The 288,358-nt window shown below is 37.0% G+C and overlaps 4 protein-coding genes across 5 annotated transcripts; 1 reads left to right on the top strand and 3 right to left on the bottom strand.

Annotated features, from left to right (window-relative positions):
- Positions 1 to 63,921: 63,921 nt before the first annotated feature.
- Positions 63,922 to 169,171, top strand: LOC308264000 (acid-sensing ion channel 5-like; the record flags this gene model as incomplete). The annotated part of the gene is made up of 17 exons (XM_080697160.1): positions 63,922 to 63,947; positions 64,034 to 64,325; positions 72,647 to 72,755; positions 73,382 to 73,521; positions 77,030 to 77,197; positions 78,354 to 78,475; positions 84,073 to 84,236; positions 85,210 to 85,302; positions 143,951 to 144,257; positions 149,912 to 150,149; positions 151,166 to 151,291; positions 153,321 to 153,470; positions 155,235 to 155,382; positions 157,970 to 158,026; positions 160,722 to 160,890; positions 166,829 to 166,920; positions 168,981 to 169,171. 17 exons carry the CDS (start codon positions 63,922 to 63,924, stop codon positions 169,169 to 169,171), a joined length of 2,592 nt encoding a protein of 863 aa, XP_080553286.1.
- TDO2 (tryptophan 2,3-dioxygenase) lies at positions 92,833 to 112,633 on the bottom strand (the record flags this gene model as incomplete). Its single annotated transcript, XM_080697323.1, has 12 exons — positions 92,833 to 92,986; positions 95,372 to 95,462; positions 95,926 to 96,005; positions 97,715 to 97,772; positions 99,716 to 99,827; positions 102,659 to 102,766; positions 104,751 to 104,937; positions 106,272 to 106,399; positions 107,706 to 107,776; positions 111,081 to 111,171; positions 112,294 to 112,399; positions 112,599 to 112,633. The coding sequence occupies 12 exons, from the start codon at positions 112,631 to 112,633 to the stop codon at positions 92,833 to 92,835; spliced, it is 1,221 nt and encodes a 406-aa protein (XP_080553449.1).
- Positions 169,172 to 178,215: 9,044 nt separating the features above from the next.
- On the bottom strand, positions 178,216 to 232,489 carry GUCY1B1 (guanylate cyclase 1 soluble subunit beta 1; the record flags this gene model as incomplete). Its single annotated transcript, XM_080697159.1, has 13 exons — positions 232,422 to 232,489; positions 217,028 to 217,128; positions 214,378 to 214,496; positions 201,102 to 201,299; positions 196,366 to 196,596; positions 195,248 to 195,364; positions 194,202 to 194,335; positions 191,422 to 191,619; positions 185,253 to 185,610; positions 184,079 to 184,219; positions 183,223 to 183,377; positions 182,768 to 182,894; positions 178,216 to 178,350 (listed from the first exon to the last, which is right to left on the bottom strand). Exons 3-13 carry the CDS (start codon positions 214,468 to 214,470, stop codon positions 178,216 to 178,218), a joined length of 1,887 nt encoding a protein of 628 aa, XP_080553285.1. The 5' UTR covers positions 214,471 to 214,496; positions 217,028 to 217,128; positions 232,422 to 232,489.
- A 23,439-nt stretch (positions 232,490 to 255,928) lies between these two features.
- GUCY1A1 (guanylate cyclase 1 soluble subunit alpha 1) lies at positions 255,929 to 287,320 on the bottom strand (the record flags this gene model as incomplete). 2 transcript variants are annotated; one of them, XM_080697890.1, is made up of 8 exons in its annotated part: positions 255,929 to 256,130; positions 261,617 to 261,771; positions 266,961 to 267,104; positions 270,749 to 271,234; positions 274,449 to 275,158; positions 276,072 to 276,130; positions 280,103 to 280,164; positions 287,066 to 287,320. In XM_080697890.1, 8 exons carry the CDS (start codon positions 287,318 to 287,320, stop codon positions 255,929 to 255,931), a joined length of 2,073 nt encoding a protein of 690 aa, XP_080554016.1. The 2 variants fall into 2 exon arrangements, with proteins under 2 accessions (XP_080554016.1, XP_080554017.1); XM_080697891.1 differs by having other exon boundaries at positions 274,449 to 274,651.
- Between the last annotated feature and the right edge of the window lie 1,038 nt (positions 287,321 to 288,358).

The raw sequence follows: 288,358 nt of genomic DNA, 5'->3' as shown, positions 1-288,358 counted from the left end.
ACCAACTTGGTCCCTAATGTCAAATTTTCAAGTATTTAGTTCCTGTACATATTCATGTACTCCCACACACAACAAATGAATTCATCACCCATCATGTTGACCTTTTAAACCTAAGAACTTTTTCTTCTTTCCTGAAATGATTTTTTTTTCCATTTCCATTCATTCCTTTTGTGTGGATTTGATGTGTGGGAGTGTTTCAATTTTCTTCTTTTTCCAAATCCTATTTGAAGCTTTCTTTTCCATCCAACTATAAATTATACAGTTTCACTTACCTTATTTTCTTTTCCTGTTACTGACTTTTTGTTTGTTTGACTAATTTTGATTTTTAGTTGCCAAGCTGGGTCACATCATTGTGTTAGGACTTTAACAATCGAGACTCTGAAGTCTATGTTTCTGTTTAGAAGTCCCTCCCTGGGGTAATGAGGTGGTGGGTGAACCTTTCTTTCTAGAAGTCTCCATCAAAATTTCACATTCATCTTTTCTCTAGCATCAAATATTTTCTCAAATCAATTCCTTTAGTATGGGAAAGCATTTTTAAAGCTCATAGAATTTGCTATGAGCATTAAGTGCTGCACTGCCTGAGCCCTGTGGATTCTGTGCATTTAGAGTCCTGGCAAAGCTCATCAGCATTTTGTAAACATCTTCTACTGACATTATTATATCATGTTACCCCTCATTTATAAAACTATAATATACCTTTATTGTGTACTGTGGGAGAGGTCAGCAATTTGTGTAGCTTAAATGCCAAGTTGTCATGAAAAGTTATTCTATTTTTACTTATTTTTTATTTTTTAGGCATTAGGATGGAACTCAGGTTCTTGTTCAGCAAGAGCTATATCCAACGCTCCTTATTTTATTCTATTTTTGGTGCTAGGGAAGAAACATATGGCTACATGCATGCTAAACATGTACTATACAACCAAGACATTCCTCCAAGTTTCAAATAGAATGAAAGTTTTCTGGACAGTATTATGATATTACCTCTATCATCATCTCTTAAACTTTCAGAAATTAATGCAGAGATCATCAGTTTCTAAATTCTCTATTCTTTAAAGTTACATGACTTTTTATCATTATTTTTGCTGGACGGTAGGAGTAATAGGAGGTCAATGTCCAGGAATGCTGAATATTAATTATTTATACTTGTTTTTATATAGTGTTACTACTTTCAGAAAAAAAAATGAGGCAGGAATGCTGGTTTTTATTAGATCTTTGGAATGCTATATTTTTACTAATGTGGGGAAATAGAGAAATAGACTTTCTCACCATATAAAAATCAGTGTGAAATAGCTTTGAATTCACAGTGGACTTGATGTGAAATGTTGCCCAGCAACACACGGATGTGTATTTTTTGGTGAAGCTTTCTAATCTCTCATCTCAGAAGCAAGCCTGCATCCCAGGGATGGGAAGAAATAAGTAGCCTGAAGACCATGTGATATAGCAACACAGAGAGTGTACTAGGAGTGCTCTGAGCACGTGATGTAGATGCAGATAGATAGGAGGGATGGGTAATGCTGTGGAACAGGTACACTGACTGCAGCTCAATAGTCCCTATATGAGGTCTCCAGGAGAGAATAGAGATAAGAATGTTACTGTCACATGTTACCCTCACAACACTGTCAGATAATTAAACAAGCAGGCAATTGCCTTAAAAGTGTATCATGAAGACAGCAGAAAAATTTGTTATAAAAGACTATGACTGTGTTGGGGTTAAAAGTTGTTTTTGAAACCAACCTTTCAAGAAAATTCTTCCAGTGCTTTTTAGCCACTGGGAAAATCTCAGTCTGCCTACTTTGTGCTGTAATACCCCATTGGGACTGTGAATTCAGGAGAGTCAGGCTGAATCATTGATGAGATTAGAGACCTACAGAGAGAACGCCCAGTGTGAGTCAGAGGCCGCTGCTGGACACTAAGGGTGGCCTGCTGTTCCTTTGAGGTTTTGCTGAACCATGCCCAGGTGTGGGAGAGCCTGGCAAAGGAGACAGACAGGGGAGGATATTTAAGCACCAGGATTCAATCCTCTTTGATTACTAAGGGTCATTATGTTGTTGTTTTCTAGCTGTTGGGCTAATCTGCAGTCTGGTTTCTTTCTGCCTCAGAAAATGTAATGCTAAATCAAAGAATTAAAGCAAAAAATAAGGAGTTGCTTCTGGAGGCTCCACCCCAGGACAAGGGCAGGCAGACTCTGACTCTCCAATTTTGTCATAGCTCCTGTGATGGCGGGTCTGCCCCCAACTCTCAGAACATATCACCCTAAGGTGTTCTTTGCAGTGTGTTATAGCAGGAGTTAGAATCCCTTCCCTTGACACTGCTTTGAATTAAAAAATCATTTGCAGTTTAAGCTGGTACAGAGAGCATTGCAGAGCATTCAATACAGACAGAATAGAATTGGGAATTTAAATGATTCACAAAGGATAATTCTTAAAACCACTTCAAGAAAGTCACATTTCCCAGATTGAAAGTGCCCAGATTCACTGCCCTGTTCAATTGAATACTTAACTGAAAAGGAATAAATATCACATCTGCTTTTTTTAAGTATTTGAACATAGAACACTCTAAGAAGAAACAAGTTGGTAATATTCTGAATAGTTTTTAATTAATAAAATTTTAAATTATCAGGAAATGACTTTCTGTAGGTTATTAAAAATATTCAAATTATAGCATTTGTATCTAAAATTTAGTGCCCTTTATTCTTCAGGCTCCATGTCCTCAAGCCATTTTTCTATCTTCTCATAAGTAGAACAAATGAAAGTGAAACAGGGGTTTCTTCTGAACCCCCCAAGATGAAACAGGGGATTTCCTGATAAGAAACCTGGCGTTTAATCATAGATGAAATGGAGTTTCTTGAGAAGAAATTCGACGTTTCCTAATAGGGTTCTTGTCTACGGTGAGTGAAGAATGATACCCACAGACCTCAGGAAGGGGAGTAAAAGGTTTATTGGAAGCAGCAGGGAATAAGGAAGATGGCTGAACACCCCAAAGGGGCTGTCGGGTCTCTGATGTCCAGCTGCTGCCTTCAGGACATTACTTGGGAATAGCCCAAGCCTAATGCCTTCAGGTAACTTTCTTCCAGAGTCCACGCAATCTGCCAGAAGGGAATAGGGAAAGTGGCAGAACATCTCTTAGGCTGTTGGGTCTATGTTCTCCAGTAGCTGCCTTTAGGTCACTACCCGAGTGTTGCCCAAGCCAAGTGCCGTCAGTTGCAAACTACTTTCTCCCAAAGTCCACGTGATCTGCGAGAAAAGAGTGCACCTCTGGTCAGCCTTGATGTCCAGCCTTCAGGTCCCTACCCGAGAGCAGCCTGAGCCACGTGCCCTCAGTTACACTCTGCCTTCTCTCAGGGCTAATACAACCTGCGAGAGAGAGAACAGCTCCCCAAAAGGGGAGGGGGTCCTGAGAGGGAAAAACCCAATTTGCTGGCCGCCTAGGGCCTTTGCCCAACGTTTTTGAGTCCTCTTTTTGGTTAGAGTGACTTTTGGAATTCCAGGAATTTTGGGAAGCAGCTCTCAGAATTGGCATAGGGTATTTGCAAGTCCTTTGAAGAGTCTCCTTTCAGGAGTGCCAGACTTGCTCACTTGCTCAGTGAGGGCTCCTGGGTTTGTTGATTAGTAAGCAGATGGCTTTTGTGAAGCTCAGGTCCTTCTTATCTCTGAGCCTTTGGGATTTCAGATATTTGTCACCCCTCAGGAAACTCAGGAAATTAACTTTTTCTACAGAGGCCTTTTCCCTATCTGCCTATTTCTTTCTACCTCGTCAAAAGCACTTTTCTACAGTCAATCTAATAACATCCTCCTAGAGTCCACTGCCAGGTCAATGTCTTCAATTATTTATTTATTTATTTATTTATTTATTTATTTGGCAGTACTGTGGATGGAACCCAGGGCCATTCTACCTTTGAGATACATCCCCAGCCCTATTTTTTATTCTTTATTTTGAAACAAGGTCTCACTAAGTTGCAGAGGGCCTCACTCAGTAGCTGAGGCTGGCTGTGAACCGCAATCCTCCAGTCTCAGCCTTCTGAATACTGGGATTACAAGCATGCACCACTATGCCCAGCTCCCTTCAATTTTTTAAAATTTCCTCAAATCAAGAGGATTTGGATTATTGTGGTATATTGGTATTACCAATGACTTAAATATTTTATCTCATGGCCTAAAAGTTTCATTCTTCAAGTATATTCCATTTTTATTAAAAAGAAGGTCTTGCTAAATTACTGAAGGACATCTTCTGTTGCTGAGGCTGGCCTTGAAACTGTGGTCCTCCTGTCTCAGTCTGAGACAACAGCAGTGTGTCACAGCACCTGGTAAGTATCATATTCTTTGCATTTAAATATTTAAATAACAGAATATAATATTAGCACATGTAAATTAGAGTTATATTAAGCCTACTAGGATTTATGTCTCTTGCCTTAAAAGACCTGTGCTGTCTCTGTACCATTCAGCTAAAATCCCCTTTGAGGTTGTCCAGTGTTGCAATGTGGGCCTGCTGCTTAGAGTTACCTTTCATGAAGTTTTGTTGCTCTTGTTTCCAATCCCACAACATCCCTAAAGGCCACTGAATTGCAATGGCAACACTCTCTCCTAGAGGGCTCCCATTCTTCATCTAATGATCAAGCAAAAAGAATACATGCAGGAAGCTTGCCAGTCCTCTTCACAACCTTGCCCACCTAAGTCAACCAAGATAAAGATTTTATTTTATTAGAATAATCTTTTTGTATGTAATGAGTACTAGTTCAGTTTTATCAATACACTACATTCATTTAACAGGGAGAACATTTTATTCACCAACATTTCAGGGTGTGTGGACTGTGAGTAAAAAGTAGGTCCTGTTTTCCCAGAGGATTCTAAAATAGTTTATGCTCACTATCAAGATCTTTATAAAGTGTTGAGGTACAAATGAATTGAACAATCCAAGTTGTGAAAGATTATTAATTCAGCATGTAAGGATTCATCTTCACTGCCATCTAATTTATTTCTATGCTAACTTAGTGAATAATTTTTATAATTATAACGGTGCATTGCAATAATACATTATAGTGAGGTTCAAAATGATAAAAAAAATGCACAGAGCATTTGGTACGTGTTCCTGTTGATCCCCCCACCCCATCCACGTGACTGAGATAGGAGTGGTACTTTCATAGGTAGGTACAGCATTATTTGAATTGTTCCCATCACCAATCTTCCTTTTCCCCCTTCCCACTTCTCTGCTTTAGTTCCGTTCCACTATTCTACTGATCTCTCTCCTCGTTTATCTGAAGTCCCTTTGCTTCCTGTTTTCTCTCTAACTTCCAAAAGACAGAAAACCTATAGCCTCTTACTTTCTGAGGCTGGCTGATCTCACTTAGCATAATGTTCTGAAGTTCCACCCATTTTCTTACAAATGACATAATTGTTTTCCTCTTTATGACTAATAAACCCTTGTGTTTATCAAATATTTGGGAGATGGTGCAGGGGAAAGTACAACATCCCCACATGATATTGGGCAGGAACTTAGAGTCCACAGTGTTTGTAGAGACAAAGAAACGCCAAGAGGAAGACAGCATGGAAATGATGTGATGTGTGTTAGTGCCTTGATCAGCAGTCCAGGGGTGTGAAACTAGATCAGGAGTCCTTCCTCAATCACAAAAGAGCAGAACAGTTCTCCACCTACTACCAAGGCTAGTCCTGAGATAACATGATTTTCCTTCAAGAGTTATGTAAGCTCTATCCAAAATCCAGAATTACAAAGGGTTTCATGTAGGTTTTACAACATGATTTAAAATAATATTCATAGATATTTCTTTCTTTACACTGAGATAAGAGATAACAATGAGTCCATCTAAGTAAAGAAAGAAAAAAACAACTTATGACCCTATTCCTTCTTTCTAATTAATTATTTCATTATAAAAGGAACTTTTAAAAGTTCTGTCTCATAAATGTATACACTTGCTAATATAAGAAGGGATCAAGAGCATCCTAGAGGTTTAGATCAGCAATGTTTCCATCTAGATACCTGTGTCACTTTGACTTCATTTTCCTTAAAATCTGCCTTGAAATGTAGAGGTAGAGTCATATTAAATAAATTCATTTTGTTTCAAAATTTATTTAATTAAAAATATAGGTAGTCAATTCACTCAGCAGATTTAGCACATCATAGTCCCCATGACAAGAGACAATATGAACAAAGGCAATTAAGAGACGTTATTCTAACTGCATTTCTCCAACAAAAGTTGTTCACTGAGAAGGTTAGGGTTTTTTCCTTTCCAATAAAAGTAAAAATTAAGCTGGGTGTGGTGGTGCACACTTGTAATCCCAGCATTTGGGAGGCTGATATAGGAGGATTGCTGTTTCCAGACAGCCTCAGCTACTTGGTGAGGTTCTTTGCAACTCAGTGAAACCCTGTTTTAAAATAAAGAATTAAAAATAGGGCTTGGGGTGTAGCTCGGAGGTAGAATGCTCCTGGGTTCCATCCCCAGTACTGCAAAAAAAAAAGTGAAAATTAATCTTCTTTTAACAATATCTTGTTAGCATACCTGGTTGACACTTTGTTTGACATGAAGTTGTTGACAGCCATTCATATCTACTATATCTGATAGTCTGATCTGTCATGTGTTTTTTTTTAAAGTCTCTAAAGTTACTGTGAATAGATACAGATGTTCTCACTTACTTTGCATCTGCTACAGCTATCAGCATATTTCCTTGCGCTACTCTTAAATTATCCCTTTAGGTCACAAAAACATCAAACATATTTTATTTAATAGTTTGAGTGAAATAAGGAAATGTTTTAGGGAAAATTAGCTGGGATGGTAGAGAGGAGACCCCTGCTTTAAGTCACTAATTAAAGTGGTCTGTAAACATGAATTATTGAAAAGTGATATAATTTTGCTTTATTGCTTGAATATTGATACTTTTATTGGCTAAAATAAAAATCTTAAGAAAAAAGACTTTTATGTAATAGAAATAATAGTTTCTTTGTCAGCCCTGAATATAAATGATTACCTGGTAAATACATATAACAAATGAGTAACCTAACGACAATTTAATACTAATCAAGTGAATGTGCAGCTAAGTTCTCTGAACCTTTGTAAATGAAATTAAAAACTCATCATAAAGAGAACCACTGCTAATCAGAAAGCCAGGAAATTATTACCTGCCATGTTTTTCATAGATCATTTATACTATGAAGATATTAATTTCTCCAGGAACCAATTCTATATTGCTCTTTTACATACAAAAGTCTTCTTAATATCATCTAGGAGTTCCTTAGTTAATGAAATAAGTTTAGGATGTGGTTATTATGAAGTTGAAGATCTGTATTAAGGTTTCTAATGTTCTGGGCATCGTAAAGACATTTTATGTTAGTTAATATTTTATTACCTTTAGTAAATGGGGAAGGAACTTAAGCTATACTGTAGAAGACCATAGTTTTTATCCAGATAAATAAAGTCTTAATGAGCTGACAGTAATATAGCTAGCTTTTTCAAATTTCATACATGTCAGTGACTTCACTGTATCAATACCACAATTCCTGTCTAAATCAATGAAGTCACAGACAGAAAACATATTTGTCAATTAGAAATCGTGGATGATGTAGCATTATTACCAATCACCACTGACCACTGTCATTACTTAAATTTAATTTGAAATTAATGGTGGTTAACCAAAATATAAGGACATTGTTTTTATTTGAAATACTATATATTCTCTAACATATAGAAGAAAAAAAGAACAGAAGTCACTATGCATCTAAGAAAAGGAGATTCGTTATTGGTGTGTGTGTGAGAGATAGAAAGAGAGAAACAAAAAGACATTGAGAGAGATAGAAAGAGACAGAGTCAGAGAGAATTGCTCTCCCTATAGTGAGAAAAGGTTTTGTTTCTGTCCTTAGAGAATTATGCACTAATGAGCTGCTTAGTTTAAAAATTTTTTCAAAGGTGAACATGGTTGGCACACAGTATTCAATATGCCATCAGAAGACAAAGGAAAATTTAAGATTATTTTAACTGTCCAAATAATTGTGCCACGCTGTTGTTTCAGAAGTTAAAGGCAAATATAGCTTTTCCAGCTGCAACTCAATGATGGCCTACAGTCAAGCACTTGGTTTCCTTATTCACTATTTACTTTGAAGGTGGCCTTGTAAAGATATCTTATTATCTTTCAATTTTTCATCTATAAAATTTCAATTTTCATCTATAAAAAGGAGATAATAACTCATCTAATATTTTAAGTGGTAATAAAACAAAATAGTCAATACATATTGAGTTTGAAAAAATGATATTTTCATTTGCTACCAAATAAGCTGAAAAAAAAACCCATTGATATTTTCCTGGTGAATGTAAGCCTGATTCTAAAGCTGTTTAAACCATATTTTTGTCAGTATAGCTTCCCTCCAATTAAATGCATAGGGAGTGAAATCACATGAAGGCAGCCTTCCTTTCCAATTGCCCAGCCTAAACACAAAACATACGCAATCAGGATGAGTGGCTAGATTCAAGAGTTAAGTAATCCTGTTGCTAAGTACTGACTGATACTCACCATCACAAGAGGAAATCTTCCTTCTTTTGAGGGTTTCATGTTTAAATCATAAGAAAAAATAAGGATATTGTAGCCATACAGCGGTGACTCATGCCAGCTATTTTGTTCCTCTGGGTTGTTTTTACTGGGTCAGAGAGGAGAGAGAGGAAGTATACGGAAATATAAAGCAGCCTACAGTACCACTCGACTCTTTTAACTGGGAGGAAAAAATCCAAATATACAAAAAGGAATGGGGTTAAAAGGCATAGAATTGTTTATTCTGATGAATGTATTTTAATGATTACCAGCTGACAAAGAAAAATGGAAACATTCTTTTTCTACCCTGACAGTCAAAAAGAATAATACATGAAATGGTATCAAAATGATTCCACCTTGTTTATGAAGCAAATTGTTCACTGTGAGCCCCTTTCTTGTGACAGCTGGTCTCCATAGGGACTGAATACTAACCATGTTTTGCAGGCTTTCTGATCATTTTTGTCTTCACACAATATCTTTAAACAAAAACAGAATGGATCTTTGTCTGAGTGTAACAAGTTTGTGCATATATGGGTTATGCCTTTCTTACGCATTTGTTTGGAAAGTTTCAACTGCTCTAGGAATCCTGAGTGTCACTTAATACATGGGTGGAAAATGTAAAGCAACTGTGCATGCAGGAAGTTAATCCCACAGTAAAATTACAAGATAGTTTGCACAGAATATTATGACTTTTGACATAGATTATAGAGCTCAATATTCTGACAATATTTAGGTTTCTAGACCAATTTTGAAGAATTTTAAACAAATATTAGTCAATCTATACCCTTTCTTTTCTACAAAATTAGAAGAGGTTCCGCTTGTATCTTTCTTTAAGAAAAGCATCTATTAAGTCTGGAAATAACCAGTTTCACATTTTAAATTGTCAATAAGAATTACACAGATATGAGTCTCGTTACTATTTTTGTTATTTTTTCAGTTATTTTATATAATAAGTAAACTATACATGCAGTTATGATCTTGTAACTGCCAGTATAGAAACAGTTATGACATAGTCTAGAAAAAATATAATAAAGGAGCTCCTAGATATTACCAACTAGTGTATCACAAGAGATATTATAGCATCAGTCTATTATTTTTCTTTGATTGAGAACCTGGAACTTATTTTTATTAAATATGTATTTTTCATTCAATTTTAATAGCAGTAGCCACATGCTTATTTGTAATACTGATAGTTACATTACTTTTTCTTTTTGTTTTATTTGAAATTTAGTTACATCAGTGTGGTGCTTTATTGCAAATGGGCGATAGTTCATATTCTTTAAATTTTCATCAGCACTGCACTCCTCTCCCTTGAAAATGTGTTATTAAGTAAAATATTTTATGATTACTACTCCAAAGATAAAAATGAATTTGACATACTAATTCCTCCAAAAGACTAGCAAGCTAACACAATAATAAATAATAAAGTTTTTTTTCCCCTTTGGGTTGCAATGGTGGCATAGAGAATACAAGATTGAACTAACAAAAATACAATCCAATTCATTTATATCTCTCATGGAAAGAAATGTACCTCTACTGCCTGTTTCTGAAGAACTTAGAACAAGAGAAGTCACATGTGGATGGATACATCTCTAGCTCCTGCTGTTCATACCTACACTCCTTTCACAGTGTAAGCATGAACAGCAGAAGTGGGGTGAGCCTTAATTTTGCAAGGTGTTTGAAACAACAGAGCACATTTGGCATCCTGTCACCATCCACTGTTATCAAAGAGTGCCTTCCACACTCGGTAGCAAAATATATGCAGACATTCCCAAGGAACCATTGTAAATTTATCTAGTATTTTATCAATGCACTTGAAAGTAGCCTTCCTGACTATACACGCACAGTGTTTGAGTTCTAATTATGATTATGCTAACATATTGCTGACTGTGTTTTCCATTAGTACTTTATAAATATATACTCTTTACAATCTCCTATTCTGTATACAGATTTAAAAAATTAGAGGTATAGATAAGGGTACAGTTCTGTTATAGATAATCAACAGAAATAACAATAATGGTTTATGTATTTACAGTTTCTGCAACAATAACCATATTAACTTTTGCTGTCCATAGGATGTTGCAAATTTCTGAACTGCTACCAATATCAGCTGTGTTTTATCACTGTTAACTCTGAAGTATTCTTTAATTCTTTGATCAGATAGAATCTCAAGAGCAGAAAATCATCCATTTTATTTTCATAAGCAGGTTGAAATAGTGGAGGAGAAAATAAATTAAAATATAAAATAAGCCAAGCATGGTGGCACATGATTGTAATCCTAGTATTCAGGAGGCTGAGACCATAGGATCATGGTTCACAGACAGCCTCAGCTACTTAGTGAGGCCCTCCACAACTGAGTGAGACCCTGTTTCAAAATAAGGAATAAAAAATAAGGCAGGGAGTGTAGCTTGGAGGTTAAATGCTCCTGGGTTCCATCCCCGAACCCACAAAATCATCATCATCATCATCATCATCATCATCATCATCATCATCATCATCTGTTTGGAAGAAAATTATGGGTTGGCAATCATACAAAGTACTATAATGAGCAATTAGAAAGAAGAATTTGTAAAAGATTGTGAATTCTATGAGACTTTCTGGTCGTGATTTCATAAACTACCTTGAGGGTGACATAGGAGCTATGTTATATGATTTCAAGCTACTCTATGACAGAGTAAGACCGTCACAGTGGTGCATGCCTGTAATGCCACTTACTTGGGAGACTGTAGCAAGGACATCACAAACTCCAGGCTAGTCTCGGCAACTTAGTAAGACATTTTAAAAAAAAATAAGAAGGTTGTATATGTATCTGAGTAGTAAAGTGCCTCTGGGTTCAATCCCTAGTACAGCAAAGAGAGAGAGAGAGAGAGAGAGAGAGAGAGAGAGAGAGAGAGAGAGAGAGAGAGAGAGGTGTATCCATGCTTATCCAATCCACAATAGTCAAATTAGGGAACCATTCTTGGTGACCAACAGATAAATGGATAAAGAAAATGTAGTATATACACACAGTGGGAATTTACTCAACCATAAAAAAGAACACACTTGTGTAATTTGCAGAAAAATGGATGTAGCCAGAGAATATTATGCTAAGTGAGGTCAACCAATTTCCAAAAGTCAAGGGTGGTATGTTTTCTCTTCTATGTGGAAGGTAGACAATAGGAAATAAAAGGGACTTTAGATAAATGAGAGAGCCAAGAGAATAGTGGGTTTGGGGAAGAGAGATGTAGAGGGAAAAAGGGATAAATGATGAAAGAAATTTGCTTTCCAAGTTGAAATAATACTTTGTCAAAAGTTCAAATAGTGTTATGTCAGCTGGGTGTGGTTGCACACGCTTTTTTTTCTTTTTTCTTTTTTGGTGGTACTGGGGTTCATGGAAGTCCTTCTATCTCTGGGCTACACTCCCAGACCTATTTTATATTTTTATTTGGAAACAGGGTCTTTTAAGCCAGTGCGGCTGGCTTCGAACCTGCGCGATCCTCCTGTCTCTGCCTCCCAAGCGTGGGGATTACAAGCATGCGCCACCACGCCCGGCTTGCACATGCTTTTAATCCCAGCATTTAGGAAGTTGAGATGGAAGGATCACAGTTCAGAGACAGCCTCAAGTACTTAGTGTGGCCATTTTCAACTCAGTGAGAACTTGTTTCCAAATATGGAATAACAAATATGTCCAGGGGTATAGCTTGGAGGTAGAAATCCCCTGGTTACATCCCCAGTACCAGAAAAAAATAGTGCTATGTCCATATATGTATCACTGTCAATTTCACTAATATGTATAGGAGACAAGGGGTGGAATCCCAACGGATTCTCACCAAGTGCTGTGTGCATATATGTAGGTATCACTTGTGCATTATGATGTACAATTGCAAAACATCAATAAAAATATAAAACCCACAAACTATGTTATACTTTTAAATAATGGTTAATTAGCATAATTTTGCTAATTTGGAAACCCATGAAAAACTCTGAACTTCAAGCCTCATGTTTGTAAAGTTAGAGGCTTGCCTGAGATCAAGTCCAGCATTCTTGGCTACATGGCTTACTGTCTATGGAGGTTCAATTAAGCACCCCTTATCCAACCCAGTTAAGACTCAAGAAGAATATGTTCCGTTATCTAAGAAAATACAAGACCCTCAGGATACAGAAATAGACTGCCTTGATGAGAGAATGTATAGGAGAAAGAAGAAAATATATAGAATCACTGGAGGTCAGTTGTCTGGATCTTTCTTTGTTTATTTTCCCTTAACTTCTTGTTCACTTTAGTAATGATGATTTGGTAGGCAAAGTTCCCAATTTGGTAGGTAAAGGAGGTGACTCCTTTGTAATGACCTGGGGAAAAGAAGCAAATGAAGCTTAAGTCAGCATTGTAATCAGCCTTGAGCTAAAGTGTTCTAACTCACAAAATGAAAGCCAGGTCAGGATTTGAGTGCAATGCCCTAAGCTAGTGATTAAAGAGTGTTTTCTCCTTGAGTCTAAACCACATATATACCCTTAGGAACAAATCTGTAAGAAATAAATCACCATATTTAATTAATACAATTATCATTTCTCATTTTTATGACTAAGAATCTTGATATATACTATTATGTTGGATACATGCCATTATACATTTATTCAAACCCAATTAATATACACCACCAAGAATGCACCTAATGTAAACTATAGACTCTGAGTGATAATGTTGTGTCAATGCAGGTTCATTATGTGTAGTAAGTGGACCAGTCTGGTTGGAGATCTTGATTATGGGGGGCTATGCTTATTGAGACCAGGAGCATATGGGGCATCTCTGTACCCACCAATTTTGCTGTAAATCTTTTGCTACGATCCTAAAACTGCGCTAAAAAATAAAGGGAAAGTGGAAAAAAGAATTGAGAGCCACCAAAATAGCAATAATATTATCTTTAAATTGTCTTGTAAATATTGTGTTTTATTCACTTTTAGTGTAATTTCCATTTGCTCAGAAAACCTGGCACAGAAGATAGAACAAATTTGCACAAATATATGAAAAAAGAATTACAGTAACATGTGCATACCCATGTTCATAGCAGCACAATTTGTAATAGCCAAAATATGGAACCAAACTAGGTCTCCATCAACAGATGAATAGATTGTAAAGTTATGGGAAACACACAATGGAATTCTACTCAGCTATAAAGAAGAACAAAATCATGTCATTCACAAGAAGATGGAAAGACCTGGAGAACATTAGTAAAGTGAGATCAGCCAAGCACAGAAAGAGAAGGGACATATGTTTTCTCTAATATGCCCAAACTAGGGACTATTAGGGATACCAGAGGGACTCCAGACAATGGAGGGAAAACCTCAGCAAAGCTAGAATGGAAGGGTAGGAGAGGAAGAAGGCTGAAGTTGATTAATGAAGGGGCTACATTTGAATATGTGTAAAAGTATGAATGTAGCATGGTCAACCTGGACACTCACTGTTAGGAGGGGGAAGGGAAAGTATGAGGAGGGGAGAGGGAACCAAGCACAGTCTAAACATATGCCATTTTCAATATGATTCACATAAAAATAAAAAATAAATATATTTTTGTAACCTTAAGAAAAAACTGGGTTGCATGTAGTAAATGTCTGCTTAAAAAAGCAAACACATGCATGAATGCCTCTATCACCTAATATCTTGTACTAGTATCTAACGTCCTGTACTCTATTAAGATGTATGAGTACAATGCACCAATGGGAAAAAAAAGCAAACACATAAAGACAGCTGAGAGTGTGAACAGTAATTTGCCTCACATATGCAATGTCCTGGGTCATCCCCAGTGCCACATAAATAAATTAAATGAATAAATACATAAATAAATAAATTAGAATGATAAACATTTCCATTAAATCCATACCTTAAAAAGTTTATTGAAATCAAGTATTTATTCATTCATATTTAAAACTGTATTATGTCAGCCAGGTATAACGTTGTAGGTCTGTAATCCCAGATACTCAGGAAACTGAGACCGAAGATTTTGAGGCCAGCCTGGGCACCTTAATGGGACTGTATCTCAAAATAAAATAAAAGATGTCTGGAATGTAGCTCAGTGAAAGGATACTTGCCTAGTATGCAGGAGGTCTGGGTTCAAACCACAGTACTGAAAAAAATTATTTCTGTAGCCTCAGGGAAATGAAAAGTATTTTTCAAGTAATCAGAAGTAGAAATAATATACCACCTAAGACTTTCTTGTCATTCATTCTTTCTTGTATTCCCAAATGCTTTAGTGTAGAAATAAACTTTCCCCCCTTGATGATGATGAAGAATGCAGGGTAGAAGAAAGAGAAGATTTTTTTTAGTCTAAACAATTCAAAACTTAATTAGTTAAACTCAATTTAAATACAGTGTGTATGCATGTGTGTGTGTGTGTGTGTGTGTGTGTGTGTGTGTGTGTGTGTGTACAGATGACAGGTAGATAGGTGTATGATAGATAGATAGATGATAGATAGATAGATAGATAGATAGATAGATAGATAGATGATAGATCTATCTGGGGCCATGATATTAATAATCAATTTACATAATGGTCTATAGAGAGACCCAGAGATAGCTCTAATAACTACTCTTATGAAATGATCACTTGGTATAGAAATCAGATTGAGGCCATTTGTTCAATGCCTTATATAACATAACAGAACAAGCAACTAAGGGCCTATACAACAAAGTTAGTAAAGAATAATTATTACTAACATAGATAGTCTTAATTTTTTATTTTTATTTATTTTTACTTTTTTTAAAATTTTATTTTATTGGTGCATTGTAATCATATATCACATTGGAATACAAGACTTGAGAGGATATACAAACACACATCATCCAAGTAGCCCTCATCCAGTCTCCATTCCATTCCCTCCCCCTCCCTCGATCCCATGCTTGTTTGGTGATTAACTTTGATACATTTGTTTATGTACCTCCTGCATTTTAAAGAGTCTCCATCCTCCCCTATTCCATACCCTCTGATTGGTCACCTTAATTGCTTCACTATAGGGCCCTTTCTATAGCTTGACCTCTTCCTGTTGCCCCTTTCCTCCTAGTTATTGCTGATTAGGGGAAGCATCTGGTTTTTATTTTCTGCCATATTTCTCTGTGCATGCCACGTTGCAAGTACCGATCCCACTCTTGACGGTCCCAGTAGTGGCCTGGCTACCCGGTGGACTGATCCAGACCTCACTGGCTCAAGCACCAGCCTTGCCTCATGGGAGGCCCCAATTCTGATCTCGCTGGCCCCGAGATTCCTAACCCATCAGCCTAACCCATCAGCTGACTCTGATCCCAGCCTAGGTGGCCCCAGCACCGGCCTAGCCTCAAGGCATGCTCCAATCCTGGCCTCAGAGGCCTCAGTAGCGACCTTGCCTCACGGCAGGCTCTGATGTCGGACGCTGGTCCCGGCACCGGCCTAACCCCTCAGCAGGCTCCGATCCCGGCCTCGGAGGCCCCAGCACTGGCCTTGCCTCATGGCAGGCTCCGATCCCAGCACGCTGGACCCCTGGGGAAACCGGGCCCGGGTCATAGTGCTACTGAGTGCCTGATCCCACAACCTTCCTCAAACCACACATACTGTCTTCTCTTATTAAAAAAAAGAAAAAGAAAAAGAAAAAAGAAAAATATTGGAGAGGGGTCAAGAAGGCATGGCAGATGCCAGGATACTGGAGATGCAGACAAAACTTACCCAAATGAACTGGAACTTTTGAAAGAATTCCCCACAAAGGAGGACTGCTTCATCTCTACATTGTTAAGAATCTTGGACATCACCTGTAAGGAGAGAGTCTTATTTTTTTAAATATAAAGCTCTGTTATTGTATTAAATATGACTTATATGAAAATTTGAATTCCAAAACATTTTTGTATAATTTATAGCCAAAGTAAATATTTTGCTTTTTATAAGATGAGTTAGTGAGAGACAGCTGACTAGCACAAGAGTTCAGAAGGATATAGGATGATAAGTAAACAAGGCCACTGGAGGAATCCTTGTGGTGATGGAACATTCTGTACCATGACGGTATTAGGTTTGGTTTCCTGACTGTGCCCTGTACTATAGTTTTACATAGCATTATCATTGTGGAAACCTGATACAGGGTACATGAGATCTCTACATCACTTCTTACAACTTCATATGAATTTACAATTATTTTTAAATAAAAAATTTAATTTTAAGCCGGGCATGGTGGCGCACGCTTGTAATCCCAGCATATGGGAAGCTGAGACCAGAATATAGCGGTTCACAGACAGCCTCAGCTACTTAGTGATGCCCTCTGCAACTCGGGAAGACACTGTTTCAAAATAAAGAATAAAAAATTGGGCAGGGGGTGTAGCTTGGAGGTCGAATGCCCCTGCATTCCATCCCCAGACCAGCAAAAGTTTAATTTAAAAAAAGTATTGATAACAAAACAAAAAAATAATGTACAGAAAATATTATTTCCAAAAGAAATTCCCAGGAAGTTAGATATATTTTATATATAAGTTCGAATTGAGGTGATGCTAAATGTAATCATTCAATTGTACTGAATCAACTTTCAGATGAATAGGTGCTTAAATTTATTCCATAATATTAGTGGTAGCTGAGCCTCTAATGTATTCCATGCAGTCCAAACAAAATAGACTCATTCATTCTAATTACTAAGTATTCATAAATATGTTTAAATGAAACAAATTAAGGCCAAATAGTGCTTTATTTGTGATACTGAGAGTGGAACCCAGGGGCTTTTCTACCTGTGGACTATACTCCCAGACCTATTTCATTTTTTATTTTTTGGTGGTACTGGGGTTCCTGGAAGCCCTTCTACCTCTAGGCTACACTCCCAGACTTATTTTATATTTTTTTTATTTGGAAACAGGGTCTCTTAAGCCAGGGAGGCTGGCTCCGAACCAGCGTGATCCTCCTGTCTCTGCCTCCCCAGCACGGGGATTACAAGCGTGCGCAGCCACGCCCGGCAACTCCCAGACATATTTTATACTTTATTTGGAAACAGGGTTTCACTAAGTTGCTGAGAGCCTCACTAAGTAACTGAGGCTGGCTTCGCACCTGTGCGATCCTCCTGTCTCAGCCTCTCAAGCGCAGGGATAATGAGCGTGCACCACCACACCCGGCCAAATAGTGCTTTTTAAAATGTTTCTCTAGTGCATGAGAATATTTCTGAAATTGTTTTTACTGGAAGTCATCTTCAACATTGCTACACAGGATGTGCCACAGATCAAAAAATCTATCTATAGAATGATATATCAAGCTTTATTCTCAATTGGGGGTCTCTAGTACCAATTAAAATGTCAAAACATTTCTCATTTCCATGCTGGACATCACAGTAGACAATGTAAGTTTACAGCCAAGTACTATTAAAACATGGCACCCAAAATATGACACCACCATTAAGCTCCAAATGTTTAATGTTATGGCTTGGATTGACATGTGCTCATAGGTTTGACTTTGGGAAATGATTGATCCTGAGAGGTCTGACTGCACCAGTTTCTCAATCTATCAATAGATGAGTAGAACGCTGGGAGGTAAAAGCTAGTTGGAGAAAGTATGTCACTAAGATGTAGCCTGGAAGGTCTCTTCTCACAGCCTTCCTGCTCCCTGCCTCTCAGCTGCCATGAGAGAGCAACTTTCCCCCACCAACCCCTTCTGACCTGCCTCACCTCAGGCCCTGAGCACCGGAGCAGGTTGACCATGGATTGAATGCTCTAAAATCATGAGCCAAAATAAACCTTTCCTCCACTAAGTTTTTCTTTTCTTTTCTTTTCTTTTTTTAGGTATGAGTCATGGTCCCTGTAACTTTATTTATTTATTTATTTTACTTTTATTTTTTATTTTTAATTGGTGCACTGTATTCATACATCATAGTGGGATACATACTTTTGTAGACATACATGCACACATTGCCCAGTCAGCCCCCACCCAATCCCCACCCCATTCTCTCCCTATCCCCCCCTCCCATGCTTGGCTTAGTGATTGACATCTAGTATTATAGCAATTTATCAAAAATTAAAAATGATAATCTCACATAACAGTTTCATTTGTCTGATACCAAGCTTTTTATGACTTAAAGATAACATTTCAATATTTCTTTTTGCTTTCTTTCTTACCAGAGAATCTATTTTTTCTATTTTTTAGGTGAAACTATCATATATTTATATATTTATTTTTCAGAAAAAAAAATCTATCCTAATATGGAATATGGACTCTAGGTACCCACAACGATCTTGAAAAAGAACAAAGCTAGAAGATGTATATTTTCTGATTTCAAACCATATAAAGCTACAATAATTGAAACAGTGTAGTACTATTCTAAAGGCAGATATATAAACCATTGGAGTTAAATAAAAGCCTAGAGCTAAATTCTTCCCTATATTGTCAAGTTATTTTTGACAAGGTTTCCATGAACATTTGGTGGGGGAAATAATAATATTTTAACTCTAAGTTTTTCTTGTCAGATATTTTTATCACAGTCACCATAACTTACTTATTAAAGTCTCACATTCTCAGAAAAAATAAAAATAAAAGAATTCTGAAGAGAGGGTTATACAAAAGAGATGATCAGAGGAAGTAAGCCTTTGAGCCAGGTCACTATGACAGCCATTTTTTAAGTGAACTGAAGCAATGTTCAATTGGAGAATGAATATTAAGAACCCTGAGTGAAGAAAATGCCTTCGTATCCCACACAACCACAAGGGAAACTTGATCAAATAGGTTAAGAACAAGCTAGACCTACTTAGAACAAGGTGTTACCATGCGAAAACAATGTTTTATCATTTCTTAATGAAGAGAAACTGAAAAGTTAAAGAAAAAGTTATGCATAGCATATCTGATTTTATATAATTATGAAGAAACTGTACAATTATAAAGTAAATAGATATGTCTTATTTATAAAATTAAAATTTCCAGGGCTAAAAAAGTCATTTCAAATTAGCAAAATCATTCCTCACAGACATAGGAGATTCAGTCCTTAAATTTATTTGAAACAACAAAAAATCAAGAATAGCTCAAGTAGTTCTCAGCAACAAAAACCATGCAGGAGGAATCACAATACATGACTTTAAACTATACTACAAAGATATTGTAATAAAAACAGCATGGTATTGGCACAAAAACATATACATAGACCAAGGAGCAGAATAGAAGACTCAGAAACAAATTCACACATTTATAGCCCATTGATACTTGACAAAGGGGCCAAAAACATACACTGGGGAAAAAAAAGATAGCATGTTAAACAAATGGTGTTGGCAAAACTGGTTAACCCTAAGCAGAAAAATGGAAATTAATTCCACTTTCTCACCCAACACAAGAGTCAATTCATGATCGATCAAAGACTTGGAAATTAAACAGAAACTTTGAATCTCCTTGAAGAGGGCATAGGTCCAGCACTACAACACATAGGCACAGATACAAACTTTCTCAACAAGACTCCAAAGGCACAAGAAACTAAAAGGTAAATCAATACGTGGGATTGCATGAAACTGAAGAGCTTCTGTACAGCAATGCAAATTGTCAAGAACCTCAACTGAGAACCAACAGAATGAGAGAAGATTTTTGCCACCTACTCCTCCAATAAAGGACTAATATCTAAAATATACAGAGAACTAAAGAAACTCAGCACTAAGAAAACAAATAACCCAATCAAAAAATGGGCAAGTAAATTAGACACTTCATAAAATAAGAAATTAAAATGGCCAATAAAAGCATGAAAAAATGCTCAACATCATTGGCAATTAGAGAGATGCAAATCAAAACTACCCTGAGATTTCACCGAACTCCAACTAGAATGACAATCATTCAAAACACAAACAACAACAATGCTGGCGAGGATGTGGAGAAGTGGGAACTCTAATACATTGTTGGTGGGATTGCAAATTTGTGCAACCACTTTGGAAAACAGTATGGAAGATCCTCAGAAGAATGAGAACAAACTTATCATATGATCTAGCAATACCACTTCTGGGTATCTATCCAAAAGAAAGGAAACCAAACTACCAAACTAATGCATGTGTATCTATGTTCATAGCTGCACAATTCACCATAGCCAAATCGTGGAACCAGCCAAGATGTCCATCAATAGAAATGGATTACAAAACTGGGATATGTACACAATGGAATTTTACTCAGCCATTAAGAAAAACACAGTTATATCATTTACAGGGAAATGGATGGAACTGGAGGTCATTATGGTAGGTGAGATTGATCAGTCTCAAAAAAGAAGAAATTGGATGCTTTTCCTAATATGTGAAAGCTAGGGAGAAATGGATAACAGGAACAAATAAGGTGATCTAACTGAGGGGATGGGAGGAGGAGAGAGGGAAACTCTCTAAAGCACATGATGTACTTAAATAAACATATCAAAGTCAATCACTAAGTCAAGCATGGGAAGGAGTGATAGGAAGGGAAGGGGGTGAAGATTAGGTAAGGGCTAACTGGGTGATGTGTGCACGTATGTCTCCACAAGTCTTTTATCCCATTAAGATTTATGACTACAATGCACCAATAAAATAAATTAAAAAAGGAAAACAAGGCTGAAGAGGCAGACCAATGGTAGAGTGCTTCCCTCATTAGCACGAGAACCTGGGTTCAATCTCCAGTACCACCAAGAAAACAAAAACAAAAACAACTGTCCATATATTGCTTCTGCCTAAACAGCTATAGCATAGGATTTTACATAACAACTGCATAAAAACAACTTACATAAAATCTGGTGTCCAGAAAGGACAAAATAAACTGAGTATGATGCCCCAAAGAACAATGCTTCATAAAGCAACTGTCAACTGTTTTTTCCACAGTTGACACTACAAAGGTAAAAAGAATTGTAAAAACTTATCTTACTTTAAAAAATACCGATTCTAAATTTATTAGATAAAAATGTATTTGTATATATATAAATACCCTTGATGTATTATCAAGTCAAATTCACACATACATGTTTTCTCATCAATGCATTGTCATTTAGAATTAATAATTCCAAAATGAAATACTTCCTATATTTCTTATGACCCATATCCTTAAGTTAGTTTAAAGGAAATTAATATATAACAGTTTAAACAACTACATCCATTGGATACTAAGTTAGGTCCATGTATGAAGTGAATCAAAACACCATGAATCAGAAACAGAAGTCTTATAAAAAGAAGCATCAGTTCTGCATTTGGTCTCAGAACACCAATTTTGCAATGATCTAAATTCCTCCCACTAGGCTCCACCTCTTAAAGCTTCCACCCTCAATACCAGAAACATCATGCTTGGGATTAAGCCTTTAAGCCTTTATCACATGGGCCATTGGGAGATGTTTATGATCCAAACTATAGCATGCAGTTTTAAGCAAAGTTTAAGAAAACTATTTAATAAGTATATTACAATGTACTCAAGTCAGACAAATAGCTGCATTATAAGAAATCTAATGATTCTTATTAAATATTGTATATATGTCTGGTAATTACCACTTTAAGCTACTATATTATGCATTTAGCAGTGTTATTCTCCCACCGGAATATAAGACCCATTAGAATGGGGCCTTGGCATTCTTGTTCCCCACTGTACTCCTATGGCTGGAAAATAATAGTCTGTTAATGAAGACTGTCAAATGAATAATGACATTTTATTTAACCACCAAATACTTTGAAGCAGAAACTGCTACACTCATTACACAACGATATAAATTAGATTTACTAAGGTTTAATCACTTGTCTAATTTTTCACCCAGAAACATATTGGGTCTAAAAATCCATGCTTTTACAGTTCCTTCAAATTTTTATGAAAAAAGAAAAAGCAAAGGAAAAGCAATAAGTAAAAATCACTGACATATTTCTGAATAGAATATTCCTTACTGGTCCACTTGTTGCCATGGTTTCTTTTGCCAGCACACCCACCAGTGGCAACTTAGCTATTGACCTAGCTACTGAACTAAAAATAGGTGACATTTTCAAATAAATTAGAACTAGATGGGTGATCTATTTATACCCTTCGTTTAATTTTCTGCTATCGATTTTGACATGCAAAATGGGAATTAAAATAAGTACAGGGTCATACTTCCAAGTGTATATGCCATGTTAACAAATGTTAAGGCTTCATTAATTTTAGCATGCATTGTATTATTGGTCAAACAGCAATGTCTTTCTTTGTATTTAGATTTAGCCCATAAAAAATGTATTTTATTTATTCGATAATATATTTTATTTATACGATAATGTATTTATTCTTTAATATTGTTTTGTTTTTATTCAATATAGCACTTTAATGCAGTGGTTAAGAGCATTCAAATCACATTGCATAAAATAAAACCTTTTACAAGTTTTATATATATATAATTTATATATAGTAGAATGAGGAAATAAAATATATATTATACATCTATATTCTTGAAAATTTTATCTCTGTTTTAAAGAACAAAATGATAGATTAACATCATAGAGCACTGGATATAGAAGAAAACATAATATCATGAGCTCTGATTTTACCATTGGGCAAATGTTGGAAGTTGAGACCCAAAGAGTTTAAGTAAACTGCACTGCAGAGAAGACTAATAGCAAATTGGATAATTTGCTTAAAAGAGAGATTGAGAGAATAGGGAATTTTCAGTTGTCCTCAAAGCACAATTTATACCTAATGAAACGTTTAGAAATAAACTTTTTTTTATGGTTAAGACTGCAAGACAACAACAGAAATAAACCTTGATCAAAATATCAGATAAAGCTGGGAGTGGTGGTGCATGCTTCTAATCCCAGTACTTGGGGGGCTGTGGAAGACGATCACAGGCTCATGGCCAGCTTCAGCTATTTATGAGGCCCTACACAACTTAGTGAGATCCTGTTTAAAAATAAAGAATAAAATATAGCTCGGAGGTAGAATGGCACTAGATTCAAACCTCAGTTCTGCAAATATATGTAAATATATTAACATTTTTATACTTAGGTAGTTGACTTTTATATTTGACATACTCCTATATTTTGAAAGATGGTTTCTTTATTACTGGAAAATATATCTCTGCCACCCCTGTGCTTGAGTAGATGACTCCCCCTACTCCCTCACACATATGCATGACTAAAGAGGTGCAAACAGGAGCATTATTAAATTTTTAAAGACAAATGGGAGCACAGAGGTCTTTGATCTTTGTGTGCCATCCACATGACCAACTATTATTTAATAGAGTTCAAAAAATAAAGCAAATCAAAGTAAAGCATTTTAATTCGTGACTTAACTACGTGATTAATGATGTACTTTTAAAGAAAAATGCCTAGACCAGTAAATGAAAAACTCATTATTTCTAAAAGCTGTTTTCTTCTACTTAATGACTTCTTCTAATAGGCAAATAAATTGAACAACAAACTATGAAACCTATTAGCCTGAGCTTTTTCACAGGAGCAAAATTTAATGTTGTGTTGATGATTGTTGATCAACTAATCTGAAAGTAATGAAATCACAACATCACACAAAAACTTCTGTTAAAACAGCATGCACATAGCTTCTAAACAACCATGTGACAGAGATAAAACTAGAATCACAAACACATTACAAAAAGCAGTTAAATTATCCCTGGAATAAAAGAATCTCTGTTAATATGCTTCATTTATCTATTCTGAGGCGACTTCTACCATATTTGACACATCCAAAAAAGAAGCTTATTCTAAAAAGCTTATTCCAATTAAGTCTTGAAATGTCTAATTAAAATTTATTAAAAATTTAAAGATTTAAAAGGCAAATTCCTTATCATCCTGTTAAAAAATACCTTCATCAGTTGAGTGTTGTAACTAAAGAACTGATTATTGTGAGATCTTTGTATGACTGTCAGTTGACCATTTCAGAGATAAATGTTCTTACATGTAACATGGACCTCATTGAGCTGTCACAAGACTCATCTGTAAACTGTAGGTAAGAATTTTATCTATCTCAAATGGTGATGGTGACATTTGAGATGATACTTCTAAATCATTTAGCATGTATTTATTGCTCATATTGCCTTTAATAGCCATCATGACTCTTATAATGTATTCCAATAAAATGTGGTTAAAATCATCAATTAATTATGCTTACCACTATTCAACAAGATTAAAGATTAAGCATGGGACACCTGTTTCTTAAACTGTGTTGATTTTCCCTATATGACTCATACAAATACATTCCCCAAATAAAACACAAGTATTACTGCTGTCCTCATAGTTTTCTTAAGTTGGTATAAGTCATGACTATATAGGCCTCTGTGAGGGCTAATATGACATACCTTCAATTTAGTTTCTAAGGCTGGTAGATAATTGCTCATTTAAGGTAGCATATTATTACTTATGGCATATGTTATAATAGAATATTCAATGATAAACTTTTCAGTGGACCTAGGTATTCTCAGTTGGAAAAATATGGAAAGTTCTCAACATTTTTCTCCCTACCCACTGAAGTACTATTTATCTTTCAAGGCACAGATGCTATTTTTTCCAAAAAAAAAAAAAAAACTTATTCCAATGTCAAATTTTAATTAGATTGCTGGTATAACAGTGAGTCATTGTGCCTCTGGTTTGGCCCTTCTTTCATTCTGCCTCCTATTATACTTAACATATTGTGTAGACATAAGCTGAGCTCTTAAATGGCTTCAGGGTGCATATGAGTCCCCTTCAAGGGTTTATGAGGAAAGTCCCTCACCTCTCCCTGATCCGTTATCTTTCTGATCATATTTCAACTCTCCACTAACCATCCATGTCCATATCTGTTGGAAGAACTTTATCAGCTCTTTATGTGTTTCTACTCATTTGTCTGCTCCAGCTAAAACGTTGACATTATGTGAAGTTTTCTCTGACCACACTTACAACGTCTCCAAGGCACCTCATCTCACCTGGCCCATCGCCTCAGCTTCAGAACTGAGCTCTCAGTCTCCCAGTCTATCTTTGAACTACATCCTCCCTACAGGATCCGGTGATCACTTAAGATAAGACAAATTTATTCAAATAAAAGTATATGCAAATGGAAGACAGGTATTTAAAAAGTGTTTAACATGACTAATCATCAGGGAATTTCAAATCAAAACCACAGTGATACAACCCCTCACTCCAGGATGAATTGTTATACTCAGAAAGACAAAAGATAACTGATGCTGTGAGGTTGTGGAGACAGGGGAGCATGTATATTAGTGCAAACATGGAAAACAGCATGGAGTTTCCTCAAAATTTATAAAAAAAAATTACCATATGATCCAGCAATCACATTACTGTTATATGCTCAAAGGAAATGAAATCAGTATGTAGGAAGGAAATAAAATTAGCTGCCCTCTTGTGTTCATGGCAGCACTACCACAGCAGCCAGGCATTGACAACAACCAAAGTGCCCTCCATGTGATGCAGGTATGAACAAAGTGAAGTGCATAGACACAATGGAATGCTATTCAGTCATGAAAAAGCACCAAATCCTGTCATTGTGACAACATGGATGGAACTAGAGAAATTATGTTAAACAAAAGAATCTAGTCTCAGAGAGATAAATACTGCATTCTCTCTTATATGTGGAAGTTTTGTGAAATATGTGGAAGCTAAGAAAGTAGATCTCATGGAAATTGAAAATAGAATGGTGGTTACCAGTTTAGGGACCATAGTGGGTAGGAAGGGATGGGGAAAGATTGATCAGCAGGTGCCAAATTACAATTAGATAGGAACAAAAAGTTCAGTGCAGTAGAGTAGTTATACATAACAAGAATATAGTCTACATTTTAAAAAGCTAGAAGCAAGGATTCAGCAAGTTTTAACATGAAGCCATCATAAACGTTTGAAAAGACAAATATGCTTAACCTGATTTAAATATTTATACCTACCAAACATTACATATTACCCCATTAATACATACAGTTGTTATGATTTAATGAATTAATAAAAATAATATTTAATGAATTAGTAAAAATATTTTATTTTTAAAATAAAATTTTAAAAATAAAAATAAACTAGTCAAGGGTAGCCTCCTGGTGTTTGAAGGTCCTTATATTAATGTTCCCAAAAGCACACAGATCAAAGGAGAAGAGAACAAAAGAAAAGCCCTTCAAATGACTATTCATCTCTCAGGAATCCCAATATAGCCCAGCATGGTGGCACACGTCTGTAATCCCTGTGCTTGGGAGGCGGAGACAGGAGGATCATGCAGGTTTGAAACCAGCCACGCTGGCTTAGGAGACCCTGTTTCCAAATAAAAATATAAAATAGGTCTGGGAGTGTAGCCCAGAGGTAGAAGGGCTTCCAGGAACCCCAGTACCGCCCCCCCCAAAAAAAGAATCCCAAAACACAGGTAGATTACATCCATTCACCAAGAATAAATGATCCTCTCACTTCAGCAAGTATTTGAAAATAATGATGGGTGGAGTGTGGATGTATTGGTAAGAGTTATAAGACCCAAGGAGAAAAAAATCACAGTAGGTAGTAATTCTCAAATTGGGATATCTTCAAATAGTATGGAAAATTCAATGGAATAAAACTGAAAACTGCAAGCAAATCCACAACCAGACCTCATCTATAGGTCAGTGTAGGGGAAACTCACAGGGACTCCCACAGTCTGTGCCCCAAATCCTGGCCAGTCTAAGCAGAATGTGCTTAGAGATAATGCCCATTCCCCCTAAAGCAATAAAAAGAAAGAAACTAAGAGATGTGAAGAGAAGAATAATGAACTAAAAGTAGTAGCTAATGATTTGGAAAACCAAAAAAAGGCAAAATAGGAAAAAAAAAAAAAAAGCCAGGTGTGGAGGTGCACGCTTATAGTCCCAGCATTTGGGAGGCTGAGACAAGAGAATCACAGTTAGAGGACAGCCTCAGCTACTATATAGTGAGGCCTTTGCAACTCAGTGAGACCCTGTGTCAAAATAAAGAATAAAAAATAGGACTGACGTGTAGCTTGGAGGTAGAAAGACCCTGGGTTTCATCCCCACAATCACTACTGCAAAAAAGAAGAAAAATATACAAAAGTAAATTAATAAAACTATAAAACTGAGGAAATGTATATAATAATATTTGTTATTATATTAAAAATAAGTATTGAGAACTTAAATAAAATGTTTATTTTTATAGAAAATCTATTTTTAAATATTTGTAGTATATATCCATATTTGTGTATACCATTACTTCTTTATTTTGTTATGTGGGCTCACACACATACACAATCTTGCACTGTAACCTAGACCTTTCACACTCTTTTCTATAATGCATTTTTTATCAGGAAGAAAAATTAAATAATAATTTTTAGAATTGCAGAGGAAATTTATTATACTATAAAAAGAAAAAATTGTTTTATTGTGAAATCCATAAACCGAATGGTTGCCAAATGCTTTAAGTTCCTCTTGTTACCATTTACTGATAAGCTTGCTTATCCCTTGCATAGAAAATATAGCTACAAAGAGGACACAGATACACAGATATTAAGAGTACAGAGAGTACTTGTGAGTTCAGAGAGTATTCTTATAGTATTTTATAAGAAAGATAGAGTAAAATAAATCTTCAGTAGCCAAAGGATAAGACATTATTAAAAATTCCATAAATCACAGTAATATCGCATATCAAGTTGTATGATGTAGCTATAAAGCCCTGAATTTAAAAATCACCTTGTTGATGTGAAATATGGACACACCAAGGAGGATATGTGTGGATCCTTTAGAAATGGTGGTTACAGATCAACCGTTTCCTAGAAAAGAGGTTGGTGTCAGCATTCCTTCTGTGCCTTTATTAACGTGCCATGTAGGATTGTGTATTAGGAAGCACGTGATTTTTTATGCTAGAGAATAAGTTCAGCATAATTTCAGTAGCCAAATCATGGAACCAACCTAGACATCCATCAACACATGAATAGGTTATTACACATAATGGAATTTTACTCAGCTATAAAGAACAAAAATATGTCATTTGCAGAAAAAATGGGTGGACCTGGAGAATATTATGTTAAGTGGTGAGATTAGCCAGTCACAGAAAGTGAACGGTTTTCTTTTTTTAGGAGGAAGCTAGCTAGAGAATCATTGGGATATATGAGGGACTTTATTTTTTATGAGTGCATTGTATTCAGACATCATAATGGGATAAAAAACTTATGTAGACATACATGCACACATGGCCCAGTAAGCCCCTACCCCATCCCCACCACATTCCCTCCCCATCCCTCCTTCCCATGCTTGGTTTAGTGGTTGACATCAGTATGTTGGTTTAAGTACATCATATGCTTTAGAGAGTTTCCTTCTTCCCCCTCCCATCCCCTTAGTTAGGTTGCCTTATTTGCTCCTCTATAGGATCTCCTTTTTCACCTGGAGATCCTCCTATGACCCATTTCCCCCTAGCGTTACTTATTAGGGAAAGCATCTGATTTCTTACTTTTTGCAACTGACTAATCTTGCTTAGCATAATGTCCTCCAGTTCTATCCATTTCCCTGAAAATGAAGTAATTGTGGGTTTTTTTTATGGCTGAGTAAAATTACATTGTGTACAAAACTCCAGTGGAGCAATGGAGGGCACACATCCAGGGGGAAGTGGTGCTAGAAGGGAGGGAGAATTAACAAAGGAAACACTTCCAGTGGTGTTATGTCCATATGTAAGAATACTACTGCCCGTCTCAATATCATGTATGGGGAAGTGAGGAGTAGGCAGAGAGCAAGGGAAGCTCATCAAGTGCTATGTGCATGTATGTCCCTATCACTCAAATCATGAGACTACAATACACTAACGGTATATTAAAAATAAAATAAAGCCATGCATGGTGGTGTATGCCTTAATCCCAGTACTAGTGAGGCTGAGACAGGATGATGGTAGATCTGAAGCAACTTAATGAGGCCCTCTGCAACTTTGTGATACTTTACTTTTTAATTTTTTTCAAAATAAAAAATAAAATAAGGTTGGAGGTGCATTTTGGAGGTAGAATTCCCCTGAGTTCAATATCCAGTAACACAAAGAGAAAAATGAAATAAAATAAGAAACAAGAGAAGGATGTACAGTATTACTACTGAAATCCTAGGGAGATCAATAAATCAAGAGAATGAAATTAAAGAGATATGAATAAAACATGAACTGAGATTATTTGTCTACAGATGGCATTATCCTATAATTAGAAGATCCAAAAACCTCAACCATAAACCCTCTAGAGCTAATAAACAAATCTAGCAAAGTAATTGGATACAAAAATCAATTTACAAAAATCAATACCTTTTCTAGCTGGGTGTGGTTGTGCATGCTTCTAATCTCAGCATTTGGGAGGCTGATACAGGAGGATCGTAGTTCACTGACAACCTCAGCTACTTACAGAGGCCCTTTGCAACTCAGTGAGACCCTGTTTCAAAATTTAAAAAATAGAACTGGAGGTGTAGCTCAGAGTTAAAATGCCCCTGATTAAAAAAAAAAAAAAAAAAAAAAACAAAAAAAAAAAAAAAACTTTTCAATATACCAACTCTACATTCAGTAATAATGAAATCTGGAAAATAATTTCATTCATAATGGCCTCAAAAATTACTTAGCAATAAACCTTACTTTTTAGATAATTCCTTGCTTGCTAAGTCCTCACATGGCCTGCATTTGGTATGAGCCACTGCATGAAGGATTGGAAAAAAGAGGGAGCTTTCCTGTAGCTCTTCTTTTAATCTTGTGCTGTCAGGGCCTCAACCTCATGATCTCACTTAACTACTTCCATAGTGGCCCTGTGGCCAAATATAGCCATAGTGGGAGTCAGGGATTACATAAGCATTTTATGGTATCATCAAAAAAGTTCATAATTAGGGAAAACTATTTAAAGTGATTTCCTCTGGGAAATGGATCTCTTGATAGAAAAAGAAGGGTTGATTTTCATTAGAAATTCTTTGATACTCTGTTATGAAACATGTTCTGCATTATTTTTATTCAAACCCATTACAGTATAAGTCAAATAAAAAATTTAAGTATGAAAGAACAGAAATCTTAATTTAGAAAAAAAATCAGAAAAAAATGGGAACAGAAAGAGAAAATATCAAAAATTACCGATAGTGGAAGGTGAAAAAAAGCTGATCAAAGTGATCAGTGATGAAATTTATATTTTATGAATCTATCAAATTTATATACCTCATAACTTTAATATAAACACATGTAAACGTTAACATAAGTATACAAAATTTGTACTTTATGAGGAAACTTTTCTCTTTGCAGAGGGCACGAAGACAAGGTAACCTGACGCTACCTGAAAGTAATGAGAAGGAAGAACATTTTGTGGATAAGAATATACATCTGTAATTCATGGACCCATTCACAGAGGCAGTGAATGTGGCTGACTTTGTAGGGAATAGCAAACAGTTCTGCTGAGTGTGGGAACCTCTGCTAAGCTGTGCTCGCAGGATATTGAATGCCATCCTTGGATATGAGAACCTCAGTGGCAATTGGAAGCCATTCACTATTTTTGAGCAGGTGAGTGGCATAGCGAGAGGTGAGTTGCACAAAGCAGGACCCTGAGTGCTGGGCAGCTGGTGGGTAGAGGTGTGGTAGCATTTGGAAGCTTTCTATGTAACTACCCCAGACTTGTTTCCAGTGCAGCCAAAAAATTAAAATACTGAAACTTTGATGTATGTGAGATATTGTGTTGGGCTGTGTCTTCACTGCAGGGAATGGCATATGCTTCTTTTCATTTGATTGTTCTTTTATTGGAATTCTTAAATATCAAAAATACAGAAATGGACAAAAAATGATGAAATAAACATAAAACATATAAAAGTATGTTTGATATATAAACATTATATGCTTAATATACATATCAGCCAGATTTAAATGAAGAAATCATTTTGGCACTTTTAATTTTTATTTTCTTGGAAGACCTCTGTGACTTTGATGATCTGCAGTTTTACTACCATGTGCCTTTACAACCATGGGTATCTGGCTGCAAGAATGGGCCAGATCAGGGGTTCCCCACATCAACACTTTTTGACACCTTTGTTAGATGAGCTGCTCTGTACCTTGCAGGATGTTTTGTAGCATTCCTGGACTCTACCTTCTATAAACACCCCTACACCTGTTGTACCAACCAAAAATACCTCAAGATTAGTCAGTCACAAAAAGTAAGGAATCGGATACTTTCCCTAATATGTGAAAGCTAGGGTGAAAGGGGTCATAGGAGGAACTCCAGGTGAAAAAGGAGATCCTATAGAGGAGCAAATAAGGCAATCTAACTGTGGGAATGAGAGGAGCGGAGAAGAAAACTCTTTAAAGCACACAATGTATGTATTCATACTGTAGTCAACCACTAAGCCAAGCATGGGAGGGAGGGATGGGGAGGGAGTGGGGTGGGGACTGGGTGGGAGCTGATGATTACACAAGTTTTTTACCCCATTATGATGTATAAATACAATGCACCAATAAGAAATGTAAAATAAAAAACACCTTAAGACACTGACAAATATCCACTGGGGATAGGGGATAACTCTTTCTATCAATAACTATTCACTGATTTAAACTGCATTAACAAAATGCCCCAAACGCATCAATACGTGCAGCAACATACATTTCTGTCTCACCTGTGCTCCCCATTTGCTGTAAGGCATATACAGCTTGGCTCCATGTTTCCTTTGTGTGGGATCTAAGATGGTAGATGAGCCATTATTTAGATATTTTCAGTAATCATGGCAGAAAGAAAGGACATGACAAAATGTGCTCACTCCTAAGCTTCTGCTTAGAAATATGTGCAGCTGCAGGATCTGCTTCCAGTTCATTAAATAAATCAAGTCTCAGCACCAAGTTTAATGTCTGTTGGATAGAGAAATATTTTCTCCCATAAGAAGGATCAACAAGTATGAGGGCATACTTTTTCTCATTTGATTTCTTGAATCTGAAGATTGAAATTTTATATTACCTCTCAGGTTCTCTCTGTTATGTCTTCAAAAATTTTCTCTCTCTTTATTGCACCCCGGAACTTCAATTAGTATTTTGTTTAGTTTTTCTAAATCATCTTTGTGTCATACACTCATTTTCGTTTTTATATATGTTCAATCTTTGTGGTGCAATCCAAATATTATTTTTAGCTGTACCATCCAGTTCATTTACTCTTTCTCTGTATAAATTATCCCACTATTTTATTAGTTTTTCTCAAATATTTTATTGGGCATATTTAACCTAATGCATGTGCACAATAATTAATACATTTCATCTTTCCTAAATGGCACAAATGAATGTTTGACTATTTAACTTAGTTCCCCAGTGAATTTACAATTTCCATTCCAAATTTTTCTTTTGTCATTATTAAATTATTCCATTATTAAATTATTCTGTCTGTTTTGCTCTCTCTCTCTCTCTCTCTCTCTCTCTCTCTCTCTCTCTCTCTCTCTCTCCTCAGTTTATATTGAAAATGTCCCTCCAAATCTTGGAGGAGGAGGACATGGCTGAATGAGGTTATCCTTGGACTGGGGATGAAATGGTTAAGCATAGCATGGATATTTATTTATAAAGTGATCAACAAATATTTTTAAATTTTATAGTTTTCTATCTAAGCTTGAGATCTCCTTCCATCCTCTAATCACATGTCTTGAAACAAAACAAAACCAAAAACAAAAACACAAGAACAGCTTTCACAACCCTTTCATTCAACCCTTCCTCTGATAATCATGATGATCCTTAACTGAGAGATACCAGCAAAGCTTTAACTTCATACCCATTTGGGTTTTTTCTTCTCTTCCTTACAGGTACACCATCTTATTCCTTCTTTCCTCTGCCCAGGACTTCTCCTGAGATCACCCTCAGCTGCACTGCAGGAGTAAGTACTGCTTTCCTAGTGGGAACCAGTTGAAAACATGAGCAAGTGTAAGCCTGTGACCTTTAGACCTAAGTAATAGCAAAAACAAGAACATTTTTTTCTCTGAAAAGAATGGAAATCATTAGTGGAAAATGCTATGTGTATGAGATGTAGATGCAATCGATGGGGGAAAGCCACACTTGGAAAATTCAATTTGGCTAAACAAACAAAAAAAAAGTAAGATATTATATGTGGATAAATAATTTTGACAGCTATAGATATTTTCTTTGTATGGTTCAGTCTCCAAACAAAAATGTTTGAATACTCACCCTAATAGATATTTTACCAAGCTTCTACAACTAACTCTCTTTCTCAATATTACTAAGAACACAGCAAGCATTTGCTAAGAATCTATGTGGTTAAGTTCACATACTGGTCTCATGCATGTTAAACATGCCTACTTGGCTTCAGACTTAATGGGTTTAATTAAGATATCCTCAAATTAAAAAAAAAATCTACACACATATTTAAATTATATGTATATGAATCATATATATATACTAATTACTAATTATTATTAGTAATTACTAATTATTATTAGTACTAATTATTATTCTTATTTTCATACTGAGGACTGAGCCTAGGAGCATTGTATCTCCGAGCTACACTCCAGTCCTTTAGCCCCTTCTAAGTTTTAATATGAAGCAAGGTATTGCTAAATTACTGAGGGGCTCACTGAGTTACTGAGGTTGTCCTCAAACTTGTGATCCTCCTCAAATACTGGGATTATAGGCATGCACGACTGTGCCTGTATTCAAACTACATTATTTATGTATAGATAAGTGACCTGAAAAAACGGTCTTCATCTTTCTTAAATGTCAAAATAGACACTTCCAGGTAGGTGATCATTGTCCTTTCCTTTGACTTTGAGAAAGGTGATGTTGAAAACAGGTAAGTGATACATTTTCTCTGGGTTGGCCATCAATAAAATCCTAGTTACATTTATATTTCTTTTATTTCTGTATACTTGGCCATTTTTGCATGCCAAAGAAAGGGTATAAGCATTATTTAAAGTCATGTTACATGAAAACATTATCATTTATTATTTGGGCATTTTCACCTCCAGATCCTATTCTCAATTAAGTTGCTATAAACATTACAATCTGTCCTACTCAGAAATCTGTGAGGGAGCTACTGAGTGGTTTCAATGAAAAGTAGGAATGATTCCAATAACATACTACAAATACAATCAGAGAGGACCAAGGCCAAGATGAAGCCTCCTATCCTCATTTCTATGCTTCCCTGATAAGCAGTTTTTCCTGCCTGTGGGCTTTCCTTTGATTCTTTACTAACTCTGACAGCCATAGTGAGAAAGATTCTGAGCTCATCCTTCCCTCCATGTCTCCCTAATTGATTGCACAAATCATGGAACTAAAAAACATAGCATCCCTTCTCATGGTCTTAACCATCTTAAGGAGCATTGTCTTGTAAACAGGAGCAAAAGGAGGCTTTAACAAATAGCCATTTATTAGGCAAAAAGCTATCTTGAGATAAACTCTACTCTACCCTGCTCAATTACACTAATATAGGGATTTTAAAAAAAAGTCATTAACATTGATGACAACATCACTTCACTATAGGACAAATTGCATATTAAATTTTCCCTGAGGAATACCATCTTTTTTGTGGATACAGACAGAACTATAAAGTACCTTGACATTTTTAATACCAATGCATTCTAAAGTTCTAGACGACAGCTATATATTCAACATTTTAAAGCCATCAGAAAACTCCTGGTACACAATGGTCACAGCTGGACCCACAGATCACAATGTTTTTGCTTGAATGAGATTCAGTAATTGATAAATAATTAAATGTTGTATGTTCTGGACTTTAGAATTTAATTATGAGAGCTACTTTTGGGGAAAAAAACATAAATTTTCTCATTGCTTTAGCCTGAGATAAAGAGATGTAAAACTTTGTATGATTCTAGAACATGTGTGTGTATGCAGATGCTTGCCCTATGGTGATATTGGACATTAACTAAACTTCAGGATATTTAAATGTTGCATTAGAAATGTTTATATTTACTTCTATGCAAGCAGAATGTTCAATATGAATAAGAGATTCTTTTCTATTTCTAAGTGGGCTCCAAGCTAAGGGGCCATACAGGAGGGAGCCCACCCAGTGGCCTCTGATATGACAGTTCTATCATTTCTACACATGCATGCACTATGTCAGTATTTTAGTCTGGAGGAAAGCTTTATTTAAACTCATGCATTTGAAGTTTCAGCTCATGGACAGACAGCTGTAAGGCAGCAACATCATTTTGATATAGCATGGCAGAGGTAATTTGTTCACAGCAGCCAAAAGCAGAGAATCAGTGGGAAAAAAACAAGAACAGATATGGTCCCCAAGACCACACCCTCAGTGGCCTCCCTCCTTTGCTTACCACCCAGACTTTTCAAATTATTAATCCATCAATGGATTTATCCACTGATGAAATTTGTGGCTATTTCACCTCTCAACATGTTTCCACTGCCAATATATTCATCTTTTATGGGGGATAGTCTTTATCTAAATCAGAAGAGTCAGATAAAATTATTTTCCCCAAAGGATACAGAAATCTCCTAGGGCTTACATTAGGATGGTGCTTTTAAAAAGTGATATATAAGAATTTTAAAGCAGAGGTGGCTTTAACTTCAATGCAATCTGGGCTTCAGTTCTGTGGCCCTGAGAGTGCCCTGGCTCTGTCTTCTGTTCTTCTGTTTGTTCCTAGCTTACAGTGACTAACACAGAGTATACAATGTACAAGTCTTGGTTTGAGCACCTTGAGTAGGTTTTAATTTAAGTAATTATAATGGCTTCATGTAGTTGACTTCCTAATACGTTTTTTTTTAATGAGGAAGCTTTAGATTCATTAACTTTTTTTGTGTGTGTGATACTAGGGATGGAACCCATGGGCATTCTACCTCTGATATACACCCCCAGCCCTATTTTTTTATTCTTTATTTTGGAACAAGGTCTCACTGAATTGCAAAGGAACTCACTAAGTAGCTGAGGCTGTCCACAAACCGTGATCCTCCTGTCTCAGCCTCCAAAATCCTGGAATTACAAACCTGCACCACCACCCCTGGGTAACTTTTTTCTTCTAAATGCTCTATGAAATAGGCATTGTTATTGCTCATTTTACCCAGAGTTAAATGAAGAATAGAGAGATTAGCCAACTAACACAAGACCAAATGTCTAGCAAGTGGCAGAATTTGAGGCTGAGCTAGTTTTTTGACTCCAAAGCCCATATTCCTTTTTTAAAACATATGCTTTTATTGGTGCCTTGTAAGTATACCTCATAATGAGGTTCAGACAGATAGAAATATATGTGCACAAAGCACTTGGTGTTTTTCCCTCCAGATCCCACCACATTGCATATTACTAAGATTGGTGTTGGTACCTTTATGTGTGTATATAACGTTATTTGAATTATCTCCTCCATCAAATCTCCCTTTTGCCCTTCTATCTCCCTCCTTAAATTCCCTTCCACTATTCACTATTCTACTAGTATCTCTACTCATTTATATGGAGGTGTGTGTGTGTGTGTGTGTGTGTGTGTGTGTGTATGTGTGTGTGTGTTACAGAGAATTAAACCCTTGTTTAACAATTTATCTTTAGCTTCCACATATGAAAAAATCAAAGATCCTTTACTTTTTGAGAATGGCTGATCTTACTTAACATTATATTTTCTAGTACCATCTATTTTCGTGCAAATGGCATAACTTTGTTCTTTGCGACTGAGTGAAACTCCATTGAGTGAGTGTATATGTATATATACTATATATATGTGTGTGTGTGTATATATATATATATATATATATATATATATAATAGTTTCAAAATCTATTCACTTGTTAATGGACTCCTAGCCTGGCTTCATTATCTGACTAGTGGGGATTGAAAGATACCCAGGAGTTCTATAGCTAGGTCAACATTAGGCCATCCTAGCTCATTATCCCAAGATGGAATGGTGGCAGCAGGAACTCCCTTCCATGTGCCAGTGTCCAATTGGAGGGAGAATCCATTGCCTTGTTTGCACTTGGAAGGACAGAAAGACCTTTTCAGGCCTTTTCTCAGGACTCGTTTGCCAGAGCTGTCACATTTGCCTCCAGAACTGGCCCTCAGCAAGGGGCCTCTGTGACACTCACACTCCTAGAACTCACCTCTTGGGGACAGGGTGAAGCCAGGCTCCCCTGAAGCCACTTGGAAAGGGAAAACCAGAAAAATATTAGTGTTCTTTCGTTAAGGGAACATTGAGCAAAGACACTGGCTCAACAACCAATAGCATTTTATGGAAGTATCAACCATAAAGCTTAGGTTCAGAAAATATTGAGAGATGGATGGGATATATAAAAACAAACACTGCCTAGCCATGGGCATGAAGTCATTATACTAGCGATTCATCAGAAAAGAACAATGCCTGGGACAATCTCATTCTTACACTAGAGATTTATATATATATATATATATATAAATGAATCAATCAGACTTTGTGGTGGTGGCCCTGCACTTGAAGGGCATTTCATATTTAGGTAAATGAGCCTTATGAGTGCTACACAAGGGGCTGGAGAGCAATGGAATAAGCTTGGAGATATTACAGCTAGGAGTACAAGTAAAGCTTCTCTGGGAGGAGGAAATTTGGATAAAGCCTTAAATGATGTGAAAGAAAAGAAGAAATAGGTAGCTTGACAGTGTCACAGATCAGGTTCTGAGGAAGGACTGCATCACTTCAAATTGCAGCTCTGCCACACACACACACACAGGCACAGTACATCAGAGCCTTGCACTCCAGGGTCCTCAAGTATAAAATGAAGACAATTCCTAGGTCTATTGGGAGCATTCAGTGAGATAATGGATTTCATAAGGCATGCGTGACCCAATGGCAAGGGCATCAGCAGCACTCGGTACAGGTCAACTGTTGTTCCGAGCTCAGGAAGCATAGTCTAGGCACAAGTACCCATGAGTTATCTTTGGAAGAAGTTAAGCTCTGGGGTGACCGAAATCTTTGGGGAGCAGGGAAGGGAGTGGGCAGGTTCCAGGAGCTGGATGATCACAGGAAGATATGCTGGAAATAAAGAATGTAAAGGAAGCAGAGTCCCGCCCCCTCTCCTCACCTAGTGTCAGCTCTTGTGATACAGGAGGATTACCTTGGGTAGAAATAAATCAGAATCTCTGGGGATGAGGTTCCAGCTTTAGATTCTGACACTGAGCCAAACAGGAAAATTACTGATGTGGGCCTCCTATGCTAAAGAAACAAGTTTGAATTTGATTCTAAGAGAAAAGCCAAGCCATTGGAATGTTTGTGGTATCTTGCCCACTTCCTCCCTCAGTGTGTCTTCTGCATTTCCAATTGTGAGCTCTCTTTCAGTATGTCACATTCGGTGATACTTGAGGAATCCTATGACAGTTTCTACTTCCTCCCCCTCCAACACGTTTTCTTACCTCTCGATCACATCACACTTTTTGAAAGGTGTTGTGTTGTGCACATGCCTATGAGAAAGCAAATCCCTCAAAAGCAGAAACCATGCACCCTATAAATCCTATGCATTAAGGAACAAAAAGATATTTTAATGAATCTAAGAAAATTTCTTAAAAACTGTTGCTTAAACTAAAAACTGTTGTGATAACAAAGCTATATTGTTTTAGTAAGTCAGACCTCTCAACAAATGCCTACATGTTAAGCACTAAAAATTGGAGAGACCAAAGATTATTTCATCAGACTACAGCTCTTTATTTAAATTGAGAATAAAGGCCTGGAATTTTATGATGAAATTAGGGACAGAAGTACAAAATAGGGATATACACTACGTGTTCTAAATGGAATTTTCTTCAGCAAATTGAGTGACGTAACCCATAAATAATCAAAGTTCTAAGTTTTATATTCAGGGTACAAATAGTATCAAAATGTGGTGGATTTAATTTTGAAATAGAATTAAGAAAATCATGGGAAAATAGTAGCTTTCATTTAGAATGACATAAAGCAATTCTCAAATATAAATTCCACTTCATAAATGAAACTGCACCTGGTTTGTGTGCATAATTTGTATTTCTTTATAAAATATCTGATTTTAATAGATGTGTTGGACATCCAGTTTGTAATTAATGTACACATAAATGAATGTCAAAGAAAAAGAAGGCAAATTACCTTTCTGGGGCTCCTAGAACATTTTGCAATGTATGAAATGAGAAAAAAATAGGTTGTCTAATAAATAGAAGTAAAATCCACATAGAACAAAGGCAGTCATTTTACATGGGAACTTACCTTGAACAGCGGTCTACAAACAAAAATAAAAGTTTAAAATTGCCTTGTAAGTTCAGGCCTGGAGGAGCATTTAACTGTCTGGCCAGCTCTGGTTCACATAGTGATATATAGTTCTCTGGGGTACAGACTGTCAAACTGAGTTAGTGTCAATGAAAGAAAATGGGAGATGGACTTTCAGATGTTCTCATTCAGCTAAAAAGAAAAATACAGTTCAAAGAGCTTTTACCCACTGAGCTTTTCAAATAACCACTCAGTAGGATGGATATATTGTTTGGAAGGGAAGGCTCATAGGAATACTAAAAAGACTCTAGATATCATCATTTTAAAAAGAGAATCTAGGGGATTGCTCTGTCCTTTTGCCTCAGAAGAGTAAACAGGTGCTAGTGAACATGGATAGTGACACTGCACACAGTTGCTTAACTGGTAATGTGAATTTAGAATAGGTTTTCTTAAGAACCATATGTCCCAGTCAGCTCCCTAGAGTAACCAATCCATGAGCTCCATTCCTTTTGGATACACATCAGCCAATCAGGTCCACACTCGGGAATGGCAATGCAAATGGTCCTTAATGTTGGTAGCAGGGATATTCAAGGTCATCTAGGTGACATGTTTGTAACTTTTTTTTATATAATATGACACCTGGACATACTGTGGTGAAATACAAATGTGAAACTTAGATTGAAAGTTTCTGAAGTCTGACTTTCATACACAAGATACTGTTAACCACTGGCAGTCTAAGTTACCTTCCATTTGTCAAATTCAGACATGCACACAGACCCTGACAGTAACAATTCTGAGCTACCTCCTTTAAGATGGCCTTCTGACCAACAACTTCATTTCAGAGCATCGCTATATTTGACAATGAAGCTGAGTCTCTGATTATTTGGATGATTTTCTGTCATATTTTCTATTGTGCTTTTAAAAAGTATAGAATGAAAAACAAAAAACTTAAGAAATGAGGCTTATCATAAGAAACATCGCCTCAAAAACTTAGAGCAAATGGCCAAGATTAAGTTGGACATCTATTTCAGTGAGCACACATCTCTGACCTCCAATTATGGACCCTGGGCCCAATCAGAAAAGCAGAAGTCAAATGTGAGAACTCTGTGGAATATTAGAAATATATCTTCAGAACTTTGGCATGTATCTAGAAATTTTATCTACCCTTTGCTCAAGTACAGGAAGTATTTGAACTAGACGTCTGCATTTCTGATATATTATTTATAGAGTCTGTATAGATCTCTTCTTTTGTTTTATTCATATTTTTTCCTCTTCAACTCAGAGATGTCTTTCTGTGTGTGTGGATGAGAGGCTAATGCTTTGCCTACTGCTTTGAGACCAGAAATTGGCTGGTGGAAATGAATCCCAAGTCATTTCAGTTATTTTAGATATGTAATTGAATAAAAAAGGTCCAAATGCACATAAAAGTTGAGACTAAAGGCATATAAAATCTTAAAGTATGAAATTATTGAATATCTGGCGTATAAAAGGAAATGTCTCTGAATGGCTCCAAAGAGGAAAAAGTATTAAAGTACGAGACATAAGAGATATTTGATACAAGTCTGTTGTCATGATAAAACTAGTAACTTTATTTTCATTGTTTTGATAATGAGAATTGAACTCAGTGATTTTGAACTATACCACAACATTATTTTACCTTTATTTTATTTTATTTTTATTTCATTTTATTTGTTGTTTTGAATCAGGGTCTCTCTAAGTAGGTGAGGGCCTCACTAAATTGCTGAGGCTGGCCTCAAATTTGCTATCCTTCTGTCTGAGTCTCCCAAGTACTGGGACTATAGATAGACTCAGACCAAACATAAATGTTCTAGTGAAAATAATAAAATGCCAAACAGAGTCAAATACGCATTCCCATTATTAGGCAATTATCAAAGTAGAGAAGCTAGGGGAGTAAATGCATATAAAAATTTAATCTATTTTCAGGATCTTGGAATTCTTAAAATGGGAAAATCTGAACAAACCACTCAGCCAGTGTTCTCCTTCAGAGTTGTTAAATTTCCAAGAATTAAAAAATAATAATGATTAAAGTCCATCCTCTCTACCCAACTCTCCTTTTCAAGATGGAAATGGAAACATGACCTCAGAAATCCGAACCAGAAGCACACCCAGAGGAAACCAGTCATTTAGAGTGAAAATGTGTCAAAAGAGAAGGCTGAGTCAAATCCAGATGGCCAAGGGCCATGAAACACTAACAGAACGCACAGGCAGTGTTTGTAATGACGTGTTAACATCTGTCTGCGAATATCATCTCCATGGGATCAAAGTCCACCACCCAAACAAAGGCACCTCAGTCAGGCAAGACTGTGCGTGCCTCTTTTTCCTTTTAAATAAGGAATTAGTATTTGAACTGACAAGGAATCCTCACATGTATTTGACAGGTCCAATTAAGAAAGACCATGCCTGAAGGATTAATTTCATACTAGATGAGACGTGAGGAGCACAGCAGACACTGCAGACATTTCAGTGAGGAATGCATCTGACAGTCCCCCTCAGCTGTGGCAGCAGAATGTAAAATGAGTAAGCATGGGCGTGGACATCATGTTTACCTAAATCTTAACCCCGTATTGTATCTGTCATTCACTAGCTGATGCACCTCTGTCTAAATGGACTTCAGTATCTCAGTGTAAATGAAGATAGCAATACACAATCCACTATAAGGATTTTATGAGAGTCCTGAAACCACCCACCTAACCATGTGTGGCCACTATCTATTAATTTTCTTCTTGCTTTCCTTTGATGTAGCCTCCATTGCTTTGATTCTACTTTATAATTGCTCATTCATTATAAAAATAGTTTTTCAGTGCTATGAAAAATTAATTTATATTTTTTCAGTCACTATTTTCAGCCATACACAGTACAATCCCCCCCCATCACTGAATGTCATCGTGAACATAACAAAATTGTATGAATCCATAACTTTTTTTGCTATAAGAATTCAGTCCACTCCAAGTTAAAATTGTAGTCTCACATCTAATTTAATATTTCCTTCTGCTACTTCTGGCTATGGCTGTGAAATGACCTAAGAAAAGGGCACGTCTCCCTCATGACCTCCCCTGTGCTGCTGCAAGCCTTCAGCCCCAGCTGATTGTGAGCAGGAGAGAGACTGGGACCTTGGACTGATGTTGCTCTATAATAGGTGTTGGCTGTAGCCTGGTCATAGTCCCTCCTCTAGCCGATGTGGACTGGCTGTCAGAGGCTCTGTGCTGGCTGTCCTGGGGAAAACATGGAAGTTCCTTGGAAAACCCTCTACAGGTGCCTGTGCAGGAATCGGACATAAGAAACCCCGGGTTGCCACAGTCTGAAATCTCTGGTCCTGCAACTCCAGCCTCTGGAGTCCAGCTGCTACCAGGGACTCTTAGGAAGAGAGAACTCTGTCAATTTCCAGTAAGTCACTGAGACACACAGCTTCTCACTATCCCAATATGGCGGGAAATCCTGGCCTGTCTCGGTCCCTTACCCCTCTCTGGCCTGCATTTCCCCCAGCACAGAGAGCAGAAGGCAGAGAAGCAGCAGCATTGCCCAACTGGCATTGGGTCAGAGCCACTGGTGTCCCTTTTCTTGGTTTTCTACAACAACCTCTCTGCCCTCCATCCTCCCCCTTATCCACCCTCTACTACCCTTGGGCTTGAGGGTTTAGACTGGAGTATGCTTTATCCCCTGACATGGGAGTGACCCAGCACTCACCAATACACTGTACTTCCCCAAAGCTGAGGATACCTCGCCCCAGGGTATCTATCTCCTCACACAGTCTCAGGTCAGGTTCTCATTTTCAGGACGAAATTCTGGAAGTGTCTGGGCCATAATGATTGATAGTCTATTTAAAGTGCAGGTAATGCTACTGTTAGTTTTCATGGATATGGGGCACCAATTTTAAAAGAAAACAATACTGATCAGTATAGGATTATAATAGCATTCAAATATAAAGCATGGAAGGTCTGAAAGACAATAAAAGAGAATAAAAACAAGAAACACAGACATGTGATGTGCACACATTTTGCTTTATCCTCTACGGTACAATCCCAAACATAACCCAACTGCAAGTTCCTAACTCCTGGTGTCTTCTCAAGCCCCCACACTGGAAGGCAGGCAGAGTGCAATCTACCATTTTTACTCTCCAGACACTTTTTTTTTCTGTAGTGGTACTGGGTTTCCTGGAAGCCCTTCTACCTCCAGGCTATGCTCCCAAACCTATTTTACACTCTTTTTTTTAAATTTGGAAACAGGGTCTCTTAAGCCAATGCAGCTGGCTCCGAACTTGCGTGATCCTCCTGTCTCTGCCTCCCAAGCACGGGGATTACAAGCGTGCACCACCATGCCTGGCGCTCCAGACACTGTTTGATGTGTGAGGACAAGGACACTCACAGGGTCCTGAAGAATGACAGGGAATGGATGCTCAGGTTGAGTCAGTGTTCCTGAGGCCCAGGCCCATCCTGGCTGTGTCGTGGCCAGTCTGACAGCTCTTGGGGCACTCGCAGCCTGGCTCCATCTCTGGGCACTGTGATTAGCATCTGTGGTCGAACCACCCATTGTTGGATTAGGGATCCCTGGAGCCCCTGGCTTTCTTTGGCATATTCAGGGCCAGAGACACTAGAGCCTCTATCAGACCTTCTTCTCTTGACCACCTTTGTGGCAAGTTCACCCCATTCCATCTTGATAGGCACCATGACAGGCTGACTGGCCCTCTACATAGCACCTGTTATACATGAAGCAAAGTAGGATCAGAAGTGCCAAAGAGAACCTCTGATGTGATCTTTCCATTCTGTCCTCTTAATGACAGTGACTTCCCATTCTCTGAGGGATGGGTTTAACTTTGCAATGTGCTTTTCCTATCTATTCTTTTTATTTACAAGTTTCCTTTTAAAATCCCCAGGAATCATTGGACTGCATCATCAAACACATAGTTCCTGAGATTATTCAGGATGATTGTCACTTCCACTGTGATGGATAAGAGAGAGAGGCCATCAATATTTATTTGGTCACCTTGCGTAAGCATTTTGTTACAGAATTTACTGCTACAACTTAATATAAACAGTATTTATATACTGAAATATTACAGTATGATTGTATTGCCTATATTAAAGATAATGAAAAAGTTTCCTGTCACTATAAAGCTGGCAATTGTGTCACTCTTGTGAGAAGTTGCTGTGTGGGTTTATACCATGAAACTCTACTGTACAGAAAATAAAAATGGCACTTGAAAGTAAGAGGGGAGGGGATGGGGAGGATGGAATCTCTTTAAAACTCATGAGGTACATAAACAATTATATCAAAGATAATCACCAATTAAGCATGGGATCATGGGAGTGGGAGGGAATGGGATGGGAATTAGATGAGGGCCTATTGGATGATAAGTGCTTATATATCCACTCAAGTCTTGTATTTTAAAGTGATGAATGATTACAAAAAATAATAATAAATAATTGCCACAAAAAAGTAAAATGCCTCTGGGTTCAACCTTCAGTACCAAAAAATAAATTAAAAAAGTAATCCCAATCACTATAGAAAATAAATATTCTTCCATAATGTATACAGTTTGTTCCTTTTGGGAAAAGATACATTAGCACCATTTTTTTGCAAATACATGATCTACAAAATGACACATTTGAGTTGGTGGTTCTTTTAAAGAATTATATTGCATATGTTATATAAATTATTTGTTGAAATTATAGTGTCAGTATCATCCCAGACTTTTTAATTGAAATTAAAACTAAACCTTACAATATATAACTTTTAAAATCCTCAGAACCAATAATTCAAAGTTGCAGCCAGAGTAGATTTTAAAAGAGTTATGACCCAAACTACCTTTCAGAATATACTTCTATCTAATTCACTGATTTATTTTTAGTGTTACTAAAATCTTCCAGGTTTGTTAGTTATGCTCCATAAAAATAAAACTATAAGTTATTAATTTGTGACATGGTTATATTTATTAAGTCAATCACATAAAAGTGTCTCAGAGATTGGATTTTCTGCATATTCAGAGCAGTAAAATTGTTTGGACTTTCACTTGGATTCTTTCTCTTTTTTGTTGTTGTTATTCATGTACCAACTAGGGCTTTCCTTCAAGGTCTTATGCATATTCACTGCTTGTTTTAAATAGCAATACTCACTTCTTACAAAAGAAAGATTATTAGCCGGAAACATAGAAGGGATTCCTCAAGCAGAGTCTTTGGCCAGGTCTGCAGTAGCATTGTGAAGTTGAGAGCAAAGGCAATTAGCAGCAATTGTTTATTTCACTTTCCACAAACCTTTCTAGGATGTCCTGTAGATAACTTAGAAGAGAACAGCACTCTCTGTATACATGATATCTAAAATTAAAAAAATAAACTAAAAGAAGCACTGATACACATGAGTAAAAATGCTAGCATTTAGAAATATAGACAAATGCAGCACTGTGCCTTTTCTTTGTAGCATTCATGCTTTTAGAGATGAGTATATTTATGCAATTTATTCTTTTCTTGTTTGGGACAGACATACTCCAATAAAGAAGAATTCAGTACAAAGTAATACAAAATCATTCCATTATAATACAGAGGAGTGACAGCAGGCTACTTCCCACGTAGAAAAATCAACATTTTGATGTATAATATCGAACATGAGATCCACAGTCTAGTCCAACTGGTAATATGGCACTCTTCTGAAGAGCTAACTGGGAAAATCCAGTTCTGTGATTCATAATGGACAGGTACCAGTATCCTGGCACAAGCTACAGATGTGCTCATCCCTGAAATAGAATCCTTACCTAGGATTGCTTTTTTGGCATAAAGAAATGATACTGAAGTGGGGCATAGTGAGTGGTACATGTCTGCAATCACAGTACTTGGAAGACTTAGACAGAAGGACGCAGGTTCAAGATCAGCCTCAGCAATATTTTGAAATATTCAGCAACTTAGCAACACCTTGTTTAAAAATCTAAATAATAATAATAATAATAATAATAATAATAATAATAATAAAAAGAGCTGGAGAATGCCCTGGTTTCAATTCTCAGTACAAAAAAAAATTTACAGAATCTTTAAACCAAGGAGTTATTCATGTTATGTCCAAACTGGGTTGTTTTTACATATTGTCATGAGTAAATTATTACAGTCATTCTATGGAGATCTAGCAGGTTATTTAAAATAATTAAGTAAAGAAGTTCTGCTTTTTGGTTGCTGTTGCTTGGAGTGTGTGTGTGTGTGTGTGTGTGTGTGTGTGTGTGTGTGTGTGTTTGTTAGGGTTTGAACCCATGGCCTTGTGCATGATAGGCAAGAATTGTACCACTGAGCTACTTCCCAAGATTAATGATATCATTTAAAGTCAATTACATTTCAATTATTTTCAACTTCTACAAGTATTTTCCTGTTAATTCTTTTCTTTTCTCTTTAATAACTTCACTATGTTGTTAAAGGTACTGTATCAATGAGTAAATTGGTAACTTTTCTGCTTTCTGCTGTGATCATATTGTGTAACCAACACTCACACAATTCCAGCGATTTTAGAAGCAATCTCTTCTCTGCACACACACAAGCTAGAGGATGAGCTGCTGTTTTGCCAATCCCAGATGCACTCGCCTACACCAGATTAGGCTGGTTTGAGACTTCATTTCAGTATCCAAACAGAAGAAGGCTCTCTGAAACTTGTACCTCTCCTGACTTTTCCAGGAGAATTAGCTGTGCCTGTCAAGCCTTTTAAAGCCTCGGTTTCAAGAGGGAGCATGTTGATTTCTGCTTAGTACTTCATTATTCAAAGAAAGTATCACTTGGCCAAGTCCATGGGGAGACCAAAGATAATCCACAGGGAAAGTATGTAAGGTAGGGGAGGGCAGGAAGAATTATGGGATCATAGTAAAATGTGCTTTAGTAATGCAAGTAAAGAGGTCATTCTTAAAACTTGGTATCTTATGATAATGTGCAAGCCTGTGCTAAGAATATCACAATGGTAAAAGTGGTCAGGATGTAGCAATTCATAGTGTCTAGTGAGCGTGAGTGGAGTGCATGTGCAGCTGAGAAGCGGCGCACACCTGTCCAGGCATTTCTTTCCATTACAGTGGTAGATGCTTTGCTGTCTCAGGTACACACCACATGCTCTTCACCTTCATTTGGTTTAGTACTTTGTCAGGGGTTTGCCCCCAAACAGTTATTTTCTCCTGGAGTTAGCTCTAGCTTCTGCCTCATATATTATTTTAACCAAATATTTTGTTTTCATTCATTCTACCTGGGTTAGGAACTCCCAATAAGTGTAAACACTTTGCATTTAGAACCCAACAACCATGATACCCAAATCTGATACCCAAATCAAATCTGTACTCTCTTTTTCCTTCCTTCCTCCCTTTCATATCTTTCCTCCTCTCTCTCTCTCTCCCCTCTCTCTCTCTCTCTCTCTCTCTCTCTCTCTCTCTCTCCTCTCTCTCTCTCGCTCTCTCTCTCTCCTGAGAATTGAACCCCCAGGGCCATTCAGCCTCCAATCCATCAATCTATACTCTCAGCCCTTTTACTTTTTATTTTAACAGGTCTCACTAAGTTGCTAAGGGCATCCCAAATTAGCTGAGGCTGGTTTGAAACCTGTGATCTTCCTGTAAATGAGCCACCTTCTTATGAAGAATAATAATTATTCCCCAAATAAAAATGTTTTATAAATCAATGGAAATGGTATAAATTTAGACTACTTACTGTACATGTAGAAAAATGTGACTAGATTGTATATATCACATTTTTATTTAAAAGAGAAAATAAAGTTAAGCTGTTAGACTGTCTAAAACTCATGAAATATAGTAGAATAAGTTTATGCTTTTATTCTAACCTCTGTCATTAGGATATATAGTTCAAGATGGGCGTGGTGGCACACGCTTGTAATCCCAGCATTTGAGGGGCTGAGACAGGAGGATCGCGGTTCACAGACAGCCTCAACTACTTAGTGAGGCCTTTTGCAACTCAGTTAGACCCTCTTTCAAAATAAAGAATAAAAAAATAGGGCTCGGAGTGTAGCTCAGAGGTAGAATGCCCCTGGTTTTCATCCCCAGTACCATCAAAAACAATTTATAGTTCATTTTCACATTATATATCATTGCATTTGATTTCCTTGTCACTTTATTCAAATTATTGCAAGGCATGAGTTTTAACCATCCCATAAAATCCTCAACTAGTATTAAATATTAGAAGCAATACCAAAAGTATCTTTTAATTCAAGGCAAAACTAACCTCAATATCATACAAACCGAAATTCAAACCTACTATTTTGAAAGTATAGAAGCTCCATACAGAGTGTGTGTGTGTGTGTGTGTGTGTGTGTGCGTGTGAGCGTGCGTGTGTGTGCACGTGCGCGTGCGTGCGTGTGTGTGTGTGTGTGTGTGTGTGTGTGTGTGTGTGTTTTACTGGGGATTGAACCCAGGGACATTCTGCTTCTGTACTTCCAGACATCTTTTTATTCATTGTTTTGAAACAGGGTCTCTCTAGGTTGCTGAGAGTCTTGTTATGTTGCTAAGGGTGTCTGGAAACTGCAATCTTCCTGTTTCAGACTCTCAAGTACTGGGGTCAAAGGCCTGTGCCACCACACCTGGCATCCCTACAATTAAAAAAAAAACAGATCATTAATAGCAATCTAGAGGAGTTACTTAAGCATCTAAAGTTGCATTTTATTTTTCAGTTCTGAAATGTATTTTTGGATTATAATGAACTCATTCTAAGTTATCCTCATGAACCGCATTTTCACATTATTCTTTCATTGAATCAGAGTTAGTCATTTCAGAGAAATGACTGATCTTCTACTATGTGTTAAGCATTGGAAGCCAATAGCATAGGCCTTTGCCATCAAGTATTCCCGGCAGTGTCTTCCAGGAGTATGGACAAAGCAATTCTTTGTCTAAAAAATTCTAATTCTTTGTCTTAAGTATTAGCAAGAAAATACACAAGGAAATTGGGAGGTAGATGAGGATTGTCCTTCCCCCACCCCAGGTAATATGTGCTACTTGAAATAGGGAGATCAGAAGTCAGGCATGGTGGCACAAGCTTGTAATCCAAGTGCTCGCTTGGGAGGCTGAGATAGGCGGATCCCAGGTTCACAGTCTCAGATACTTAGTACTCTGCAACTTAGTGAGACCCTATTTCAAAATAAAGAATGAAAAGTAGATTTGGAGTATAGCACAGAGATAGAATGCCCATGGGTTCAATGACCAGTCCCACAAAAAAAAAAAAAAATGAAGAAAGAAAGGAAGGAAGGAAGGAGGGAGGGAGGGAGAGAGGGAAAGAAGGGAGGAAAGAGGGAAGGAGAAAAAATAAAAGAAGATAGGGAGTGAGAGATCGGGGAAGAAAGTGGAGTTGAAATCTCTAGCCAGTAATGGTTGAGATGTGGACAAAGAAACATCCAGACTTAGTAGTAAGCCAGAGAAGCCCTTCTGTGTGGATGAGATTGTGATATTGAAGAGACACAATAAAGAAAAGGCAGGTTGCTTGTGCCTGGGAACAGCTGGAAGCAGGATACGGGTGGGCCCAGGGGTGTGAAGGGCCAGGCCATCCATAGAATTCTGACATAGATGACAGTGGCTTCCCAAGGGTGGTGCTTTCTTGCCGTCAAAGAGTGCCAGACTGTATTTCTACTAACCACTGTCTTATTCATTAACTATGCAAACTTACCAGATAAATCACTCTTGCGGATTTCATTCTTCTTAGGAGTTCTACACTGTCAAGGTACTATTTTAGATTTTAATTGACCGTATTAAACAAAAACTTCATGATTTAACATACTGACTAAAAACTAACACTGAAGTCTCTTTACTTTAAGTTAATCATATTTAAAATCCGCTTTGTTCTTTGGCCTGAAATTACAATGAGTAGAGCTTTGTGGCTGGACCAATTGGTTTCCTAGCAACAAAATGATAAGCACTTTCTTCACAGGAAGATAATATCCTTAATAGACTAACATGTAGGGGGAAGCAAAAATTCTGGGGCTCTGATAGAAACAAATTATTTTGCAAGATGACTAATAAAATTTGCATTTTAACTCATTTAACATGTATTTATTAAATACATACTAAATGCCAAACACAGTGATAAGCACTGAAGGATCCACGTTGGTAGCTAGCATGAGTTTGGAGTTCTGTATTAAGTAAATTATTTGCTAAATAAATATGTAATCCTAATTTATAAATTATTGTACAAATGACACTCTGGTCACAATTGGAAATACACTGAACTGAGCGTGTCTGTATTAGAATTCTGACGAGAAGCAATAAGATGTATAAATATAGAGAGATTTATTAAAGGCATTGGCTCATGCAATTATGATAAGTACCAAGATCTGCAGGGTGAGTCAGCAAACAGGAGGCCTGCTGAGGAAACCCAGTGATCTAAGTCTGATGAGTAGTTCTAAACCAAAGGCTTGTAGACCAGAGACCCAGGGAAAGCTAATGCGTCCATTAGAATTTGAAAGCAGGAAAAAACCAGGGTCCCAATTTCAAAGCAATTAGCTGTAAGACTCTCACCAGGAAGGTTAGTCTTTTGTTTTATTCAGGCCTTCCTCTGATTGAATGGGCCCCGCCCACATTACAGAGGACAATTGTCCTCTTACAGTCTAAAAATTCAATATCTCATCCAAAACAGCTGTATCGAAATACCTAGCATAGTGTTTGATTCCCTGTGCAGCCCACGGCCAAGTCAAGTTGGGGAACATAACCTTCACATTGTGCATTTTATTTTTTTCAGGACTGGGGATGGAACTCAGGCAAATTCTACCTCTGATCTACACCCTCCAGGCCTACTTTTTATTCTTTATTTTGAAACAGGTATCACTGAGTTGTAAAGGGCCGCACTAAATAGTAGCTGAGGCTCTCTGTGAACCTCGATCCTCTCGTCTCAGCCTCCCAAATGCTGGGATTACAAGCATGCACCACCACACCCAGGCTATTAAAGAAGGAAAGGACTTCAAGATTTGAAAGATAGTGTGGAGGTAGAAAGGACTAGGGGGAATAATGTACAGGATGTACATTAATAAACATATCAAAGTCAATGATTAAGCCAAACATGAGAAGAAAAGAGGAGGGAAGGAATGGGGTGGGAATTGGGTAAGGGCTAGTGGGTGATGTGTGCATGCCCGCCTCTGCCATTTTTCATTAAGATGTATGACTACCATGCACCAATAAAAACTTAATTAAAAGCCGGGCATGGTGGCCCACGCTTGTAATCCCCACGCTTGGGAGGCTGAGATAGGAGTATCGCACGGGCTCAAAGCCAGCCTCAGTTGGCTTAAGAGACCCTGTTTCCAAATAAAATATAAAGTAGGTCTGGGAGTGTAGCCCAGAGGTAGAAGGCCCCTGGGTTCCATCCCCAGTACCACCAAAAACAAAAACAAAACAAACAAACAAACAAAAAAAAACAATCAAAAAAGAAGGAACTGGGAGGACTGCGGTTCTATAGAAAGTATGTGCTATTTACCTATACTACCTGATCAGTGCTTATTTGAGACCTTTGGGGAAGTTATGTGTGAAAGCTGGGCATGGTAGAGCACACTTGTAATCCCAGCAGTAGGGAGGCTGAGACAGGAGGATCCCGTTTCGGTTAGTGGCCAATATCAGCTACTTAGTGAGGCCCTTTACAACTCAGTGAGACACTGTTTCAAAATAAAGAACAAAAAATAGGGCAGAGGGTGTAGCTTGGAGGTCAAATTCCCCTGGGTTCCATCCCTAGACCCACAAAAACAAAAAAGAAAGAAAGAAAGAAAAGAAAGGTATATGTGAAGAAGATTACTTAAGAGGCTGAGGCATCCCTCTCCACAAGTAGCCCCACTATGATGGTGCAAAAAGATTTGTTCACATGCTGCTGCTGTATACATATATGTATTTGTGTGCTGTGCAAATGGGGTTGGGGTGCAGCGAAAACGAGGTTTAAAATAAAACAATAAAGCTGGAAAATTTTGAGGCAAAACCAATATGTGCCCTTCCTTTGGTTGGTACTGCTTCATGGAGACAGTTCAGCAGTTTCAAGACAACTCACAAACACAGGATGGTGAGCAAAATATTAATGACGACCTTGAGAAGTCATCCAGTTCATTCTTCTGCTGTCAAGCACTTAGTTGCTTCTTTTCAGAAATGAGATTCTACCTTTACACATTTTTATTTATCCAGATAGGAATATTTCCATTGCTAATTCATTAACAGAAGTATTCAGTTTCCTCCCAAATATCGTCAGGCAAAATGTTACCGCGTAATAAAAAAAATCTCTTAAAGTATGTTGGTGCTCCGATAATGTAATTATTATTGCTACTGAATGTCAATGGCCCTACCTTCCAACACACCAATTGTGTGACTGGCCTTATTAAGTGGCCTCTTTGGACCTCAGTTACTTCACCTGGGAAGTTAAAGTTTGGCTAAGAGGATCATTATGGAGTCTTTCTTTATAATTTTGTATCGTGATTTTTAAAAATATGGCTTTAATGCTGATTTTTCCTCCCCTTTAGTGTGCCTTGTCTTAAGAGGTACCATGCTGCCCTCATGTGGTCACTTAAAGTAGCACACAAATGATTACTCAAACCACTAAAGATGTATATATTTTTGTTTCCCTTGAATGAATGGTAAGGATTCCTGTAACTAAAGTTAAAATTCAGAAATGGTCAGACAGGCACAAACTTGAATCTCACTTCTTGGGAGGCTGAGATAGAGGATCATAGGTTCTCTGCCAGCCTCAAGAACTTAGTCGGGCCCTCAGCAACTTAGTGAAACCCTGGTTTAAAATGTTAAAACAAAACAAAACAAAAAAGAAATAGGACTGAAGATGTTGCTCATAGGTATAATTCCTATGGGTTCAATTCCTAGTACCACACACACACACAAATAAAATCAGAAATGATCAATAACCAAATTAATTTGAAACATCTATTCACAAAAGGTACCAAGATATCACCAATCCACAGTGATGCAAAATTTCCATGCAGCAATAATAATATGAACACAAAACTAATATACTCAAAATTTATGGTCACTGTATTTGTGTGAAACATGATAATATTTTGCAAATTTCAACTCATTTGGTTCTGTTTTTTTCCAGTGTGTCATTTTTCAGTTGAGAAAATTAAAACACAGGTAATATGTACTTTCCTCATGATAAATAACTGGTAAGACCACCATCAGGTCCAAGTTGTCTAACTCCTTGACCAAATTCTTCCACCGCTATATTATTACTCAACTAGTTTATATTTACAAGGCCTCATTATCTATTTTTCCCTAAAGATCATAAGAAAATTGACATACAATGCTTAAAAATAAACCAGGCGTGGTGGTACATGCCTATAATCCCAGTACTTGGGAGGCTGAGACAGGAGGACTGAAGGTTCATGGCCAGCCTCAGCAACCTGTGAGGCCCTTTTAACTTATTGAGACCCTGTTTCAAAATAAAGAATAAAAAAAATTGGCTGGTCGTGGAGCTAAAAGGTGAATGCCCCTGTGTTCTATCCCAGCAACACACACACACACACACACACACACACACACACACACAAAAAAAATTTTTTTTTAAATAAAACAGGATAATATATGTATAAACTATTAACACAGTGCCTGTTATGAAAATTAGAACTCAAAAACGTTAACTTATATCTTAATTTCACATTACCTTCTTAGTTTGGATCAGTAATATTTTCTATCAATTATGATGTGAAACTATAAATAAAATATCATGCACCAATTAATGGGTCATCATTTTCTCAACCCTTTAAACTTTATTACTGATAAGTGTAAAAATATATATTTGAATTTTTTAAAATCATAGATGTAATGCAGGGCTTCGCTCATGCTGTGCAAGCACTTTACCCCGGAGGTAAACCTCCAGGCCTTCCTTTTATTTAAAATTTCATAATCAAAGGGATTTTTTAAAGTTTTTTTTTAAGTTTTATGTGATGCTTTCATGAAAAAAGATGAGTAGGATCTATATTTTATGTTGCATAAATGAAACAGAAAGCCCACATTTTCACTTCTAAAAGCAGGGTTCTTGCTTATCCACTCCAGGAGGCAGCAGAAGACCTTGGAAGGAGGATGAAAGTGGAAAACAGGCACCAGGTGAACTCCTGGCCACCTGGCTGGCTTCTATTCTTTGCTCTCCGGGAAAATCCTTACCTGCAAGTTAGAGTCGAGAAAACAGAGCTTGCATGGGCTCTCCTGGCTCCCACATTCCATCTTTGCAATGCTCCTAAAAGTCTTGAGTTCAGGGTCATCCTCTTTCCTTGGTTTATTTTTATTTAAGTATACTCCACTCCCTTCTTTCCCGGCCTTGTGGATTCAGTTTCAGGACAACCACGTGGTAGAAGGATAAGTGTTTTGGTTAAACTACAGTGAACTTATTTTGTTAATTCTCTGCTACCTTTGTAAGACATGGGATTATGATCTTATATCTGCCCATGGTAACTTTGCACAAGCATATGCTGTCAGATCTTCTTAAAGGACCATGTAGATACAGAGGCTGCTGTTCAATTTCACTTAAAATTGTCCCTCTTCAAATTCATGGCATAAATCACACTTCCTACTCTGACACTACTCTTTTCTATTTCAAATACCAAAGTCTTCTATTCTTAAATGCCTCTTATTGTGAAAATGTAATCATAAGCAAAAATGCTTTGTTTGCTGAGTCAGTGAAAATATCTTAGAAGAAATGATGACTCGGGAGGAAATTATATTTATAAAACCTAAACAGGTCAAGGTCATTAGAAAATTACCCCACTTATTTGGTATTGATGATAGCTAGGTTTATATTATATGAACACTAATGCACCATTGATATTAGTACAGATCATTAAGTAGAAAAGATAAGGGCTACAATCTTTAAATATGAAATTATTTTTGTTCAAAGACTTAACAATGAGGAAAGTAAACTATAATAAAATTGATTCTGAATATTGCCCCAAGAAGAAATGATAGCCAAACAATTATAGCTACTATTATAAATCAACTCCTATGGTACATGCTCTATTTGCTCATTATCTATAATCTTTATTATAAATGAGAAACTAGAATTATTTTTTCTAATTTATGCATAATGAGATTAAGTCTCAAGAAGAATAAAGAACTTTACTAAAGTCACAAAAGCAGTGAGCAAACAAGTAAAAAACCTATGTTTATCCAAATCTAAGAAGGCTCTGTATCTACCTCATTATATCATTTGGCCTTATCCTGAGGATTGCCTCAAAGACTATGTTATGCACAAACATAAAATTGAATTAGAGATCAAATAAATATCATTCAGCTGAGTGCAGTGGTGCATGCTTGTAATCTGTGTACTTGGGAAACTGAGACAAGAAGATTGTAAATTCGAGGCCAGCCTCAGCAACCGGGCAAGATTCTCAGCAACTTAGTGAAAAACTGTTTCAAATATTTAAAAAATTTAAAAAGAGCTGGGGATACAGCTGGAATGTAAAATGCCCCAAGGTTCAGTCTCTGGTACAATAATAGCAGTAGTATAAATATAATAAGATAATAGTAATAATTATAATAACTATTATCATTTAAGCCACGTATTCATTTCAAGCAATAGTGTCAACTCATTCTGCAGCTGCTTCTGTAACTTAGTTGCAAAAAGTTGTTTTTCACATACATGCTTCTTGAACGATAGGATTTTCTGTTGCTTTTAGGAGTTAAGCTATGATTTACATTCAGTCGAATATAGGTCACCCTTGTTTATACAAGTTTCATCTAAGACTGTTTTTTCCATGTTTGGCCCTTTCCCATGAGCCTCCCTTTTTCTTTTATCTCTCCTTTGGGATAATGTGATGTTTGCACAGGGAACAGATGTCAAAGGTATGTAATTCCTGCAGGTTTCATTGAACCAGAGGAGAATGAGTAGATATTCAAACAGATGCAGCACTAGTAGAAATAATATACACAGAATAAAAGGCACCAGAGTTGTTGTTGTTGTTGTTGTTGTTGTTGTTGTTGTTGTTGTTGTTATTTATGCTGAAGGTTGAACTCTGAGGCATTCTACCTCTGAGCTACATCCTCAACTCTATTTTATTTTTTATTTTGAGGCAGAATTTTGCTAAGTTGCTGAGGCTACCTCTGAATCTCAATCCTCCTGTCTCAGCCTCCCAAGTACTGAAATTACAGGCAGATCCCACTGTACCTGTCTAACACCAGAATTATTTTCTTAGAGCATGAAAATGCCAATTGCTTGCTTTTTAAAATTATTTCATAAATGAGAAAGGAAGACTTAGGCTAGTACAATATATTGCCATCATGTAAAAAATATTGTTTTTTATACTGATCCCAGATTTTTTGGAAGTACTTAAAACTGGAATTGTTTAGGTGCATGCAGAGAATTGACGCATTTTGCTGTAGTGCTTAATAATGGTTCTAAGATGAAGCCATTAGCGCTGTCTCCACCGTGTTGTATCCAGCAGAGCTAAAGCATTCCTCTGTTCACATTTATTCAAATGTCAGCAGAATAGAAATGAATTTAGTTTCCATAGAAACAGCTCCTGGCTTCGGGTATTTCTTTGGGCATTTTGATCCATTGCCCTTTGGAGAGGTATACATTATGGCTGTTCACTGATACGGTTTTCCTTCATTGTTAGAGGTTGGCTGCTAGAGTCCCCATATGTTCCTTTGTTTTTAGCATCTCTGGCAATCCCTCTCACAGCCTCCCACTGCAGCCCAGACACAGGCCTGAGCCTCTTTTATAGCTCAACAAATCCCACCCATCACTGGTACCTGATCCCAGAGCATTCCTTCTCTTTGGGCCAGATAAGAAGCTAGAACATTACTTATCTAGAAACCTAGGCAACATACTTTTATTGTTGTTCAGAACTTATATCATCTTTATGGAATGTTGCCAATAGAAGTTAAGGATAATTTCTCTAGAAATGCAGTTAACAACGATGACAAAGAAAACAAAATGGAGGGATTTGTTGGCATTATTAGAATTTTCAGGTATAAAATTCGAGCTGAAAGACAATTGAAACTTTCAAACTAGACACTGGGAAATGAATTGTCTGGAAGAATAATGTTCCTTCTCATAGAGAGAAAAATTAAAAAGAGAAAACAAAAGAATTCAAGTCAGAGAGAATACAATGACCCCCGTGGATTATTGAATGCCATGCTTTTCTGCAAGGTGTATGAGAACACAGGATGAGATCAGTGCACTACAAAGGTGTGCTTAATAAAGGAAAATCAACACACAAAAGAAATAGTAGTAAGAGACAAGATAGGGCTTGGCATGCCCAAGGGTATCCTGGTGTAGTTGAAAAGGCACACTGAGATCTGAGGACTGGCAGCTCAGTGCACATCTCACCATGGCCACTTGCTGCTCAAGATCTTGAGGTAGTGTCCTGACCTCTCTACGTGTCTACATGTCCTGACCTCTCTACATGTCAGCGCGATCTGAGGATGATAATTCCTACTCTAAGGGGTGTATTGTGAGGATGAGGGATAGTGGGCAAGGCTCCTTCTTATCACTAGCTTCATTCTGGGAAGCCCTGCAGCATCCAGGTTGTACAGAGATGCAAAGTGCCTCTTATCAAGAAAACAGTCTCTAAAGAGATAATCTCTCATAAAATAGTTCTTCCAGATTAACCCTTGCTGCTCCAAATTATTGACAATTTTAGCTGATTATGTTTATAATATCTCATGTGACTCAGGTGCCCACTAATGACAATGGAATAATACCCTTTTTGAGAGAATGTGGGGTTTTGTGACTATATAAAAGTGATAATGAAGAACCCAAGAGGTGATGTAACACAGATGGTCCCAGAGTCAACGGGTTTAAATGTGAGACTCACTGATTACTAGAGACATAACCTTGAGCAAGTATCTTAACTTCTCTGTACCTCAGTTGTCCCATCTATAAAATGGAAATGATGACACTCTACACTGCAAGGATTAATTGTAAAAATTAAAGTAAGAGTTTGTAAAGTGGTTATAAGGCACAATATTTGGTAAGTCATTATAAGCACAAGAGCTTATTCAATAAAAAAATAAAAACAGACAAAACTTCATAACAAAGTCATTTAAATAAAGTAAAATGATTGAAAACAAAATTCCAAGGTCCCTGGTATAATAAAAAATAATAGTGATTTTAATATAAAAAATTTGAGAGGGATTTATGAAAATGGATAAAGTTCCAGAGTATTTTCAAAACATAGAAAATACCCATGATGTTCCTGTTCTGTTAAAACCAAGAATAAAGCTGAGGGGCTTTTTCAAGATGGTGCCTCTATTCAGACCCTCTAGTAATCTCCCCTTCCCATGTTGTGCCTGGTCTGTGTAACCAACATCAGGAGGGATGATGTGTTCAGGATGAATTGAGAGAATTCACTGAAGCCTCCATGTGCAACACTCCCTTGCCCACTCTCAGCCTCTTAACTGCCAGTCTTGTCTGCAACCTCAAACAAGATCCTGAGACAGAACTACTCAGTTAAGCAGTTTGCAGAGACTCAGCCCACAAAAACTACATGAGATAGTATTTTGACACTACTAGGTTTGGGGCTTATTTTTTATGCAGCAATAGATAACTAATACAAGGCTGAAGGAAGCTCCAGGTACTATTTTGCAAATGTGATGGCAAGATCCTCCTCTATGCTACTAATAGTATTCTAAGAATTAGTAAATGTTAGTAAATACCATTTCTGTTTTTCCAGATGAAAGGCTTTTCAAAGAACATTTTATAAATTATTCTTTTGTGTATCAAGTGTGGTGACACATGCTTGTAATCTCAGTGCTTGGGAGGCTGACACAGAAAGATCACAGGTTCAAGGCGAAGCCTCAGGAATTTAGCGAAGCCCTCAGTAACTTAATGAGATCCAATTTTAAAACTGTACATATACATATGTTTCTGCATATATATGTGTGTATATATATATATATATATATATATATATATATATATATATATATATGGAGCTGTGAATAGCTTGGAAGTAGAATGCCTGTAGGTTCAATCTCCAGTTCCAAAATAATGTATTTTTTGTTTACTATTTAAGAGAGAGTTCTGATCTCCCTCTCACATGACCTCTAAAGACCTACATCATCTTGGTGATTGCTATCTAATCTGACCTCCTACTCTTCCTTTCTCTCTATACCATCCACACACACTTCATTTATGTTTGTAGAACATACCAAACACACTTCCACTTCCAAGCCTTTTGCCCTGACTATTTCTTCTATCTTAGCTTCTCTTTTCCCAGATGAATGAGTATCCATGTAGCACACCTTCTCCTTCTGCAAATCTTTTCATAGATAAATCACCAGTGAGGCCTGTCCTGAATATTTTACTTAAAATTTTACCTCTACCCCCAGCACACACCCCTAATCCTCCTGGTCCCGTTAACATTGGTAATAATTTTATTGCATGTTGCTTCTTCACACTGGAGTTTCATCTCCAATAGGACAAAGATTTGGGGTTCCTTATATTCTCATGCTCTAATGTATCCTCATTACCTAGAACAATGCCTTAAACTTTGCATGAGCTCAATAAAGAGTTGTTATTAGGTAAGTTTAGTTCAAGTTCCTTTTTTGCAATAATAATTATCCTGGGGAAAGGATGACTGCCTGTATTTAAATTCCTTAACTTAGAGGATTGTTAACAAATAGAAATTAAAATCTGAAGGCAAAAGTCTGTTGAAATAAACAAAGAAAAATGATTCTGTGTGCTTGAATGAGTTATAAGAAAGTGCCAGGTACAAACAAGTGTTGATTAACATGAACATTGACCTGCAACATAATTATCTAAATTACTTACATCTTAATCAGCAGCAATGTATCTTGTCATATATATATATATATATATATATATATATATATATATATATGTATGTTTTGTATGTGCATATATATGTATATATGCTTATATATGTATATGTATACATATGCATATATGAGTCTTTTGTTTTTTATCTGAATACCCAGAAGAGATTTACATATTCATTTTTATTGTCAATTTATCATCAGAGAACACTGTTAATCACTGCTATAGTCAGTAAAAATTAAAGGTATAAATAAGAGAGATACTGGTTGTATAAATCTAGGGGGGTGATGACCTCTATTGTGAATACATCTGGGAATCTTATTTAAAACAGAGTATAATAAATAAAAAGGGCCAGGAGAACCAGCTTCATGGATAAACAGCAGTGCAGAAAACAGTGCTTAGAAGTGTTACAGTCTGGGTGGTTAGTGGTTGCATTGCCCACCTAGCTGTGGGTTCTTTTTCTCAGCTAGTATAGAAATAGAAGCTGGAACTGCTGCAAGCTTCAGCAGGGTTTTATTATTGCAGTCAGAATAGGGAGGGGGCAGAGCATCATGTCGGAGAGGAACATGATGGAGTATCTCGGAGGTGAGGCTCTCTGCCTTTGAAACCTCTGTCTTTACATAGGAACATATTATCTGTCCCTCCTCTCCTGTTAGCCAATAGTTTTTCTTTCCCACCAAACATTAGGCGTGGCTCGCTCTATTATCTTTGCTGCCTTAGCTTTTTTTTGGTGGCTCCTTTTGTTCAGGCGGGTCTGATAGCACTGAGCATAGGCTGTATGGCCCACATTGTTCTTTGTTCATTTCTATTAACTCTTCAGAAAGTCTTGATACTTGTGTCTTTGCATATGTTTTAACATCTTTATCTCTTATGGTAACCTGTCTGCTTAATAGCTCCTGTACTTGTCAGCTTGTTTTCTAACACGGGAGAGTGGCTTTCTAAAGTAAGAAGGCTTTAACTACTTTTGCATTATTAGTAGTAATCACTACTGGATTCTTAATAATAATGCAGTCTGCTTCTTCATCTTTTAATTTGGTCTGAACTTTTTGAGAGCCTGTGTGATTTCTAATTGCCTCCCTTTCAGAGTCTAGGCATATGTAACTTTTCTCCAGTGTCTTTCTGTGCATCTTATCTTAATTGCTATGGTAACTGTCTGAACTGCCTGATTGATTGTTAGAGAGGGGAGAAAAGAATCTTGCTTTCTTGTAATGCAGTTTTTAAATTATTTTTGCACTTATTGCTAATTAATACCGATCCATCCCCATCAGAAGGGTCCATCATTTAGGTTAATGCTTTGTCATTGCCATCTAAAAATTCTTAACACTTTATTAGCACCTACATTGTCATTTTACAATGACCCCTGCAAATAATGTAGCTGTCCTTGAAGCCCAGAGAAAATCATGGTGTTCTTCAGATACCACTCACTGCCCACAGATGTAAGCAGAAACAATGCTCAAGAAGACAAAAGGAACTTTCTCTGAGATTAATATAATCCTGATTTTCAGGCATATTTCAATTGCTATAGCAAAATGCCATCCATAATTAACTTATAAGGAAAAGGTTAATGTTGGATCATGGTTCTGTTATGTACCAGTCCAAGATGGGCTGGCCCAATTCCTCTGGATATTTGCATGTATGATACATCATAGCAGGAGTACATGCAGAACACCCATTATTTCCAGTCCAAGATGGGCTGGCCCAATTCCTCTGGATATTTGCATGTATGATACATCATAGGAGGAGTACATGCAGAACACCCATTATTTCCAGGACCAGGAAGCAGAGTGATTGCATGGGCTGTGTTCTCCCAGGACTATTCAAGGGCACGTTCCCGGTGAACTAAAAAACTCCCGATAGTCCCCATGTTCCAAAAGTTCTACCACCTGTAAAAAGACCCACCTCCCAAAGCATCAACCTTTCAATACATGGTCTTTAGGGGACACCTAAGATCCAAACTGTATGTAGCATCAGTTGTTCCCATCTTCCTTTCATGTAGAGGGAACTGAAGGCACAACTATAGGCTACGGCTTGATACTCAGTATGGCCTACAAGACCACTGGCAGCTGGACCACTGAGAAGCTCGTTAGAAAAACATAATCTAAACATTCCTGAGGAACCTGGTACAAACTATGCACAGAGGGCCTACCTCTAGAGAAGGAGGGAGAGGGGGAGGAAGAGGGAGAGGAAGAGGAAGAAAATATGGACTAAGAGAGAGGAAAAAAAAGGAAAGCAGAATCACAACCACTATAGTAAGATGTGGAAGGGCCCCTTGAAGAGCTCATAAGTTGGTGTTTGGAGCTGATGTAACTGAGTCATTGTCATTCCTGCAGTGGATAAGTCCATTGTAGTTGATTCATCTGGGTGGTGACCCAGGCCCAAAAGGTGTGGCTAGAGAAGTGAGTCCCAGGGTGCGCAGCCTTGTGGATTCCATACAGATCGTCCTCCCCTCGACCTGTCTCCTTGTTTCTGGCCTCCATGATGTGAGGAACACCACCCATGTGCTCTCCCTCCCTCTGTTTGTCACCATCTTGCCCTGAGATCCGTGGTTCCCTGCCTCACGTGAACTGAACCTTAATATCTCCCAGGAAACCTGTGAGCTAAGAAACCAGCCTTCCTTCATGCTACGTGGTCAAGTTGATTGTAGCTGTGAGGATGCTGACGGATACAACCACCTACTCCAAAATCGGAATTTGCGTTTCTTGTGGGACATTACGAAGAATAGAGCTATGCTGCTCCAGTAGCCGCCCAGAGCACTTGATAATTGACATTTGAAATCCCTCAGCCCCCTTAATGGCAACCGCCCCCCTTCTCAGTGGGCCAGTCTCACTAGAAAATCTTAAACGTGAGATGTTGCCAGATCTGGGTGTTAACTGATTTGGACATTTTTTTCCTTTGCTAGATTGGGTTAATAGGAAATGAAGTGGTTTGAAAAATAAATACAAAAAAAAAAAAAGAAGAAAGCATGAAGAATAGATTTTAAAGTAAGTCAAGCAAGAAGCAAGCAATATAATAATCATAAAAATCTTAGACTACTTTAACAATAAATAACTGACAATACTTAATACATGTCAAGAATCTTATGAAGTGCTTGTGGATAATTTTAAATTTTGACACAAACTTAAGAAGTAGGTTCTAACGACCATAACAGTGTAAATAAATTGCATATATCTGCACAATTAAAATGCTGTATATTCATAAATATCTGCTGAATCATTGTGAATTCACACACAGTATTCTAGGTTTTGAAATTTATTAGACAGTATCTCACAAAGAAACAAAACAAGGCTGTTAAATTCAACAAACTCCCCAAATTAATTAATTAACTAATTTAGTACTGGGATTGAACCCAGGTGTACTTTACCTCTGCTTCCAAGCTGTACCTCTAGCCCTTTTTGTTTGTTTATTTTGGAGCGGGGTCTTGCTAAGTAGCAGAACTCTTCCTAAATTACTGAGGCTGGGCTCAAACCTCTCATCCTCTTGCCTCAGCCTCCCAAAACCTGGGATCACAGTTCTGGGCCACCACCTCTCCCTCCTTTCCAGTATTTTAAGGTTAAATAAAATTAAAATAAAAAAAAAAAACACCTGGGGCTTATTTATGGACATGCAATAAAGCCAGTAGTTTGTGTTTTCCTTTTGAGACCTGGACCAGCATAGGGGCCACACTGGCATCACTATTAATGTGTAAAGCATGCCCTTCTCTCATGAGCGATGAGATGGACATTTCAAATCACGCGCTCAAGTACTTAATATCTGGTGGATTTAAAAACAAAACCACACGAAACAAGCAGCCAGAACCCCGACAGCCTTCCGCTCTCCGGATTGCAGATTCAGGGAAGGGGCCTTCCGAGGGACCAGGTCCAGCGCCCGGCGGCTCCTCCCGCTCCCGGGCGGCGGATGGGAGGAGCCGCGGAAGCGAAAGAGAAAGCGGCGGCGGCGGCGAGGAGGCCCGATGGGGCGGCGGGCGCCGGGCTGGCTCTGGGTGCTCGGCTGCTGCTGCTGCTGCTGCTGCTGCTGCTGCTGCCTGGGCCGCGGCGATGGGGGCGCAGACGCGGGGCCCCGCGTCCCTGACACCCGCACCTGGCCCCGGAGCCCCGCGCGAGAGGCGGCCGCCTTCAGGGTACCAAGCGCCCCGCGGGTCGCGTCCCTGCCCGGGGGTCCCGGGGATCGGGGGAGGGCGGCCGGGGCCGGGCGAGGGGCTGCGGTGCCCGGCTTCTCCCCAGGCGCCGGGGGTCGCTTTCTCCCCTGCCTTCGCCAACCCAGGCTGGCCGCCGTGGACGTGTGTGGTGCGCCCAAAGTAGCCAGTGGGTACATCCACCCAGTAGTGGTGATGGGCAGAAGGACCCCTCTCAGCAGCCCCCCTCGAGCGTTGCCACTCCCTCCCAGAGCTGATCGATTGATTTCCCATTTACCTAGACAGCAATAGGGAGCTGCCTGTTGGCGGAAGAAAAATGTCACCTTTCTTCCAGAAGGGGTCGCTGGAATCCTTCTGTGATCGGAAGTTTGTGAACCAAAAGCCTGCTTTGAGCCTGCTCAAGGATTACAGAGATTCTTTCAGACTTGGTGGAGACTGATTGAAACAAAGAAAAAAAAATTAACTTTTTTTTCTGATTATTAGACATGTTTCATAATAATGCATTTATTTTTACTGTAGCATTACAACTCTGAAAGGGATGAGTTCGCTGAGTATAAATAAAAATATTTCCTGAAGTTAAGGTAATTGCAAAGGATAGGGATTTAGATTGGCTTCTATTGATTTGATCTAGACTGTTCCCCAGGACAAATGTGGTCAAGGCTTGGCAGCCAACCTGTGGGGCTTTGGGGGAGGCTGTGAATTTTTTTTTGGGGGGGTGAGATCTGCTGAAAGGAAGTTAGACCACTGCAGGTGTGCCCTTGAAGAGGGAATTAGTATACAGGGCCTTTCTTTTCTTGCTTCCCAGCTGTCATAGGTGAAAAGCCCTGCAGTTCAGAACAGCAAAAACTAAGTTAATTTACTAATGATCTTTTGCTTCTCTAGCAACTTCAGGATAAATACTTATACATTTTATGCATACAGTTCTTCATAGGGGAATGCACACACCATTGCCCATCTTAATAGTGCAAAACAAATCATCCTAAAGAGAAGAAAACCTAGAAACCAACAGGGGGAAATACATCCAATTCCCACAGCCTAATTATCTCATAAAATAGAAATGAAGTCTCTTAAGGTTTGTATCCCTTCTGCAGATTCTCTGTGAGCTAATGGTCTTCCACCAAATGCCAGTTTGGGGACCTTAGGCAAAGGATGTGTCTGTGAAGAGGGAACGGTATCAACAGTTACTAAGGACTCAGTTAATTCATACCATGCACTTAGACAAATACTTGCACCTGATTTAGCTCCTTCACTCCCTCCAGCTATATATTTAGTGTACTCAGGGGCTAGAACATTCTTTTTATTTTTATTTATGTATTTTGGGCACTGGGGATTGAACTCAGGCATTCTACCTCTGAGATACACCCCTAGCCCTATTTTATTTTTGGTTTTGAAACAGGTTTTCCCTAGTTTGATGAGAGTCTTATTATTTTTCTGAAGTTGTTCTCCAACCTGCTACCCCCCTGTCTCAGCCTTCTAGTTACTGGGATTATAAGGATGAGCCACATACCTGTCTAAGACTGTTTCTTTTTTTTTTTTTTAAGACAACTGAAAGATTAACATTTAACATTTCCTTCTTAAAGGGTTTGCTTGCTCCTCTAAAGACAGTTGAGTACATGTAAGAAAAAATGCATTATTGAATTTTTTCTTAGTTAGTGGCAGCCTTTGAGAAAGATTTCACTGATTCTCTTCCAAGAAGTAGATTTAGGATGGACCTGAATCTAAAAAGAGCCAGCACTCTCCCAGCCACTCACAGGGTTCCTGTTCCTAGGTCTTTTTGAAAATAATTTTATTGTCATTTCCCTCTCAATTTATCTTAAAGCAGCTGAGGCTATTGTTACTCATAGTTGACAGATTAGGGGACTTAAGATGCCTTGAAATGGTAATTCCAGTACTAGGGAGACTGAGACAGGAACATCACAGTTTCAAGGCCAGACTTAGCAACTTAGAGAAATCCTGTTTCAAATTAAAAAAATAAAATAAAAAGTTCTGGGAATTCAGCCTGGAAGTAAAATGCCTGCCCCTAGGTTCAGTCCCTACTATGGATGGATGGATGAATGGATGGAAAAGAAAGAAGGAAAGAAAGAAAAAAATATATTTTGAGAAGAAATTAGGGGTTTTCTAGTCTTATAAAAAATACTGATTTCTGGAGAATTTTCAAACTTTAGTCTGATATCCACTTTGAAACAGGTTCTGTTATCAGTGGTGTTATCTCTTATCGTTACCAGACTAAAACAGTTCTATTTCTTATTTTAAGCAAACACTGTCCTTCCTTTCTGATTATGGATTGGCAAGAATTTTGGAGCATTAATAAAACATCCTAATTAGGCCAGCAAATAAGAATTCCAAAGAGACTGCTTTGGAATACCTCACAATTTAATTTGAATATGTAATTGCCTCAAGCATATAAGCACACTAGGTACACACATACAGAGGCAACTTTAAGAGACTCTAGCTCTTTGAAGTCACTAAAAACTTTTCTTCAGGGACAGTGTTTTAGAGGGCCAGGGTTTAAAGTATAATGTTGATTAAAGAGATTTAGGAAGCAATGTTGATGTCCAAAGGACATGTTTTCCCTAGTTTTGTAATAACAGGATTTCCTCCAGTCATCAAATCCCTTCCAGGCAGGAATCTGGTGTCTCTCTTTGTAATGCAATCATTTAAACCTGTTTAATTATGAACAAAACAAAACAAAAAGAAAACATGTGAAGGTTGTTTTTTTCTGCCATATCTGTTCAAAGGCTATTCTGATTTATCAGCTCTAATATTTTTGAAATAAGAACAATCTGATGTTCAGACTTCTGCATCTCCTAACCCTACTAATGAAAAGTTTGGCATATGTTCCTCAGATTTTTAATTTTTCTCCCATAATTAAAATTAAAGTTCACATCTGAGGGCTGAACATAGAGCTCAATTACAGAGCATGTCCTTAGCACAATTGAGGCCATAGGATCAAACCCTAGGATCAAAAAGAAAAATGAAAAAGATCCATGTTCCTTGTTTTATTTTATTTTTTTATTTTATTTATTTATTTATTTTGCAGGTCTGGGGATGGAACCCAGGGGCATTTGGCCTCCGAGCTAAACCCCCTGCCCAATTTCTTTCTTTCTTTCTTTCTTTCTTTCTTTCTTTCTTTCTTTCTTTCTTTCTTTCTTTCTTTTTGGTGGTACTGGGGTTCCTGGAAGCCCGTCTATCTCTGGGCTACACTCCCAGACCTATTTTATTTTTTGGAAACAGGGTCTCCTAAGCCAGCGCGGCTGGCTTGGAACCTGCGTGATCCTCCTGTCTCTGCCTCCCAAGCGCGGGGATTACAAGCGTGTGCCACATCGCCCGGCTTTATTCTTTATTTTGAAACAGGATCTCACTGAGTTGTAGAAGGCCTGACTAAGTAGTTGAGGCTGTCCGTGAACCGCGATCCTCTGGTTTCAGCATCCTGAATGCTGGGATTACAACTTAACCATTTAATAACTTAGAATAACTATAGAATAATAATCATAGAATAGAACCATTTAATAACCATAGAATAACTTAACCATTTATTCTATGACACAGGTTGTTGATATAAGGAGCAACAGACCTCTAGACTCATAGTTGGTGATGCTTCTGTGAAATCTTCTTTAACAGCCAGAATTGAGGTCAACCAGAAAAGTCACTTGAAATAACAGATAACTAAAGAAATAAAGGACTTTTAAAAATGTAAATAATTTAAAGCCGGGCGTGGTGGCGCATACTTGTAATCCCTGCACTTGAGAGGCTGAGACAGGAGGATCGCACAGGTTTGAAGCCAGCCTCGGCTACTAAGTGAGACCCTGTTTCCAAATAAAATATATATAAAAAAATAGGTCTAGGAGTATATAGCCCGGAGGTAGAAAGCCTCTGGGTTCCACCCCTAGTACCACAAAGAAAAATGTAAATAACGTAAAATTTATGTAAGATGACTTCGCATGTGTTCACTATTATAGCAAGTATTCTTGGATATACTCTACTGATAATATTTTATTACTCCTCATTTTTAATACCATGAGAAATATTTGCTTCCCTTTAACCCAGGGAAAACTGAAAGGATTATATGACCTTTTCTAAAATTGAAATGGCATATGTTTAAACAAAAAAAGAAGATGTAACATGAAGATATTTAAATTGAGAATTTAGTCTGCCAGCTATTAAAGTGGTTCCCAAGCTTTCCTTACATTCTGCCAGGTCACTACTGCCCTATTTGTCAGTGAAAAAAACAAAGCTCAGAGAGAGTGAATATATAGACCAAAATTGCATGGCAACTCTAAGATGTTCCAGATTGTTGCTATATTAAGACTAGAGAAATTTATCCATAAATGTGTATGTATGTTTCTGCATGTATAGATGTATAAGAGAATCATTGTGCTTTGTTCTGAAACCTCCAAGGAAGTACTTGTGTGATTTGCTAGGAATTGAGCAAGCATTCAACCACTGAACAAGCACTCAACCACTGGGCCTCCTGCATATTGAGCAAGCACTCAACCACTGAGCTACATCCCAAAACCCTTAGGAAGAGCCTTTTACGTCATTAGTGGTCTTGTAGAATCAAAAGAAGAGATAGAGACACTTGTCGTTTCAGACACATGTATAAGACCAAACATGAGTAACTGTTATTGGAATTATTGAAAATTAAGGACTTAAAATAAGTCAATATTCATTTTTAATACTAAATTGGTGTTATAGCTACTTCACAAACAGAATGAATAAAATTTGGATGATAAAATGATACTCTAAGGGCAAAACAATTAAGAGAGGTACTTGAGCTTACCAAGAACAATGTGACATACACATTTATTTATATATGTGTTTTCATTGCAATATGATGTTTGTAAATCAGAGTGACAGTGTTTTGTTTTTCTCATAGGATTTCTCATGATCTAGTAAGCTACAGTTGCATTAACTCCAAATAGTGAATCTAAACTACTACGTCCTCCCTCAGCCATACATTTTATATGAATCCAGAAAGGCATCTATTGAATGTGTGGAGTTAAAACATTGTCCACATGCATGAGTCTAACATTTTAGTTCTAGCTTAAGGACATGGGGGTCATAGAGCACTTGAGTAGCATGTTCAGGCCATGGGTTCAATCCCCAGCACCACATAATAATAATAATCAACATCATCATCATCATAATCATCATCATCATCTCCTAGAATTATATTTAGATATTTGGTGAAACAATTTGTATATTTTTAAGGATTTTGAAAAGTTTTAATACTATATATATATATATATATATATATATATATATATATGGTGTGTGTGTGTGTGTGTGTGTGTGTGTGTGTGTGTGTTGTATTCTATTTTCTCAGTGTTGGAGGATGAGTTATATATTATAAACAATGCAAAAATTCATAAGCAGAAATAAGATGCTACTATTATTTTATTTAGCAAAATTTTAACACTGAAATTGAAGCAACTAATCAATTGTTTCTATTTTTGATGATATTTTTTTATTTCTTATTAGTATTTTTATATTAATTAGAAGACATTTGAATAATAAGATTCTTATTTTTTAGTTACAGGTTATTTTCATTGGCTTTAAATTTTTTTTTGATACTTTTTATTTTAGTTTTACTTACATTTTGTAGTACACAGAAGGTTTTTCATACTCAACTCTATAATTCTGACATTATTTTCCTTTGGTATCGAATCATAAAAGCTCTAGCCAAATGGTCAGTTTCTTAAAAATGAAAGTTGGAGCTGGGCATGATGGGGCATGCTTGTAATCCTGGTATTTGTGAGACTGAAATAGTATTGTAGGTTTGTGGCACCTCAGCTACTTTGTGAGGTCCTCCGCAACTTAGTGAGACCCTGTTTTAAAATAAGGAATGAAAAATAGGGCTGGGGGTGGTGTAGCTTAGAGGTAGAATGCCCCTGAGTTCAATCCTTAGTATCTCAACAAAAAAAAAAAAAAAAAAAAAGAAAGAAAAAAGAAAATTGGGATTTTGATTAAATGTCATTGAATATATAGTTAAGTTTGGGAAAGATTACTGTCATAGACAATGTTGAGACTTCCCTTAGATCACTCTTAATTGGTTCTCTTTTAATTTCCCTTTGTAGTAATTTGTAGATTTTCAGTATTCAAATCTTATACGTTATCCAGGCTTGGTGGCGCACTCCTCTTGGGAGGCTGAGACTGGAGGATCACACAAGTTTGAAGCCAGCCTCAGCTACTTACTTAGTGAGGCTCTCAGCAACTTAGTGAGATCCTGTTTCCAAATAAAGTATAAAATAGGTCTGGGAGTGTAGCCCGGAGGTAGAAGGCCCCTGGGTTCCATCCCCAGTACAAAAAAAAAAATCTTAGGCATTTTTTAAGTTTATCCATTTATTAAAATATTTGGAAATCCATTTTAGATTTATATTTATTAAAAAATTAAAATACTATTTTCTAATAGTTTGTTGCCAGTCTAAAAATTGCAATTAGATTTTATATTAATCTTTCAATCTTACAACCTTTCTTAAACTTCTACAATTAGTTTTATATATTGATCTTTCATCTTGCAATCTTGCTAAAACTTATAGTTCAAGTAGCATTTTTGGTGATAGATTGGTGGTTTCTACATATCTGTTTCCTAGAAAAAACACTTTTATTTCTTTGTTTAAAATACATCCCTTTTTAGCCGGGCGTGGTGGCGCACGCTTGTAATCCCAGCATTCGGGAGGCTGAGACCTGAGGATCGCGGTTCGCGGACAGCCTCAGCTACTTAGTGAGACCCTCTACAACTCAGTGAGACCTGGTTTCAGGGGGTGTAGCTCAGAGGTCAAATGCCCCTGGGTTCCATCCCCAGACCCGCAAAAATAAATACATAAATAAAAAATAAAATATATTCCTTTTTTAAAAATTTACTCTTGCTTTATTGAAAAGAATAGGATTTCCAGGACATTTGTAAAGTAACAGTAATGAGAACAGATATTCTTTTGCTTTTCCTGTTTTAAGGAAGAAAGCATTGAGTCCTTTTTATTCCTGACAGTAATAATTTTCCTTTCTCCCTCCCTCCCTCCCTCCCTCCCTTTCTCCTATGCACAGCACTATGTGTGAGTGAGGAGTGGGCAGACAAAGCTTCTCACTGCCATGTAAGTGAGTCTGAGTGAAGGGGAGAGGGGAGAAGGGACTATACTTCCAAGCAGTACAGGGGATGCCTGAAGGTTTGGAAAGGCCATCATTAATCAAGAGCCTGTTGTCTGTCAGGAAGAGTCCCTTGAGGTCCCAAATAGCCAGCTTCTGTGTGGTGTCGATCATTAGCTATTTCATCTTGTGGGAACCTTGGCTTTGTCCCATCCAGGAATTTCAGCATGATAAAGCCCACTGTAGATGGAGGCCTGTGTGTGCTTCTTCATGGCTGCTCTGCACTGTGCTGTTCTTTGTTAACATCCTGCACCCTCCTTGGACATGGTGGTACATGCACATCTTGGGAAGCTGAGACAGGAGGATCACAGGTCGAAGGCCAGCCTCAGCAGCTTAGCAAGACCATGTTTCAAAATAAAAAGGTTGGGGATGTAGGGTGTATTCATTCGAGTCACCCCTCCATGCCAGTCTTGTATGGAGCTGTACCTACCTATCATCTGTATTTCTATCTTTCTAATAAGCTTCTTTAAATCTTAAAAAAAAAAAGGTTGGGGATGTAGCACTCATGTAGGAATGACCCTAGGTTCAATCACCCATACAAAAAAAAAAAAAAAATATATATATATATATATATATATATATATATATATATGGAAGAACTTTCATAGAAAAGACAAGCCCAAGATAAGTAATATCAAAATTAAGAGCTCAGGAATTTGAAAATTATGTTCACATTTTTCTCTCCAGATAGAAAACCCTGACCATCTTCTTGGAACTTTTTCAAGACTGCATCTCTTCAACATGGCTTTCTTACCCCAAATGAGAGAGAGCTAGCTATAAAGCTTTAATAGATTTAGACTTACTCATTTGTTCATTTTTTTCATGCATCATTACATAGTGCTGAGGAGAACAAAATAAGGAGGACACTTTACACGCTCACAACTGTCGAAGCACAGGCATGGACATCAGTGGATGATGATCTGCCACTATTATCTAGTCCTTGTATGCAGCTAATATTCCCTGTAGGCCAACACTTTAACAAATATATATGTAATGTGCTCAGCCTGTGTGGTGAGAGGAAATATAAGGGATAAAACACACTGGGCCAGCCTCAAAAATGCATATGTACCATTAGATAATATTTCACAATGCAAAACAGATTCCCTTGGTGAATTAACATAATAGATAAAATAATGAATATAAAACAGCTTTTTTTATTTCAGAAAAGTCTTAATAGACATCGATACTTGAATTCTTTATTACTTCATGAAAACTCCACAGCCTTCTATGGAATAAATCAATTTTCTTATTTGTTTCCTGAAGAGTTTAAAGGTATGGTCTGATGGTATTATTAGTCGATAATAACTTTCATTTTTAACATTTTTAAAATCTTAAAAATTTTAAAGAATTCCTGATTTTTAACATTTTTGCCTAATGTTTTGAGGAATTAATTATAAACCTAGTAAATTGAGTAAAAATTAACATTTTTAAAAACTTATTGCCAATCATGTATCCCGTGTTAACAAGATTAAAGCCATTTTCTGCTAATTATTGCTTAATTATTAAATATTAGAATCATATACACGTCCACATAGCTATAAGAGGCAAATGTCTCATCACCTTTGGAGTTTCCTAGCACTGTTTTATTTGGAACACTGCTTTTATAAGTCATAATGCAAGAAATGAGGTCAATCATGCTCATTTTTTATTATTGACCTGATTCTATCAAACAAGTCATTTTGTGTGTCAGCTTCAAGCTTACTGTAGAAATTCTCTTTAGTACCTTGCTGTGGAATGTATTTCATGTTAGAGAAAAGCACAGAGGAAAATCTCAAATGTCAGGATCACCCGAAAGCTACTGTTTCTGTCTGGGGAAAAAAAAAAAAAATGTCGCAGAAAGAATCCCAAGGAGCTCTCCTTATATTATTGGTTGTCTTTCATTTCATGTTTCGACTCAGCCATTTATTTAAGAAGCAAATCTTCCAAGTTTCCCAGATATCCAGCAGAAGTACAAACACCCATCCCCAATGTGTCTTTGCCATTACAATTTGACTGGAGGGACAAGCATGTTGTAACGCAAGTGAGGAACCAGGAGATGGTAAGTTTTACATACATTTTGTCTTTAATTATCTAAGCATTGGAAAGCACTTTGGAGGTCAAGTTCAATCAGACTTATGATGAAAACCATCATTTCTCTAGGTAAAATCACAGCTTAGGCATACAAAAGGGAAGATCTTTGAGACATGAAAGGCAGATGTGAAATCTTGCCTTTTTTCCCTGAAGATAAATCTTCTTTGGTAGGTTAGCTCACAAATCCTCATTGTCTCTAGCACACTAATTTAGAGATGCTTTCAAGGATCTACAATACAGATACCAGCTGTAGAATAGCAGGCGAGAGGCTGGAGGGAGTACACAGGACACTAACAGCTTATGATTCAAAAGGAAAACAAAACTAGGTGTGGTGGTGTGTGTTGCACACCTACAATCCTAGAACTTGGAAGGCTGAAACAGGAGGATCACAGCAACATATTGAGGCTCTCAGCAACTTAGTGAGACCCTGCTTCAAAATAAGAAATAATAATAATAAAAGAAGGATGGAAATGTAGCTCAGAGATAGAATGTCTCTGGATTTAATAGAGAAGGAGGGAGGGAGGGAGAGAGAGAGAGAGAAGAAGAAGAGAAGGAGGAGGAGGAGAGAATGGGAGGAAGGAAGGAAGGAAGGAAGGAAGGAAGGAAGGAAGGAAGGAAGGAAGGAAAGAGAAAATTCCACTTGCATCATCAGCCCGTCCAGATCACACACTCTTTAATTAGTGGTCCTTGAAAGTGCAGTTAGTTCAACTATCAGATGACATATAGGTTGCTAAAATCATTACCTCTACAAAATTATGCAATAACATATAAGGATTGTAGGAGAAATGAGGTGAAGACACAATGCTAAAGTACTTAGTGTCAAAGATAAAAAGCGTCTGGGAAATGAGTGAGCACAGTGGCATGATTTTTATACTTGTCTAATGATCCAGATATAAAAATCCTTCAATAACTGCAGCAAATGACCTTGAAAGAGATGCAAATTGTGCTTGTGGGAGTTGGGGTTTGGAAGGTCTGCAGCTTGTGTGTTGTGAAGTAGTAGAAGCTGTGTTATCTAAAGTCATGAGAGAGATGGTAACACCAGATGTGGACAGATGTGCCATATGATGCATGTAGATGCTTGAGGGCTGTGTGTGCTTTGTTGAAATTCTTCACCCTCTGCATCCCACAGATGCATAGAAAATGCCAGCTGAGGGGGGAAAGCACAGCCCAAGCACACGAGGGTGTTCCCAGTTTGTCTGAGGGTCCTTTTCTATGGAAACCTCAGCAGGTCTTTCGGCCATAGCTTGTATATAAAAATGTTATGGGCTCAACAGTTTATCAGTCACTGTCTATTTAAAATAACATTTTTAGCTCCCAGATTGACTATTGTTGTGTATTAAATTTTATTATCAAATCATTTGCTTTATGATTGGATTCACAATAAATAGCTAATTAGCCGTAAACTCAATCCTTCCAGGAAATATCTACATTGTATTAAAAGAGTACATTTAATTAAGGTCTTTTAAGAGAGAAAATGGAGATATTATTTTCAGAAGATACCCTCATGACTTGACTAGAGCTCACTATGGGTATGTGTTGGCAACCTGGAATCACATCTCTCCAGGTCTGTAAACTATGCTATAGAGTAACTTAGCAAATGGCACTGGAGACAGAGATCTAAAGGAGACCATAGAAAATCAGAAAGCTGTTCAAAACCTCACTCCGCTAAGCCATCCAATTGTTCTTCCTTTTTTCTGCCCATTGTCCATCACACTGTCCCATGATTAAATCATTTCCATTCAATTTCAAATCCTCACCTCCTTTATACCCATACTGTGGAGCATCCTTCCTTTTATGTGATGCCCTCTGTCTACTCACTTCTTTTAGAATCATCTCTTTTATTCTTGTGGGATTTTTTGTTTTGATCCACAGTCAGCAAAATTGAAAGTTGATATTTGGAGAATGACTAGTATGGGTTTGTACAATTAGAACATTTCAATTGAGTCATGATATGCATACTTAATACATTCCTGTTGGCATGTTGATAGTCCAAACAGTAATTCATCCAACTTCTGTTTCTATCAAATACTGAATACAGCATGTGTGCTTGTCACTGACTCCACTTTGGGCTGGGCATGATGTATGACTGTAGAAACTGGTGTCCTGGGAGAAGCAAGAAAGATTGAAGGGTGGTATGGGAGTCAGCACACACTCCAGGAAAGGAGCCACTTATAAACAGAAGTTATGTGTTCAAATAATTCACTAGTATTTTATTTATGTATTTATTTAATTTTTATGTGGATCATATTGAAAATGGCATACATTCATTCACACAGTGCTCGGTGCCCTCCCTTCTCCACAATGAGTATCCCAACAATGAGTGTCCAGATTGACCATGCTATATTCACACTTATACATATATTCAAATGTAGCTCCTTCATTAATTAACCTTCGTTGTCCTCTCCTACCCTTCCTTTCATGCTTTGCTGAGGTTTCCCCTCCATTTTCTGAAGTCCCTCTGGTATCCCTAATACTCCCTAGCTTGAGCATATTAGAGAAAACATATGTCCCTTCTCTTTCTGTGTTTGGCTGATCTCACTTAACATAATGTTCTCCAAGTCTTTTGATCTTCTTGTGAATGACATGATTTGTTCTTCTTTATTGCCGAGTAGAATTCCATTGTGATTATTTCCCATAATTTGCAATCCATTCATCTGTTGATGGAGACCTAGTTTGGATCCATATTTTAGCCATTAAGAATTGTGCTACTATGAACATGGGTATGCATAAGTTTTTGTAGTTCTCTGATTTCAACCCCTTTAGAAAGATACCCAGGAGTGGTATAGCCAGATCATATGGTGGATCTGTTCTCAATTTTCTAAGGAATCTCCACACTGATCTCCATAGTGACTGAACTAGTTTGCACTCTCACAACAGTGTAAAAGGCCTCTTTCCACACATCCTTGCCAGCATTTGTTGCTATTTTACTTCTTTATACTTGCCATCCTGATTGGGGTTAGATGGAATCTTGGCATAGTTTTGATTTGCATCTCCCCAATGGCTGATGATGTTGAATATTTTTTCATGTATCTATTGGCCATTTGTATCTCTTTTTTGTGATGTGTCTATTCAATTTAGTTACCCATTTCTTGATTGAGTTATTTGTTTTGCTAGTGTAGAGCCTTTTGAGCTCTTTGTATATTCTGGATATTAGCCCTGTATCAGAGTTTTAAAATATAAGTCCAAATATATTCTTAATCCTTGATAATTCACTTTATCTTTGACTCTTTAATTTATAATAGTAATCTTATTAATAGTAACCTTACTGATTGAGCTTGAAGATTTAGATGTTGATGTTCAAAGGAGAATTTTGGTTTTCTTTTTTCATTTGAAAAGGTAGTAGACAGTCATATCTATTTGTAGCCTTCCAAATTTTGGAAACTTTGTTAGTTTTATAACTTGGTATGATTAGAGACACTGATAAATTTGACATTAACAGATAATAAACGCTACTCCCCTTTTCTACTTTGTGACAGTGTGGAGGATGCTGGGCCTTCAGCGTGGTTGGAGCGGTGGAGTCCGCATGTGCAATAAGAGGGAAGCCTTTGAAGGAGCTCAGTGTGCAGCAGGTCATTGACTGCTCATACAGCAATTATGGCTGCAATGGAGGCTCTCCCCTCAACACTCTGAACTGGTTAAACAAGGTGACTTTCAGCTTCGTGAATCCTTACTTTCTACTTTTCTTATTTACTGTGTGTTCAGAATTAATTACTCTCATATTCTTATCTTTCTATATTCAGAAATGTAAATGGCCAAAGATTGAATTAATCAAATTTGAAAATTGCTTCCAGGAAAATAATTAAGATATCAAAGGGTGGAAATTTTTACCTGAGATATGCTTTCAGAAAAAAACATTGATGCTTATTCTTTAACATGCTAATAGGTTCACTGGATTCTTTAGAAAGGCTTAAGTGTGGTACTACTAATTTCCAAAAAATTTCTGAATGTTAAGGATAAATGAAACATCAGGGTCAACTATTTTATAATTCATCAGGGTCAACTATTTTATAATTCTTTTCATAGATAAAGAGGTGAGACCTGAAGTTAAGGTCATGTTGCTAAGTAAGTCACCGAGCCAGAATTGTACCTCAAGTCCCCTTTCTTCCGTTTTAAAACTGTGTTCAACATGCTGCATTATTTTCAATTTTGGAAGGATACTCTAACACTTTCCCATGTACAACATCAGCTACCTAAAACCAGCCAATGAGGATGCCATTATGGTTTTGAAAAAAATTATCAACCCAGAATTTCCCAAACTCAAATGTCCTTCTGTTTGACATTTTCTGTATTTGAATCATTATATGCCAAGATCTGCTCCATACACATTATAGACAATAATGTCCCTTTATTTCTCCATTCATAAAGGAGGATTCTGTAGAGACAATTATGAACTATATGACTTATGCTAGATGTAGGGATGAAAAGAAGAGATGGAAAGAATGTTTGATTTAAGGATCATCCAGGTATAAACCATTGTGCTAGTCCCAAAGTCGTGCTGCCCAAAGTCAGAAGTCCTGGGAGAAGTGTACTACTCTGTAACATAACCTCAGGAAAAAGAGGACACTTCATTAGGAGACTGATAAACATTCTAAAAGAGTAAAAGAAAGAAAAATGTTGATTCTACTTGTCTAGGATGTCTATAACAAGCACCTAGAGATTTAACTTAAAATCTTAAAAACCCATAGAAAGCCCATGTGATTGTGGTAAAGATGAACCTGTTTTGACACAATGAGGTTAAATTCTGTTTGATTTCTTAAACCAACTGACAAGCAAACACTTTGGGTGATTGTTTCCTTGTAGACACAAGTGAAGCTTGTGAGAGATTCAGAATACCCATTTAAAGCCCAGACTGGCCTGTGCCATTACTTTTCCAGTTCCCAGTCTGGAGTTTCAATCAGAAGTTTTTCAGGGTATGACTTCAGGTAAATACCATTTTTTTTCTCTTAATTTATTAGTCTTTAACCAATTCACTATTAACATTAATACATTATTAATTCATCTTAAATCAACTTTTAATTTATGATGTATTGACTATTCAGGATTAATAACTTCATTGAAAGCATCACTACATACTCTTGTTTTAGAACCTACTTTTTTCTAGATTCTGGTGATCACAAATGGGCTGTAACAAATGTTTTTTTTAAAGGTAATCTTATTCTTCTATGGCCCATTACACTAGAAATAACACATTTAAGTTGATAAATTTAAATGCAGATTAAGGTATAATTTATGTTTACCTCCTAACTCTTACTAAATTTTAGTGTTATATCATCAGAATATTTCAGTCTTCCTGTTGAGTCAATCCAAAATCACTGGGTATGTTTCTCCCACTACATACCAAGAAGGCTACATACCAAGACACTATGTGAACAGCCTCTGCCTTCCATGTATTTCTTAGTATGTCAGCTGTGCAAAAAACACGAACCCAAACTTTTGTATTCAAATCAAGAGGTAAAAGTATAATCATGAAGACACGTGGCTGGGGAAAGCCCTAATGGAAATTAGGGGAAAACAGACAGTAAAACACTTGAGATCACAGAGCTGCCAGGAGAATCATTATGAACACTAGGCATAGTCTAAGGAAGGCATTCAGGCTGATATATACAGTGAGAACATGACACCATCTTTTGAAACCAAGAAAACAGGAACTGAACAAAATTTAAATAAGACAACAGAATGCCTTGTGACTTAGTGGTGCTGAATATAAAAGAATCTTCTGATCCAGATGGTGTCTACCCATGAGATCGGCAGGAAATCAAGGGTGAAATTAGATTCTTGAACAAAATGTAACCCCTTTAAATAACATACGTATGCCAGAGGACTAACAGATTGTCAATCCAGCTCCCATCTGCAGACCGGGCCCTGGGGTTGACCCCAGGAACCACATACCGGAGATCCTTAATGCCACAGCTAGTAGGCAACATAGGATTTATAATAGAATGTGCAGGGTCATTGGGTACATTGGTCAATGTCTCCTTTAGGGGTGAAGATAATGTGCTTTCTAAACTGGAAAAGTGTGCCTCTCTAAGGTACCTTGAAGGTAGAAGGGAAGCATCAAAATACTTTCAGGGAGTTCCTCTGCCATGGGGAGAAGATTGAAAAAAAATTGTGAAGAAGCAAAATCATAATAGTCCTTAGTCTGAATTAGGGGGACAGGAAAAGAGAGAGAGAGGTGGTGAGAGATAAAGAGACTGATATGCAAAGGTTATTGGCATTGGGCCTTTGATTAAGAAGGAAGAGGTCCCAATAAAAATCTCTGCCTTTGTCAGGACTGAAGCTCTGTTCATACTAGGCACATGCTCTACCAGTGAATTGGATCTCACCCTCCAAATCTCTATATTTTGAACACTGAGCACTGCACACTCTAACGCGCAATCCTAAAATGATTCATTGGACAGCAAAAAGACTCATTTTTTTAAATTTATCCATTCATTTAAATATGTACTGAACACTGTGTTGGTTCTGAGGGTTTAGTATTGAGCAAAGCAGATCAAACCCTCTCCCCTCAAGGACTACAACTTAGTTACTGGGACAGGCAATAACAAAGTGAAAATATGTGTGCTATGTTAGTTGTAATAATTTCTAAATAGAGCAAAATAAGATAGCATCTTGGGAAGAATGGATATAATTTTAGAAAGGGTGTCCAGCAGGGCCTCACTGAGGAGGTGATATTTAAGTAAAAATATGAAGATGTGTGGGAACATAAGCAGGTAGAAATCTGAAGGAATACTGTTCCAAGTAATCATGAATGCAAACGCCCTGAGACAGAGGCATGACATGTATGTGTGAAGAACAGCACAAGAAGCCATTGTGGCTGTGGTTTAAGCAAGTCTAGCAGGTGAGAAGCTCATATTGGATACCAAGGAATTACCTTAGAACAGGGTATCAGAAGAATGGATTTGGAATTCAGGTGTGTTGGTGTATGCTTGTAATGGGAGGCTGAGACAAGAGGATTGGGGTTCACACATAGCTTCAGCTACTTAGTGAGGCCCTTTGCAACTCAGTGAGACCTTCTTTCAAAATAAAGAATAAAAATTAGGGCCAGGTTATAGCTAGAAGGTAGAATATCTCTGTGTTCAATCCCCTGTACTGTGAAAAAAAAGAAGATGGCTTTGTAGATAAGGGCAACGAGAGTCAAACCCTACACAATATTTTGTAGAAGATAAGGGGAAAAAAAGGAGGATCACTACTAATCAGACATGAAATTCTAAGACAAAAAGAGATTTAGAAGGAAATATTAGGAGTTCATGTGGAATATGTAGGAAGTGATCCCAGTAATCTAGTAGATGATAGGAAAATGAGATAGAACAGGGGAAAAGGGCTTCTTTATTTAACCAGTTAGTTGTGTTGGTAGGCTGGTGCTCAACCTTACCAGGGAATGCGAACTTCAGAGCTTCCTCATCAAGCTGATGTTCGTGACCTCTCAGGATTATTTAGTGTAAGTTGCAGCTGGGGTAGCAGCTCTTTAAGAGGTAGAGGTCTCTGGCAAAGAGCCCAAGGTTTCATGTTGGGTGGCAGCTAGTCTACAGTGGTGAGGGCCAGAGGAGGCTGGAGGGGCTTCCTCGGCACTTGCCATGGACCTGACCAGGCCCCTGGCACTTTGTTATTACCATTTCCACCTGAGGTGGGCGCCTGAGACTCAAGAATGGCCTCACAGCTCTTAAACAGTAGGGCTGGATTAGAACTTGTACCTGTCCAACTCAGAACTAAGAATTTACTCCCTCTGTTCTCTAACTCACAAAGTCCCTGTGTTCAGTGTTCTTGAAAAATTTCAGTTCAGGATTCAGCCATCAGCCAAAACCTCTATAAAACATTGTATACAAACTGAGAAGATTGAAGGGAAAGGAACCAAAACACAAACAATCTCTAGTCTTAAAGCAAAATAGCCATTCACATGCAGCTTCACGAAATTTGGTTCATCAGACCTCAAGAAAGACTTTCCATAGGTCAAACTATAATATGAATAAATAATAAACAAAAAGGCAGCCTGGTGTGGTGCGGCATGCTTGTAATGCTAGTTACTTTGGAGGTTAAGACAGGATGGCAGGTTCAAGGACAGCCTAGGAAATGTAGTGAGGCCCCTCTACAACTTAGACCTGTTTCAAGATAAAGAATAGAAAAATAGGGTTGGAGGTGTAGCTTTGAGGGTAGAATGCCTCTGGGTTCAATTCCCAGTACCACACAAACAAATAAACAAACAAGCAAAAAGAGAAGGAATCTACTACATATAATGGATTACAAAAAGTAGACATTACAGTGCACTGAATTCTCGTGCAAATCTACAAAACCATCTAATGTTAGGAACAGGTAAGATTTACCTTAAAAATCAATTGTGATGACAAAAATATTGAGGAGAATAAATTGAAGATTTTAGGTTTTATCAACTTTTTTATCTGTGAGATAAATATCAGGCGCATAGAAGCAACATTTGGTGGTATATTCATTATCAACAATACATTTTTTCATTCATTCTTTAAGGGGTCTTAATGGAAATAAAGATGCTATTTGGAGCATACTTTAATTTTCTAGAAGCCAACATCTTTCTGAAGACAAGTGATAACATTGCTACTCAGTCCTGACTCAAATCAGGGGTTACTACTAGTTCTTTCTTTGATACTACAAAGTTAATAATTCTTTATATTTTAAAAGCACTTCTTACTTTTTTGGCTTCTCTCATGGCTTGCCTGTAACTGAGTCACTGTGGTGATGTGTTTGCAGTATATCATTTCTTATCTTAAATTGATGGAAACAACTGTGATCTAGTTAGTAAAGATTATATTATATATCTTATTTCAAAGCATTTAAAGACAAAAACTATGTGCTGTACACTAAAACCTGGACTGAACAGAATTAGTATTAGATGGCTTAGAAGCAAAGAAAGTATGCTTATTATAAGGTTATTACCATGTGAAGCATGCTGTATAACTTATAGCCTGTCAAATTAAAATGATTTGTTCCTAGTCACTCTGTATGTTAGGTAGAATGTTTCTAGCATATAGGTAGAATTTGAACCCAGGCTTGGAAAATTCAAAATTCATATTTTATCATGATGCCTTTTAAAAATCTATAATGCCTGTCTTGGAGTAACCTTAGAGAATTTCCTGTTGTTAGAGCAAAAGTTAGAAATGCCTCTTTATAAATCTTAAGGTAAACAGATTTTAAGTTAATAGATTACAATGACAAATGCATAAAATTAATTTCTAGTTTCTATTCCAATAAATTCCACTGCTATGTATCCAAGATTTTCCTCATCTGTGAACAAAATATCTCATTGCTAGAAACTGGTCCCCAGCTGGGCATGATGGAGGGCTATTTATACTTTCAAGCCACTAATCCACCCATAGCTTGCTGTAGCAACAAACTACCAAATGCTATCTTAATGGCTTTAACTATCAGAAACTTGGTTTCAGTGTTCTTCATCTACAAAACTGACCTTTGAGAAATGTAAATATTGGTTCAATCACCTACTTTGAGATCGATAAAGGCCAAGCATTATATAATATGAGACCGCTGGTAGGTGCCTGTTATAACTCAGAAAGCAATAATTGTGTCTTTCACATTCTTGGCAACCCAGCACCTAGTTCTCCCAGCATTTTAACATTTCTCCATTTCTATTTTTTGACGTCTTCTATCTTATAATTATATTAAGTACTTTTGAGTAACTATTCTCTATGACTTCTATATTTGAAATTCACTTACATAAGCTGGTCAGTCTCTTGATTCTCACATGGTTTGGCAGAGAGGACAAAATATTTCCAAATATATAGTCTTCACACATTTGTTATTAAGAGAATTGAACCCTTTGTTTTATCAGTACACTTTGCCACCAGGTATTAACCTTTATTTCGCATCATTATTAAGGTAGACTTAGCCATATGACTGAGTTTTGGCCAGTGAGATCTATGCGTACATGTACAGAAGTGTTTTATATTATTCCTGGAAGTCCTTCTCAACAGATATTGCCTTCTCCATTTCATTTTCTGTTGTCTGAAATATATGTCACATAGCTGGAGCTCTGGCAACCATGTTAAGCCAATGATAGATCTCTTCAGAATACAAACCTCATATAGCACATAAATAATTCTAAAAAGGACCTGGGGTCTTAGCTGGATGTGGTGGCGCACACCTGTACTCCCAATACTTGGGAGGATGACACAGGCAGATTGCAGGTTCATAACCAGCCTCAGCAACTTAATGAGACCCCCTCAACTTAGTGAGACCCTGTTGAAAAATTTAAAAAAAAAAAAAATGTAGGGCTGGGGGTGTGGCTCACAGGTAGAAAGCTCCTGGGTTCAATCCCCAGTGCATATGCGGACACACACACACACACACACACACTAGAACCTGAGTTCCTTATATCCTGAAGCCTCATACAGTCCTGGGATACCAATATTCCAGGCTTCTCCTAGCCTTTATTGCAGTTTTAATCAAGCTTACACTTAACACATACAGGCTATATAGATGACTTTTATTTTTACCTTAAAAATTAAATTTATTTAGTTATTTTCTCTTTTGGTAGTGACCAAGAAGATGAAATGGCAAAGGCACTTCTGACCTTTGGCCCTTTAGTGGTGATCGTGGATGCAGTGAGCTGGCAGGATTACCTGGGAGGCATCATACAGCATCACTGCTCTAGTGGAAAAGCCAATCATGCCGTCCTCATCACTGGGTTTGATAAAACAGGCAAGACTCGATGGATTGCTTTCCAGATTGACATCTGCCAAATTATAGCCAACCTGTAGGATATGAGAATTTGGTCTGCTATGTTTGTGAATCAGTTTCTCAGTGACCAAAGTGTTTCTCATCTATCAGGTTCCACTCATCTTTTTTTATAATGAGTGAGTGAGTGTGTGTGTGTGTGTGTGTGTGTGTGTGTGTGTGTGTGTGTGTGTATTGCTAGAGATGGAACCCAGGGGTTTGCAATGTTAGGCAAATGCTCCACCACTGAGCTACATTCCTAGCCTGATGATGATAACTTTATTTAAGTAATGTGCATTCTTGAAGCTGGGCTTGATGGCACACACCTGTAATTTCAGTACTTGGGAGGCTGAAGCAGGAGGATCTCAAGTACAAGGCCAGCCCCAGCAACTTAGCCAGGCCCTCAGCGATTTAGCAAGACCCTGGGTTGGGATATAACGCAAAGGTAATTTCCCCTGGGTTCAATTCCCAACACCAAAACAAAGAAGTAAACAAAGTTCATCCTCCATCTGGAATTCTGGAATATTAGTATAATCATTGGGAAAACACAACTGTTTATTAGTATATCACACACATTTAATAATTCTTTTTTTATTTTCCTAATTCCTTGGAAATGTGTGTTTGGTTCCATTTTATGTGGTGTCTGTAACAAGCAAAATGAATTTGGATGTATATTTCTACTCACTGAAGTGTGACACTAAGTACAGCTCAAGTTTCTTTAAATAATTTACTTGTATTTATACAACATAATATATGAACTATAAATGTAAATTATCACATTATATGTAAAATCTTTTTCACAGAGATACTAGACCCAGATTTAGATAGATATATAGATGATACAGATAGATATACACATACATATAAGTATAAGGAAAACAAATTTAAATACAGAAATTCAGGCATTTGCTACAAATATGAGTTTTTCAGGATTTGTTACTTTTTTGATGTTTTGCAGGAAGCACTCCATATTGGATCGTACGGAACTCATGGGGGAGTTCATGGGGAGTGGATGGTTACGCCCATGTTAAAATGGGAAGTAATGTTTGTGGTAAGTAATGAATTTGTGTTTCAAGTTTTGAGCTAAATATCAAGAAAGATTTTTGGAATATATTAAAATTAAAACCTATTTTATGGAATGTTTTCAGTGGATTAAGAGTACTTTTGCAATAATATTTTTTATCCTTTAGCCAGTTGATAAAAATAACAATGTTTTTAAGAGTCACTATGGAACATATTTACATTTTAGAAAAGAAGAGGGATTAGTGGGAAAGTTACATATATACATATATGAATATACATAAATATGTATTATGTGTGTACATATGCACACATATATAAAACATGTATACATCATATATACATACATAAAACACATGCATTTGTCAAACATAAGATAAAGTAATAATTTATTAAAATTAACTACTCAGAAAAACAACACTCAATAGACATTTCTGGAGTTCAGGTCTTAATTTACGTTTTATAATTATGTGAATTTCTTCTAAATTTTGTACTATAAAATCTGTTTAATGACTATCTTGAATTGTTAAGGATGTAGTTCAGTGGCAGAGTGCTTGCCTAGCATGTGCAAAACCTTGGGTTCCATCCCCAGCAAACAAGAGGGAAGGAAGGAAGGGAGGGAGGGAGGGAAGAAGGAAGGAAGGAAGGAAGGAAGGAAGGGAGGGAGGGAATCAGTTTTTCTTTGTATCAAGCATTAGGATTCCTTCTGACTTAATTTACCCCTTCTCTCTTATAAAACTCTAACAAAACACCTGCTGGAGTTGAGAGACTTAGCCAAATACTAAACCTAATTTTTTTGGGTGGATAACAAACTTTCTAAGAAAGTTATCCACAAGCCAAACTAAAATAGTTAAATATGTGACAATGTATCCTAACATGTATTCAAGCCAGGCAAGGTGGTGCACACCTGTAATCCCAGCACTTGGGAGGCTGAGACAGGTAGCTCACAGGCCAGACTCAGCAATTTATCAAGATCCTCAGGAACTTAAAGAGACTCTGATTCAAAATAAAACATAAAATGTGTCTGGGGTACAGCTCAGAGGTAGAATCTCACTCAAAAAGCAAAACAAAACTTTCAATATATTCAAATCATTTGGTTTACATTCTAAATCATTTGGTTTAGAAAAGCAACCTATTTTTTGAATCAAGCAAGACTCAAACTAAATTACATATGGAAATTTTCATTTAATCTCTTGTTGCAAGTTCTAACTTATATAATGTATGTTTTGAAAATTGTAGAACCTTCCAGATTTTGAGACTGATGGAAAAGAGTTGTAAGAAAAATGTTGAATGTATGTATTGATTCAATATAATGAGTATTGTCCAACCATTCCAGAAGCAAAATCCATGAAAATTAATAAATGCCCTGTCCTGTCACTCCACTGAATCAAACAAGTCATTTATTGGAAAGAATAATCAAAAGAAATCACAGAAGTGTTTTAGGCAGAGCAGCAACTAGCTAGTGAGGCCTCCATTTTCTACCATCACTGGGTGCTACTATACCATTAGGAATTGCAGACACATTATTGATGCCATTCGTGGAACCTCTGCAGCTGATACACATTATCTCTTAACTGTGGAAATAAGGAGGAGCTGGATTTGTGCCCAGGAGTAGCTGTTTTTTAAATTCTGACAGAGTGGTTGCGAGAACATAATTGAGACGTTGGGTCATAATTTCCTCTGTGTTCCCTGCCACACCTTCCCCTGGACCTCAGCTACCTGCTTTTACTTTCTGAGACTCCAAGGGCCAGACTGCTTACTAATTATACAGGCAGCATACTCCTGAGAGTATTTCTGAAAAGTTCTATACCTGATGAAGGCCATAGTGCTTTTATGTGCAATGGCATAAAGAAGATAGTATTCCATAGCCCCAAAAGGTTTCAAAGATGTGATTAATCACAACACCAGTCTTTAAATGAGCTCTTTGTTGCTTTTCCCATGATGCTGGGATCTTTGATCTTGTGTATCAAAAAGTATAGGAATTTGGTACTTGTGCTGAGACAAAGGGATGTCAGGATTGAGGCCAACCTCAGCAACTTAGCAAGACCTGTTTAAAAATAAAAAGGGCTCATGAGTAGCTTAAAAATAGAACTCCCCTGGGTTCAATACCCAGTAATGTACACACACACACACACACACACACACACACACACACATGAAGTTGTGATTGTTGTTTTGTTGTGTTACTGGGGATGAAACCCTGGGACATTTTATCTTTGATATATATCCCCCACCCTATTTTTTTAATTTTATAACAGAGTCTCACTAAGTTGCTGAGGCAGACCTCAAATCTATAATTCCCCTGTACCTCAGACTCCCAGGTACTGGGATTACAGGCATGTGCCACCATGTCCATCTATACAGTGATATATTAACATTTTGCTTAAGTTCAAATCTTAAGGATGAAATCATATTTAAAATAATATTATGCTATTTTTATTTCTCTAAGACATATTAGTGCAATGGGGATTTTAGATGCATTCATCTTTTCAGTTAGCATGTAGTTTTGGGTGGCTTTTAAGTCCTTGAAACAAAAATATAGGCATCTTTCATAATACTAGCTTTTCAGTGATAACCATTAGATGATTTTCTTAATAGATATTAACTCAGCCTGGCATGGTGGCTCATGCTTTTAATCCCAGTACTTGGGAGGCTGAAACAGGAGGATCACTGTTTTGTGGACAGCTTCAGCTGCTTATTGAGTCTCTCTGCAATTTAATGAGACCTTATTTCAAAATAAAGAATAAAAATAGGGCTGGGGGTGTAGCTCAGAGGAACAGTGCCCCTGGGTTCCAAACCCAGTACTGAAAAACAAAAAACAAAAAAATGAATATCTCATTCTTAGGTTTTAATTTGATACTTAAAGGGCATACAAAGATTAAATTGACTTGTACTAATAACTTTTTATTGTCCTTTCCTTAGGTATTGCGGATTCAGTTTCTGCTGTATTTGTATAATCTGTTGAGGACATCAAGACAGAGAGACACATATGAAGCTTCTCATACTATGATGTAACAGTACTTCACTGTAAGCATACCCAACTTCAAGCTTCATCAACTACCTACAAAAGGATCTAGGGTCTATCATTGTTTAAACCAAGTCCCCTTCTTGTAGAGAAATGGACAATCAAGGTCTGCTGAAGGAACCCCTGCATGCAACTCACATGTAGGGAAATCGATGGAATAGGTTAGGAAAGAAGGTCAGATGAGGGTGTATTTTAGGTCCCTCCAGCCTGAAGAATCTATGGCTTGTTTTTGTTTGTTTATTGTCTTTTTTCATATTTCTGTTTAGCATTTCTTTTTATTGGTGCATTGGAGTCATACATCTCAATTGTGTACAAGATGGTAAGGCATACATGCACACAACACTTGTTTAGCTCTTCCTTATTTCCCACCCTATTTTCTCCCCTTCCCTTCTTCTCATGTTTGACTTAGTGATTGATGTGTTTGTGAATGTCCTTCATGTACATTAGGGAGTTCAATTTTTCTAATGGGATACTTTAATCAGGTGGGATCCAAAGTTGATAAGATTTTGTTCTCTTGTGTGGGATATAATCAGTAGCCTTAGATTACCCCATCTGCAAGAATGCCCAACCTAAAGTGAAAAGTGCCTCCCACAATTATCTCAGCAGTCTTTTGTGAGGAAGTACCTTAAGGACTTGAAAAACAATTGCTTTACCTCATCAATTTGTGCTTACGCATGGAAGATCAGAAAGGGAACACAAGAGCAAATCCCATCTGGAGAGAAATGAGCTGAAATTAAATTCCAACATGGCAGCTACATGATGAGAAGCCTTAGGTAGCTTTGTCTGCCTTGTTGCAATTTTCATTGTCGGGAAATCCTTACCATCATTAGGAATGCAATAGATTCAACTTCTTCCTTTCTTCTCCCTAGAGTATAAAGTTTTCCCCACATTTATTCACCCTCACTCTGTACTACGTAATTTCCACATTTTCCTGCTGGTTTGACATACTTAACTTGTTTACTTTCCTTTTCTATTTCTAACCATGAGGCTCCCTTCATAATTAGGGCTTCATCAACATCAAGATTTCTCTGTTTCTTCCTCTTAGGATTGCTAGCACCACTCCTTTCAAAGTCCCCTCTCTTCACTTGGTGTGTCAGGTTAAGAACAACTTTCCCAGGCTCCCTGACAACCAGTTTTCTTCCTCGTTTTCCTGGTCACTAATCCCAACTACTTCTTTGTACTTCCCTTTGTTTTCCCTTGACTTGGGCTTCTTAGTGTTTGTGATTATTCTTGTGTTGTTAGCTGCATAAGTGATCTCAAATGCTGTGCCACTAAGGCGGAGTTGATTGACCTGCTTAGGGTGGATTGGTAACCTCCTGTGCATGGAAGGGACGCTGTGTATGGCTCAGACTCTGCAACCAAGAGACCAGCCACTTCTGGCACAGCGCTGTTAAAGGACTTCAGAATGTAAGAGCAATTTCCTGTTTAGATATGAAGTACAAGTGTACCAAAAGAGTCAATATACAAAAATCGTTTCAAATACTATGAGTGTAAATATTTCTTCTCTAAAATTTTGGATTGTTTACTAATGTAGGAAAACTTAACAAAGTAAAACTTTAAAAGCAGCATCAACCACTACAGAAATTAAAGAACATCTCATTTTTCTCTCATTTTTAGTTTATATCCATCTTCTTTATTAGAAAAGAAAAATTGAAAACAAAATTCTCTGTTTCTATTTCTATGGGCAACCAGGAACAATCTAAGAAGAATCTATTTGGACTCAGGTTTAGAGACACTTCAGGAAGACAAATGTTGACATTTCAATCAACAAATATTCTAATTATCCAACCATACAAGAAATTAATTGTCCTTGTTATTCTTGTTTTTGTTAGTTTTCTAACTTCGTGTATAATAAAAATGCTTTTCTAGTACTCTTTTTAAAATGCCTAAATTTTTTAAATTTCAAAATGATTAATATGTCTCAGGTATCCTGAATTTTGATGGCATTTATAATAAGGTAACCTATGTTTGATTTGGGTTTAAAATAACTACATTTTGTCATCATAGTATTAATGTGGCTTCGATTCACATACAATTTTCTCAGCTCCAAACCACATTGTCCAATTTTTTGTTTTTTCCAGAGATGTTTTTAACTTCAGTGTTTCTAAAACTCTGTTCATCATTTCTTTTTACTCTCTCCCCACAAATAAAATATAAAATAAAATAAAAATTTCTTCATTCCCTGGAGTCACTGTTTTGGTGAAGAGTATCAATATTATATAAATATCCAACCAATAAATGTAAAAGAAAGCCTAGAAATTTAATCAGTTTATTTTTTAGTATTCCTTATCTCCTTTCTGAATAGTTCACTGTCAACCTACAAGTAGAGAGAAACTCTCCAAAGACAATGAGTTTATTTGGGAAGGAACATTTCAAATGGGAATATGTGTGGACATATGCAAGGTACCTGAAAGAAACAAGGACTTTAAAAGTAAAACGAAAAAGGCTACACAAACTATTTAGACACAATTAACCTTGGTGACAGGGATCAGTAAGATTGGTATGAGTCCAAGGTTAACAGGCAGTTGCTGGGCAGATGTCCTCTCAGAGTACGTTTTGTATAAAGGTCTGTTGACCTCTTGTGCAAGGGGGTTGCTCTGGCAGTCTTTTTGATACTCTTGTTTTCAGGCATGTGTGTAAAGCATGCCCTCATTTATTACCCCCTGGCTTTATCCTTTGATTAGGATGTGACATAAGTAACTGCATGTTAATTTTGACGACTTCCACTAACTAAACTCCATGTTACTGAGTCCAGAAGTTCTTTTTATATATATTTTATTGGTACATTTAAATTTTACATCATAGTGAGGTTCAAAGTTTTATAAACATACATGCACATGAAATTTAATGAGTTTCCCTTCAGGTCCCACCCCTCCCTGAAGATAATAGGAAGATTGCAGTTGCCCCTCAGTACCCACATGGACTGATTCAAGGATTCCCCGCAGCTATCAAACCTGGATGCTCAAGTTATTTACATGTAATCTATACATACTATTTTATATACTTCAAATCGCCTTTAGATTACTGAGAATACCAAATAAAATGTAAAAGATACACAAATAGATGTTTGAATGTATTGTTTAGGTATGAAGACAAGGAAAATTTAATGGATGTTCAATGTAGATGAATTGTTTTTAATATTTTTCAAACTGCTGTTGGTTGAATCTGCAGATAATGGATACAGAGGGTCAAATTTATATGTAATTTATAGGCAAACCAAAGCATACCCTTTTAAGAAAAAATCTTATAATTGAGACCAAAGAATAATTATATTTTATCAAAGAATTGTTGATTAGATATAATCAATCTAGGTCAGGATGAGTGTACATTTTAGATTTTTTAATAATATTATATTCTCTTTTGCATAACATAATCTAACAAAGGGTTGTCATTATCTTGGCCAAGCCAGAAAAAAAGACTAAAGCATATATCTGACATATCTGACCTAAATTCTTAGTCTAATAATTTTATTAGAAATGAATTGGGTCATAATTTAGTCTGTCTACCTCTCCTTTCTTTTGGAAAGAATACTGCTATTTCCAAACACTGTTCTGCCTTCTGTGAGGACTGATTACACTTTGTGACCACAGGCATTGAGTTAAAGAGAACCTTTGCCTTCTGAGGGCCCAAAGGTGCTGAGAGTGTGGACACAGTTGGAAGAAGTGGTATACACAAGAAAGAATATAGTTGACACCTACAGAGAAGACATGAGATGGAAGATCCACAAAGTATTCCAGGAATATTATATTTTAGCAACTGGACTCAGTTCCAGATATATTAAGGCTTCCCAGGCACTGTTTACTTTTTCCTTTCCCTTCCTTCCTTCTTCCCTTCTTTCCTTCTTTTCTTTCTTGCTTGCTTCCTTCCTTCCTTCCTTCCTCTCTCCTTCCCTCCTTCCCTTCCCCTTTTCTTCCTTGTGCTTTGGGTTGAATCTAGAGATGATCCTCTTATCTCAGCCTCCCAAGTACTGAGATTACAGACACTGCACACCACAGAAAGGTACAGGTTTGTCTCCTACATCTGTGAATTCTGTGATCTAGTGGAGTAATCCAATATATCCCTTCTAGGAAAAATTCAAATACATCTCTCCATTGGTCCTGATGAGTCTTAACATATCTAATGTTTCAAAAACAATTGACAGCCAAGAATGACACGTTTTGACAGCCAAGAATGACACGTTTTATTGTGTAAAATATTTGAAGGAGCTGGTTTACAAGCTTGTAAAGTATGAAGCACAGAGACATAAGTTACATTTAGTGGCTACATTAATGTACATACCAAGGGAAATGGAACTTTTAATAGGAAACCACCATATGTACAATGTTACAATTTAACAGAATTATTTCTTATCTTAATGCTTAATCTTACATCATCACAAACATGAGATAATAAAGTTATTTTCGAAATTGAATCAAGTGTCATGTTGTTGAACATTGTATGTAAAATACTGCATTATGACCCTTCATGTTCCATGAAAATTAATTAAACAAAAATAGACTGAGAAATAATTAGTCTTTATAGACTTTTCTGGTGATTTTAATCTGATTCATCACTGCTGAAATAAGAGCTGTCACAGTATTCGGCTGTGTAAAGGAATTTATGAATGGTTGGGTTCATCTTTGGTATCCAGTGTCGGGGAACCAGGTATGTTGAAAGGTTAAATAAATCCACAAATACCTTGTACCTGTCACTGGAAAAACATATATATACAAATATGTGTTAGATTTTTCCAGATGAAATATTTAAAATCTTGTACATCAGAATTTCTTTTCTCAGATATTTTTCAGAAATAATTACTACTCAATATTATACATTACATGTTGTATATATCTTACATATATCACATATATATCTTACATATATCTTAAATATATCATTAGTTATTATATAGTATTAATATTAAGATTGCATATTTTAATACATATCCAAAATTAACACTCATAAGACAGTATTATGTGTTTGGATGAACAAGACCAAAGTGATCCAGATGAAATCCTAGAGTCATGTGTAGTACCAAACATTAGTGATAGGGGTGTGTTCTCATTTTCATCTTTTTTTGGGGGGGGTACTGAGGATTGAGTCTAGGGGCATTCTACCTCTGAGCTATATCCCCAGACCTATTTTTTACTCTTCATTTTGAAGCAGGGTCTCACTAAGTTGTGGAGGGCCCAAGTAGCTGAGGCTGGCTGTCAATTTGTGATTCTCCAGTCTCAGCATTCCAAGTACTGGGATTTCAAGAGTGTTCCACAATTTCTAACTTTTAAAAGATTGTGTGCTACAGGATACATTTAAAACATCTACAGTTCTTGGTTGTTCATTGGAAATTATTTCCTAAGTGGGAAATAGCTGCAAGTAGCTGCCCTGAAGGGATCAATAAGCTGAAATGTTGTCTTTGATGCATTAAAAATGTCAATAAAAGTATTTTTTACATTAAACTGATTTTGAATTTCTGTGTCAACTTTTTAAGTATTATAGTTTTATAGAGGAAGAACATATGCCTTTGGAGGCAAATAAATCTGGGTGTGAATCATTTAACCCTTTGGAGCTTGGGCATGGTGTTTAAATGGCGGTGCTCCCATCCCTAACTCTAAAATAAAAGTTTTAGAATTTTTTTCTTTGGCCAGGCTTTTGTGAGGATCAAATCAGATGAAAACACTCTAGAGAAACTGTTTGTGTTAATTATTCCCACTGCCTACTGATGTATATGGTAATTTTTATAGACGATCATTTACTGCAATATAGAATTGATTCCTATGGAAAATGAAAATATATAAAAATAATAATCTCAACTTGGGTACTTTACAAATTAGCCAATCTAGATGAAAGGCAATGTACTGCACAGAAAATAAGAAACATAAGGAACTTTAACTGACATGGAGGGACAGCTATAGAACAATGAAAGGAATTTGGGGGAAGGAGATAGGGAGGAAAAGGACTGGGGAAGAAAACAGTTCAAATAAGATTATGGCTAAACATGAAGGTATTACTACCAATTTCATTCACTTGCCGAGAAAGAAGAGTGGGGAGCCAGGTGCTGAGTGGAGGGAAACACACCAAGTGATGTGTGCATGGGAGACTAAGACGGGGATCACAGGTTTGAGGACAGTCTCAGTAAATAGTGAGACTCACCAACCTAATAAGATTCTGTTTCAAAAATAAAACAGGGCTAGGGATATAGCTTGGAGATAGAATGCCTCTGCATTCAATCCCTAGTCCCATAAAAAAAATTGGGGGTACAAAATGTAGATATCTAACTTATCAAGCTGATTCTTCTTTTAAAGAAGGAGCCATGTCTTCTAGTTCCAGATGTATCTTTTATATCGTAAGTATGAAATAAAATAAACATTTAAGGCCCTAAAATCAGCCAGGCATGGTGGTGCATGCTTGTAATCTCAGAATTTGGAAGGCTGAGACTGGAGGATCGAATTTCGCCAACAGCCTCAGCTACTTACTGAGGCCCTCTGCAACTTAGTGAGACCCTGTTACAAGAATAAAAAGTAGGGCATGTGGTGTAGTTTGGAGGTCAAATGCCCCTGAGTTCCATCCTCAGACCCACAAAAATAAAATAGAGCCCTAAAATCTGCTCAAGTGTGTGTTTAAGTCCTCAAAAAAAATTGACTTTTTTTTTTTTTTTTTTGTTAAGACTATGCCAGGAGCACTCTCTAGAATAGTTGAAAGTAGTCATATCAGGAAACAAGAAACTTTTTTAGCTGTGTCATGATTCTGACCAAGAAGACATTAGAGGAATAAATTATGAAAGTTTTAGTCTAGGCGCCAGAATGAACTGCAGATTTTCCTCCTGGATCTAAGCACTGTTAATTCCTTGATGTCCTCCCCAGCATGCAGCCATTGATGTTGCATCCCCTTTCATCACTGGATCAAAGTGATGGAGTCCCCTAACAGGATTTTGTACAATTATGCTCAAAGGAAGACAGACCACCATCTAACTGCAAAGGCACTGTTAGCGATTTAGAAAGAAGCAAGTCTAAATGACTTTTCCTAGCTAGTGCACGTAGGGACGAGGAAACAAAGATCTGGGGACTTTCACCAAGATGCGAGACCCCACCCCACTCACCTCACGGTTGAGCGCAGGTACTGGTAGCCCGAGGAGCCGCCAGTGCCAGCTTTGCTGCCCAGCATTCTGTGCACCATGCACACATGGTTATCTAGGCAAACACACACACATTTACTCCATGGATACATTTCTGCCATTAGTTCCACAATGTTCTAAAACCAAGGGCTGGTAATGATGATTGTTTCTGGGTAAAGCCATACATGTTATCGCTTAGCCATATGGAAGGTTCACTTGTGAGCCCCAGATGAACCCGTGAGGTTGCCTGGCACCCCACACACTTAGCTACGTGCATTTCACTCCGTCCAGCATTCCATTTAGCTTATGAAACTCTTCCTCCATTGGGAAAAAAACTATTAAAATTGTATTAATTTAAAATTGCATTGAAATAAAGATATCATTACTACATATTAAAATATTTTTTCTAAAAGTTCCATTTTTCTTCTGATTATAAAATCAGTTGAAACATTTTCTTGATCCTCCCACTACCACCAAAGTCCTAGGGTAGGGGAAAAGAATGGTGGAAGAAGGGATTGCACGGTAGGAGGAAGACTTACATCTCCATTTGGTCAGGAGTACATCCATGTCCATAAGAAAAGTCAGCAACTGAAAAGGGACCTGGAATCTAGGCTCCTCCCTAAAAACAACAAGAGGAAGAGACTCCTGGTAGACCAGGAAGAGCTCGAGTTCATTCAGCCCTGGCAACAAAAGGCCAAGTCTGCCACTTAGAAGCGGCAGCATCTTTAAATTATTCTTTGTTTCTCCATCACAAAAATAGGAATAGTGTGTGTTTGAAGACTGGAAAATGCCATATAATGTGTGTGCATGAGGTATCCAGCCAGAGTCACAGCTAATATAAACTCATATTCAAAGAAAGATCTGTACACTGTCAAATTTTTAAACTAACACAAGTCAGAATTTTAGGTAAAGATATTAAAACACAGAAACCAGCCCTTTTCTTTTATTTCCTTTAAGAACTTTATTTACTTTGTTCATTTAATTCTTTAACTTCCCCAGTACACTTTTTACTTAGGACACCTAAGCTTAAGTGAGGTATAATGAGATTAGGTTTAGGAAGAATCGAAAGATTCTGTTTAGGCGGGACGTTGTGGCTCATGTTTATAATCCTCCCATTGGGAAGCAGAGACAGGGGGATCAGAGATTCGAAACCAGCCTGACATTCTGAGGGAACAGTTTAAGAGAATTTTTAAAATTAAATAAATAGAAGGGCCTATGATATAGACACACAATAGGATTTTACTCAGCCATAAAATAGAAAAAAATATGTCATTTGTAGGAAAATGGATGGATGTAAAGAATATTATTTGAAGTAAGATCAGGCAGTGTCAGAGAAGTCAGGGTCAAATGTTTTCTCTCATATGACAAAGCTAGAAGCAAATAGTAAAGTAAAAAGGGAGTTCAGATCAATGAGGAGAGGGACCAGGAGAATACTGGAAAGGTTTTGGGGAGGGAGATGGGGAAAGGAAAAGGAAAATCAGGAAGGTTCAAATGAGGCTGCATCCATAAAAGGTCTCCCTGCCATTCTCCCTAATCCCTATGTGGAGGAAGCAGAGGGAAGGAAAATACACCAAGCATTGTATGTATGTATGTATGTATGTATGTATGTATGTACATATGTATGTATGTTTGCATGACTTTGAATCTCACTATGCTCTATGATTACATTGCACCACTTAAAGTATTTTAAGAAGAGGAAAAGAAAAAAGTAATACAAGGAAGTAAAACATCTCATGAGCATAGTGTTGGAAGCCTTTTTCTAGAGTGCTATCTTGGTTTTAACATAATTGATTCCTGAACCCTTTGGACAGGACCTTCACAGACATGACAGAAGAACATGCGAACATTTAAGGTGCACTTCAGGCATTTTAGACAGCAAAGGAAAATTTGTTTGAAATCATTAAGTAAGTAGAACAACCATATATGAGATGCTTTCATTTTATGCACTTTTTCATTTTATAAATTAGGAATAGCTGTACAACACTGTTTAATGAAAATACATTTCACAAATCAGTTTTTTTTTCAGAAAAGTCGAATTTGGGGTCCTTTAGGACATCCAAGGACACAAAATACTTTGTATAATTTAATTTAAAATGTTATTTGATTCCTGTGTGTGTGTGTGTGTGTGTGTGTTTATGTGTAGAACGTGCTACAGAGATAAAGTTATACCCTTGCCATTTAAATGAAAATGTTTAAAAATATGAATTGTTATTTTTTAAGTTCTCTCCCAACTAAAGATATGCAATTTATGCGTATTATATTTGATATATCATCTATATCCACTCCCTCATTTTGACTTCTATCGCTTTTTGTGCGATTCATTATTACCTGTAAAAATATATCATCAACGCTCCCTGAAGCGCTTTGTATGACAATCGTCTTTCACCTGCAAGATACATAGCAAGTCTAATTTAATAAGTAGCTTAGGGATGTTGCATTATTTTGACATTATTACATTACGAAATCAATTGGTTTATATGGTTTTAGAAAATAATAAAATTTTAGTTGAAAACTTTTGTAACTTGAATTTGAAAACCCATCACTTAAAATATTATTTTAACACTATAATTTTATTATAAAAGCAAACAAAATTATATATGTATATATATTATATCCTCAAAACCTTTCAATGTCATATTATGACAACTCGATATAAAGAGTAAACACTTAACTTACATAAAAACGTGTCTTCCAAGTAAAATAGTTTGATGATTTACTTTTCAAAAAATTGAACCTGTTTCCTTACAATCTTCATTTGAATTCATTTACAGTTCACTTACAATTCATTTCCTAGCCGAGCATGGTGATACATACCTGTAATCTCAGTACTTGGGTAGCTGATACAGATGGATCTCAGGTTTGAGGCCATCTTCAGCAATTTAAAGAGACCCTTAGTAACTTTAAAAGACCTGTTTCAAATTAAAAATAAAAATTCTGGAGGTGTAGGTCTGAGTATTGAACACCCGTGGGTTCAATTTCCAATACAAAAAACATTAGTTTCCTTAGCTAATAAGGATCACAGATTTCTTTCTTTTCTTTTTCAGACCTATTTTATCCTTTTCTATTTTTGGAAACAGGTTCTTTTTTTTTTTTTTTTTTTGGTGGTGGTGGTATTGGGGTTCCTGGAAGCCCTTCTACCTCCGGGCTACACTCCCAGACCTATTTTTTTTCTTTTTCTTTTTCTTTTTTTTTTTTAAACAGAGTCTCTTAAGCCAGCGCAGCTGGCTTCAAACCTGTGCAATCCTCCTGTCTTTGCCTCCCAAGCGCGGGGATTACAAGCATGCACCACCACGCCTGGCAGGAGCACAGGATTCTTAAAACCATATGTGTGTGCTCCTATGGACAGTTTTGCCCCTAACCGCAGTAAAATAAACTTTGCCACCCTTTATGGAAATTTGTTTAAAAAAATGAGCTTAACAGCTTTTAAGCTTATGGAATTTAAAACTATTTTCATTAACTGCGATACCTTGTATGTATTATAAAAATAAAATGTTACTTCTATTCTGCTTATATCTAAACAGGTTTCAAGGTACTTTGCAATAAAAATTGAGCATGAAAATGAGCACAATATGCACAAACAGAAGAAAACAGTGGAGCCATGAGGGTCGCGATGGAACTGGTCAACTCACTTCAAGGAATGGCAGCTCACTGTCAGTTGCATGAAAAATCCACTTGACTAACATTTCTCCTGCCAAGCCACCCTCACTTTCAGACTAATTATTCCTTCCTACTATTACCTCTGTCATATCATATCCAATTGTAATGATTTAACATCATTTCTGTCCCTGTTAGGTTATAAGCTATTTGCGAAACCATATTAAATTTACTTAGTATTCCTCATTTCTAGCACACACTAAGTATTTGCTACTGACTTTCAACTACACTGGGCATAGAAACCAATCTCTTATATAGAATTATCAGATATAATATTTTCCAGTTCTTGTTTCTATAAGTAGAATAGCAATTTTCACTCTATAACATTACATTTGTTGTATAATATATAATATACATATGCAAAATATAATACATATGCAATTTTATTCTATATAATATGTATATTATGGAGCTGGGTATTGAATGTAGGGGCACTCTAATTCCAAGCTTCACCTCCAGCCCTATTTTATTTTAATTTTATTTGAAACAGGGTCTTGCTAGGTTGCTAAGAGTCTCATTATTTGCTGAGGCTGTCATCAAATCTGTAATCTTCTTGTCTCTGCCTCCCAAGTACTAGGATTACAGGTGTACATCACCACACTTTGTTATAACATTATATTTTGTTCTTACACTTACACATTTCAGAGAACAAAACCTTAGAATAAAAATATTTACCTTTGCTAAGGAGATGTTCATGACGTTTCTCATCAAATAAGGACAGCAACACCTCTTTCTGCTTCTGAAATTCAGCCATCTGCTCCTCTTTCTCTTCGGAATCTTCTTTAGCCTTTAGGAGAAATATTGGATTAATACTTTCAAGAGAGAGATCAGATTCCTTTTTTAAAGAAAACTTCCTTTAAAAAAAAAAAACCTATACTGTCAGGTTGCAAAACAAAAGTGCACCTGAGCTGGGCGTGGTGGTGCACGCTTGTAATACCAGCATTTGGGAGGCTGAGACAGGAGGATCCTGGTTCAAGGACAGTCTCGGCTACTTAGTGAGGCCCTTTGCAACTCAGTGAGACCCTGTTTCAAAATAAAAGAACAAAAAAATAGGGATGGGGGTGTAGCTCAAAGGTAGAATGCCCTGCCTTCCACCCCAATATCACAAATAAACAAACAAATAAACAATGCACCTGGAAAATTCATCTTAGCACTCAGTATTACTTGGAAATTACTTCTTATAAGAAGTAACCTTCCACACAGATACTGGTTCTATTTTTTAAAGTTTAAATGATTTGATAATTTTACATATTTTCTTTTATAAATGTCACAATGGATGAGTCAAGATGGACAAAATTAAGATGACAATTGGTCAGTGATGATCTAATTTTGAAGAGCAATTATTTATCATAAAAGTAAGGTAATTTTGCTTAAGAAAAATTAAGCATTATTAGTCTGAAAAACTATAAAACTTATTAAAATGCTATATTTGATATTGCATTCTGACTGTACAACATCTTAGATAAGTTTTATGACTTATACTTTTATTCATCTGATATCTATTGATTGGTTTAAGGGAAATGTTATTTTTCTGCCTATCACACATGCTCTACTTACAACGCAATTAATTGGAGCAAATTAACTAAGCCAATTATTTTCGATCCATTAGAACAAACACACTGTGTGGTGAGAGCCCATGTGTGTACTATTGTCAATTAAGTATTCATTTATTCAATAAATGCTCATGTGAAATTGATAGAGGTAATATTGTTGGCAAATATTGATTCCCCTCCTCTCCCACACATTAACTGGTGGGAATTAGATATTTCACAAATATTCATTCAAGCATTAAATTACAAACATGGACAGTGCTTTATAGGAGAGATATTAGTGCTATAGTAAACTATAATAATAAGATCAGGAAAATATTCCTGAAGAAGCGTTTCTTAAGTTAAGACTGAAACATGGGAAGAAGTTACCTCATGAAGAACATTTGAAACCCAGAGAATAACTTGTATAATACATAAAAGTATTTTGTAAAGTCAGTGAACTAAAATGTGGTGATAGAAGAAGTTTGGTGCGGTTAAAGTATGGGAGATAAAATGTCTTATAGACCATGTTATAGATTTTTATCTTTATTCTGAAGACAATGAGAAGACATTGAAAGACTTAAAGTCAATGAAAGATGTGACCAGATTTGCATTTTGGAAAGTTAACTCTGGCTGAAGTGTGAAGAATGAATTGGAGTTGAACCACTTCAGGTAGGTAGGTAAGACAGTCGAGAGACTATTGCTTTAGTCCAAGTGAAAAAACCAACAGTAATTTGCATTTGAGTTGTGGTAGATAAAACAGAGATATGTGAGAATATGTGAAAGATAAAATTTATATGATTTGGTGGTAGCTCAAAGAAATGACTGAGGGAACCAGGGACAAGGATCATTCATAGCTGACAATTTGACAAACTACATGGTTTATATAAGAAAAACTTTAACTTTGGGAAGACCACATCGGTGTGAGAGTAGATAGAAAAGAAAATTTTCTAAGTGTAGTTTTATTTGTGTGTTTTTGAAAGGATCAAGATATATACTCTAAAATCTAAGGACACATCCAAACTAGTAATAAATGTTTGATAATTACTGGTAAATAATTAGAGCTTGGAAGAGGTGAATATTAGGGAGATTACCGAATGAAAGAATACAGAAATAGAACAGAAGGGATGTAAGTCAGTACATTTTGAGGCCCTACCATTTATTGGTCTGAGAGAAAAATATGAGTAAGCAAAAAAGATGGAGAAATAAGAGCCATATAATTAGATGCAAACATAGTGGTGTTCAGAAATCCAAGGGAAAATGATGCTATATTAATAAATTGCCAATAGTTTTGAATGATTCTGGGATGCAAAGGTGAAGGTAAGAAGGGTTAAATGGGAGATAAGGAAATAATTATCCTATCATTTTCAATATTTACAAATGTCAATCTAATGTAATACAATAATTCTAGGAGGCAGATATTCTTCTACTTTTCAGTGAGAAAAGTGAGGCAAAGAGAGATTAAGCAACTTGTTAACTATTACACAATTCCACAGTGGAGGTGGAATGTGAGCCCAGACAGTATGACTGCAAAATCCTTGTTTTAAGCACTCACCCGAAGCGGCCTCTCAGGATAGAAAATTGAACAACTCTTGCAAGAAACTTTGTCATGAACAGAGAATAAAATTACTGTTGGTTCTTTGTTTCTTTTAAGGGAGTCAATAACAATTTTTTAGCAGGAGCAAATGAACATGGTCTATGGTCAATAAAAAGGATGCAGAAAATTTACAGAAGCAAAGAAAAATTTGCACAGGAAATATGTTTGGATGGTTGCTCCTTGTGAAGACAGTTGTGCCTAGAATTGGTCATAATTTAGAATTTTCAAAATGAATTTAAAAATTCCATTAAATTTTTGTTTGTGGTAAATGGCTTTCACCACAAACAAAAACTTTGTGTGACAAATGTCTTAATTTAGTATAAGTTAATTGCACATGAAGACAATTGTGTCAATTTCAATTTTCTTGTGATACAGTCCAACAATATATATTTGTGGAAAAAATTACAAAATGAAAGAGCAAGAAAAGAGAAAAAAGTAAAATTTCCAATTCTTTTATAGTAAAGTTATATTAACTTATAGTATCATAAATACCTGAATCTTTATGAATTCTTCCTCCAGGCCTTTGAGAATATTTTCTTCAAACTTTCCCCAAAAGTTAAATCCAAGTGGCTCTAAGCCAGGCGTTCTTTCCAACCATGCCTTAAATATACGGGTTTGTTTTTAGGTAAATATATGATAAAGTTTAATACACATGTAAAATATACTGTACCATTTATAAAATCAAAATTAGAAATACTCATAATTATGTAAAATATGCACTGCACAATTTTATTTATAAATGTTATTTTCTTTCACTTAATTTTCTTCAGTTATAAAATAGCAATTGATATCTGTTTCATTTTCCTAAACCTTAAGATAATTTCCATTAATGTTTATTCTTTATTTCTTAGGAAATACTTGATTACAGAAGTTTCTATTTTTTCTGAAAGTTTACGAATATAGCTAAATATTGCTTTAATAATGTCTTCTGACTTATTCAAAAACACTGTATTTTTGAGGAACTAAAAACAGTATAACAGCCAGGTGAGGTGGCACACACTTGTAATCCCCATGCCTTGGAGGCGGAGACAGGAGGATCATGCAGATTTGAAGCTAGCCTCACTGGCTTAAGAGACCCTGTTTCCAATTTTTAAAAAAGTATAAAATAGGTCTGGGAGTGTAGCCCAGAGGTAGAAGAGTTTTCAGGAACCCTAGTACCACCAATAAATGAATAAATAAATAAATAAATAAATAAATAAATAAATAAACAATAAAAATAAAAAAATAAAAAAGTATGACAGGTACAAAACACAATGTCTTCTAACTTCAAGGCATATGTACTTAGCGACTTTAAATTTAACTAACCATGGAGTTATTTAAGAGTTTGCTACACTTGGCAACCTACAAAAAAATTGATAATTTGAACATCTGTGGATTATTATTTGACCTACATTTAGTTCTTAAATTAGCTCTATGATTGTCTCCTCGTCTTTATAAGCCATTTTGTGGTACATGCAGAATATAGTAACCTAAATTTACATTTACAACACCAGTGAGATTAGTGAGCAGAGCATAATTAATGGAAAGAAAAGTTTAGTTTGCAAAAGGTAAGCTTTGGGTAAGGAAATTAAGAAAATAAAATTTTTATTTGATAATTTTCTCACAAAAAACAAATTCAAATTTTAAGGAGACTTATGTGCGCAGAGATCCCTAGGGAATTTGGAAATGAAGGCAAAAAATTCTGAAAAGTAATTCAGTAATTCAATTTAATTAATTAGTAATTCAATTTAATTAAGAAAAATACCCAAGTAAAAAATTTCAATCACATTATATCTTACCAAATAAAACCAACAAGTTAATGAGCCATACTCTGCCTAAAAATCATCCAATTAGATATTGTCAGGATATTTAAAATGATTATTATTTTTTTTTAGGTGGTACTAGGGTTCCTGGAAGCCCTTCTACCTCCGGGCTACACTCCCAGACCTATTTTTATATTTTTATTTGGAATCAGGGTCTCTTAAGCCAGAGAGGCTGGCTTCGAACCAGCGCAATCCTCCTGTCTCTGCCTCCCAAGTGCAGGGATCACAAGTATGCGCCACCATGCCTGGATAAAATGATTATTTTTTTTTAATTTTTTTATTGGTGCACTGTAGTCATACATCATAATGGGGTTAAAAAAATTGTAGACATACATGCACACATTGCCCAGTTAGCCCCTACCCAATCCCCACCCTGTTCCCTCCCCATCCCTCCTTCCCATGCTTGGCTTAGTGTTTGACATCTAGTATTATAGCAATTTATCCAAAATTAACAATGATAATCTCACATAACAGTTTTATTTGTCTAATACCAAGCTTTTGATGACTTAAAGTAAAATGATTATTTTAATGAGGTGTCATTATTAAATGTTAACATGCAATTGATTGGATAAATATTTCTCATTTCTCAAGAAGGTTCTTGATATTTTAAATATTTTCCTAAGTTGAATTTACAAGTTCAGTATTTTTGGAAATTTTATTCTTTTCTTATTTACCATGATTTTAACCCAGCAGTGACATGAGTTTTAAAGTTTGGATCTAGCAGAAGCTACAGAAACTAGACGTATTGCCTCAAAGTCTAGAGGTAGGGGATGAGAATGTACCTCCACCAGCTGCAGCAGCGTTTTCTCCTGCTCAGACTTGAGGAGCAGCTCATTATCTTCTCCTTTGAAGTTGTCTCGATAGTGTCTTCTATTATATGGGACTCTCATATTCTGAAGAACACCTATCTTGTTTTCTAATAGCCGAAATTGCAAACTCTGGAAGCCTGATGCTGGAGATAAGTACTCTCTTAGAAAGTAAATGCCGAAAGGAAAGAGGGAAAAAAGGAAGAGATGGGTTGACACTGTAAGTCTCTGCATGACTTCCATCCCGAGGCTTTGTCAGTATGTCAAGAAAACAAACCAATGCAACCTCCTGAAGATGTGCCTACAATTTGATACTTGTTAAAATTAGGAAAATGAGCCACTAAAAACATCATTGCTGCTGTCACTGAATTTGAACTTGATCAGTTTGTATAGCTGTGAATTGTCATATATACCTGCATATTTATAATCTGTAGTATATAAATTGTAATATAGACTATATATTATAGATATTTGTCGCATGCGTGTGTTGTGTAGTGTGTCTATATATGCATATATGTGCATATGTGTTAATATTTGCTGTGTGTGTGTGTGTGTTCACTAATTTTTCCTAAATTTAAGACATGAAGACATTGAACAATTGTTTTTATTTCACAGTGCTAAAGATTGCTTACAGTATTGTTTTCCTTATCTTATAAGTTATATCCTTGGATATATATAACTATGGACCCTCAAATCCTTATCTTGCTATTTAATAATATTATGAGCATCAATTAGATAATATACATAAAATAAATGAGATAGATGTTGCTTAGCATAAGTTATGCAGCCAGTCTTGCTACTCCTAACGTACAAATCATCCCACATGCTTACATCCTCACAATGTCCTTCATCTAATTGATGCTGAGGCTTTAATTCTTAAAATCTACCAGAAAGAATTCTATCACTGTTCTCTTGCTATCACATATAATCAAATGATATACCTAGTATAAATTTCCAGACATATATAGATATACACATATATATGGCTTTGATTCTTAAAATTTTTAATCAAATATCTCAATATATAATATATGATACTTTTGATTGATGGATTGATGTGTTTCTTTATATATCACTTATGTTTTTAGTTTTCAGTTTTTATTTTTTAAGGTAAATATATTTGTGTAAAACAGCCTACATATATATATATATATATATACATATATGTGTAGGCTATATATATATACACACACACACACACACACACACACACACACACACACACACATATATGTAGGCTGTTTTAGCCATTTTATTAAATTATCTAAAATTGTTTTTGGGGAAAAATGGGTACAAACTGTTGGTTTAGAATTTATGAGTCAGAATAATTTATATGTAAAAATGAATCCTGAAATTTTTAAATGCTTTGTGATTAAAAGACCCAAAATCAGTGTCCATAGAACAGTCTTCTCGTGTCCACAGAGCACACATTCTCTTTTAACCAGCAGAATGAAGTGGCAAGCTCCACTACATTTCAAAAGTCCTACAGATGCTCACCTGAAGTCATTGAAGTCCAAGGCTGTCATGGTTTCCAAAACAGAAAACTGCTGTACCAGCAGCTTAAGGATAACCACGATTCGGTGCATTCGGGTCACCACCTTCAGCATGTTCCTCTCGTCCCTAACCTGAGGGTTAAGGGAGAAACTCTGAGCAGTCAACTCTGATTTCAAGTAGATTCAGAATGGACTACAAACAACCATGCATTTTGATTAATCTTGTGTCTATTTTTTTTGTGTGTGTGTGTGTGTGGTGGTACGAGGGTTCCTGGAAGCCCTTTTACCTCCGGGCTACACTCCCAGACCTATTTTTTTATATTTTTATTTGGAAACAGGGTATCTTAAGCCAGCACTGCTGGCTTTGAACCTGCGCGATCCTCTTGTCTCTGCCTCCTAAGCATGGGATTACAAGTGTGCGCCACCACGCCCGGCACCTTATGTCTATTTTAAAGAGGATCATTGGAGCTAAAAGTTGCCATAGTCACATCATGCTATTAGGAATTCTGAGTTGCATGCAAAGGATGTCTGAAAAATCAAAATTTTAAAAGGATAACTAGAAAATACATGCAAACAAGGTGAAAGTCAATTCTGGAATGCAGTTCCACTGAATTCAAAACAAATTTTCCATTTTGCTTTGTTTCCAAGAAGAAAGGTTAAGGTAGCTTGGAGACTAGGAGTAAGAAATAGGCAACATCTGGATCAACTGCTCTTCACCAAGGACCAAAGTTACCATTGACATGACTGGGCATTGTACCCACATACACTAAAGTATTGCCTAGGTATGCGTGCACTGGCTTTTCTGACTCCTCTTGGAGCAGAGGCTCAAGGTGAAGAATCAGAGGCAGTACCCTGAGAGGGACTGGGAAGAGGAAAAGAGGAGGAGAAGGAGCCAGTGCAGGCAGAGCCTCCTCCATCACCTGGAGCTCAGTTCTGCCTCTTTTTATTCCTGTCCTCCTTATTCTTCCCACTCTTCCTCTTCTCATCTCCCTTTTTTTCTACACCGACTCATCATCTCTTTCTATTTATTGTTTATTTTTCTCATTATTACTCCTATCATCACACAGCTAATTGTCCACTAGAAATACGATTCTGTTTGTTACATGTTAAAGGATTCCTGTTAGTTACTCTGGCAATCTACCATCACTAATAACATCTTTTTGTAAAAAAAAAAAAAAAAAGAAAAAAGAAAAGAAAAAAAGAAAAAGGAAAAAATTGGGTTTTACACAAAAGACTTGAAACTGAAATTAGAAATAAACCCTACTGCAGTGACACTGGGAAAATAGAGCTAAATCATCTATTCAGAAGTTGGAGCTTTTTAACATCAGCAAATAGTCATTTCAACATTTGGTGTTAAAATTTTCACATTAATATAATATACATTATCCAAAATACATATGTGAGAAATATGAACTCAGCATCATGTGTAATAACTTACATGGCCATTCTGAAAGACCTCTCGAACAGAATCCAGTTCCCACAGGATTTGCTTAAACCAGAGTTCATAAGCTGTAACAAAAAATAATGTCAAACCTTTTTATAACTTACTAATCTCACTTAGTATAATGTTCTCCATTTCAGCATTTTGGATGCTCTCCCTAATGTGAAAGCTAGAGAAAAAGGGTCATGGGAGGAACTCTAGATGAAGTAGGAGAAATTATAGATGGGTAAATAAGGAGGCCTAACAGAAGAGGATGGGAGGGGAAGGAGGGAAATTCCCTAATGCACATGATGTACATTCACAAACACATCAGTGTTAATTACTAAGCCGAATATGAGAAGCAGGGAGGGGTAGGGAATGGGGGGGACTTGGGTAAGGGCTAAAGTGATGTGTGCCTGTCTGCTTCTATCATCTTGTACTCCATTAAGATGTATGACTACAATGCACCAGTTAAAAATAAATAAATAAAAAGGAAAACAAAACCATTTTCAATTAGGAAGTTGCAGGTGACTCTTGACTATAATTATATGAAAGACATGCTTAGCATATTGCTTCTTTTTTTTTTCTTCCAGTGCTAGGGATTGAACTCAGGGCCACAAACATGCTACACAGGTACTCTACCACTGAGCTATAACCATAGCCCTTAACATATTAAAAAAGAAGTGAAAATGTAACTTTAAAACATATATATATATATATATATATATATATATATATATATATATATATTTAAGCTAGAAATAAACATGCATGTTAATGTTACATTGGTCTCCATTTTTGGAATGTTTTAATATGGCAGACATTTTGCCTATATACTTTATATTTATTATTATTACACTAGTTCCTCTCAGTAAAAATATTGCTTAGATCTTTGAGGAGATATTACCTAACTGAATTCTCACTTCCTATATGTAAGTTACAGGTGTACAGGAAGTGGCAGTGATACTCGATTTCAACTTTAAAGTGAGAAATGGGTAATTGCTAACCTAAATAAAAGACTGTAGGATTTTAAGATTGAAAGTTTAAGGCTAAGTTATTTACAATGCACTATTTATTTGTTTAAAATGCACTATTTGTTTTTTTTTTCAGTTGCATAAAATAGCAACTCATAGGCTTGGGATAAATGGAAAAAATCAATAGATATTTATGATAAAATGATAATAAAAAGGCTTCAAATTAATTGTATGACTAACTTCCAGAGGCTAGTTTCTTGCAACTCATTCAACATTACCCAGTACATTTTCTTTGAGAATGAATTCTGTCAAAGCATTTCTCTTGGAATACTTAAGCAGGTTTCTTGTAAATAAGTTTGTTTTCCTCTTTCATAGGGGACCATGGAACAAAATAATTGACATTGAAGAAAATGACATAGAATGGCATATTGAAATAAACTTAGAATCCATTTATCTGAAGTTGCTAACAATATCAACTGGGGTGAAAAACTTAATTCTCCTTAACTTCTGTTGGCTCATTCTGTTGACTCACTATTTACTACATTATGATATGAGACTATAATGTACCAATAAAAGTATAAAAAAAAAGTACAGTAATATATCAAAATCGGTAGAGATTGTGACTCCTTTCTGTTATGAAGTTGTCTGTGGCAAGCAAAAATAATTCTCACCATTATTCTGTAATATTGTAAGTACCTAAAACTAATGATTTTGTCATTCTCATCTACTATTCCTCTAGTACCTAACATTGTGTTTGGAATAATTTAAATACCATGTGTTGGCTGGGCGTGGTGGCACACGCTTGTAATCCCTGCATTCGGGAGACTGAGACCAGAGGATCGCGGTTCGTGGACAGCCTCCCCTACTTAGTGTGGCCCTCTGCAACTCAGTGAGACCTGGTTTCCAAATAAAGAATACAAAAAAATAGAGCAGGGGTGTATTTTGGAGATCAAATGCCCCTGGGTTCCATCCCCAAACCCGCAAAAATAAATAAATAAATACATACATACATACCATGTGTTTATTTAATGAATAAATATTCAATGTAATAATTAGATGAGCAGAGAAAGTCAATCATCTAAGATATTGCTGATGCATCTTATATGCTTCATCATATGGATAAAGACAATGCTTTTGTAATAACAAAAATATGAATATAATTTTAAATCATGTGAAAAAAGCCTTTGTGGGTCTAATTTTCATATATTGGCAAAGAGCTTCAGTTCCATACATAGTATGTATTTCTTTTACAGATTTAACTTTATGTAGCTAGCCTCATGACCCACTGCCTACATGTCCTAAAGTATGAGGAGAAAGTATCACTATCAAATAATGATAACCACTTGCTTATTGTGCTATACCTTGGGCAAAATGTTCAATATACATTATGTTTTTTCAATTTCATAGAAACTCTAAGTGAACACATACAATTAGCCTCTCCATTTTACTGATGAGAATGAAAGCCCTGAGATCTATGTAACTTGACTCAAGCCATATAATTTAAAATCATGGTAATACTATTATAGTTTTTGCACTCCAAATTTGTGTGACCTTGGCATAATTCTTCTTTGATTAATTTTACATTGTCTCAGCCACCAAAAGAAATGTGAAAATCAAAACAGAAGTAATACATTAGGCCAATTGTTTGTTATATTTGGTTTCTTCACTCAAAGGAGTTAGTTTGCCTTTCTAGCCAGTCAGTGAAACAAGCACCTATTTGAGAAAAGGACATAAAAAATTGGTAGGAAGGGGAACTTGTGTAGATGCAGCACAGCGCAGCATGAGTTACTGAGTCCTGGTCACAGGATTGTTTTATGATGCCGACATCCATAGAGAAGGTGTTCTTACTACTTTGGGGCCACAGACCCCTTTAAGTTACATTTCCATGAAAATTTATAAACAATTAGAGAGTTTGAAGACCTTCTAAACTCCCAAATTCACAGACTTGTAGGCAAACAGTGCTACCCAGAAATTGAAAATCTGGAGAAAATATACATTTATTTTAGGAAAAGATTGATGTTTTTGCCTAGTCCCAAATTTGTATAAAATTATAAAAATCTGCAATAAATGTCAACGATTTATTTATTGGAAGTAAATTTTTTAATGTTCCAAGTTGAGAAATAAATCTATCTCAGCATGAAAATTCTTTGTGAAATTCCAAGAGACAAACAGTCGCTTTGGAGATAAGGACAGAGCTGAAGTCCTACTTGACCCAATTAGCAATGAAAGAACATAGAAACGACTGCCATAAACCAGAGAGGGTCCCCAAAAATGCATCTGACAGAAAAACATTCTCATGAATTTGCAACCCAGATGACTTCGTGATCTTTCACCACCTTATAGATAAGAGCTGGTAGCTGTCCTCATATCGATGGTAAATGCCTGGGGAATAGTTAGGGTCTGACCCTGTGCAACTCACCTTGATGAGTTATGATAAAAAGATGTTCGTCATGGATTTTGTTTCCTTTTATTTCACTTTGAAGTTCCTGTGCATTCAACACTTTTTCTAGCTTTAAATGAAAAATAGAAAGACTGGTTTGGGAATTGAAAAACTTTGAGTTTTTAATCAACTTTAACAAAAAGTAAAATATAATTCTTGAAAATGTCTCCCCAAGTCCCCAACTCTCAGAAACCAATCTCTTTTCAACAATGTTTAGAGTCCCCTCATGAAAAATGAGTTGAATTTGGGATTTTTATCTTTAGATTTAAAAAGTCAGGTTGGAAGAATTTTGCCAGAATAAGTGCTATTACATCACTGTGGAATTACATCCTGTCTGTCTCATGAAATGAGCATGAGAGAGTAACCACTGCCTTATCTGAGCTGGTTCTTTTATTACCATGAAAAGCCTATAATGTGAAAGTCCTAATCTTTTGTTCTGATTTGTTTTGTTTTTGGTACTAGAGATTGAACCCAGTGGCTCTACCTCTGAAGTGGCTCTACCTCTGAGCTTTTCCCCAAATCCCTAGCCTTTTTTTTTTTTTTTTTGAAGAGTTTCTTTAAGTTGCTGAGGATCTAACTAAGTTTCTTAAGCTCTCCTCCAACCTCAATCCTCCTGTCTCAGCCTTCTAAGGACTGGGATTACAGGAGTGCACACCAAGCCCAGGTTTTTTTGAAACCTATCCATGAAGGCATTAAGATCTTATGCTATTTTGCCTCTGAAACTGAAAACAAAACAAAACAAAAAAAGGTATGAAACGTCCCAGAATAATCTTCAAATATCGCATTTGTTAATTTACTCATGATTTCAGTAAGATTCAGTGTGCCTTTTGCATTTCTACTTTATGATGATTTAAAAAAGACTTGTTTTAATGCGCCTACATGACCTAGTCATGGTCATAACTGGCTAGGTTTTATTTATACAGGTTGTGCAATGCTGTCTGTTTCTACACTGTCTTTTGTACTCTTCTGCCACATTTATAATTCTCTGCTTTCCCATTACATCTATGAGAGGGATAAGTTTTACCTAGAGTCTCTTGAACAAAAGTTGACAAAGCATAAATTTGTACAATAAGGAGTATCTTTAGGTCTACCAAATTATCGACGACTAAAGAATAGAAGAAAAGAAAAAGTCCACAAGGAAATTTAGTATCTAACAATGGAATTGAAAGCCCATAAAGACCCTGACCCTTACCTGCAGGTAGTTCCCATAGATGAGTCCTCCTTTGCTAGCTTTATTTACACCAGTTTGTGATTTGTCTTCTTCACTGCCTTCCACAGATAGATTTTTAAAAGTATATCTGCCGCTTAACAAATAAGGAGAAAAATAGAGTTTGAAGAAACACTGTTAACTAATAATACTGTGAATGATTAAAGTTCTCCTATTACTAATTTTTGTTTAAACTATTAAAGTGACAGTTTTCAATGCTCCTTCAGTTCAGAAATTAAAATGATTATTTAAAGAGCCTAGCTCCACTTAGAATAGAGGCAAATACTCACCCAAAGTTGTTTCCTAAAAATGGACAACCACTCATGGTGAAAAGCCAGAGTCCGAGGAGCACAGAATTTTAGCTCTTGGGGGAATCATTGACCTTCCTAGGTGTTCCACAGCTGCCTTTTATGTATCTTGCTTACTTTACCCCAGCCAATCAGGACTCTCCTTGTACTTCTCATTCCCATTGGTACAGAACTGAACTCTATAAACTTGAGGGTGCATTTTTATTGGGCACATCTTGTTTGCTAGATTTGTGACTATTCTGCCAAATTGACTCTTCTGATTTACCAAGTCCTGCTTTTTTATCCAAAGTAAAAACATCAAATCAATAGAGTCCATTTATAAAAAAAAACAATTTATATTTACCTGTTTGATTCAATAAGAACATTTGACTTAGTGTCAGGTTATATAAAGATGATAAACTTATGAGAAAAATAATATATTTTCTCTCAGAGTTGGATATTGCTACAACTTTTAAGTAAAAAATTGAACTCAAATGTTTCTGAGGAAATAAATTTGCCATATAATAGAGGCTGGTATCTGCTCAAAGTCCACTTGCATTCTATTATCAGAACTAATCAGGTCTAAAAGTCCTGTAATAATTCACAGGTAATCTCAATACATTCACTGAATTTAAAAGGGCATCAGAAGTTGGCACTGTCATACCAATGGCAGGAAGTAGGAGTCATCCATACTGGAGACCATTGTCCACAAATAATTTTAAAACAGAAATAACCCAGGGCCAACAACTCTAAACAATGTGAGTGATATATCATTCTAGACACATTGTTTATTGGTTTAGGTTCCAAACAATTGCTGTAAGACCTGTTGTGCAGAACAGAAGCACCCCTGCCCTATTCTGACCCCACCTGTGCTGCTGAGTAAGAACTAGCCACACAGATAGCATCTCCCATTATCCTACCACCTAGCATGAGAGGACGGTGTCTACTTCATCAAGTTATAAGTCAGAACCCTCATTTCTAGTCTTGACCCTACCACCAACAAACTGTGTGATTCAGGGAAAACTGATTCAACTTCTGTATATATCATCTTCCACAAAAGAAAAAATATATCAGTTTCAAATTGATTGGAATTATGAAAATCCTGATCCACCCTAAATATCTTGATTTTATTATATAGAATAGAGTGGCATGTTTAATGCATAAACATTGTAAGATAAACAAAACAAAATGCTATAGTGTGAGAGAACTGAGAGAACTGGGAAATCATTAGAACCATAACCTATGTGAGTCATATTTCCTTTGTTTTTTACAGATAATCTTGACAATTGCCTGCATCAGGGGCAAGGATCTTACACAAGGAAGGGGTGGAATCCCTGATCCTTTTCCTGGTGTCCTGGTGCACAGTCTTTGGAAGCAGGGTAATCTTAATAGCTCTGCTTTCTCTTTTTTTTTTGCGGGTCTAGGGATGGAACCCAGGGTCATTTCACCTCCGAGCTACACCCCCTGCCCTATTTTTTTATTCTTTATTTTGAAACCGGGTCTCACTGAGTTGCAGAGGGCCTCACTAAGTAGCTGAGGCTGTCTGCGAACCTCTGCTTTCTTCATTTGATTTTGCAATTAGGTACATGTATACAAAGAGGAGAGATAAATAATGTATTCTACTTCCTTTAAGCCTTTTGGGCCAAAAGTGCTCTGTATTTCTTGTCTAACATAATAGGGAAAAAATAAAGATATTTTTCCAATTAATAAGAAAAAATGAATATTTTAGGAACAAATGAGCTTTCTTTCTTTCTTTCTTTCTTTTTTTTTTTTTTGGTGGTACTGGGGTTCCTGAAAACCCTTCTACTTCTGGGCTACACTCCCAGGCCTATTTTTTTAATACTTTTTTATTTTATTTGGAAACAGGGTCTCTTAAGCCAGCACGGCTGGCTTCGAACCTGCGTGATCCTCCTGTCTCTGCTTCCCAAATGCAGGGATTACAAGTGTGCACTACCAAGCCTGGCTGAGCTTTCCTTTTTAAAAATAGTATTCCATAGTAATCTCTGAAACAGAATCAATTCAGTGGTTTGCTTTTGCAGCATAAGAATGCTATAAGATTTTAATTTGGTGTATCAGAGAACTTGTAAACTCATCAAAGTATAGCTTGTTTCCTTTACCCAGAACAGTAACTTTAATGACAATCCCTCAACTACATACATTCCTGTTATTTTTTAGCAATAGAAAGCATCATCATATTTATTATTGGGTATATTTTGATCATATTCTAGTCATCTTGCCAATTCTCAAGATATTTTTAATTCAAAACCCAATTAATAAATATGATTGGACATTTTTCTTCATGATAATATTTTAAACTTCTTTAACCAATAACATGTATTTCTCTAGTAAATTTTATATACTGGGTTTTTTCTCTTTATTTTCTTTTTTCTTTTTTCCTTTTTCTTTCTCTCTGTTGGTAGTACCAAACCCAGGACCCTTTGCATACAAGGCAAGTGCTACACCACTAAGCTACATCCATCAGCAATTATAGTGGATATTTTCAAAATACCTTGGGAAAATAGATGTTAACTGGCAGAGGCAGTGCCATTTCTGCTCTATGACAGGGTCACAGCTGGAATGAGAATTCTGCAGGGCTGGAAGACTCTGGAAAAACTGAAGCCATTATGCGTCATGACTTTAGTTATAGTAATGATGATATTGATGATTCTTTGGGGGAATTTGAAAATTGATTTGAATGGGGATTGCTGTTTTGTAATAACTCAGGAAATTGATGTGAATATGACTGGAAAATGTCCTAAGGTTTGTGCTGGGAGTAGTACTAAGGAAAATATGACTAATGGGGAAATCTCCAAGAAGCTACCTAAAGAAGAGCTCTTTGATCTTCTGCGTACAACACCTATCTCACTTAAGATTTTAGCCATAAAAGGAAAAGTTAACTTTAGGCAAATTATAACTACCAACATAACCTCTGTATGTTGATTATAAGATAGGGGATCAACTTGTGGTATCCCCCTCAGGGGTCTAGTGCTAATAAGAATATTTTTCCACCTCCAACCGATCCTCCACTTTCCTATACAGGAGTGTATGATGAGAACAGAAGGCACATAGTTAATATTAATAGAAAATGGGTTAATGTTAAAATTCTGCCATTCCTACAGAAGGTTGGGCAGACAGGGACCTCCTTGGTGCCTGCTCACTAAAGCACAACGGAATTCTCTTATTCGGCAACTTAATAAGTATTATAGAAGACTAAGATGTAGATACTGTATATTAGATTGTGAGAAATAGAATTGTGTTTTAGTGATTGGATCAGAATAAGTTAATAGAATACCTATTGGTTAGAATAGTGGGTGAAAATAACAGTTAACCTTAGAAGTGGAGACAGTAAGTTTAGCATTTAGTACTTAAGATAGAGGATAAAATAAGTTTAGTTACAATTAATTTACGACATAAAAGGCTATGGGTTAAGCATAGCTTAGTAAAAGTTTTAAAAGATTATAGATAGATTAGAATAGTTTTATAGGTCACCTCTTAACAAATATAAATGAAGAACAGAAAAAAAAATATCAGAAAGAATAGATGGTGTCAAAGTGTGTCTGCTTCTTGGAATTTAGGTTAATGAAAAACTATGTATGATGTGGTTCGCTGTAATCTGTTAGACTCATGTATAAATAAAGTATATAGTCAAGAGCATAGGCAGAGATGCATTTGCCCTGCTACTAAGTATGGTGTCTTTCATTCTTCAATTTCGCTGACCCTATGTCTCCTTCAAGACCCCTGGACCAGCCGAGGCTGGACCCCAGCAGTTAACTCAAAGAGACAAAATATAATGATGAAATTAAAGCATTATAACAAAAAAAATGAGAAAATATGCATGCAGGCAATGAACTCTACTAATCTCCTAAACGTCATAAGTCTCCAAATGCACGTAAGTCTCTGTGTCTGCTTGTGTTACAGAGGAGTATGTTCTAGGTTGTCCTGACTGATGGCATATTGGAGGATGCAAATCATAATGAATTCAGGGCCTAAAATTGTCCATATAAACCCTGTAATTTGTTTAAAAATAAAATACTGAAAGGCTAAAAGATACAATAACTTCCCCCCTCGGATGTATTGTAAAACAAAATAATATAAAAATATTGCATTAAAATCTGAAAATTTATCTCTAGTTCTTTCCTTCTTGTTTCTTAACGCTAGATTGTAGAGAGGAAGTGAGCCTGTAAAAAGAGGAGAGAATATTAGCAGAGACTCATGTTGGACTAAATTTGGGAAGTGAATAGGAATTTTCAAGAATGATTTTTTTTAGCCACCACAGCATTTGTTTATACAAAGCACTTTGTTTTCTCATCTACTCTTCAAAGCTTAGAACTGCTGAAATACAAGCCCTATCAACCCACTTTTTTTTTAACTTAATGAGTATAAATTGTGGCAGATACAGAAACACCGAGCCCATAGGACAGTTCCCATGGACAAATGCTCTACCTTCATATTTTTTCAGGAAATTATTCTGAAAGGAATTCTGAATCCTTCTTTAAATATATTAAAGAAATCTCTAGCTCCTCCTGACATAAATGTTAAGAATTTATTTTTATTCCAGCTTTTCTTTCTTAGCTTCCTATCTGCACTTCTTCATCCCCTCACTACTTCTTCAAATGAACCCCTCCCCAATAAATGTTCTCTTTAAGTTCAATCACTAGGTCTATTTTGGGAAAAGTCAAAATACTATATACTTTTCTATCAAGAGATCTAATACATTTAGAAATTTGACAGTTTAGTTTCTTCAAAAGATTTTTTATTCCATGCAGGAAGTGTCAGTAAACATAACAGCCACTTAATAAAAGTCACTGATACTAGCCAGGCATGATGGTGCACACTTGTAATCTCAGTACTTGAGAGGCTGAGACAGGAGTATTGTGGTTTGTGAACAGCCTCATCTAATAGTGAGGCCCTTCACAACTTGGTGAGAACTTGTTTAAAAATAAAAAAAATAGGGCGGAGGGTATACCTTGGAGATGAAATGCACCTGGATTCCATCCCCAGTAACACATACATATGCAAAAAATGTAATTGATACTGTAAATCAACATTTGTTAAATGATGTTGTTTTGTTGTTGTTCTTTTTTGTTTTTTGTTTATTTGATTTTGGTTGTTGTGGTTAATGGTTTGTTTCATTCTTATAGATGAGGTTGTGATGAGAATTAAAACACCTTAGCTGGGTTTGATCTTAGTCTTACAAGGAACATTTCAAAGTCTTATTTGGTAAATTTGGTGAGTTCCAGGAACAGTAACAGTCATTCATAAGTAATGTTGCTTAGCGGTAATTTTGAAAGACAAGAAAAAGCAGAAAACAGGTATTATCAATGGTGCATGCCTGTAATTCCAGCTACTTTAAAAGCTGAAGCAGGAAAAACACAAGTTGGGGCCAGCCTGGGCAACCTAGTGAGACCCTACCTTAAAATTTAAAAACAAAAAGGCAGAGATTATAGATTTAAGGATAAAATTTCCCTGGGTTCAATTTCCCCCTCTCCATGGGTGAAAATTCTCATTAGGATGTATAACCACCACTATTACTACTACTACTACTACTACTACTACTACTACTACTGCTGCTGCTGCTGCTGCTGCTGCTGCTGCTGCTACTACTACTACAAGAAAACCAAAAGCATTGCTTTAAAATACATTTCAGATAGATTTCCAGTGAGATAATTTCCAACATGACTCTGAGAAAGGCAATTCTTCCTCCTCATTGAGTTCACGACTTTGTTCCTATTCAGATTCTTAGCACTTGCTGTTACAGTTGTAATGGTGCTGTGGGCTCTTTTCCTCTATTCAATCAAAGTTCATTAAATAAAAAAATAAAAACTAATAGGCAGCTTGGTGCAGCTTTAAGAAGTCTTTATTGTACAATCAGTAGGAAATAGAGAAGAGAAGAAAGAGAAGTGTGCAAGCACACTGGAGAACCTGAAAATGGAACTCTGACCCCTCTCTATCCCTGGCCTTTAAATAGATTTTATATTGGTATGTCCTTATCAGCATTACCAATGACATGGCTAACAACTTATTTCTTAGCTAGATGGTACTTCTTTGGCTCTGGACAGTGCACTTACTAGGTGTAGAGGTCAATAATATACCTGGCTTTCACCTTTATTATATGAGGTTGTATTGGTTGCTCATCAACTATTGGTGCTTTTAAGAAGCACATGTAGTTTACCTTTCCTATACCCAGGCTGGGTCACAAAGGAGAGGAGATAAACAGAGGCACTGGTTGCCACTTCATATTTCCTGGCCTAAAGGCTATTATTATTTCTGGGGCTTTTAAGTCTAAAGGCCTCAATTTACATCTTTACTATAGCTTAAGCATTAGCAGAGAGAGAGAGAGAGAGAGAGAGAGAGAGAGAGAGAGAGAGAGAGAGAGAGAGAGAGAGAGAGAAAGAGAGAAAAGAAGAAGAAGAAGAAGAAGAAGAAGAAGAAGAAGAAGAAGAAGAAGAAGAAGAAGAAGAAGAAGGAAGAGGAGAGGAGAGAAGAGGGAGAGAGGGAGAGAGGGAGAGAGAGAGAGAGAGAGAGAGAGAGAGAGAGAGAGAGAGAGAGAGAGAGAGAGAGAAGAAGAAGAAGAAGAAGAAGAAGAAGAAGAAGAAGAAGAAGAAGAAGAAGAAGAAGAAGAGAGGAGAGAAGAGGAAGAGAGAGAAAGAGAGAGAGTGTGTCTCTGCTGTGTAACAGCTGCAGACCCTCCCTGTCTGAGTGCCTACCCAGCACCCAGGCTCTGGATGCTTTTTATATTTTGGAAATAAATACCAGAGCAATTTTCCAGTACTAGCATACTTACCACCATCCTTGTTTGGTTTTGTGCCTGACATGCTCAGAAAACTATACTTTCTCTTAGTAAGCACTGTGAGTCACTTCTTTTAGATCTTTTAAATTTAGCCTCAGTCAAGTATAAAATAATACAGTAATTTTTTTAAATTTTATTATTTTTTATTGGTGCATGGTCATACATTTTAATGGAGTACACATCACTCATTTAGCCCTTCTCCAATTTCCCTATTCCCTCTCCCTCCATCATTTTCATGTTTGGCTTAGTGATTTACTTTGATATATTTTCGAACGTTCACCATGTACGTTAGGCAATTTTCCTCTTCCCCCCTCCCATTACCCTGTGGTAGGTCTCCTTATTTGCTCATTTATGGTTTCTCATCCTTCATCTAGAGTTTCTCCTATGACCTTTTTGTTTTCTCTAGCTTCTACATATTATGAGAGCATCCAATTTCTTACTTTTGGTGACTGATTAATCTCACTTAGCATAATATTCTCCAGTTCCATCCATTTCCCTGTAAATGATGTAATTTTGTTCTTCTTTATGTCTGAGTAAAATTCCATTGTGTACATATCCCATAGTTTTGTAATCCATTCATCTGCTGATGGACACTTAGGTTGACTCCATAATTTGGCTATTGTGGATGGTGATACTATAAACATGGGTATGCATATATTACTTTAGTTATCTGGTTTCAATGCATTTGGAAAGATACTCAGTAGTGGTAAGGCATACATTCCCAGTTTTCTAAGGAATCTCTCTATACTGATCTCCATAGTGGCTAGACTAGTTTACAATCCCACCAACAGCATAGAAGAATTCTTATTTCCCCACAGGCTCCCCAATATTTATTGTTATTTGATTTCTTTATAATTTTTATTCTGATTGGGGTTAGATGGAATCTCAGTTGTGGTTCTGATTTGCATTTCCCTGATTGCTGATGATATTTACCATTTTTCATGTATTTATTGGCCATTTGTATCTCTTCTTTTGTGAAATGCCTATTCAATTCAGTTGCCCATTTCTTGATTGGATTATTTGTTTTTCTAATGCATTTGTGTGTGTGCGTGCATGTGTGTGAGTGTGGTACTGGGGGTAGAACCCAGGGGCTTTTATACCTCTGGGCTATACTCCCAGATGTATTTTATACTTTATTTGGCAACAGGATCTCACTCAGTTGCTGAGAGCCTCACTCAGTAGCTGAGGCTGTCTTCGAAACTGTGTGACCCTCCTGTCTCAGCTTCCCAAGCACTGGGATTACACTGTGTGCCACCATGCCTGGCTTAGTGTATGGTTTTTAAAATTCTTTGTATATTCGAGATATTAGAACTCTACCAGAGTGATGGCTGGTAAAGATCTTCCATTTTGTAGGCTTTCTATTTAGATAATCAAATTTCCTTTGATGAGCAGCAACATTTTTTTAGTTTGATGCCATCCCACTTATTAATTCTTGTTTTAATTTTCTGGGCTTTGGGGGTCTTGTCAAGGAATTTTCTGCCTGGACTATTTAACCTATCCCCTCCTCTAACAGTTCATAAACTCTGGTCTAACTTCCAGTTCTTTGATCCATATCAAGTTGATTCCTGTGTATGGTGAGAGGTAAGGATTTAATTCCATTTTTCTACAAATGGATAGCCAGTTTTTCTAGCACCAATTTTTGAAAAGGCTATCTTTCTCCACCTTATGTATTTAGCCTCCTTTTTGAAGATCAATTGACTGTAAGTGCATAGATTCATTTTGGAATCGTATCTTCTGTTCTATTGGTCTTTGTGCCAGTCCTAGTGCCAATACTATGTACCATGCTGTTTGAATTATTATAGATCTATAGTATAACTTGAAATCAGGAATGATGATGCCTCATCCATGGTTCTTGTTTCTAAGAATTGCTTTGGCTATTCTGGGTCTTTTCTTTCTCCATATGAGAAACAAAAACATATGCTTATAATCTGTTTTTCTAGGACTATTCAATAAAATAGGGGGATAAAAAAATCAACTTAAATCAGTAGCTTTTTTATTTGCTAACTATGAATCCAAAGAGAAATAAATACAAAAATTACATTCCCAGTAACTTAAAATCTAATAAAGTTTATATGAATAAACCTAACCCAAGGTGTAAAAGACCTCTACAATTAAAATTTTAAGCACTAAAGATATTGAAGAAGACCTTAGAAGATGGAAAGATCCCCTTGCTCTTGGAAAGGCAGTATAAATATCTTTCGGTTGAGGTTTTTGGGTCTTCTAGATATAAAATCATGTCATCTGAAAAAAAAGATCATTTTAATTCTTTTTCTATTTGAATTATTTTGATAAATTTCTCTTGTCTTACTGTTCTGGAAAGAGCCTTGAGGACTATATTAATATAATTCTCAAGACTATCAAGAGTGGGTATTCTTGTTCCTGATTTAAATAGGAATTCCTGCAGATTTCCCCATTCAATATGATGTTGGCTTTAGGTTTATTGCATATTTCCTTAATTATATTGACATATAGTCTTTCTATTTAAATTTTCTGCAATGTTTTTTAACATGAATGAGTATTTTTGATTTTGTCAGCTTCTTTTTCAGCATCTGTTGTTATGTTCATGTCTTTTTTCTTCTAAGTCCTATTTATGTACTGAATAACATGTAATGATTTGCATGTTGAAGCAGCCTTGCTTCCTTGGGATAAATACAACTTGGTCATGGCGTACAATTTTATTAATCTGATTCTAAAAGTGCAAGGCTAGTATTTTGTTTAGAATGTTCATGTCTATATTCATCAATGATATTGCTTTGTAATTGTCTATTCCGTTGGTATCCTTATTTGGTTTTGGTATTAATGTGATACTGGCCTCATAGAAGGAGTTTGGAAAAATTCCTTCTCATATGATGCCACAGAATGACTTGTCAAGTATTGGGTGTAGTTCTTCTCTAAATGTTTTATAGAATTTAGCTGGAAATCCATCTGGACCTGGGCTTTACTTTGGTGTGGCAGAAATTTTATTGCTATTTTTATTTCTTTGCTTCCTATTGGTTGCCTTAAGTTTTCTATATCCTCTTGGTTTAACCTAGGTAGGTTTTATGTGTTTAGAAATCTGTTAATTTCTTCCATAGTTTCCAGTTTATTGAAATAAAATTTTCAAAACATTTTCTTATAATCCTCTAAATTTCCTCACTGTCTGTAGTTATGCCTCCTTTTTCATTTATGATTTTAATAATTTGTGTTAATTTTCTTTTTCTTTTGGATAGGTTAGCTAGGGGCTTGTCAATTTTGTTAATCTTTTCAAGAACCAGCTTTTTGATTGGTTGATCCTATGTATTGTTTTTTCTTTCTCTACTTCATTTATTTCTGCTCTGATTTAATTATTTTCTGCTTTCTGCTGGCTTTAGGATTAGATTGTTCCTGTTTTTCTAGGTCCTTGAAGTGTGTCCTCAGGTTATTTATTTGGTGACTTTCAGTTTTCCTTATGTGGGCACTCAATGCTATATATTTTTCTCTTAATACCACCTTCAAAGTGTCTCATAAATTTTAGTATTTTATACCTACCTCTACTTTGTTTAATTCCAGGAAATGTTTTTATTTCTCCCTTATTTCTGTTCTGATCCATTCCGCATTGAAGAGTATATCATTCAATCATTATGTATTTATGTCATTTCTTTTGGTCTCCCTGTGGTTGATTTCTACTTCTATTTTGTTGTGATCTGAAAAAAAAATGCAGACAATCATATTATATCTTTTGAGTTTGCTGATGCTTACTTTGTGGCCCAGGGTGTGGTCTATTCTAAACAAGGTTCCATGGCAGCTGATAAAAAATGTATAATCAGCTGTTGCTGCTTAAATATGTCTACTAAGTCCATTTGGTTTATAGTGTTCTTTAGGTGTGAAGAGTCTTTATTCATCTTTCATCTTCAAGATCAATCTAGTGGCATGAATGGTGTGTTGAAATCTCCCAATATTTTATATTTGGGTCTATTTGAGACCTGATGTCCTTAAGAGTTTGTTTTACAAATGTGGGTGCACCCTCATTGGGGGCATAAATATTTACTATTATATCTTCTTCTTGAATTGTTCCTTTTATTAATAAGAAGTGACCTGCTTTGTCTCTTCTGATGTGTTTTAGCTTAAAGTCTGTTTTATTAGATATCAGTGTTGCCACCCCTGCTTATTTTCTGTCTTCATTTGCTTGGTATATTTTTTCCCATTTTTCACCTTTAGCCTGTGGATATATTTGGCTGTAAGGTGAGTTTCTTGCAAGCAGTATATATTTATATTATATTTTTTAATCCAAATTGCCAGTCTGTGTCTTTTAATTGGGGTGATAAGTCCTTTGATAGTCAATGTTTTTATTAAAATGAGATTTTTGTTTTATGTAGTTTTGTGTTCTGTATCTTTTTTTTTTTTCATTTGGTGGTACTGGTGATGGAACCCAGGGGCCTTCTACCTCTGGGCTACACTCCCAGACCTATGTTATATTTTATTTGAAAACAGGGTCTCTTAAGCCAGCATCAGCTGGCTTTGAACCTGCATGATCCTCCTGTGTCAGCCTCCCAAGTGCAGGGATTACAAGTGTGTGCCACCATGCCCAGCAGTGTTCTATATCATTTTTAATGTAGTGTTATTTCTCTTTTCCTTAATTTTCAACATAACGGAATTTGCCTCTTTTTGTTGTCTGAAATTTTTCTATTTTCTTCTTCATGATTTATTTCTGTATTTTCACTAGTGCTGGCTAGTAATTATGAATATTTTTAAGATTATGCTTATCTTGGAATGTTTTTATTTCTCCATCTATTTAATTAAATTAATTAATTAATTAATTAATTAATTAATTTATTTTGGTGGTACTGGGGGTGGAACCCAGAGGCTTTCTACCTCCGGGCTATACCCCCAGACCTATTTTATATTTTATTTGGAAACAGGGTCTCACTAAGTTGCTGAGAGCCTCACTAAGTAGCTGAGGCTGGCTTTGAACCTGTGCAATCCTCCTGTCTCAGCCTCCCAAGCGTGGGGATTACAAGCGTGTGCCGCTATGCCTGGATTTCTCCATCTATTTTAAACGATATCTTTGCTGGATATATCAGTCTTGGTTGAAAGTTTTTCCTTGCAGGGTCTGCATTACTTCATACCAGTCTCTCCTGGCATTCATGAGTTGGGTTGTGAAGTATGGAGTGATTTTTTTAATCATTTTGACCCCGAATGTTACCTGTTCTTTTGTTCTCACTGCTTTTAAGATACTTTCTTGGCCTCTATGTTAGTCATTTTGATAATTAAGTGACATGGGGAGGTCCTTCTTTGATCTTGTCTTAATGGTGTTCTATATGTCTCCTGTACATACATTTCTAAGTTGTTTTGCATGTTTGGAAGATTGTCTGAAATTATATTTCTGAAGAGATTATGATACCCTTAGTCTGTGACTCTATATCTTCTTCAATGCCTTTTATCCATAAGTTAGGGCATTTTGTATTGCCTCATAATTGTTGGATATTTAGGTTCTGTTGTAATGTTTTCTGTGTATTGTTGACTGTGCTTTCAGTTTTGAATGAACTGTCTTCTAAGTATGATATTCTATTTTTATCTAACCTCCCAGAATTGTTGTCTATTTCTGTCTTTGATTCATTTATTGACACCTTCATTTTATTCAAGGCCTCTTTCTGATTCTTTCTAAGGTCTCAATTTCCTCTTTTATTTCTGTACACTTACTGTGAGGACTTTCATCATATTGAAGATCAGGATTCAGAATTCTCCTTCCTGCATTTCTTGTAGCAAAGTATTGGTGATCTCCCTTGTTTAGTTATGGGAGTTTATTGTTTCCTCATTGTTACTCATTCTCATTTTAGAGTTCTCAGGTTTGTGTTTTGGATTTGTTTTCTTCTTCCTCTTTGTGTGTGAGTCCTGTATTTATTTGGTTTTTCTTAATAATAATGTCTATGCTGGGGATAAATATTCACCCCTACCAATTTGACACAAATACTCAAACTTTTGAATTTTTCCCCTAGAGCCTCTTTAACTAGATAATAGATTATAGTGCCAGTAAGCAGTAGTCTTTGCTTAGCTGCAGAATACTGTGCTACACTGGCCCAAACTCCACAAGGACAGAGTCTATGATACTTTTTTCAGGGCCTTTGGCCTGCTAGTTAGGACTTCATATACCCTGGTGACCACTGCTGCTCTGTTGATTGTGAGCCTGTGACACTGAGGAATGCTGGCCTCTAGCCTCTGTGACCTGTGGGTTTAGGCTTAGTGAAACCAGTGATTGCTATATTCAAAACTTATGGCCTGGCCTGCTGAGCTTTGATGGCCTCTAGGGCACCACTCCAGATCTGCTTGTTATGGTCATGTGAGGTACTTCCAGTCACCAGATTACATGCATGCCAGGTACAAATTTTGCTGGCAGAGAAAGTATTAAATTCCCAGCTTTTGGCTGTGATCAAGTGGCACTCTGGGCTTGGTGCAGTCTGACTGATATGACACCTTTGCTGCACTCTACCCAAGGTCCAATGTCTGACAGGAAGAGAATGCGCAGTCCTAACTAAGCTCAGGATTTGAGTGGCTCCATTCCCTAGCTACAGGTACACCACCCCTTACTTGCAATTCCACATTCCAAGGGGCCCTTGCTGACCTGAGGTTCTGGTACTTTGTTGCTCTCAGACAAGATTAGGCATACATTCACTACTTTTGGAGCCTGTAACTTGGTATGCTGTTCTGTTTTTCTCTGGTACCATTAGTTGGAGAACCTAGGTGGTCCCTAAAGTCCTACCTTGGCACCTCAAACTGCAGGTTGTAGTAACCTCTTCTTTATGGGCTATTTACTAATTCAAGTTTCTACTATGTCTGATAGTAATCCCCCAAGGTCACAGGCCTCCCCTGATTCTATTTCCTTGCAACATATGCCCCTGTGGCCCAGCACAGTCAGATTTACTTACAGAAATGGTTTGTTAATTTACATTGATGGGTGCTGCTCTAGATTGCTGCGGAAAGAGATGAGTTCAACTGCCACCAAGAAGTCTGGCTGAATGTTCTATTCTGTTGGGTCTCTGCCTGCTGTGTGTAAGGGCTGATAGCTTTGGCTGGTAGTCTGTAGTTGTCATCCCCACAGCAATCCACAGGTTTTTGGGTTTTTTTCCCCCATAGGTCTCTGGAATCTGCAGAGCCCACAGCTGCCAGCTCCTCCAGCACAGACTGTCCCGGGTGGGACTGCTGGTCTCTGTTTCCAGGCAGGTCCCATAGAGCACTTTTAGGTTTCTGGTTTTTATTCTGGCTCTTGTTCCTCCACTTTTCAACTTTTGCTTCATTGCTGTTGAGGTTTTTTTTTTTTTTTTAACTGCTTTTCTTCCTTTGTCAAGAAGCAGTCTTCCCAGTGGTTGAGTTGCAGATCTCAGTGCCATAGAATTCTGGTGTCTCACCCATCTTGAGTCACAAGCCATGTTTTTGAAGTGCTCTTTCTCTGCCAGACACTGCGCTAGCATTGTTCCATATGCTTATCATTGATTAATTATTTGTCTTGAGATAGAATCTCATTATGTTGTCCAGACTGGTCTTGAGATAGACGTAGGGGTTCTCCTGCTTTGACCTCTCAGATACTGAAGCTATAGGTGTATGTCCATTCCAACCAGCTATATTCATGCACTTATATCTCTGGGACTTGACATTGGGAGGATAGTACATGCTGATAATTGGCAGATCCAGAATATAAACCAAGAACTTTCTTATTTTAATATTTTATTGGTGCATTTTTGTCATACATCTTAATGGAATACAAGATGGTAAAGGCATACATGCACACATCACTTAATTACCTCTTACTCAGAACTTTCTCATGTGAAATCTGTACTCTTCCTTTTTTATATAGCCTGCTTTAAAATTCCCAGCTACTAGACTTCACATTTATACTTTATTCATTCTGTCCCTAGCAGCCATGCCCGGGAAACTGTCTGGGTTTTAGCTTGCTGGGTCAGTCACCCACCTGCATGAGAAATATGTGATGTAAGAACAAAATAATAAATGTTGTGGCATTTGGCCAAAACTTGGGAGGAAAAGCTAATTCTTCTAGCTGCTAGTCTTATAGAAGCCTGCTGGCTACAATTTACAAAATCAAAAGCCTAGGTTTAGCTAGAATATGTGAGCCAGAAAACATGTCACAGTTTCTGTTTTATAACCATGTCTGGAAAGGGTGCTTTGGGGCAGTTTCTCTTCTTCCATTGATATGAAGAAAATAACAACCATGGAGTTGGGGGAAAAATACTCGGGGCTCTTAAGTTTAATGTAGCCCTGTTATAGTTCTTCTCAGTACCAAGGATAAAGTTCCACGTTTTAAATTTTAATACATCTAGAAACGTCCTTTTTAATTATTATCTCATGCAATAAAGGAATTAATTTTTGCAATAGTTGTTTGTTCATTACTTTGATTTCAAGGTTTGCTGTATGGATAAAATTGTAATATCCAGAATCTGGCCTAGATGGCAAGCGTGCTGATGTCTGTGAAAAGTAAATCAAGCTTTTATGACAGAAAACATTTCCCTTGGTCCAAATTTTCTTTAAGAATAGGGCTTATTTAGTCAAATGGACAGAAAGTTACTAGAAAAAAATATCAATAGGACATCTAAAGATTCATGTCTCTTTTACAGTAATAAGTGAAGTTGTTGGCATTCTGTTCATACTATTATTTATTTTCTATTTTCTAGGTGTTTTAAATAATGTGTGTGTGCGTGCATATGCACAATACTAAAGATGGAATCCAGAACCTTGCACATGCTAGGCAAATGCTCTATCACTGAGCTACACCCCCAGCATACAAATTAAGTGTTGATAAAATTATATTTATTAGAAGGCTCTTTAGATTTTTACTGAAAACCTCCATTTCAGCTACTGAAGAAAATACTATAAGCATTTAGATCCTGGGGTTAAAAAAGATGGTGAGGACAAGAAGAAAAATCATTAATGAAGATAAGGCCATAGTAAGAAGGAGATGACAATACAAATTAAAACTAATTAAGAAAAATATTATTTTAGAACATGATTCTGGTTATGAGAAAAATAGAGTAGATGAGATGGGATAACAAAATGAAGGTGATGAGCATAGGCTCCTGAGAAGGAGATGCCCCTTGAGGAAACCTAAAGAAGAGAAGTCAGCCAAGCACAGATCCGGGACAACCTCAGCCATAGGATGCTGGCACCATGTATAGAACTTTAATTTCAAAGTACATTTATGAAAAACATACAAATAAATTTATGCAGTCAACATATTGAAATTAACCTAATCTAGTGTTCTGTTGGAACTGTGGAATACCTCACAGCATGACACATGTTTGCAACACAAACAACATGTGCACACATGGTTGCACATGTTTCAACACAAGTTTCTCTGAGTTTTGCTGGACTACCAAAACAGGAGCACACAATGTCTCAATTTTCTTGGTATTTTTGTCTATTCATAGAAGTGTGAAATATTTGACAAGATTGGGCACATTCAGGATGGTATGGCTACAGACAGACTTGCCCGTTTTTTAATTGGGTGATTTGTTTTCTTAGACCTGAGTTTCTTGCGTTATCTGTATATTCTAGATATTAGTCCTCTATCGGTGAAATAGTTGGCAAAAATTTTCTCTCATTCTGTTGGCTCCCTGATAAGGTTCTTGATAATTTCCTTTGCTTTATAGAAGCTTTTCAGTTTAATCCAATCCCACATATTGATACACCTTTTAGTTTCTTGTGCCTTTGGGGTCTGGCTGATGAAGATTTTGTCATTCCCTACATGTTTCAGTGTTGGACCTATGCCCTCTTCAAGGAGGTGCAATGTCTCCAGTCTAATTTCCAAGTCTTTGATTCATCTTGATTGACTCTTGTGCAGCATGAAAAAATGGGGTTTATTTTCATTTATCTGCATATAGTAAACCAGTTTTGCCAACACCAGTTGTTGAAAAGGCTATCTTTTTTTTTTATTTCAGTGTATGATTTTGGCCCTTTTGTCAAAAATCAATTGACTGTAGGTGTGCTGGTTTGTTTCTGAGTCTTCTATTCTGCTACATTGGTATATGTATCTGTTTTATGTACCAGTACCATGCTATTTTTATTACTATGACTTTGTAGTATAGTTCAAAGTCAGGTATTGTGATTTTTCTTGTATTGTTCTTGTTGCTGAGAACCACTTTGCCTATTCTGGGTCTTTTGTTGTTGTTTTTTTTTTAAATTTATTTATTTATTTATTTTATTGGTGCACTGTATTCATACATCATAGTGGGATACAAACTTTTGTAGACATACATGCACACATTGCCCAGTCAGCCCCCACCCGATCCCCACCCCGTTGATTTTTCTATTTGTGAGGAATGACCTTATAATTTAATGGTTATTGAGTTGAATCTGTAAATCACTTTTGGAATAATGGCCATTTTGATAATATTTATTCTGCCTATGAAAGAACATGGAAGATCTTTCCATCTTCCAAGGTTTTCTTTGATTTCTTTTCTCGTTTTCTTTTTCTTTTTTGGTGGTACTAGGGGTGGAACCCAAAGGCTTTCTACCTCTGGGCTATCCTTCCAGACCTATTGTATATTTTATTTGAAAATATAAAATATAATATATAGTAGGGTCTCACTAAGTTGCTGAGAGCCTCACTAAGTGGCTGAGGCTGGCTTCAAACCTGTGTGATCCTTCTGTCTCAGCCTCCAAAGTGCAGGGATTACAAGTATGTGCCACCATGCCTGGCTTGATTTCTTTTTTCAGTGTTTTATCATTTTCTTTGTAGACATATTTTATCTCCTTGATTAAGTTTATTTCTAAGCAGGTGTGTGTGTGTGTGTGTGTGTGTGTGTGTGTGTGTGTGTGTGTGTGTATGTGTGATATCTTGAGTGAAAGTGTTTTCTGGATTTATTTTTCAGTGGATTTATGGTTGGCATACAGAAAAGTTTCTGATTTTTTAAGATTGATTTTGCATCCAGACATTTTACCAAATTTTTTTTATCAGTTCTATAAGTTTTTGGTTGAGTTTATTGAGTCTTCTTAGTATCATGTCATCTGCAAATAACCATAGGTTTAGTTCTTTACCTATTTGTTCTCCTTTGATTTTCTTTTCTTTCCTTTTGACTAACATCTCAAGTACTATACTGAAAAAAGAAGTGATGATAATGGACATCCTATCCTTGTGTTGTTCCTATCCTTAGGTGGAATTCTTGAAGTTTCCCCCCATTTAATATGATGTTAACTGTGCCCTATTGTATATTGATTTTATGATGTTGAAGTACGTTCCTTCTATTCTGATTCTCTGAATTCCTTTAAGTGAAAATGGATATTGGATTTTTTCAAATGGTTTTCAGCATCTATTAAAATGATGATGTGATTTATGTCTTGGGTTTTGAGTATGTGATGAATTACAGGAATTGATTTTGTATGTTAAGTCACCTTGCATTCCTGGAATGAACCCTACTTTGTCATGGTATATGTAATGTTGACTATTATTATTTCCACTTGCTGGATGACTTGCTTTTTCTCTTCTCATAAGCTTGGGCTCTAACTTGTCTGATAGCTTAGCTGATATTTCTAATTGTCTTGGAGTTCCATTGACATGGATTACCATTTTCCTGTCCTTTTCCTTTAATTTGTTACTATCTTTACTTGTAAGATGTATTTCTCGCAGGTAGCAGATAGATATATTATGGTTTTTAATCCAGATTGCCACCTTATGTCTTTTTACTGGGGAGTTGAGTTCATTTATGTTCAGTGTGACTATTGAGAGATAATTTTACATTCTTAACATTTTGAGTTTTAGATTCTGTTTGAGGTGGTGTTTGTTCTTCTTTGCATAGTTGTTTGCTTGATGGAAATTGTTGTTTCTCTGGTTCTGGTGTGCATTACTTATTTCTTCTTTGCAGTTAACCTCTTTGAGTATTTTCTCTAGTGCTGGTTTGAAAAACAAATTCTTTCAGCTTCTATCTGTCATGGAAGATTTTTATTTTTTCATCAAATTTGAGAGATAGTTTTACTGAGTAGAAAACTTTTGGCTGAAAGTTGTTTTCTTTCAGAGTTTGGAATATGTTAGTCCAGGCCCTTCTGGCTTTCATGACTTGCTTTGGGTAGTCTGGAGTGATTCTAATTGGTTTGCCTCTGAATGTCACTTGGTCTTTTGTTTTTGTTGCCTTTAAGATTCTTTCTTTGGTTTCTACATTGATCAGTTTCACTATTAAGTGGCATTGTGAGCATTTTCTCTGATTTTATCTAAAAGGGGTTTTATAAGTTTTTTGTACCTGTATATCGACTTCTTTTACTTTTTATGTTTAGAGAATTTTGTGATATTACATCTTTGAAAACATTGCTATTCCCTTTGGTTTCACCTTCTATTCCCTCTTCTATGCCCATTCTTCTTAGGTTAGCTCTTTTAAGATAGGTCTGTATCTCTTTTATCCTGTCAAATTGTTTTTTTCCTAAATTATATATTATGTATTCATTTTCAGAGTGATCATATTCTGAGAGCTAGGTTCTATTCTCCATGTGGTTTAATCTATTGTTTGTATTAATACCTTCACTTCTATGATTGAATTTTTTTTTATTTCTTCCAGGCTCTCTCTAAATTCTTTTCAATATTCTGTATCATTTCTACTGCTAAAATTTTCATTTGTCCTTCTGGCAATCTTTGAAATTCTGTGTTATCAGTTTCTTTAATTGTGGGGTTGTGGGAGATCATTACTTCCATTTTATTTCTTTTGTCATGATTTCAGAAGTTGACATCTACAGACTTAAATCAATCAAAATCAACAGACACAAAATTCTGAAATCAGGATTTTGATTGATTACTTTAAGTCTGTAGGTGTTAGCTGGTATACACAAGGGCGAGTTCTGCTATATTCAATGGTGAAGGTTGAGTACGGAGGAAAGTGAAGTTGCAAATGCAAGAATAGGGTAAAGCCACAGATAAGATTGAATACAAGATAGTATGAGTTTTGTAAGGTAGTACATAGTAGATTAGAGATAGTGAATATATAGCAGGGTTCTAGTAACCACTGTATTTAGTATGGTGATATGAGTAGATTTAATACAAGAACAAGAAATGAAAAGAAAAAGCAGAAAAAAGAAATGGAGAGAAGAGAGTGTGTATGTACAAGAGAAGAGGCTTGTGAAAGGGGTGAAGAGAGCAAACAAACAAGTGTACACACACACACACACACACACACACACAATATAATGCAACCTTATACATATGTAAATACGCCGCAGACTGGGCTTCTGCAGTCTCTCTCTGTGCAGACACCGAGTGTCACTGGCACCTTTCCAGTGGTAAGCCTGATTCTCTGAGTTTCTCTCAGTCTGTGTAGATGGCTGGTGTCAAATGGGCTGGATCTAGTGCTAAACAAAAGTTACTCCATGCTTTACATGGATGTGGAGCCTGAGTCTCTCTAAGCCTCTGCTAGGTCCAACAGCAGACTTTATCCCCACCTTTTCTGGGTTGAACAACAAAGTCTCAGACCCTTGTGAGATCATTGCTATCTAGGCAAATTTCCATGACGGTGGTGGACAGTCTCCTGGGGTGTCGTTGAGTGCTGCTCTGAATCTCTGGAAGGCACGGTGAATTTGGCCTACACTGCTACAAGTTGTAGCCAGTGTTTGTGCAGGAGCAGCTGACGGCTTACAATTCTGATAAGCTACAGCTGATTACTTTATTTCAAATGGTTGGTTTTTGTTCCTGTGGGTCTCTGGGATTTGGGTACAGTGAAGGAAGATGGCATTGCCAAGGTACCCATGGCCACAGCCATTGAAGGCAGGCTGTGTACTTTTCTGCTTTCTGATCTCTCTTCTAGATTTTTTCTGCCACCTTTCACTTGTAATGCTCTTTTTAAATTTATGTTGTGCCAGGCATGGTGGCGCACGCTTGTAATTCCCTCACTTGGGAAGTGGAGACAGGAGGATCGTGCAGGTTTGAAGCCAGCTGCACTGGCTTAAGAGACCCTGTTTCAAAATATAAAATAGGTCTGGGAATGTAGTCTGGAGGTAGAAGGGCTTCCAGGAACCCCAGTACCACTAAATAAATAAATAAATAAATAAATAAATAAATAAATAAATAAATTTATGTTGTTTTATTTCTTTTGTCAGAATGCTGTTTTCAAGGCAATAGAGATTGAGTATCAGCAGGACTGATATCTGCTACTTCCCTTGGTTACCATCTTCCCAGAAATCCTCCTTCAAGGCTTCTTAAAGCCTTTAAAATTGCCAAAGTCCAGCCAGGCATGATGGCGCATGCTTGTAGTCCCCACGCTTGGGAGGTGGAGACAGGTGGATCGCACAGGTTCGAAGCCAGCCGTGCTGGCTTAAGAGACCCTGTTTCCAAATTAAAAAAATATAAAAATAGGTCTGGGACTGTAGCCCAGAGGTAGAAGGGTTTCTAGGAACCCCAGTACCACCCCCCCCCACAAAAAAAATTGCCAAAGTCCATGGAGAATCTTTAATTTAGGTAACTCTTATTTAAAATTGCAAAGAAATTTACCCCTGAACTAGTGTTATTTTGTCTTTCCTAAATATCGTAACCAAGAGTCAAACTGGATCATACAATTCCACCTTAAACAAACTTGTAAAACAAGTCAGTGTCATCAGGCCTCCCCAAACCTATCTGGTCTCTCCTTTCCCTCCCTCAATGTCCTGCTTCTTTTTCTCTAACATATTCCATTTTCTAAAACATTAAATAACTTGTTAATCTATTATTAGTAAATTAATCTGCTAAGCCAGAAGATCAAGCAAAAAAAAAGGAATCTTTGTCTGGCTGATGCTTCCTACAGAGTTCGAACCAGTATGTGGCCACCACCAGGTATCCCGTGTTTGTGCATAAAGGTAATCATCCCTGGGAATGGAATACTAACCTCACATAAAATGTCTGTTTATGTACCATTTCTTGCCACTGCGCTGTTATAATATTTATTTAGAGTCATTGTGTCTATACCTGTTTCTATATCCAGCTGGTTTGTCTTGCTATCCAGCTGCACAAGGGAGTCATCTAACATACAACCTTGATGATCTTCTTTAAATGCCATAGAAAAACTAGAATACAGTGTACATCTTAAAGTCTTGCAATTGCCAAAGGGGCTCAAGATTTTATTACTGTTCAATTAAATCCCATCTGATTTATCTTCCATGTGTATATTATTTTCATAGGACTCCTGTAAGATAATACCACAAAGTTATCAGCCAGAAGTCCAACATCAGGGTAGCAAGAAAACTAAAATCACCACTCCCTCCCAAAATCTAAGGCGGGTTCTTCCCACGTCTTCCAGCTTTGATAGCTTCTTCTTTAACAAGGGGCAAAATTCACTCCTGAACCTGCCTCCCTCTTCACATGGACTTCTTTTTTGTGGATCTTTGTGTCCTTTTTCTCCTTTTCTACATCTTATAAAGACACCAGCTATCAAATTTGGGATGATTTTAATATACTATCCTTAAATAACTATAAATGAGAAGGCTGTATTTTCAAATGTGTTCACTTTGTGAGGTTCTGGAGAAACATACATTTTAGGAGATACTCTTTATTTAGGAGATACTCTTTATTCTTTATTTATTTAGGAGATACTCTTTATTTATTGTGGTATATTAAATTGACATGATAAAAAATAAATTGCTTATATTATCCTTCATGATTTGTGCCTTCTTTTTAAAAAGTTTCCATTGTTGAGTTGTTTCTGTTTTTACTGTGCTTTTCTTTATTTATCAAAGGAGACATTACAAATACAACCTAAACTCTTCATTAAAACAATCTCCAAAGGTACTAAAATAATGACAAATAAGTATTTTTGTTCATTGTATTTGGAAGGTAGGTAAATTTCCCAAGATTTTCTATTTCACAGAAATAAAAGATCTGGTTTGAAGAAATAGGAATATAAAATTGCTGTGAGACTATTTGGAGAACCTCTGTCCTAGTAACCTTGAACCATGATGTCATGAACTGTATGGGCACAACATTTCACAACCACATGGGCCTAAAAGTTAAGCATTAGTGGAGTCCTTCCCCCTAGCTTGACCAATGGTAGGGACATTTTGAATACTCCATGAAAAGCCATGAATTGTTTATGTAGGAACTTTCCCTCCTGGCTTGGCTGGAGCTGAGTGACAAACAAAAACCTCCCACAGCTGGGGCCAATAGCAGACCACAGCAGTGAGCTGGGTCAGAAACCTACCAGCACATCTCCAAAAGCCTTTGAGTTCCAGAAGATCAGCACAAGGGCTAGGGGTAAGCTTTTGTTATGTAGGAATACTTGAGACAGGTCCATGGCAGGCACATTTAACAAATGTTTGTTAATGATGATGTCACATATATGTAATATTTTCCTATGTATATTATTCCTATGTATAAAATGGAAAACAGCTACTTCAAATATTGAAAGACCTAAGGATGAGCACGTTATTCAATCAGAATATGAAAAAAAAAAGTTTGGCATGATGGTGAAAGCCTGTAATCCCAGTATTTGGTATGTTTGAGGCCAGCCTCAGTAACTTAAGTGGAATTTGTTTCAAAATAAATAGGGGAGAGGGTGTAGCATAATACCCCTGGGCTCAATCCCCAGAACCATACAAAAATAGAGAATATGAAAATAAAAATCAGAAGAATTCCATTTGGATAAGAAGTTCAACATCTTACAGCTTTAGTATGTAATAAAAATAGAATAAAGAAATAGATTAGATTCAAAACAAAAGATTCACTTTTGTTCTTACCCAAGAAATTTAGTTTTATTTTTTGCATATCTGAAAGAATACATATGCATAATTATAATTTTAGAGATATTTAAAAGGAATATCCAGAAGTTAGTTATATCTGCATTGCCTTACTTCTCCATAACCACTCAAATAGTTCAGATCTAAAATGATCATGACCCTTTCTGCTTTTCTACCCCTATATATGTTGATGCTTTAAATGAACAAAAATGTAAAGTACTATAAATTTCAATTTTCAAGTTATTATTTCTTCTATAAGATATCTAAGTTCTATTTAATAGATAGTTACAGAAAATAAGATAGCAGTAAGCACAGTAAACTTATTTTAATTAGTCCTCTCAGGAAAGGCACCAATGTAAAGAATTTCTTAAAAAATAATCACTGAAATAGTTTACATTGTATAAGATTATAAACTAGTCCATGGGTCCATAAATACATTTAATGCTTTTCTAAAATAAAAAACATCAGAAGGTATAAAACTCTTTATGTAAGCATGCCAATAAACAAAAATAGAAAGAATGATAGAAATAGAAAATCACCATTTTGTGAGCATCAAAGTAATAATTCTTTTAGACAAGATTCACTAATTTGTGCTAAAATAATTGGATGAAAGATTTGAAACAAGATATTCTTATTTCAAATAGTTGTCTCCTCAGATTACTTATGAATTACAAAGAGAAATGGTAAATCATTAGAATAGAAACCTCTTTACACAAAGGTCAAGCTTAGTGCCTCCAGGTGCAGGAGAAATAGACCCTGTGCTTTCCACTTGAGGTTCTGTGAAGGACACAGCACCTCCTATCTGGCTCCTACATGAATATTTGACCTTAAACTAATCATGAAAAAGAAACTTGAGGACTCTGAATTCAGAGGCATTCTGTAAGATGCCTTACATGTATTATTTGAAAATAGAAATGAAATGAAAGACAGAAAAACAAAAAAATTAATAGCTAGGAATCTCTTCTGGATTAAAGAAAACTAAATTGATATAAAAATACAATGTAATCTGTGATCCCTGGCTGGTTCTTAGGTTTGAGAAATCAAACACTAATAAGTTAATTTGGGGAAGAATTTGCAGAATTTAAATATATATTACATATTAAAGAGTAACGCTGATTAACAATGGTTCTTGAATGAGATCTCCACATTGGGGTCATTCAGGAGGGTGTTCTCATTTTTAAGAGCTAAGAAGACTCTAAATTCTGGCATGGAGATAAAACAAATGTGGGGAAAAGGCTAAAAATTGGTGAACTGAAGTAAATTTTATTTCAGGATTCATTGTACAACTCGTAGGAAAAAGGCACAATGATTTATTAATGTGGTATTCATTGTACAACTTGTAGGAAAAGGGCATAATGATTTATTAATGTATAAAAGGGTCAAAATCACAGCATTAGGGAAAATTATGGGAATATTAATACCCATTAGTCCAGCATAATTAAAAAATTTATATACCCCCTTTTCTATGAGGAAGAGGAAGAATAATGAACTTAAGGGGAATTACAAATGATTTCTTAGGGAAACTCAGTGGGTTTAGAGAACAAACAAATCACATGGGACTAAGTCCATTTGGTCCATGACACTCAATGGATTTTAAATGCTACTCTTTGGAAATAAAATAGAGGACATAATGTGTGACAAAGTCTGTCCAGATGTGCTGACAGACTTCAGTCTTTCTCTGAAATATGTTTAGTCAATAAGAGCTTAGAGAAGAAACTAGAGGTAATTGTTTTCACTTTGATGGGTCTGAGTTTGTGATAAATAAGGGATGGTTGTAGAAAACTTTCCCCTGTGTGAAGAGGAGGAAAGAGGAGGGGACCGATTGTCCCTGATGCTCAGGCACATTCTAAAGATTTTTTTTTTTTATCAAATCGCTTAGCCGGACAAACTTCTGAGATTCAATAGTTGTCTTTTGTATCTGATTTCCTTTCACTCACTTTTCTGAAAGCCAATCATATGGTGTTGATCTTCAGCATGTTCCTTCTTTTTGAAAAATATTCCCTTGGATGGGAATTATCATAGTCATTACAGTACGTATGGCCTTTGAGTCTGACTTCTATCTCTCCTTTGAAAACATAAAAAGTCAAAAGAGTAGAATCAAAGCTTGGACAGAGAACTCCAAAAGCCAAAATTGCATGGACACTCTGTACATAGATTCTTAGAAATGCTGAGCTATTTTTGAGGCCCCCAGATTGGTCTTGGGGACCTTAAAGTGGGGCATATGCATGACTGGTCATGAGGATGCCACATGACTTGCATTAGTTAAGGCTATAGGGTCAGTGGTCTCAGGGGATCTGGGTAATGCATCCTGTCCCTGGGAAGGACCTCTCTTGGCTCTGCCCTCAGATAATATTGAACTTCTTATTTTTGCTTGAGATAATTAGGTTTTTCCTTCTAGAGTTTTGCTCTTTAGATCTCAATCCAAACCTGCAGTACTGTTTGATTTTTGTTTGTTTTTTAGGCCATTTATTTTTTTAGCGCTTGGAGCAAGGTGTGTGTAGGGATCTGCATGTGAGTTTTTGTCGTGCAAGATACTCACATCTTCTGGTTGTTTCTCAAGGAATGTGCTTCTTTGCAAATGTTTCCAGAGCTTGCCTTTAAGAAGGAATTCAGATATCTTTTAATTCAGATATTGTATAATCCAGATGTGTTCCTATATTCAACTTTAGTAACAAGCAGGAACAAATTTCTTAGTCATTCAACAAGTATTTATTGATTGCCTCCCATCTGCTATAAGTGTTTTTATGTGGTTGCATAGATCAACAAACAAAACAGGAAAAATGCTGTCTTTGTGAAACTTTTCTTCTTTCTCCTGAGCTTCCTAATCTGTTAAATGGGTGAGCATAGGGATGGCAATAAGGGTTGGACTTGATAGCCTAGTGTCACTTTCTGCCTTGTATGCTGTTATGATTTGGGTTTATGATGTCCCCAAAAGCTCATGTGTTAAAAGCATAGTCCCCAATGCAGGGAGGTTCAGAGGTGGGGCATGGCTGAAGGACAAAGGCCAGAGCTGGAGAACCTTACACTGAAACCTCTAAACCTCTGAAGCCAGGAGCCCCAGTGAATCTTTCTTCCCCTAAGTTGTGCTTATAGATATATTTTTATCCCAGTAATAAAAATGCTGCACAATTATTTGCTTTTTGTTGTTGTTGTTGTTGTTGTTGTATTGCAGATTGAACTCAGGGGTCTTCTACTACTGGGGTACAACCTGAGCTCTTTTTAAAATTTTTATTTTGAGACATAGTCTTTCCATGTTGTCCAGGCTGTCAAACTTGCAATTCTCCTGCTGAGCCTACCTTGTGGCTCAATTTTAAGTGTGTGCCACTGTACTCAGCTTTCTTGCTTTATTTTTTTTTAGTTTCTTAATTTTTTGTATGTGATACCAGGGATTGAACCCAGGGGAATTCTACTGCTGATCTACACCCCTAGCCTTATGTTTTTATTCTTTATTTTGAAACAGGGTCTCACTAAGTTGAAGACGCCCTCACTAAGTATCTGAGGCTGGCTGTAAGCCTGCGATCTTCCTATCTCAGCCTCCCAAATACTGGGATTACAAGCACGTATTACCATGCCTGGCTTGCTTCCCTACTTTAAATAGATGTGATACTTTGGTTAATTTCTTCTAATTTTCTATAAAACAGTTCTGTAACGTAATTAACTAGCCGATCTTAAAAAGTATGATTCCATCAATTCCACTTTTCAGTTTGTTACAAACACTAATTAATACATCATTAAACTATTTCTTTCCTTAAACACATTCTAAGCTATGAATTCACTTTGTTTTATATTCCAAGACAATTAGAGGAAAGATGATGATGATGATGATGATGATGATGATGATGGTGATTTGGTGGTACCGGGGTTCTTGGAAACCCTTCTACCTCCAGGATACACTACCAGACCTATCTTATACTTCTTTTTATTTGGAAACAGGGTCTCTTAAGTCGGCGTGGCTGGCTTTGAACTTGTGTGATTCTCCTGTCTCTGCCTCCCAAGTGCGGGAATTACAAGCGTGCACCACCATGCCCAGCTTTTTTTTTCTTCTTTTGGTGGTACTGGGTTCCTGGAAATCCTTCTATCTCAGGCCTACACTCCCAGACCTATTTTATATTTTATTTGGAAACAGGGTCTCTTAAGCCAGCAAGGCTGACTTCAAACCAGCACAATCCTCCTGTCTCCGCCTCCCAAGTACGGGGATTACAAGCCTGCGCCACCACGCCAGCAAGATTTATTTTAGATTAAGAAAAAAGTAGTCTTTATCCTGTCTTCATTTTTAAAACCCTGTAGTCTCAAACTTGTTTGCTTAAATATGTACATAAATATATATATACATATATATGTAACACATGTACAATATGTATATACATGTATTTAGATCTATATACATGTATATAGATATATAGGTGTATTATGTGTATATATGTCTCTGTGTATATATTGTACATATACATAGATATATGTATATATGTAATCTCAAAACTTGTCTAAGTATATACATGTATACATATTTATGCCAGTTACATAGTATGGGGCATTTTATTAAAGCACATAAAAATTTTGCAAAAATAATATTAACAGGAAATGTTTTAATAACACACATTACATAGCTATACAGTTAATAATAGGCCAGAACAAACATACCTTCCTAAACACTACATATTGATTCTTAACATTGCTTGTGCCCTGGATTCAAGTGCAAGGTCTATCCATTCTTCTTCATTTCATCTTTTGTATTTGTCAATACCAAAGATTCATTTTTTCTGCTCTTGGTGCTTATATAAGTATAAGAACTTTTCCCTCTCAACAAGAACCCTATCTCCTGTCCACCTTTTTAGTATACCTGCAGCCTAGCCTGCACTTTGTGGACTAGCCCTACATCTTCCAGGTGACCTCAAACTTAAAGCCACTCATGACTCTTGCCCTGGCAGTTCAAGCTGTGAATCACTAACAGCTGGGCCTACTTAGTACACTAATGTATAACCTTGTACATGATAAGGCCTCCACAAATGCTTGTGAAAAGAAGGTAGGAAGAACAAAGGAAGAAAGACGCACAGGAAGGAAGGGTGAGTAGGTAAGTTAGTTGTTATTCTTCTGAGTATATGAGTTTTAAGACAACACCTGATTTTACAATTTAACCCCAATGAAGAAATATTTAACGGAGAATTTCATGTTTCATGATATTGACCTGAAATTGTCACTGTGGTGTTTGGGAAAGTCCACCCAAGTCCCTTCACTTGCCCCACTTGAAACAGTTTAGTTTGCCTCCATGTGAGACTAGTTTCAACTTAAAATTCTGAGAGTTTCTAAGTTTCCAAATACATGTAAACTATAGTCATGTTATAGTGGTTGGATGCTTATAAAATGCTAACTTGGTAATTCTTTAAGACTGAGATCTATGCAATTCCTAGATTCTATCAACAGATGGCACCATTTACACATATTAATGCACATTCTCTAGTTTATCAGTAATTATAATAAATTCTTATTTCTCACAGGGTTAAAATAAAAAATTCAATTAGCCTTCATGTTTTATTAAATATTTATGCTATTATTAGTCATTTCTTCCTGCGTTTATATTTCTGGTCTCTTGTTTGGTCATTTTTATTACAAATATTTCTATTAAACAAACCACTTCATCTGTTGCTAAGAAAGAAACTTCAAGAACAAGATACTTTTCCTGTAAAAAAAATCATTCCAACTGCATTTTTGTTCAGAGTTGCATAAAGGTTAAAGTATAGATAAAATCCTTAGAAACTGTTTCAGGCCAGTCTCATTAGTGTCTACCAGCTTGATCAGCAAATGCTGCCCAGTAAACTAAACACTTGGCAGGGATAATCTTTTTATTTCTGAAAAAATGTTTTCCTCATGATACTTTTTTTATAACTCTATTATGTCACCTCATCAACCCATAAATGCCCATCACTGATTCTTTCAGCATTTTTTGGTTTGCAGATCATGTGTTTTATGAGTCAAAACATAGCAACACAAATATTTAAATTGCCCTCACGTTTTACAACCGCAACTGCTTATTTTATATAAAGGCCACAAAATGAATATTGTTATTGATGAAAATTGAATATACCTTGAAGGGTCCTGCTTACTGGAATGGAGCCGACTGAGAAATCAAAAGTAAATGCTGGGAAAGGTAGGTAAAGACCCCAAATCCTCCAGGCATTACAATTTTCATTTTTAAAGGTCAGAAATAAGCAAGGGGTAAAGGAGATTTTTTTTTTCGAATTTGTTTGAGAAATTTGATTTTCAATATTATTTGGGCATAATACAAGTAATATGAGTTTAAAAACAAATAATACAGTGATTTAGTTAGAAAAAATATAATTTACATGAAAAACTTGAAAGTGGTTTTAAAAATTAGTGTATGTTGGATTCTGGTTTATTTTGGTTTCTATCATGTGCTGCAGGTTTTGTTTTATAAAACAACAAAATTTGTTTGATGTTTTTCAAAACGCTTCTATGGTGGTCCACATTCAATGCTGGGGCATGTGCCATACTAATATAGTGGACACCTCAGAAAGGAAAGTGGGAAATGTTGGCTTGTTAGACTGGTGGGCCATTTGCCAACGCCAATCCTGATCCCAACAGGCAAAAGTCATCCTGCTTCTTCACTGTTTATCTAAAATAAGGGTTAAAAAAAATCTCCCTGCCTCAAATGGCTGAGAACACTTCTGTAAGGCTAAACTGATTGTCAAGAAACCAGGAGATCTTATTAAACTTGAAAGGCAAACTTGAAATTTACAATTTGAAGGTAATATTTGCATGCAGACACACTTTTCTTGGCCTGTTACTGCTGGTAGATGACTCTTCCCCCTCTAATAGCTATATTTTTTTCATAGGAAGCGTGCAGGTTAACTAGAGACTGAGGTGTCTTTTTATCAGAATAAATTCTTCACATGTGTTTGTAAGTTATGGCTGAATAATGCACAAAAGATCATATTTAGTAATATCCATTTACTAGGAGACATTTGCCATGCTTCTATTTATGCCCTGTTACTTTGCCAGATACCTTATATAGGTCACTCAATTGAAATGAAAAAGAACATTATGTGAGCATGTTGTAAAATTTTAATATATCTTCAATCTAACAATATTAATACAAACTTTCCTGCTTAGTGCATAGTATCTTTAAGGTGATCATAATACAATTTTAAGTGTTCAAACACTGGACACCTTAATGTCCAAATGAAATGGGTGACATTAGAAGATAATTACCTTTTCTATCTCACTATATAATTCCATAACTGAATAAAAACTTAGCTAATTGATTAGACTAGAAAATTATAAAAAAACTGATATATTACTTAATTAGTTATACAACTTTAAATGCTCTGACTAAATGACCAACTGAGGTAAAATTGTTGGGCACTAAAACATAGAAAGTATGGAATATGTAATTACCTATAATTATAATACCACAGGACAAAGATTAGTTGAAGTTCTGATTATGTTTTGTCTCACTTATGACTCTCAGAATAAACCAGATTTTGTTCAGGACATCTGAAAGACTGTGACTTAAACGGGGAAAAGAGTGTTTTGAAAAGTAGAGCTGATTTTTTCAAGATTATAAATTATAGTAAGCAACCTGTTCAAGGTGGATTGAATATGATGCTTATGTAACATTATATCAGTTCGATGCCACTGATCTCTGCTTTAATGATAGGCATCCCCTGAACAGCATTATCATATTCTCAGTAGATCCACATAGCCAACACTTGCACTTCTTGACCCCAGAATAAAGTACCCAATGAAAAATCAATTTTGAGACATTGTGAATTACATGTATAAATAAAAGCTAACCTGTTTAGCCTAAATAACAGGTGTTTTGTTTGCTTTTTTGCTTCATATAGCATTTAGCTTTCCTAACTCATTACGTTTTGTGTGTTTAATTATATTTGGCCAAACCCGTAAGGACTCTTAGAAAAGATAAAGATTTACCTTTCAAAGAAATCACTGCCACCTGCCGCAGAACGGAACAAGTTTGACCATGACTTCGCCACCTCCACATCTTTTCATGGGGTGCACAACATTGTTCGGAATCGGAGCAAAATCCGAAAGATGATCTGGTTGGCAGTGGTGCTGGGCTCAGTGTCCCTGGTGGTGTGGCAGATCTACAGTCGCTTGGTCAACTACTTCACCTGGCCAACCACGACATCCATAGAAGTGCAGTACGTGGAAAAGATAGAGTTCCCAGCTGTCACATTTTGTAATTTGAACAGGTAAACAGTACTCTTTTAAGAACAACCTTATAATGTTGCTATTATAACCTTATCTGAATGACAGATGAAGATTTTCATGAAAAACCCTTGACATTCTTAAATTGTGCTTAAAGGCACAAATTTAGGGAATTAAAAAATGAATTTATATTTTTATTTGTTTTCCTTATTTTTTTTCTTCCTTTCACGAGTATATACTAGGAACATGCCAAACCTTTTGCTTTAGCAGATGCAGAAGTCTTGGTTTCTGCACTTAAAAAGATGGCTAGTTAGCAAAAAAGAAAAACATAAACAATCAAAATGCAACATGATGACTGCAGGGTACAGTAAAGAATGTGCCAGGGATCTGAAAGCTGAGACAGAATAGCTTTCTCCATGCAGGCACTAGGGCAGTCTGGGTATTAAAGAGGACTAGAGGTTGTTAAATGGAGATGAGGAAGAACTGAAGGGGGGAACCACCCTGCCAATGTGGGAAGGGATTAAATTTCAGGTCTCCATATGACAAGATAGTTACTACAGCAGAGGCAAGATCAACTCTTGGGAAGTCACACTGGATCCTAAGTCTAAGCTCAATGTTAACACCTGACTTAATGATCTACTGTGTGTGTGAGTGTGTGTGTGTGTGTGTGTGTGTGTGTGTGTGTGTTACTAGGAATTGAACTCAGGGGCATTCCACTTCTGTGCTACATCCCCAGCCCTATTTTATATTTTGTTTTGAAACACAGTCTCTCTAGGTTGCTGAGAGTCTCGCTATATTGCTGAGGTTGGCCTTGAACCTGTTATCCTCCTGTCTCAGTTTCCCAAGTACTGAGATTACAAGCATATCCTACCATGCCTGGCTTGCCATTCTACTAATTCCTTGACTGAAACTCATTGTAAAAAGCTACAGTTCACTCCTGGCCCTAGTTTTCCATGAAGAGGGCAGCTGTTCCCTGGTGGCCTCAAAGGCAAAGCCTTGTATTGCCTCTAGTGAATATTTAAAGGTCACATGTAGCAGTTTTTGACTGGAAAAAAAATGAGCTCCTTCAGACACCCTGACTTGTCAGCTGTTTGACCACGGGCAAGTCGATTGACATTTCTTAGCTTTAATTTTTCTTTGTACAAAATGACATACTTTCGCTGGGTGTCGTGGCGCACGCTTGTAATCCCAGCATTCGGGAGGCTGGGCCTGGAGGATCGCGGTTCACAGACAGCCTCAGCTACTTAGTGAGGCCCTCTGCAACTCAGTGAGACCCGGTTTCAAAATAAAGAATAAAAAATAGGGCAGGGGGTGTAGCTCAGAGGTCGAATGCCCCTGGGTTCCATCCCCAGACCCGCAAAAAAAAAAAAAAAAAAAAAAAAAAGACAAAATGACATACTTTACACACTTGCTGCTACATCAAATGAAGGAAGATGGAATTCATTTTCCTTTATTTCTAGGGTAACTCTAGAACAGGTCTCTCCGTACATATTACAACATGAATGGGTAATTTAGTATTGAACTTAGACCTGAACATTATTATACTCAGTATAAACAATGCCAGTTTCCTTAGCAGAGCTGTGAAGTTCTCTGTCCTCATAGCCTGACCTTCCTTCTGGGTGGAATGTTTACAAATAGAGTTCTCGGTAGACTATCGATTTCTGGTCTTCTGACCCTGCCCCTCCCAAGGTGGAGCTTCCACCCTACAAGCAAGCTGGACTGCCAGTAACAGAATATTCTCAGCCTGCATGCACATGGGGTCACATGGAGGAAGGGTGTCTCCAACTCTTGATATGTATCAAGGTTTCAAAGTACAGATAAATCTCCCCTCCCGTAAGAAGAAAGACCGAAGACTGTCCATACCCATACGATTTTAGATGACATATGCCTCCCAAAAAAGCAAACATTGATTGAAGAAATCCTGGATTGATTTTTTTTTTTTTTTTTTTTTTTTTTGGTGGTACTGGGGTTCCTGGAAGCCCTTCAACCTCCAGACTACACTCCCAGGCCTATTTTATAATTTCTATTTGGAAACAGGTTCTCTTAAGCCAGCGCGGCTGGCTTCAAACCTGCGTAATTCTCCTGTCTCCGCCTCCCAAGAGTGGGGATTACAAGCGCGCACCACCATGCCCAGCAGAAATCCTGGATTGAAAGAAACTGTAGATACCACTTCCAGAAGGGAATATGAGAAGCCCACAGCTTCCCCAGGGGGAAAAAAAAACATTAACTGGTGAAAATTATTTTAAAGCAATTATTTGAAGATTTGGAATTTATCTTAAGAGAATGCAGCAAATGAAGGAATATTTCTTCAGAAACATCTATTACACCTCCATAACAACAATGAGGATCTATAGAACTTGAATCACAAACCTGTTCTCACGTTCTGTCTCAGCATGACAGAAACTATAATCTAACTTGGTTTGGCCAAGAAGACAAGGCTCCTTTTCCCCTCAGCTACCAGCCAAAATCCCTAAGGGCCCCAGAAGATACAGGCTGCCAACGGGTCCCAGGTTAGATGACTCCAGCTTCACATTGTGGAGACTAAAGAATGTAGTTTAGAGTGAGGGACAGCCTTTCCTACGTGACTCCCAAGCACTTGGTGGAGGCTGGAGATGTTCCATCACTGACACCCAGCCTGCTTGTTAGGTGGGGATTCCACCTTGGGAGAAGCAAATCCAGAAGACCAGAAATCACGGCTCTACTTGGAGGTCTCCTTGCAAATGTTTTATCTAGAAAGAGAGGCAGATCATCAGGACAGAGAACTTCATAACTCTCCCCAAGGAAACTGACTTTGAGCATAACTGAGTATAATAATGTTCAAGTCTACAGATACTCTTGAAAACAAAGGGAGGCTGGTAGCTCCATGACAGCAACAAACTAAATCATAGTTTAGTTAGGAGAAATCATAGTTTAGGAGACACCCAAAAAGAGACTTTCGGAAGTCAGAACATTAGTGCAGCCAGAACACTATAAGTCAGAACATTAGTATCAGAGCTAGTCGTGATACCAGGAGAGGCAGATAGCACAATAGAAAGAACAGGGAAAGAGACAGTCAGAGAGGCTCATTAGAACAACAGAGTTGACTTTTAACTATGAATGTCAGGGGACTATTGAGTGTAAAAGAAGATAATTTTCTAACAAAATCATTTTCAGCAATAATTGTGTATTAAAAAGTAATAATAATGGCCCATCCACTTTCATTAAAATAAAAAAATGTTCAAAATAAGTGTGGGCATGGTGGTTTGCACTTTTAATTTTAGTACTTGGGAGGCTAAGACAGAAAAATCACAGGTTTGAGACCAGCCTTAGCAACTTAGCAATAGCCTGTTTTGAAAATTATTAGTAAAAAAAGACTGAAAGTGTAGCTTTGAGCTAAGGTTTCCCTAGAACTTGCAATCCTCCTGCCCTAGCCTCCTGAATAGCTGGGATTACAGGTGTGAATTTCTACTCATAATTTATTAAAGAAACATTAACACTTTTTTTTTTACATTAAGAGTGACTACATAAATAGGGAGACCTAAACTCAGAAGGACAGATTTGTCAAAGATTCATAAGAATCATATTTCATTAAAAATTCCAGATATAGAAATACTGGTCATGCCTTTTTTTTTACTTAGAGTCAGTTCTAGTGGCTCTCTGAGGAGGTCTGTATTTCCTCAGAATCCTTGGGGACAAATCCATCAGTGGGTAGTGGCTGGGTGGTACCAAGGAGCTTGATCTTCCTTAGGGATCCTTTGTTTACTAAAGATCTCAGGAGTCTCAGGTGGGGAGAGGGACCTTTATGATTACGAGTGTGAGACTACTGAGGATTTTTGCCTAAGAAAGAATCAGGCCTGATAGGTGAAGGTAAGGTTTATTAAGTTTCTTGATTTTATGTTTTCTTGAAGCCAGGTTGTAAAAGAAACAAATGTTCATTTTCAAAATTTGCCATATGAAAATATCAATCACATTTTGGTTCTTTTGTTTTTGTTTTTTGTTTTGTTTTTTTTGGTAGTACTGGGGTTCCTGGAAGCCCTTCTGCCTATGGGCTACACTCCCAGACCCATTTTATATTTTTATTTGGAAAGGGTCTCCTAAGCCAGCACGCAGCTGGCTTCGAACCTGCACGATCCTCCTGTCTCTGCCTCCCAAGCGCGGGGATTACAAGCGTGCGCCACCACGCCCGGCATCAATCACATTTTGAAAGGAATGAAAATCATGCAAATAAGAAATTATGTGTAATATAACATATAAATTGCTTGGAAAAGTAAGAGATTTGCAAAGAAATATCATAATTAGGTTAAATAGACCATTTCTGTTTTGATTGCCAAGGCAACATTGACAATAAAACATTTACTTAACGAATACTTACCTAACATTTACTATATTCCAAGCGCCCTCATAAATGTTTTCAAAAATAATTAATGTTTAATAATTTGACTTAAATTTTGAGTTAACCACTGCTCCTCTTCCCTGTGGAGTCTCTCCTTGAACAACCTGTATAAACTTCTATTCTGAGTGGACATAAGATCCAACCTTTCCTTAAGACTCCCTCCACAGGTTTTGTCCCAGTAAAGCCTGTACTGTCTCTCATCTCCTTCCTGCCCCCAACGTTTCACTAAGTTATGCCGTTAAGTGGCTATAACAGTCAGAGCTAATGAAGAAACAGACCCACTATGAGTGACAAGAAGGAGTGATCTATGATGGGGATTAAGTTTTATTCTATCATAAAGCTGATTCAGCAGCCTTGATAAGTCCGTTGCCTCTTGGAAGTGCTGGGACTGAAAAGATAGGAACCTTCAGTCAGAAAGGACAATGCAGCTGGCCAAGTTGGCACACACTTGTAATCCTGGTACTTGGGAGGATGAGACAGAAGGTTTGTAGGTTTGAGGCCAGCCTCAACAACTTAGCAAGGCCCTATTTCAAAATTAGAAGTAAGAAAACAAACAGCTGGGGTTTTAGCTCAGAGATAGAATGTCCCTGGGTTCAATCTCCAGTAACACACACACACACACACACACACACACACACACACACACACACACACACACACACACCAGAAGGGAAATGGATGTGAACTGTGAAGAGAAATAGAAAGTGGAATACATGTCTTTTCACCACCCTAAATGTTGCTGGTACCAGAGACTGCAGGAGAAGCTGGCACCGTCACAGCCGCACTCCCTCTCGTCTGACCAGGATTTGAAGAAGCGGAATAAGACCAAGAGTTGCTAGAGGAACTGTCTTGCTGGCAAGGGTCCCACTGCAACAAGCTGAGTCAGCAGCTCAATTACAATGATCTGGGGCTCTTCTCCTACAGGGAACCTGAGAGTAACCAGATGCATCCAAGGCAGGGAATGCAGTGAGGCTGAGTGACAGCTTAGACACAGTAAAAAGCCATGGCCGTGGCAGAGATGGGATTTAGGCCCAAAAAGTGCGGCTCCTAAGTATGTGTTCTTAACAGCCATACATTCTCACCTCTGCCTGGAAGAAAGGAAGAGTTGGGTCTTAAAGATTCATTAGGATTCATCTAGACCAAGGTGTGGGAGGTATTCCAGGTATGTGTGCAGTGTGTCCAACACCTTTTAGGAATCCAGTTTAGCCTGAATATCCTCCTTTGTGAGATAATGAAAAAACTGATCAAGTACAGGTATTTGCTTTCTGTCTTCTAGATAACTGAAAGTTTTAGTTATTCTAACAGATGCATTATTTCTACTAATAGGTTCCAAGCAGATGGTGTGGCCAAATTCAGCATCATTTTTTTCTTATGGCATATTGTATCCAAGGTCCTCCATCTTCAGGAAATTAAAGGCAATTTCACAGGCTATGAACAGGCCTCTGATTTTTTCTGGAGTTTCCACAACTTTAGCATTAAAGAATTTGTCAAGAACAATGGTTTTTATCTCAATAACAGCACTTTGTTGGCTTGTGACTTTTTTGGAGTACCATGTGGCCCAAAGGTAATGACTTGATATTTCTTCAGATATTATCAAAGTGATAAGATACTCTTTGGACTGCTGTTGGGCAATAAGATAAACTTTATTCCTTTGAAGAATCCATCTCAGTTGACTCCAGTAGTATATGACACAAACTCTGCCTTATAGTATCAGTATCTGTGGCATACTTATAAGGCAAGTTTCCTCTTTCAAGTAGTTAACTAATAAAAATTAGAGAACGGAAAATTTGATGGTCTTTCTTGCAGCATGGTTCTCCCAAAAGAAAATCAGTTTAACACAAGGATATTTTAGTTTTCTTCATCCATCACCAGACAGCCAGTTTCAAGACAGCATTTCTATCAGCATTAGATAGCCATCACTCTGTGCTGTGCTTGTGGCATTTTATGAGAGGTCCCTAGCATTAAATTATAAATGAGAAACCTCCTCTCCTCCATTCATATGTTCATGGTGAAGCTGTCAACCTAACTCAAAGGTGAATGTGTTGGTACACTTCCATAATCCCAGTATTTGAGAGAATGAGACAGGAGGATCACAAGTTCAAGGGAAGCCTCAGCAATTTAGGAGACTCTCAACAACTTAGCAAGACCTTCAGCCACTTAGACCCTGTCTCAAAACTTAATAAAATTAAAAAAAGGGCTGAGGGCATAACTTGGAGGTAAAAGGCCCCTGGGTTCAATCCCAAGTAGAAAAAAAAAAAAAAAAGCAAAAGAATGTTGAAGCAGTTCTCCATGGGTAAAAAAAGCATGTTTCCAAGAATTCATAGTAAAACAAAAAGTAATTTTATAAATGTAAAAACATACTTATGTATTAAAATGTATATTTAAAGAGTCACATATGAGTCGACAAATATATATTAAAGAGAAATAAAAGATATCATTTAATGCACACATGATGTTCTCTGATATTTCTATATTCTTTAGACATTTGTGATTTAAAAACAGTTACAACAATTTAAACTTTAGAAGTGATATAAATGCTCAGACTTATTGTGTTTTATTTGGTTCATTTTCATATCACAGGATTTTAAACATATCTTCACTGAATATGGAAATTGTTTCACTTTTAATCATGGTGAGAATGCCTACTGGAAGAAAAAAATTAGTGTCTCGGGAAGAGGCTTGAGTGTGATCTTCAATGTCAATCAGGTATTGAATTTTCCTCAACCTCACACGCCAGGTTTCTGAACAAGCAAGGAGAGGCAAGGTTTTCAAAAGGCTCATTCAGAATATCTTGCCCTGTCAAATATTCAACTGGTAGTTGGACTTTATGGAACTATTGGCTTCAAGATTAAAAAGCAAATCTTTGAGGTATATCCTGGAGATTTGTAGTTGTTCTATTCATGCTCATGATTGTGACTCTAGGAATTGTTTGTGCCACAGAAAAGGAAACAAGCAATTTTTTGGTTGTGATGTATGTAGTTAATCCAAGATCACTCTATGCATTTAAGAATTAACTTTAGAACTATTTTTATGTAGCTAAGGGATATGTTTATGTATATAAACAATGTTTATGAATGCATTTTGCAAAATTTTTGAAAGTTGTAATTGACCCAAGAAATTCCAAGTATATAGCCCTGAGAGCCAGGTGTTCACACTCCTAATAAATGAGTTGAAGTTGTCTTCACTGGGGCTGGCATCCATCTCCTTCATGGTTAAGTTTCCTTCTGTCTTGTATAATCTCTTCTCTTAACATGCATTTGGAGGAGTTATACTCCATTACCATGGTTTTATAAATGAGGATTATGAAATGTTGTTAGACTTTTATCCAAAATCTACACATAATTAATGGCAGTGATAAAAAATAAACCTGTTTTTTAATCCTTTCAAATGACCTTTTCTTATTCCCTAATCCACATAAATGAGGACAGTGGCTAATTTCAAATAATTTCTGTTAAGATATTCTATATAATGTTCTTTTGTTTCCCATTCAAGACAGTTTTATTTATGTCTGAACACAACCCTGTACATGTCAATGCTCCTTCTACCCACTCTTGTGTGTTTACATATATAATATATACATATATATGATTAATATATATGAAAATAACATCTATCTGACTAATATTTGAAAACCATTCAAATATTGGCCCTGAGGTTACTTTAAATATTAATTGTAAGTGAGAATTTTTCAACTATTTTTATAATTCTATGAAAATATACATATTTAAGGCAATATTCTATAAGTAAACATCACTGAATATATATATTCCTACTAGCCACTTAAATGTTTCTTAGAGGGTTATAGCCACTTAAATGTTTCTTAGAGGGTTATAAGAGGCCCAGGAGAAATAAACTTTTAAGTTACAAATGAAATATTAAGCATGTTTGTTAAAGGTGTCTATATAAGTAGTTGTCTCATACACTGAAAAAAACTCATTAGATTCTCAAGTCTATCCCTTCTTTTTATAGCCCAAAATTGTACCTAATGACAAAGTTTCAAGAGGTATAGTGCTAAAGTTCTTTATCAAAAATAAGATTTATAGCCGGGTGTGGTGGTGCACTCATGTAATCCCAGCTTTCAGAAGGCAGCGACCGCAGGATCGAGGTTTGCAGACAGCCTCAGCTACTTAGCGAGGCCCTTCCCAAATCAGTGAGACCCTGTTTCAAAAATAAAAAGATTAACAAATAGGGCTGGGGGTGTAGCTCGGAAGTACAGTGGCCCAAAGTTCCATCCCCAGTACCGTAAAAAAAATTATATTAAAAAAACAACAAAAAAACATTGATGTTAAATGAATACTGCATAACTACATTCTTTGGGGAAAATAAATTTGAATTGTAAATAAATCCAGAAATTTCAAAGGCAAAAAGGGGGTATGAATGATTCTCTAAAACGTGTGAATAAAGGGAATAGGAGAAAAGGAAGCAGAAAAAAAGGCAGCTAGGTTAAGAGAGAAAATAAGATCATCAATTTTTACCTGTACCAAACTCATTCTTCTAAAGTAAAAAATGATTCAAAGAAAACTGTGGAGGCTTTGTGCTGTGATTCAACCATGCAAAGTATGTCTTGGGCATTTAATTTTTATAACTTTTATATAAACAGATTGAATGATCATATAAAAAGTGAATTTATATAAGTCAAACACTACCATGAGGCTTGGTACAGCTCCAGATTTGATAGAACTAACCTAACTTCTTTCTAACTACACATCTGAGCAAATGTGAACTTGTATTTCAGGAGGAATTTACTGATAACCCAGCCCTTGGCTTTGCTGAGGCTGGTATCACCTTTGTTATCCATTCTCCCACAAAAGAACCACGGTTTGATGGCTTAGGGCTGTCTTCACCTGTGGGAATGCACGCACAAGTGACAATCCGCCAGCTGAAGGTAAATATAGAGTAGCATCTGAGGTAGTTAGGTGGGGTAGTGTGGCATCAAATACACTAATATTGATTTTCACTAAAAATCCCCATCTCCCATACCTTTGAACCATGGTAGGAAGTACTCAAGTTGTCTTTAATATTTTTTCCTAGAGGCACATGTTTAGTAAAAACCAGTGACCTTATATATGCAACAGAAGTGAAAGCCAAGAAGCTTATCAGATCCAAAGTGACTTTAAATGTCATTAAAAATGCAAAGGTCATGAAGTGTGAAGATACACCTTTGCTTGTGAACTGTACATTATTTCCATAGAATGCCATGGAAAGGAGAAAATAAAATATGGAAGAAGAGGTAGTCTTAGAGCCAGGCTGGTATGGGGTATTCTGTTTTTTTTTTAGTCAATCAGTAATTTCCTTAATTAACCTTCAGAATTTGCATCCTCTTTCTTGGTAATTAAGAGGAGAATAATATTTTTCTTCCATGGCTGTGATGAGGAGTTAGGAACAGCTAGGCAGTTTAGGGCAAAGGACCTAGGAAAAGGGAAGAAAGAGAAAGAAAAGAAAAGAAAAGAAAAGAAAGAAAGGAAGAAAGAAAGAAAGAAAGAAAGGGAAAGAGAAAGAAAGATGAAAGAAAGAAAGAAAGGAAGGAAGAAAAAGAGAAAGAAAGACAAAAGAAAGAAAGAAAGAGAAAGAGAAAGAAAGACAAAAGAAAGAAAGAAAGATAGAAACAAAGAGAAAGAGAAAGACAAAAGAAAGAAAGAAAGAAAGAAAGAGAAAGAAAAATAAAGGAAGAAAGGATGAATCTGTTAAAAGAATAAAAACAGGGCAGATTAATAAGATTCAGAGATAACAATGACCATACATGGACAGTGCAAAACAGTGTCAGCCCCTTCTACTGGTCAAATTCCTAGGAAAACCAGTGTAAACAAATCCCAGGAGTGATGGGAAAGAGGAGTTTAGGGGAGGAAGATAAGCAGTACCAGTTGATTAGAAGCTCCCACCAATCTGCAAGATAAAGATTCAGATTAGGGAATGAAACTGGATTAGAGGCATTGGGTAGCCAGGATTCAAATAAGATAAATCACAAAGAAATAAGTTGGGGAGCTGCAAGATAGGATAAAAGCTCATCTCTGGGGGCTTCAACTGCTACTTTCTGTCAAAGGCCTGTGGGGCCTCTTAATTACCAAGAAAGAGGATGCAAATTCTGAAGGTTAATTAAGGGAATTACTGTCTTTCAATTCTATATCTTTCTTTGGCTTAAAATAAGCTTTCATGGCCCTACACCTTCATGGGTTAATTTCTGAGAGACTATGGACCCAGTAAGAAAACTCAGGTTTGGTTATATTAAGTTTAAGTGTAATGAAAGAAAGAAAGCACTTACTTTGTTACCTGAAACATAACAGGAGCTCAATGAAAGATTTTTTCTTTGTGTATATAATTTTTGGATGCTGTTTTTTTGGTGGGCTGATTAGTAAACTAACATAACATTTATATAAATGATTTTCTCTTTAGGAGGTAATTTTTAGAATGATTAGTCTGTCTAATTTTATTGATTAGCATTTTGGAAAAATGCTGAGAAATCACTATTATACTTAATCTTCAGAGACTTACACGTTAATAGATTAGGAAAAATGGTCAAATGTAGTGAATTTACACACAAAAAAAAAAGAGCTCTGAGAGAAAAGTAAAAATATCTACCAGCTTCTTTGATGGGAGATAGGTGGAGCCACTGAGATGAATCTCCTGCATCAGCTGTTAATTCTATCTTAAGACAGTCCACCAGGAACACCCCTGGGGAGAATGCAACCCTAATATCAAGCTCCAGAATTTCCACAGTTACAGCACTTACGGTTGCTTGAAGGAATGCAAAGCACAGCACATACAGAAGCACTGTGGGTGTTTGCCTTTTCTGCTTCCAGGTAAATAAACAATGGCATTTCTCCTCCCTTGCTTGAAACAAAGAAAGTCAATATGTCATTTAATTGTTTTTCATTCTTATGAAAACCCATGCTTAAAAATCATCCATTTGCCAAATGTAATCTCAACTGATAAAGTTGAAGTCATGGAATTATGGCAGACATCGCTGGAAAAGAAATTTATGTTATCTGGGTAGTTCCTTGATTTGATTCTTATTTCCAAAGACTTAAATGGATGCACTCAAATGCTTAAAACTGTACATCAAGTGGTTCTTAATTTCAAAGAAAAATAAGGTTTTATGCCTAATGTTCAGACCCTGAAGATTTCACTGTTGGATAATTCTTTTCTTTGTTACTGTTAAGGACACTTCAAGCCTCCTTTGTATACAGTGTGAGACATTTCCAGAAGCAGGGATAGAAGACAAGCATTGAAGGAGGCATCAGAGGAGGGTAAATGAGAGCTAGAGCTAGCTCACCTCAGCCTCAGATTTTCTTCTTAGGTGACCTTAGACAAGTTATTGACTGCTCTGCACTTCTTGTTAAATGGGGAGGAATGTTATACTTACAGAGCTGTTATAAGAAACATGTGTCCGTGGTTTTAAAATGCTTGGCACCATACTTTTATTGGGTTTTCTTTCTGCATTGAGATAAAAAGTAGTTTGATGCTGCCAGTTTGCCAATATAATTGTTCTCTCTCTCTCTCTCTCTCTCTCTCTCTCTCTCTCTCTCTCTCTCTCTCTCTCTCTCTCTTCTCTCTCTCTTTTACAAATATAGAAATGCTATGGCTTCTTCTTTGTAACAACAGTATATGTCTGGGAAACTTTCCTTTCACAGGGATTCCCAATCATCATTTTCTTTTTTTTTTTTTTCTAAAAATCTAGCTCATTGATCTCTGGTCCCTCACAAACTGCCCCATGGGGACATTTCTAGGAGCAGGGATATGACACAGCACTGAAGGAGGTCTGGCTTCGATTTTTCCATTTCTAATTATATTGGCAAAAAAAGTCTCAATTGATCCATGCATCATAATGCTAATACTTTAAAATTCATTATATCTTATAGAATACAAATATGAATTATTATGAATCAGAAACTAGGCAATGTATAAAAGACAAAGCTTGAAATTTGCATGAACTTTATGTATCAAGTGCTTTCAAGAACTGTATGCTATTTGATTACATCCTCACATATCTGTAAGTCTTCTTACAGGAGAGGAAACTGAGACTCACAGACAGAAAGTGAAGTGGCTAAGTAACTTCATTAGCATTTTGAAGAACGAATCAGAAAGGTAGAAATTTGCAATGGTATCTTTGTTATACTACTGCTTTCAATGTAGGCATCATTTTTATGTTCTATTTTAAGGTAGGAAACTGATTTGCTTGTAGTAGTGTGCCTGTTATATTTAAGTATGACTTAAAAAAGCACTTTGTGTCACTTTTGGTTTTTAGAAGTTCCCTGAGAATTTATTTTCAAAATTTGTCTTTTTTAATAAAGAAATATTATTGCAAAAAGTAAGGCACAATTGGGGCAAATGGCAATTTATACTAAAAATATCAGATTCCTCTCCTCCTCCTCCTCCTCTTTCTCCTCTCCCTCCTCCTTCTTATTTTTCTTTGTCCTACAGTTCCTTTATAAAGAATACTTTCCTGTAGTTAAGCAAGCAGTCCTCAAATTGTTCACATAGTCTAAGTGGACAATCCAATTTGGTTATTATTTTCAGGGTTAGTAGCTAGATATTATGGCTTTCCTCAGAGACCACCTGGGCTCAAAGACTAAGACTAAGGTTTAGAATCAGTTTTGGAATTAAATTCAGCCCAAATCAGCATTGTCTTGAGATCCACAGGAGGTCACTAACAAGTAAATACTGAGACTTGTCTGCCCCCATCCTACCCCTAGAGAGGCAGCCCATCAAGTAACTGTGTGTGTAAAAGGAATATATACATATATATACATTATTTATATATGTGATTTATAGAGAGGAATACATTATATAAATGAAGTATATATTATATAAGTGGGATATACACATGCATTGTATATATATATATATATATATATATATATATACTTGCATATATAGATATGTATATCTGCATAATCTTGGACAAGCCACTTTCTGAATCTTTGGTTTCATAATCTGTAAAGTGATGATTCCACATCCCAAGATTATAGGCATGGTCAAATGAGATAATAATTGTAAAAGAAATTTTATATAAAAATATAAAAATATTTTACAAGTCTTATTTGCATTGAGATTTTAGAATTATATTGATAGATGTAAAGAAACAAAAGTATTATTCTTCCTGTCAACATATACTTTTATTGGGTCCCGGCATTTTTGTATGTATCTTACAAATGAATAAACGTCCAGATGAGTGGACAGATAAATGGATAAATGAGTTGATGTAGCTATAAAAGGTATATTTGTCATTAGATTGCTTATTTTATAAAATGTAAAGTTTTAGGTTTGAAGATGTATATAAGTTGTAGACATGTGCTTAATATGCATAAGATATTATTTCAATTGCCAACACCAAAAACTGAAAATAAAAAATCCAAGTCTCGACATGTTACACTTATTGTTTTTAAGGAAATGGGACAGAATGTGACCTAGAAAAATATTACAACTGTGTCTCTCCTGTCCTTGGTAAGTGGCTTAATTTGTTTCTTTTCTATTCAGGATTTATATTCAAGTAACTTAAAGTTATGCAAGACATTAAATCATACTACAGATATCCCAGAAATAAGACAGAAAATAAAATACAAAGAGAATATTTTAATATTCTTAAATAGTAGATAACATAAGGGTGGAAAATAAAAACACAAACAAAAGACAAAACCCTCCTAGTTTCAAGACACATTTCAGTAAGAGACACAGTGACAGATAACAGTGGGGAGTTGTGCTTGTTATTTCCAAATCTTTATGTTGCTTTAAAAATCTTGTTCATTTTGTCACCAAAATAGCCTTGTTGGGTTTTTATGATGATATAAATAAAACATGTTTGTTGTGAATAGTTCAAGTATTACAGAATAGAAAAAATATAAACACAATACAAGCTGGATCACTCTCCAGTACGTTCTGCCATAACTTTCTCCATGCATCCACTTCATATTTATGACTTCAGGTCATTGATTGTGTTATTAAAACGGAATCCTATTATACAACCTTCTATGAATGTTGCTTTTCCAACCCATTGTGGAGATATTCAGGATAGCAGGAATAGATTTAACAGTTTCTTTTAAGTGATTGTAAAATATCTTAAGGTATGAGTGTGAGCAGAAGGGATCTTATATTTTTCTGTAGCTCACAAGCTGGATATGCAACAACAATATTGATGACTCAAAGGGATAAAATCATTTTGCCAAATTTCTTCTGATTTCCTTTCCTTGATGTAGGAAAGAAGAGCGTAGGGAGATACGTTATGCCAGAAATTCTTCAGGAACACTTATGAAATAATAGGGTCAGGAGAGTGTGTGTGTGTATGTGTGTGTGTGAGTATGTGTACATAAGTGCATGTGTGAATGTATCTGTGTGTAAGAATACATGTGTGAGTGTATATGCGATGAATGTTTGTGAATGTGGATATGTGAACGAGAGTGTAAGAGTTTGTGTCTGAGTATGTGAGTGCATAACTGTGTAAAAGTGTGTGTACATAAAGGGGTTAGTGCATATTACCGTAGGAAACGAGAGATGGTTTTTACCGGTACTCTTGAAGAAGGAGAGTATTCTTGAGGAAATTATATCCTGAAAAAGGAGTGTCAAAGCTAGAGAGTAGAAAACAAGCCCAAAGTTGGTCATTAATTAAGGGCTTTAGTGAACAAGAACAAAGGAGCCCAGTATCAAAACTTGAACAGAAAGAAGAAAGTCTGTGTGGATGAAGAGGAAAGGGCCGTGACAATGGGCAGTGAGGAGTGGTACTAAGGAAATCTGGAGATAAAATCTACCTCCTGGAAAGCCTTTTCCCAGGACACAGGTGCATGCATGGCTTGGGGGAGCTAGAGGAGGCACCAAGAGAAGACCAAAAACAGAACTTCATGGGCGGCTTCACAAGTTGCAGGGTCCAGCGAAATAATAAACCCCAAACACAAGCAGGGTATTTCATACCGTTACATGTTGCCTCAAGTTTGAAGATGAGTTCTGATTAAATTCAAGTCATGCCGGGCATGGTGGCACATACTTGTAATCCCCGTGCTTGAGAGGATGAGACAGGAGGATTGCACAGGTTCAAAGCCAGCCTCAGCTACTTAGTGAGGCTCTCAGCAACTTAGACCCTGTTTCCAAAGAAATTATAAAATAGGTCTGAGAGTATAGCCTGGAGGTAGAAAGCCCCTGGGATCCACCCCCAGCACCACACACACACACACACACACACACACACTATATATATATATATATATATATATATATATATATATATATATATATATATATATATAGTGTAAAAGTTCCTCTCAAACTGGCACAAGGCCAAACAAAAATATTTTCAACCTTTACCTATCCAAAGAGCTGATTTTATTATTTTTATTATTATTACTACTATATTGTGGCTTGAATCCAGGAACATTCTGCCTACAAACTACATTCCCACCCCTATTTATTATTCTTTATTTTGAAACAGGGTCTCACTGAGTTGTAAATGCCCTCACTAAGTAGCTGAGGTTGTCTGTGAAGCATGATCCTTGTGTCTCAGCCTCTCAAATGCTGGGATTACAAGCATGCACCACCACGCCTGACTTATTTCTATTGTTTTAATTTTGAAGCAGAGTCTAAGTTGCCTCGGCTGGCCTCAAACCTACTATCTTCCTGTCTCAGTCTCCCAAGAACTGGGTTTACATAGGCATGCACCACTGCTCCCAGCAAGGAATGTCTTATTTCTACTAAAGGTTTGAGCTCAACAACTCAATGCATTCAAAGATATCAACTTTTATGCTTTAGGTCATGTCTCCTTAGCTGTATTAGTAGGAAAACATAAACACCATTTGTTAAGGAAGTAATAATAAACCAGGTGTGGTGGTGCATGCTTGTAATCCCAACATTTGAGAGACTGAGGCAGGGGTATCACAGTTCCATCAGCTACTACTTACTGAGTGAGGAGAGGCCCTTTGCAACTCAGTGAAACCCTGTTTCAAAATAAACAATAAAAAATAAGGCTGGGGGTGTAGCTCAGAGGTATAATGCCCCTGGGTTCCATCCATCCCCAGTACCCAAAAAAGAGAGAGTAATAATAAAGTTTGTTTTCTCCCTTTTTAACAGTGAAAGTGAAATTATAAACTTTAAAAATCTCTGTTCTTTCCACTCTGAAATTATTTTCTATAATGCCCTCTTCTGATTTGCTTTTCAGATCTCATTGAATTCAAGGAACTATGTACTATGGGAACATATAATTCCAGTTGCCCTGTGTCTTGTGAAGAAACAGAATACCCTGCCACCATTTCTTATTCCACTTTCCCGGGTCACAATGCCTTGAACTACTTTTCCAAGAAGCTGAATCAAAGCCAGGAATATATGAGGTAATTCTATTAGTCTTATGCAGCATTCACAATTAACACAAATTTTTCCTTTATCTAAGACTTTAAAAGTCTCAGGAAATGAAATGGGAATCCACCAAAGGAGGTAATGGCGTATGTAATAGAATTCACAATGAAAATGTAGAAATTTAACATGAGGTAAGATCACATCTTCTAACCATTTACTTTAAATGTGGAAAAAGTAAAATGGCACCTGGTGGTAGAGACAACTGACAACTGCTCTTAACCCCACCTCTTGGCCCCAACTGGAGAAAATGATGATGCTAACTAATATCAACTGATGCTTTGAAACATGAAAATTCCTTACCTGTATATTATATGGTTTGAGTTTTCCAGTAACTACAGAATGTAGACTGGAACAGACATTATTCTCATTCTACAAAAAAGAAAATTGAAGCATACTGTATTTTAAGTAACTAACCTATCAAGGTATTCAATGGCAGAAGAAAAAGAAGAAGAAGAAGAAGAAGAAGAAGAAGAAGAAGAAGAAGAAGAAGAAGAAGAAGAAGAAGAAGAGGAGGAGGAGGAGGAGGAGGAGGAGGAGGAGGAGGAGGAGGAGGAGGAGGAGGAGGAGGAGGAGGAGGAAGAGGAGGAGGAGGAATTATGCCCAAGAAGTTTGATTCTAGTCTCATGTCCTTTTCAAAGAGATATATTATTCCAATTCTCATGATCAACTAAATATTAAATTAGTTTCCTTTATGCTATACTATAGTTTTCTTAGAAATTTTACATCTAGCTTCATAAAGAATTTTTATTTTAAGAATTTTATCTTGTTTTTAATTTATATTGTAAGGGATAGAACCTAAAACACTAATAATTATACACTGAAATTTATACTTACACATATTAAAATAAATATATACTAACTAATTTAAGGTTGATTTATAATTGCACCGCTACATAATTTCAAAGCATTTTTTTCAATTCAGATTTACTTTGAATTTTTTTTTTATTTGTACTGGGGACTCAACCCAGGGGCATTCTACCTTTAATCTATACCTCCATAACTTTTTATTTATTTAATTATTTTGAAACAAGGTCTTACTAAGTTGCTGAGGCTGGCCTCAAATACCCTAGTATTTATTTTAATTAATTTTTAGAAAATATTCTCCCTTATGTACATAGACAATAAGATAGTTTTACAAAAAATTTTTTTTTTTTTTTTTTTTTTTTTGTGTGTGTGTGTGTGTATCTGGGGATGGAACCCAGGGGCATTCGAGCTCTGAGCCACACCTCCTGCCTTTTTTTTTTTTTTTTAAACAGGGTCTCACTAATTTACAGAGGGCCTCACTAAGTAGCTGAGGCTGTCTGAAAACTGCAATCCTCCAGTCATAACCTCATGAATGCTGGGATTATAAGTGTGGGCCACCATGCCTGGCTGAACAAAAAGCTTTTACAGTGCTCATAAAGTATGGTTTCAAACATTTAGCAGATAAAAAGAAAATTTGCAACTATATCTTTATTTATACCGCATTTCCAATAGACATCTCTTTGAATTCCATTTTTAAATGGGAAACTAATTTGCTCTTAGTATTATGCCTGTTATATTACATATGACTTAGAATAGCACTGGGTAACTTTTGGTTGTTAGAGAGCTCCTAGGTTTTTGGATTATTGACGTGCATGGAATGTAGGCATGGTATTGAAGACAGATTGAGGATCAGCGAAGAAACCCATGTATTAAACAAGATAATCCTAGAAAATACTTTATTTCTTACAATACATCATATTATAATAGTTCTTAAATTAATTTCGCCATAGTTAATTTGTAGGAAACGTACATGGTTGTGAATAGTGAAGGCTGTTACCAGAAAGGTTAAAGCAAATAGTTGACTGAGCGAAGGTGATGGACTTGGGGTTTGCCCAAATCCTGGGCAGAGCTGCTTAGAAGTTACACATATAATTAATAAACTTCCTTGTGCACTGATAGCAGAAATCAAAAAAAGGAGTAAATCAGGAAACACAAATTCCCCTTGTCAGGAGAAAAATTCCTAATCTAATCATAAAGCCTCCATGTTCTCTTTCCTGGGACAGAAACCCAGCCCAAGTTGGCCATTGCAGGGCTTTCTACAGCAGCTGCTGAGTAGCATTAAGAAAACCACTAGAAGCTTAGCTTGGAGACAGTGTGGAAGTGCAGACAGGGTAAATTGTGGCAGAATTAAGGCTGATTTCATTAGTGGTACAGGTGAATACTTGAAGTTGTTCTATCATAATTTAACAAGTTGTAAAATAAAAGTCACATAAAACTGTTATTTTTTATGCAAAAAGCAACTCACTCCCTTTAACATAGCACTCATGTTCATGAACCTGGAAACATTCTCTTAGCCTTCCTCTAAAACAGCAAATATTCATTTTTCTTTTATTTCTTTGCCCTTATTAAAATCCATAGTTTCTATTATAATTGTGCCCTTTCTAACATTAAAAATAGTCTTGAAAGTAACTGAATAATTTTCCTATACCCAGGAGGCACAGATTCAGTGAGATTCAAATTACTGTACAAATCAGCTGCTCTGATAGTTCAACAAACATCACAATATTTTTTACGGGAGAACTTATCTTCTCTTAGGAACACAAATGGATAATTCTTGGAAATTATCATGGAAATTATTATATTTAGTTCCTGGGAAACTAAACAATATTATCAGGGTACAGGAAATTAAGAGTACAATGGAGGAGAAAAAGACTGAAATACTACTGAAATTTCTATACTTCCTAGACAACATTATTACTTCTTTCACTTTGAAAACTGCTTTATTATTTGTAAACATCACTATACCCCCTTATTATCTGTTTCAACACATTACATTCTCCTGTTACCCACAGACAAACCAATGAAAATTGTGTACATATATTAGTGATGCATTTTGAATTAAGTATCTTTGAAAATATCGATTTCAAAAGCTGTAAACAATGAAGAGAGTGATTTACAGCCACATGCATTAGGTAGGTTAAAGGACATGACGTAGTTCCAGGAAACATTACTAATAGAGTCTATTTTTTATGGTAATTGTTAGTACTTTGAAATACAATAAGTGATTCGTTTCTGGTTGAGCTTATAGGACAAGAAAGTTAATATTTAATCCATTCAATTATTTCTTTCATCTTTAAATTGTTACCTTTTATCATTTTTACAAGTATGTAATGAGCATCTTTTACGTCAAGAGATCTTCTAAGTAATAAGGATACCTCAGTGTAAGAAAAAATAAAAACCCTCCTCATTGTGCCTACTCTCCTTGGGGTAAAATATATAAGAATCAGAGGTGATTGTCCTTAGGGTTGTGCATTATGATCAGGAAAAAACTTCCTGGTGAGGGAACAGTTGAATCAAGACCTAAAGTGGTGATTCTCAAAAGACCATGGAGGAGTTTCACTAAGATCACTCTGCCTGGGAAGTCGTGGTGCAGGGAGAGGGCTGAGCAGAAGGGTTCTGACAGGGTAAGTTGTAAAAGAATGTTTTAATTGCCGTGAGAAGAACAGAGAGCCTACATATATTGAGGTGGTTTCCTTAAAGTTGGAAGCAGAGGACCAGTCAGAAGCCTTGTCCCGAGCAAGAGATAGCATCAGCAGAAACCAAACACACTTGTAACTTTCCACAATGTCAGAATTTATTAAATAATAATAAATTCACAAGCTACTCCGCTTTCATTGGCGGCAATTCATTGAAAATAATAATGATTCACTGGGTGTCATAACCAAGGGAATTGCAAGTTCTTTTAAATATTTGTATTAATGTATTATAATGAACTTTTATTAATGTGTTATTAGTGAGGTTCAAAGTGATAGAAACATTCGTGCACACGGCACTTGTTTCCTTCCAGATCGTATCCCCTTCCCCATCCTTCCTCTGCATACATGTTAGTGAAATGTGTAGTGATAGGTTCATGCGTGGACATAGCATTATTTGAACTGTTTTCTTCCTCAAGCCTCTTTCTCCCTCCCTAGCCCTCCCCTATCCTTCTTCCACTATTCTATTAATCTCTCTCCTCATTTATATAAAATCCTTTATGTTTCCTATTTTTTTCTAGCTTCCACATGTGAGGAAAAAAATATATGACCCTTGACTTTCTGAGATTGGTTGATCTCACGGTGCATAATATTCCCTAGTTCCATCCATTTTCCTGCAAATGACACAATTTTGTTTTTTAATGAATGAATAAAATTCTGTTGTGTATTTATACCATTTTTCCTTATCCATTCAACTGCTAATGAGCCCTTAGGCTGGTTCCATAACTTGGCTATGCAAACTGTGATGCTATAAATATGTATGTGGCTGCATTACTAGGATATTCTGATTTAATTTTTTTTTTTTTTTTGGTGGTACTGGGGTTCCTGGAAGCCCTTCTACCTCCGGGCTACACTCCCAGAACTATTTTATATTTTTTTAATTTGGAAACAGGGTCTCTTAAGCCAGCGAGGCTGGCTCCAAACCAGTACGATCCTCCTGTTTCCGCCTCCCAAGTGTGGGGATTACAAGCGTGGGCCACCACGCCTGGCTCTGCTTTAAATTTTTTAAAGATAGCAAGAAATTGTATAACTACCAGGTAGAGTTCTGCAAGGGAGATATAATGAGGGCTCCAAGACGATATAAAGAGTTATCATTTTAAAATAGTATTTATCGCTGGGTGTGGTGGCGCACGCTTATAATTCTGGCGCTTGGGAGGCTGAGACAGGAGGATCACACAGGTTCGAAGCCAGCCTCAGCTACTTAGTGAGGCTCTCAGCAACTTAGTGAGACCTTGTTTCCAAATAAATTATAAAATAGGTTTGAGAGTATAGCCTGGAGGTAGAAAGCCCCTGGGTTCCACCCCCAGTACCACACAAAAAAGCAAGCAAGCAAGCAAGCAAGCAAGCAAGCAAGCAAGCAAGCAAGAAAGAAAGAAAAGAAAGAAAGAAAAGAAAGAAAGAGAAAAAAGAAAATAGTATTTAGTCACTCTAGTCACTGGAAGACTTCTCACGCATACATTAAGAAAACAGCCTTTGCTCAAGTATATTGATGACACTCAGTATATTCAAGTGTTTGTGTCAGTTCTGTGTATACAGTCTTTAATTTCTCCCCATCCCAACTCTGTAAGTTCACCTCTAAAACCCAGACCACGGAGGAGGAAACCAAGACTCAGGTAAACAATGCAGTTTCTCTAGGGTCACATAAGAAACAAAGGAAAAAAACAGAATTTCAGTTAAAAGTAAACTTATACTTAAAGCTTAGTTAATACTTCAGCCTACCTAGTACATGTTTAATGTCTAAATTTTTCAGTTTCTCAGGAAATGAGGCATGGAGAAATCGTTGGGGCTGAGAAAATTCCTTTCCCCAAATTCCAAAAAGACAAAAGTGCCTTCCTAATGATACTAATTGAGATGAACATTGATTATATGTCATTTGCAATTCAACAGTGTATAGAGTCTCAATCTAACTTGAGTATGAACTGGAGGCCATGAGCACTTGGGAAGCTGAGATATGAGGATCTCAAACTCAAGGTCCTCCTGGGAAATTTAGTAACACTCAGAAATTGCCCAAGAACCTATATCAAAATATAAAGAGCAGGGACAAAGCTTGGAGGTAGAATGTCCCAGAACTTAGTTCTCATTTCCTAAATAATTAAAAATAAAAAACCTAACAATAAGGCCAGATGTTGTGGCACATGCCTTTAATCCTAGTACTTGGGAGGCTGAGGCAGGAGGTGGATTGCAGGTTTGAGGACAGTTTTAGCAAGGTGGTGAGACTCTCAACAATTCAGTGATATCCTGCTGCAAAATAAAGAACGGCTAGGGGTCTATCTCAGAGGTAGAATGGCCCTGGGTTCAATACACAGTACAACACAAAAAAAAGTAATAATGATAAAATGAATATTAGTTTCTTCAGATGGGAATTAAATATATTGCTAGTTGTCTTGAGCTGGGTTAATTCTGTTTCTATCCCCAGGGGCAATCTTGTGAACATTGAAATAAACTATAGCGACTTAAATTATAAAATAACTCAGCAGCAAAAAGCAGTGAGTGTGTCCGAGTTGCTTGGTAAGTGTTGTTTAGTTGTTCCTCGATTTTCTTTTACTTTCCATCAGTTTTTTTTTTTCCTTTCGTATTTAAGGTTTAGCTTATCAGTGGAGGAAAAAAGAATCCAGAGTACTTGTCATCTGCCATTTGATGCATTTCTACTTCCTAGGAAACAGGCCGAAGGGAGGCACAACTACACAGGGCTCTGACAAAGGAACGGCAGATGTATTGGGGATAGTCAGCTCATGTTCACACTCACATTTCCTTTTTCTAACAGGCTGTCCCCCTCACCAGGTGACTATTTTCAATGATACTAAGTGGAATTTAGCCATCTCCTTCCTCCACACAGAGCTCCTCCCCAATGTTAAAAGAGCCTTAAAGAGCAGAATGGACATTTAGTTTATACCCATGGTGTGCTTCCTCTCCTTCATCTTAGAGTCCTTAAAAGTTTTAATTAGTGACTTCTTGGATCTCATTTCATTTTAGAGGAAGCCAGACAGAAGACATAAAGGACATTACAGTTGAGCAAAATGACAGTAGTCAAGCAGTGCATAGTGGCCCATGCTTGTAATTCCAGTACTTGGTAGGCTAAGACAGGAGGATCGCAGTTTGTAGCCAGCCTCATCTGCAACTTGGCGAGACCCTATTTCAAAATAAAGAATAAAAACAGATCTGGGGGTGTAGCTTGGAGGTAGAATGCCCCTGAGTTCCATCTCCAGCAACACACACACACACACACACACACACACACACACACACGTAGTCAGATGTGACAGAGACCTTGATAGGAAGGAAATGTGCAAATTCTTGGAGAAGTTCACACTTTTTTACCACACTTTAAAAAAGAAAATGATTCTAAGAATGACTGTGGAAATTAAATAAAGATGAATAAGAAGTGTATTTAAGAAGGGAGCACTAGGTTAAATTCACAAAGGCAAAAAGTAAAAGGGTGATTGCCAGGGGCCAGAGTAATGATGTGTTACCGTTTACATAGTTTTTGTTGGGGAAAATTTAAAAAATTAGGCATGGATAGTGGTGATGGGTACCAAAAAATATGAAATGTATGTAATGCCTCAGAAGTGTACTCTTAAAAATTGTAAAAATGGCAATTTTGTGTTATTCATATTTTACAACTAAAAAAGTACAAACAATAAAGACAAATATAGATTTTAAAAATTTTTAAAGGAAATGATGTTCATATATCTCAGTTAAAAGAAGTATTATGACTGCTTTAAAAAAATAAAATTTGGACAAAATATCCAAATTGCTTAGGAATTAATTTTGTGGAAAAGAGCATCATCCAGTAATATCTAAATATCACTCTTCATTCCATACACAGAAAGAAATTTGTAATTATCTAGGAACTTTTAGGAGTTTACCTAGACTTATCTTCTAAAGTCTGAGTTAGAGATTTTTATGTTGGGGATGAAATCCAGGGGTATTCTACCTTCAAGCTATACAGAACCCTGTTTTATTTATAGTTGGAAACAGTATCACAAAGTTGCTGTAAACCTTAGTAAATTACTGAGGCTGGCTTGTAACCTGTGGTTCTCCTGTCTTAGACTCCAAAGTACTGGGATTACAGACATCCCAGATATCCACCACTACACCAGGATCTGAGTTAGAATTTTTTTTGGGGGGGAGATGGTACTGGGGATGGAACCCTTCTACCTCTGGGCTACACTTCCAGACCTATTTTTATATTTTATTTGGAAACAGGGTCTCTTAAGCCAGCGAGGCTGGCTTCGAACGAACCTGTGTGATCCTCCTGTCTCTGCCTCCCAAGCACCGGGATTACAAGCGTGCGCCACCACGCCCGGCCTGAGTTAGAATTTTGAAAACAAATTTTACATTTACTTTCTCTCTTTCATTTTTGGAATGATTTTTATAAATATGATTGTCAAATATTATTAATTGCTATTACTTTATATTTGTACCAAATTTTAAAATAATACAATGAACCTACCTTCATATAATATGAGTTACGGTTAACTAACTTCAAATAATTTAACTTCTAGTAATTTTTAATTTTCATTATATGAAAGGTCACTTACAGTTTCTATATTTCATTTTTATTACAGCAGATGTTGGTGGTCAGCTGGGCCTGTTTTGTGGAGCCAGTATGATTACAATTATAGAAATCATTGAGTACATATTCACCAATTTCTACTGGCTATGCATTTTCTTTTTGCTGAAGATACCTGAGATGACCCAGCGGGCTTCTGCAGCTCAGAATCATCCAGGAACTAAATATAGGGTAGAAGAGTGTTGATAGTCAGGATAAAAGTCTTCGTTTTTCTATTCACAGTACCTTCAGATTTATCATGGCTAATTCATTATGTAACTTTATGTTATCAAGTTGGGAGTTCAATAAAAGTCATTGAAGATATCTATTTCTTTATATCTTATGCTTCCTGTTTTCTTTCTAGCTTCCACATATGAGAAAAGCATAGGAGCCTTGGCTTTCTGAGACCAGCTGATCTTACCATAATAGTCTCTAGTTCTATCTGTTTTCCTGCAAATGACACAATTTTATTTTTCTTTATGGTGAAATAAAATTCCATTTTCTTCATCCATTCTTCTCTGACAGACACATGGATTGGTTTCATAATTCTACTGTTGTGAATTGTGCTGCTATAAACACAGTATACATGTATCATTATACTATTCTAACTTTCTTTTAGAAAATAGTGGTGTTGATGGGTCATATGAGGTCCTTTTCCTAGTTTTCTGAGAAACCTCCACAATGATCTCCATAGTGATTGGACTAATTTACAATCCCACCAAGAGAATGAGTTCCTATTTCTTCACCTCTTCCCCAATGTTTGATATGACATATATTCTTGATTACTATTCTAACTGGATTTAGATAAAATCTCAGCGCTTTTGTTTTGTTTTGTTTTTGCTTGTGGTGCTGGGGATTGGATCTAGGGTTTCATGCATGCCAGACACACACTTCACCACTGAGCTACACCCGCAGCCTCTCAGTTTTGTTCTGATTTGCATTTCCCTAGTTGCTAATGATATTGAACATTTTTTTGATGTACCCATTGGGTAGTTATATTTCTTCTTTTGAGAAGGGCCCAGGAATGTTTTCTAATGTGCTAGAATCACAGGGGGGAACTCGGAAGCTCCTCCCTTAATGTGAACAATTAAACTTGAGTGAAAGGTCAAATTGAACTACTGAAGACTATAAACCAAGAATGATAAAGCCCATATTGGCTTTGTGAGTGCATAAAATGAACTAGAGTTGACAGTAATGGCAGCTTGGAGTGTAAGGAAGCACAGGGCTCCTAGGAGGGACAGGGCTATCCCTACGTCCCTGTATGGAATCCATTTGCTATGCAAATTGAAGGCAAGGCCCATACAGGCTCTAAATCCTGTTCTCAGTGCTAGTCATATAAAATCTAGAGCAAAACCACCTGCCACATCTTCTTGCCTCACTAGAACTTTGTTACCTGAAACACCATCATCTAATTTTAGAACACCTGCCAGACATTCCCTGGGGCTTGCTTACTTCTGATTAAACGGGCATCAGAGAATATGGGTTAGACGCCTAGACTATAATATCTGGTATTGGATTTTGGCAAATTACCTTAGATCCAAGTGCTTTAATTTCCTCATGGGTAAATGGAGTGGATCATGAGAGTTTCTATGCAGTAGGTTTCCAAAAGGACTCAACTTGTACAGAATATTCTAAACCATGCTGGACGTAGGTGTGTGCTGTGAGCTTGGTCTCTCTCCCTGATCACTATCCCACTGGTATAGGTTTCCTTGAGAGCCTGGTGGGCAGCAGGGATTCTGATTACCATGCATCTCAAATTTCTCTTGCCTATTAATTGATTATCAGCTACAATGCACTGTAATATTTAAAGAAATAGGCATGTTAAGAAGAGCCGTATAAGCTGGGCGTAGTGGTGCATGCTTGTAATCCCAGCATTCGGGAGGCTGAGACCAGAGGATTGCGGTTCGTGGACAGCCTCAGCTACTTAGTGAGGCTCTTCACAAGTCAATGAGACACTGTTTCAAAAAAAAAAAGGAATAAAAATTAGGGCAGAGGGAGTAGCTCAGAGGTCAAATGCCCCTGGGTTCCATCCATAGACCCTCAAAAAAAAAAAAAAGCAAGAGTTGTATAATTTTTATTATAGTGCTAACACTATTTTTATTTTATTCTTGGTGCTGGGAATTAAAATTAATACCAGGGTCATTCTACCTCTGAACTATAGTCCCAGCCTCTTTTTTTCTCTTTTCTTTCTTTCTCTCTTTCTCTCTTGCTTTCTTTCTTTCTTTCATTTTTTTTTTTTTTTGTGGTACTGGGGGTGGAACCTAGGGGCTTTTATACCTCTGGGTTATTCTCCTAGATATATTTTTTATATTTTATTTGGAAACAGGGTCTCACTAAGTTGTTGAGAGCCTCACTAAGTAGCTAAGGCTGGCTTCGAACCTGTGAGATGAGATCCTCCTTTCTCAGCCTCCCAAGCTCAGGAATTCCAAGCGTATGCCATCCTGCCAGGCCTTTTTTTTTTTTTTTTCTTTCTTTCTTTCATTTTGAAGTAGAGTTTTATTAAATTGCTAAGAATCTCACTAAATTGCTGAGGCTAGCCTCAAACCTGTGATCCTCCTGTTTCAGTTTCTCAAATAGTAAGGTGATAAGCATGCACTATGGTGGCCAGTCAGCACTATTCTTTTTATTAAACTCTTTATAAAGGGTCTTTAAATGTTAAGAAATACAATGGCGCTGGGTGTGGAGGCTCACGCTTGTAATCCCAGCACTTGGGTAGCTGAGACAGTAGGATTGTGATTTGAGGACACCCTCAGCTACTACTTAGTGAGACCCTTTGCAACTCAGTGAGATGCTATTTCAAAATAAAATGAATAAAAATAATAGGGCTGGGGATGTAGCTCGGAGATAGAATGCCCCTGGGTTTCATCCCCAGTACCACACACACACACATGAAAAAAAGAAATATAATTCCCTGTACTAAATGAGTTTTGAATCTCAAACATTTATGAAACAGTAACAAGGGAGCAATGGGAAGTGCTGAGTAGGGCAGGTGGTCTGGGGGAGGGATGTTTTCTCTGCCTCAAGTCTGAAAGGTTCCTGTAGCTCTGGGACATTGTGTTGAACAATAGCCAAGTAAAAATTCTTTGTCTGTACACAACTGTGCAAAGCTTCTGATATTCATCTTTTGTCTAATTCTCTTTCAGTTAATACGGGTGATATTCCTTCTGTCAAGTACAGAAAGAGTAGGTTGGGTTGACAGAGAAAGAACAACCTTTAACAGGAATACAAATGAAAAGAAGAAATATAATGTGGGTGGTAATTGAATGATGAAGCAGATCTTTACAAAGAGCCTGAACTTTGTCAAAAGATAATAGGTGCCATTTAGTACTTTATAATTGCTCCCCATTAAAAATTTGCAAAAGAATTGTGAGGTGAAAGTATAAGATCTCTTATCATCACAAAATATTAAGTGGCTAAAATTAGCAATTTATAAAAGGGTCCAATTTTCTTTGCTTAAAATATTTTTCTTAAACCCCCTATAGCACCTATTCTATTACTTGTCTTACCACCATCTATATTATGTTGTAGTACATAGGGCATTAAAGTTCAAAATCATAGGTCTATTCAGAACTACATATTATAAATCAAAGTAAAAAGTAAAATGTGCATGTACTTTTTTACTTTATCCAGTGATTGCTTTCTCTCTCAACTCTTCAGCTACTTGTCTTCTTTTGTTTTTATAAATAACAAGTTGATTCATTTTGCTGGCAAAAAAAGAAATAAAAAGACCAAATATTGAAGATGATTTAATTTCTTCTGGAAGAGCTAAACACTAGCTCTGCTGCATGATGGCCACAGCTTCATGTGGCCCTGGGACTTCATGTGTCTGCTCTGGATTTAGATGTGCCACAAATGTGGATACTTACTCAACTTAGGACAAAACAAATATTTTTAAAAATCGGACTAACAATTTTAAATAGATTACATGTGGAAATGGCATTTTGGTTATATTAAACTAAATAAAATATATGATCAAAATTAGTTTCGCTCGTTTCTCTCTGTTTTTCTCACATTAAGCTACTAGAGAGCTTAAATGTAAAACTTCACATTTCACATATGATGCTGGTTTGTATCTTTTATTTTTTATTGAAATATGCTAATAAAAACTATCCACAGAGTTTTCTAGACAGACAAAATAATGTGATTTGGAAAAAAATAGTTATACTAATGCACCAAGGAGTGATAGCCACCCTATAATACCCTGCTACATATTTACAGCAGAAAACATAAAATCATTGAAAGGATATGATCTGAAGCAGTCCCTGCCCACACAAACTTGTAACTTGAAACAATAACTGGCAGTCTAAGTTCCAAAATCTTTCCCACCTCCACTACTTTGGCAGGTTACTGGCTTCCTTTGACAAGTCATTAGGCCTTTGTTTTGGCCACAACTTGAACTTGAATTCCACAAGTCTCCGTAGACTTGTATGTTATCCAAGCATTGCTCTAGCCTCCTCTCAGATAGATCCAGGATAGATCCTTTCAATAGGCCACAACTTCCATTCAATATCCAATCTCTCAGAGCAGAAGAATGACCAGTTGCTGGTTGCCTACGCTCAATGTAATGATTTTCACATAAAGAAATTCTTTTCAGTTATGTAACTTACACTACTTCACTGTAAACTATATGAAATTATAGTATCAGTGTTAGTTGTGTGGTTGTCCAGAACTTTATGATATTGTTTTATTAATGGGTACATATGGATGCTATTGATGTGCATTCTTGTAATGCAGAAAACGACCAAAGAGAAAGCATTTATAGGCCTTTGGAATAAGTGATTGATAAACTAGTGCTTTGCTTTCATAGGATTCTTTCCCGCCAGTGATCTAAAACGGGTAGGTACTTCACAAAACAAACAATACGTTTCATTAACCATAATAATGACACTACTCAACCTAAAGACATGCTCCACTCACTGACACTTGCCATCTTTAATTTTTAAGATGTATTAATCCATTGAGAAGTGTGACTGTGAGATATGGGTATTGAGCCCATTTGAGACTGACTGCAGCATAGACACCATGTAGACTAGAAGGCAGTGATGAGGTAGCTTATCTCTCCCCTCCTTTTAAGTAATCAAAAACACAACTTGATGTTAAAGAATTTGATAATATATTTATATCAATATCATAGAATACAAGGGGTGTTTGTGTGTGTGTGTGTGTGTGTGTGTGTGTGTGTGTGTGTGTCACTGAGGATTGAACCCAGGGACATTTTACCTCTGGGCTACATCCCCTGCCCTGTCTACTTTTATTTTGAACAAGGGTATCAGTAGATTACTTAAAGTTTTGCTATGTTGCTGAGGCTATCCTTGAACCTGGGATCCTCCTTTCTCAGCCCAGCTAGTACTGGGATAACAGGCATGGTCCACCACCCTACCCATAGGGTACATTTTTAACAGATATACATTAAAAGTCATGCTAATCTGCATCTTATCGTCGTGATTTTAATTTGGCTCAAAAATTCTCACCAGATTTGTATCTCAAATTGTTTATTTCATAGAAACAAGCTTTTAAAGCCCTCAGTTGATCAGGTCAATCCTCCTAGACTGCTAATGTTAGTACAGTCAAAGCAAGATTTTTCCAAGCATGGTAGTACTCACCTAGTAATTAGCAATGTGAGACAGAAAGCTTATAGATTTGAAGCTAGCCTCAACAATTTAGAAAGACCCTCAGAAACTTAGCCACAATCTGTTTCAAAGTTTAAAATAATAATAAATAATAATAAAGGGTTGAGATGTACCTCAGAGGTAGAATGCTTCTGGATTCAATCCCCTTATTAATAAACAAATAAACAAATTTAAGATTTTATTTCCAGAAGAACCAAACCAAAGTCATAGCACAAGCGCCCTGGCATTTTTAGCACAGAAATGATGAGATTCTGAAGCATGAGTTAACTATAGATATTGTCTTGAACAGAATAACAAATGCTAAGTTAAATGACTTAGCGCTGGCTAGCACTGAATTCAACCCTTGAATCTCCATCCAGTGTGTTGTTGATGTTCATATTTTGCTATACTTTTCCTTTTCAATATGATAGAAGTAATGAACAACCATAAATATGTTGTATTAATGTAAAATAAGGGCTGTTTTAATTTTGTTCTTATAATAAATAGTATTTTAAATTTATTTTTAATTTAATTAATTAAAATTTTTGCGGGTCTGGGGGTGGAACCCAGAGGCATTTGACCTCCAAGCTACATCCCCTGCCCAAATTTTTATTCTTTATTTTTGAAACAGGGTCCCACTGAGTTGCAGAGGACCTCACTAAGTAGCTGAGGCTGTCCACGAACCGTGATCCTCCGGTCTCAGCCTCCTGAATGCTGGGAATACAAGTGTTCGCCACCACGCCAAGCAATTTTTTATTTTTATATGATAGCTTTTAACATAAACTAGCTACAGCATAGTTTGCTTGAAATAATACTATACAAAACTATCATTTCTATTATAAATTTATTGTTTTAGTAAATTTATACAACTTTCTACAGAATCAGCAGGAAATGTTGGTTGCAGTTTTTGCACAAGATGTGTGTGAATAGATCTGATGCAACACAAATAAACATCATAGTGGGAACAGTAATTTTTATGACATTTCATTGAAACTACAGGAGAGTAGCAGTTAATTCAAGGTTGCACACAAGTAATGACAGCTGATAGGCAAGACAGTGAACCTCATTATGAAAGAACCCTTGGTTGCCCCCGCCCCATCTCCTGGGATTTTATTTCCAATAGCACTCTCTGCTGCCCTCTAGCAGTTCTACAAACCATTATTAAAGGAGACAAAAATGAAATACTGAGAAAATTGGGCAATAAATTATTTTCCTCCTTCAATGACAGAGCATTTAATGCATCGGTCATAGATTTAAAAAATAAAGTATGTATTTAGTTCTAATATATGTGTGTATACACAATTATAAGTCAAAACCATATATTTTAATTAAGAAAAATGATAAATTACTATCATCTATCACATTCAATTTTAATTTGGGGAGATTTTTATTGTATTTATTTGAAGACTTGGTAAAGTAAAAATGTGTTTACTGTTTTTTGTTTGTCTTTTGAGGCTCTTGTTTTCTCATGACCCATATGGTCTGTGATTTAGCTTTAACAATATGTTTCCAAATTGCACTTCTTAGATTACTTTTCTAACATCTAACTTTTGTACTATTGCCTAAATGGGAAGCAAGAGTCCCAATTCCCCTGATTTCTTAACATATTAATCAGATCATCCAACAGCCTTGGTAAGCAGTTTTTATAACCCGTTTTTTACAGTAATAGAGGCACATTACAGAAAGATTGACTTTAATAAAGTTATAGGGTTTGTGACTATTTGGAAACTCAGGTTGACACAATTGTTCTCTCTACACACATCGATGCCACCTAGACACACACACAAAAATTTTATAAATGTATTCCCAAGAATTTCACACCCAGGTCTACTGTTCTTCCTACTTTTTCCATCAACTCATTCGCCTATCTATAACCTCCACTCTGTTTAATGGTACAGCTGTCTACCCACTAACCAAGGCATCCACCCTGTTTTGGGCCCTTATCGTTTCCTCGTCTCCTTTAGCACACAACTTCTCATGCATTTTTAATTCTGAGCTTGGATCATTCCTCAATTGTCCACCTGCTCTTTCTTCACCTTCAAGTAGACTGATTCACAAAGGACAAACAGCCCCTTTGCCTCGCGTGGTGGTACACACACACACACCTGTGATCCCCGTACTTGGGAGGCTGAGACAGGAGGATTGCAGGTTCAAGGCCAGCCTCAGCAACTTAGCAAAGTCCTCAGCAACTTAGTGATACTGTGTTCTGAAATTAAAATATACATATATAAAGTATATATGTATGTTAAAATATACATATATAAAGGGCTAGGGGTGTAGCTCAGAGGTAAAATGTCCCTAATTTCAATTTGCAGTAAAACACACACACACATACACACTAAAAACATCCCCTTAAATCCACCTTTGCTCCATTTTTCCCCCATTTAAAAGGCCTCTTATGCCGGGCGTGGTGGCGCATGCTTGTAATCCCCACGCTTGGGAGGCAGAGACAGGAGGATCGCGCAGGTTCAAAGCCAGCCGCGCGCGCTGGTTTAGGAGACCCTGTTTCCAAATAAAAATGTAAAAATAGGTCTGGGAGTGTAGCCCGGAGGTAGAAGGGCTTCCAGGAACCCCAGTACCACCAAAAAAAAAAATAAATAAATAAATAAAATAAAATAAATAAATAAATAAATAAATAAATAAAAGGCCTCTTAAACCAGAGAACTATAGTAAATGTGCATATACATGTTCATAGCAGTACAATTCACAATAGTCAAATCATGGAAACAACCTTGGTGTTCATCAACAGATGAATGGATTACAAAATTATGGAATATCTACACAATAGGATTCTGCTCAGCTATAAAGAACAAAATTATGTCATTGGTAGGAAAATGGAATGACCTTAAGAATGTTATGTTAAAATCAGACAGTCACAGAAAGTGAAGGGTCATATGTTTTCTCTAATATGTAGAGGCCAGGGAGTAATTGATGTACTATAATGGAGGAGAAACCTCAGTGGAACCAGGGAAATGGTCTAGGGAAAGGGGAGGGAAAAGAGTGGAGATTAGTGAAAGAATTATTGCCCTTGGCTATGTGTACTTTTGTGAAAATACCAATGTCAATCCCAGTACTCTGTATGGGAAAAGGGAGAGAGGGAGAGAGCAGGGAGGGGCACCAAGTGCTGTGTGCCTGTGTCACTGTCACATAATGTACATTATGATGTGAGGCTTTAATACACCAACAAAAACATATTTTCAAAAAGCACAGAAACAGAGCCAGGTGTGGTGGTGCAAACTTAAAATCACAGGATCTGGAAGGCTAAGACAGGAGGATCGCGGTCTGTGGCCAGGCTCAGCTACTTAGTGAGACCCTCTGCAACTTAGTGCGACCCTGTTTCAAAATAAAGAATACAAAATAGGACTGGCGGTGGAGCTCAGAGGTAGAATGTCCCTGGGTTCCACCCTAGTACTGCAACGAATAAATAAATACATAAATAAATACATACATACATAAATAAGCATAGAAATAGAAAAAAAAATCAGCCCTTTTGACAATAAGAGCCTGTTTCCTTCAAGCACAAGTTTCATAGTGGCACATTAAAGTCTCTTTTTTGGTCCCATCTCATTCATCATCCTTCATTTCCTTCTAATCTAGGTTTTAGTCTCCCTACTCTAAAATGATGCACCATTCCTTCACTGATCAAATATTTACCAAGTGTCGATTTTGTGACTGGCCCGAGGAATTATCTAGGGAAGAAAGCCTGAGGACACTTACAGCCAAAGCAGGAGTCAGATCATGGGCTAACCATTCCAAGTGTGCGGGATCTAAGCTTGCCTAGGCGAGTTGGGAAATTTTCAGTGAAAGGCTATTAAGTGTTAAAGAGAAATAAGAGCCTGTCATGCTGTGTCATGGGCACAGCACTTCTAAGCAGAACAAAGTATAAAGGTAATAAGTGCAAAACAGGCTATTAGAACTTAAGTATTTTTTTCATCTTTGCTAAGCAGTACAGCAATGAAGAGCAATTAAGTGACTTTGAACAGAAGAGGGTTTGAATTTGTGAAAGACCATTCTGGCAGCATTTGAGCCTTGTGGAATGAAGAGGGGAAATACAGAAGGTGTATAAAGAAGGTTCGGCAACTGTCCAGGTTAGGGCTGAGGAATCCTGAAGTAGGAGAGTGTAGACAGGATCAAGTAGATGCTAAGAAAAAAAATAGGAAGTCAAAATGGCCATATCACTTCTTAAAAGAGAGTGATGCTTTGTTCGTCAATACACTCTGTACTAGCAGTGTTTGAAATAGTCAACTTGATAAGGAAAAAGGTTTATTTTTCCCAAGAACTTTAGCAGCGCAGTACCTTGTGGCGGGAGACATGACAGAGAAAGTCCGTTCATCTCATGGCCATCAGGAAACCAAAGAGAGGGGAAGGGGCTGGGGTCCCATATCTTTGCAGAAATACACACTCCATGATCTAATTTCCCTCCACAAGGTAATAGGCTGAGCTGTTGCCACATGGACTTTGGGGGGCCCTCTAGATCCCAGAGTATAGCTTACCTCAACTGTCTACAACTGTGCCAGCTGCAAGTAAGTGCTCAGAAAATATACACTCAATTAATATAGGCTGGATTTTGGAAAGCTCTATTGTTTTGCAGTCCTCCTGAGTTTCCCTTAAAACACAGGCAGGATAATTATCCTGCCTCACTCATCTTCTCTCTAGTTATTTAGTCCCTTAAGATTTTTTTCTTTATCTTCAGTATACTTGATCGTTATTTTGAATATTGAATGTTTTAATTATTTGTATAATGTCTGTCATCCCTAAAAGTCTGTGAGGTTTTCAAGTAAGCTGACACCATTCCATAATTTACTGGTGTATTCCTTTCGTGTCTAGTCTTTTTTTCTTTCAATTTATTGGCACTAAAGAATAACAGAATTCAAGAATATTTATAAGATAAGCCATTAAAGATATATAACATAATCTGGTGGTAGAGTGTTTGCTTAGCATGTATGAGCCCTTGGTTTGATACACACACACGTGCACACACACACACACACACACACACACATACACTATAACAAGAATAAATCAGAATTTAAGTTTATAATCAGCAAAATTATAAAATATCTCTGCAAAATGATATTAATATTACAAATGATGGTGTTAGTATCATTTATTGAAATAAAAGCTTTCTAGAGACAAGTGGAAGAAATAATTTATTACAGATTCTTTTACACATTGGAACATTTATATATATATATATTATGTGCTGATATGAAACACTAAATTTAAAGACATATTTTTACATAAAGTAGTTGCAATATTTTTATAAAGATTGATATTAATAAATTACCAGACATTAAGAACAACAGGCCAATTATTCCAATAGGAATGCATTCTAGGTTGAAATTAAACTAACTTTTCTGAACATGATATACCCTGGATCAAAAACATATTCTTCTAAGCTAAGAAGAGGAAGGCTACTCCTGGGCATGAAGGGCCAAGAAGGGCTCTAACAGCAGGGCCCCAGCAGTGTATTCCAGCTTTATTACTGATATGGTTAGATTCACTAACTTTCAGCCCAAGCTAAAGTAATAGATCAATGTGGAACAATGTAGCTTTTATAACAGCTGCAAGTGGCTAAGGAAATTTAGTAAAAGGGGTACAATAGAAATGGTAGCATTTTAGAGGAGTTATAATTGCCATGTGATTCGAATAAACAAACACTTTAATAACAAAAATGTGTATTCTATATTTCCAAAAGGAATTTAGCATACTTCAAAATAGTCACTCTCTTCTTAGCATGGTATATTAATTCTTACTTTGGAAGTCTAAAAAATAAACAGCTTTTTCCTAAAACTTAGAATTCACTCCTTTAGAAAATGATTTCTATAATGATATACACCAACATGATATAAACTTTGCTTTATATTATAGTCATTAAAATATACATATACATATATATGGAACATTCAACAGATTTGGTAAGCCGTGATATATATACACGGCCAAATACTGTTCATTTTTCTTTCATTAAATCCAACAAATATTTATTGGGTGCCTACTACTTGAAGATCACCAGCTTAGGTAATGCTCACAGTAAATTTTAAGACACATGAAACTCACATCATCCACATCAAAAGCTACACTTTAGATAATATACTAAAACCTTAAAAATAATCAAAAGTAGAGCTAGAGTTGGATAATAGGTAGTGAGAGATATACAGAGGAGAACCACATAGGATGATCAGGAGACATGAACACAATCTGTATCCACAATCTGTGTCTGCAGGGATGAACCGCTCCCTGGCTTGAGGGTCAGGAAATAACAGGAATCTAATCTACAGTTCTTTTCATCCCACCATCTGAGATTCAGTTCTCGTCCTGGTAAGTTTCCTTAAAAAAGTTGAAGAGATTTAGTATTAACTTTCAGTGATAATAAATCTTGCAGCATCCCTTAAATATACTTCTCTCTTTCTCTGAAAGGATGCTCATATTCAAATCAGCAGTTGCTAGAAGTCACCCTCACCACAATTTGGGGTAAAATTATTTTTAGGACCAACACTTGAGATATATTTTGGTTCATCAGAAGAATGTCCAAAAGCAGGTCAACTTCACAGATAAATAAAGTAAAAACAGTTGAAAGAAAAATAAATATTCTGCCTTTATTTTGGAAAGATGTCAAGGAATGGTATAACTGGGTCATATGGCAGTTCTACTCATAATCTTTTGAAGAACCTCCATACAGATCTCCATGGTGTTCGCCCTAATTTCCAATCCTGCCAACATTGTATGAGAGTCTTTATTTCCCCACATCTATGATAGATATTATTATTTTTGTATTCTTGATGACTGCCATTCTAATGAGGTAGATGGAGTCTCAGTATAGTGTTTTAGTTTTTTTGTGTGTTTTTCTGTACTGGGGATGGAACCCAAGGTTATTCTACCTCGCAGCTACAGCCCCAGTCTTATATTTTATTATTATTTTGAAACAGAGTCTCACTGAGTTGCAAAGGGCCTCACTAAGTAGTAGCTGAGGCTGTCCGCGAACCACAATCCTATTGTTTCAGCCTCCCAAATGCTGGGATTACAAGTGCGTGCCACCCTGCCCAACTATCAGTGTAGTTTTGATTTGCAATTTCACAGACTACTAATGATGAATCTCACTAAGATGTGTAATTATAGCGGGCGTGGTGGTGCACACTTGCAGTCCCAGCACTCAGGAGGCTAAGACAGGTGGATCGGGGTTCTCAGCTAGCCTCAGCTACTTAGTGAGGTCCTCTGCAACTTAGTGATACTCTGCGTCAAAAATAAAGAATAAAAATGGGGCTGGGGTGTAGCTTAGAGTAGAACGCCCCTGGGATCCATCCCCAGTACCACAAAAAAAGTGTAATTATTATGGACCAATGAAAGTATAAAAAAGAAAAGAAATATTAAAAACTTGGAATTCCATTCCATTTAAGATGTGATATACTCTGGAAAAGCACATTTTAGGGATCATAACACATAAAAAGAAATATGATTAAGAAGTCCCATTTCCTCTGAAGAACAAAAACACCAACAAGGGAATGCAATGCCATGTTTGCCTAGCTGGGACATCTTGAAGGTAAAGGCTGGGCACGACCTTCATGAGCACAGCCCCATTGTGGGCACCATGATTCCAGCATTGATGTGTTGGTGTTCTGGAGTTCAAGGGTTCTGGCTGGAGCACAACCATGGTGCTTGTGAGAACCTAAAGCTGGACTATAAGAAATCTGGCAAATTACATATCATTTATCTCTCTGGGGGAAAAAAAAATCACAAATGAGTTGGATTCCAAAATATCCCAAAACACATCACAGGAAGATACTGTGGGCCTTACAAGGTTCTTAAGCATCATAGTTGGGAAACTCCCAATAATTGATAGACTTTAATTTAGTCCTGATGGTGAGCTCTGAACTAGCTCAGGGAGAGGAGAGGGGACCTGGGCGGGGGGATCTCTCATCCTGATGGAGCTAGATTACAGAGAAAGAGCAAAAACACAGCCATTTGGAGTCAATGTTATCAGGACAAAAGCCGGCAACTGTGAAGTATCCCTTGCAAGCTATTTATTGTTCTGACCGGCTTATTAATGTTTCAGTTATTTCCGCTGTTTTACTTAAGAGTTAATTTCTGTAGGCAAGGATTCTTTTCACATGAAATATATTTTGGGTGGTCATGATTAAACTCCCCATTTTACACGCTGTCTTAAAAAATAAAATTACACTCTGATTAGTCATACCTCCGTTCCTGTATTTTTTCTGGATAAGAACCAAACTTGCATGGGTTCTTTTTTGCCCTTCATGGACACTGGACCTCTGTGCTCCAAATGGAATTGTGGATCTGAGTTTTCTGGAGACATAAGACACCTAAAAGACAGGGACAGAGAAGGGGGTGAGAAGTGTCCACGTTTGCATGTTGACATGTATCCAAGCTAGAAGTGGAGACAGCAAAATGCATCTTAAAGTTGTAAATGATGGCACTTAAAGTTTTAGTAATGAGGATCATCTTGAAATCAGTAGGATGGTGTGAAAGATTTAAATTTGAACTATGAGACCATCTTCCCAAAGGAAAAATAATCCTACTTGTGGAGGGAGGTAGAGAAGGTCATAACCCTTTTAAAAAAATAAGTAGGAAAATCACATGCAAGGTGCGTGTTCTCTCAAAGTCAGGAAATACCAAAATATTTTCCCTTACCTGTAGGTATATTCAGAAACATTGATTTTTCCCTTTTCTCCTGTGGTTTCTGTTCTGCTTGTGAGGTTGACGGTATTTCCAAAGAGACAGTATCGAGGCATCCGCTGTCCGATGACACCTGTCACCACTTCCCCAGTGTGTATCCCTATGGTTATCTGTAGAGACCAATGCTGTGTTCAGCAACTTTGACCGTTAACTGACTTTATGTTAAACAACAATGTAAAATCATCTCATAAAGTCAGACAAATTTTCTTTAAGAACTCTGAGCATGTAACAGGCAACTTCAAATACCTTCACCTAATCCTGTTTCCCAACAGAAACATTATGTCCCAGGAGCATCATTTGAAGTCTTAAAATTTTTAAAAATGTGAATTGGGAAAAGATTTTTTTTTTTTTTTTTGGTGGTACTGGGGTTCCTGGAAGCCCTTCTACCTCCGGGCTACACTCCCAGACCTATTTTTACATTTTTATTTGGAAACAGGGTCTCCTAAGCCAGCGCGCGCAGCTGCCTTCGAACCTGCACGATCCTCCTATCTCTGCCTCCCAAGCGCGGGGATTACAAGTGTGTGCCACCACGCCCGGTGGGAAAAGATTTTTAAAAATAGGCCAGAAAAGACAAGAGGCTTGGGATCACTCTCACGATTTTCAGTACATGGGACAGACTACATCATTTCAGATAAGAAGGCATTTTCTCATTTTTATGAAAGAATATAATACAATGGGCTCAAAAATATACTGAGGTCTTAATTGTAAAGTGTCCTTCCTTGTACATATTAATGATTTTTTCTGGACAAAAATATGAATCAGTTATCCTCAAAGGTCTCTTACCAATAGTATGTATCTTTTGTCTACTCACCTGAACAGATTCACCATCTACTTGAACCTGGCCAGCGATCTGCATCATGTCCAAGGCCAGGTGGCAAATGGACCTGGCATGGTGGGCACAGGGCTCCGGCAAGCCGCTCACCGTCATGTACTTGTCCCCTACAGTCTCCACCTGTCACATATTTACATGTTCATTCCTTAGCATGAAAATGACTCTTTTGTGTCTTACTCTAATTAGAATATGCTCCCCAAAGTTTATCAGCAATATTAAACTTTTGTCCTTTTTATTGTCTTAAAATTCTAATACATTCAACTCCAACAAGATATCTTGTAATTATTTGGAATTGACATCTTTGGTATTTGGGGTGTTTGATTATGAGGAAGTGTAAACACATAGTTATTTTTCCTTTAGTAGGAATTAGTTTCTCAACTGAAGTCCCCTTATAATTCAGTTATATAATTTATTACTTAATTTCTCTTTAAAATTGTGATGGCCTCAGTGCACAGGAACCACTACCTAGAGTTTACCTGGAATAATTTATCATGGTCACCAACAATTTATTTTTATGATATACTCAAAAGTTTTCATTTGTGTCTCAGAAAATTACAAAAAAAAAAAAAAAGTCCATGTGAACTTCTATAACCCCAGATGCCTGCAGATGGTTTAGTTAACATTCTTGCCTTTATGAAGCAATATTCCACTGACTTCATTTTCCCAATATATTTGTTTCCATTTGAAAAAAAGGACAGAAATGTCTTATAAATGTTTATCTTCAAGTCAAAGTTATTTAAAAGCAACCCTAAGTGCCCAGGACCCTTCTCAAACTTCATGACTTCTTTGCGGTGCAAATCACTTGTATAATTCAGTAAAAATGTCTTTTGCAGAGCACTAAATCAAATGCTATGTTTACACCAAACGTGATAAACAACCTGCACAGATTTGTTTGACTAAGTATAAATAAGCTGCTGAGCATTTCACTTCAACCAGGGCAGCATATACTCCTTGAAACATTCAGTTAGGCTTACAAGGAAAGAAGAGTTTTATAAAAAGAGGTGGGAATTTAAGAAAATGGTAAAGTGAATACATGAAGTTACTATAGCAAAGTTCCATCTATAGCCAGACAGCGAGAGCTGTCCTTCTGGAGGGGAAGCTCAGAAACTCAAGATTTTTCACAGCACCATGACAGGATCTAATGAAGACTTGCCTTATAAACAAATGGATTTTTCCGGGAATCTGTCAGTGTGTCAAATCTGGTGTAGAGGTCGTTGAGAAGGTTTACAATCTTCATGGCCCCTTCTCCAGATGCATGCTTGCTGCAGAAAGCATTGAAGCCCACGATGCCACTGAAGAGGATGGTCACATTGTCATACCTTTTGGCAGGCACTGGTCGCTTATGTCTCAGCTCATTGGCGACAGATGGAGGAAGGACAGAATACAGCAATCTGTTCATCGGGGTCAGGAAAAAGCCATTGTGAAAAATTTGGGGAATACCTTTAGTTCCTCTGCTGACCCTTTCATCAAGCATTGGTGCCATTTGCACTGGATTTTGATGAAGAAGCCCTCTAAAATTAGCATAATGAATTAGCTATATGTATAAGCAAAGACAGGGACATAAAGAACATATAAATCATTTGTTAATTCTAATCACCTATGTTCCCAAATCCGACTGTTCAAATCAAATCGAAATAAGCTGAACAAGCAGGCAGAACAGAGCACCAGCAATAGAAAAATCAAAGTTTTCATTCGCTGACCCATATCCTGATCCCGCTGCTATGAAACACACAAAAGTTAGCACTGAAAACACTAGTCTGGCTAGGACAGCACCAGAAAGATGTTCACCTCTCAGGAATGGGCCATCTACTGCAATTTTTATAAAGTAACATTAAATGAAGCATGGTTTTGGAGTCTCATTGAGATTAGTATAGAGATAAGTCAGTATGGGGGATCTTCAAAAGACTAGGAATAAAACCATTACATGACCCAGCTACCACTCCTCCATATCTTTCAAGAATTACAAGTTAGAATACTATAGTCGTATATAATATACCCACGTTTATATCAGGAGCATTCACACAGCCAAATTATGAAACCAATCCAAGTATTCATTAACAGATGAATCATAAAGAAACTATGGTATATACCCACAGTGGAATTCTACTCAGTCATAATGAAGAACAAAATTATGTCAAAGTGGAGAACTTTATGCTAAGATCAGCTAGTCTCAGAAAGCCAAGGATTGCATGTTTCTCCTATATGTGGAAGTTAGAGAGAAAACAGAGAATAAAAGGGACTTTAGATAAATGTACAGGGAGACAGTAGAATAGTGGGAGTGAAATGGGGGAGGGAGAAGAGGAGGGGGAAAGGAGGACTGAGGAAGGAGACAGTTCAAGTCAGGGTTTGGCAATATGTGACTGTGTTACTGCTGGTCCTGCTAACAGGCACTGGGTGAGGGGACTGAGGGGTGGATATGGAAGCAAACACATCACAGTCTGTGTGCATGTATGTTTTTATCAGCTGAAACTCACTGCAATGTAGAATTGCAATTCACTAATAAAAATATTAGTTTATTTCAATCATCAGTACTGAAAGTACTAGGATGGCACTGAGGGCCAGGCTCAGGAGAGGAGCAGGAGGAGAGCTACAAGATTTAGAAGAGCGGGACCTACGGGCTCTTAACAGGAAGAATCAGGAATAAATGAGGTGTCCTCCTCTGTTTCTTTCCTAAAGACAAAGAGTGAATATGCAGAGTAGAGCTGCACTCTCAATGTTTATTCCAGCTATAGTGGAAGTTCTTCAGTCTTTCATTTTTAACTTCTAACCAGAGAATATTTTTGTGAACCACATTAGGATGTGAGATAATGCACCAACACAATATTAAAAAATAAAAATATAATGTTCTCCAGGTCTTTCCATCTTCTTGCGAATGACATGATTTTTACTGCTGAGTAGAAGTCCGTTGAGTGTGTTTCCCGTAATTTTGCAATCCATTCATCTATTGATGGAGACCGAGGTTGGTTTGATATTTTCGCTATTACAAATTGTGCTGCTATGAACATGGGTATGCATATTTCACTGTAGTTCTCTGATTTCAACCCCTTTGAAAAGATACCCAGGAATGGCATAGTAGGATCATATCGTGGGTCCGTTCCCAGTGTTCTAAGGGAACATCGATCTCCATAGCAGGTGACCTAGTTTGCACTCCCACAAACTGTGTAAAAGAGTTCCTCTTTCCCCACATCCCTGCCAGCATTTGTTTATGTCATTATGTTGAGATCAGCCAAACACAGAAAGAGAAGGGACTTTTCTCTAATATGCCCAAGATAGGGAATGTTAAGGATACCAGAGGGACTCCAGATAATAGAAGGGAAACATCAGCAAAGCTAGAAAGGAAAAGCAGGGAAGGAAGAAGGCTGAAGTTGATTAATAGAGGAGCTAAACTCACATATATGTAAGTGTGAATGTAGCATGGTTAGCTGGGACACTCAATGTGGGAAGTGGAGGGGAAGCAGGGGGGAGGTATCAAGTGCGGTGTGAATGTATGCCATTGTCAATATGATCCATATTATGATGTGAAACTAGTGAACCAATAAAAAATATATAAAATCTTAAAGCTATACTTGAATAGCAAATGAGAACAAAGTAGAACTACTTAGGTATAAAGAAAACTAAAAGTAAATGATTTACAAATGAAATCACCTTGAAACCCCAATATTGATAAAAACATAATTCTAAAAATCAGAAAAATAATATACTGAGTTTTTTTATGTGGTGCTGGGGATTGAACCCAGGGAAACTCTACCTTTGAGCTATACCCCTGGCTCTTTTTATTTTTTATTTGGAAACAGGGTCTTGTTAATTGCTGATAGCCTTGCTAAATTGCTGAGGCTGGCCTTAAACCTAGGATCCTCCTGTCTCAGCCTCTCAAGTACTAGGATTACAGGCATGTACTACCATATTTAGCAATGTAAGGATTCTTGAAGTACGATATCTCTAAATAGGAGAGAGTTTCAGAAAGTCTAAAACACCCTGGGAAATCAAAAGGAAGTAATTGTTTGAGGTGCGTAGGTATCAACTACTCACACTAGGTGCAAGCCTCTTTTACAATCCCCAGATCCCGCAATCTTGTGCTCTAGATCTAATATGAGGAACAATTACCCTGCTTAACTGACAATTTAGTGGAAAAGTGAATGAAGAGCTTTTTTAATACTAAATACAGAAGATATGGGGATTTTCATAATTTAAAGTGTGCATTCTTATAATATTCACAGTAATAATATTGTTATTGTTTGGTCCTGAAATGTCCCCCAAAGTCCTATGGGTTAAAGTCTTGGTCCCCAGCCTGTGATGCACTGGACCCTGTAGGAGGTGGTGCTTAGTGGGAGGAAGTTAGGTCACTAGGGGTGTGCCTCTGAAGGGAACATTGGGGTATTGGTCTCTTCCTTTCTCTTTCTAGACTTCCAACTGCCATGAGCTGAGCAGCCTCCTCTGCTGCACACTCCTACCATGATGTACTGTCCCAACAAAGGCCTGCAGCAAGAAGGCCAAAATACATTGACCAAAGTCTCTGGAACCATCACCCTAAATAAATGTTCTCCATTTTTAAGTTGATTATCTAAGATACTTGGTATAGTGGTGAAGAGAGAACATAGTTACAAAAGATAATAGCAAATAATGAACCATAAGACATTAAAAAATATCTAGGTGATTTTATAATATAAGGAACTTACTCACAAACCCATAAGGCTCTGAACCTTAGTCATAAGTATCGTCTTATAATCTCCATAAAAAGCATAAATTTTTTATAGATAAAGTCATACCACTATCAATAAAACATATACTTTCAGTTGTTTTTCAAGCAGCTGAAGACTTGGAACTGCCTGCCCTATATGCTTTTGCAAATCTACAAAATATGTAGACAGATTGAATTTTGTGCCTCTTAGAAGCATGAAAGAAGTAACGTGGTCTTAAAAATACTAGAGGCTGCTTTCAGCTTCATTATGCAAAGGCCAGGACAGGTGAATTAAGAAGTGTGTGGTGTGGCCAGGTGTGGTGGTGAAGCCCGTAATACCAGTACCTGGGAGGCTGAGACATGAGGGTAACAGGTTTGAGATCAGACTCAGCAACTTAGCAAAACCCTAATTCAGAATAAAAATTAAAAAGGGGCCGGGCGTGGTGGCGCACGCTTGTAATCCCAGCATTCAGGAGGCTGAGACTGGAGGATCACGGTTCGCGGACAGCCTCAGCTACTTAGTGAGGCCCTCTGCATCTCAGTGAGACCCTGTTTCAAAATAAAGAATATAGGGGGAGTGGTGAGTGGGCTCGGGGCACCCTCTCCCCCCTCATGCCATTTTGACATGGTGCTGTAACTATTTTCTGTATTTTTATCTTCTTAATAAACTTTTTTGAATCTTCAAAAAAATTAAAAAATTAAAAATAAAGAATATAAAATAGGGCAGGGTGTGTAGCTTGAAGGTCAAGTGTCTCTGGGTTCCATTCCCAGACCAGCAAAAAATAAAAAATAAAAAAGCAAATAAAAAATTAAAAGGGCTGGGGGTATAGCCTAGAGGTAGAATGGCTCACCAACACACACACACACACACACACACACACACACACACACTAACGCAATTACAAGGTATGTTTAAGATAGGCTTTTACAGTGATATTATCTATTTTATCCTTGCTATTAATAGAGTTAAGTGGTCTGATTCCTTGTGTGCACAGCATCATCCCACAGGCATCTATTCCACAGTACTGGAGAAGGATAGAAAGTGATGCCGTCACCACTCTTCTGAGTGTTCAAATAGATGAAATAGTTTGTATGTGAAGCAAGACAAATTGGCTTAATTCTTCAACAATATATCTTCCTATATATAATCAAAACAAACAAGCAAAGAAGAACTTGGTTAAAAGCTCTTTTGAACATGAGGAATTTACAGTTTTTAATTAATCCATGGAAGTAGGACAATGTAGCATTCGTGATGTGCATTGACTTTAATAAATTGCTGCAAAATAAAATACTACCGTGCACAGCAATAGCCCCATATTTCATAACTTACTTACCTTTCATAAAAATGATTACTATTTTGATATGTTTGCTAATGTATGCATAGCAGATATAATTATTAATCTTAGAGTTATTATAAACTGTCAGACTCATATTTCTTGAGAACTAAATAATTCAGAGTCCGAGAAAATAAGTATTTTAAATATAATGATTAATTTTAATCACATTCAGTGTGACCTCAGCATCTATTCAGTTCCTGGTACAAGAAGATGATCAGTGCACAACTGCTATAAGAATGAAGAATTAGACTTTAGTTGTGCATTTGAATTATTCTCATATCTCTTAGAGAGATATATTAAGACTGGTAGACCTTCCTTCCTTCCTTCCTCCCTCCCTCCCTCCCTCCCTCCCTCCCTCCCTCTCTCCCTCCTTGCTTTTTCTTTGTGGAACTGGATATTGAACCCAGGAAATATTCTACCTCTGAGCTATACCCCCAGCCCTATTGTATTTTTTGTGCTTATTTTATTTTACGTTATTTTCTTTTATTGTGGTACTGGAGATTGAATCCAGGGACATTCTAACTACAAGCTACGCCCCAAGCTGTCCCTATTCTTTATTCAGGCTCTCACTTTGTTGGGGAGGGTCTCACTAAGTAGCCGAGGCTGGTCGCGATCTTGGATCCTCCTGTCTCAGCCTCTCAAGTACTGGAACTAAAGCATGTGCCACCATGCTCAGATTTTTATTTTTATTTTAAAACAGGGTCTTGTTAGGTTAATGAGAATCTCGGTATTTGCTGACACTGTTCTTGAATCTGCAATTTTCGTCTCAACCTCCTAAATACTGGGATTACAAGCACGCACCACCAGGTCCAACCCAGATGGGCAGACTTTTTTATGCATATTTTCTTTTTTGGGTGATAATGGGGATTGAACCGGGGGCATTCTATCTCTGAGATACATCCCCAGCCCTACTTTTATTCTTTATTTTGAAACAGTGTCTCACTAAGCAACTGAGGGCCTCAATGAGTAGCTGAGGCTGTCCACACACTCGGATTCTCCTGTCTCAGCCTTCTAAATACTGGAATTACAAATATGCACCACCATGCTTGACTCATATTTTTATTTTAAAAGCAAAATAGTGTGGGGATAGATCTCAGTGGGTAATCAAATGTACACTAAGTATGAGGCCTTGGCTTCAATCCTCAGCACCAAATAAATAAACAAGAGCAAAGTAGAAGATAATCACTGACTATCCTTGATATGCAAGAGGTCCTATTCCTTTTCAGTCTGTAAAAGTTAGTGATCAATCATAAATGCAGTTGCATCGCATGATGAATAAAAATGGCCCCCTTTAACCACAGTCTTACGTGTCTGTCTTCTTCTTTTCATCTTCCAGGGCTCTTAGTGTGAGCTGCAGCCTGTCTGTGAGGATTTCCAGTTCTTGTGTCAGTTTGTATTCCTCCCTGAATTGTTCTCCCAAAAGCACAAGGTCGCGCGTGGCATCGTGCAGAGGGATGTCACTCAGATACAGACCTCTCCTCGTCAGATCATCCAGGTTCATCACGCTGTCAACAGAGGGACGCGGCACAATCACTCCCAGCTCATCCCCATGACAAGACCAGCCCTGATTACTGTCAGAGAATCCTGACAACTCCTCCACTTCAAAGGTCGGGTGAGGAACAAGATGATGAATTGAATTAATAATACGACTTTATTCGCTGAGATAGTTAAGAATCTATCAAAAATCAGTACAATGGAGAGACATTTTTCTCAAGTTGTGCTTTTTGGAGCCACAGTCAAAGTAGAAAACTACCCTATGAGATTTGCTCAGGAATTTAATACAAGGTGTTATTTATTATTTTATCAAATTCTTTCTTTTAAAAGGAGGAGGACAAAACTCGCTTTCACTCTCTTAGAGTAGTAATGATGTTTCCTTTGAGGATGTAGCATATTTTTCCCTTATGAAGTCTATGAATCTGTAACTGGTGGCTTTTCCCATTTGGAAGCAATGTTTAAAAGTTTACTAGATTTATGAACCATATTCAACATGTTTTTTATGTACTTAAAAGACTTTTTGGCATGTATTTTTGTGCTATTCTTATTTTTGGCTCTTAGTTCTTCTTCTTATTTTCATTGACTATTTTTTTTTCATTTTTCAAGTCATTATTTGACCTTGTTGAATTCTATGCAATCTTTGTAACTTAAGTCATTTTTTAACAACTGCATATGGCAACCGATAGATACACTCAAAATTTTCTACTTCTGGAACATTTCTCTCCATGAGAAATGGAGAGTGTTGGAAAGCGTTGTGCTATTGAAGCTCAACCTGGGAAGAGGCAGAGAGAAAACACCTACTGATACAAGTTGAGATACTATAATATCAGTGTAATTTATTAACACAAAAACTTTTTTATTTCTTAATTGTCTCTTTTATTTTCATGACATATTTCTCAGGAAGAAAGTAATTCTATAAAAATGTAACATATCATTATATTTAACTAAATAATATTTGATTAATTAAAATATAATTGATTAATAAATATGCAATCTTTAATACTATAATTAAAATATTAAGAGAACCAGGAATGGTGGTGGTGCATGCTTGCAATCCCAGCATTTGAAAGGCTGAGTCAGGAGGATCACAGTTCATGGACAGCCTCAGCTACTTAGTGAGGCCCTTTGCAACTCAGTGAGATTCTGTTTCAAAATAAAGAATAAAAAATAGGGCTGGGGTGTAGCTCAGAAGCATACTGACCCTGGGTTCCATCCCCAGTACCGCAAAAAAAAATTATATATTTATATATATATATACACACACATATATATGGAGATTTTTATTTTTATGGAGATTGTTACAAAGTTAATTAGATTTTTCAGAAGTCTTAACAAAATATCTTTAAACAAAAAGATATCATGGTAGGATTTAAATTTTAGCCATTAGTCCACCAAAATGTGCCTTCTCAAATGTATTTAAGACACGTCTTTTGGTTGTATGAATTTATAAGTACACAAAAATTCACCTAATAAGAAGTCTCATGCTTATTTTTTCTATTATTCCAAAGAAATTTTAGATATATTTTTCATTTTTTCATTCCCACACATCTTTTAGTAAAATGTTTTCCTCAGTCAGAACTACACCAAAGGATATTTTTTCTTACTTTGATTATTTTTATAAACAACATATTTTAGCTGGGCATAGTGATGCATGCTTGTAGTCCCAGCATTTGGGAGGCTGAGACCGGAGGATCGCAGTTCATGGACAGCCTCAGTTACTTAGTGAGGCCCTCCACAACTTAGTGAGAGCCTGTTTCAAAATAAAGAATAAAAAATAGGGCAGGGTGTATAGCTAGGAGGTAGAATTCCTCTAGGTTCCATCCCCAGATTCACACACAGAAATGTAAACAACACATTTTACATACATTTCCATTTGTGTGGTGGTGGGGTACTGGGGATGGAACCCAGAGGCCTTCTACCTCTAGGCTATACCCCCAGATCTATTTTTATTTCTTATTTGGAAACAGAGTCTCCCTAAGTTGCTGAAAGCCTCATTAGGTTGCTGAGATCGGCTTTGAACCTATGATCCTCTTGTCTCAGCCTCCTAAGTACTGGGATTACAAGCATGCCCCACCACTCCAGGCCATACAATTCCATTTAATCATATATTTTGAGTAGTGTAAAGTACTCAAAATGTATTAGGGTAGAGTATTTATCCTGTAAAGTAGATATTTTTATATAATATAGCTCAAATCCCCAAATTCTTACTAACATACTATAATACACAGTGTAGCCCATTTATGGGCGCTAAACATACCCCTGCATTTATGACATCATAGCAGATGCTTCACAGAATTGCTTCTTTACATGCTTCTTTTGAAGATATAAGAACATAGAATTAACTGACTGTAAGATATCCTGTGGTGTATGGCATAAATACTTTGCAGAAGATGTGACCATGGCATACACAGTGCATGATTTTTTCTGAATTTAGCAAATGTTTAATGAGTTCATCTTTATTATAAATAAATATAAAAAAGGGTGGAAAACCTAATTACACTTCAGCATAGGTAAACACGATAAGTTAAAATGTTAATGAACATTTGTTAGCTAAAGATGGGTACTTATATCCAGAATGATTAAAAAAGATTACCTTGGTGAACACAGGAAAAGTATGCTATCTGCCTCGGGTAAGTATATCATTTGACCCTTGAGACGTAAGCAGCTGATCTCGTTCCCGGTCAGTTCATCCTCACATTCTAGTGTCTCTACATCCAACAATCCTTCCTTGAAAATGCAAAACATAAGCATTGACTAGTGCCTTTATTCCTACCTGACAATTCAGTAACAAATTCCTCATTCCCCACCAACCCTATGGAAGAGTAAGCACATGAATCAGAGCAAGAGAGGCCATTTCACCAGGCTACCTCACGGCACCCCAGAAAAGTGAATGGGCTGTCTCTTTACCACTCAGAAAGGCACTACCTACTGTTACTATTTTTACTTAGAACTTCTGTAACTTGTTTTTTCTGAATTTCATTACCAAGTCTTATCAAAGGATAAAACAAACCAACCCTATGTTCAAAGAGTGGCTGAAAGTAGTAAATTCCAAATATATAAACTATGTGTAGGAACGGACTTTGGGAGATGTAGTTAGAATAAAATATGCATGCTAGGAAAATTACTTTTGCTATAATTATGCCAAGAACATAAAGCATGAGATTTGGACATCAAATTACCAACTATATCTATAGCTTATCACTTTTATTTCCCCACAAAGATGGCAGCAGAAATAACAAAATGTTTAAGATATAGCAAATGGGTAGCTTTAGGTGAAGTTAAAAACACATCTTTGTTAGTTCTTCTGATTTGTAAAATAAGGCATTGTAATTTTCTAGGGAACAAAAGACATTGGTTTTATTATGTGACACTGGGTCGTCCTAGCAAGACAGTTAAAACTCACTTTTGTTAACTCTGATCACTAAAGTAGTTGTATGCTCCTTGAACACAGCATAACTCAACAACAGTGCCTTTTAAATAGATATGGCTTTGAGAATTTTTGTTTGTTTTTTCATTGTTTTTAAATCTTGCTATAGCTTCTTCATCTCATAGACTGTGATAATAGATAATTTTCCCTCTTGGTGACATCTAGTGAGTAACACACCTCACACACATTTAGTGAATTAAGATCTTGATTACCTTGCTTCTCAGTACAAAGACTGTATTGATGTGTGAAAGGATTCCATGGAAACTAATATCAATATGAGGACGAACCAGAGAAAAGACAGACAGAAGGCTGCAATTCCCAGGCTGGAGCTAAAATGTAGATAAAGATCAAAGAATACTTCATTAGCTAAAATGATTGTTTTTTATTTTGTTTTTAAACTGTATTGTTGCATTGCAATTACACATCATGATGAGATTCAAAGTAATAGATTCATACACGCATACATTATTTCCCTCTGTATCGCATCCTACTCCCTGGACCTCTTTCCCCATACATGTCAGTGAGATTGGTAGTTATCTCTTCATATATGGACAAGAAAACTGTTCAAATTAACTTAAAATGTTTTTATGATTTGATATTAATAATTAGATTAAACCAGCTAAACTGTCTTCAAAACAGAAAATCATGTCATTTGCAAGAAGATGGAAAGACCTGGAAACATGTAGTGAGATCAGCCAAACACACAAAGAGAAGAGACATATGTTTTCTCTAATATGCCCAAACTAGGGAATGTTAGGGATACCAGAGGGACTCCAGGTTATGGAGGGGAAACCTCAGCAAAACTAGAATGGAAGGGTAGGAGAGGAAGAAGGCTGAGGTTGATTAATGCAGGAGCTACATTTGAATATGTATAAAAGTATGAATGTAGCATGGTCAACCTGGACACTCGTTGGGAGGCAGGGAAAGGGGAAGAGGGGAAGGAGGGCACCAAGCACTGTCTGAATGTATGCCATTTTCAATAAGATCCACATAAAAAATAAAAATAAAGAAATGAATAAAACAGAAAATCATAACCTTTGTAAAGGAAACTAACTTCAACCAGGGGGACAAATCTTGGTGCATGCAACTCAGTAACTTAAGTAAATATTACATAGCTGCAAACCATAACACACCAAGTATTGTGTGCATGCATGTTTGTATCACTTTGACCATCACTATTATGTATAATTACAGTGCACCAATAAAAGTATTTAAAATTAAGGGACATATGATGTGGAGCATTACCTGATACATAGTCAAAGGGTTACATGAATGAAAGGCCAAGTGTGACAGTGGTATCAGGCTCCAAGAAAGCATACTGTCATTTTACCTGGGGGAGGACTCTGTATATGGCATTGCCACACTGAGTAACCACTAGGTCCCGGTCAAATATTATGTGAAAAGGAAAAGCTTTGCAGAACGTATATGGGCTGATGCGTGACTCCTGGGTACCGTTTTCTTCAAATCTGTCCAGATCTTCATAAAAATCCTCTTCTTTTGACTCTTTTTCTTCAATTAAAAATTGAGTATGATCACATTCCTCATTTCTCTGCTGAATAACCTGGATATCAAGAGAGTATGGCATTAGATGTCTACATTTCAGTTTAATCAAAATATCTAAATATAAAAAACATCATGAAGATATATGTATGTATATATATATATATATATATATATATATATATATATATATATATGGTTAATATAAAATGTTTAAATAGCCAGGCGTGGTGGCGCATGCTTGTAATCCCAGCACTTGGGATGCTGAGAAAGGAGGATCACACAGGTTCAAAGCCAGCCTCAGCTACTTAGTGAGGCTCTCAGCAACTTAGTGAGACCCTGTTTTCAAATAAAATATAAAATAGGTCTGGGAGTATAGTCTGAAGGTAGAAAAGCCTCTGGGTTCCACCCCCAGTACCACCAAAAAAAAAAAAAAAAAAAAAGTTTAAATATATGCAACTACTATACATGTATAAAACAGAAAAATATTTCTGAACATTGGTCTATAAAATTTGAACACTTCAATAATTATATTAATTAAAAATCTGGTACACGTTTCCCCAGTACTACATACCAATTCTTGGATAGAATCAGGGAAAAGAAAAACCATTTCTTGGCCTAGTAGGCTAGAATTCTTTGGCTAGTCACACTTTTCTGGTGAAAAACTTGCAAACCACATGTAGTAATACTATCTAATATGATAAAAATTACATTTAAGGGTGATGAGAAATTAAAGAATAAAGATGCATATTTAAAAGCACACTCTAGCTGGGCATGGTGGCCCACACTTGTAATCCCAGTGCTTGGGAGGTGGAGACGGATGATCACGCAGGTTCAAAGCCAGCCTTTCTGGCTCAAGAGACCCTGTTTTCAAATAAAAAAGTATAAAATAGGTCTGGGAGTATAGCCCCGAGGCAGAAGGGCTTCCAGGAACCCAAGTACCACACACACACACACACACACACACACACACACACACACACACACAAAGACACTCTAAATTCAGGCATGGTGGTGCACGCTTGTAATCCCAGCATTTGGGAGGCTGAGACAGGAGGATTGCGGTTTGCAGACAGCCTCAGCTACTACTAAGTGAGGCCTTTTGCAACTCAGTGAGACCCTGTTTCAAAATAAAGAATAAAATATGGGGCTGGGGGTGTAGCTTGGAGGTAAAATAACCCTGGGATCCATCCCTGGTACCGCAAAATAAATAAATTAACAAACAAACAAACAAACAAACACACACTCTATATCATATTTTATCCACCAATCAGTAAGTATAAAATGTTGCAACAACCATCTGTATAGGGTCCTGCAATAGAGGCATATCAAATACTGTGAATGGGATGGTAGTTTAGTGAATCTTTCTGAAGGATAAATTGATAATATGCATAGGAAGTCCTTAAAATATGTATATTCTTTGAATTGTATATGTAAAATGTATGTATATACTTATTTTAATTCCAAATCCAGAATTCAATCTAGGGAAGTAATTATCATTATAAGAAAGTTCTGCAATTTAAGGAAATAACTACTCTTCTAAAATAATATCCAAAGGCTAATATATTATTAAATGGCAGAAAATATTTTTCTCCAGGGTTTAAGAAATTTCAAGAAATGTATCATCTCATAAAAATTCTATCACGCCTCCAGCTAGATCCAGATGGGATGTGGCTAGGGCAAAATGAGGGTGCAGCTAAGTGAAAACAAGACCTGGTGCATTTTCAGTGTTTGTCAGGAGTTTACTGTGACATATTCTAAAACTTAAAGAACAAATCACAAAAGCCATAAAGGCTGTCATGTACATTCTTTTGTGGTAAAATTAGGATGCGCCTACCACTTTAACTGTCACACCAACTTACCATTCAGGTAAATATTAGTATTCTTACTTGCGTTTTGAAATTTTTGCTCAGCTAAGATTGATTTCCCTAAGTCATGGGCAAAATCAAACAAAACCTACCATAAAAATGTAGGCCAAATTCTGATGTTTTACCCATTTCTATTTTCAACTAGAGAAACTGAATTATAAATTTACTGATCAGTTGTTTGAATTTACTTTTCTACTTTGAGAAAACTGGTAAGACAAATTGCCCCTGCTATCACAGATTTAACGTCTCATTATTATATCACTTTATGATATAGTCATATATTTGTTACATGGTTCAAGCTGCTTGGTACCCACTAAGTTTATCAGTTTGGTCCAATGCCTCAAGAAGTTATACCTTTGAAAGAATAAATATGCAAAATATATTTATATAATGCAAATATTTAAGAGTCCACCTTAGAGTACTTGAATGAAAGAAATCCACAAAATGAACTACATATTGTATAAAATTAAGTAGAAGAGAATTTTATATAGAGTTTTGGAATGTCATCATTCTCACATCATAACCACACTGACTATGTTTTTCTAAGTGTCCTAACATGTGTTTTTGTTTCTGAAGTTTCTATGTACCTTCTTGATCAGCTAGGCTGAATGAAAATACTGACAGTGGCTGGGCATGGTGGCGTACACTAGTAATCCCCGCGCTTGGGAGGCAGAGACAGGAGAATCGTGCAGGTTCGAAGCCAGCCTCGCTGGGTTAAGAGACCCTGTTTCCAAATAGAAGTATATAAAAAAAAAAATAGCTCTGGGAATGTAGCCCGGAAGTAGACAGGCTTTCAGGAACCTCAGTACCACAAGAAGGAGGAGGAGGAGGAGGAGGAGGAGGAGGAGGAGGAGGAGGAGGAGGAGGAGGAGGAACTGACAGAGGAAATTAAGCTCCTGCATCAAACCCCTGAAACTGAGATGAGGGATAGATAATGTGTCTGTTTGGTGTCAAGACCAAAAGATTGAAAATGAGAGGTATATATCATTTTGATTGTATTCCAGTAAGATTCCCATTCATGGATGAATTTTAATTTTGAGGTTGGCCCAGAGGCAAGAACTTTTAAAAGAAAGGAAACCACGAAGTCCTGTATGATAGCACTAGATTAAATATATGGGATTCCTTCCTTCCTTCTTTCTTTTCTTTTTCTTTCTCTCTTTCCACTGGGGATTGAACCCAGGGCATTTTACTTCTGAGCTACACTCCCAATCCCATTTCCTTTTTATTTGGGAACAGTCTCTTTAGGTTGATGAAAGTCTCACTATATACTGTTGCTGTCCTCAAACCTGCCATTCTTGGTCTCAGCCTCCCAAGTACTGGTAGTTCAAGTGTGCACCACCATGCCCAGCTTAGGTTATTTTTCTAATATAATCAAGTTAAGTGCTGTAATTTTATCTGTGTAATACTGTGCTGAAGAGTTTTGTTCTTCCTTTGTGTGTTAGAGAATAACTGTGATATCTAAGAAAGTCCTGCTTATTAGATTTCTCATAAAGAAAAAGGCAGCACAATTAGGGTCTCCCTGTCTCTGCTGTTTTCAAACTCAGGGCCACTGAAAAATGGCACATGAGGCTGAATATGCTGATAACACACAAAGTAGCTGATTGGGAGGGACTCCACTGGTCAGAAATAGAGAAAAAGCCAAGCGTGGTGGCGCACACTTGTAATCCTTGCACTTGGGAGGCTGAGACAGGAGGATCGCGCAGGTTCAAAGCCAGCCTCAGCTACTTAGTGAGGTTCTCAGTAACTTAGTGAGACCCTGTTTCCAAATAAAAATATAACATAGGTCTGGGAGTGTAGCCCAGAGGTAGAAACCCCTTGGGTTCCACCCCCAGTATCACCAGAAAAAAAAAAAAAAAAAAAGGAGAGGAAAGGGAAGGAAAAGAAAAAGAAATCGAGAAAAACTGATTCTTAGTTGAAGGTTGCTATACTATTTGTATCTTAAAATGACCACTCAAATCTAACAATTTATATTATCAAAAGTAGCACAATTTTGTGGTAATGGGGATTGAATTCAGTAGCATTCTACCTCTAAAACTACGTCCCCAGCCCTATTTTATTCTTTATTTTGGAACAATGTCTCACTAAGTTGCTGAAGGCTTCACTAAAGTTGCTAAGGCTGGCCTCAAACTTGTAGTCCTCCTATCTCAGGCTTGTAGCACAATATTTGAAGTATTAGACATGGCTTCTTTAACCAAATTAAACTGATTTTTTAAGAGCCCAAACTTTAGTTAAAAAATTAAACATTATAAGTATTTTACAGGGTAAATGAAAAATACCACCAGAAAAAAGATCTGTAAAACATCTAATTTTATATGGTCTTCAAATTTGACGACCCACATCCTGAACTCCACAACTCACTTGGTTATATATACTGCTGCTCCCCAGGTGGTGTGTGCCCTCAGGGAATGCTCACTAAATTTCTTCTGGCCTTAAGCAATGTATAATTAGAAAGAAAAGTCTGTGGCCACAGGAGAGTATATCCTGTATAATTCATTCCAAAGCCAAATACAGCAAAATATAGGAAACTGCTGGTGTTACCAGCTATCTGGCGCGCGCGCACGCACGCACACACACACACACACACACACACACACACACGCACACACATCTAGTGAAGTTCACTAGTTGCAGCAGCTACTAGTGTTTACTATTACACACACCATCTGTGTTCAGAAGGGTCTCCTCTACCACTCATTACCTTCATGTCTATTTCAGTGCCATGTATTTGCTGAGCAACCGTTTTGATGATCCCAATGACAATATCCTGAAGTCCTTCTCTCTCTGAGTAGTAGTGCAGGATGAGTCCTTTGCCCTTCTCTGCATCGGTGCACCTAAAGGAAGGTGCACGCATACCTGGGTAGATGGTTGCAAGGTGGTCATGCAGTGCATCAAGGTTCTGCAGTAAGGAAGAAAGAGTGACCAATAAATAATACTTCCACAATGACAAAGGACTTCAGAAAGTAAAATATGAAAACAAGGCTCAGAGCTGAGTTTAGCTGCAGATTGGAAGGGTAGACATTTCATTGGTATCCCTCAGTCTCCTCACTGAGATGTCAGAAGACAAATACATAGGAAATTAAAACTAAAATAATACAATTAAAAGAAATATTTGGTGGCTATTAATAGGGCATTTTAAGAAATATTAAACAAAGGGCATATGAAAAGAATGCCTAAACCAAAAAAATGGGTATAGTTAGGTTTAGAGCAAATATGGCATTATTTCAGGATTTTAGGGTAGTTGTGTACACACACTGCGATGAGCAATGGGAAATGCACAAAGCCATCACCCTCCTACTGACACTACAGTCTCCAAAGTTAATTTTATTTTAAAACTGAACATCAGAATGGTAAACATATAAAAACATAAGCACATAATTTTGTGGAATAATATTTTATTCTTTATTCTGAACCAGGGTCTCACTAAATTGTGGAGGACCTCACTAAGTAGCTGAGGCTGACCACGAGCCTGCGATCCTCCTGTCTCAGCTTACCAAGTACTGGGATTACAAGTGGGTGCCACCACACCAGGCTGGAATAATAGTTTAGAAATTAAAAGCATGTTTTAGAAATGAAAGGAGCAAGTGGTGGCATACACATTTGGGAGGCTGAGACAGGAGGATCACAGTTCATGGCCAGCCCCAGCTACCTAGTGAGGTCCTTTACAACTCAATGAAACCCTGGGTGTTGCTTGAAGGCAGAATGCCCCTGGGTTCTACCCCAGTACTTCAAAAAAAAAAAAGCGAAAGGAATATAATTTCTCCATGTTCTTTAGCAGTTTCCAAGGTAAAAATTCATGGCAAACCTGTGAAAAAATTACCTTTTGAAAGTAAAGTCTTGAAAAACGTATAAATTGGCCAGTGACTACAATAGTTATTTTTTTCTATTCTTGTAGCCTTTCCACTAATTTAGAAGATGCCAAATTCTCCAGCATATTAGATAACTCATCTGTATGTGAAATGGATTTGTAACAAGATTGTAAGAGTGTGTGTTTGCCTGCCTGTGCGTGGTACAGAGTACACCTGTAGCCCCAGGTGCTCAGGAAGGTTGACACTCTGACCCAGACACATACTTCAGTGACCTCCTCAAATGGATGACTCTGGTGTCTTTAGGTTGCTTCCATCTACAGTGCTTTCTGTTTTCTTCCCCACAATCACACCTGTTAAAATCAAGTCAGGCTAGTTCTTAACAAAAGCATCACTTCATCCCGATTGCCCCTAGGGGCTGCTATTGCCCTGTAAAGCTAATCCAGTAAGGCAGATACCAAGTACCAGGCAGTTTACATAAAGTATAAGCCCCTGAATCTTATTGATTTTTTTTTTTTTTTTTTGGTGGTACTGGGGTTCCTGGAAGCCCTTCTACCTCCAGGCTACACTCCCAGACCTATTTTTACATTTTTTTTTAATTTTATTTTATTGGTGCACTGTATTCATACATCATAGTGGGATACAAACTTTTGTAGACATACATGCACACATCGCCCAGTCAGCCCCCACCCGATCCCCATCCCATTCTCTCCCCATCCCTCCCTCCCATGCTTGGCTTAGTGGTTGACATCTAGTATTATAGCAATTTATCCAAAATTAAAAATGATAATCTCACATAACAGTTTCATTTGTCTGATACCAAGCTTTTGATGACTTAAAGATAACATTTCAATATTTCTTTTTGCTTTCTTTCTTACCAGAGAATATTTTTTTCTTTTTTTTAGGTGAAACTATCATATATTTATTTTTCAGAAAAAAATCTATCCTGATATGGAATATGGACTCTAGATACCCAAAACAATCTCGAAGCAAAAACAAAGCTAGAAGATGTATATTTTCTGATTTCAAACCATATAAAGCTACAATAATTGAAACAGTGTAGTACTGTTCTAAAGGCAGATATATAGACCATTGGAGTTAAATACAAGCCTAGAGCTAACTTCTTCCCTATATTGTCAAGTTATTTTTGACAAGGTTTCCACGAAGATTTGGTGGTGGAAATAATAATCTTTTAACTAAATATTGTTGAAAAATAATAATTACATGGAAAAGAATAAAATTGGACCCTTACCTAATCCCACATACAAGTATTAACTCAAACTAGATAAAAGACCTAAATATAAATCTTAAGACTATAAACTTTTAGGAGAAAATCTGGGTCATAAAACCTCACAACATTGAAATTGGCAGTGATTTCTTGGATATGATTTCAATGGCACAGGCAACAGAAGAATATACAAACTCCCTAAAAAATAAAAGAAAATATTGTATATCCAAAGACAATGTAAACAGAGTTAAAAGTTACTAATAGAATTGGATAAAATATTTCCAAATGCTATATCTAAAGGTATATTAATATTCCAACTAGAAATCCTAAAAATTAACAACAATAAAGGCAAACAATACAATTTAGAGATAGGTAAAAGACTAACATAAATAATGAATCTCCACAGATGGAAACAGGGTCTCCTAAGCCAACGCGCGCGGCTGGCTTCAAACCTGCGCGATCCTCCTGTCTCTGCCTCCCAAGTGCGGGGATTACAAGCGTGCGCCACCACGCCTGGCTTATTGATTTTTTTTAAAAAAGAGGTTTATTAAAAAGATAGGAATACAGAAAATAGAAATACAGAAAATAGTTACAGCCCCATGCCAAAATGGCATGAGGGGGGAGGATGGCCTGGGCCAACTCACCACTCCCCTCTTTTTTTTTTTTTGTTTTTTAATTTGGTTGAACAGTACAAAAACTTCTTCCTGTGACCAGTTATTCTCCTGGATTTCTTCCCTAAGACGGCTGCTTTTCTGATTGTTGAATTCTCTTGCACTTCTAGGCATGAGAATAATCTTATGCAGAAAAATCTACTGAAGAAAAAAAAAGTCAAAGAATTTCCTTTGTATCCTCTTTTCCTATAAACTCAAAAGGGAGCTTGTCTGCATTTAGAACATTTGTCTGATGTAGTCAGTCACAGGTACTTTGTGGGGGCATATTTGAAAGAAAAAATTGGACTCGACAGGTATTTAAATATTTTTTCATTTTCTCTTTGTATAATATTTATAAATTTCATGAGTCAATATGCCCACATTACTTTTGCATCCATCTATTTTCATCTTGCATCCGATGTTATTAGAGCATTTCTACACACAGTCAAGTCAGGCAGATGCAGCAAGGAATGGACCCACTTTTCTTGGCAGCAACCCTGGTGCCAAGACACACTGGGCATGAAAGCCAAGCCTGGTACTTGATGGTCACTGAAGGCAAGCCCGGCACCCTAGGTGTGAGCAGAGACATTTAACTCTGTAAAGATGCTGCCAACATAAAGGCATTAATACTGATAATAAAATGCCACGTTAATTTATCAATTAAAGGTAAATGGATAACAAAAAAGCTGAGTAAGAATGCTAAGTGTTTTAAGTCATCTTGTGGTTACTAACTCTCCAGAGATTTGTTGTTTTATTGAATGTTCTACTAATTAAATGGACAAGTAAAGTGCCTTTCTGGAACATAAAAGATTTAATACCACTTAATGTGATATTGATTTTCTTTAGATAATATCTAACATAAAAATACTCTTGGGATTTCTTCAGTTACAGCTTTCTTTTCCTGGTTTTACTCTCAAAATTGAAGTGATTACCACATCCTGCTCATTCTACAAAATGAGATTAATATTGAAAATTAAATTATTTTCATTTGGGTGCTACTATGTTGACAATAAATGTGCCATCTCCATATTAGGATGACAATTGTTGCATAAAACTCAAAGAGCTACAAAAATTCCCCATAATTGCTGAAAGAAAACCATTTTACCCTATTTTTAAAATATTCTTTTAACTAGGCATGGTGGCACAGGCTTATAATTCCAGTACTTGGGAGGCTGAGTCAGGAGGATCACAGGTATAAGGAAAGCCTCAGAAAATAGTAAGACTCTCATTAACTTAGAAATAACCTGTTTCAAAATAAAAATAAAATAGGGCTGGGTGTGTAGTTAGGAGGTAGAATTCCCCTACATTCAATCTCCAGTCTCACAAATAAAATATGCTTTAATGGTGCACTGCAATTAGGTATCATAGTGCTGATACATACTATCTAATCAAAGTCAATTATTCATCCGCATGGCTATAGCTGGAGAATGTGTTTCATCTCAATGCATATACTCTGTTTCACTTCTAAATATAGCCCTATGAGCAAGTATAAAAATAATTGTGTTTACCAATTACAAAGAAGGGTATACATACCTATGAAAGTCAAACAGACAGGAAAATATGTAAATATATGCTTCATTACAAGTAGATTTCCAGGAAACAACAAAACAAACCTCAAATATGCTTGTTTTCAATCTTCCCAGGATTGTAAATTTTAATAAATCAAGAAGACAGGGAGTAGGTCCAATCAGCTACTTTTTAGATACCAAAAAGGTTACTGTGAGGTATGAATTCCACTTCAGAATGTTTTGATATCATTTTGCTGTTTATTTTTTTTTCTATAAGCACAATGAACACACTTTACCCACTCAGGAATTCTGCTACTGGTAATTCCAGTTGTTACTAGCATTTATCATTTATAAAAGAAAAATTAATTCTGATATCCTGAGAAACTATACTGTATTTCCTGATTTAGCACACTCCAACAATTTAGGAAACAAACATGTTTATTATTCCTTTGAGAAATCCTTTAAGGTAACATGTTTTTAAAGATCTTGGAGAACTTCAACATAAATGCAAATTTTCTCTTTCTTCCATGCATACCAAAAATAATCTCATACATATTCACAGAGACAAAGTTTGCAGAAATCCACTCCCTCATTGCCTCGCTTCCAGTACATCTAATCAAAAATTCCAAATGATCCATGGAAATGGATATAGTAACACATTGCCTTGAATGTTCAGAAGAAAGAAGATTTTAGTCTCACCAGAAACTTCTTCCTTGTGTACAGGGAAAGGGGAGTTGTCTATGGTGAGAATACTGCAAATACTGCTGAAGTTTAGATCTAAAAGAAATTCTTAAGATCTCTCTCTCTCTCTCTCTCTCTCTCTCTCTCTCTCTCTCTCTCTCTCTCTCTCTCTCTCTCTCCTCTCTGAAGCACTGCATCACCATTTTTTAAAATGAGAATCATTCAACTTGAAAAATGTTTGTTGAGTTTTATAAGAATGCAGTTGATTTAAAATTTAAAGATTGATGAATGAAGCAGCTCAGATTCTGCTGAGCCCATGTGTGAAGGCATCACACCAGCCTCACTGCAGGAGGGGTGGGTAGAGGGTGGCTTGGAGGGAAACACACCAAGACTTCTATGCATGAGTGTTTGCATGACTTTGAACCTCTATCATATATAATTACAATGCATCAATAAATTGATAAACATAACTTGAAGGTCAAAAATTTAAACAAAGAAGACCTAAGTGAAATGGCAAGCCCAACCCTAGGTTGGAAGAACAAAGCACACAGCCTAAGATCAGAGAATGAGCACGAAGCTGGTGCTCTGGTCACACTTTTTCTGCCTTTACTTCTGGGAGTTGTTCTTGAGAAACAGTCTCCCAAAGGAAAAGATAGAACTATTTTTGAAAGAAAAATGGAAGGCCCTCTTGAAAAGAAACTGTACCAGAGTCCCTAAAATTATTTAAATAGGAATAGGTTTAAGCTATATACATTCATCATCACTACCCTTTCAAGATACATATTTTAATTACATATGAAAGGAAAATATTCAAAGAAATATATATGTGTAAAGCATTCTGCTTATTCTTGTTAAAGAATGCTGAGACAAGATCCCACATATATAATTCCACTTCTGACAATGGACCAAATTGATGTTTCATAAAATTGTGAAAATGTACAATGGTATTTAAAGAGGAAAGTCTCCCAGTTCTAAAATATTTATTATTTTTTTTCCTTTTAGGTCTCTTTTGTGTGTGCATGTGTATGTGTTCATGGAATTGGGGATTTAATGTGAGACATTCTACCTCTGAGCTACATCCCTACCTCTATTTTATTATATATTTTTTATTTTGAAGCATTTTTTTTTATTTTATGGTATCACTAAGTAGCTGAGGCTGGCTTCAAACCTGTCTCAGCCTTCCAGGTAAAAGAATTACAAGTATGCATCACTCTGCCCAGCTTCCAAAATACTATTTATCTTCTTACACAAGTCTTAAAAACACTAAGTCTTTTTTGCATCAAGTTTGAAATTACAGGCTATAAAAAAATGATGTTTTGATGCTGAGAAAAGAGTTTCTTTTGGAATTCAGAAGTTAAAAGTAAAGTGAATAGAACTTTCTTTTCTAAGAAATATAAGTAACTTAGGGGAATATTAGAATTTCACAGATGTTCAGGAAAATCCTTATATTTCCCAAAATAACCCTGTGTACAGACATTTGTGAATCAGATCAGTCATCAATCCCACACTATCACCGGTGGGCTGGTCAAATGGCAATGTTGTGTTTTCTAAGCCAAAACTGGGAGCCAAGGGAAATGGAAGAAAATCCCTTCGCAGGCTCACAGAGTCACTGGCTAAGGAGCTGGCCTATATGTGAACTAGGTGAATGGGATAAACTACCAATCTGCTACCATACCAAGATCAGACGAAGGGGCCTATGTCTCTGGAAAACAAGGAAGAAGTATTTAAATATTCAGAGGAGGTCCATGTGTGCATTGAAATAGGCCCATAATTTAAATCCTAACTGTTCTCTAAAACTGCATTTACCTGTTTATTTTTCAGTATTTAAGCTGGCAACCATAGATGCTCATTTCCTTCCTTCCTTCCTTTCTTTCTTTCTTTCTTTCTTTCTTTCTTTCTTTCTTTCTTTCTTTCTTTCTTTTGTTCTTTCTTTCTTTCTTAATGTGGTACTGGGGATGGAATCCAGGGGTCTTCTACTTCCAGGCTACACATTCAGAACTATTTTATATTTTATTTAGAAACAGGGTCTAAGTTGCTAAGAGCCTCACTAAGTAGCTAAGTCTGGCTTTGAACCTGCAAGATCCTCCTATCTCAGCCTCTCAAGTACTGGGATTACGAGCATGTGTCACCATGCCCGGCTTGATGCCCATTTTTATTCCTTTTAACTTTGTAAAATTCTTGGGGAGACAAAGAATCTATAATGTAATTGAGCAATGCTGCCAAAAATAGATTGGCTGTCCTGTTTTGGGTTGACTTGGCTCCCATTCCCAAAGGTCAGATAGGATCTTATCAAACATGGCTTGCCCAAAGCCCTTCACTGATTGTACAAGTGTGTACATGTGTGCTAACAGACATAAAAAAGAAGAAAAAAATAATGCACTGAGTACTGTTTCAGTTATTGATTGTTGGTTATGAAACACTCTAGGACTCAATGGTTTGTCTGGCTGAGTATGGAAGCCTTGCTTTGAGTTAAGGTTGGATGGAAGCTGGGCTGGAGTCACTGGAGTCCTCTATCTGGCTGGTTTGCCAAGATGGGCCAAGATGGCTCACTCAGATGTCCATCCAAGAGCACATCCTTATTTGTAAGTTTCTTATGGAGCTTTCCCAACCCATATAGTCTCTGCAAGGCTTTAATCAATAAACTAAAAGCCTCAAATAGAAATTTACATAGAAGATACATAGAACCATATTTTTTACTTCTAAGATTAAATGAAAAAACAGAGAAAAGAATTCTTGATGAAATACGGTCTTGTATTTAAAACAATATATTGTTTTTTGTGGCAATGGGGAGGAACCCAGGGGCATTCTACCTCCAAGGTATACCCCCAGCTTTATTTTAATAAAATATTTTATTCTTTATTTTGAAATAGGGTTTCACCAAGGCCTCACTAAGTAGCCAAGGCTGGCCACGAACCATCATCCTCCTGTCTTAGACTCCCAAATACTGGGATTAGAAGCTTACACCACCACACCTGCCCAGCTAAAACAATATATTCAATTGAGTGAAATATGCAAAAATCTGAAAACCAAAACAAAAATGCCTTCTTTTTCGCTTTTTTATAAATCATGTTTTGCTTTATGAGTTAATTATTTCAGTGAGGGAATAAATCCCAAAGACTTACTTTGATCAAAAATCCACAAACTGATGGTTTCAGAGATGTAAGGAAAATCATTTCCAAACCATGTAATGGCTAGAGAAAATTTCTAGAAAGGTTCCTATAAAAATATTACTTACAGCTGGGTGTGGTGGTACGTGCTTGTAATCCCAGCATTCTGGAGGCTGAGACCAGAGGATCACGGTTCATGGACAGCCTCAGCTACTTAGTGAGGCCCTCTGCAACTTAGTGAGACCCTGATTCAAAATAAAGAATAAAAAATAGGGCAGGGGGTGTAGCTCAGAGGTCAAATGCCCCTGGGTTTCATCTCAAACCCTCCCCCAAAAAAAGAAAAATATTACTTACATTTTATTACTGTATCTTCTTAGGGTTGTAAGCTACTTTTTGTTAGTCTGAAAGTGGTTTAAAATAATCATTATGTAAATTTTTAAAAAATGAATGTGAAAGTGTAAGAGAGATTGAATGTGGGGTCACGAATTTAATTTTGGAAGCCAAGTCTTTCAAAGGGAGAAGACATGTTAATTTCCATTGTTTAAACCAACTAATCAAAGGAAATGATAAAATCTGTGGGAGGAAAAGATATTTTTCTGGAACTTAACCACAAATAATATCTACACTGTGAGTTTTCAGTTATAGACTGTAAAAAGGAATAAAGGGATTATTCACTAAAATAGTCAAATTTTTAAAATTTTAACTTATAAGCTATAAGTAGTTCAAAATTAACTAATTTTTGGTATGATAAATGAATTAGAATTGCCCAGCAAAAACATGGTCAAATAATCTCTCATGCTATGACTTCTGTTAGTATTTTATTATTCTCTGGGAGCTTCATCAGAAATATCAGAATGAACTGTGTCTCAACAGATTAAAACAAGTAACTTTGAAATTTAATTACTATCATTAACTTTACTTACCTGGAAAGGAAATTGCTTTATTGTGTGCTATTTAGTTCAATTTATGCTTTGTCTCTAAATAAAGCTATATAATCTCACCCTGAATTCATTATGTGTGTGTTGGGGGGAGGATTGTATCCAGAAGTGGTGTACCCTTGAGCTACAACTCCAGCCCTTTTTTTTTTTTTTTTTTTTGGTGGTGGTACTGGGGTTCCTAGAATCTCTTTTGCCTCCGGGCTACACTCCAAGACCTATTTTATACTTTTTTATTTTTGGAAACAGAGTCTCTTACAAGGGTACACCACCACACCCGGCTAACTCCAGCCCTTTTTTATTTCTTATTTTGAAACAAGTTCCCATTAAGTTGCTGAGTCTTGCTGAAGTGCTGAGGCTTTCCTTGAACCTGTGATCCTCCTGTATACAGTCTCCAGATACTAGAATGACAGGCCACCATGCCCAACTTGATTATCCTTACTAAAATAATTCATCTTATGTAATTAGTGAGTTTGCCCCTTATTAGTGTTTTCTTTATATAATTATATAAATAGTTGGTTTTATTTTTGTTTTTTCTGAAAATATTAATTCACCTCAGCTATACAGGTTGTATATGTAAAGATACATCATTAAGAGATTATGCTTTGACTTTAGTCTCCTGAAGTTTACATTCCAGGCCAACAAACAGGAACCGGCAATGCAGGGTGAGAACTTGTGTGTGTGGCTGGCGAAGGAGAGGGTGCTGTGCGAGCCTGAGAAAGTCTAGTCACCCTGACTCACATGGGGGGAGACTGGAGAGAGAAGTGACATCATCCTGGAAACAGCAGCTTGACCTGAAGGATGAATAAATAGGATTTACCTAGCTGAAAAGGAGAGAAAATAATGTCCCAGGCAGAGAGAAAAGAATGTGCAAAAGCTCAGAGGACAGAGAAAACCAGATAAATAAAGACTCCAAAGGAGGTTAAGTTTGGCTAAACTGAGGAAGAGAAAGCATAGATATGGGATGAGTGTAGATTCAAATGTCCTAAATATTTTATATTTTCAGTGAACAACAAAGAATTGTTCAAGTCTTCAAGCAAGAAGATGAGATATATTTTCATTTTATAAAATTCACTGGGGAGCCGGGCGTGGTGGCGCATGGTTGTAGTCCCAGCATTTGGGAGGCTTGAGGCTGGAGGATCACAGTTCCTGGCCAGCCTCAGCTACTACTTAGTGAGGCAGTCTGCAACTCAGTGAGACTCTGTTTCAAAATAAAGAATAAAATAGAATACTGGAGGTATAGCTTGGAGGTAGAATGCCCCTGGGCTCCATTTCCAGTATCAAAAAAAAAAAAAAAAAAAGAAAAAGAAAATTCACTGGGGTTATAGAATGAAGATATTGAAGATGTCATGTAAAGAAACAGAAAAATCATCCAAAGCAGAATTCTCAAAATTCAGCATTTAGAAAATACAACTTAAAGATCTAGTTGTTGCTTAAAACTAACAGGTGAAAAAAGAAAAAGAAAAACCCAACAAGCCCTTAATGTCTGTTTAAGATGACACCCTTTAAAGTGTTTCCTTTGCAGAGTCTCCAGCCTCTCACCTGCCTCCCCCACAAACCCCCTCTACCTATCACTCCCTGGCATTTCTCCTTTGTCTAGAGTCCCTCCTGTGTCCCAATTTCTCCCTACCTTCTACAAATGGGGGGAAGCATCTGACACTTCAATGGACATGATGTACACGCACAAACGTATTGATGCCAATCTTAATGGCATGCACAGGGAGGGTGAGGGAGGGAGGTGGCAGCCAGGGGGAAGCTCAGAGTGCTGCGTGAAATGTACGTCTCTATCACTCTGAACTTCCTCATGATATATGACTGCAATGAACCAATAATAATAAAAAAGAAAGGAAAAAAGAATCAAAGCCCAATTTGTCTTACTCCTTAGTGAAGGGTTGACATCCACGATGAATATTTGATTACCATATATAATTCAAATGTCAACTTTTATATGTAAGTTAGGATCTCTAAACAACGTACAAAAGTCAATTGTTTCATTTTTATAGTCACTTAAACAGAACAAGCTTCATTCATTGTATATGTAATTAGGCTAATCATAATAAAAATGACTACTGTTAAGAAGAGCAGCATTCTAACAAATTCAATTGCCATTAACACAAGAGTTTCAAAACCAGGGGAAAAAAGAAAACTGGATGAAAATTGGATAATATTGTTGAAAACTTCACGGTATCCTAAATTTCTAGCTTCCTCATTGCTCATACCTTTACACAGAGGGAAAATAAACTTGTTCATCTTCTAAAGATCTGTTGGCCACATTCTAATATGAAATTTTGAGCTACATTATATTCTTCCTCTACTGTTTTTGGTTTCTGGTGTATATTTAAACTTGCAACATGCCCCATTTCCATGTTGAATGGTTGGTGACTGACATTGTACTGGACACAGTGCTGCTCTGGGAGGCAGAAAAACACACCTACATGGCCGCTTGCTTTCTCACTAGGTCATAAGTTTTGCAAATGGTCAAGTGCATAAAAGTTAGAAACAAAATTAGTGAAACCATTTGAACATTTGTTTGTTGTGTCAAGATGGCCATTGAGAGAGAATGTTACAGTTTAGACAGAACAAGTTGAAAAGTCTCTAACAAAGTGACGGGAGTCAACAGAAATATTTAAAAGCTGGAATATATATTATAAAATCTAAAATCACAACATTCTTTAAAGTATCAAGCTTTAGTGCTTTTAACATGACCCAGTTAAATCTTGCCTGTATTTAAATTTTAATTTCAATATCTCCCGGCAGATACTTCATTTGGAAGCAGCAGCTATTTTTTTTTTTTTTTTTTTTTTTGACATCAGAGATTTAGTAAATCAGCAGCAGGAGATCGCAAGGCGGTTTCCATCTTGATATAATGCTGTTTTAAGTTTATAAGAAAAAATGTCCCTATGTAAACAACAGACATTTTGATTAAACACTAAGGTTCTTATTTTGGCTGCTAAATCAATAATGCAGCTGGGCTGAAAGTAGTTTACATTCCCTCAGAACTGGGCTTCGGTTCAGCTGGTCCTGCACTGACATCATTTTCCAGCATGATCTGGCTCCTCTTTGCAACCAGCTTAGAAATATTCCCTGCAAATAACTACATAATTTTCAATGTTAACACATTTCAAGAAGAGGGTCTCACAAATGCCAGTACTTAAAATAGTACTGTCTGGCCAGAAATAGTCTCCCATCTGATGGGTAATGTGCTAGTAAACTAGTAAAAACTTCTAAACTTTAACAAGACTATAAGACTAAAGGCCTTTAGTGACACTGTTTAACTTTTTTACCTGAAGGTGGCCTTTGCAGGTTTTCTCCTCTTCACTCTCTGATAGACTAGTATGTACCTTTAGAGCAATGATGCCCAGGGGCACCGCTTGGTGCTTTTTCCTAAATGACAGACTCCAGGTAGGACTTTGTCAATACTGGAAGACTCTTTCATTATATTCTGTGAAACAGGAATATTTTACAAAAAGAAAAAGGAAGAGACTGTTTTATACACCTAAAACACAAAATTGCAACCATTAGCATTAAAAAAGAGCCGGGCGTGGTGGCTCAGGCTTATAATCCCAGCATTCTGAAGGCTGAGACCAGAGGATCATGGTTCGCGCACAGCCTCAGCTACTTAGAGAGGCCCTCTGCAACTCAGTGAGACCCTGTTTCCAAATAAAGAATAAAAAATAGGGCAGGGGGTGTAGCTTGGAAGTCGAATGCCCCTGGGTTCCATCCCCAGATCCGCAAAAAAAAAAAAAACAAAAAAACAAGAGCCAGACATTTAAAAAAGAAAAAGTTGAACAGATCATAAGAGAATCTGAAGTTTTTAAAGACTATTTTTATGACTTGCATGTTCAATGTCAACAACTAGAAATTTAAAAAACTATGAATCAAAGTGCTAAAATATCTTCAAGACCATCTAATATGGTTATATATGTAAAAGACCAGTGATTCAGCGATTCCATTTTAGCAAAGAGACACTCCTGTCCAGCTGGCTGGACAGAAGCATTCCAGGACCCATATTTAAGATCCACAAACTCAGAACTGTCAACAACAGGGCTTCAAGTTGCTTACCTGGAGAAATTCTCTGACATTAGATCCCAGGACACGCAAAATGGTATCATAACCAGATTCTTGACAAAAGACGAAAAACATCTTCCCGAACATTTGGAGGATTTCTCCCGCATTAAGATCTGTTTTATAGGTTTGTTAGGAAAACAACAAAACAACAACACATGTTTTAGGGGCTATTGTTACTGAGAAAAATGAAGGTAAGTGTATATTAAAATGATTTGAAATATTGACAATTCTTGTGCAAAGAAAACATAGACTGAAACATAACAAAATCCTGGCTAGGACCATCCAAGGAAATTAGAGAAACTATGAATGTTAGCAGTGTAAATTTGTATTTATTAGAATAAAATAATTTTTCAGCTTGTTAACAGACTCCGTAATTTTGATTTTTATATACTTAATTTAGTATTCATTACTTCCACAAAGGGGAATTTTTAAATCATCAGTAATGCACACGAAAATATTTTGATGCAAAATATGTATATTCAAAAATTCATTGTGTACAGTATGTACCCTAGTGCCCTGTGTTTTTCCTAATATCCAATTATCCATATTTTCTAAAGTTTAACATTTTCTGTAGTTTTTAAAGTACCTATTTTAGCCGGGAGGGGTGGCACACGCTTGTAATCCCCGCGCTTGGGAGGTGGAGACAGGAGGATTGCGCTGGTTTAGAGCCAGCCTTGCTAGCTTAAGAGACCCTGTTTCCAAATTAAAAAATATAAAATAGGTCTGGGAGGGTGGCCCAGAGGTAGAAGAGCTTCCAGGAACCCTAGTACCACCAATAAATAAATAAATAAATAAATAGATAGATAAAGTACCTATTTTAATCATTATCTTATTTAACATATAGATGCAACAATTTATTCAAATGATCCTTTTATTTAACATGTAGACATTTATTTATTTATTTATTTTGTAATACATATGGGAAAGGGGAGAGGGTAGGGAAGGAGCTCTGGGGGTGGGAGGAGCTTCCCAAGTGCTTTGTACATGTAGGTCCCTATTACTCTGAACTACTTATATGAGACTAAAATAAGCCATTAAGAAGATATTAAAAATAATAATACTATAACTGTGACATAAGTACACAAATCTTGATATAAAAGGTCTAGTACTCCTTAACCGAAACTTCCCAAAGAGTTTAAACATATACTATTTATTTATTTATTTATTTATTTATTTATTTATTTATTTAGTGGTGCTGGGGATTGAACCAGGGGCATTCTACCTCTGAGCTAAACCCTAAACCCTTGGCCTATTTTCTTTTCTTTATTTTATAACAGGGTCTCACTAAGTTGTGGAGGGCCTCACTAAGTAGCTGAGGCTGGCTGCAAATCCAGATCTTACTGTCTCAGCCTCCCAAGTATTGGCATTATAAGCATGTGCCACCATGCCCAGCTTGAATATATATATATATAATTTTTGTGTGTGTGGTGGTACTGGGGGTGAAACCCAGGGGCTTTCTACCTCTGGACTATACTCCCAAACCTATTTTATATTTTATTTGGAAACAGGATCTCACTAAGTTACTGAGAGCCTCACTAAGTAGCTGAGGCTGGCTTCAAACCAGTGCGATCCTCCTGCCTCAGCCTCCCAAGGGCGGGGATTACAAGCGTGCACCACCATGCCCGGCTTAAGAATATTTTTAAAGGATTTGATGATGCTAAATTGTCTCCAGAAAAGTTCTTTTCATTTAAAACCATATTGAAAAATATGTATTGATTTCCCCTGTAATGCTACTTTTCAACTTTGATTATTAATAAGACCGTATCATTTTTCTGAGTAACTGTTTATTAGATTTTTCTAATCCTTATATTCTGCTAGACAAAGCTAAAAAAATTCATTCTCTTCTACATAAATAGCAGCCTAGGTGTAAATTAATCACTATAGGAAGAAAAGACATTGCTGTAAGAACAACTTTTTAAGCCAGGCGTGGTGGCACACAGTTATAATCCCAGCATTTAGGAGGCTGAGAAAGGGGGACTGTAATTGTAGACAGCCTCAGTTATTTAGTGAGGCCATTTGCAACTCAGTGAGACCCTGTTGCACTGAGTTGCAAAATAGGGATTGGGGATAGCTCAGAGGTAGAATGTCCCTGTGCTCCAGCTCCAGTACCAAAAACAAAACAAAGCAAAAAACAAAAAATAAAAAAAAAACCCTTTCCAACATGATAGTTTTTGAACTTGTCTTCTCCAGTAATGATTTTTTTCTTTTCTTTTCTTTTTTTTTTTTTTTTTTTTGATGGTACTGAAGCCCGGCTCCAGTAATGATTTTTGACTGAGGTAGGTCTCAGTTTCCTGTTTCTTTTACCAACAGCTAGCATAACTTGTGATTGCAAATAACTTTGGTGGTTAATATTTTTTATATACTACACTTGTTAGTTACTGTATTGTTGCCATGGTACATGAAGTTATTACATTAAGTGTTGATACTTTTTCCTCTCCTAATACATTCACTTCTGTGAGCAGGAGCTTGTAAAATGAAGAACAGGATTCAAAAAGGCCAAGCTCAACATTGTATGTGAGTGAACTCCAACCCTGGCTTGTGCAGTGAAAAACTTGCATAATGGCCCACTATGGTCTTGAAGAACACAGTCCTTTGGGCCTCTGTTAGTAATTGAGCCAGAGAAGGAAAGTTGCTTTCTACTTACTGAGGACTTTGCTTGCAGCAGCAACCAAATCATAGGTTTTGGAATCATCGTATATTATTCTGACAAGAAACTGTCCTTCTTCATCTAATTGTGCCTCTTTTCTGTAAAACAAAATGAGAGAGTGATGGGGGGGGAGAAATTGAAATGAAAGAAGAGCTATACCATAGTCATAATGATTCTATCAACAATGATTTTGTATCCAAACTAAGACTTGTTTTTTGAAAAACTTGTTTAAATGAACATTTTGTGCCTTAAAAAAACCTAGAAATTAAGCAAAAATTATGTCTCATCCCATTCCACAAATTAGAATGATATGTTTAAATATAGTTTAATACAACTAGCATAATATGGCTCTCTAGTGCCCAATACAATACATGACACTAAATATAATCAAGAAGGAACTTTTGGTTTAAAGATTCAGCAAATATTTGTTTAGTCCCTGTATGCACTCTTCTAGGATCATAAATACAATCTTTAGTAAAACTGAAAAAAAAAACTGCTAATCTCTTGGCACACATATATTCTGCTACAGGAGACAGAAAAGGCATAAAACCAATGAATCCCACTATTGTGTATAATTATACTGCATCAACAAAAATAACAAATAAAATACAATTTAATAAAACAAAGCAGAGTAGACGGGCAGGAGTTTCAGTCCAATACCCAGGAAGGCCTCACAGATGCAGGCATGCAAGTGACATCCCCGCAAACCAGGAGCAGTCTGTCTGGGGACGTATGGTCTGGGCAGGGCCTGGGGAAGCATCCTGATCTGAGGAGGAACAGCAGCGGCCAGTGTGGATGGACAGAGAAATAACTGTAAGGACGGAGGTCAGGTCACAAGAAGCCACAGTGATTAGACCTGAATGGCCGTTCGGACGAAAAGCTTATCCTGAAATACATGCAGAGGTGGGCCACTTGCTAAAGGACAGTGACAGAAACTGAGCTGGTCACTGCACTGAGGATGGACCAAAGGTGTGTAGGACAACAGTGGGAAGGCCAGATAGATAGAAGTCTATTGTCTGCATTGAGGTGAGAAATGTATTTTGCTTTAGAGTGGGAGCAGGGCAGAGGGTGACACTGGTTCAAATGCCAACACATGCTGCCGGCCAAAGAAAAACTCAACAGAATTTGCTGATGGATTGGACACAGTGTGTGAGAGAAAGAGAAGAGTCGGGGATGACACAGAGGCTTTTGGCCTGAGCAACTGGAAGGATGTTGTCATAAGTAGCTAAATTTGGAAAGACTATTGGAAGCAGACTGAGGGTTAAGATTAAGAGTTATGTTTTAAATACATTTTGCTTGAGACGCCAAGTGGACTGATAAAATCTTCCAATTCATCCTTCCCTTATTAAACACAGTAGCTCAAAACATACACAGTTTTAGTGCGAGGAAATTACAGTTATCATTTTTAAGTCATCATAGTTCTACAAATACATTTATTTTGATAGGATTTGGATGACTTTTCTCAAACAAGTGTCCGAAGAGGAGGGGGAAGACATCCTTCAAAACATTGTCAGGTGGAGAAAGGAGCTGAGAAATTCCCAGCCATCTTTTCTAGTGTTAAATTCATAAAAATACACCAAGCTTGGATATCATTCTCTGACTCTTCATTCAACTGATTTAAATCATTGTATGTGCCAAGAGAAAAGAAGAGCAACTACACACTGTGATCAGGCAGACTTCAAGGCAAGCCTAAGTCTTTTCTCTCCTCAGAACTGGATTATCCCAACTGCTGTTCAAGGGAATAAAAACTATGATGTGTCTTATTTCATTCAATGTTCTCTAGAACATAGCATTTACTTGACACAGTTATACATTCAGTTTCTCAGAAACACACAGCAATCTGTAAGTCTTAAATGTGTGTTTAAGCAGAATACACAGGCTCTTTGCACAAAATAGAGGAATAGCTATTCCTTCCACCCAGAAAACCATGAGTCAGTGCATTTCTTCTTTCCTTTATTTTTTAATTCTTTGTAAGATAATAAGCTTCTATAAAAGAAAAAGAAAACCATGAGATGGAGAAATCACTTTCCTAACGTGAAAAGCCCTGGGTTTAATCCCTAGCACTACAAAAAAAAGGGGGGGGGGACAAAAAGAAAAGAAGAGGGAGACAAAACCAAACATACAACCAAAAAATAAAAAGAAACATTTATATATCATGTTATATATCATATATATACATATATATATATATATTTTTTTTGCAGTACTAGGGATTGAATTCAGAGATATTCTACATCTAAGCTCCACCCTCAGCTCTAATTTTTATTCTTTTATTTTGAAACAAGGTCTCATTAAGTTGTAGAGTGCCTCACTAAGCAGCTAAGGCTGTGCAACCCTCCATCTCCGGTCTCATAAGATAACAAATGTGCACCGCCACGCTTGGCAAAAACCTGATTTTGATAAGCATGGGGACCTGAAGTTTAGAACCCAGAATTTACTAATTGAATAGACTTGGAAGACAATATACATCACATATATATATATATATATATATATATATATATATATATATATATATACCTGTCTTTTCTATAATGGCAGCAACAATATAACTTACTTTCTACAACTATAAAGCGAAAAGTATGCAAAAGAGCATGATACATTTTCCTAATGACTATAGTGCCTCATATATTTGCATACGCAACCGTAGAGCTGTGTATAAAACGTGAGATTCTCCTTCTCTCCAAACATACATAGATATTAAGAAAAAGGGACAGAGCACTTCAAACACCTTAAATCTCTAATATTAAATATCAGTAAGTAACCAAAAATCATGAAAATATAATGTATGGTCATTAACTTACCCTTTGGTAAATGCTATAATACACACACACACACACACACACACACACACACACACACACACACGTACATGTATATATGCATTCTAATTTCTAATTTCAAAAAATATATGAAGTAGAAGTAATGATAAAGGGAAAAGATCCTGTAAGTGTTATCAGAGCATACTCTAGTTAAGGACTGCATGCAGAAGGTGTATTGACCTAGGATGATCCACTGGAGAAAGCTGGAAAGGTATTGTAAAAAAACACAGATAATGAGCTGGGCGTGGCGGCACACTCTTGTAATCCCCACACTTGGGAGGAGGAGACAGGAGGATCGCGCATGTTCAAAGCCAGCCGCGCTGGCTTAAGAGACCCTGTTTCCAAATAATAATAAAAAAAAGTATAAAAAAAAAAGGTCTGGGAGTATAGCTTGGAGGTAGGACTTCCAAGAAGCCCAGTACCACCAAAACAAAACAAAACAAAAAAAACACAGATAACATGTATATTACATATAAAAATGTGTGTGTGTAAGTGTCTGAGAAGCATGAGTAGCCTCTGCATTTTCATGATCCAAATCTAATGCTTCTAGCAAGTCTGAACTTGCAGACAAGCTCTAGTTTGAGGGAGCTGCCCAGAGGAAAGACTGCTCCTTTAAATCTGGTGACGGATTCCAGCACTGGCAGAGTGCAGCCCTTGAGTCAATGTGTTCACTCACCCATGCTCTCATGAGGGACAGTCCAGGGTATCTTAGTTTTAGGCAAAGCAACATCACTTTTAATATATTATTCCTCTTTTTCCCCTGACTGAAACCAGCCTGGCATGAGAGACCCTTAATAGCAATTTTCATGTTTGTTTGTTTTGTTTGTGTTTGTGTGTTGTTCTAGGGATTGAAACTAGGGACATTCTACCTCCTAGCTACACCCCAGGTTCCTTTTGTTTTATTTTAAAACAGAGTCTCACTACATTACTACATGCAGGCCTTGAACCTGCGATCCTCCTGTCTCAGGCTCCAAAGAACTAAGTTTAGCAGAGCACCCAGCTAATTGCCTTACTTTTTAAAGCACACCTGTAACCTATAAACATTTCAAAGGAGCCCTTATCAGTGGCTTCCTCAGTCCATGTAAGCAATTCATCCTTAAGCCTGCCTGGGCAGCTTCTCAGTCTGCAGCTCTTCTCAAAGCAACTGGTTCAAAATTATTTATTTATTTATTTATTTATTTATTTATTTATTTATTTATTTATTTATTTTGAGGGTCTGGGGATGGAACCCAGAGGCATTCGAACTCCGAGCTACACCCCCAGCCCTATTTTTTATTCTTTATTTTGAAACCGGGTCTCACTGAGTTGCAAAGCGCCTCACTAAGTAGCTGAGGCTGGCTGTGAACCACGGTCCTCCAGTCTCAGCCTCCCAAATGCTGGGATAACAAGCATGTGCCACCACGTCTGGCTTCAAAATTTTCTTAAGCAGATGTGTGCATTTGTAAATAAAACTACCTTTAAAATATTATAATCAAGATGAGCACAGTTGTGCATGCCTGTAATTCCAGTAACTGGGAGCCTCAAATAGGAGAATTGTAGGTTTGAGGCCAGCCTCAGCAACTTATCAAGACCTTCAGAAACTTAGCTAGACACACACACACACACACACACACACACACACACACACACACAATCTTGGTAAGTTCATTTTACTTATATTTGTACATAATATTATATATGCATATAATATTATTCATACAAGTGCTGGAACATTCCAATTTACCCAGGACACATGCAAATACATTGTCTGTGTCCTGGGTAAATTTACAATCTTCAGGAAGGAGAAAATTAAAGATTTTCATTAAGGGAAAGCACATAGTATGGTAATTACAAGCCCACCTATGCCAGTGTTCCTGCTCTGATAATCAATAGCTGTGTGACTTGAGTCTGTTTTTTAAAGGTCTCAAAGTCTCAGTTGGTTCTTATTTTTAAAATGAGCATAACCAGAACATCTGTTTTCCATGGTGGTTGTGAGGATTAAGACAGTGAGTTAGCACTTAGCACGGTGACTGTAGAGCCAGGTGGTAACTCTCCAATATAAGTGAGATGCTACATTCACAGCAGAATGACATGGCGATTTCTTCCTTCTGGTTTAAAACTTAATTTCAGCATTACAGACATTTATCTCTGGTCTATGACATTGACTTTAAACAGCATCACACATACCTTCCTTTTCCATACACACTAAAGGCCTCCTGTCACGTCCTGAATCCAATGCAGTAACATCACGGTTTTGAGAGAAGATGGGGGAACTGTCCCCAGGGGCCTTTGTTAGACCCCTGGGAATAATTCCCCCCAAAAAACACAAAAACCACAGGTTATTGTCCTGAGCTAAGGATAAATATGCAATAGTCCAAACTCTTGCTGAAGATTTAAAGAAGTTTATTAAAAAGATAGAAATACAGCCGGGCGTGGTGGCGCACGCTTGTAATCCCCGTGCTTGGGAGGCGGAGACAGGAGAATTGTGCAGGATTGAAGCCAGATGCGCTGGCTTAAGAGACCCTGTTTCCAAATAAAAATATAAAATAGGTCTGGGAGTGTAGCCTGGAGGTAGAAGGGCTTCCAGAAACCCCAGTACCACCAAAAAATATATATATATTTTTTATTTATAAGATAGAAATACAAAAGACAATTACAGCCTCATGTTACCCCAGGGGAACATGAGGGGGTGCTTTGAACAAAATCACCGAATTATAGAACACGGAACAGACTTTTTATACACATGACATCCTCCATCTTGTTTCACGTAATTCTGATTTAGTAAAAGTCCCTGTAAAGTTCCTCCCCTTACTTTTCCTGCCAGTGTGTCTCCTTTCTATCCCCTCTTCCCATGCTAGCTAGATTATCCAATTATGTAAACCTGTCTTTAGAATGAGGATGAGAAAGTCCTAGTTCCCCTCTCCTATAGACTTGTTAATTACCTTTAGCTGCGTTAATTTACATTGGAATAGTTGCCTGCTTCTTGGCAAAAAACCAAGTCCTTTCACAGATTTGCCCCCTACCAAATTTTTGAAATCTATTTATTAATAATCAGAGCTTTCTCAAATCTTCCTAGGCCATTCCCAATACTGGTACAGTAACTGTCTTTTTTTATGTGAAATTGGCAATCCAATAGCAGCATTCTTAAACCCTCTAAAATGCCCACGAGACAACAAAAAAGAGCACCTACCCTTCCAAGAGGAAATAATAGCACTCACTGCCATATCTTCTGCCTTTACTGATATAAGAAATTCCCACTTGCACAGTAATGTGATGAGAGTTAACGTATAAATAAAGTATGTTAATACGGTAGATCTAAAGTGTTCTCATCACAATAAAGGTAGTCATGAGAAGTGATTAATATTTTATTAGCTTGCCTATGGTGATTGCTTCACAACATATGCATACATCAAAAGATCAATCTGTACATGTAAAATATATACAATTTTTACTTAACAGTTATAAGCTATAAAGCAGGGAGAAAGTACTTATTTTGACAGAATATGTATTTTTTAAGTAGGGTTAAGGACACCATAAATTCCAACTTCAGAAACCCATGTTTGTGATGAATATGTGTGTGTTCTGGTCTCTGGAAATTAAGAATGTAAAGGAAAATTAATTTTTCTATAAATATCTTATACATATTTAGGGAGAGATAGACTGATAGAGCATAGAGAAAGTATATAAACAGAGAACACTGTACAATTTTGGACATGAGAGAAGGTTCTCCTAAAAAGTAATATTTGAGTCGGGCGTGGTGGTGCACACTTGTAAACCCAGCTCTTGGGAAGCTGAGACAGGTTCAAAGCCAGCCTCAGCTACTTAGGCTTTCAGCAACCTAGTGAAACCCTGTTTCCAAATAAAGTATAAAATAGGAGTATAGACCAAAAGTAGAAAAGCCCCTGGGTTCCACCCCCAGTATCACAGAAGGAAGGAAGGAAGGAAGGAAGGAAGGAAGGAAGGAAGGAAGGAAGGAAGGAAGGGGTAACATCTGTGGTGACAGTGCAAAGCTGAGAAGTACAATGTTTACAAGTTTACAGGCGAGGGTGAGGGGAGTGAGGGAAAGAAGCCCATTCTAAAGAAAGGTATTCTTGGGACACATCTAAAAGTCTAGTATGGTTAAGGAACTGAAAATTGGTCTATGAGGCTGGAGCGCTGAGGGTAAATGGGATGTGTAGCCTGCTCAGCCTCTATGTTTGGGAGGTCTGAAACTGCACAGTGAATTTCAACAAAGCAAGGTCTTAACATTTCATGATTCAGCCATGAATGGCAAATGGATCAGCATTTGCAATAAAACTGATGCCACAGTCATAAAGAGGTACAGCAAAAAACTTCTGAATCTTTTGCCTTAACTAAAAACCACTTTGACTTCAATATATTTTTATATAGCTTATATAGAAAAAGGTACTCCATTTTGCTAAACACAAACATTAAAGTCAACATTTTCCCACTCTTTCAAGTTGAGTGGACCAGGCGGCAAAGCAGCAAATGCAAAAGCTGCAAATACTTGGGCTTTTCAGTATTTGTCTCCTACTTGAGCCAGTTAGAGTTCTGTATAGTGTCCATTTCTTTTCTGTCAATGTCTACCTAACATCAACCCTAACTAATGCTTTCCAACACAACAAAGAGAAACATTTGTCAGAGTCCCTTATTCTGGAGAAAAGGGACCAAGACAGTGAAGAGGACATCATGCTCGCAAATGGCGGCCACGTCTGGCTAATGTTTGCCAGCATCTTTTCTGGGTATTTTAAGAGTGAGAACACAGATCTGGTTTTTCTTCTGGTGCTCAGGATAATGTGTGAGGTTCCTTCTCTGGCATGCCAAATAAAGTAGTATGCCTCTATAATTTCTTTAATTCTCAGAAATTGCAGAATACAAGGAAAATAAAAACCCCAAGACCCACCTTGATTTCTGGGGGATACTTTAGATAATAAAATGCAAACAAAAACAAGACACCTGCAATAAGCCTTTGGCCTTAGATGTCATAAGCCCCCTCAACATGGTCCAGGTCCTGGGAAAGCCCATACAATGAGCTCACTGGCAGATATGTGTAGTGATTTGTGTTTGGGCATTTAGTTCCCTCAAATTACTTCACACATTACTGAGTCTACCAAGTAATCTACTGAGCTTTCCTTATCCTTCAGGCTAATTGGAAGAGCTTTAGAAAGAAAAACATTCTGATACTAAAAAGCATCTGTTTTATCTATTTTTATTCTATATATTAATTGTTAAGATTACTTTCAGGACATTTCTGGGTAAAAAAATCAATGCATTATCAATTTTTAATGTATGTAACATAAGATTCTACTTCATATTCATACCAATTTTATTTTTTCCAGTGCTGGGAACCTAACCCAGGGCCTCCCTGGAGCATGCTAGGCAAGTGAGCTAAACTCCCAGCCTTCACATTTACATCCTAAAAGAACCTTAAGCCTAGATCAGAAAGGCAGGGGTGAAGTTCTGACTCCTCAGTTTCCTACACATAATCCCCAAACATTCAGTCTTTGGGAAACTCACCTTTATTATTTAGGAAAAAAATGTGCTGGAAATTCCTTTTATGTTTCAAATGGATGTTGTAGCACTCAACTGAAACCATAGAGAAGAAAGGACTTGGAAAATTTTAAACTGTTTTAAGATATAAAGAGCCATTAATATTTGACAACACACAGAGTTTTCTTCCTGCTTGAAAACAGGTATGGAAAGGTACAGAAATTTAACTCATAGCTTCATGAATTTGAAAATCTAATCAAAATATGACAACAATTTATTTATTTATTTATTTTGGTATGGGGATTGAATCTCCAGGGGCATTCTATCTCTAAGCTACGCTTCCAGCCCTTTTATTTATTTTATTTATTTATTTATTTTATATTTTGGTGGTACTGGGGTTCCTGGAAGCCCTTCTACCTCTGGACTACACTCCCAAACCTATTTTATATATTTTTTTAGTGTTGGAAACAGGGTCTCTTAAGCCAGCGCGGCGGGCTTCGAACCTGCGCACGATCCCCCTGTCTCCGCCTCCCAAGCGCGGGGATTACAAGCATGCACCACAGTATCTCACTAAGTTGCTGAAAGCCTCCTTAAGTTGCTGAAGCTATCCTTGGACCTTGTGATTCTTCTTTCTCAGCCTCCCAGGTTCTGTGATTACAGGCCTGCACCTTAGAGCCCAGATTCACATTATTTTGCTTTTTAAGTTTTTGTTTTGTTTTGTTTGTTTGTTTGTTTGTTTGTTTGGTGGGACTGGGTTTCAAGGAAACCCTTCTACCTTTGGGCTACACTCCAAGACCTATTTTATTCTTTTATTTGGAAACAGGGTCTCTTAAACCAGGGAGGCTGGCTTCCAACCTGCGTGATCCTCCTTTCTCCGCCTCCCAAGCGTGGGAATTACCAGCGTGCTCCACCACGCCTGGCTTGAAGTTTGTTTTGACCAGGTAAATATTCAGAGCATAAATGCATTTTTAACAATAATAAGCACTGAGGGCAGGGAAGTGGTTGGAAGAATATGATGCTACCTTGATTCCAAAATAGAACTTCAGCAGGAAAACAATATTTTTCTTGTAGTCTGTAGGATGTAGCAAAGAGTCTGGCATAAAAAACCACAAAGGGGGCTGTTGGAGTAGCACAAGGAAGGGCTACATGAACCAGAAAGAAAGAAGAGGGGAGTCTTAAGAGGCACTGCTAAGTTGATGTTACAGGTTCTAGTTGCATGGGATGGAGAAAGGACAAGGAAAAATGAGAAATCACAATGAAGTTATTATTTAGAGTGCTTAGTTATTATTTAGAGTACTTAGGACACATAAAGACTTACAATGTAGTATACTGCAATGGGCTCCCCTTCCTTTATCTGCCCTTCTTTCCTTCCTTCCTTCCCTCCCTCCCTCCTTCCCTTCCTTCCTTCCTTCCTTCCTTCCTTCCTTCCTTCCCTGGGACTAGGAATTAAACTCAGAGTCCTGCATATGCAACTCAAGTACTCTACCACTTAGCATAGCAATATCTTCAGTACCAGGCTAACACTATTAAAAAAGAGTGCTAAGGTTCCCCCTCCATTATCTGGAGTCCCTCTGGTATCCCTAATACTCTCTAGTTTAGGCATATTAGTAAAAACATAAGTCCCTTCTCTTTCTGTGCTTGGCTAATCTCACTGAACATAATGTTCTCCAGGTCTTTCCATCTTCTTGAGATTTTGTTCTTTCTTGCTGAGTAGAATTCCATTGTGTGTATTTCCCATAATTTTGCAATCCATTCATCTGTTGATGGAGACTTACGTTGGCTCCATATTTTGGCTATTGCAAGTTGTGCTGCTATGAACATGTGTATGCATATGTTACTGTAGGAACTTCAGATAATGGAGGGGAAGCTTTAGCAAAGCTAGAAAGGAAGGGTAGGAGAGGAAGAAGGCTGAGGTTGATGAATGGAGGCGCCACCTTTGAATATGTGTATACATGTGAATGTAGCATGGTCAATTTGGACACTCAGTGTTGGGAGGGGGAAAAAGAGGAAGTGAGGGGAAGGGCACCAAGTACTATGTGAATGTATGCCATTGTCAACATGATCCACATTATGATGTAAAAATATAGTGTACCAATAAAATAGAAAATATTAAAATTAAAAAATGTTGCTGATTTGGGAGGGGGAGTTAAATTATATTTAAAATCATAAAATAAATGGACTTTTAAAATTAAAAATATATTTAGAGAGAGAAAGTGCTAGCTGGGTCTGCTGGCACATGCTTGTAACCCCAGCATCCAGGAGGCTGAGACAGGAGGATTGCAGTTCTCCTACAGCCTCAGCTACTTAGCGAGGCCCTTCACAACTCAGGGAGACCCTGTTTCAAAAATAAAAAGACTAAAAATTGGGCTAAGGGTTCAGCTCAGAGATACAATCCTCAGTACTAGGAGAGAGAGAGAGAGAGAGAGAGAGAGAGAGAGAGAGGGAGAAGAAAGAGGGCGTGCGCTTCATATCTTTCAGGGACAGAAAGAATTGAAAAATACCTGATTTTAGAGAAAGAATTGGTAGCACTTACTTATCAGCTATTTAAGAACTGTGTTAAACATTATTCAATATTTGTAATTACTCCGTAGAGTAGGTATTATATTTTTCCTTATGCAGTTAAGACAAAGTTTAGAGCACTTGATAGGAAATAACCAATTTATATCAGAGCATTTGTCCTTTTTGAACCACAAGATTCATGATTATCAAATTTAATTTGACACATTAATTTCAAAATCTGAACATCAGTATATGCTATTTGATAGGTAAAATATTTCCATATTTGACTTACAAACAGGAAAGATAAAGACTAAAAATATCCAGATATAACCAGACATTTTAAAGGCAATGATTATATACATTGCCTTTCTTTCCTGAATGCCTAAAACAATAACCTAAGCTCTTTAAAGATGAGTTTAATAATAAAGGACAGAGAAAATGAACCAATGAATGAAAAACCATGCTTCCCTGCTGTAAGTCAGGTAAAACCATAAAGAAAAAATAGTATTCTTTACTCAAGGGAAAATGATAGCCTTCTAGAGGAACCAACTACAATATTTACCAAATAACAAAATCATTAAATTATTATCAAATTTATATGTCTCATATCAAAATCTTGATCCCACTATGTATTACAGGTCTTTTAGTAAAACAAAATATGGATAATCAATACTGTGTGTAGCACTGTAGAGTTTAAAATATGTTCTATGGCCTGCTCACCTCTGGGCAAATAATCATAGTTTTCATAAAGGTGCCTGTTAATCTACTTTTTTATTGTGCAGTGGTGAAGATTGAATTCAGGGCCTTGTGCATGCTGAAATTTTCAGTTTTTTGAACCATCTTTAGAATCCAAATGTCCCTATGACAATCCAAATGTCCCTATGGCATTAGAAAATACAGAATGGAATTTAGTAATTTGATATGATGATTAATTTAGCTCACGCTGATGGAAGAATAACAGAGATGGTTAAGTCAAGTATTTAGATATGTGTGTGTATATATATATATATGTATAGATTTATATAGATATATAAATGTATATATGTATATATATTGACTTTATATGTGTATATATACTTTACATATATATATGTATATACATATATATTGACTTTATTTTCTAAATTGATAATTGACTTTTCTTGTCATTTAGGAAAAATGGCCTCTAAAAGTTGAATGGAAATAACAAAACAAGATTTGAAGTAGGACTCGAGGTCTTATTTTTGTTTTTGTACATCTGTTATTGTATAGATCAGGGATGGGCAAACTACAGCCAGTGGGTCAAATATAGCCCACTGTTTTATTCTAGTCCAGGAGCTAAGAAAAGAACTTATATTTTTAAACAGTTTCATTTAATAATTAAATAGTTACTCACATAATATCCTAATTTTTTCCTTAGTCCACAGCCCCTTAAAGACTTACTTTCTGGTTCTTTAAGAGAAAGTTTGGCATAGACAAGTTTTTTTCTTAAAAAGAGGAACTTGAAACTCTTATGAAGTTGGTAAGAGTATAAAGTTGATAATAGTGAGTTTATGGCAAACTATTTCTGGCTTTTATCCACAAAGAGTGATTTGTCTGGAATCTGTTTTATTTCTGATTAAAAGGATGTTTGGCATCCTTTCTCATGAAGGATGGATGGTCATTTCCTACTAAACTCAAAAAGTATTATATAAAATTCTATAAGCATCCATTTAGATAAATTTTTATGGACCAAAAGAGATAGAAGAGTTTGCTACTTTCTGAGAAAGAGGTAAGCAAATTTTCTTATATGTTCAATTCCTTATAAAAAGTTAAAACTGAAAGTATCTTAGACCAATGATTGCAGTCACCTTCCTTGGAGAGGAGGAATCAAAAATCATTTCAGCAGAATTTTTCAATTACATTCCTTCAATTTCTCCTGCTATACCACCAGGCAGTGAAAATCTCTGCTGTTGAAAGCAAATTATCTTCTAGGGAACATTTAGCAATCCCTCAGGGGTGATGGGTAGGAGACCAATGAGCAGCTTTAATCCCCTCAGTGCAGAGAGCTGAACCATATTTTCTGGCTCAGATACAAACCTGCACTCTGGGATCCATCACAAGGATGCTTTTCTAAAAGAAGAATGAAAACCAATGCCTATTTTGCCAACACTAGTTCAACTAACAGTATGTTCCTTGCAAGGGCTTAATCTTCAAGGTGTTTTTTTTTTTTTTCATCTACACAATGGAGGTATATTTATTTGCCTGCTCATAAATACATATTTCCAAAGACTAACTGAAACGTTAAATAATAAAAGTTACATTTTGAATATTAGCGAATGAATCAAGCATATGCCTTCTTTTATTTTTTTTATTTTGTTCTTATGTGTTCTTCAAAGGCTACAACTGATTATTTAAATAGAATTAATGAAGTAAACTTGAGGAACCTTGCTTTTTCTTTTAAACACCTTCATTTTATGAGTAAAAGTAAGTAAAAAATACTCATATGACCTCTTTCATCTTTACAAAAAGAAGTTTTAGATGATTGGGATTATCACTTAAATTGTTTAAGAATACTATGCAAAGCTATTTAAAGATGAATTAGTGTTAAAATCAATTGTTTAGAAATTAATTAGAAGGTTTTTGGCAGTTATGTTCTCATCAATGGAATTTGCCCATTTTGAGGTACTGACCTCTGCTGAGAAAAAGAGCCAATATTAACAAAAATTTTGATAACTTAATTTTTTAAATTTCAGATTATTTCATTATATAGCATTTACCAGTTATCCAAATTGATAATAGTTAAGACATGCCTTCCAAATCTGGTTAAATTACATAATGATTGCTTAATCATAATAATCACCTTTTATTATGTTCTTGAAATTTCAATATTTATTGTCATAGTATATTCACCAGATAATTTGGAAATATATGTTTTACTGATGAGGAAATATATGGAGGATATGCATAATGCTCTCATAATTTCACAAAGAAAATGGCTAAAAAATAACCCAACTTATATTACTCTACTTACTACATTGTTTTTGTGTCTATCTTTACTGTGTATTGAGGAAAATAAAAAGTACAAAAGTTCTAATAAGGTGGAAAAAGTCAAATCTTAAAGTAACCTTTAGTGCCTAGATTCTCATATTACATGATCATGTAATTGCCAAATTGCAACTTAGTTCTGGGGATTGAACCTAGATGTATTTTACCTCCAAGCTACGCCTCCAGCCAGATTTTATTTTTCTTCCTTCCTTTCTTCCTCTCTTTCTTTCTTTCTTTTTTTGAAACAAGGTCTCATAAGTTTTCTGAAAGCCTCCCTAAGTTGTCAAGGCTGGCTTTGAACCTGTGATCCTCTTGTTTTATCTTCCCAAGTACTGGGATTACAAGCGTTTGCTACCACACCCAGCTTCAACTTCTCTTTATAATAATGTAGATGTGCCCCTTGAATAACACAAATGACTTACAGAACAGGAAAAAAATGCTCGACAACACAGATCCAGGGAGAGATGTTGCAATATGGTGTTTAATTCATAACTCTGGCCATTTCCATGGAAACTTAATTATAAGAAGTCTCTACCATGTCATTGCATACTAAGATGTTAGAACTGATTGCTGATAATCATAGTGTGCTTGGAAAAAAATAGCAAGAAGCCATTACTTACTTGAGATAACAAAGTAAGATCGGAGAATGAGAGAAATTACGGTAAATATTAAAAATGTTTTCCCATCTCCCCACCAAAGTAACCCTTCCTGTCACCTTCATTATAACGTGATAGTTCCATTGTCGCTCTAAGATGAGAAACCATAAACGTGATTTTGGTATAGTTAGTTGGTCATGGTCAACTATACCTTAAGCTAAATGTGCATGCCCACAGCATGAGACTGAAATAGCTTTGTTAGACTGAAATGATCAAGGATCAGTAGAAATGAGCACCCATCATTTAAACAGGTTTAAACTCACGGGCATTCAGTGGATTTCAGCTCGCATCATGAACAGTGGGCCAAAGTTAGAGCACGATGCCCTTCCAGAACAGCCAGATTTTATCACAGTAGAAGACAAATAATTAAAAGGGATATTAAAGAGAAAGCATTCCAACAGAACTTTATTTTAGAATGAACATATGCATTCGATGCACTTGCACAAGAAATGGCCTAGGAGTGCATCTTAGGATAACAGACAAGCTTACTTCTGTGTCTACAAGAGGCACAAATCATAAAGGAGCCCAGGCTTCCATTTGCTTCTGAGGCCTTGTAGCAGCAGCCTTGGGAGGCCTGTGCAGTCCCTGGGGCCCCCTCCCGGCGTGGGAGCGGATCAGCCCGCAGAGCCTGGGAGCCCGGGCTCCAGCAGAACGTTCCCACGCTGGGGCCGGGTCGGGAGGCCGCGGTGACCCCAGGGGCTCCCTTCTGCGGCTCTCACCCTCCCGGCCCCGCCCCGCCGCCCCTCCTCTCCGGGTCGCAGCTCCGGAGCGTGGGAGCGGGCGGCGGAGGAGAGCGGCGGGCGGAGAAGGGAGGATGCGCGCCCGCGACCCGGGAGGCGGGCGAGGAGGCTGGGGGCGGGGGGCGCAGCGGCGGACAGCGCGGGCCCCGCCAGCGCCCAGGCCGAGCGCGGCGCCCGGCGGGAGGGCACGGTCACTTACTTGATGTCTTCCCACACTTCGGGGCCGTAATTGCGGATCACCAGCAGCTCCAGAGCATGATTCACAAACCCGTACTGTGGGAAGAAACCCGAGCGTCAGCGACCGGCTGCGGGTGGGAGGGGGCTGGGAGCCCCGCTATCTGCACCCCGCCTGCTAGCTGGGCTCTCGGAGGGGCGCTGGATTATCCACAGGGCTAGATCGTCGGAGGGCAGCCTTCCCGTGGGCGTGCGGTGTGCCCCACCGCGCGCCATCTCCCGGGCCCCGGTCACCTGTCACCGCTGGGGGGAGGCTGAGCCCGGGTCGGGTCGGCGGCTGCCCCAGCCTCCTCCAAGGCCAGGCCTGCGGGGCCAGAGGGAGCGGGGAGCCTCGCCGGAGCTCCCCGTCCCGAGCTCGGGAGGCTGGGGTGCGCGGTGGGACTGGCTTGGGGGACGAGGCACCGGCATCTCCCGCCGCTGCCCGGCGGTTCCCACCTCCCCGCCCCGACGCGAGAAACCCCGAGGCTTCTCCCGCCCCAGCGTCCGGCTCCCGCAGGCGCCGGGCCCCTGGGAGGCTGAGGCTTGAAGTTCCAGCCTGATCCGGCTGAACGCACTCACCATGGTGTCTGCGCCCGGAGCCCGGGAGGGAGGCAGCCTCCACGCCGAGGCTGGGAGGAAGGCGCCCAGGCAGCCTCTACAGCAGCTACGCGCAACCCAGCCAGGCGAAAGCACCCCGCGGGAGGAGCGCGGCAGCCGTGCTCTGTCCTGATTGCCACCGCCTCGCAGCCAATGGGCAGCCGAGCCGCAGGGGGCCGGGCGCTGCTGTCTAGCTCTCAGCCAATCAGCGACAGAGGGGGGAATTCGGTTGTTTTAGGTGCTGCTGTGCTCCCTGCCTCCCCGCCCCCGTCTGGTGACAAGGCCTTCCTTTGGGAGAGTGAGGATGATGGTGAAGGTGTGTCTGTGTGTGAGGTGGGGGAAGGGGGATGCAGCTCTTGAGATCTTAAGGAATGTATTCTTTTTTATTTTTATACTTTTTTTTTTTTTACTGGTGCCTTGTAATTACACATCACAATGAGATATAGGGAGATAGAAATATTTATGCACATAACATTTGTGTTTCCTTCAGATCCCACTCCACTCCGACCCTCTCCCCGTACACATCATTGTTATATATAAATTTTTTGCGGTACTGGGGATGGAACCCAGGGACATTCTACCTCAGAGCTACAACCCCAGCCTTATTCTTTAGTCTTTTTTTTTTCTCTTTAAATCCACAGGTCTGCCCTCAAGAATATACAGAAGGATCACAGGTTCAGAATACACAGAAGGATCACAGGTTCAAGGCCTGTTTCAAAATAAAAAAATAAATAAATAAAATAGAGTTGGGAATATAGGTTAGAGGTAGAATGCCCCTGGGTTCAATCCCCAGCACTACCCACCCATTCACACACACACATGCGCACAGACACTCAGAAAAGTAAGGGTGTGTGTGTGTGTGTGTGTGTGTGTGTGTGTTTGCAACTACAATCCTTAAAAGGAATATGCTGCCATGGTCAGCATCAGCATCCTCATGTTTATCTATGGTAGACTTGTGGGTGATCATTTCCTCTGTGGTTTGGTCCCACAACAGTTTATGGCAGATTAAGACTAAGCTAAACACACTTTATTTTTAGTCAATGAGCCCCAGTGAGCCAACTGACATGTTCCCTAACATACACACATTTTGGTGAACAACATATTAAAGCCACCCCTGTCCCTCAGTCACCTGCCCAAGATCCACCTGTGCTCTGGGCTTGATTCCAGTATAACTCCTGACCATGGCCAGAAGCCATGATTCCAGGAGTTTTAAACTCTATAACCGGCTTTTATGGCTGTTTCTTGGATGTAACTGATGAACTAGAAAAGGCTCGACACAAAATGCACAGATTTTTAATGAATCTGCCTTCAGTCTACGTCCTAGTAGACAGGATGCTCTGAGCCTAAGCACAGGAAGAAGATGGGAGAACGGTGCTGTCTGTTGATTGAAGAGATTTGGGTCTGAGGCCCAAAGCCAAGTCCAGTCTCAAGTGGACCTGAGAGGCCACCTTAACATGTTAAGATTTTAAGAACTTGCTGTGAGAAAAATCACATAGTGACAGAGAAAATGTCAACCCAAAATAACTGTATTGTCATCTCAACTAGATATATGTTGAAGGTTAATGGATACAGAAATAATAATCGAGCAAACAAAACAATCAGTAAACTGAACATTGTCCATCAGTGCTGCTATGATTAGATAAAATAGTCTTTTGTTAATGAGATATGTTTATTTATATCATTATTAAGATATTGGGCCATTATTTAAAAATAGCCTTTATTTTTAAAACCATTCAAATGGCATGTTATGGAACTATGAAAAGACAAAAAATGGAGTAATTGCACAATGATAATGAAAGATGCATTGGTAGGTAAACCAAAGACACGTGGATGGAGCAATCATCAATTTTTAAATGGTTGTATAGAGTAAAATGATATTTGGGTCAAATAAACCACACATATGTAAATACTGCAGGAAACATAATAGGCTGAAAGGAAGAATAAGAAAGACTGATACAGCCATTCTCTATTGCCTGAAGAGACCAAGGAACTTTTTTATATTACGATCCTGTTTATTTTGACTTTATATAGATATAGTAACTCATTAGCGTTTTAAACAACTCTTTTTTAACAGCATCTCTAGTTTTTCTCCTTGGAAACTAATACACCCATACTGTGTCCGTCTAAGGTATGCTTCAAGCATGCTGTGGTATCTTCCAACTTAGGCTTTATAATTGCTTTCGGGTATAAAAAAAATTGGAAAGTTCACCTGGAAAGAGTTGAGAGAGGAAGTAAAGAATGAGTATGTCTGCTAAGCTCTCTCCCTCTTCTTCTCCCTCTCCCTCTCTTTCAGATTTCCACTGTCATTTTTTCTGTTCAATAATTTTTTTGCACTTATGGTCTCTGGGATCAACAAATATTTGCATTGGTAAAAAGCTATACTGTTTCACTTTCTAATTGTCTTGTACTCAGTCTGAATGTAAAGGAAGCTCTGTTCACTGAACTATTTTGGATTTTATTTGGCTCACAAGAGATCATGAAGAATATGACATTAAGGAATAGAGGGTTTCCTGCCAGGCCAAAAGGGAGTCAGCATTCTTCTGCAAATTTTCTCCCCATTGACACCACTGCTGACCAAGGGACATAGAATAACATCGTTAAGTGAATTATGCCATATTCTTGAAAACAATATATTGCATTCTTATTTGTGTGTCTCAAGCCCAGAAGAATCAATTAAAGAGGAACAGGAGGAGCTCAGGGAATGACTTAGCCAGCCCTAAAGTCAACACTGATTATTTGAGATCAGTCTAATGAATGAAAAACAAATAAATATAAGGCAATTTGTGGCTTTCAGAAATGTCAGCTGAAATGACTCACATTTTCAGCTAATAAAAGTAAATTAATTGGTTGTTAAATATTAAAAGTACTGTGACCATTGTTTTCAGGACTTTTCCAGTCAATATGATAATAACTAATGAAACTTAGATTGGGGATAGGTAGGGACACATTAATGGGGTGTTCTCAGTTCTGTACAGGTGTTTTTCAAATAATTACTGTTTTTCTAATTTTTCTCTCATGGAATCAGCACTTCTATTATGGATCTTTTTGTGAAACGCTATGTTCTTCTATTTCAACAACTCCCTATAAAGGATTTACTTTAAGTTCATATACTTCTTTAATCTCCATAATTCAGACTCCAATTACTGTTTCTTCTCAAAGCTTCTGGAGCTAGAATTTCCTAAGTATAAAATAACCACACCTCATGAGAGTTTTCTTTAAAACAATTACTATTTGAAGAAAGAAATTTAGCATGACTATATGCAAAGAGAAAAGCATATACTAAATGACATATTCTATGATACAGCTTGGGATCGATCAGTGGGAAAAAGAAATAATTCGTATTCCTAAAGAGGTCATATTCAGATTTTTTATTTGCAAAGCCATTGTAATATTAGTTACATGGAAAAGTATTATTGAATATTTAAAGAGAGATCTTTAAAAGTTTCTTTTTTCTATATCAAATTTTTAAAATGTTTATCTTTCCACCAGATTTATAAACAACAAACTATTCAAGCAAATAAATCTGTCCTTTACTTTTAGTTAAATTATTGGTGTGTGTGTGTGTGTGTGTGTGTGTGTGTGTGTGTATACTCAAGCATGCGTGTGCTCACATTACTGGAATGAAATTTAAAATATAAAAGTGAATTAAGGATGATGTTTAGTATCAATATTATAATAATTACAAGCATTGTGTTAAATTCATTCTACCTATATTTAAACTTGGAGTATATGAAATTAAATAAAACCCTGTTTTATTTTTAGGATAAACTTGTGAAAATTAGATTGAGGTCCAATATTTCGGCTCTTTAGTCAAACTATTTAATACAAGTGCTAACTGTCCTTAGTCTAAACTTTTACATGGCAGGAGAGATTTTTTTTTTTATAAGGACAATTCTGGCAGGCTTATGTCAATGATTTATCTACTTTGAGTACTGAAAGATATTTTAGAAGTCACTTGATCAAACTTTCTATATCAGCAAATATTTTTTTCTTTTTCTTTTCTTTTTTTAATTCTATGTGTGTGTGGTGATGAGTAGGAAACACAGGGGCTTGCATATACTAGACAAACACTCCAAAGATGAGTTACATCCCCAGACCAGAAAACCTCTTTAATGTACCTTCCTAGTGGAGAATAATAAAAAGTTAAAATATTAGCCAGGAAGTTATAGTGATATAATGAATTCTTGTTCTCACAAATCCTAGAGGATTTTAAGATTTCCATCAAGTTAAAGTAAAATACACTTTTCTATAGTTTCACCCATCTGTAGTCAGAGTCTACCACTTGAGCTACATGCATCTATTTTAAAAGCAGCCAGCCTGTTCTGGTGGCACACACTTGTAATTCCAGCATTTGGGAGGCTGACACAGGAGGATCACGGTTTGTCAACAGCCTCAAATACTTAGTGAGACCCTTTGCAACTCGGTGAGACCCTGTTTCAAAATAAAGAATGAAAAATATGGCTGAGGATGTAGCTCAGAGGTAGAATGCCCGTGGATTCTGTCCCCAGTACTGAAAAAAAAAAAAAGCAGCCCATAACTTAACAGATGGTGCATTAAAACATTGTCCTTCTGGAGTCTATGTTTAGTCTTATACTGAGTATTATGGATATGAAAATAAAGACAAGAGCATGAAAACCACTAGTTCAAGTGTTTACTTCTCTTTTTATTGCTTCTTTGCTTTTTTTCAGTGTTAGCTATGGCGACAGGAGAATACAGTATTTAATTGTCTGGTGTTTTAGATTGCTTGCCACCATTTCATAGAGATGTCATATTGGACAAGTTACTTAATGTATTTAAACTATAGTTTTCTCACTTGTAAATTAAAGTGATAAGTATTATTTGGGAAAACAATACCCCATTATATTCCAGTGTTGAGAAGCTTAATAATAATACCTACCTCTCGTGTTGGCTGTGGGCAGCAAACTTTTAATGCCTTAGGATGCTTGAAGTAGTGAGTGGCAAATATGAAGTGCTCAGAAATGGTTTATATACTCTTGTTTCCGGTCTTTTGCTTTTACAGTTTGTTTTAGAATCAATATCTACTGTAGATAAACCCCTTTTTCCACTTTATAGAACTAAAATACATCCACTGACAGCAACCGCATAGTGAAAACAGCTCAAACACAGTGATTAAAATACTTAGATCAAGCCAGGTGTGGTGGCTCATGCCTGTAATCCCAGCATTTGGTAGGTGGAGACCAGAGGATCACGGTTCACGACAGCCTCAGTTACTTAGTGAGGTTCCTTGCAACTCAGTGAGACCCTGTTTCAAAAATAAAGAATAAAAAATAGGGCCGGGGTTGTCATTCAGAGGTAAAATGCCCTTGTGTTCCATCCCCAGTACCAAAAAAAAAAAAAAAAGACTTAGAGCAATTGGACATGGTGATACACTTGTAATCACAGTATTTGGGAGGCTGAGACAGGGTTTGCAGGTTTGAGGCCAGCACTTGCTAATTTAGTGAGACTATTAAAAAAAAATGTATCGAGGGTATAGTCTAGAAGTGGATAGAAGTGGAATGCTCCTGGATTCAATCTCTAGTAACATAGATATAGATGGATGATAGATAGGTAGGTAGGTAGATAGATTGATTGATTGATTGATTGATAGATAATCAGACTTACCTCCTTGCTCGGCCAGTCAACATGGCTGAGCCAGTAACTTCTTGGCTGAGCCGATACCTTCTCATTTTAATGGCAACAACTGCAAAGCTCTCCTTCCTCAGCTAGGGTACTATGAATATCAAACGAAACAGAACAATTAAAAGTTTTCTAAGAACTGCACAGACTTGTCATCGATTGCATGAAATCAATAACTAAATAAGCAAGTACTTATATAAAAAGAGACAATATTTGTTTGGTCAAACATTAGAAAGCCACAAAATCTTCCACTAAGCCAATCTATGTATTTACTTGTAAAACATAGATATGCAAAGAACCCTGCTCAGTAACTTAGAAGCCCTAGCCCCAGTCTATGATTACAGTATATAATAATCTAGTTATCTGATGGCGTTTCAGTCTTATTATCTTCCAGGTGATATTTCATCACCCTGGCCTGTCTGCTGACCAGAATTCCCTTCACCCCTGATGTTTGCTTTTTGTCCTTTTCAGTACTCTGACCCTATCACACTATTTCTTGGCTATAAATCCCCACTTGCTTCTGCCATATTTGGAGTTGATTTTCTGCTCTTTCCCCCACTACAAGACCCCACCTCAGTTATTTCTAAACCCATCTCCCTGGTTCTGGTTCTGAATAAAGTTTTTCTTACCCTACTTGAATGACTATTATTGATTTGTTTTAACAGAATCACTGAGTGACAATTTTCTGTTAAAAAATTTAGTAGTTACATCTATTTTTCATGTTCAATAATCTTAATGTTCTTTAATTTTGGTTAAAAATAAAATCAAATACAAATCTAACTTTATGATGTAATCTGAATTATGATATAAATAAAAATAATAAGAAGGAGGAAAACTATTTATTAATTCTTTTACATAGATCTTGAGCTTGCTTTTTATTTTATCAATGGGTGCTTTATCAAATAACTTAAATATTCAACTGTATGGATATGATAAACACTAATTTTGATTGACATCTGAAGCAATACAATTGCATTGAGAATACTCACTCATGTTTATGAGACATGCATATTAAAGACAGAACCATTTATAAGTCGTTTCTAAAGATCCAACTGTGATTTCCAATGTCTACATATACTACAGACTGCATGTGCCAAGAACATCAGACTCAAAGACAGAAACAAAAGTTCTGAACTGGTTTAGCCAGATTCAGAGTCTAATGCTGCTTCACTTGCAAAGCATCAATACTCTTTTGAAAAGATTTGAGTGTATAACAATATTTATTCTGGTGGAAGGGCTCTGATGCTATTTCATTAAAAAATAAATTCTTCAAAACCTTATTATAAATAACCTTAGTGTGTTTTAAAATATTGTCACATATATCATTTCCTCTGGTACATTTCAGCACTAGGTGTGTTTGGGGGAAAGTAATTTATCCTAGAAGTTAAGAATTTAGTTTGAGAAAAAGCTAGCAATGAAGCTAGAAAAGAGAAAAGGGAAATTATATGTAACTCTTGTCTTTGGAGTAGGGGAAAGGATTCAAAGGAGATAAGACATGTTTCAATGATAAGCCTGTGATTGAAAACCAAAACTCTTATTTGTCATGTATTACACTAAGGATTCATGATTATACAACTGAGTATAAAGGCAATAAGCCAGGCATGTTGGAACAAGCCTGTAATCCCCGTACTTGGGGATGTTGACACAGGAGGATTATAGGTTCGAGGTCAGCCTCAGCAACTTGGAGAGATTCTCAGGAACTTAGCAAGAACCTGTTTCAACATAAAAAGTAAAAACTCCTGGAGTTGTAGCTGGGCAGTAGAATGCTCTTGGGTTCCATCCCCAGTACATAAATAAACAAATAAATACAAATGCAATAAAACCACTATCTCTCCTATTCTTCTTCTCGTCAATAGTAGCTGGGCTAATTCCTGGTGCAGACAGAGGTGATGGAGGACATGGAAGAAGCCTGAGGAACGAAAGGTTCCGAAAGAGTTAAGGCAGTTTGATGAAAGGTCAAGCTTTCTGAGACTCTGGGTGACTTCTGGTCTTTCCGGAATTTCTCATCCCCAACCCACCGGTGGGAGCGGGAACTGGCTGCAATCATGTTCTTAATAATCTTTAACCAGGCCTTTTTGTTTCCTCTTGTTTTTTAATTTTCCCTCAATGATTGTGTTCTGCAAGCATATGACGTATGTTCTATATCAATCATTCTGTATTGTGTTTAAGATTTTACTTTGATGTTTTTCTTTCTTTTGAAGTTGTGGTTTTGGTGTAGGAGAAAAAAGTATAAAAACTTAGTCCTAGAGAATAAAGTTGTCAGTTGCCTATCAAGCAATTGTCTGTGTTTTTATTTCAGGGCAGCTGCTCATCAGACAGTTGTTCACGTGCCTTCATTTTCAGGTCTCTTCCTCCCAAGTCCCGGAGAAGAATCTCCATAAGAGGTATGGATGGGATCCCAGGAAGACAGTTGTTTCTCTGTCCTCTCAAATATGTGCCATATTCCAGAAAGCAGAGGAACTATAGATTGAAATGCTAATCCAGAAATCCCCATAGTTAAATGTTAACTGTTAGCATAGCTTGCCATTCAGAGGGTAAGGAAGGATACAGTTCTCCCAATTTTTTGAAAGAGAATACAGTACAATTCTGGGATTAAAAATTCTGTTAAAAGTCCCTTTAAGATTTTTTTTTTTTTTACAAATGCAGATTCTTGTGTCCAACACTGCTACTTTAGTTTCTAGATAGGAGGTTTTGTTCAGGAATTCTCATTTTTAGCAGTTATTCCACTCCCAAAAATGATTCTGAAGCAGGTGGCCACATTTAAAGACCTACTGTTTGGTTTCCTGGTAAAATACTCCTAGTATTCTCTCTGGTCTCACATTTGAAAAAACGAATGGTAGCCAATGTGCAAGGAGCTCCCTGTGAAAATCTGTGAGGCATCGTAAGTAGGTTGCATCAGCTACAGGAAGATTCTGTACAGACTATTTCCAGCTCTGACAGTAAAAAGCTTCTCTTAGCAACTTCTTGGCCATGCTCCTGGTCTTTGTGCAGAATTCCTGGGAGGGAAGCCACAGTCGGTGTTCAGTTGGCTGGCGGGACTAGACTACAAGAACTGTTTGTCCAAAGCCAGGTTTATTCTCCCTCAAACAGATGGGAAGAGGATGGAGGGAGCACCGCATTCCCTTCTCAGCCCATGCTGCACACATCAACAATGACAGGTGGCACCTCCACCCACACTAACATGCCATCATGAAGAGCTATCACCTGCCTTTGCCAGGAGATAACGGTCTTCGTTGTTTGGATGTGTCCTTTGTTGGCATCCTTTCTCCCTCATCTGAGAACCACCCAGGTGTGTAACATGGAGAACATTTCTTGCTCTCAATTCAGGTGTAATGTTATAATTAGATTTAAAAAACTCTCCTAAAATAGCCGGGCGTGGTGGCGCACGCTTGTAATCCTTGCACTTGGGAGGCTGAGACAGGAGGATCACACAGGTTCGAAGCCAGCCTCAGCTACTTAGTGAGGCTCTCAGCAACTTAGTGAGACCCTGTTTCCAAATAAAATATAAAATAGGTCTGGGAGTATAGCCCGGATGTAGAAAGTCTTTGGGTTCCACCCCCAGTACCACCAAAAAAAAAAAAAAAGACCTCTAGCCGGGCGTGTTGGCGCACGCTTGTAATCCCCACGTTTGGGAGGCAGAGACAGGAGGATTGCGCTGGTTCAAAGCCAGCCACACATGCTGGCTTAGGAGACCCTGTTTCCAAATTTTAAAAAATGTAAAAATAGGTCTGGGAGTGTAGCCCGGAGGTAGAAGGACTTCCAGGAACCTCAGTACCACCAAAAAAACAAACGAACAAACAAACAACAAAAAAAAAAACTCCCCTAAAGACCTCCTTTATTAATATTTAGAGTTGATGTAAAGAGCTCACTTATTAATGTCTGGAGCTGACATAATTGAGCCATGAGGGTTATAATCCCAGAAATGGATGAATCTACTGTAATGGATATACTTGGGTGATACCCAGTAGGCCTGAAGAGTATGCCTGTAGCTGGGGCCCTGGCGGTGTAGCCTTAGAGATTATATGAAGGTTCCTCCTCTCCCCTGCTCTCCGTTCTGCTTCTGCTCTCTGGGATGTGATTAGTACAAACCATGTGCTCTCCCTCCACCTTCTGTTACCATTCCCTGAGAACCATAGCCCCAGCCTCACATGGACTGAGCTCCAAACCATAAGAAAATAAGCCTCCTTTCCTCTAAGTTATGTGGTCAGTATTTAGATTATAGCTACAAGAATGATGAAGAATACAGGTGTGTTTCATCTTTCCATGATTCTAAAAGATTCCAGGCTGTGGCACAATAGGTCAGAAATGATAGACAAAATCCAAAGAGGTTCTTCAACAGTTTGCCTGATTTGAGAGAGAAAAGAACGAACTTCAAACTACCCATGGAGGGTTCTATGTGTTTCCACATAAAGATGCTTCCTGCATTGCACTTAATCCTCAGCACTAGATTGCTTCCTGGCTTGAAAATGGGCTTGATCTGATTGGAAACCATCAATCCTATGATTGAGTGGGACTCTGAAATAATGGGAAGCACACAGGATAGGACACTGCCCGGCAAATGAGTACCTTGGCAATTAATATTTATAGCAAAATTGTGTTGAGTATCTAAGTCATTCTTACTTCTTTTCACCATCCCTTGCACTGAGGTTTTCCATATCACATAGTGCAAACTAACTGACTGTGGACAGAGGATATCTGTTCCCTCCAGTTGAATGCAAATGTTAAAATGATTTTTCAGACTTTAGTGAAAGTGATCAAAGATACACCTTGACCTTGAGAGATTCAGCTCAGATTGAACCTACTGACTTGGTTCTTAGGAATCATACTCACCCTAGATTTTCTTTTCTTCTCACAGCCAAGGTAGAGTCTGTGCAGTTGCTGATACACCTTACCTTACCAAGCAAAATGAAAAAAAAAAAAATTCACACCGGGCGTGGTGGTGCAAGCTTGTAATCCCCGCGCTTGGGAGGTGGAGACAGAAGGATCACGCTGGTTCAGAGCCAGCCTTGCTGGCATAAGAGACCCTGTTTCCACATAAAAAAGTTAAAAAATAGGTCTGGGAGTGTAGCCTGTAGGAGTGTATCCCGGAGGTAGAAGGGCTTCCAGGAACCCCAGTACCACCAAAAAAAAAAAAAAAAAAAAAAAAAAGGAAAGAAAAGAAAAAGAAATCAATAGAGACAGGATTCTTTGGTTTGGTTTCCCTTCAAAATATTTGCATAGCCGGGCGTGGTGGTGCACGCTTGTAATCCCCGCGCTTGGGAGGCAGAGACAGGAGGATCGAGCAGGTTCAAAGCCAGCCAGGTCTCTTAGGAGACCCTGTTTCCAAATAAAAATGTAAAAATAGGTCTGGGAGTGTAGCCCGGAGGTAGAAGGGCTTCCAGGAACCCCAGTACCACCAAAAAAAAAAAAAAAAAGATTTGCATATTGGATGCTGCATCTTCAGTGTGGCCGTGGGAGAGGTGAAGGGATCTCTAAAATAGTGGGAGATCCCTGCGTACTGGAGTCCTGCCATAGGGAAAGATTCAGGTAGTTTTTATTGGGACCCTGGGTTCTGATAAAATATTTTTATAAAAAGAGAAAGTCTGGCCCAACCCAGCTCTCTGGATTCCTGTTTTTTTTTTTTTTTGTTGTTGTTGTTGTTTTTGTTTTTGCTTTTGTTTTGGTGTGATCTCTTGTTCCCCACATTCTCCTGCATCCACTATGGAACCCCCACCAGAGCCAGAGCTCTGCTATTTAAACTGTCAGCCTCCAAAACTGTGAGCTAACTAAACCTTTTTGCTTTACTGTGTTACCCTGCCTTGGGCATTTTGTTATGATAATGAAAAACAGGCAAGTAGAGAAGCTGCTACTATACCTATACCGGAAAGTGTAGAGGCAGCTATGGAATTGGTATTTGACAAAGGTTTGGAATAATTTGGAGAATCAGGGTAGGAATAGACTAGGATTCTGTCAACAGAGCATTCCTGAGGTTCTATCAAGGGCTCAGAAGACAAGAAGACCAGGAAAAAGCAGGGACATAGATTGGTAAGGTGCTGATTGAAATGCAGATAGTAAAAGTCAAGATGACGATGTCTCAGGTGAGAATGAGAGTTCCATTAGAAGTAAAAACATCTAGTGCTCTAGTGTCACATGAGAACAGGCAAAGTATTAAAAATATACCTGGTGCTTGCTCATAGTGTCCATGCGTTTCCTTTGCATTCAATGTAAATGTGCATCTTTATGTTGGTCAATGGGTACAAAATTTAAGTTAGACAGGGTGTATATAAATTGAGATCTATTGCACAGCATAGCAAAGTTAGTAAAATCATCTTACATACTTGAAAATTCATAAGAAATTTTAAACGTTCTATGTTTAGTTACCTTGACTTAGCCTTTCTACAAGATGCACATATATCATGCTCAATATCATAAATGTATGTAATTTTGTCAATTAACTAATTATTGTTTTTAGATGTACAACTTTGGAGCTGTTGCCTGAGGAGAATCAGAGCCTGGATTTGAGAGTGCCAGCCAATTTGGAAAATCTGCTCTCCCATGAATAACCAAGTCACTATTCATGAAGATGTCTGTGAGACTTCTCCTCCTCTTCATCCTCCTCAGCACTGGGGATTAAACACAGTACGTTACACATGTTGGACAAGTGCTCTATAACTCAGCTATCCCTAGCCCCTTTTGTTTTGTGACAAGGTCTAAGTTACCCAAGCTGACCACAAGAAGGATTATCCTTCTGAGTAGCTGGGATTACAGGACTGTGCTACAATGCCCTGCTTCCTACTTTTCCCTAATTGACATGTGACTCTTTATTCTCCTTCATAGAAGACAATAGAAAAGACCATTCACTAACCTGTTGAATATACAATATGGTCACCACATACCTAATTGATTTTCATGAACTTTTCCCTATTAATCAGACAGTCAGACACTTCCAGAAATCAAGTTTCTGTCAGCACCCTATCCACAATACAGGAATTCTCAGCTGTGAAAGGTTGGAAATTTTTCAAGTTAGCAAGTTGGATTGCCACACATTTAGGGTTGCTTACAGGAGACACAAGATTCCCAGATCAGTGACAAAGTATTAATAATAGCACCAGACACATGTATCAGTGTGACCTTGCAATGTCAAGGTGAAGAGAATTACTGGCACCTACATAAACTATTGTTTGCATTGAAAAGAAATCCTGAGTTTAAGAAGGCACATCTTTTATAATGGGCAGTAAGCATGCTATCTTTTCGCTCTGGAGACATATATTATTGCTGTCATCTAAGGATGCTTGCTGTAAAAATAGCCTTAAAAATGATAAAGTTGAACCAAGAAAACAAACAGTATTTTTTCCCAGAATGCTTGGAACTAATAGAATTTTTTTTTTTTTTTTTTGCCTAACAAAGTGCACTAGAGATCAATTGATCCTCAATTTATGCTACTAACCATTCATTATATTTGAATGAGTCAGGGTCTATTTTATTTTTTAAATTAGTTTAACTAAAATTTGATTTTATATGCAATTTGAAAAACTATGATTGGTTATAGGTGATTTAAATATCCAAAGCCATATATTCTGATTATACCTACATCTTATTTGCATTAACTTTCTATGAAGGGATTTTGGATTCATTGACTTGTGCACAGCAAGAGTTTGACAAACAATTGTCAATCATCTGCCTACACTACTGCGTTGAAAGTTTATTCTATCTGTCACAGCAAGAACTACATTAAATCAAATGCATTTGCATGACTTGATATGATTTTGGTTTTACTTGAATCAATAGTTCATTTTTCTTTTTAAACAGAACTCATTTTAAATTTTAAGAGGCTTTTTATTTAAACATTTTTATTACAATATTTATATAGCAGCAGTATATAACAAACTTTGAAGACACACAGGGATGTTTTTACTTTGCAACTCTGCCAGAAGCAGAACTCAAAATAAATGTGTTATTTAAAGCAACTGTGAGTAATAACAAAAGGAGTATTGGTAGTACCAAGAAGATTTTCAGAGCAAGTTTTGGTAGCTATCTCTGTTATATAGAGGCAATAAAATTACTGAAATCAGTAGAAGAAAAAAGAAAAAAAAAAGGGATACATGTAGTAATACACATTTACCAAGAACTAGAAAGAAAGATGTTAAGATATATGTTAAATATGTTCTAAAAAGACAATTTTATCTATATGGGAAGCCCTATATGCCATTCCAAATAATAGGACCAAAATATTAATTATTATAATCCTCAAAAATCAAAAGTGGTAGCCGGCATGGTGGTGCATGCTTGTATCCCAGCATTTGGGTGACTGAGACAGGAGGATCTCAGTTCGAGGCTAGCTTCAGCTACTTAAGGAGGCCCTTTGCAACTCAGTGAGCCCCTGTTTCAAAATTCAGAATAAAAAAATAGGGCTGGGGTGTAGCTCAGAGGTAGAATGCCCCTATGTTCCATCCCCAGTAAACACACACACACACACACACACACACACACACACACATTAAAAGTGGTCTAATCTAAACCAAATTTTAGAGACTTCTTTCAGTTATTTATTCTCTTCTAAGTGTGAACTTTACTGACTTTTGACAATAGGTTCAAAGTGACAGTCTAGTATTTTGCCTCAATTTATATAATAAGGTTCATAGTATCCCAATGGAGTGGCCAAGGAGTAGATTCCATGGAATTCTAAAACTCTGAAAGTGTATGTCTTGAGACATAGAGGAATATGTACATTTTTGGAGGGGTGAGGGATGATGGTAAGTGTGTGTGTGTGTGTGTGTGTGTGTGTGTGTGTGTGTATGTGTGCGCGCGCGCGCATATACACAATTAAGCAAAATAAACACTCTGTGTCACTGCTTAGTGAAAAGTAGTGATCTTCATCATTTTGTGTTATGGTTTCGATGTGGAAAGTCTCTCAGAAAGGCTGATGTGCTGGCAATACAGAGATGTTCTCTCTCTAGACAGAAAGACAGAGATGGAGATAGATAGATAGATGATAGATAGATATGAGAGAGACAGAGACAGAGACAGAGAGACAGAGAGAAAGCACTCACATAAGAGTGCTGCTGAAATATGTTACTCATAGTATATAAGACTCCAGCCTACTGGAAAACACTGCTGTTCTGTGGCGGAGGCGGCGCCATTCCTGCTGTATGACAGGGTCGCAGCTGGGAAGAGAATTCTGCAGGGCTGGAAGACTGTCAAAACTGAAGCCATCATCCCTCTTTATTTTAGTTATAATAATGATAATATTAATGAAATTTGAATATTGCTTTGGTTGAGGATTGATGTTTTATAATAATTTGAAAATTGATGTGAATATGACTGGAAAATGCCCTAAGATTTGTGCTGGGAATAGCATTAAGAAGAATATGACTATGAGAGAACTTTCAAAAAGCTACATAGAAAAAGGCTACTTGCCTTTTTCTATGTAGCTTTTTGTTGTTAGGTGCTTACAACACCTAACTCATTCAAGGCTTTACTTATTAAAGGAAAAAGCTAACTTTAGGCAAATTATACCTACTGTGCAAGGCCCTCCATATGACTGCTTATAAGTTAGGGGGTCGACTATAGTATCCCCCTCAAGGGGCTAGCACTAATCAGAATACTTTTCCACCTCCAACCATCCTCCACTTTCCTGTAAGAAGCGATGATCATTGGAAAACACAGAGTTAATATTACTGGAAAATGACTTGATGTCAGGACTCTGCCATTCCTACAAAGGGTTGGGCAGCCAGGGACCTTCTTGGTGCCTGCTCACTAAAGACAAAAGAGTTCTCTTGGTAAACAACTTAATAGATATTGTAGGAAATTAGATGTAGGCATTGGATGTTAAAAAATAGAGTAAGTTTAATATAAATTTGGTAGTTGGGTCAAAATAAGTTATAGAATACCTAGTAGTCAAAAATAAGAGATAAAATTAGCAGTTAATTTTAGAATTAGAAATAGTAAGTTTAGCATTTAGTAGTTAAGGATAAGTTTAGTTAAAGTTTATTATATGTGATGGAGAAATCGGCTAGGCAGAGCCCCCCCCCCTTTTCTGGTGTTATTGATCAAAGATCATAAGAATTTAAGAAAATAAACTATATATTTAGTATTTAAAAATATAAAATATAAAAGTAAAATGCATTGTGTCCCTTAAAGATCTTTTAAAATCTTTGTGTTCCTTCTAAGGGATAAGCCCCTTGTTTTCTGTACTTTCGGTTTAGCTTTAGGTTTGAACGTCCTTTGCAGAGCTCCATTGTTAGTTAGGTTAATAATTAGAATAAAATTGATGTTTGTGGCTAGGTAACCAGAATAATTTGTATGACGTTAATTTGAATAATTTTGGGTGGGTATTGGGATATGAGCTCATTGAGGCAGGTTGAATTGTTCCAAATAAAGTGCAAAATGTACCTAGATATATTAAAAACATGTATTGCTAAAAGTTGTTTGTATCCAGGTGTATTAAGGACATGTTTTGCCAAATGTTGTTAATACCAAATATTTCCGTGTAAAAGCATACAAAAAACAAAAATCAGGAAAAACAGGTGGCTTCGAGGTGTGCCTGCTATATGGAATTCAGGTTAATGAAAAACAATGTATGTGTAATGTGGTTTTAAAAAACTAAATGAAAAGCAAAATACATATGATGTGGCTTGCTGTAATTTCTCAGATTCATGTATAAATAAAGTATATTCTAGGGCACAGGCGGAGATGCCTTCCCCCTGCTACTGTGCACGGCGTCTCTCATTCTTCAATTTCGCCGACCCTACGCCTCCTTCAAGACCCCTGGACTGGCTGAGGCTGGACCCCCGCAGTTCTGGGTCAACGAAGATTGAGTTCTAAGATCAGTAGGGCAGTTTTAATTTTTATGTGGGCAGAGGTGAAGAAATAGTAAATTCTCGAGTAACATATTTTTATTCAATTGTACAAATATTCCCAAATAATATATTTTATCCAATTTTACAACATAATATTTATTTACGGACAAAGACAGCTGATGTTATTAAACATCTCTTGGATTCTGTATAGCCTTATGTTACTGGGAAATGCTACAATATTTCTAAAGGCCCAGGATACCATATCTATACCTCTAGATCTGCCACTGTAGATTTCCCACCAACTTCAGTTTTGCTATACTTATTTCTGGTACATAATTCTTAACACATCGAACCATCCAGTTTCTCTAATAGCATTTTGTTTTACTTTGTTTAAATTTGTTTAACTACCTCATAGTTCTTTACTCAGGAAAGATGACTTTGGTGTTTCAGACCAAGCAAACATCATAGGAGATCCTTTGGGATTTGGAAATTATGCAAAGTCATTTTCTACTAAGCAATTTTCTTCACAATTTGAAAAGTTTATTTATAATTTAAAAATTAAATTATAAATGAACCTTCCCATTATATACTTAAAAATCCTGCGATTATGGTAAGGATATATTTTAGGATACGAAGTGTGTAGATTATATGGGCTCATCAAAACAGATACAGTTGTGGCTCAGCTGAAGCAAAGCTGCTTCAAGGGAAATACAGACAGCAATAAAATGTGCAGTGTCTGAAGTGGCTTAAAGTAAGAATGCCAAATGCCTGCATATCATCAGTATGACGAAAGAAGATGACTCTTCATCAAAGATCTAAAAGCTGACATGCTAAGAGCAGAAGGAAACTGAGCTCAACAAAGCGTACAAGGGTCTTACGGCTTTCATTACTGTAAGTTCTTGACTTCCCCCCTGGAGTGATTCTTCCCCTTCTGACTAAAGTACCCAAAGACTTTCTAGGAGTTGAATCATCTCCAAATGGCACTGCAAATATAACACTGCAAACATTTTGTTGTTCTCTGCTAATTAAGGCAAGCGTTTACTTTGTGCTTATTCAGGTGAATCACACTTCCCCGTCGGCTCTGCTTCCTTGGGTTTGTTTTGGAGATCGGACCCTATTTACAGAAATTGAAATGTATCTTGTCGAGACCTCTGCCTTTCTACCTCTCAAAAGTATCATGTCACTATTCCTGAACCCTGCAAATTTTCCCCATTTAGCTCCTCAAGTCTTACTGTCTAAAGAGTGAATTAGCACCAAAGTGCACAATTAGGCAAAATAAACGTCTGCATTACTGTTCAGTGAAAAGTAGTGAGCTGCGTTAGCGTGTGTTATGGTTTGGATGTAGAATCCTGGAAATGCAGAAATGCTCCAGGTAAAATAACTTAATTGGGGCTCTAACCTCATCAGGAGTTAAATCTATTGATTGATGAATTAATAATTTGAGTGGACCTACTGGGTGACAACTGGAGGCAGGAAGAGTATGACTACAGGAGGCAGGTCCCTAGGGGGTGGCCTTGGGGACTGTGTCTGTCTGTGATCCTCTCCCTGTCTCTTTCTCTGTTTACTGGCTACCATGAGCTGAGCAGCTCTCTTAATGTCTGTCTTGGAGTTGGTGAACTCTTGGCTGAACCTCTGAAACCACAAGCCAAAATAAACTTTTCCTCCTGCAAGTTGTTCTTGTCAGTTATTTTGGTCACAGAAATGAAAAGCTAACACAGTTGGATCTTGAATGTCCCCCCAAGGCCCATGTGTTAAATAGCTTGACACGGTTGGGAGTGATGGATCCCTCATGAGGTAGGGTCTTATGGAAAGTATCTAGGTCGATGACAGCATGCCCTTGAAGGAGATTGTGGGGCCCCAGGTCCTTCGTCTTCCTCCTGACCATCTCAGTTCTGAGGTGAATGGATTGTTCCTCCATGTGCTCCCAATATAATGTGCTGCTCATTCCCATTTAAGGCCTAAAAGCAAAAGATCTGCTTATCATGGACTATAACTTCTAAAACTAAGCAAAATTAAACCTTTTCTCTTTATAAGCTGATTATCAAAAGTTCTTGCTGTGTAACAGAAAACTAACATATTATCAAGCTAAAAAAACAAATTTGTATCAAAAAATTTCTTGTCATTTAATAAAGATTTACATAGGTGAAATCCATACACTTAAAACTACTGCAGTAATTCATTTATTCATTCTCCTTGGGACTATAACAGTTGCTTTAACAGAGACTTGAAGCAACTCTTCTTTCCTTCCTATCTATAGATCCAGAAGACTAATGGCACTGAAATTGCTATGACATCCCAGAGCTGGGCATCCTAACTTTCTGCCATATTGATGGTAAAGCATCCCCATGTAGCATGTGTTGTTTCCCTTTGAAATACAGAAAAATACTCATATAGTAATGGGTGTGAGTAAATATCCATCCCTATACATTACAATACATCTCATCCTATCATTGATCCCATCCTTATAAATACATCTGATCCTATTCTCTTTAAGATTTGACTTTTTCCTTGTCTAGTAGCTTTAAAACTGGTGGAGAGGGAGGCAGAAGCCAATGGATCTTCTTTTGTTTTTTGCTTTGCATTTTCCTTTACTTACTTTATCCACAATTAACAGGGTTTTATTTTAGAATGGTCTGGAAAACTTGTCACAGATGATTTAATTTCTCTGGAAAAACACATTTTTCATAACTCTTTATTTAGAGAAAATGTCCAAATTATAGAAAATTTGCAGAAATAATACAAGGAAATCCCATACAGCTTTTAGCCCCAGGTTATGAACATTTCCCCCATTTGTTCTGTGTGTGTGTGTGTGTGTGTGTGTGTGTGTGTGTGTGTAATTTATTCATCATGTACATATGAAAGATACTTTAATTTTCATTTTACTTTTTTTTGTTTGTGTGTTGCTGGGGTCAAACCCAGGGCTTTCCACATGCTAAGAAAGCATCCTACCACTTACTTATATACTTAGCCTTGAAAGATACTTTGGAATTCTAATTATTACAAAGTTTAGAGCATAAATTGATGTCTCTCAAATACACATTTGATAAAGATGGCATTCTATTTTGTACTTTTTAAACTCTTTCATTTCTATTATATTCCATATAATAAAATCTATATCATATTCAGTTCCAGAAAGAAAAATGTTTTTACATCTTCACTTTCCTTACATATACTTTTTTAACTTCATATCTTTGTGAGGCTAGTAATATATTTTCCCAACCCTACAGTACTCTCCAATAATGTGGTTTGGTTTACCAAGACATATCCAGTCGTTTAAGACATCAAACTAATTTAACAAATAATCATTGTAATAGCTACAATTGTGCTCTTAGGACACTGGAGGCCAATCAGTAATGACTTTAATGACCTTCATTACTGGTGTCATCATGGATTAATCTGGGGAGTCATGGAGAACATTTAGAGTGAGGTATTTCTCACAACTCCAAATAAAAGTTAATTTTGTTTATGGTTCTTTTGTGTGTGTGTGTGTGTGTGTGTGTGTGTGTGTGTGGTACTGGGGATTCATCCCAGGGATATTCTGCCTCTGAGCTACACCCCAGCCCAACAATTTTTTTTTTTTTTTTGCAGGTTTGGGGATGGAATTCAAGGGCATTCCACCTCCAAGCTACACCACCTGTCCTATTTTTTATTCATCATTTTGAAACCGGGTCTCACTGAGTTACGAGAGCCTCACTGAGTAGCTGAGGCTGTCCAAGCACCATCATCCTCTAGGTCTCAGCCTCCTGAATGCTGGGATTACAAGCGTGTGCCACCACACCCTGCCAATTTTTTATTCTTTATTTTGAAATAGGGTCTCACTGAGTTGCAAATGACCTCACTAAGTAGCTGAGGCTGTCTTTACTAAGTAGCTGATCCTCCTGTCTCAGCCTCTCAAATTCTGGGATTGCAAGCATGCTCCACCATGCTGGGCTGCTAATACTGACTTAAAAACTACAATGTTCACTTTTTTCTCTTGCTTTAGAGTTTATCTTTTCTTAAAATCAAACCCTTCCCTCAAAATAAACTCTGCAGTTTATTTAGATTTTATTTCACCAGAGAACTTAGACTAATGTCATTAAGAATAAGCATTCAAGCTCCAGAGCTGGGGATGTAACTCAGTGATCAAGTGCTTGGCTAGGATATGTGAGGCCCTGGATCACACACACACACACACACACACACACACACACACACACGCAATTTCAAGCTTCAAAAATGTTTAGAAATTTCCATAATAAAATCTTAGCATATTTTTCTTGATTACTTTAGTGGTCTTTTCTGAAAATATCATTGTGATATTTCAAATCAAGATGCTTAAATAGAATAAAAAATACACAGGCATATACAAAAACTTGATTCATAGCATATATACACACACATCAAAATGTTCTACAGTTACTTAAGAAAAATGAACTATCAAAAAATGATACTTAGCTGAGGGGTTAGGCCGGTGCTGGGGCCAGCGAGGCCGGGATCGGAGCCTGCTGAGGGGTTAGGCCAGTGCCGGGGCCACTGGCCGGCATCAGAGCCTTCCGTGAGGCAAGGCCGCTATTGAGGCCTCTGAGGCCAGGATCGAAGCCTGCCGAGGGGTTAGGCTGGTGCTGAGGCCAGTGAGGCCGGGATCCAAGTCTGCCGTGAGGCAAGGCCGGTGCTGGGGCCTCTGAGGCCGGGATCGGAGCCTGCCGAGGGGTTAGGCTGGTGCTGGGGCCAGAAAGGCCGAAATCGGAGCCTGCCGTGAGGCAAGGCTGGTGCTGGGGTCTCGGAGGCCAGGATCGGAGCCTGCCAAGGGGTTAGGCCAGTGCCGGGGCCAGCAGCCAGCATCGGAGCCTTCCGTGAAGCAAGGCTGCTACTGAGGCCTCCGAGGCCTAGATTGGAGCCTGCTGAGAGGTTAGTCTGATGCCAGGGCCATCGGATAGCATCGGAGCCTGCCGTGAGGAAGGCCGGTGCTGGGGCTATCGAGGCTGGGATCAGAGCCAGCTGAGGGCAGTGTTGGGGCCAGTGAAACCAGAACTGGGGCCTCCCACGAGGCAAGGGCGCTGCTTGAGCCAGCGAGGCCTGGATCAGTCCACCGGGTAGCCAGGCCACAACTGGGGCCGTCAAGAGTGGGATCGGTATTTGCAACACTGCATGCACAGAGAAATATCGCAGAAAATTAAAACCAGATGCTTCCCCTAATCAGCAATAACTAGGAGGAAAGGGGCAACAGGAAGTGGCAGAGCTATAGAAAGGGCCCTATAGTGAAGGTGACCAATCAGAAGGTGTGGAATAGGGGAGGATGGAGCCTCTTTAAAATGCAGGAGGTACATAAACAAATGTATCAAATCACCAAACAAGCATGGGATCCAGGGAGGGGGAGGGAATGGGATGGGGACTGGATGAATTGGATGATGTGTGCTTGTATATCCTCTCAAGTCTTATATTCCAATGTGATGTATGATTACAATGCACCAATAAAAATAAATTTTAAAAAATGATACTGAGTCACAATTTCTGAACTTAGATTTTTCTCTTGAACTTTATAGAGCTCAGTACAGAAATGGAAGATATCTGCTGAAGTAGGTTCAAATTGTTCCAAGTGTGTGCATGTGTGAACATTTTATTTACTACTTTACATAATTTGACCCCACATAATTTATGGCTAAATTAAATTAGGATATTATTGCATTTTAGTATAGACTATATGCTTCTTTTCTCTTGAATATTTTGCTATGATTCTTAAATTAATAGAAATTAAACCATCAATATGAATTAAAATATTCTTTACCATGTATAGAATAAAAATTAATGTCAGAAAGAATATATCTGTTGTATTACATATTGTCTTATGTATTTTAACTTTAAAACTGAAATGTTCTTTGATATTTACAGAACTGTCTCATATCACAATGTTTCTAATTCCTAGTTGCCCCTTTTCTAAAAATGGAAGAAACAACAAAAACAAAAGTATGCAACAGAGACAAAAAGTTCAGCCCAGTTTGTTATATATCCTAAATGCTAACCTAGGAAATATAATAAAATGCAGAGTAAAAATGTTGAAAGTACTTAGATTATTAAGGACTGTAATTTCTATTCAAAAGTTTTTGTAAGGCAACACTATCACAAATACACATTGATAATGTGGCATTTCACCAGGACACAAGATTGCAGGAGACTGTATCACAATACTTGGTATAATTCACTACAATTACTTGATATATGTACAGTGTGATGGATTTTGAGTGTGTGTAGGTAGGAAGTGATTGTTAGGTAACAGAAATACACCCCAGAAGTCACTTTTGAAGTTTTTCTTAAAAGAAAAAAAGAGTTGAAATATTGAAAGGAGTGTATTTTTGTCATGTTACATGGGAGAAAGAGTAGATTGTGATTTAGCTTCTGAAATTTTAATACTGCTCTTGAGCCTTCTGAAGTTCCAAAGCGCTTTCCGAGGTTCGACACATCCTCAAAGGAGTCAGACCCCAAAGACTCACAAGCAGACAGGTTACTAATCTATTCCTGATGCTTTGCCTAAGAAATTGGCATTGCCATCTTCAACATCTTTCCTCTGAAACCATGGTTTTGAATCTGTTCCTTGTTGATAATCATCCAGAAAATGACAGATTCCAGGAATTTCACTGGGGAAGTTTGGCGGAAGTTCCTCTCTTGATCGAGGGGTAAACACAAAACCAGGACAGTCTTTGAGTAATCTGAAAATATAAAAATACTAAAATTTAATGCTGACATAATATTTGACCATTCCAGAAAAGAAGACAACGTAACTAAATGAATATACTAAACCAGCCATTTATATTTTATATGTTATATTTAGATATAAAATGTCTCCTAAAGAGCCCATTTATTAATATTCAGAGTTGGTTGGTATAGTTAATTATACGACTGTCATAGATACGTTTTGGCGGTGGTCTGAGTTGGTAAGGTGTGCTTGCGCTCCTCCCCCCCCCCTCTCTCTCTCTCTTTTCTCACTTTCTCTTGCTTCCAGAGCAAAGCCTTGTGCTGTCCCTCTCTGTGCTTCCTGACACCATGCTCTGAGATCCATGGTCCCCAGCCTCATATGGTCTGAACTACAAAATCTCCAAAAATGATGAACAAATAAATCTTCTAATTTGTATGATCAGGTCTTTGGATTATAGCTGTGAGAATGCTAAGACAGGAAACTATCCAAAGTTATCTGTATACAAGGACTAGAGGTATGTACTAGTTACTTGATATTTATATTTCATGTTAATATTTTCTTAGTTTATTTATATTTATCTATTACATATATTTATTTTATAAAACATGGCTCTAAAATATATATGGTAAGATTTTGACATGTTAAATATTGCCTATGTGAATATTGTATTATTTTCATTATTTTTTATATATGTTTTAAAATTATTTTCTAATTATTTAAAAATAAATTAAATATAAAACTAATAAATATAAACACATATATCTATAGATGATTGATAAATATTTATTTCTATCTAGATAACTAACATTTCTAACTAAATTTAGTAATCACAATCATAAGCTTATGTTTAAATTTATAAAAAAGTCACTATTTATAAGAGGCTTTGACGTACATCATTTGAACTTGATAAAATCATGCATATGGAGGTTCTGTGTTTGGGATGCTAAGACATATCTTCTGAATACAAGTCCTATTTTTTAAAGAAACATTAATATCTAGAACATACAAAGAACTTAAAAGAATTTATACTAAAAAAACAAATAACTCAATCAAGAAATGGGCAACTGAACTGAATAGACACTTAATAGATACAAACAGTCAATAAATACAAGAAAAAATTTTCACATCATTAGCAATCAGGGAAGATGCAAATCAAAACTACACTGAAATTTCATATAACCTTAATTAAAAGGATTATCATCAAGAAGTCAAAAAACAATAAATGTTGTTAAGGATGTGGGAAAATAGGAAGTCTTCTACACTATTGGTAGGATTGGAAACTAGTTCAGTTACTCTAAAGATCAGTATGCAGATTCCTCAGAAAACTGGGAATGGATCTATCATATGATCTGGCTATGGTACTACTGGATATCTTTCAAAAGGGACTGAAATCAGAGATCTATAATAATATATTCATACCCATGTTCATGGTAGCACAATTCACAATAGCCAAATTATGGAACCAGTAGGTGAACGGATTACAAAATTATGGGATATTGACAAAATGGGATTCTACTCAGCAATAAAGACCCTGTTTCCAAATAAAAAAATATAAAATAGGTCTGGGAGTGTAGCCCGGAGGTAGAAGGGTTTCCAGGAACCCCAGTACCACCCCCAAAAACTTATTTTAATTAAATCTAACAGGGAGCTATCTACATATGATATTAAACAGATTATATTATTATATGAAAAATGATATTCTAGAATTCAATGTATCATCAAAAAAGCTCTTCAAAGAAATAACCTTTTATATTTGTATAACCTACAGAACTACTTTTTTGAATTTGAGTAAAACTAAAATTATGGACCTATTACTAATTAAATTAATATAGACATAGACATTTGATTGAAGTTTAAATGATCAATTCCCATGTAGGTTTTTCTATTACCCTGAATAAGATGCAGGATATCAAAAAGAAAGAATTTTAAAATGTTAAAAATATTTCATACAAGTATTTATATCTTACAAAAAGCCTATTTAGCTCTTGCTTACCCTTTAGATAAGAAATAGGCATTTCTATATGAGAATAAAAAGAAAATAAATTATTATTCAAATAAATGAGAAAGGAAAACCAGGTATATCATATGTATTCACAAAATTAAGTGGTAAGAGTGGCAAGGGTGCTAGTTCTGGAGGTAAAGCAATGGTGGCCCAGGATGGATGGAGCACTGGAGGAGATGAGAAAAGCCACATTCAGGATGTGTCTGTGGGTGGAGGTTGTGAGCTAAGAGGAGACAGGATGCTCACAGTAACGCATATCATCCCAGCAATGAGGTAGACGGTGGTGTCATTTTAACATGATTAACAAAGCTTGGCTGTGGAAAGTGCACTTAATCAGGGCATAGTATGTGGGAAATCACTTGATCAAGTTAATTTTAATATGTTAATTAGTCATCCAAGAAAATGTATAGAATAAGATATATGAGTCTCTAGCTCTGTGGAGAATTATAAAAAAAAAAAAAACTAGAGCTCCCCCCCAAATATGACAGCCATCAAAGTTTATTTTTAGGTTTAATCTAATTAATTTACATTTTTCCTAGAGATGAGGCCTTACTGTATCTCCTAGGCTGGCCTTAAACTCCTGGGCTCAAACAATCCCTTGCCTTAACCTTTCAAGTAGCTGAGACTACAGGTATGTACCACCATGCACCGAAAAGAGTTAGTTATTCATAAAAGTTCACAGAGATTCGCTATCCATTCATAAGAAGAGATACCAGTAAAATAGTGGAAAAGATTTGGGGGAAGGATGTGGGAGAAAAGAGAAATGATGAAGAAACAGTTCAAATGATGCTGTGTTCATATAAGAATGTGTCACAATTTATCTCAATCCCACTAATATAGAGAGGGAGGAGAGCTGTATGCACATATGTTTGTAACACTTTGAACCTCACTATGAGATACCAGAACAATGAACAAATGAACAAATAAAAGTGTGTGTGTGTGTGTGTGTGTGTGTGTGTGTGTGTGTGTGTGAAAAGTTTACAAACAGAAAAGGGACACAGTATAGATATCATAACATCCAAAAATTTGTTGGGAAAGGCATACAAACAAAATGCTATGTGGTGTAGCACTAGGGTAAGAAAATTAAAAAAACTGGTAGGTGTGGCATTGAGAGAAACCTAAAGGGCCAGGCACTGTGTTACAGACCTGTAATTCCAGCACGAGAAGCTGAGAGAGGAGAATCACAGGTTTGAGACCAGTGCACGGTAACTTACCACGATTCTGTTTCAAAATAAAAACAATCTTTTGTGGGAAGAGCTCAGAGAATGCCCCTGGATTCAATAGTCAGTCTCACACACACACACACACACACACACACACACACACACACACACGTAGAAAGAAATCTAAAGAAGAAACCCTTTAAAGGAGGAATGGCCCAGTCAGCCTTTCAGTTGGTACTAAGATGATGAGGAAGAGAAGGAGAGAGAATTGTCTGTGATTTTAGCTAGGTGTGCTGACCACCCTGTCAGAAGATTCTAGTGAGGTGGGATGGACAGCACTGACGGGAGTGAGTTAAAGAGTGAATAGGATGTGAAAAACAGAGTTTTTCTGTATAGAGGAGCAGAAATATACAATAATAACAGGAGATGGACCTGGGAATTAAGGAACTTTTTGTTTTCAAGAGCTTTAATACTAAGCTATGCTTGTGTTCTATTGAGAATAATTATTTCCTTCAAGAGAAATTGATCATAATTAGGGTAGCATTGTTTTTAGGCAGAGAAATTCTTGAGAAGGTGATGGGAAATAGCACTCAGAGAACTGTATTGAGGCAGCAGCTGGGCAGCTGGCCCCAGGGCAAGAGAACAAGGGCCAAAGCCGGGCACTGGGGTGGCCCGCTGATGGGATGCACAGCCTGGAGATGCTGGGGCTTGTCCTCTTCAGTTGCTATTAAACAAGAAGCCACAATGTCAAGTGACTCTGGGCTGAAAAATCACACAGCATTAAGACTTCCAGGAGAAAGAAGATGCTTCAAAGGAGTTATCTTTGAGAATAGGAAAGACAATTTGTTGTAATTTAGCTGCCATACAGATCTGGAAACCATTTCCATTATTTATGGATTTCCATTCTACTGTTTGTTAATGTGATAATATTTATATGATGGATATGTTTCTACCTGAATACAATGGTTTATTTTCTGGCTGAAGGTGCTACCACAATGACAGACATTGTTTACTCAGTCAACCCAGGGTGTGTTGCCATGGAGACAGGTTAACAGAGGTCCTCTCGATGCTTGATGACACATGGTTCCTCTCACTATGTGAACATCTGCAACTACTCCTTAAAACTCTGCAGACTTTAAAAAATGTTTAATGATCTGCCAGGTTTTTTTTTTTTTTTCTGGCAAACTGTTCCCTGTTGTCATTTAACAGGGAATTTGATTGGCTCTTGTTCTTGTTTGCTGGGAGGAAGCATCTAAAATCTTCTGGAATTTCCTAAGTTATAGGAATGTCTTTGCTTTTCATAGGCCCATTGGATCATACCTGAGTGTATATAAAGAGATGGCTCAGAAAGGAGACAGGATTCCAGAAAAAAAAATAGATGATTAGAAGTCAGGGGATCTAGCCCAGCCTGACTTTGGCAGGAGGAAAGAAAGATTGGGAATTGAATTCAATCGCAAGGCCAATGAGTCTATCAATTATGCCCATGATATGGAAACAACAAATCCAGACACCAAAGCTTTCAGCTCCGTGGAGCTTCTTGACTGGTAAATGCACCAATGTGGTGAGACTGAAACATGTTCTAATTCCATAGGAAAGAGGCGTGAAAGCTCCAATCTGGGGACCCACCCAGACCTCACCCTGTCTGTCTCTTCATCTGGCTGATCCTCATCATATCTTTTATAATAAAACTGTAATGGTAAGTACAACAATTGCCAGAGTATTGTGAGTCATTCTAGCTAGTTGTTTCCTTGAAGGGGTCACAGATCCATCTGGGTTTGCAGGCAGGTATCCAAAGGTGTTGGTTGCCTGTGAATCCCTGGAGTGTGGCTGGCATCTGATTAAATACAGTCTTGCTGAGTACTATGTGCTGTGAGTTGTGCTTTAACTATGCTAACTCTGGGTGGTCAGTGTTAGAATTATAACTGCAGTATACCAGCTGAGGCTGGAGTACCCATTGACGTACTTGAGCACATTAATACATCCTTATAAAGAATAACAGAGGAAGATGTGATGTCTGTCAAGAATTACAGTTAAGCTACATGATGCTAATGAATAGTTTAGAAAGAAGTTAAAGGACCAGGGGTGTAGTTCAGTGGCAAAGTGCTTGCCTAGCATGCGTAAGGCCATGGGTTTGATCCTTAACACTGCAAAAAGGAAATTACCAACAATAATAATAATTATAGTAACAAGTTAAGGTGAGGATGGTAAAAGCTTTTCCTTTTTCTTAAGATTATCTAAGCATAGAGATTTATGAAGAATGAATAAAATTAGTAGGAGAAAGTGACAATTGCATATTAGTAAAAATAATTAATTTCAGATGATGAACACGATTACCTGTAGGTGGTTGGACTGACATTGATTTTCCGTGGCACACTGCAGGACTCAAATTTGTTAGCCAGAGTGACATTGTTTCCAAAAAGGCAGTAACGAGGCATTTTAACTCCAACAACTCCAGCAAAAACTGACCCAGAATGTAGTCCAATTCGCATCTGAAGGCAAAAGATAACACAGTGTTCTTGGTTACTGGTCCCTGGGAAACCACTTCCCACTCGTCAGTGTTGTTTGAATATCCTGTCTAAATTATTTTCACAAGTTCCCTCCACACCACTTTCTCAAACCTGCAGTCAGCTTCCCTCTACTTCTCTCATGCAAGTAAAAATGACTAGTGCAGCAGACTCGGTAGGCACACGGCTTACGTCTATTCCAAGTATGTGTTTGGGTTTATTATCCAGATCACCTTATTTCACCTTTCTTCAGTACCTGAAACAAACTTCCATGCATAGCTATTGTAGTCACAGAAGCAACATCGCAAGAATTCTCTAGATTGTTTATATAAATCTGCTCTGTCCATCAAGTGAGAAAGATAAAATTTCTGGACTCTTGGGGTTGTTTCCAAAACAGTGATAGAGGGGCAGAAGAAACTAGTTCTAAGGATATAAAAGGAATTTTTAAAACTCTTGATGTAGTCATACATGACTGTGATCCTGGCTACTTGGGAGGATTGTTTGAGCCCAGGAGTTCTAGGACAGCCTGACCAATATAGTGAGAACCTGACCCTCCCCAAAATGTATTTTTTTTAAGATTTTTTGCTTTAAAATAACTTTATGTCAAACATCCTCTCATTATCCAAATATTAACAACTAAAGAAAAGAATTTATAAGTTTTAAGCAGAAAATGACAGAGGAAGACAAAAATTGGAGCTACTAAGGACCAGAATATAGTGATTATAAATATAGGTAATCTATATACACTGATCTAAAATGAGCACCTATGCAACACCAAAATAGTGTCATGCTTAGATGCAAGAGACAGCTTGGTATGTGTTGGGGTCAAAGTTAAAAATGACAAATTATTTTGGAAGTTACTGTGATAGACTATATTTTTTTATTTACTTATTTTTTATTTTTATTTTTATTTTTTGTGGAACTGGGGTTGGAACCCAGGGACTTTTCTATCTCAAGGCTATACTCCCAGACTTATTTTACATTTTATTTGGAAACAGGGGCTCACTAAATTATTGAAAGCCTCACTGAGTAGCTGAGGCTGGCTTCAAACCTGTGTGATCCTCCTGTCTCAGCTTCCCAAGGGCTGGAATTACAAGCGTGCGCAACCACGTCCAGGATGATATACTATTTTTTTTTTATGATACTGGGGTTCCTGGAAGCCCTTCTAACTCCGGGCTACACTCCCAGACATATTTTATATTTTTATTTGGAAACAGGTTCTCTTAAACCTACGCGATCCTCCTGTCTCTGACTCCCAAGCATGGGGATTACAAGCGTACGCCACCATGCCTGGTGCTGATAGACTATTTTTAAATGGGATCTTATAAAAGATCTGATGAATTAATGATTTTAATGCACATGTCCTTATATTGCTGCTACAATAATGCAAGCTAATGTATGTTAAATGATAATCAAATACCATTTCATTATTTTCAAATTCTAGGTTAAGCTAAGCATTTGAAAAAGTTTTATTAGACAAATGTATTTTAACAATGGCCAAATATTTATTAACTTAGATGTAATTAAAAAATCAGAGGACTCTAGTCAGCCCAATTTTATAGTGGATTTCAGCTATCTGCTAGAAATGTTCCAGAATCATTTGATTGTAAAATGTCTTATGATGAATTCTGCAACAATTTTGAACAAGATCACTTCACTATGTTTTGAATGAGAAGATTTACATTCTAAATTAAACTATGCTAATAGCTGGTTTTATAGCTTTCCAGAAAGGTCATTGTTTTCCTATGATTATTTTTTTATTTATAAAATACAGGGCTGGATGATTCTTAATGTCGGAGTTTTATTCAGAAGCTAAAACTTAAATGTCTATTATAGTTGGCTTTTAATTCTTTAGGAGAATGTGATTTTACTTCATATTTTAACAATTTCTTACACTGGACAACTTATCTAACAATTGTTCAATGTGAAAAAAAGGCAAGAAAGGATTTTTCCTGCCAAGACTCCAGCATGATTTCACTGAGAAGGTTTTGCTCTTTGGGGGACTCTTCATTAAACCAGTTTATTTCTGTTTCTTTTGTCGTTCTAGCTTGTTATATGGTAAATTTACGGTAGCATTTATCTGCTTCCTAACTAATACATAAGCATCTCTTCCTTGCAGACAAAGGTAAAAGCCTTCTGGTTCTTCCCATGCAGCTCTCCCTCCCTTCTCCAGTTAATCTCAGATCAACCCCACACATTTTTTAAGATAATTTTTCAAATTCATAAGCAAGAAAATGATACCAAGTTTAAGATACACATTATGTCCTGACTGTGTATCTTTTCATTGGAAACAAATTTCTATGTGAAATAATGGAAGAGAATTCTGTCTCCCTATAAAAACTTCAACGGGCAGCTGCAGGCAGTCTTCTATCTGGGACCACTTTGAGCTCGTTTCTCATCCTAGGCTGCTGGGAATAGGAAAGAAGGAGAAGCAGAGGTTTGTTTCCATGTTCACTACTACTTGCTGAGTCTCCCGTGACATTCAGCTCTCTGGTTGCAATCTCCAGTATTCTTGCACTTCTCTAAGCCCGCATGGGTGTGTGCTAGTCAGGACATCGGGAAGAAGTGAGCAGATGAATAGTTGGCACTTGGGACATGTTAGAGAAAAGCAGAGGAAGAAATAGTTTTTTTCTTCCACTTCAACTTCATTTCATGAGGTAGCTGGGTAAGAAGTAGAAGGAGCCTGGACTCTGAAACTGAATAGAGATGACTCCAAAATCTGATTAAAAAATGTCTTGACAAGGCCAGGCCTGGTAGCACATGCTTGTAATTCCAAAATTTGGGAAGCTGAGACAGGAGGATTGCGGTTAAAGGACAGTCTCAGCTATTTAGTGAGGCCCTTTGCAACTCAGTGAGGCCCTGTTTCAAAATAAAGAATAAAAAATAGGGCTGAGAGTGTATCTCAGAGGTAGAATGCCCCTGGGCTCCATCCCCAGTACTGCAAAAAAAAAAAAAAAAAAGTCCTGACTATTCCTGTCCATCAGTGATTGAGGCTTACTCTTCATACTATTCTTAAAAGGATTAAATGAAGTAACATTTAAGTCAGATGTGCTTCCCAGCGATACACGTACATGTTCTTTTCCTACTAAAAATGCTTCCTATTTTTCTTGTGTGGTGTTTCACACACAACTAACATCACCAGATATTTCCTAGGACTGTCAATGAGTATATATAAAAAGATATGTTTAAAGCCTGACTTTACAGATTAGCAAAGCAAATCTGTTATTATCCAGGTAACTATTTTCTGTGTGCAGTGTTGGGGATTGTGCCCAGGGCCATTCTACCTCTGAGCTACACCCCCAGGCAGATTTTTTATTCTTTATTTTAAAACAGGGTCTCACTGAGTTGTGAGGGTCTCACTAAGTAGCTGGGGCTGGCTGTGAACCATGATCCTCCTATTTCAGCCTCCCAAGTACTAGGATTACAAGTATTCACCACTATGCCTGGCTGCCCAGGTAACTATTTTTAAAGCTATCTATAAATACTTCTTCCAACCATAAAACACATATTTATACAAATAAAAATTGTCATTATTCCCATCCCCAAACATGCATGTCTTAAGCATTACATAATTTATGTGAAAATGACTAGTCTTATTTTTAATAGTCTGAAAATTTCAATATTGAATGCCTAAGACCTCTCATAAAAACTTAGAAAGAAATGCATATGCCTCTAAGAATGCAATTATGCAAATTATGTCTAGAAATATTAGATGTCATTATGATTTTAAAACACAGCTGCAAATTATTACACACTCTTACTGAGACATGGGGCCTAAGCCCACTCTCCTCTGAGTCATTTATGAATGCACTGACCAATAGAATAAATGGAAAGTGTTCCTGAGTGTCGTCCAAGGCTAGGTTAGAAAAGGCCACACAGCTTCCATCCATCTTGTGACTGGGCCACAAGCCACTACGTAAGAAGTGTGAATATATGGAGCCCAGACTTGACATTATCCTCACCAAGGAGCCAGGCAGGAAATTGAAGCACCATCTTGGAATGGATCCTCCTGTGGCAAGTGGTGGGATCCTATTTCAAGTCTTTTCAACTGCTTAAGTACTCAAGCTGAGGTTTCAAGTACCGTGAAGCAAAGATACAGTAGCCCTCCTATACCCTATTTGAATTCCTGGTAACAGACTCAATGCATGATAAAATGCTTGCGATTTTATACTATTAAAATGGGAGGGGATAGTTGAAAAGGCTTGGACAGTTGGCTTTTGTTAAGGTCAAGGAAAGCTAAGGATAAATCTCTAAAGCTCTAATTATATATTTTTATATATTTTTTCTTTCTATCTTTTTAGATTTCATAGCACACCAGATGGAATTATATATTACTTTAGGGGGGTCATTTGTAAAGGCCACTAATTGAAGACTGTTTCATAAAAAGTAAGTGGCAGATTCATTTTAATGGAAAAACAAACATGATTCACTTATGTTCAATCCATTAAACTAATGCCTAGCATGCTAATTTTCTTGTCTTATCTATAATAAGACACTATTCTGGGATCAGCCTTATCAAAATTTTTTGAAAATTTATATGGCTTGGAAAATATTGATATATTTGTGGTTAACATCTATTTGAATGTAATGCCCTCTTCTGTAGGGGCTGGAAAACGTAAAATTGTATTTTCCAAACTGCCCTGCAGCTTCCAGATGCATTTGAGTTGGTGAATCAGATGCATCTGCATGAGGTCTAGAAGGCAAGGTTCCCATTTTAACTGCATTTCTTTTGTTTCTACATGCAAGCACAGTTATGGAAGCCTTTGGATTTTCTATGGAATACTTAGCAGAGAGTCCATTTTCCACCCCACATCTGTGATGTTGATGATGTAGGATTTACATCTTACTGGTTCAAACTATAGAACATGACTTTTGCCCTGTGGCTAGCAGTAGAGACAGGAATTTTCTGAACATGAGAGTCAGCCCCTAGATCATAGAAAGAGCAATCTCAAGTGTGTCTTTGAGAGCCATTTGGTTTTAAAAACTCAACTTATAAATGGAATCTCCAGTCGTCTCAATGATCCTGTAAGACATTTAATTGCCTATAATACATTTTGTTTTTCTTAAATAATTTGGAGAAAATTTTTCTTTCTGCAACTACACTCAGATCAATATACACACAAATATAAGCATTTTCTTGCATGACATCTAAAGGACCCTATGTCATCTCTTACCTTGATAGGTTCTCCATGGGGAGACATGACTTCATCAGAGAGCTCCATCATCTTCAGAGCCATCAGGGCTATCTGAACAGCATGGGTATCACTCTCTCTGTGTAGTCCTCCAGCTACACAATATGCATCGCCAATGGTCTCCACCTAAATATAATGCATTTTGCATAGTATATTTTAAAAGCCCAGGATTATTCACTATATACACCACACAGTAGAACTCAAGAATAATCTAGTACATTTACGTGCTCAGGTCTGATGAAGAAAAAGGGTAAATCAGATTACTCTAAGAAGTAGGTTCCCTTTCAGGAAATTCACAGGGTGTATGTACCTCTTGCACCAGGGCATTGCATTGAAAGGCAACACAATCCCGTGTTCACACTGTCAGCCAGCTCCCACTCCAGACTTCCACTAACTTACCATGTCATTTAACCAATTTTTTCAGCCATGTAAGGTAGATTTTGTAGAAACGAATTATGTATATTGTATTTCTAATAAATTACTTAAGCTATTGGGATCAGTTACTCATTTTAATCTTCCCCATGGTAAATAGTGTTTGGCATGATGTTACTCCTCAATAAATGTCATATGAATGCAGTAAAAATGTATAATGTAAAGCTAAGATGTTCATAGCCTTGAGTAAAAGTTTTTCTAAATGATATTTGGGGATCTTAGAGCACTTATTTAGTGTGTATGTATATATTAATCACAAAGGATAGAAACCAGATATCAAACCAGGAGATAAAAAACAATAATGCTTAGCAGGCTACTAAAAATCAAAATGTCATATAAATTCCAAGTCTGATCATCATCGTATCGTTGTTATTACTGGCCATTTATTACTGGTCTGTGATGCTGGCCACAGCAAGCTAAATATTAACTTAAACCCATAAATAATTCCTCTAATCCCAGTACCTGGACTCTTCTTCTCTAAATATTGATTGCAACTTCTTAGATCATCTTATTCCCCTCATCAAAACCCTCTTTATGAAATTATAAAGGTGAAAAGAACAAAAGTAAGCAGTGAGGAGGGACAAACCTTCAGCCATTTCCCACTCATTTGGGAAAATGCAAATGCCCTTCTAATGGCTCCAAAGTTGTTCTAACTTTGCATTTCTGTTAATCTCTATCTTTTAATTCTGCTTCTTGCTCAGATTGTTAGAATGTCAGTGGCCTATTATCTCTCAAACATACTCAAAATGCTCCAACTTTCTATTCCTTCTCCTGGAACAAACTCTTTGCAGATAACCATTGGCTTGCCCCGCGTTTCCTTCAGTCCCTGATAAAACATCACCTCATTAGAAAGGCCTATTCTAACTACCCTCTGTTAAGTTTGCTTGTTCTCAGCAGTTCTTTTCCCTCTTAACCTGTGTTGTTTACCCTCCAAATCATTATACCAAATGGAATAGTATTTATGTCCTCATTTACGTTTTGCCTTTCTTTCCTTCTGTAGGATGTAAGCTCTCTGAGTTGTCTATTGTATTTGTTCCTGTATCCCCAGTGCCCAGAAAAGAAGAAACAGACAGCTTGCCTCCATAAGCTCTTCCTCAGTAATGAAAATGGAAGTGCTCCTCATAATGTCTAATATATTAGAGGTCCTCAATACATATACTACTTAGGAGACTTGACCCTACCTACCTCTACTTGTGGTTAGGAGCCCACTTTCTCTGCCCTTGTAGCATTTTATATATACTTGGGCAGAATTAGGCAGCATTCTGTCAGTCAAGAATCTGCATTAGTTAGCTCTGCTCCTCTTTCCCTTTCCCCACTCATGAATCCTTTCACTGGGCTTGTGTCCTCCTCCAAATCTGCTGCTCAATCATGCTGTAAACACTGAAGAACCAGTCAAAATTTGCTATCACAGTTGATAAGGTAATACAGAATACACAGGGCAATAATCAAAAGAGTTAAAGACAGAAAGTGAAATTATATAAAGCCCTGGTACAATCAGGTCCCAGAATAAATAAAACTGACTCTTTCTTCAAAGTCTTTGCACTCATAGGTCAGCATGTGGTTACACACGTTGTTTATGTTAAATTTAGTTCATGGCTAAGACCTGACCTCCTTTACTTTCAGCTCTTGCTAGCTATTTCCATGACAAATCAGAAATGAATGGAAAGGGACTTTGAGGACTAGGAGAGATGGTGGTTTACGCTCTACCTCCAGCTGCAGTGGGATAAATCAGGGAACTTTATGGCAGCTGTCTTTGTGGGAAGGAAAAATACTTGATAGGGAACTTGGACACCTTCCCTTGTACCCTTGATAGGTGTCACTGAACGTGGAAGAGTGTTACTTCTCCTGGCAGCAATCATAGCTGGTTGCAGTGGGGAGTAAGACTTTCTCACAGTGCTGAGAGAAGACAGAAGATGACTGCAAACAGTAAATGCCACAAGAGGACATCAAACTTAACCTAACGGAAGCCAATTATTTTATCTGTAATTATGCAGAGACTTCTTTTTTGTTGTTCTTTCTTTAATCCACAAGGGAATCATAGCTCTCTCTGGAATTTCCTGTTAGAAATTTCAAAAAGGAAGTTTTTGCTCCAAGCATCTCGAATGAAACAAGACAAGGTTTGTATATTGCCATAAATATTTATTTCCTTCTCAATAATTTATTTTCATGTTCAGATAAACCGTGAGATGGCAGATTATGTGGCAAATTAAGCAGATGACTTGAGTCTGAAATTAGTTGAGTGTATTTTTTCTTAATGCCATTATACAAAGCAAGGCAAAAATAATTTTATTTACTTTTATTTTTTTTTTTATTCTGGGGATAAAACCTTGGGCCTTGCATATGCTAGGCAAATGCTCTACCACTGAACCACATTCACAATTTCAAACAGAATCATTTAAATCAGTAAAAAGTTAATTCTTAAAAAATAAGGCAAAAAATAATTTTTTTTCTTAGTTCTATTTCTAAGGATAGTTATATTTAAAAAAATAAGCTTATAAGTGTCAGAGACAGTGTTGTGCCCTCAGGGCTTAGAGTGAAGCCTGTCTGACCACACCCACCCAATAAACCCTCAATGCCTGAAACAAATCGTCTATCGTAAATTGACAACAATCCTGCTCACTGACTTTATGTGACCTACCTAGCCTGCTGTTATTCATAAACATGAACTCTGTCAGGGGATATTGCTTCCCAGGTTTTAGATAACAAAACGGTCATTTCACTTGCTCCGTTTACAGCTGAAGTAAGGTAGAGAACTAGATTCAAAAAAGGGTCTCACTAGAATATCTCTTCACTGGGCCAACCTGCAAAAATGCCTTAAATAAGTGATTTTGATTTCCATAAACTGGCTCTGAAAAGTGTCATGTAAACTCTAGATTAAATGAACCAATTTTATAACAATTTTTATAATCCTCATGTTTCTTTACTTTTTTAAATACACAAGGGATAAAGTTTCCCTATGAGTCATGTCTGGAATTATCTCGTGCTTAATAATTCCACTCAGTTTCCACAGTGAAGTGGTTGGCCCCTTTACTGCTGAATGCCACCTTTGCACAAGTCTCCCATTCAGCCTGCCCTCCTTCCATTCTGTGCTCATTCTTTGAGAAGACAATGAGGCAGTCCTTTCCTGCAACAATTATCTCTGTCTCTGAGCAGAATCGAAGCTATTTCTGGCTGGGGAACACCCACATAATTGATACACAAAGCATGCTCCCAGGATATAGCCTGGTGACCCTATATGCAGAGAAAGCCTTCCACTTGCATTATAGTTCAGAAAGGCACAAAGCTTTCTCCAGGGTGACTTGTACATAAAAATGGCCATCGCCTGGTTCCACCCCTACCTTGTAGACATCCAGCTCTCCACACTGCTGGTCAAAGCGAGTGTAGAGTGCGTTGAGCATGGTGATGACCTGCAGGGGTGAGCACTGGGAGCAGATGGCAGTGAACCCCACGATGTCCGAGAAGAGCATGGTGACATTATTGAACTTCTTGGCCTGCACCACCTGCCCTTGCCACAGCTGCTGAGCTACCTCGCTGGGGAATATGGAGCACAGAAGGTCTACTGTCTTTTTCTTCTCCTCCTCCAGGGCTTGGTGGGCTTGCTCGAGCGTGGCTTTCAGCTTCCCCAGCCTTTTCTTCAGGCCGTCTTGGGCTCGAGCTTGCTCCCCTATCAGGACCACATCCCTCAGCGCATTGTGAATCGGGATGTCTGACAGGTAGAGCCCTCTTCCTGTAAAATCTTCCAATCTATCCACACAGGGTGACCCCAAGAACAAAATTGCACTGGATTCAACGATATAAATCATTTGGCCTTTGAGATCCATAACCTGCAAAGCAGAGGAGAACCAATTGCTATGGTTTATTCAAGTTTTCAATGCCTTTCTGAGACAAAAGGGGAGAAAGTAGATACAGTGATAATCCCTGTTGTTTAAGCCCTGTTTTTTCTACCTGCTATAAAAGAACAAAATGCTAACAGTTCTAATTTGCTATAAGTTCTACTATTATTTATTTATTTTTAATACTGAAGATTAAACTCAGGATATTCTACCTCTGAAATACCCCTAATAGCTTTTGTTTTAATTTTGAAACAGGATTTATCTAAGTTGCAGAGGTCTCACTAAATTGCTGAGGCTGGCCTCAAATCTTTGATTTTCCCATCTCTGCCTCCCAAGCACTGGGATTACAGACATGTGTTTCCATTCCCCATCAATTTACTATGAGTTTTAAAACACATGCAGAAGCCGGGCATGGTGGCGCACGCATGTAATCCCCACACTTGGGAGACGGAGACAGGAGGATCGCGCAGGTTCGAAGCCAGCCGCGCTGGTTTAAGAGACCCTGTTTCCAAATAAAAACGTATAAAAATAGGTCTGGGAGCGTAGCCCAGAGGTAGAAGGGCTTCCAGGAACACCAGTACCACCAAAAATAAATAAATAAATAAATAAATAAATAAATAAATAAATAAATAAATAAAAGACATGCAGACATTTGAAGAATATATTTGAGAATATATACATAGAAATCCTAATTTGCAACGAAAAATACAAAACATCCCTGCTTCAAGGCTTTCGCAGTAAGCATTATGTTGATGCTTTTGCTACCATACTCTTTTGATATTTTAATTTGGTTAATCTCTAGTTGTGTCTTTTTTGTATAATTTTGGTGTTCATGAAGACAGTCATCTTTCCTATCTTCTTCCTTTTCCTCTCTCCCTCTGCCTCTCTCTCTCTCTCTCTGTGTCTCTCCTCTCTTTAGTTTTGTCTTCTGCTGTTTTAACATCTTCTCTGCTTCTTTTTGTCCATAAGCCATTTACTTATTCCATCTGTAAGGAATGGAAGTTGAAAAAGCTTCCAAGGTAAGATTTTTGTCCTAACTTTTTTTTCTGGTCACAAGTTGCCACACAAATATATCTTTTGGAAGTCATTATTTTAGAGAGAGTCAGTGTGAGTCCACTGATCTTAACACAGAGGCAATATCCTTATAGAAAATTTGCCTTAAGCACATGACCAATGCTGCCCTCCAAGGCATAAGCAAAATATCAAACATGTCAGCAAAAAAGACCCAGGAGGCCGGGTGTGGTGGTGCACACTTGTAATCCCCATGCTTGGAAGGCAAAGACAGGAGGGTAGCACAGGTTCAAAGCCAGCCGCGCGCTGGTTTAGGAGACCCTGTTTCCAAATAAAAATATAAAAAATAGGTCTATGGGAGTTTAGCCCAGAGGTAGAAGGGATTCCAGAAACCCCAGTACTACCACCAAAATAAAAAAGACCCAGGAAGCCGGGCATGGTGGCACATGCTTGTAATCCCCGTGCTTGGGAGGCTGAGACAGGAGAATCACACAAGCTCGAAGCCAGCCTCAGCTACTAAGTGAGGATCTCAGCAACTTAGTGAGACCCTGTCTCCAAATAAAATATAAAAAATAGGTCTGGGAGTATAGCCCAGAGGTAGACAGCTCCTAGGTTCCACCCTCAGTACCACAACAACAACAAAAAAAGACCCAGGAAGCCTCAAAAGAATTGGACTTCAGGTGGTCAATCTAGACCACAGAAGATTTCTTGCACATGTGTGGATAAATATGGACTAGTTGTGTGTTCACTGCAGCAAAGAGTCAAAGAAAACATCGAATGTTTTTTAATAGAAGAATGGTTAAATAAAGGAGAACACAATCATGCAATGAAACACTATATAGGCTCCAAAAGAGTAAAACCAATATACATCTAACAACATGGACAGATGACCAAAAGCAGGCCATTTTGTGACTGTTATAGTGAGAAATAGGATGTCCCCTGAAGAGCTCATGTATTAATAGTCAGAGTTTACATAATTAAGTCACAGGTTTGCAATCTCATCAATAAGTAGATCCCGTCTCATGGACTTATTGTTGGCAATCTAGGTGGAGGGGGTCGGCATGGGTGTGGACTTAAGGACTATGCTTTTTGCCCTTCAAACCCCTTGCTTGTTTGCTCTCTCTCCAAGGCTTCAGGTCTCCTTGATGTGAGAGCAGAGCCCTTTTTCTCTCTCTCTCTTTCTCCTGCTTGTCATCATGCCCTTGGCTTTGCAGACCTGGCCTGGCATAGACGGAACATCTAAATTTAACAAATACTATGAGCAAATAAAATCTTCTTTCCTTTAAGTTGTGTGTGGTCGCGGTTACTGGGTCACAGCAGTGAGAATGAGGAACAAAACAAAAGTAGTTGCAAAATAGTATATTTTGCTATGAATGAATTGTATATAATTAATATTCTTGATATTTTGCTGCAATGAACATCTTTAAATATTAGCAATTTTAAAAACATCTAGATATATGACTTTATTATAAATAATAAATATTAAATCCATTTTCCTGCTGGGGGTGCTTCTCCTGGGGTTATACATGTCTGTTTCTTCTCAGCTTTTTTTGCACTATGGACTATGAGCTAGGATGCTTTGCTTTCTGAGACTAGAAATTACCAACGTTCTCTACTATAAGAGGATAAGACATGAACCCCACACAAATTCTCTAGCAATTAAGTTAACAAATTATTTTCCTATGTCTATTAAGTATTGATTAAAAGTTCACTTAGTGGCTGGGGGTGTAGCTCAGTGGTAGAGCTCTTGGCTATCATGGGTGAGGCCCTGGGTTTGATCTCAGTACTACAACTAATTAAATAAATAAAAATAAAAATGCACTAAGTTGCTTCCTACCATAATAGTGTTTCTTTTTATTGCAAAACAGTACTTTTTAGTATTTAAACTAAGTTGGGTATTTGATAATAACTAAAACAAGTTTTATAAACATTTATCTAATTTAGTTATACTCCATAAGAATTAAAAAATGCAGGCTACATTCAATAAATATTTGAGAAGTAATTTATCAAATAAGCAAGGAAATAAATGCAGAAACAATTATAAATTTATTATTACCTTAATCTTTAAGTCTTTTTGGCTTAAATATGTTATCAAAGCAACTAAAGTGATTTTTGCATTTTTACCCTTTGGTTTCCGATCCTTAAGTGTGACATACATTATTTGAGATGAAAGGTATTGTGTTGCTTTCCTTACCCTGGAAGACTTCTTCACAGAGTTGTCCCACCTCCTCACTCGGATGACAAATTGCATGTTCAACATTGTCATGATCCCGCTGAAGGTCTGATTGATTTTAGGAGACAGAATTTCAAAGTACTCTTCGAAACTCGGCTTTCCTTGAAAATCCCTCCTGTTCATCAGCCTGCGAATGCCATTGCCCAGCTGCAGGATGGTCAGGTCTTTGTCAAACATGAAATGGAATGGGAATGTCTTGCAGAAGAGGGATGCGGGGATCACCAGTGAGGACTGAGGTTTGCCTGGTGACAGGGATGGCCTGGTGCTTTTCACATGAACTGAGTATAACAAGTAGGGCTGGTTGACAAATTCTGTGTGGTCACTAGGGAGGCAGGGAGGCATGAGGGACACCTCCACTTCGGTTTCATACAAAACGTGAGCTGCTGCCTTAATAATGCCAGGAAGAATCAGAGATGTGATTTTCTTAGGAAAGAAATAGTAAACATTCAAGAAATCATGATCCTTATCCAGACAGAGGATGGAGGCATCTTCAAGCCTGCCTCTCTTTTCCGCTTCTTGGCAGTGGCTGCTCTGCTTCAGAAGGGTGCTGAAGCTGTTTAAAAAGTCTTTAAGGGTGCCTCCGACCACGCCAAGGATGTGCTCATCTTCCTCATAGCATATTTTAAAAAGCTCTTCACCAAGAGACTCTTTGATGATCTCTGCTGGAATTCCTGGAAACAGAGATTACATTTTCTGTCATGTCAAATTAGTCCACTTGGTAGAGCCCTTCTGGTACTTCTATTTTCAACTTTGTTTAATCTGCTTATTTAGTGCCCCTTATATCTTATAATGAGAGTTCCAAAACAAAATCATACTCTGTATACCTCATTTTCTCACCTGTAATGTAAGAAAAATGATACTGGCCTCTTTAAGGCATTTATTGTGATATGTGGAGATTATATTTAGGATAGTATCTGGTTCCTAGGAAGGCCTGAATATAGATTAATTGTTATTATTATAATTCTTAAATTGTACCTTTAGAAAGATGTAACCTCTTGTTCCATGTATTCAAACTTTGAAAAGGCAGTACAACAAAGTCCCTCATCTATTTTTACCTCAAGCTAATTATTAATGTGGGAACGCTGATAAGTCTTTTTCCCATGATCGCTTTCAACCTTTAAAAACATTCTTTATTTTACCTCATTGGGCAAAATTTTTCATGTATAAATTAGGAACACTTGAGTTGAAGACCAAAGCCTGTGAATGTCTATAAGTCAGCTTCTCATCCAGCCTTATCTACTTCTCAGTAAATAAATGATAAAAAGGGGAAATGTTTGAAATCAGACAAAAATATATGGTATGCTTTTTATATCAACACAATATTTCATACTGGGGTTTACTAACAAATAAATAAGTTTTTGAAAAAAACACTGGTTCTACAGGTTCTTCTTTTTCTACCTCCAAGCTATACTCCCAGACCTATTTTATATTTTTATTTGGAAACAGGGTTTCCTCAGCCAGCGCACGTGGCTAGCTTCGAACCTCCTGTCTCCGCCTTCCAAGCGCGGGGATTACCAGCTTGCGCCACCACGCCCAGCTACAGGTTCTACTTCTTAATTACATATGCTTGAACAATTCTATTACCTGTTGCAATTGCTTGGTCAGCAATTATTTTTTCAAAGTCTTCTCTTTCCAAACATTTCCTGGAAAAATTCAGTATCTTAAATTATACACCAATAAATGAATGCTAAATATTTACATTATTAATATATATAATTTACAGAAATGATGACAGTTTTGTAGAAGCAATTACTGACTCTAAATTTAACATGAACAGAGCAATGAAACATACAATCTAAAACAATGTTGGAAAAGTTCAAAATATACACTATATAGAGTATCTCCACATTTTTAATGAAATGTATTTGCCTTTGAAGTTCACTTTACATAGGATATCATGGAAGAGAACCTGCCCTGGCAGGAAACTAGAACTATAAATGCTCAAAAGAATATATTGGGAATATAGTTCAGTGGTAGAGACTTTCATTCTACCACTGAAAAACCCTAAAATCAATCCCTGTACCACAAAGAAAGAAAAAGAATATTGTAAATCTTTAAAGATTTTCTGATCATCCATCCAGGAAGAAAAATCTACAGATATATTTTGCTAAATATGATGGGGTTTTTTTTCTTAAGAAAATATACACATTATGTTTCGACTTTGACATTTTGACTCTTGATATGCGTCACTTAGACATCATTACAATAAATTATTATTCTTGGTCTTATATAAACAGTTAGTAACAAATCTATTTGGGGTTACTGGAGATCAAACCTAGGGGCATTCTACAACCAAGATATACCCCATTTCTTTTTCTTTTTTTTATTTTGAAACAGGCTCTCAGTAAATTACCAAGTATCTTACTAAATTGCTGAGGTTGACCTTGAACTTGCAATCCTCCTGTCTCTCAACTACTGGGGTTATAGGCAAGGGCCAACATGCCAAGCTAGACGTCTACTTATTAATCAACTAATGCATTCACTTTTATAGGACACACAATGCTAATATTCTGTATACATTTTGATTGATAGAAGATTTTAATAATTTCAACTGGACTACTTGTAGATTAGTGTTTGCCTAATTGTTTTCTGATCATTTCTGGCAGTGATAACCAATTACACCAAATTTTGCTAAATTACTAGATAATATTAAAAGACACCCAAGGTTCTACTTGTGGCTCAATTAGTTATGAGCTAACCAAATTTACAGTCATGCAGTCACAATTTATTTATTTATTTATTTATTTATTTATTTATTTATTTATTATTTTGCGGTACTGAGGATGAAACCCAGGGGCATTGTACCTCCGAGCTACACCCTCAGCCCTATTTTTAAGTCTTTTTTATTTTTGAAACAGGGTCTTACTGAGTTTACAAGGGCATCACTAAGTAGCTGAGGCTGTCCACGAATCATGATGCTCAGGTCTCAGACTCCCAAATGCTGAGATTATAAGCATGCACCATGGCACCAAGCTACATTCACAATTTTAAATAAAATCTAAATAAAAGATGGTACAAGATGTGAAGTTTCAGAAGGAAATATTTTCAAGAAGAAAAACTCTTTAATCCACTATTTTGACACATAAACGTTCTGCTTATAACTATCTAAAATACTAGGTAAAGTATTTTATTGAAGTGGGCTGAGGATCACTATATATTATAGTTAGGATGCAGAGATACTCAAATATTTGTCTATATTAATCAGTCTTTAGATTTGCTTTTTCTCATTTATGCAAATTCTATTTTTTCTAAAGAATAACAGCAAATCTCTTCATCATGGGTGCTGATATTTCCTAGCACCCAAAATACAAGAGGCCAGCAGAGGTTAGTTAGTCCAAACAGCACATAGTACAATTCAAACTCATGTTTCTCTTTCAAATAATGCTGTGTAAATATACATTTTCAATACCAGTATCAATAATATGCATGGGCAAGGGGAGAGAATAGCACGGGATTCAAAGGGAAACACACAGAAAGCACACTAACAGCTTGTGAGTATATATGTTTCTATCATTCTGAACCTTATTATGATGCATAATTACAATGCATCAATAAAAGTATATTTTAAAAAATTCTTACTCTCACCTGCAAGCAAGACATAAGAACTTGCATGTATACCAACAAATGCATGCACGCACCACACACACACACACACACACACACACACACACACACACACAAACACACATTGTTGTGATCAATAGATTCCATAAAAAAAAAAGAAGCTAAAGGTCCTGGAGCAGCCAACTTGAAGAGATATGACATAGACAGATATCAGAGTGACTGTACTTTCCTTTAAAAACATGATGCTGGAGCCAGGCATGGTGGCACATGCTTGTAATCCTAGCATTCGGGAGCCTGAGACCTGAGGATTGAGAATCGCAGACAGCCTCAGGTGCATAGTGAGGTTCTTCATAACTTAGTGAAACCCTGTTTCAAAAAATAAAAAGACTAAAAAATAGAACTGGGGTGTAGCTCAGAGGTAGAATGCCCCTAGGTTTCATCCCTAGTACAGCAAAAACAAAACAAAACAAACAAACAAACAAAAAACCATAATGTTGGATGGGGATCTCATCCTTCATTTAAGATCAATTTATTGTTTAATATGTGGGGGATTTTTGTTTTATTTTTCAAGTCCCAGAAGTAAACAAGCAGCACAAAAAGTGATTAAAGTATATTCACCAGTTGGTAAGCTGAGACCATTGGAGAGAGTAGCTGACGAGCCAATGATTAAGGGAGGGGCTCAAATTTTCCAGATAAAATGATCATTGTTTATTTAAATTGTGAGATTGTTTTAGAAAATATACACCTCTGGGAACACATGGTCTATGGATATCTGAATGTGGCTGTAGGAACATTTCAGAACACAAAACCCTGAGAGTAAATTTTCAGTGAACTGGCTGCCAAGAATTTAAGCAGATAGACGCAGTAGCCCAGCTAGAAGGCCTGTGGCTATCTTATCAGTTTGCCTGAGAATTAAGGTCAGAGGAATGCTTTTATATCACTGTGCAAACAAAGCTATGTCAGCCACAGAGATTCACACTCTCCTGGATGCTCCTGACCCCTTCTTGGCTTGGCCTGCTTTCTGCAATCTGAGACCAGCAAATCAGCAAAGAAAATTAAACCTGGATAATCCACAGGGCTGATTATCCACTCCTGGGTAGGAGACAGATGAATGCGCTAATACAATATCCTTAATGATGGCATTAGTTTGCAAAATTGCAATTTTTGAGTCTACAAATTTGAACTAAAGGATTTATTCTATTATTGACAAATTAAATAATCCTAGAAATTTCAGGGAATTAGAAATAGGGCTGCCAACCAAATCATCCACCAGCCATTATTGTGTCAGATCACAGAAATATAATGTGGATTTAAAATGTCACTTTACGTCAGTCTCATCAGATACAATTTTAAGGAAAAGTTTAAAACAGAATACACACACACATATGTATGTATTTTAAAACAATAATACACACAGACAGACACATACACACACACAAACACACACACTTTTGCATACACACAGAACTGATATTTACCAGTACTATCAAATTGGTTAGGAAAATACTGAAACATGAAAAACTCCCCTAAGGATTAATAAATGTGTTCTTGCCCATGCTCTGGGTGCCTCTTCTTGGTAACCCTTCATACTTCCACACCTGTGATGTGTGTGTTGGGGTGAGAGTGCCTGCTGGGACCTTTGACAGTGTCCTTCAGACAGGAAATCTGTTCTGATTTTGGGGGATTAATGGCTTACCTGTTAAATATTTTATACATCTTAGTATAAAAACATAGGCTTTATAGTAGCTTGTTAAAAGCAGTAGTATTTGGTAGCACCATAAAAACGATGGGCTCTGAAAGTTTAAACTTCAGCTCTACCTTTTCCTGAACAGTTGTAAAATCCAAAATGTTTTGCATGAACCCAAGATTAGTAAACTATGAAATGTAAGAAACAAATGCACATATTTTCAAATTAGTAGTAATTAAAACAGTCCATTTTCTGACATACTATAATAATCTAATTAAGGTTGATACACTCAATAAGTTTTGGCTATTCTTCGTAACATTAGTGATAGTAATGGGGTTCACACAGCTAAAGTAATTCACCTTACCTGCTTTCTTTTATTTTATGCTTTGCCAATGTTCTCTGAAGTGCAACATTCAGCCGTTCAAACTGGAAATTTAAAAAAAAATGTTTGAAACATTTCCTTATATAATCACTTATTTGAACACTGTAGATTTAAAAAATTCATCTTGAAGGTTCTTACATAGAAGGGGAAACATCATATCTTGAACGATTAGGTGTACTAGAGTTCCACTTTGAGATGTGGAACTGCTTGATTTTCTATGTGTTCTTCAAATTTGGGAAGAAATAATGAGCTCAAACTAAAGTGAGTTTGGTTACATGGGGGCCACAGGCTTTGCCTAGTCATAATCTCACTGACAACCACGGGACAATCAAGCTGAGTCTGAATCCAAACAGAGCACTCTGGTTTGGTAATGACAGGTCTTCTATAACACAGGAGTCCAGAAGCATCACGCTCTCTGGGTCAGAACCCACCCCCCCATGCCCTGCCAATACTTCAGCCTCAGCATGCCCAGCCAGCAAATTCCTGTTTCTTTTATAACTCTGCATTCAACCACTCCTGTTATGTAAGTGCCCTTACCTGCACACTTACACTTAGGTTTCATATATTATGGCCTAAAATACATCAGTCATCTCTATCTCGTTTTCAATCCTTTAAGCAGTAAATTCTCTCACCAAAATCACTTGATCCTTTCTTTAAAATATGTCAAGTTTAATCTCGAGTGATGATTTCCTTTCTTTGAATGAATATTCCTAACCAAATACTGAGAGCTTTACTGTTTTTGTATTTCATGAGTTTTCCTAATTTGCAAGATATTTGTGTGATGTAAGCTCTCATTCTTGATAACTGTTGGCCATTAGATTCTCTTAACATTTTTTTATTTTTTGGTAGTAGTGGGGGTGGAACCCAAGGGCTTTTCTACCTCTGGGATATACTCCCAGACCTATTTTATATTTTATTTGGAAACAGGGTCTCACTAAGTAGCTGATGCCGGCTTTGAACCCACGTGATCCTCCTGTCTCATCCTCCCAAGCGCTGGGATTACAAGCGTGGACCACCATGCCCAGCTCTCTTAACATTTTTATCTCCAACCAATTTTTAAGACATAGAAGTAGAACACTGATAAACAATGTTGCCAGTTTTTGCATCATATATAAAAGTCACACATATCCGTGTGTGTGTGTGTGTATATCATCAATGGTTCTTTTATAGTTTACTCAGAGGAAAGTAATGAGTGCTATCCATATTCCAAATTGGGGAGTTGCCACATAACTAGGAACATTTCTTATTTTATGTATTTTTTTATTTTATGTATTATGTATTTCTGTATTTTATGTATTATGAAGTCATTTTTCCTTAATAACTATTTATACCTCTCATAGAGTCTCCACTAGTTAAAGAAGGCAATGAAGTCCAACAAATAAGAGCAAGATTGTGTTTCACTGAAATGAGTGATAAAGAGAACTTTGAGTTTTAAACATGCATATAAAGCTTTAAAATTAATATCTTTTGAAAGAAAATGTAACTAAAGGAAATAAAAGGAAATTTAAATTTTCAATGTAGAAAAATTTGACTGTTTTGGATTGGAGAGAGGAAAACATCTGCTCTAGGATGAAGGAGGGTTGGCAGGAGACATGTCAAGGGTGAGTTCTGGGCAGGTCCCAGGAGGTGATGTGACAGCAAGTGGCAGGAGGCCTGGCAGGTGAGAAGCAGCTTCAGAAATGAAAAAAAGAAGTATTTCTTAGTCTGCAAGCTTGTAAGCAAAGAAAAATGCACAGTTCATCAGTTGAAACTATAAATAAGATATATCAGCCAGTGTTCTCAAAAAGCTAAATTTCTCAAAAGCAGAAAGTTAATCTGGCAGTACTAGCAGGAGTCCTAGCATAGATAAAATTCCATGAAACCATGGGCTTCTGTGAGCTGCTTATTCTTGAAAACATACTTGTGTGGGTAAAAAGATCATCAGTAAAATAAGGGCTTCTGCCTTTATGGATGAGTTCTCAGTTTTCCTTAATAGGATTTGACTATTTTCCTATTTGACTCTTTTCCAATTATCTGTCTTTTACACTGACAAAGAAGCTCCTATCGGGCAGGGAGTGCCTGTTTTGTTCTCCCCTGTATTTCCAGAAGTGAGAATAGTACCTACACATATGTGATATTCAATAAATTTACTGAATGAACGATACTCCCTTCATCCGCTATTTGAAGCCTTCAAGGCTTAATCTACAAAATGATCAGAAATGGATTATAGTTAAATATAGGCTATTTTTTCAGATTAAGCTAATAATGAATTTCTATATACAAATATGTTGCTGCTTTGATTTGGACCTCTTTTTTTTTTTTCTTCTTGTGCCTGGGCCTAGCACATGCTAGTAACTATTCTATCAGTGAGCTACATCCCCAGTCCCTCATCAGGAACTTTTGATGGGCTATGAGGAAAGAAAATCCAAAACTTTTCTGTCACTGGAAAATTTTCCCTTCTCTTCCCCAGTGTTCCTGTCTTCCTCTTTATGTTTTCAATTAGACTGTCAGGTATATTCTTGCCCCTTTAGCTAATACCCTTCTTTGTGTCTCATGACTTCTCATGCCACCAGGAATGTCTTTTTTTGGTGCTTTTATACTAACATATGTTGTTATGATAAGATGATGACGAGAGATGGTTTTTCTTTCCACTCTCGATGGGGTTGGCAGAGCAAGTATATTTCAGACTTTCCATTTTGAATCAGAACTCATCTTCCTAAAGAATATGCTAAAGTCCTAGGGAAGCACTAGTAGAATACTTTAATGTTATTGTGGGCTTATGGTATTTTGTGGGAATCTACTTTCATCTTCGATGATATCTCCTCTGGAAAATGGAAAGTTTAAAACAACATCCACAAAAAAAAAAAAAAAACAAACAAAACTCATAAGTTTCCAAGCAAAAAATTTAGTGGAAAAGGCTTCTGGTCCACAGAGTTTCCTACCTTAGGGCTATATCTTCTACAACATGGCTTGAATCTAGACCCTGAGATGTCATGAATCTACAATAAAGCCATATGCAAAACTCAACTTTAGTTGATAGTTGCCACACATAGCCATCCCAAATATTCATGACATAAACTCAACAAGTGTAGAACTGGTCTATATCCTAATGATTCTAACTTTGATTTTTTTTATTTTTATAACTATTGATTTATGTATATATGCATATATATATGTATATATATATAGTAGTTTGTATGTATAAATGAGTAGTACCACGTATATAAACAACTTAATTATACACAGTACTTTCATGATATCATGACATTAGTGATAAATCACCTTTTTTGGGTACACTTTAGTTTTTAATATGATGTTTTAAGATTAAATCCAATATTCCCTTCAAAACTCATTCCTTAGAATTCAACATATATATTATGTATTGGTCTTCTGTAAGAATTTTAGTTGTTCTACATTCAAGTTTCCTTAAATTTGGGCAAGTATCTATACTGAATTTTGGAGGAAATGGGCCCTATTATAGCTGTAGTCCTTGAATCTTGAAGTAATGTGGATCATGGAATTTTATTCACAAAAGGCACATTAGTCCTTAAAAGTCAGTAAGGTATTACTCTCAAGTTTGTGTCTGTTTACTGAGCATTTAACTTTTGGCTTTATGAAGGATAGATAAGTACTCTTTGTTAAAACCAGTACTTCTGCTGTAAGTACACTATACAAGAATAGTTCAGGAATACCTACTATTTTAAGAATATTGCTATGAACACACTGAATTTTGATGGATGTATTATATGGATAAATCATTATTTCCGTTTATTTTTTAATTTCACCCAGATTTTTGATATTTTTATTGACCAAGAATATTTTAATTCATAAAAATAAATTATAATACTATTTTTCTCCTTGATACTCAATATTCTGAAACATATCTAGAATCTGATGATTTCCTTCAGATCCTTCTCTCAGCAGGTCTTTGATTTGGGGCATTATAATTCACGCAAGTATATCTAACTTCATTGATTCAATTCAGTTACTGGATCTGATTTGCTGCAACTGTGGCTAGTACACCATTATAAGCTCCTTAGATATTATTCTAAAAAAAATTAAAGAATTCCTAGGGAGCAATATCTATAAATAATGACCAAAAATATTATACTAAACGAACAATAAAGTATTAATGGATACAGAGAGTTTCCCATCACTTCAGTTATCTCTTTTACTTTAAATAAGTGTTCTAACTTTATGTGACTTAATTCTTTTTAAATAGAATTTATAATTTACTTTAGATGATCAAGAAGACCTTTTTATACTCAAATATTTCTCTATTGTGGACTGATGTCTTCTGTTATAAATTCACTAAGGATAATAAATTTTAATACTTTCCACCCCCTATGAAAACCTTCTTGGAGACTTAAATCTGATTATCTAAAATAAGAACTATGATGTCAAATGCTATTTTTAGTCTCTTCTTTTGGATTATTGGCGTGACTGAAACTAAACTAAGCATTAAATCTCTCAATTTAAAAAGAATCAGTGAAAAACAGAAGTATATATTGAAGACAAACAGATGTTTGGATGGTAGATGAAGTAATTTAGATCAATTAGTACACATTTCAAATGTATTCAATATCAAGACATATATGGTCATGAGGTAAATGACCTCAATTGGAGAAAACTGATAGTCACTAGTGCCAAATATACATTTTTCTACTTGAATTCCTAGCCTTTTCCTCTCTACTATATGACAGTGTAGTCAAATCTTAATGGTTACTTTTATGAGTCCAATGAAAAATAATATAGATTATTACAAATAAGGAACAAGCAAAATATAACTTATATTTGGTATTTAATCCTGGCTGTTCATTTAATAGTGGCAATGTTTCTTTAAAAATAGAAGAAAGCACAAAAGCCTGTGACTTCTTCATGAGAGAGGAAGAGAAATGAATGTATACGTTCATAGAAAAGGTTTTATATCTGCTAGCTTTGTTCTTCTTCAAGATCGTTTTGGGTATCTAGAATTCATATTCCATATTAGGATAGATTTTTTTCTGAAAAATAAATATATAAATATATGATAGTTTCACCAAAAAAACAGGAAAATATATGCTCTGGTAAGAAAGAAAGCAAAAAGAAATATTGAAATGTTATCTTTAAATCATCAAAAGCTTGGCATCAGACAAAGGAAACTGTTATGTGAGATTATCATTTTTAATTTTGGATACTGCTATAATACTAGATGTCAACCACTAAGCCAAGCATGGGAGGGAGGGATGGGGAGAGAATGGGGTGGGGATCGGGTGGGGACTGACTGGGCAATGTGTGCATGTATGTCTACAAAAGTTTGTATCCCACTATGATGTATGAATACAGTGCACCAATAAAATAAAATTAAAAAAAAAAAGAAAAGGTTTTAGAGGTTCCCAGAATCTCTAACTGGGCCAACTAGTGAAGGCACTTCCAATATGAAAGTGCACAATATGGATGCATCGTCAAATGCAACGAAACCAAAGCAAAGCTATAGGAAACACAGAAAATCAGGGAAATATGACTCAATCAAAGAACAAAATAAATCTTGAATAACCAACCCTGATGGGAAAAGGAGCTATGGATTATCTGATGTAAAAGTAAAAATAATCACCCTATAAAAAGCATAGATGAAGTCAAGAGAACTACATGAACAGATGATGAGTAACAGCAAAGAAACGGAAATCACAAAGAACCAAACTAACTAGAGGGGAATAATATATTAACTGAATTGGAAAGTTAATAAACAGCCTCAACAGACTTGATCAAGCAGAATCAGAGAACTAACACACACACACACACACACACACACACACACACACACACACACATTGTTGTATAGCGTCCATGCTTTCTCTGAGTTATGCCATGTTAGCTTTTATAATTAACATATATTATATATTATATATACTAATATATATTATATATATTAATATATATAATATACAAGCATATATAGACAATCACAGGCTTGTGACTCTGGCCCAAAGGGGTGATTGTGTCAAATCTGATTTGAGCCAAATCTTCAGATTCAGAACCAGTGATAAAATGAAGATTTTTTTTCACTTCTGAAAAGTGGCAAAGAACATATGATATATTTGTATAATTCTTTGTAGTTAGAAGAGTAAAATAAATTATTTTGCAAGTAATTTAATTTTATAACAAGTAACTTAATTTAATTTAGTCTTCTTATATTTTGTTTAAAACAGGGTCTTGCTGATTTGCAAAGGGTCTTGCTAAGTAGCTGAGGCTGTCCTCAAATCGCAATCCTCTGGTCCTAGCCTCCCAAATGCTGGGATTTCAAGGGTGTGCTACCATGACCTGCTAATTTAAAACAAGTAACTTAATTTAATTTTAAAAAGGCATAACATCTACTGAGAATTTATGATACAGCAAGTACTATGGATGACTTGGCTTAATTCACATTTGAACTGTAGGAGGAAAGTAGTGTCATTATCTCCATTTTATAAATGTGGAAGCTGAGGCTAAGGGGAGTTAAGTAGTTGCCCAAAATTATAATGTCTATCAGAGTTCAGGATACTTTTGAAAAAACTTCAAGATATTCAACATTTTAATATTAAACACAATTTGTAATATGATTATTTTAAAAGAATATATATATATATATATATATATATATATATATTTTTTTTTTTTTTTTTTTTTTTGGTGGTACTGGGGGTGGAATCCAGAGGCTTTCTACCTCCGGGCTATACTCCCAGACCTTTTTTATATTTTATTTGGAAACAGGGTCTCACTAAGTTGCTGAGAGCCTCACTAAGTAGTTGAGGCTGGCTTCGAACCCGTGAGATCCTCCTGTCTCAGCCTCCCAAGCGCGGGGATTACAAGCGTGCACCACCACGCCCGGCCTGTTTTCATGTTTTAAAAAAATATAGTAAAGAAGTATGTTAAACATTTTCTCTAGAAAAAACTTCTTTTTACACAATTTCAAAATACCATTAAGATCTCTAAAGGGCAAGCACTTACCTCTGGGAAAATTAGTTTGCAAATACTCTCTGCCAAAGTATGAAGATAGACTCGGCTTCTACTGGTCTTTCTTTGTGGAAGACTCCCTTGTACGTTCTTCTCAGGAAGGTCCTGACAGACAGGCAGAGTTGCTGTGCAGCCCTCAGAGCTCCCTGCTACTTCCTCTCCTGGCTCTTTAGGAACCTGGCCTGGGGCCAGTAAGGAGAAGGGACATTCCCCGGTGATCTTGAGATCCTTGAGCTTAGTGCAGAACATGTTGCTGGCTCTTGCTCTATTGTGGTTTCCTTTTGAGGAGTTAATGTTTTACGTGGAACTCACCAACAGCAGCCACTATTAATTCAAGGACACTGGCGATGAAGGTGTCTATGGGCAGAGTCAGAACAGAAAGAAGAGTGACTTTGTACACTAGAAAACAGAAAAAGGCAGGTGCCAAAACAAACCATACAGTCACATATCATTTTCAAGTAAAAAATCTGATAGAAGTGCCATTATAAAATTAACAGAATACCTGGTCAATAACTTTAATATGTCCGCATTTCAGTACACTACAGTAATGAAATATTTTATTTTAATTTTTACCCAACATCACAGTAATACCAAAACCAAATAAAGACAGCTCAAGAAAGGAAAACAAGCCTATATCTTTGATGAACTTGGGTGCAAATGTGCTAAAAAATACTAGCAACATGCATTCAAAACTACATCAAGAAAATCATATACCATGAAAATCAATTTATGTAATTCATCATATAAACAGAACCGAAGACAAAGATCACATGATCACTTTAATAAATGCTGAAAAGAAGTTGACAAAATCCAACATCCATTTATGCTAAAGGCACTACAATGAATCAGAATAGAAGGAACATACCTCAACATAATAAAGGCAATCGATAATAGGCCCACAGCCAACATCATATTAAATGGGGAAAAACTGCAAGAATTCCCCCTAAAACCAGGACAAGGATGTCCATTATCACCACTTCTTTTCAATATAGTACTTGAGACTCTAGCCAGAGCAATAAATCAAGAAAAGGAAATCAAAAGAGTAAAAAATAGGAAAAGAGGAACTAAAACTTTTACCATTTTCAGATGGCATACTATACTTCAAACATCCAACAAATTCAACCAAAAGGCTTATCAACAAATTCAGCATGGTGTCTGGATACAAAATCAATCTTAAAAAATAGGAAGCTTTTCTGTATACCAACCATAAATATACTGAGAAAGAAATCCAGAAAATACTTTAACTCAGGATATCCAACAATAACAACAACAACAAAATACTTAGGA

The sequence above is a fragment of the Muscardinus avellanarius genome (assembly GCF_963383645.1).
Source record: "Muscardinus avellanarius genome assembly, chromosome: 6".
Lineage (NCBI taxonomy): Eukaryota > Metazoa > Chordata > Mammalia > Rodentia > Gliridae > Muscardinus > Muscardinus avellanarius.
The sequence above is the reverse complement of the archived record's forward strand: the minus strand, read 5'-3'. Positions and strand labels throughout refer to the sequence as shown.